The 288358-nt window shown below is 49.3% G+C and overlaps 4 protein-coding genes and 1 long non-coding RNA gene across 8 annotated transcripts; 3 read left to right on the top strand and 2 right to left on the bottom strand.

Moving 5' to 3' along the window:
* Positions 1-65618: 65618 nt before the first annotated feature.
* On the bottom strand, positions 65619-100692 carry LOC138746455 (uncharacterized). Its single transcript, XR_011346965.1, has 3 exons — positions 100610-100692; positions 90407-90487; positions 65619-65695 (listed from the first exon to the last, which is right to left on the bottom strand). It is a non-coding gene; the product is annotated as an uncharacterized lncRNA (long non-coding RNA).
* Positions 100693-129104: 28412 nt separating this feature from the next.
* Positions 129105-189147, bottom strand: LOC138746687 (soluble guanylate cyclase 88E-like). Its single transcript, XM_069904983.1, has 19 exons — positions 188419-189147; positions 186298-186438; positions 183008-183147; positions 182560-182694; positions 179696-179819; positions 179403-179537; positions 160178-160297; positions 159829-159913; positions 156495-156581; positions 153079-153196; positions 148363-148492; positions 148122-148268; positions 146883-147029; positions 145214-145370; positions 144109-144218; positions 143605-143694; positions 139842-139988; positions 138218-138349; positions 129105-129648 (listed from the first exon to the last, which is right to left on the bottom strand). The coding sequence occupies exons 1-19, from the start codon at positions 188539-188541 to the stop codon at positions 129508-129510; spliced, it is 2409 nt and encodes an 802-aa protein (XP_069761084.1). The 5' UTR covers positions 188542-189147; the 3' UTR covers positions 129105-129507.
* Positions 189148-193966: 4819 nt separating this feature from the next.
* Positions 193967-242894, top strand: LOC138746800 (1-phosphatidylinositol 4,5-bisphosphate phosphodiesterase delta-3-like). Of its 2 annotated transcripts, XM_069905258.1 has the most exons (15): positions 193967-194091; positions 207115-207270; positions 209883-210111; positions 213328-213457; positions 221805-222030; positions 223508-223709; positions 228092-228236; positions 229858-230010; positions 230993-231121; positions 233042-233198; positions 236835-236951; positions 238575-238753; positions 239544-239679; positions 241373-241522; positions 242355-242894. In XM_069905258.1, the coding sequence occupies exons 1-15, from the start codon at positions 194007-194009 to the stop codon at positions 242441-242443; spliced, it is 2283 nt and encodes a 760-aa protein (XP_069761359.1). In that variant the 5' UTR covers positions 193967-194006; the 3' UTR covers positions 242444-242894. The 2 variants fall into 2 exon arrangements, with proteins under 2 accessions (XP_069761359.1, XP_069761360.1); XM_069905259.1 differs by lacking the exon at positions 229858-230010.
* A 3171-nt stretch (positions 242895-246065) lies between these two features.
* On the top strand, positions 246066-278574 carry rnf113a (ring finger protein 113A). 3 transcript variants are annotated; one of them, XM_069905261.1, is made up of 11 exons: positions 246066-246202; positions 248134-248213; positions 254241-254336; positions 256271-256378; positions 259876-259985; positions 264195-264305; positions 268081-268166; positions 273817-273910; positions 275586-275692; positions 278114-278177; positions 278259-278574. In XM_069905261.1, the coding sequence occupies exons 1-11, from the start codon at positions 246106-246108 to the stop codon at positions 278377-278379; spliced, it is 1074 nt and encodes a 357-aa protein (XP_069761362.1). In that variant the 5' UTR covers positions 246066-246105; the 3' UTR covers positions 278380-278574. The 3 variants fall into 3 exon arrangements, with proteins under 3 accessions (XP_069761362.1, XP_069761361.1, XP_069761363.1); XM_069905260.1 differs by having other exon boundaries at positions 246067-246202; positions 264195-264301; positions 268077-268166; XM_069905262.1 differs by having other exon boundaries at positions 246067-246202; positions 264195-264301; positions 268077-268166; positions 278270-278291.
* A 3561-nt stretch (positions 278575-282135) lies between these two features.
* Positions 282136-287996, top strand: ndufa3 (NADH:ubiquinone oxidoreductase subunit A3). The gene is made up of 4 exons (XM_069905263.1): positions 282136-282233; positions 282432-282506; positions 284833-284910; positions 287830-287996. Exons 1-4 carry the CDS (start codon positions 282218-282220, stop codon positions 287919-287921), a joined length of 261 nt encoding a protein of 86 aa, XP_069761364.1. The 5' UTR covers positions 282136-282217; the 3' UTR covers positions 287922-287996.
* The last annotated feature ends 362 nt before the right edge of the window (positions 287997-288358 follow it).

Raw genomic sequence — 288358 nt, 5'->3', positions numbered from 1 at the left:
GTAATCAGATGCGGGGAATCTGAGGCAGGGAATCAGAGCCGGGGAATCTGAGGCGGGGAATCAGAGGCGGGGAATCAGAGGCGGGGAATCAGAGGCGGGGAATCAGAGGCGGGGAATCAGAGGCGGGGAATCAGATGACGGGAATCAGAGGCAGGGAATCTGAGGCAGCGAATCAGAGCCAGGGTCTTAGGCGGGGAATCAGAGGCGTGGAATCAGAGGAGGGGAATCAGAGGGGGGGAATCAGAGGGGGGGAATCAGAGGCGGGGAATCAGAGGCGGGGAATCAGAGGCGGGGAATCAGAGGCGGGGAATCAGAGGCGGGGAATCAGAGGCGGGGAATCAGAGGCGGGGAATCAGAGGCGGGGAATCAGAGGCGGGGAATCTGAGGCGGGGAATCTGAGGCGGGGAATCTGAGGCGGGGAATCTGAGGCGGGGAATCTGAGGCGGGGAATCTGAGGCGGGGAATCAGAGCCGGGGAATCTGAGGCGGGGAATCAGAGGCAGGGAATCAGAGGCGGGAAATCAGAGGCGGGGAATCAGAGGCGGGGAATCTGAGGCGGGGAATCTGAGGCAGGGAATCAGAGGCAGGGAATCAGAGGCAGGGAATCAGAGGTAGGGAATCAGATGAAGGGAATCAGATGAAGGGAATCAGATGAAGGGAATCTGAGGCAGGGAATCTGAGGCAGGGAATCTGAGGCAGGGAATCTGAGGCAGGGAATCTGAGGCAGGGAATCTGAGGCAGGGAATCTGAGGCAGGGAATCTGAGGCAGGGAATCTGAGGCAGGGAATCTGAGGTGGGGAATCTGAGGTGGGGAATCTGAGGTGGGGAATCTGAGGCGGGGAATCAGAGGCGGGGAATCAGAGGCGGGGAGTCAGAGGCAGGGAATCAGATGAAGGGAATCAGATGAAGGGAATCTGAGGCGGTGAATCTGAAGCGGGGAATCTGAGGAGGGGAATCTGAGGCGGGGAATCTGAGGTGGGGAATCTGAGGTGGGGAATCTGAGGCGTGGATGCAGTGGCCGGGAATCAGAGTGGGGAAAGAGATGTGTGGAAAGAGCGGCAGAGAAAGAGGCGCACAAATAAAGGCAGGGAAAGAGAGGAGGGGAATCTGAGGACGGGAATGTTGCACGGAAAGGTAGTGGAAGAATATTAGGCGGAGAATCAGCGGCGGGGAATCAGTGGCGGGGTATCAGAGGCGGGGAATCAGAGGCGGGGAATCAGAGGAGGGGTATCAGAGGCGGGGAATCAGAGGCGGGGAATCAGAGGCAGGGAATCAGATGAAGGGAATCAGATGAAGGGAATCTGAGGCAGGGAATCTGAGGCAGGGAATCTGAGGCAGGGAATCTGAGGCAGGGAATCTGAGGCAGGGAATCTGAGGCAGGGAATCAAAGCCGGGGAATCTGAGGCGGGGAATCAGAGGCGGGGAATCTGAGGTGGGGAATCAGAGGCGGGGAATCAGAGGCGGGGAGTCAGAGGCGGGGAGTCAGAGGCAGGGAATCAGATGAAGGGAATCAGATGAAGGGAATCTGAGGCGGGGAATCTGAAGCGGGGAATCTGAGGAGGGGAATCTGAGGTGGGGAATGAGGTGGGGAATCTGAGGTGGGGAATCTGAGGCGCGGATGCAGTAGCCGGGAATCAGAGGGGGGAAAGAGATGTGTGGAAAGAGCGGCAGAGAAAGATGCGCACAAATAAAGGCAGGGAAAGAGAGGAGGGGAATCTGAGGACGGGAATGTTGCACGGAAAGGTAGTCGAAGAATATTAGGCGGAGAATCAGCGGCGGGGAATCAGTGGCGGGGAATCAGTGGCGGGGAATCAGAGGCGGGGAATCAGAGGCGGGGAATCAGAGGCGGGGAATCAGTGGCGGGGAATCTGAGGTGGAAATCTGAGGCGGGGAATCTGAGGCAGGGAATCAGAGGCAGGGAAACAGAGGCAGGGAAACAGAGGCAGGGAATCAGAGGCAGGGAATCAGAGGTGGGGTATCAGAGGCAGGGAATCAGAGGCAGGGAATCAGAGGCAGGGAATCAGAGGCAGGGAATCAGAGGCAGGGAATCAGAGGCAGGGAATCAGAGGCAGGGAATCAGACGCAGGGAATCAGAGGCAGGGAATCTGAGGCGGGAATCTGAGGTGGGAATCTGAGGCGGGAATCTGAGGCGGGGAATAAGAGGTGGTGAATCAGAGGCGGGGAATCACAGGCAGGGAATCAGATGCAAGGAATCTGAGGCAGGGAATCTGAGGCAGGGAATCAGAGGCGGGGAATCGGAGGAGGCGAATCGGAGGCGGGGAATCAGAGGCGGTGAATCAGAGGCGGGGAATCAGAGGCGGGGAATCAGAGGCGGGGAATCAGAGGCGGGGAATCAGAGGCAGGGAATCAGAGGCAGGGAATCAGAGGCGTGGAATCAGAGGCGGAGAATCAGAGGCGGGGAATCAGAGGCGGGGAATCAGAGGCGGGGAATCAGAGGCGGGGAATCAGAGGCGGGGAATCAGAGGCGGGGAATCAGAGGCGGGGAATCAGAGGCGAGGAATCAGAGGCGGGGAATCAGAGGCAGGGAATCAGAGGCAGGGAATCAGAGGCGGGGAATTGGAGGCGGGGATTCAGAGGCGGGGATTCAGAGGCGGGGATTCAGAGGCGGGGAATCAGAGGCGGCGAATCAGAGGTGGGGAATCAGTGGCGGGGAATCAGAGGTGGGGAATTAGAGGCGGGGAATCAGAGGTGGGGAATCAGAGGCGGGGAATCAGAGGCGGGGAATCAGAGGTGGGGAATCAGAGGCGGGGATACAGGCGGGTAAACAGAGGCAGGTAAACATAGGCGGATAAACAGACGCGGGGAAAGCGATAGGCGAAACAGAGTGGTTGGAACTTATGTGTTGAAAATGAGGGACACAGAACAGATGAAACAGAGTTGTTGAAATTGAGGGAGGAAAAGAGAAGAACGGAAAGAGAGGAGGGGAAAGATAGGTGGGGACTCAGAGGCAGGGAATTGGAGGCGGGGATTCAGAGGCAGGGAATCTGAGGCGGGGAATCTGAGGCGGGGAATCTGAGGCGGGTAATCTGAGGCGGGGAATCTGAGGCGGGGAATCAGAGCCGGGGAATCTGAGGCGGGGAATCAGAGGCGGGGAATCAGAGGCGGGGAATCAGAGGCGGGAAATCAGAGGCGGGGAATCAGAGGCGGGGAATCTGAGGCGGGGAATCTGAGGCGGGGAATCTGAGGCAGGGAATCAGAGGCAGGGAATCAGAGGCAGGGAATCAGAGGTAGGGAATCAGATGAAGGGAATCAGATGAAGGGAATCAGATGAAGGGAATCTGAGGCAGGGAATCTGAGGCAGGGAATCTGAGGCAGGGAATCTGAGGTGGGGAATCTGAGGTGGGGAATCTGAGGTGGGGAATCTGAGGTGGGGAATCTGAGGTGGGGAATCAGAGGCGGGGAATCAGAGGCGGGGAATCAGAGGCGGGGAGTCAGAGGCAGGGAATCAGATGAAGGGAATCAGATGAAGGGAATCTGAGGCGGTGAATCTGAAGCGGGGAATCTGAGGAGGGGAATCTGAGGAGGGGAATCTGAGGTGGGGAATCTGAGGTGGGGAATCTGAGGTGGGGAATCTGAGGCGTGGATGCAGTGGCCGGGAATCAGAGGGGGGAAAGAGATGTGTGGAAAGAGCGGCAGAGAAAGAGGCGCACAAATAAAGGCAGGGAAAGAGAGGAGGGGAATCTGAGGACGGGAATGTTGCACGGAAAGGTAGTGGAAGAATATTAGGCGGAGAATCAGCGGCGGGGAATCAGTGGCGGGGAATCAGAGGCGGGGAATCAGAGGCGGGGAATCAGAGGCGGGGAATCAGAGGCGGGGATTCAGTGGCGGGGATTCTGAGGTGGGAATCTGAGGCGGGGAATCTGAGGCAGGGAATCAGAGGCAGGGAATCAGAGGCAGGGAATCAGAGGCAGGGAATCAGAGGCAGGGAATCAGAGGCAGGGAATCAGAGGCAGGGAATCAGAGGCAGGGAATCAGAGGCAGGGAATCAGAGGCAGGGAATCTGATGCAGGGAATCTGAGGCAGGGAATCAGAGGCAGGGAATCAGAGGCAGGGAATCAGAGGCAGGGAATCAGAGGCAGGGAATCAGAGGCAGGGAATCAGAGGCAGGGAATCAGAGGCAGGGAATCAGAGGCAGGGAATCAGAGGCAGGGAATCTGATGCAGGGAATCTGAGGCGGGGAATCTGAGGCAGGGAATCAGAGGCGGGGAATCGGAGGAGGGGAATCGGAGGCGGGGAATCAGAGGCGGGCAATCAGAGGCGGGGAATCAGAGGCAGGGAATTGGAGGCGGGGAATCAGAGGCAGGGAATCAGAGGCGGGGAATCGGAGGAGGGGAATCGGAGGCGGGGAATCAGAGGCGGGCAATCAGAGGCAGGGAATCAGAGGCGGGGAATCAGAGGCAGGGAATCAGAGGCAGGGAATCAGAGGCAGGGAATCAGAGGCAGGGAATCAGAGGCAGGGAATCAGAGGCAGGGAATCAGAGGCAAGGAATCAGAGGCAAGGAATCAGAGGCGGGAATCTGAGGCGGGAATCTGAGGCGGAGAATCTGAGGCGGGGAATCTGAGGCGGGGAATCTGAGGCGGGGAATCTGAGGCGGGGAATCTGAGGTGGGGAATCAGAGGCGCGGATTCAATGGCGAGGAATCATAGGGGGGAAAGTGTTGTTGGGAAAGAGAGGCAGAGAAAGAGGCACACAAATAAAGGCAGGGAAAGAGAGGCAGGGTATCAGAGGCAGGGAATCAGTGGCAGGGAGTCAGAGACATGGAAAGAGAGGCGTGGAATCAGAGGCGCGGAATCAGAGGCGGGGAAACAGGTGGGTAAACAGAGGCGGGTAAACAGAGGCGGATAAACAGAGGCGCGGAAAGAGATGGGCAAAACATAGTGGTTGGAACTTATGTGTTGAAAATGAGGGACACAGAACAGATGAAAAAGAGTTGTTGAAATAGAGGGAGGGAAAGAGAGGCACTGAAAGAGAGGAGGGTAAACAGAGGAGGGGAAAGAGAGGCTGGGAAACAGATGGGTCGAAGCATAGTGGTTTGTACTGAGGTGTTCAAAATGACTTGGGGACTAAAAACAGATTAAACAGAGTTGTTTGAATTGAGGGAGGGAACAAGAGGCACAGAAAGAGTGGAGGGGAAAGAGTGGAGGTGAAAGAGAGGAGGAGAGACAGAGGCAGCGAATCAGAGGCGGGGATTCAGAGGCGGGAAATCAGAGCTGGAGAATCAGAGCCGGCGAAACAGATGAGGGGAATGAGATGTGGGAAAAGACAGGGGGAAAGAGAGGCGAGGATCAGAGGTGGGGAATCTGAGGCGGTTAATCGGAGGCGGGGAATCAGAGGCGGGGAATCGGAGGAGGGGAATTGGAGGTGGGGAATCAGAGGCGGGGAAAGAGAGGCAGAGGAAGAGGCACGGAAATAGAGGCAGGGAAATAGAGGCGGGGTATCAAATGCTGGTAATCCGAGTCGGGGAATCAGAGGCGGGGAAAGAGATGTGGGGAAAGAGAGGCCGGGAATCAGAGGCCGGGAATCAGAGGCCGGGAATCAGAGGCCGGGAATCAGAGGCCGGGAATCAGAGGCCGGGAATCAGAGGCCGGGAATCAGAGGCCGGGAATCAGAGGCCGGGAATCAGAGGCCGGGAATCAGAGGCCGGGAATCAGAGGCCGGGAATCAGAGGCCGGGAATCAGAGGCCGGGAATCAGAGGCCGGGAATCAGAGGCCGGGAATCAGAGGCCGGGAATCAGAGGCCGGGAATCAGAGGCCGGGAATCAGAGGCCGGGAATCAGAGGCCGGGAATCAGAGGCCGGGAATCAGAGGCCGGGAATCAGAGGCCGGGAATCAGAGGCGGGGAATCAGAGGCGGGGTATCAGAGGCGGGGAATCAGAGGCGGGGAATCAGAGGCGGGTAATCTGATGCGGGGAATCAGAGGCGGGGAATCAGAGGCGGGGAATCAGAGGCGGGGAATCTGAGGCGGGGAATCTGAGGCGGGGAATCAGAGGCGGGGAATCAGAGGCGGGGAATCAGAGGCGGGGAATCAGAGGCGGGGAATCAGAGGCGGGGAATCAGAGGCGGGGAATCAGAGGCGGGGAATCAGAGGCGGGGTACCAGAGGCGGGGAACCAGAGGCGGGGAACCAGAGGCGGGGAACCAGAGGCGGGGAACCAGAGGCGGGGAATCAGAGGCGGGGAATCTGAGGCGGGGAATCAGAGGCGGGGAATCAGAGGCGGGGAATCAGAGGCGGGGAATCAGAGGCGGGGAATCAGAGGCGGGGAATCAGAGGCGGGGAATCTGAGGCGGGGAATCTGAGGTGGGGAATCTGAGGCGGGGAATCTGAGGCGGGGAATCTGAGGCGGGGAATCTGAGGCGGGGAATCTGAGGCGGGGAATCTGAGGCGGGGAATCTGAGGTGGTGAATCTGAGGCGGGGAATCTGGGGAGGGGAATCTGAGGTGGGGAATCTGAGGTGGGTAATCTGAGGCGCGGATGCATTGGGCGGGAATCAGAGGTGGGAAAGAGAGGTGTGGCAAGAGAGGCAGGGAAAGAGAGGAGGGGAATCAGAGCCAGGGAATCAGAGGCAGGGATTCAGAGGCAGGGAATCTGAGGCGGGGAATCTGAGGTGGGGAATCAGAGGCGGTGAAACAGGCGGGTAAACAGAGGCGGGTAAACATAGGTGGATAAATAGATGCAGGGAAAGAGATGGGTGAAACATAGTGGTTGGAACTTGTGTGTTGAAAATGAGATACACAGAACAGATCAAACAGAGTTGTTGAAATTGAGGGAGGGAAAGAGAGGCGTGGAAAGAGTCGAGGGGAAACAGCGGAGGCGAAAGAGAGGCGTAGAGTCAGAGGCGGGGAATCAGAGGCGTGGAATCAGAGGCGGGGAATCAGAGGCGTGGAATCAGAGGCGGGGAATCAGAGGCGGGGAATCTGAGGCGGGGAATCTGAGGCGGGGAATCAGAGGCGGGGAATCAGAGGCGTGGAATCAGAGGCGGGGAATCAGAGGCGTGGAATCAGAGCCGGGGAATCTGAGGCGGGGAATCTGAGGCGGGGAATCTGAGGCGGGGAATCTGAGGCGGGGAATCAGAGCCGGGGAATCTGAGGCGGGGAATCAGAGGCGGGGAATCAGAGGCGGGGAATCAGAGGCGGGGAATCAGAGGCGGGGAATCAGAGGCGGGGAATCAGATGAAGGGAATCAGATGAAGGGAATCTGAGGCAGGGAATCTGAGGCAGGGAATCTGAGGCAGGGAATCTGAGGCAGGGAATCTGAGGCAGGGAATCTGAGGCAGGGAATCTGAGGCAGGGAATCAAAGACGGGGAATCTGAGGCGCGGATGCAGTGGCCGGGAATCAGAGGGGGGAAAGAGATGTGTGGAAAGAGCGGCAGAGAAAGAGGCGCACAAATAAAGGCAGGGAAAGAGAGGAGGGGAATCTGAGGACGGGAATGTTGCACGGAAAGGTAGTCGAAGAATATTAGGCGGAGAATCAGCGGCGGGGAATCAGTGGCGGGGAATCAGAGGCGGGGAATCAGAGGCGGGGAATCAGAGGCAGGGAATCAGAGACGGGGAATCAGAGACGGGGAATCAGAGGCGGGGAATCAGAGGCGGGGAATCAGAGGCAGGGATTCAGAGGCAGGGAATCTGAGGCGGGGAAACTGAGGTGGGGAATCAGAGGCGGGGAATCATAGGCGGGGAATCAGAGGCGGGGAATCAGAGGCAGGGAACCAGAGGCGGGGAATCAGAGGCAGGGAATCAGAGGCGGGGAATCTGAGGAGGGGAATCAGAGGCGGGGAATCACAGGCGGGGAATCAGAGGCTGGGAATCAGAGGCGGGGAATCAGAGGCGGGGAATCAGAGACACGGAAAGAGAGGCGTGGAATCAGAGGCGGGGAATCAGAGGCGGGGAATCAGAGGCAGGGATTCAGAGGCAGGGAATCTGAGGCGGGGAAACTGAGGTGGGGAATCAGAGGCGGGGAATCATAGGCGGGGAATCAGAGGCGGGGAATCAGAGGCAGGGAACCAGAGGCGGGGAATCAGAGGCAGGGAATCAGAGCCGCGGAATCAGAGCCGGGGAATCAGAGGCAGGGAATCAGAGGCAGGGAATCAGAGGCAGGGAATCAGAGGCAGGGAATCAGAGGCAGGGAATCAGAGCCAGGGAATCAGAGGCAGGGAATCAGAGGCAGGGAATCAGAGGCAGGGAATCAGAGCCAGGGAATCAGAGCCAGGGAATCAGAGCCAGGGAATCAGAGGCAGGGAATCAGAAGCGGGGAATCAGAAGCGGGGAATCTGAGGCAGGGAATCAGAGGCAGGGAATCAGAAGCAGGGAATCAGAAGCGGGGAATCAGAAGCGGGGAATCTGAGGCAGGGAATCTGGGGCAGGGAATCTGGGGCAGGGAATCTGGGGCAGGGAATCTGGGGCGGGGAATCTGAGGCGGGGAATCTGAGGCGGGGAATCTGAGGCGGGGAATCTGAGGCGGGGAATCTGAGGCGGGGAATCTGAGGCGGGGAATCTGAGGCGGGGAATCTGAGGCGGGGAATCTGAGGCGGGGAATCAGAGGCATGGAATCAGAGGCATGGAATCAGAGGCGGGGAATCAGAGGCGGGGAATCAGAGGCGGGGAATCAGAGGCGGGGAATCAGAGGCGGGGAATCAGAGGCGGGGAATCAGAGGCGGGGAATCAGAGGCGGGGATTCAGAGGCGGGAAATCAGAGCTGGAGAATCAGAGCCGGCGAAACAGATGAGGGGAATGAGATGTGGGGAAAGACAGGGGGAAAGAGAGGCGAGGATCAGAGGTGGGGAATCTGAGGCGGTTAATCGGAGGCGGGGAATCAGAAGCGGGGAATCGGAGGAGGGGAATTGGAGGTGGGAATCTGAGGTGGGAATCTGAGGTGGGGAATCAGAGGCGGGGAATCACAGGCAGGGAATCAGAGGCAAGGAATCAGAGGCAAGGAATCAGAGGCAGGGAATCAGAGGCAGGGAATCAGAGGCAGGGAATCTGAGGCAGGGAATCTGAGGCAGGGAATCGGAGGCGGGGAATCGGAGGCGGGGAATCAGAGGCGGGGAATCAGAGGCGGGGAATCAGAGGCGGGGAATCAGAGGCGGGGAATCAGAGGCGGGGAATCAGAGGCGGGGAATCAGAGGCGGGGTATCAGAGGCGGGGAATCAGAGGCGGGGAATCAGAGGCGGGGAATCAGAGGCGGGGAATCAGAGGCGGTGAATCAGAGGCAGGGAATCTGAGGCGGGGAATCTGAGGCGGGGAATCAGAGGCGGGGAATCAGAGGCGGGGAATCAGAGGCGGGGAATCAGAGGCGGGGAGTCAGAGGCAGGGAATCAGAGGCGGGGAATCAGAGGCGGGGAATCAGAGGCGGGGAATCAGAGGCGGGGAATCAGAGGCGGGGAATCAGAGGCGGGGAATCTGAGGCGGGGAATCAGAGGCGGGGAATCAGAGGCGGGGAATCAGAGGCGGGGAATCAGAGGCGGGGAATCAGAGGCGGGGAATCATAGGCGGGGAATCAGAGGCGGGGAATCAGAGGCGGGGAACCAGAGGCGGGGAATCTGAGGAGGGGAATCTGAGGCGGGGAATCTGAGGCGGGGAATCTGAGGCGGGGAATCAGAGGCGGGGAATCTGAGGTGGGGAATCTGAGGCGGGGAATCTGAGGCGGGGAATCTGAGGCGGGGAATCTGAGGTGGTGAATCTGAGGCAGGGAATCTGAGGCGGGGAATCTGAGGCGGGGAATCAGAGGCGGGGAATCAGAGGCGGGGAATCAGAGGCGGGGAATCAGAGGCGGGGAATCAGAGGCGGGGAATCAGAGGCGGGGAATCAGAGGCGGGGAATCTGAGGCGGGGAATCTGAGGCGGGGAATCTGAGGTGGGGAATCTGAGGCGGGGAATCTGAGGCGGGGAATCTGAGGCGGGGAATCTGAGGTGGTGAATCTGAGGCGGGGAATCTGAGGCGGGGAATCTGAGGCGGGGAATCTGAGGCGGGGAATCTGAGGCGGGGAATCTGAGGCGGGGAATCTGAGGCGGGGAATCTGGGGAGGGGAATCTGAGGTGGGGAATCTGAGGTGGGTAATCTGAGGTGCGGATGCAGTGGCCGGGAATCAGAGGTGGGAAAGAGATGAAGGGAATCAGATGAAGGGAATCTGAGGCAGGGAATCTGAGGCAGGGAATCTGAGGCAGGGAATCTGAGGCAGGGAATCTGAGGCAGGGAATCTGAGGCAGGGAATCTGAGGCAGGGAATCTGAGGCAGGGAATCTGAGGCAGGGAACCTGAGGCAGGGAATCTGAGGCAGGGAATCTGAGGCAGGGAATCTGAGGCGGGGAATCAGAGGCGGGGAATCAGAGGCGGGGAATCTGAGATGGGGAATCAGAGGCGGGGAATCAGAGGCGGGGAGTCAGAGGCGGGGAGTCAGAGGCAGGGAATCAGATGAAGGGAATCAGATGAAGGGAATCTGAGGCGGGGAATCTGAAGCGGGGAATCTGAGGAGGGGAATCTGAGGAGGGGAATCTGAGGAGGGGAATCTGAGGAGGGGAATCTGAGGAGGGGAATCTGAGGAGGGGAATCTGAGGTGGGGAATCTGAGGCGCGGATGCAGTGGCCGGGAATCAGAGGGGGGAAAGAGATGTGTGGAAAGAGCGGCAGAGAAAGAGGCGCACAAATAAAGGCAGGGAAAGAGAGGAGGGGAATCTGAGGACGGGAATGTTGCACGGAAAGGTAGTCGAAGAATATTAGGCAGAGAATCAGCGGCGGGGAATCAGTGGCGGGGAATCAGAGGCGGGGAATCAGAGGCGGGGAATCAGAGGCGGGGAATCAGAGGCGGGGAATCAGAGGCGGGGAATCAGAGGCGGGGAATCAGAGACGGGGAATCAGAGGCGGGGAATCAGAGGCAGGGATTCAGAGGCGGGGAATCTGAGGCGGGGAAACTGAGGCGGGGAATCATAGGCGGGGAATCAGAGGCGGGGAACCAGAGGCGGGAATCAGAGGCGGGGAATCAGAGGCGGGGAATCATAGGCGGGGAATCAGAGGCTGGGAATCAGAGGCGGGGAATCAGAGGCGGGGAATCAGAGGCGGGGAATCAGAGACACGGAAAGAGAGGCGTGGAATCAGAGGCGGGGAATCAGAGGCGGGGAATCAGAGGCAGGGATTCAGAGGCAGGGAATCAGAGGCAGGGAACCAGAGGCGGGGAATCAGAGGCAGGGAATCAGAGCCGCGGAATCAGAGCCGGGGAATCAGAGGCAGGGAATCAGAGGCAGGGAATCAGAGGCAGGGAATCAGAGGCAGGGAATCAGAGCCAGGGAATCAGAGGCAGGGAATCAGAGGCAGGGAATCAGAGCCAGGGAATCAGAGGCAGGGAATCAGAAGCGGGGAATCAGAAGCGGGGAATCTGAGGCAGGGAATCAGAGGCAGGGAATCAGAAGCAGGGAATCAGAAGCGGGGAATCAGAAGCGGGGAATCTGAGGCAGGGAATCTGGGGCAGGGAATCTGGGGCAGGGAATCTGGGGCAGGGAATCTGGGGCGGGGAATCTGAGGCGGGGAATCTGAGGCGGGGAATCTGAGGCGGGGAATCTGAGGCGGGGAATCTGAGGCGGGGAATCTGAGGCGGGGAATCTGAGGCGGGGAATCTGAGGCGGGGAATCTGAGGCGGGGAATCTGAGGCGGGGAATCTGAGGCGGGGAATCTGAGGCGGGGAATCTGAGGCGGGGAATCTGAGGCGGGGAATCTGAGGCGGGGAATCTGAGGCGGGGAATCTGAGGCGGGGAATCTGAGGCGGGGAATCAGAGGCATGGAATCAGAGGCATGGAATCAGAGGCATGGAATCAGAGGCGGGGAATCAGAGGCGGGGAATCAGAGGCGGGGAATCAGAGGCGGGGAATCAGAGGCGGGGAATCAGAGGCGGGGAATCAGAGGCGGGGAATCAGAGGCGGGGATTCAGAGGCGGGAAATCAGAGCTGGAGAATCAGAGCCGGCGAAACAGATGAGGGGAATGAGATGTGGGGAAAGACAGGGGGAAAGAGAGGCGAGGATCAGAGGTGGGGAATCTGAGGCGGTTAATCGGAGGCGGGGAATCAGAAGCGGGGAATCGGAGGAGGGGAATTGGAGGTGGGAATCTGAGGTGGGAATCTGAGGTGGGGAATCAGAGGCGGGGAATCACAGGCAGGGAATCAGAGGCAAGGAATCAGAGGCAAGGAATCAGAGGCAGGGAATCAGAGGCAGGGAATCTGAGGCAGGGAATCTGAGGCAGGGAATCTGAGGCAGGGAATCGGAGGCGGGGAATCGGAGGCGGGGAATCAGAGGCGGGGAATCAGAGGCGGGGAATCAGAGGCGGGGAATCAGAGGCGGGGAATCAGAGGCGGGGAATCAGAGGCGGGGAATCAGAGGCGGGGAATCAGAGGCGGGGAATCAGAGGCGGGGAATCAGAGGCGGGGAATCAGAGGCGGGGAATCAGAGGCGGGGAATCAGAGGCGGGGAACCAGAGGCGGGGAATCTGAGGCGGGGAATCTGAGGCGGGGAATCTGAGGCGGGGAATCTGAGGCGGGGAATCTGAGGCGGGGAATCAGAGGCGGGGAATCAGAGGCGGGGAATCAGAGGCGGGGAATCAGAGGCGGGGAATCAGAGGCGGGGAATCAGAGGCGGGGAATCAGAGGCGGGGAATCAGAGGCGGGGAATCTGAGGCGGGGAATCTGAGGCGGGGAATCTGAGGTGGGGAATCTGAGGCGGGGAATCTGAGGCGGGGAATCTGAGGCGGGGAATCTGAGGTGGTGAATCTGAGGCGGGGAATCTGAGGCGGGGAATCTGAGGCGGGGAATCTGAGGCGGGGAATCTGAGGCGGGGAATCTGAGGCGGGGAATCAGAGGCGGGGAATCTGAGGCGGGGAATCTGAGGTGGTGAATCTGAGGCGGGGAATCTGGGGAGGGGAATCTGAGGTGGGGAATCTGAGGTGGGTAATCTGAGGTGCGGATGCAGTGGCCGGGAATCAGAGGTGGGAAAGAGATGAAGGGAATCAGATGAAGGGAATCTGAGGCAGGGAATCTGAGGCAGGGAATCTGAGGCAGGGAATCTGAGGCAGGGAATCTGAGGCAGGGAATCTGAGGCAGGGAATCTGAGGCAGGGAATCTGAGGCAGGGAATCTGAGGCAGGGAATCTGAGGCAGGGAATCTGAGGCAGGGAATCTGAGGCGGGGAATCAGAGGCGGGGAATCAGAGGCGGGGAATCTGAGATGGGGAATCAGAGGCGGGGAATCAGAGGCGGGGAGTCAGAGGCGGGGAGTCAGAGGCAGGGAATCAGATGAAGGGAATCAGATGAAGGGAATCTGAGGCGGGGAATCTGAAGCGGGGAATCTGAGGAGGGGAATCTGAGGAGGGGAATCTGAGGAGGGGAATCTGAGGAGGGGAATCTGAGGAGGGGAATCTGAGGTGGGGAATCTGAGGCGCGGATGCAGTGGCCGGGAATCAGAGGGGGGAAAGAGATGTGTGGAAAGAGCGGCAGAGAAAGAGGCGCACAAATAAAGGCAGGGAAAGAGAGGAGGGGAATCTGAGGACGGGAATGTTGCACGGAAAGGTAGTCGAAGAATATTAGGCAGAGAATCAGCGGCGGGGAATCAGTGGCGGGGAATCAGAGGCGGGGAATCAGAGGCGGGGAATCAGAGGCGGGGAATCAGAGGCGGGGAATCAGAGACGGGGAATCAGAGGCGGGGAATCAGAGGCAGGGATTCAGAGGCGGGGAATCTGAGGCGGGGAAACTGAGGCGGGGAAACTGAGGCGGGGAATCATAGGCGGGGCATCAGAGGCGGGGCATCAGAGGCGGGGAATCAGAGACGGGGAATCAGAGGCGGGGAACCAGAGGCGGGAATCAGAGGCGGGGAATCAGAGGCGGGGAATCATAGGCGGGGAATCAGAGGCTGGGAATCAGAGGCGGGGAATCAGAGGCGGGGCATCAGAGGCGGGGAATCAGAGGCGGGGAATCAGAGGCGGGGAACCAGAGGCGGGAATCAGAGGCAGGGAATCTGAGGAGGGGAATCAGAGGCGGGGAATCAGAGGCTGGGAATCAGAGGCGGGGAATCAGAGGCGGGGAATCAGACACACGGAAAGAGAGGCGTGGAATCAGAGGCGCGGAATCAGAGCCGGGGAATCAGAGGCAGGGAATCAGAGGCAGGGAATCAGAGGCAGGGAATCAGAGGCAGGGAATCAGAGGCAGGGAATCAGAGCCAGGGAATCAGAGCCAGGGAATCAGAGCCAGGGAATCAGAGGCGTGGAATCAGAGGCAGGGAATCAGAGGCAGGGAATCAGAGGCAGGGAATCAGAGGCAGGGAATCAGAGGCAGGGAGTCAGAGGCAGGGAATCAGAAGCGGGGAATCTGAGGCGGGGAATCTGAGGCAGGGAATCTGAGGCGGGGAATCTGAGGCGGGGAATCTGAGGCGGGGAATCTGAGGCGGGGAATCTGAGGCGGGGAATCTGAGGCGGGGAATCTGAGGCGGGGAATCTGAGGCGGGGAATCAGAGGCATGGAATCAGAGGCGGCGAATCAGGCCGGTAAACAGAGGCAGGTAAACATAGGCGGATAAATAGAGGCGGGGAAAGCGATAGGCGAAACAGAGTGGTTGGAACTTATGTGTTGAAAATGAGGGACACAGAACAGATGAAACAGAGTTGTTGAAATTGAGGGAGGAAAAGAGAAGAACGGAAAGAGAGGAGGGGAAAGAGAGGTGGGGACTCAGAGGCAGGGAATTGGAGGCGGGGATTCAGAGGCAGGGAATCTGAGGCGGGGAATCTGAGGCGGGGAATCTGAGGCGGGGAATCAGAGGCAGGGAATCAGATGAAGGGAATCAGATGAAGGGAATCTGAGGCGGTGAATCTGAAGCGGGGAATCTGAGGAGGGGAATCTGAGGCGGGGAATCTGAGGTGGGGAATCTGAGGTGGGGAATCTGAGGCGTGGATGCAGTGGCCGGGAATCAGAGTGGGGAAAGAGATGTGTGGAAAGAGCGGCAGAGAAAGAGGCGCACAAATAAAGGCAGGGAAAGAGAGGAGGGGAATCTGAGGACGGGAATGTTGCACGGAAAGGTAGTGGAAGAATATTAGGCGGAGAATCAGCGGCGGGGAATCAGTGGCGGGGTATCAGAGGCGGGGAATCAGAGGCGGGGAATCAGAGGAGGGGTATCAGAGGCGGGGAATCAGAGGCGGGGAATCAGAGGTAGGGAATCAGATGAAGGGAATCAGATGAAGGGAATCTGAGGCAGGGAATCTGAGGCAGGGAATCTGAGGCAGGGAATCTGAGGCAGGGAATCTGAGGCAGGGAATCTGAGGCAGGGAATCAAAGCCGGGGAATCTGAGGCGGGGAATCAGAGGCGGGGAATCTGAGGTGGGGAATCAGAGGCGGGGAATCAGAGGCGGGGAGTCAGAGGCGGGGAGTCAGAGGCAGGGAATCAGATGAAGGGAATCAGATGAAGGGAATCTGAGGCGGGGAATCTGAAGCGGGGAATCTGAGGAGGGGAATCTGAGGTGGGGAATCTGAGGTGGGGAATCTGAGGTGGGGAATCTGAGGCGCGGATGCAGTAGCCGGGAATCAGAGGGGGGAAAGAGATGTGTGGAAAGAGCGGCAGAGAAAGATGCGCACAAATAAAGGCAGGGAAAGAGAGGAGGGGAATCTGAGGACGGGAATGTTGCACGGAAAGGTAGTCGAAGAATATTAGGCGGAGAATCAGCGGCGGGGAATCAGTGGCGGGGAATCAGTGGCGGGGAATCAGAGGCGGGGAATCAGAGGCGGGGAATCAGAGGCGGGGAATCAGTGGCGGGGAATCTGAGGTGGAAATCTGAGGCGGGGAATCTGAGGCAGGGAATCAGAGGCAGGGAAACAGAGGCAGGGAATCAGAGGCAGGGAATCAGAAGTGGGGTATCAGAGGCAGGGAATCAGAGGCAGGGAATCAGAGGCAGGGAATCAGAGGCAGGGAATCAGAGGCAGGGAATCAGAGGCAGGGAATCAGAGGCAGGGAATCAGACGCAGGGAATCAGAGGCAGGGAATCTGAGGCGGGAATCTGAGGCGGGAATCTGAGGCGGGAATCTGAGGCGGGGAATAAGAGGTGGTGAATCAGAGGCGGGGAATCACAGGCAGGGAATCAGATGCAAGGAATCTGAGGCAGGGAATCTGAGGCAGGGAATCAGAGGCGGGGAATCGGAGGAGGCGAATCGGAGGCGGGGAATCAGAGGCGGTGAATCAGAGGCGGGGAATCAGAGGCGGGGAATCAGAGGCGGGGAATCAGAGGCGGGGAATCAGAGGCAGGGAATCAGAGGCAGGGAATCAGAGGCGTGGAATCAGAGGCGGAGAATCAGAGGCGGGGAATCAGAGGCGGGGAATCAGAGGCGGGGAATCAGAGGCGGGGAATCAGAGGCGGGGAATCAGAGGCGGGGAATCGGAGTCAGGGAATCAGAGTCAGGGAATCAGAGGCGGGGAATCAGAGGCAGGGAATCAGAGGCAGGGAATCAGAGGCGGGGAATTGGAGGCGGGGATTCAGAGGCGGGGATTCAGAGGCGGGGATTCAGAGGCGGGGAATCAGAGGCGGCGAATCAGAGGTGGGGAATCAGTGGCGGGGAATCAGAGGTGGGGAATTAGAGGCGGGGAATCAGAGGTGGGGAATCAGAGGCGGGGAATCAGAGGCGGGGAATCAGAGGTGGGGAATCAGAGGCGGGGAATCAGAGGCGGGGATTCAGTGGCGGGGAATCAGAGGTGGGGAATTAGAGGCGGGGAATCAGAGGTGGGGAATTAGAGGCGGGGAATCAGAGGTGGGGAATCAGAGGCGGGTAAACAGAGGCAGGTAAACATAGGCGGATAAACAGACGCGGGGAAAGCGATAGGCGAAACAGAGTGGTTGGAACTTATGTGTTGAAAATGAGGTACACAGAACAGATCAAACAGAGTTGTTGAAATTGAGGGAGGAAAAGAGAAGAACGGAAAGAGAGGAGGGGAAAGAGAGGTGGGGACTCAGAGGCAGGGAATTGGAGGCGGGGATTCAGAGGCAGGGAATCTGAGGCGGGGAATCTGAGGCGGGGAATCTGAGGCGGGGAATCTGAGGCGGGGAATCTGAGGCGGGGAATCAGAGCCGGGGAATCTGAGGCGGGGAATCAGAGGCGGGGAATCAGAGGCGGGGAATCAGAGGCGGGAAATCAGAGGCGGGGAATCAGAGGCGGGGAATCTGAGGCGGGGAATCTGAGGCGGGGAATCTGAGGCAGGGAATCAGAGGCAGGGAATCAGAGGCAGGGAATCAGAGGTAGGGAATCAGATGAAGGGAATCAGATGAAGGGAATCAGATGAAGGGAATCTGAGGCAGGGAATCTGAGGCAGGGAATCTGAGGCAGGGAATCTGAGGTGGGGAATCTGAGGTGGGGAATCTGAGGTGGGGAATCTGAGGTGGGGAATCTGAGGTGGGGAATCAGAGGCGGGGAATCAGAGGCGGGGAATCAGAGGCGGGGAGTCAGAGGCAGGGAATCAGATGAAGGGAATCAGATGAAGGGAATCTGAGGCGGTGAATCTGAAGCGGGGAATCTGAGGAGGGGAATCTGAGGAGGGGAATCTGAGGTGGGGAATCTGAGGTGGGGAATCTGAGGTGGGGAATCTGAGGCGTGGATGCAGTGGCCGGGAATCAGAGGGGGGAAAGAGATGTGTGGAAAGAGCGGCAGAGAAAGAGGCGCACAAATAAAGGCAGGGAAAGAGAGGAGGGGAATCTGAGGACGGGAATGTTGCACGGAAAGGTAGTGGAAGAATATTAGGCGGAGAATCAGCGGCGGGGAATCAGTGGCGGGGAATCAGAGGCGGGGAATCAGAGGCGGGGAATCAGAGGCGGGGAATCAGAGGCGGGGAATCAGAGGCGTGGAATCAGAGGTGGGGAATCAGAGGCTGGGAATCAGAGGCTGGGAATCAGAGGCTGGGAATCAGAGGTGGGGAATCAGAGGCTGGGAATCAGAGGCTGGGAATCAGAGGCGGGGAATCAGAGGCGGGGAATCAGAGGCGGGGAATCAGAGGCGGGGAATCAGAGGCGGGGAATCAGAGGCGGGGAATCAGAGGCGGGGAATCAGAGGCGGGGAATCAGAGGCGGGGAATCAGAGGCGGGGAATATGAGGCAGGGAATCTGAGGCGGGGAATCAGAGGCAGGGAATATGAGGCTGGGAATCAGAGGCTGGGAATCAGAGGCGGGGAATCTGAGGCGGGGAATCAGAGGCAGGGAATATGAGGCAGGGAATCTGAGGCAGGGAATCAGAGGCTGGGAATCAGAGGCTGGGAATCAGAGGCGGGGAATCAGAGGCGGGGAATCAGAGGCAGGGAATCAGAGACGGGGAATCAGAGGCGGGGAATCAGAGGCAGGGAATCTGAGGCGGGGAAACTGAGGCGGGGAATCATAGGCGGGGCATCACAGGCGGGGCATCAGAGGCGGGGAATCAGAGACGGGGAATCAGAGGCGGGGAATCAGAGGCAGGGAATATGAGGCTGGGAATCAGAGGCTGGGAATCAGAGGCGGGGAATCAGAGGCTGGGAATCAGAGGCGGGGAATCAGAGGCGGGGAATCAGAGGCGGGGAATCAGAGGCTGGGAATCAGAGGCGGGGAATCAGAGGCGGGGAATCAGAGGCTGGGAATCAGAGGCGGGGAATCAGAGGCGGGGAATCAGAGGCGGGGAATCAGAGGCGGGGAATCAGAGGCGGGGAATCAGAGGCGGGGAATCAGAGGCGGGGAATCAGAGGCAGGGAATATGAGGCTGGGAATCAGAGGCTGGGAATCAGAGGCGGGGAATCTGAGGCGGGGAATCAGAGGCAGGGAATATGAGGCAGGGAATCAGAGGCGGGGAATCAGAGGCAGGGAATCAGAGCCAGGGAATCAGAGCCAGGGAATCAGAGCCAGGGAATCAGAGCCAGGGAATCAGAGGCAGGGAATCAGAGGCAGGCAATCAGAAGCGGGGAATCAGAAGCTGGGAATCTGAGGCAGGGAATCTGGGGCAGGGAATCTGGGGCAGGGAATCTGGGGCGGGGAATCTGAGGCGGGGAATCTGAGGCGGGGAATCTGAGGCGGGGAATCTGAGGCGGGGAATCAGAGGCAGGGAATCAGAGGCAGGGAATCAGAGGCAGGGAATCTGAGGCAGGGAATCAGAGGCGGGGAATCAGAGGCAGGGAATCAGAGGCAGGGAATCTGAGGTGGGAATCTGAGGCGGGGAATCTGAGGCGGGGAATCAGAGGCAGGGAATCAGAGGTGGGAATCTGAGGCGGGGAATCAGAGGCGGGGAATCAGAGGCGGGGAATCAGAGGCAGGGAATCAGAGGCAGGGAATCAGAGGCAGGGAATCAGAGGCAGGGAATCAGAGGCAGGAAATCAGAGGCAGGGAATCTGAGGCAGGGAATCAGAGGCGGGGAATCAGAGGCAGGGAATCAGAGGCAGGGAATCTGAGGTGGGAATCTGAGGCGGGGAATCAGAGGCAGGGAATCAGAGGCAGGGAATCAGAGGCAGGGAATCAGAGGCGGGGAATCAGAGGCGGGGAATCAGAGGCAGGGAATCAGAGGCGGGTTATCAGACGCGGGGAATCAGAGGCGGGGAATCAGAGGCAGGGAATCAGAGGCAGGGAATCAGAGGCGGGTTATCAGAGGCGGGGAATCAGAGGCGGGGAATCAGAGGCGGGGAATCAGAGGCGGGGAATCAGAGGCGGGGAATCAGAGGCAGGGAATCAGAGGCAGGGAATCAGAGGCAGGGAATCTGAGGTGGGAATCTGAGGCGGGGAATCTGAGGCGGGGAATCAGAGGCAGGGAATCAGAGGCAGGGAATCTGAGGTGGGAATCTGAGGCGGGGAATCTGAGGCGGGGAATCAGAGGCAGGGAATCAGAGGCAGGGAATCTGAGGCGGGGAATCAGAGGCGGGGAATCAGAGGCGGGGAATCAGAGGCGGGGAATCAGAGGCGGGCAATCAGAGGCGGGGAATCAGAGGCAGGGAATCAGAGGCGGGGAATCAGAGGCGGGGAATCAGAGGCGGGGAATCAGAGGCGGGGAATCTGAGGCGGGGAATCAGAGGCAGGGAATCTGAGGCGGGGAATCAGAGGCGGGGAATCAGAGGCGGGGAATCAGAGGCGGGGAATCAGAGGCGGGGAATCAGAGGCAGGGAATCTGAGGTGGGAATCGGAGGCGGGGAATCAGAGGCGGGGAATCAGAGGCGGGGAATCAGAGGCGGGGAATCAGAGGCGGGGAATCAGAGGCAGGGAATCTGAGGCGGGGAATCAGAGGCAGGGAATCTGAGGTGGGAATCAGAGGCGGGGAATCAGAGGCAGGGAATCTGAGGTGGGGAATCAGAGGCGGGGAATCAGAGGCGGGGAATCAGAGGCAGGGAATCTGAGGCGGGGAATCAGAGGCGGGGAATCAGAGGCGGGGAATCTGAGGCGGGGAATCAGAGGCAGGGAATCTGAGGCGGGGAATCAGAGGCGGGGAATCAGAGGCGGGGAATCTGAGGCGGGGAATCTGAGGCGGGGAATCAGAGGCAGGGAATCAGAGGCAGGGAATCAGAGGCAGGGAATCTGAGGCGGGGAATCAGAGGCGGGGAATCAGAGGCGGGGAATCAGAGGCGGGGAATCTGAGGCGGGGAATCTGAGGCGGGGAATCTGAGGCGGGGAATCTGAGGCAGGGAATCAGAGGCAGGGAATCAGAGGCAGGGAATCAGAGGCAGGGAATCAGAGGCAGGGAATCAGAGGCGGGGAATCAGAGGCGGGGAATCAGACGCGGGGAATAAGAGGCGGGGAATCAGAGGCGGGGAATCAGAGGCGGGGAATCAGAGGCGGGGAATAAGAGGCGGGGAATCTGAGGCGGGGAATCTGAGGCGGGGAATCTGAGGCGGGGAATCTTATGCGGGGAATCTGAGGCAGGGAATCTGAGGCAGGGAATCTGAGGCAGGGAATCTGAGGCAGGGAATCTGAGGCAGGGAATCTGAGGCAGGGAATCTGAGGCAGGGAATCTGAGGCAGGGAATCTGAGGCAGGGAATCTGAGGCGGGGAATCTGAGGCGGGGAATCTGAGGCGGGGAATCTGAGGCGGGGAATCTTATGCGGGGAATCTGAGGCAGGGAATCTGAGGCAGGGAATCAGAGCCGGGGAATCAGAGGCGGGGAATCAGAGGCGGGGAATAAGAGGCGGGGAATCTGAGGCAGGGAATCTGAGGCAGGGAATCAGAGCCGGGGTATCGGAGGTGGGGATTCAGAGGCGTGGAATCAGAGGCGGGGAAAGAGATGTGGGGAAACGGAGGCCGGGAAAGTTGGGCTGAAAGGGAGGCGGGGAATCAGAGGCGGGGAATCAGAGGTGGGGAATCAGAGGCGGGGAATCAGAGGCAGGGAATCTGAGGTGAGGAATCAGAGGCGGGGAATCAGAGGTGAGGAATCAGATGCGGGGAATCAGAGGCAGGGAATCTGAGGCAGGGAATCTGAGGCAGGGAATCTGAGGCGGGGAATCAGAGGCGGGGAATCAGAGGTGGGGAATCTGAGGCAGGGAATCAGAGGCAGGGAATCATAGGCAGGGAATCTGAGGCAGGGAATCTGAGGCAGGGAATCTGGGGCAGGGAATCTGGGGCAGGGAATCTGAGGCAGGGAATCTGAGGCAGGGAATCTGAGGCAGGGAATCTGAGGCAGGGAATCTGAGGCAGGGAATCTGAGGCGGGGAATCTGAGGCGGGGAATCTGAGGCGGGGAATCTGAGGCGGGGAATCTGAGGCGGGGAATCAGAGGCGGGGAATCAGAGGCGGGGAATCAGAGGCGGGGAGTCAGAGGCGGGGAGTCAGAGGCGGGGAATCAGAGGCAGGGAATCAGAGGCGGGGAATCAGAGGCGGGGAATCAGATGCCGGGAATCAGAGGCAGGGAATCTGAGGCAGCGAATCAGAGCCAGGGTCTTAGGAGGGGAATCAGAGGAGGGGAATCAGAGGGGGGGAATCAGAGGGGGGGAATCAGAGGCGGGGAATCAGAGGCGGGGAATCAGAGGCGGGGAATCAGAGGCGGGGAATCAGAGGTGGGGAATCAGAGGCGGGGAATCAGAGGCGGGGAATCAGAGGCGGGGAATCAGAGGCGGGGAATCAGAGGCGGGGAATCAGAGGCGGGGAATCAGAGGCGGGGAATCAGAGGCGGGGAATCAGATGGGGGGAATCAGAGGCAGGGAACCTGAGGCAGGGAATCTGAGCCGGGGAATCAGAGGTGGGGAATCAGAGGCGGGGAGTCAGAGGCGGGGAGTCAGAGGCGGGGAATCAGAGGCAGGGAATCAGAGGCAGGGAATCTGAGGCAGGGAATCAGAGGCAGGGAATCAGAGGCAGGGAATCAGAGGCAGGGAATCAGAGGCAGGGAATCAAACGCAGGGAATCAGAGGCAGCGAATCTGAGGCGGGAATCTGAGGTGGGAATCTGAGGCGGGAATCTGAGGCGGGGAATAAGAGGTGGTGAATCAGAGGCGGGGAATCAGAGGCGGGGATTCAGAGGCGGGGAATCAGAGGTGGGGAATCAGAGGCGGGGATACAGGCAGGTAAACAGAGGCAGGTAAACATAGGCGGATAAACAGACGCGGGGAAAGCGATAGGCGAAACAGAGTGGTTGGAACTTATGTGTTGAAAATGAGGGACACAGAACAGATGAAACAGAGTTGTTGAAATTGAGGGAGGAAAAGAGAAGAACGGAAAGAGAGGAGGGGAAAGAGAGGTGGGGACTCAGAGGCAGGGAATTGGAGGCGGGGATTCAGAGGCAGGGAATCTGAGGCGGGGAATCTGAGGCGGGGAATCTGAGGCGGGGAATCAGAGGCAGGGAATCAGATGAAGGGAATCAGATGAAGGGAATCTGAGGCGGTGAATCTGAAGCGGGGAATCTGAGGAGGGGAATCTGAGGCGGGGAATCTGAGGTGGGGAATCTGAGGTGGGGAATCTGAGGCGTGGATGCAGTGGCCGGGAATCAGAGTGGGGAAAGAGATGTGTGGAAAGAGCGGCAGAGAAAGAGGCGCACAAATAAAGGCAGGGAAAGAGAGGAGGGGAATCTGAGGACGGGAATGTTGCACGGGAAGGTAGTGGAAGAATATTAGGCGGAGAATCAGCGGCGGGGAATCAGTGGCGGGGTATCAGAGGCGGGGAATCAGAGGCGGGGAATCAGAGGAGGGGTATCAGAGGCGGGGAATCAGAGGCGGGGAATCAGAGGTAGGGAATCAGATGAAGGGAATCAGATGAAGGGAATCTGAGGCAGAGAATCTGAGGCAGGGAATCTGAGGCAGGGAATCTGAGGCAGGGAATCTGAGGCAGGGAATCTGAGGCAGGGAATCAAAGCCGGGGAATCTGAGGCGGGGAATCAGAGGCGGGGAATCTGAGGTGGGGAATCAGAGGCGGGGAATCAGAGGCGGGGAGTCAGAGGCGGGGAGTCAGAGGCAGGGAATCAGATGAAGGGAATCAGATGAAGGGAATCTGAGGCGGGGAATCTGAAGCGGGGAATCTGAGGAGGGGAATCTGAGGTGGGGAATCTGAGGTGGGGAATCTGAGGTGGGGAATCTGAGGCGCGGATGCAGTAGCCGGGAATCAGAGGGGGGAAAGAGATGTGTGGAAAGAGCGGCAGAGAAAGATGCGCACAAATAAAGGCAGGGAAAGAGAGGAGGGGAATCTGAGGACGGGAATGTTGCACGGAAAGGTAGTCGAAGAATATTAGGCGGAGAATCAGCGGCGGGGAATCAGTGGCGGGGAATCAGTGGCGGGGAATCAGAGGCGGGGAATCAGAGGCGGGGAATCAGAGGCGGGGAATCAGTGGCGGGGAATCTGAGGTGGAAATCTGAGGCGGGGAATCTGAGGCAGGGAATCAGAGGCAGGGAAACAGAGGCAGGGAATCAGAGGCAGGGAATCAGAAGTGGGGTATCAGAGGCAGGGAATCAGAGGCAGGGAATCAGAGGCAGGGAATCAGAGGCAGGGAATCAGAGGCAGGGAATCAGAGGCAGGGAATCAGAGGCAGGGAATCAGACGCAGGGAATCAGAGGCAGGGAATCTGAGGCGGGAATCTGAGGCGGGAATCTGAGGCAGGGAATCAGAGGCGGGGAATCGGAGGAGGCGAATCGGAGGCGGGGAATCAGAGGCGGTGAATCAGAGGCGGGGAATCAGAGGCGGGGAATCAGAGGCGGGGAATCAGAGGCGGGGAATCAGAGGCAGGGAATCAGAGGCAGGGAATCAGAGGCGTGGAATCAGAGGCGGAGAATCAGAGGCGGGGAATCAGAGGCGGGGAATCAGAGGCGGGGAATCAGAGGCGGGGAATCAGAGGCGGGGAATCAGAGGCGGGGAATCGGAGTCAGGGAATCAGAGTCAGGGAATCAGAGGCGGGGAATCAGAGGCAGGGAATCAGAGGCAGGGAATCAGAGGCGGGGAATTGGAGGCGGGGATTCAGAGGCGGGGATTCAGAGGCGGGGATTCAGAGGCGGGGAATCAGAGGCGGCGAATCAGAGGTGGGGAATCAGTGGCGGGGAATCAGAGGTGGGGAATTAGAGGCGGGGAATCAGAGGTGGGGAATCAGAGGCGGGGAATCAGAGGCGGGGAATCAGAGGTGGGGAATCAGAGGCGGGGAATCAGAGGCGGGGATTCAGTGGCGGGGAATCAGAGGTGGGGAATTAGAGGCGGGGAATCAGAGGTGGGGAATTAGAGGCGGGGAATCAGAGGTGGGGAATCAGAGGCGGGTAAACAGAGGCAGGTAAACATAGGCGGATAAACAGACGCGGGGAAAGCGATAGGCGAAACAGAGTGGTTGGAACTTATGTGTTGAAAATGAGGTACACAGAACAGATCAAACAGAGTTGTTGAAATTGAGGGAGGAAAAGAGAAGAACGGAAAGAGAGGAGGGGAAAGAGAGGTGGGGACTCAGAGGCAGGGAATTGGAGGCGGGGATTCAGAGGCAGGGAATCTGAGGCGGGGAATCTGAGGCGGGGAATCTGAGGCGGGGAATCTGAGGCGGGGAATCTGAGGCGGGGAATCAGAGCCGGGGAATCAGAGCCGGGGAATCTGAGGCGGGGAATCAGAGGCGGGGAATCAGAGGCGGGGAATCAGAGGCGGGAAATCAGAGGCGGGGAATCAGAGGCGGGGAATCTGAGGCGGGGAATCTGAGGCGGGGAATCTGAGGCAGGGAATCAGAGGCAGGGAATCAGAGGCAGGGAATCAGAGGTAGGGAATCAGATGAAGGGAATCAGATGAAGGGAATCAGATGAAGGGAATCTGAGGCAGGGAATCTGAGGCAGGGAATCTGAGGTGGGGAATCTGAGGTGGGGAATCTGAGGTGGGGAATCTGAGGTGGGGAATCTGAGGTGGGGAATCAGAGGCGGGGAATCAGAGGCGGGGAATCAGAGGCGGGGAGTCAGAGGCAGGGAATCAGATGAAGGGAATCAGATGAAGGGAATCTGAGGCGGTGAATCTGAAGCGGGGAATCTGAGGAGGGGAATCTGAGGAGGGGAATCTGAGGTGGGGAATCTGAGGTGGGGAATCTGAGGCGTGGATGCAGTGGCCGGGAATCAGAGGGGGGAAAGAGATGTGTGGAAAGAGCGGCAGAGAAAGAGGCGCACAAATAAAGGCAGGGAAAGAGAGGAGGGGAATCTGAGGACGGGAATGTTGCACGGAAAGGTAGTGGAAGAATATTAGGCGGAGAATCAGCGGCGGGGAATCAGTGGCGGGGAATCAGAGGCGGGGAATCAGAGGCGGGGAATCAGAGGCGGGGAATCAGAGGCGGGGAATCAGAGGCGTGGAATCAGAGGTGGGGAATCAGAGGCTGGGAATCAGAGGCTGGGAATCAGAGGCTGGGAATCAGAGGTGGGGAATCAGAGGCTGGGAATCAGAGGCGTGGAATCAGAGGTGGGGAATCAGAGGCTGGGAATCAGAGGCTGGGAATCAGAGGCTGGGAATCAGAGGCGTGGAATCAGAGGTGGGGAATCAGAGGCTGGGAATCAGAGGCGGGGAATCAGAGGCGGGGAATCAGAGGCGGGGAATCAGAGGCGGGGAATCAGAGGCGGGGAATCAGAGGCGGGGAATCAGAGGCGGGGAATCAGAGGCGGGGAATCAGAGGCGGGGAATCAGAGGCGGGGAATATGAGGCAGGGAATCTGAGGCGGGGAATCAGAGGCAGGGAATATGAGGCTGGGAATCAGAGGCTGGGAATCAGAGGCGGGGAATCTGAGGCGGGGAATCAGAGGCAGGGAATATGAGGCAGGGAATCTGAGGCAGGGAATCAGAGGCTGGGAATCAGAGGCTGGGAATCAGAGGCGGGGAATCAGAGGCGGGGAATCAGAGGCAGGGAATCAGAGACGGGGAATCAGAGGCGGGGAATCAGAGGCAGGGAATCTGAGGCGGGGAAACTGAGGCGGGGAATCATAGGCGGGGCATCACAGGCGGGGCATCAGAGGCGGGGAATCAGAGACGGGGAATCAGAGGCGGGGAATCAGAGGCAGGGAATATGAGGCTGGGAATCAGAGGCTGGGAATCAGAGGCGGGGAATCAGAGGCGGGGAATCAGAGGCTGGGAATCAGAGGCGGGGAATCAGAGGCGGGGAATCAGAGGCGGGGAATCAGAGGCGGGGAATCAGAGGCGGGGAATCAGAGGCAGGGAATATGAGGCTGGGAATCAGAGGCTGGGAATCAGAGGCGGGGAATCTGAGGCGGGGAATCAGAGGCAGGGAATATGAGGCAGGGAATCAGAGGCGGGGAATCAGAGGCAGGGAATCAGAGCCAGGGAATCAGAGCCAGGGAATCAGAGCCAGGGAATCAGAGCCAGGGAATCAGAGGCAGGGAATCAGAGGCAGGGAATCTGGGGCAGGGAATCTGGGGCGGGGAATCTGGGGCGGGGAATCTGAGGCGGGGAATCTGAGGCGGGGAATCTGAGGCGGGGAATCTGAGGCGGGGAATCAGAGGCAGGGAATCAGAGGCAGGGAATCAGAGGCAGGGAATCTGAGGCAGGGAATCAGAGGCGGGGAATCAGAGGCAGGGAATCAGAGGCAGGGAATCTGAGGTGGGAATCTGAGGCGGGGAATCTGAGGCGGGGAATCAGAGGCAGGGAATCAGAGGTGGGAATCTGAGGCGGGGAATCAGAGGCGGGGAATCAGAGGCGGGGAATCAGAGGCAGGGAATCAGAAGCTGGGAATCTGAGGCAGGGAATCTGGGGCAGGGAATCTGGGGCAGGGAATCTGGGGCGGGGAATCTGAGGCGGGGAATCTGAGGCGGGGAATCTGAGGCGGGGAATCTGAGGCGGGGAATCAGAGGCAGGGAATCAGAGGCAGGGAATCAGAGGCAGGGAATCTGAGGCAGGGAATCAGAGGCGGGGAATCAGAGGCAGGGAATCAGAGGCAGGGAATCTGAGGTGGGAATCTGAGGCGGGGAATCTGAGGCGGGGAATCAGAGGCAGGGAATCAGAGGTGGGAATCTGAGGCGGGGAATCAGAGGCGGGGAATCAGAGGCGGGGAATCAGAGGCAGGGAATCAGAGGCAGGGAATCAGAGGCGGGGAATCAGAGGCGGGGAATCAGAGGCAGGGAATCAGAGGCGGGGAATCAGAGGCGGGGAATCAGAGGCGGGGAATCAGAGGCGGGGAATCTGAGGCGGGGAATCAGAGGCAGGGAATCTGAGGCGGGGAATCAGAGGCGGGGAATCAGAGGCGGGGAATCTGAGGCGGGGAATCAGAGGCGGGGAATCAGAGGCGGGGAATCAGAGGCGGGGAATCAGAGGCGGGGAATCAGAGGCAGGGAATCTGAGGTGGGAATCGGAGGCGGGGAATCAGAGGCGGGGAATCAGAGGCGGGGAATCAGAGGCGGGGAATCAGAGGCGGGGAATCAGAGGCGGGGAATCAGAGGCAGGGAATCTGAGGCGGGGAATCAGAGGCAGGGAATCTGAGGTGGGAATCAGAGGCGGGGAATCAGAGGCAGGGAATCTGAGGTGGGGAATCAGAGGCGGGGAATCAGAGGCGGGGAATCAGAGGCAGGGAATCTGAGGCGGGGAATCAGAGGCGGGGAATCAGAGGCGGGGAATCTGAGGCGGGGAATCAGAGGCAGGGAATCTGAGGCGGGGAATCAGAGGCGGGGAATCAGAGGCGGGGAATCAGAGGCGGGGAATCAGAGGCGGGGAATCTGAGGCGGGGAATCTGAGGCGGGGAATCAGAGGCGGGGAATCAGAGGCGGGGAATCAGAGGCGGGGAATCAGAGGCAGGGAATCTGAGGTGGGGAATCAGAGGCGGGGAATCAGAGGCGGGGAATCTGAGGCGGGGAATCAGAGGTGGGGAATCAGAGGCGGGGAATCAGAGGCGGGGAATCAGAGGCAGGGAATCTGAGGCGGGGAATCAGAGGCGGGGAATCAGAGGCGGGGAATCAGAGGCGGGGAATCAGAGGCGGGGAATCTGAGGCGGGGAATCTGAGGCGGGGAATCAGAGGCAGGGAATCAGAGGCAGGGAATCAGAGGCAGGGAATCTGAGGCGGGGAATCAGAGGCGGGGAATCAGAGGCGGGGAATCAGAGGCGGGGAATCTGAGGCGGGGAATCTGAGGCGGGGAATCTGAGGCGGGGAATCTGAGGCAGGGAATCAGAGGCAGGGAATCAGAGGCAGGGAATCAGAGGCAGGGAATCAGAGGCAGGGAATCAGAGGCGGGGAATCAGAGGCGGGGAATCAGACGCGGGAAATAAGAGGCGGGGAATCAGAGGCGGGGAATCAGAGGCGGGGAATCAGAGGCGGGGAATAAGAGGCGGGGAATCAGAGGGTGGAAATGAGATGTGGGAAACGAGATGCAGAGAAAGAGGCACGGAAATAGAGGCAGGGAAAGAGAGGCAGGGTATCAGAGGCGGAGAAACAGGTGGGTAAACAGAGGCGGGTAAACATATGCGGATAAACAGAGGCGCGGAAAGAGATGGGCAAAACATAGTGGTTGGAACTTATGTGTTGAAAATGAGGGACACAGAACAGATGAAAAAGAGTTGTTGAAATAGAGGGAGGGAAAGAGAGGCACTGAAAGAGAGGAGGGTAAACAGAGGAGGGGAAAGAGAGGCCGGGAATCAGAGGCCGGGAATCAGAGGCGGGGAATCAGAGGCGGAGAATCAGAGGCCGGGAATCAGAGGCCGGGAATCAGAGGCCGGGAATCAGAGGCCGGGAATCAGAGGCGGGGAATCAGAGGCCGGGAATCAGAGGCCGGGAATCAGAGGCCGGGAATCAGAGGCGGGGAATCAGAGGCGGAGAATCAGAGGCCGGGAATCAGAGGCCGGGAATCAGAGGCCGGGAATCAGAGGCCGGGAATCAGAGGCGGGGAATCAGAGGCGGGGAATCAGAGGCGGGGAATCAGAGGCGGGGAATCAGAGGCCGGGAATCAGAGGCCGGGAATCAGAGGCCGGGAATCAGAGGCCGGGAATCAGAGGCCGGGAATCAGAGGCCGGGAATCAGAGGCCGGGAATCAGAGGCCGGGAATCAGACGCCGGGAATCAGACGCCGGGAATCAGACGCCGGGAATCAGAGGCGGGGAATCAGAGGCGGGAAACAGGCGGGTAAACAGAGGCGGGTAAACATAGGCGGATAAACAGACGCGGGGAAAGCGATGGGCGAAACAGTGGTTGGAACTTATGTGTTGAAAATGAGGGACACAGAACAGATGAAACAGAGTTGTTGAAATTGAGGGAGGGAAAGAGAAGCACTGAAAGAGAGGAGGGGAAAGAGAGGTGGGGACTCAGAGGCAGGGAATTGGAGGCGGGGCTTCAGAGGCGGGGATTCAGAGGTGGGGAATCAGAGGTGGGGAATCAGAGGCGGGGATACAGGCGGGTAAACAGAGGCAGGTAAACATAGGCGGATAAACAGACGCGGGGAAAGCGATGGGCGAAACATAGTGGTTGGAACTTATGTGTTGAAAATGGGGGACACAGAACAGATGAAACAGAGTTGTTGAAATTGAGGGAGGGAAAGAGAAGCACGGAAAGAGAGGAGGGGAAAGAGAGGTGGGGACTCAGAGGCAGGGATTCAGAGGCGGGGAATCATAGGCGGCGAATCAGAGGCGGGGAATTAGAGGCGGGGAATCAGCGGCAGAGAAACAGAGGTGGTTACGTGGGGCGGGGACTCTGAGGCGGGGAAAGAGAGGCAGGGAATCAGAGTCAGGGAATCGGAGGAGGAGAATCAGAGGCGGGGAATCAGAGGCGGGGAAACAGAGGGGGGAAACAGAGGGGGGAAACGGAGGCAGATAAACAGAGGCGGGGAAACGGCAGCGGCGAAACAGGCAGGGAAACAGAGGCGTTGGAACAGATGGTTGGAAGAAGAAGGGACGAAAGAGAGGTGGAGAAATCAAGGTAGGGAAACAGAGGAGTAGGAGAGGTGGCGAAAAAGAGGTGGGGAAAGAGTGTGGTGGAAAAAGAGGAGTGATAAGAGATGGGTGGAATCTAAGGTAGAGAAACAGGGGTGTGGAATTAGACTGGTTGAAAATGAGAAGCAGAAAGAGGGGTAGAAACAGAGTTGGGGAAATGGAGGGGTGGAAACAGAGGTGTTAAAAATGAGGTAGGGAAAGAGAAGGCTGGTACAGGGTCAATAGTCAATTACTTGAAGGTGTGGATAAACAGAGGGACTTTGGGGTTCAAATCCAAACATCCCTCAATGTTGGTGCCGCACAGGTTAGTTATAGGATAGTCATGAAGGCCAATGGGATGCTGAGCTCATTAACTTTTCTATGTGGTCGTGCATCAAAACGATCCCATTTTGGTAAGAAAGCGCAGAAAATTACTACGATCACAGGAATAGCCTCCACGTGTATCCTCGAGCAATATCTACATGGTAATTTTATGGAAACAAGTGACAACGTGACCAAATATCCAATCATATTTATAAAAATAGCACTGGCCTTAGCGAAAGAATGGATCACGATGTCCGACTCCCCTCTACTTATAGCACGCTGGGCTGTGGAAATGAACAGCTGTTACCTACGGAAAAAAATCACATAAACATTACCCTTTGGTAAAGGTCTGTCAGCCATACCTGGACCACAAAAGGGGCCCAGACACAGTAATAAAAAGGAACAATAGAATTCTATAAAACATTTAAAGATTTATTAATTCCTCCCCTCCTGGAAGTAATCAACCAGATTGATAAAACACAAAGCTTACCAGATTCATGCAAAACAGCAATAATTACAGTAATACCAAAGACAGGGAAAGATCCACTCACACCAGCGTCATATAGACCAATATCTTTACTTCACACAGATTATAAGATAATAGCTAAACTATTAGCAAACAGATTAGCCGACTATGTACCAAAAATAGTAAATCTAGACCAAACTGGATTTATTAAAAAAAGATGAACAACAGACAATATTTGTAAATTTATTAACTTAATTCATGCAGAAGAAGGAAATAAAGCTCCATCAGTAGCGGTTGCTTTAGACGCAGAGAAGGCCTTTGACAGAGTAGAATGGAATTATTTATTCAAAGTACTACAAAAATTCAGTTTACCAGAGAAATATATTAATTGGATTAATATAAGGGGCCATTGGCAAAAGTGACAGTAAATGGATATATATCAAAGCAATTTAACTTAAGCAGATCAACAAGGCAGGGATGCCCACTATCACCCTTATTGTTCGCGTTAGCCATAGAACCACTAGCAGAATTGATAAGAACAGAAAATAAAATAAAAAGGATAAAAATAAAAGACAAGGAATATGAAATCAGTTTATTTGCAGATGACGTTATAGTATACTTAACAGAACCAGAAATATCAATAAAAGAATTACACAAGAAATTGAAGGAATATGGAGAAGTGTCGGGATACAACATTAACGCAAATAAAAGTGAAGCAATGCCAATGAATAATGCGGATTTCTCAAAATTTAAGAAAGAATCACCATTCAGATGGCAAATGCAAGCAATACGATACCTAGGTATACAAATAAAAAAAACCTCGGCCATCTATATAAACTCAATTATTATCCACTAATGAAAAAATTACAGGATGACTTAGAGCATTGGAAAGACTTACCACTAACACTGATAGGAAGGATAAACTGTATTAAAATGAACATTTTCCCAAGGATACAATACCTATTTCAGGCATTGCCAATACACTTGACGGAGAAATTCTTAAAGGAGTTAAAGAAAATAATAAGGAAATTTTTATGGAAAGGGGGGAAACCGAGGATAGCACTAGATAAATTAACAGAATGGTATAAACAAGGAGGCTTACAACTGCCAAACTTTAAAAATTATTATAGAGCCGCACAATTAAGATACCTATCAGATTTTTATCAAACAAGGGAAAAGCCAGATTGGACTAGATTAGAACTAGATAAAATATGGGAGAAGATACCCGAACATATATTATATAAATGGGATGAAAAATTGGTACAACGTAGAAATTCTCCAGTATTACATCATCTGCTCAATATTTGGAAGAAGATTCATGTAGAAAGGAATAAAACAAATTATCAACTACCAAAACTAATACTGATGCAAAATCAGCTAATCCCTTTTACAATAGATAACCTTTCCTTTAGAGAAAGGGAGAAAAAAGGGATCAAAAGAATACAAAATTCTTTGCAACTTGACAAGTATGACAAGTCTTACAAAATCTCTTTCCATCCTTTTCCAAATTAGGTCAGTAGAATTGTTTCATCATTTCCTTTACCCAAAGGTGCCCACCCAAATGTGTTTTATGAGCCACGTTCAAAATCTCATCTCTATAGGCTGTAGGATCTATAACCCAATGAACCTCTGCCCATTCTTCATTAGCCAATATCGCATTATATTTTCTCATCAATAAACCTCCTTTGAAATAATATCCAACGTGAGACCTGGAGCAATATCTTCATGGAAACAAGTGACAACTTAACCAAATATCTAATCTCATTTATAAAAATAGCACTGGCCTTCGCGAAATGATGTATCATGATCAACTGGATGTCTGATAGCACGCTGGGCTGTGGAAATGAACTGCTGTTACCTACGGAAAAAAAATTACATAAACGTGACCCTTTGGTAAAGGTCTGTCAGCTGTACCTGGACCACATAGGGGCCCAGACACTAATATAAATGAACAATAAAAGGGGATAAAAGTAACCATTATATAAACCAAAACCAAGTTTCCCCAACTGGACTCATCTACTTGTAATCTCTGAAAATGTGGATATGAAAACAAACTGCAATAGAGAGAGAAAAAATTCAAAGTGCAAAAGGAAGAGTCTTTAAATGAATCCCTGAATGTGTGTTGAGTCTCGTAGTGAAGGGGTAGCAGATGTTCCTGAACCTGGCTATACCTCTTTCTTGATGGGAGCAGTGAGACAGAGCGGGAGATGTGGATCCTTGATTGCTGCTGCTCTCTGACAGCAGCGTTCCCTGCAAATGTTCTCAATGGTGAAGGGTTTTTACCTGAGATGTCCTGGGCGGTGTCCATACTTTTGCAGAGCTTTTTGCTCAGGGGTATTGGTGTCACAAGACAACAGCTCAAACCTACTACAAACTGAACCTTTCACCCCTCACACCCGTAAACCCACTATTTTTCTTGCATCAATGTGCCTGTCTAAATGTTAACGGTCCCTATTATTCCAGACTCCACCATCCTGCCCGGCCATGCGCTCCAGGCACCCGCAGCCTTCTGCACATTCTCTTTCTACAAGTCCTTCAGCAGCCTTGTGTTTCCTCAGCACTGCCTGCTCCTCCACCAAGCTCTGCCACAAATCCATTCACTCTATGAGCTTCCTGCATCACTCCAGAGAAAAGCCCAAGGTTTCTCTGTCTGGATATTGCATTTACTTCATTCTGATGGGCTGAATTCCTGCAGCTTCCCAATCAAACATCTGCAATCGCCTTTAAATTGTGCCCCTCTGCACAGATTTGTGCCACCTGCTTTTAAACAGGTTAAATCCTATGGGCATTCTGACAGTATCCTTCCACTCTCTCTCTCTCTCTCTCTCTCTCTGTCTCTACCGGTGGAACTAAATCCTTCTGCTCAAATTGTTGCTTGGTCTGGGCTTCCGTCCTTTTGCCTGGATTCTCATCCTCTGCTATTTCAGTCTGAACTTTGCCGTCAGCCCGAGGAATAAAACCGTGGGGATATGGATCGGAATTCTTTCTGGCTGGAGCATCTCAATCACTGCTCTCATCCTCGTGTGTGCACAGCTAGAGACAAGAACAAATCTTGTCCTGAGTCACTGTGAAATCCATCTCCAGGATGGTGGCATTTTATTCCTGTGTGTTTTTTTTTTGAACCTTGCTTAGTGCTAGGTGTTTGAATTAAGATTTTTCCATTAGTTTTTCCTTTTGAATTGAACATTACAATATATGTTAATGCACTTTCCAATTGTTTTACAATGTCAACAATATTTTAAAGAAAAATCTGAAGACTTCACCATCTGAGATGCAGAAACTAATCTGTGGCTTCGGCGGGTCCGCGCCCAGGGGTATTTGGATTATTTTAAACAGGACCGTCTTCCAATGTCTGCAGTGAAACTGGGAGAGAGAGGGTTGGGCTGTCGGTGTCATAGTTAATGACGTCTCATTACAGAACTGAAAGCTTTCAGTCTGTGGCGAACTGATATTCCCCGTCCCCCCTCAGCATCTTGGGTATCCCTCCTCCTTCTGGGTGCTCATTTCCCTCCCCTCACCCCTCTGGGTCCTGATCCCCCTCACCCCTCTGGCGGGTCCCCCTCACCCCTCTGGCGGGTCCCCCTCACCCCTCTGGCGGGTCCCCCTCACCCCTCTGGCGGGTCCCCCTCACCCCTCTGGCGGGTCCCCCTCACCCCTCTGGCGGGTCCCCCTCACCCCTCTGGCGGGTCCCCCTCACCCCTCTGGCGGGTCCCCCTCACCCCTCTGGCGGGTCCCCCTCACCCCTCTGGCGGGTCCCCCTCACCCCTCTGGCGGGTCCCCCTCACCCCTCTGGCGGGTCCCCCTCACCCCTCTGGCGGGTCCCCCTCACCCCTCTGGCGGGTCCCCCTCACCCCTCTGGCGGGTCCCCCTCACCCCTCTGGGTCCTCGTCCCCTCCCCCAGCAGCCTCACCATTCCCCTCCCCCCTCACCCTTGCCGTTCCCCGACCCCCCCCTCAGCCTCGCGGGCCCCGACCCCCCCTCAGCCTCGCGGTCCCCGACCCCCCCCCCCCTCAGCCTCGCGGGCCCCGACACCCCCTCAGCCTCGCGGGCCCCGACCCCCAAAATGTCTCGCTCCCAAAATGCCCCGATTCCCGCCCGTGAAGCACCGACACGAACCTCTCCCGCTCGCGACCAACTGCTCCAAAGGCGGGAAAGATCAACAACATGGCGGCCCCCAGGGGTCGCTCTCACGAGAGCTTGGGCCACCCCTCCACGGGATCTCTTCGCCACCCCAGTCCCACTGGGGAAGGGTCCGAGAGCTGCCTCGGGCCTCCAGTCCATCTCCCCTTCAGGCTGCACATTTCCACACCAGGACCTGCCCCACATTCCCCCCCAAGAGTCCAGTCCATCCCACCTCCACCACCTTGGCCCAAAGCTCATTCCACGCTCCCACCCCCCTCTGAGGGAAAAAAATCCCCCTTCAATCTCAATCCATGTCCTCCTCTTTGAATCTCTCCCACTCTCCTTGGAAACAGCCTGTCCCCATGGACTCGATCCGTCCCCCCTCACAATTTTCAAATCTTCCTCAATCTTCTACGCTCCAGGGAATAAAGTCCCAGCCTGTCCAACCTTCCCCTGGAACTCAAACCCCGAAAGCCAGACCACCTTCTTGTCCCTCTCCTCGACACGCTGTCTCATTCCTATCCTTCCTCTCCTCCGGCCACCCAAACGGCACACAATGTTCCCAAGTTGGCCTCACCCATGCCTTGTCCAACTTCCTCGTGGCTTCCCACCTCCTGCACTCAATCCTCTCATTTCTGAAGGCCAAATACCAGAAGCTTTCTTCACCCCACCCCCCCATCTCTACATGCGACTCCACTTTCGGGCAGTTCTGTACCACAGTTCCTCAATCCCTTTGTTTGACAACACTCCTCAATGGTCTGCCATTTAACATTCAAACTCTTACGTTTTAAGAATCAATTACAGAGATGCATGGATGTGGGAAGTCAGGAGGGTTAGCGACTGGGTGCAGGTCGATGAGACTGGCAGAATGATATTTCACCATGGACAAGACGAGCCGAAGGGTCTCTTTTCTTTGCTGTGGGGTTTCTAGGGTAGAGTTCACACCATTCTCAGGAAGGAGGATGAGCAGACAGATATCATGGTCCACGGGTAGGAAAGGTGTTGAGACCCTGCCAGGAGAGATGAGGGAGTTAAGTGCGAAGGTGAAGGGCACAACCAAGGGGTCTCTCTCTGTCTGTCTGTGTGAGTGTGTCGCTACGTCTGTGTGTGTCTCTCTGTGTCTGTCTCTCTGTGTCTGTGTGTCTCTCTGTGTCTGTGTGTCTCTCTGTGTCTGTGTGTCTCTCTGTGTCTGTGTTTCTCTCTGTGTCTGTGTTTCTCTCTGTGTCTGTCTGTCTCTCTGCGTCTCTCTCTCTCTCTGTGTGTGTCTCTCTCTGTCTGTCTCTCGGTCTGTGTGTGTCTCTGTGACTGTCTCTCTGTTTGTGTGTCTCTCTGTCTGTGTCTCTCTCTGTCTGTGTCTCTCTCTGTCTGTGTCTCTCTCTGTCTGTGTCTCTCTCTGTCTGTGTCTCTCTCTGTCTGTGTCTCTCTCTGTCTGTGTCTCTCTCTGTCTGTGTCTCTCTCTGTCTGTGTCTCTCTCTGTCTGTGTCTCTCTCTCTGTCTGTGTCTCTCTCTCTGTCTGTGTCTCTCTCTCTGTCTGTGTCTCTCTCTCTGTCTGTGTCTCTCTCTCTGTCTGTGTCTCTCTCTCTGTCTGTGTCTCTCTCTCTGTCTGTGTCTCTCTCTCTGTCTGTGTCTCTCTCTGTCTGTGTCTCTCTCTGTCTGTGTCTCTCTCTGTCTGTGTCTCTGTGTGTGTGTGTCTCTCTGTGTGTATCTCCCTCTGTGTGTGTGTCTCTGTGTCTGTTTGTGTGTCTCTGTCTGTGTCTCATTGTGTGTCGCTGTCTATGGGTGTCTCTCTCCCTGTGTCACAATGTGTGTCTCTCTGTGTCTGTATGTGTGTGTCTCTCTCTCTGTGTGTGTCTCTGTGTGTGTCTGTGTGTGTCTCTCTCTCTGTGTCTCTCTCTGTGTCTCTCTCTCTGTGTCTCTCTCTCTGTGTCTCTCTCTCTGTGTCTCTCTCTCTGTGTCTCTCTCTCTGTGTCTCTCTCTCTGTGTCTCTCTCTCTGTGTCTCTCTCTCTGTGTCTCTCTCTCTGTGTCTCTCTCTCTGTGTCTCTCTCTCTGTGTCTCTCTCTGTGTCTCTCTCTCTGTGTCTCTCTCTCTCTGTGTCTCTCTCTCTCTGTGTCTCTCTCTCTCTCTGTCTCTCTCTTTCTGTTTGTGTGTCTCTCTCTCTGTGTCTGTGTGTGTCGCTGTCTGTGTGTCTCTCTGTCTGTGTCTCTGTGTGTGTCTCTATATCTGTGTGTCTCTGTGTGTCTGTGTCTCTCTCTGTCTATGTCTGTGTGTGTGTATCTGTCTCTGTGTTGTGTGCGTCTGTCTCTCAGTGTCGTGTGTTTGTCTGTCTCTGGCTGTGTGTGTGTCTGTCTCTTTGTGTCGTGTGTGTGTCTCTCTGTCTCAATGTGTCTCTGTCTCTTTCTGTGTGCGTGTCTCTCTCTCAGTCTGTGTGTGTCTTTCTCTATCTGTCTGTGTCTGTCTGTCTGTGTGTGTCTCTGTCTGTCTCTCTCGCTGTCAGTGTCTCTCTCTCTGTCTCTGTGTGTGTTTCTGTGTGTGTCTGTGTGTGTGTGTGTGTGTATCTGTCTCTGTGTGTGTGTGTGTGTGTCTGTCTGTCTGTCTGTCTGTCTGTCTGTCTGTCTGTCTGTCTGTCTGTCTGTCTGTCTGTCTGTCTGTCTGTCTGTCTGCCTGCCTGCCTGCCTGCCTGCCTGCCTGCCTGCCTGCCTGCCTGCCTGTCTGGGTATGTGTGTGTCGCTATCTCTCGGTGTCTCTAATATTTGCTTATTCATTACCCACCATTATCCATCCCTACTGGTGGTGCGGGCTTTGTTCCCAAAGGCATCCATATCTCTGCCCCAACGCATTCCTCGGTGTCACCTGCATTAAAATCAAGATGGCATCAGCACCTTTTTGGGCACTTTTACCCGTGTTTCCTCAGTTGTTCTGGCCAGTTTTGTGTTTCGTTCACACATTCCTGCTGCCTAGGGTTCACGGCACTCATGGAAGATCGCCAGTTCCTGAAACAATTCTTCATTTATCTTATTTTTAACATTTTTACATTTAATTTAACATATGCATTAAAAAACTTGAATTTCTTCTTTGAAAATAAGATAAAATTAATACATAGTGATTTAAAAAGTAACCCCTCCCACAGCTGCCCAATAGAAAACAAAAAAGAGAGAAAACATCTAGATAGTATTTATAAAAATTGACCAAAACTCTCAAATAAAATCTTGCTTTTCTTGGTTTTAGGAGTCAGAAAGTTCGTGTTGGGTGATTAAATCATTTCATTTCATTTAATTTTTGCTGATGTAAAGAAAAAAAGAAAAAACATCTGGATAGTATTTATAAAAATTTACCAAACTTTTCAAATAAAATCTAACATCTTAATTTTCTTGATTTTAGGAGTCGGAAGGTTCATGTTGGGTGATTACAACTTAATTCCTACAATTGGTAAATACACATCCCAAATCTTCAAAAGAGAAATTCAAATTTGTTCCGTGAATTCGATGTAATTATTTCAAGTGGGATACAACGGCCTATTTCAGTGTGGCCATCGACCCATTCCCAAATACGCATCGGACTTCCAAGTTACTGCCACACATTTTAACCCTATAACAATTACAGCAAAGAAACAGGTCATTTGGCCCTTCTTGTCTGCACTGAACTAAATACTCTCCTCTCGTACCACCTCTCTGCCTTCCCCTCCCCTCCCCTCCAATTTTCCCTGAAATGACAAAATGGACCCTGCCGCCACTATTTCTCCCGGAAGCTCACTCCACTCAGCCACCACTCTGAGTAAAGAAGTTCCCCCTCATGTTACTTCCAAACTTTTACCTCCTGTTTCAATCTCTGCTCCCGCAATGAAAAAAGTCTATCCACATCAACTCGTTCTATCCTCCTAGTAATTTTAAAGACCTCGATCAAATCCCCTCTCAACCATCTACAATCCAAAGAATAAAGACTTCATTTGCTCAATCTTTCTTTGTAATCTAGTTGCTGATATCCAGGTAACGTTGACGTAAATCTTCTCTGCACCCTCTCTACTTTGTTGATAGCTTTCCTCTCATTTGGTGACCAGAACTGCACACAGTACTCTCAACAGGGCCTCACCAATACCTTGTCTAGTCTCAACCTCACTGCCCGACTCCCGTATTCTATGCTATGGTTGATCAAGGCCAGCTATTTGAACAAATTCTTTTCGAGGTACTCTCTGATTACCCTCCAATAATTTACCTATTTTGTCAGGCTCACCTGGTTGGCTTTTGAAGCCGTTTTTAAACAAAGGAACATTAGATTACATCCATTCCTCTGGCACCTCACCCGTGGATAAACAGGTTTTAAATATTTCTGTCAGAGCCCTTGCAATGTCTACTCTTCTTTCCCTCAAGGCCAAGGGAATATCATGTCAGACCTCCATCCACCAACAGACAAAAATCAGCCATCACAAGGTGAAGGCAGGACAGTAGTCCCACCTCTCCAGCACGAGTCACCCCAGGATCAAGTCAGCACTGACTGCAAGAAGTTTCTACATCCTCTTGGTGTCTGTGTGGATTTCCTCCCACACTCCACAGCTCAAGGGGGCCATAAGTTCATTGGCGATTTGGGAAGCTCAAGACCATGGGGTTGAAGTGCACATTCTGGACCTGGGGGCATCAATTCAATTCAACTGCACGGATAAACCTTTGGGTACGACCTGATCTTTTTCTAGTTTCAAACTCATTATTTTTGAAAATTGTATGTGCACCTCTAATGCAACATTACTGCTGCAAAACAGGCTTCATGAGGCATATCCATGACAAGAACTCGGGAGAATCTGATTTGGTTACTAGACTTTTGAACAGAACAGTGTCTGGACATTTTATCCCTAAACTGAAACTTTATAGACATACAGAACAAAAAGAGGGCAAAACAAGCTTGTGTCTCACCAATACCACAATTCACGGACACTTTTTAAGTTCTCAAGGGTGGCAGAAAACACAAAGAACAGACAAACTCCTTCCACACTGTCACTTTGAGAGCTTTGGATTCACCATGCTATAAATATTGCCAAGCCATCACTCTCTTTCCAAATCAATGACCAAAAGTACTGGCTGAGCGATAGATTTGAGACATTTTACCCGCTATGTAGCAATCAGGCACAAGGAAAATTGCTGCTTCCATTGTAAAGTATTTAGGAATCTCAGACCACAAACAACCTTCACCCAGAAAAACAAGCAATTCTCCACAATAAAACTAGGTTTCCTTCCTGTCTGCAAGCATCTGCTCTCTTGAGTCTGAATGGCACAACTGGGGAAACTGTTTCAAACCCATGACCTGAAACAGCATATTCTCTTCCCCTAATTGGAGCTTTCTTTCAATTGGCCACCAATGTCCGAGCAAGAATGAACTGGGAGATCTCACACTTGCTCCTTCACAGGTGAGACCTCCCTGTTCATTGGAGCTCCATATTATCCATCTTGCTCTATTTTGTTAACCTTAATCAAGTCTCCTCTCATTCTCCAACACTCCCATGAAAAATAAAAATCATGCATCCTGTAGTTCACGAGTCCGGACACCAGGTGGTGGTATTATACCTGTCTCTCTCTCCCTTGCTTCATGCATGCAGTACTCGGTGTGAACAGGCGGTGGCAGCACTTTACAGCCCTTGCAATCTGCAGCTTGGACAGGAGATGGTTGGTTTGCACCTCGTGGGCTCTTGCACCAAGATTGAAGATTTGGAGATTTCCCATTGATTGGCAGAGAACATACACGACATCACATCCAACCCTGAGATTCCCTTTTTCCTGCGGACACGGCCGAATTACCACGAATGGGTCGTGCAAAAATAAACGGTTCAGTGGAAACCTGGAAAGATAAAGAATTGAAAACAAAGAAAATCAATAAAGGGCTGCAAGAGTCCTGAAATGAGTTCCTGATTGAGTTTGTTGTTGAGGAGTCTGAAGGTGGAGGGGGAGCAGCTGTTCCTGAACCTGGGGGTGTGAGTCTTGAGGCACCGAGACCTCTTTCCTGATGGCAGCAGTGAGAAGAGAAAGAGAGAGTGTGGATCCTTGATGATTGCTGATGTTTTCTGACAGCACCATTCCCTGTCGATAAACTCAATAGTGGGGAGAGTTTTGTCTGTGATGTCCTGGGCTGTGTCCATGACCTTTTGGAGGGCTTTATTCTCAGGGGTATTGGTGTCCCCATACCAGACCATGATGCAGCCAGTCAGCACACTTTCCACCACATCTCTGTCGAAATTTGCCTTTTCATGTCTTCAGGAGGAGGATATGCAAAATCTAAAACAAAAGCTGTAGCAATACCTTCCAAGAAATATTATCCAATTTGTTTGCAGGAAAAGGCCTTAAACGCTGTACCCTGTGACTGTGTTCTTTACCCGAGGTTCAAACAGAACAAGTGAGGTGAGTCTGTCCACCCACCACTGCTACCCCTCATTCCCGCTGCGTAACTCAATAAAGACTGTGTTTTGGACTTTGTGGTTCATTACTGAACCTTTTTTGTACCCTTAAAGAAGCTCAACTTTAACAAGGGTGGAAAAACAAACCCACACAAACTCCTTACACGGGGACAGATTTGAACCTGGGTCACTGTCACTGAGAACATTCTGCCAAACATGCCAAAATCAAAATTCAATTATCATGTTACAAAGTGCAATATTACACAAAATTCACTTCATTCAGGCATAAAACAGAGATACATGAGCAGAAAGTTAAATTAAGTGCTTCTTTCAGTCAGAAGAGAATTCCATGAGACCCTGAAGCCCCCAAACCCAGCCCTTGCCCACAAGCAGCCAGCCACTCCCCCCACGCCCCCCAATCCAGCCCAAACCATCAAATGCAGTCGCCTTGTTTAAAAAAGGTAATGGGGAGATTCTTGGGAATTATAGACCAGTATAGGATCTATGAGGATTTGGAGAGAAGTACAAACTACTCAAGGACAGTCAGCATGGCTTTGTGAAGGGAAGGTCATGCCTCATGAGTCTAAATGAGTTTTATTTGATGGGGGTATCAAAGGAAATCAATGAAGATAGGGTGGTAGATGTGGTCTACATAGATTTTAGCAAGAATTTGACGAGACTCATCCAGAACGTAATTTGGCAAAGGATCAGAGTCATTTTGGCTGTGGATAAAAAATTGTCTTGTAGGAAGAAAGCAGAGAGCAGTGGAGTGCCACAGGGATCTGTTCTGGGATGCCTGCTCTTGGTGATTTTTATAAATGATGACCCTGGATGACAAGGAGACAGGATGCAGCGTTGGGCAGAAAAGTAGCAGATGGGCTTCAACCTGGCGAAGTGTGAGGTGATGCAGTTTGCAAGGACAAACCGGAAAGCTGGGTACAGGGTTAATGGTCAGTTACTTAAGAGTGTGGATGAACAAAGGTGCCTTGGGGTTCAAATCCAAACACCCCTCACCGTTGCCACACAGGCTGATAGAATATTTCAGGCCAATGTGACGCTAGGCATCATTAATCTTTCAATGTACCGCGTGGTCGTGCGTGAAAGTGTGGCCATTTTGGCCAAAAAAGTGCAGTAAAACTAACCGCGATCACAGGAGTGGCCTCCACAGGCGACCCGCAGCAATATCTTTGAGGTAATTTCATGGAAACAAATGACAACTTAAGCAAATATCAAATCTAATTTATAAAAATGGCACTGGCCTTGTCCTTTGACTGTTGGTTCCGTGATTAGTCAGGGATGACTAAAAAGTGGGTGGGGGGGGAGAGAGTGTTTGAAAACAATGAAATAACAAATGAAGGGCAGGGGAGTGGATGTGGGGTGTGTGGATTTTAATGAGGCCTTTGACAGGGTTGCCCAGGGTAGATTCATTCTGATAGTCATGAGGCAAAGGATCTGTGGTACCTTGGTTGTGTGGATTCAGAATTAGTTTGCCTGCAGAAAGAGGTTCTCAACCATTATCTTCTCACTCACCTACCACCTTAAGTAATCTCTGAACATTAAGGGATTGCTTCATGTGGTAGGTGAGTGGGAAGGGAAGGTTGAGAATGACGGTTCTAGATTGTTCATATGATTATTTTAAAATAGGGTTTGAACTTTCTTTCCACCCACTTACCACTAAAAGTGGTATGTGAGTGGAAGGAAAAACGTTGAGAACCATTGGTTTAGTACGTTATATTTAAGGAATGAATATATGGGCTAGAACAACATCAAGGCCTGAAGGGCCTGTACTGTGCTGTGTTCTCTGGATCTGCTGATCAATGGCCAGGGTTACCCATCCAGTATGGACACTGCAACTGAGTAAGGCAAGAGGAAACTTCTTCAGTATTTCCAGCCCATCTGTAACCATGACCTAAACGTCAATATTGGTCTCATCTCAGAAAAGAACGGGGAGGCCACAACTACAATTCAGAGGTTCAGAGATTGTGGTGGATTGAGAGACAGGATCGCCCTCGCTGGACGGTAAGGCACCTGAATGATGATATTTGGTGTCCAAAATAGGAACTTCTCTTATTTTTGATCATTGAGCCCATGGTAAAACCTTCATTTCACTTCAAGTCACACTTTCCAAGAATGTGTCGACAACATTGAGGACCAGCTGTAGGCCCTGGTGGGTTCACCTTCAAGTCCCAGCAACATCCTAACCAATCTCTGCACTCCTTCAATCACATGGATTCTGCAATTTGGTGACTTGGTCCTCCAAATATGAAACAGCTAAAGCAACCTTTAAAAATCCCGTTTAATCCAAATATTTTTAGTCTCTTCCAGGAAAAATATTCTAGGATCCATTGGGAGTGTTCAAAATTTTAATTTTGGACCAAAATGTATATATTTTGGACAAACCCAAGTATAATATATAAACATAGAAAAATAGGTGCAGGATTCGGCCATTTAGCCCTTCAAACCTACCCTGCCATTCAATACAATCATGGCTGATCAGTACCCAGTTCCTGCCTTCTCTCCATACCTCCTGATCCCCTTAGCCACAAGGGCCAATTCTAACCTACTCTTGAACATTGACAAGGAACCAGCCTCAACTACTTTCTGTAGCAAAGAATTCCATAGATCCATCATCCTCCAAGAGAAGAAATCTTTCCTCATCTCGGTCCTAAAAACCTTCCCCCAATGCCTGAAGAGGGGGCATAAAATCAGTGAACTGGTGCGGACTCGAAAGGCCAACATGGCCTGTTTCCGCTCTGTAAATGGTTATATGCTTATAGTATGGTTATCCTTAAACTGTAACCCCTGGTTCTGTTTTTCCCAGCATTGCAAACAACCTACCCGCATCTAGTCTGTCTAAACCCTTTAGAATTTTGTTTCTATAAGATCCCCCTTCAATTTCCTAAATTCCAGAGAACACAAGCCTAGTCTATCCAACCCTTCTTCATCTACAAGTCCTTCCATCCCTGGTATCAGTCTAGTGAATCTTCTCTGCACCCACTCCATGGCGAGGATGTCCTTCCTTGGACTAAAGAGGCCAAAACGGCACGCAGTACTCCAGGTGTGGTCTCACCAAGGCCGTGTACGGCTGCAGCAGGATCTCTGTACTCAAATCCTCTTGCTATGAATGCCTTCCTCACCGCCTGTTGCACCTGCACGCCCACTTTCAACAACTGATACACAGCAACACCCAAGTCTCCCTGCATTTCCTAAACAGATACCATTGAGATAATAGTCCTCTTTCCTGTTCTTGCCTCCAAAGTGGATCACCTCACATTTATCCACATAAAAGAACCTACTTTCTTACATCCAAGACAAATCTGATAATGTCAAATTAAATTTATTTAAATTGGGTGTCAAGTATAATCGATGTAAAAAAGATTATATTGTACCAGTCGCGACCTGACATTAATAATTATAGTTGTACTTAATGATTTTCATATTTTAACTTTCAAATCAGATTCCCATTTTAATCTTGATTTATGAATTTCTAATTTAGGAGCTTTTTTTCTGTACATTTCTGAAATAACTCCATTAGTGATCACAAAGGAACAGAATCAGGCCACTAGGCCCATCGAGTCTGTTCCATAAATCTACACTAAGCTACTCTACACTAGTTCTCATTTTTGGCCTTTTCCCCATAATCCCTTGATGCCCTCACTAATGAGATATTTGTCATTCTTTATAAAATACTCCCAGCGATCTGGCTTCCACTGCCGTATGCCACAGTGAGTTCCACAGATCTCTTTTATATGGATAACATCTCATTTTCAGACTATGAATAGTATTCTGCCTGTTTAATATTTCCACTGGTAGACGAGGCTTGTATTATACGTTATCTTTTCTAATGGAATACAAGACCTCCTTTCTGAATGCCACCATTGAATACTCGTCATTTTCTAGCCACAGCTAAAGCCAATCTCAAAGAGCAATTTGTGACTCATCTAATTTTAATTCTAAACTCAATTTCTTCATATATCCCAATAAAAATACCTTAGGATCAAGTGAAAGTTTTAATTTTAATAAGTTCCTTGATTCTATCCCAGAAAGGTTTCACATAATCAAGTCGAGTGCAAGAAAGAGCCAACTTGCTCATGGCACCTAAAGCACCGATTTACGTGAAACTCCACGAGTTCCACCTACCTACTTCCCTTGCCCTTAACCCTCCCACCCCCTCGCATCCATGTACTCATATAACCTCATCTTAAATGACAGAATTGATCCTGGCACAACTTCTTCCAGTAGATCATTCCACTCAGCCACCACTCTGAGTGAAGAAGCATCCTCTTGTATTACTTCGCAAGTTTTGCCCCTTAACTTATGACCCCCTTGTTCCAATCTCTGCTCCCCTTAGGGGAAAGAGCCTATTCACAGCTACTCTATCTATTCCCTTGATAATTTTAAATACCTCTATCAAATCCCCGCTCAACCCTCTACGCTCCAATGAATGAAGTCCCAGTCTACTCAATCTTTCTACGTATTCAAAATACTGCAATCCAGGCAACATTTTCGTCAAACTTCTTTGCACTCTCTCTACCTTATTGATATCCTTCCTATAATTTGGAGACCAGAACGGCATACAATACTCCAAACTTGGCCTCACCAACACTCTGAACATCACCTCCCCAGATCCTATATTCCATGCTATGATTTATAAAGGCCACCCAAAGCCTTCTATCTCCATGGGAATCCACCTTCAAATTTAAAACTAATTTGGCAGGGAGAAGGGAACAGGACTGATAGGGAAGCAGATAGGAGAGTGAATATAGGGGTGGTTCTGTTAGACGGTGAAACAATAAGGAAAAAGGGAACTAAAAGTGATAGGAGAGTAGGGGCAAGTGCATCGAGAACAAAGGTGGAGGGAGAAAGGAGATATGGTATCAAGGTATTGTATATGAATGCACGGAGTGTAAGGAATAAAATGGATGAGCTTGAGGCGCAAATGGCAATGGGAGGTTATGACATTGTCGGAGTTACGGAGACATGGCTGCGGGAAGGGCAGGATTGGGAAATCAATGTTCCTGGGTACACGTCCTATAGAAAAGACAGAAAGTTAGGAAGAGGAGGTGGGGGAGCTCTGTTGGTAAGAAATGAAATTCAGGCGTTTGAAAGGAAAGACATTGAAACAGGTAGGTAGAGTCTGTTTGGATAGAATTAAGAAATTGTAAAGGCATGAGGACCATAATGGGGGTCATTTACAGGCCTCCAAAAAGTAGCTCAGATATCGGGAGAAGTATAAATCAGGAATTAAGAGTGGCATGTCAAAGTAGTAGCAATACGGTAGTTATGGGGGACTTCAACATGAAGGTGGACTGGGATAATCAGACGGGGGCAGGAACACAAGAGAGTGAGTTTATTGAATGTCTACGAGATACTTTCTTGGAGTAGCTAGTGGGGGAACCTACCAGGGGGAAATCGATTCTGGATTTGGTGCTGTGCAGCGACGCAGAGTTAATAAGTGATCTCGATGTAGGGGAGCCACTAGGGAATAGTGACCATGGTATGGTTACTTTTGAGCTGCAATTAGAAAGGGAAAAAGAAAGGAAGTCAGAAGCATCTGTACTGCAGTTAAATAAAGGGGATTATGCAGCTATGAGGGAGGAGCTAGCCAAAATAAAATGGAAAGATACACTAGCTGGGAGGACAACTGGGGAAAAATGGCAGGTATTGTTGGACATTTTTCACAGGATTCAGGACAAATTTATTCCAAAGTGGAGGAAAGGCTCTAGGAGATGCAAATGGCAGCCGTGGCTAACTAATGAAATCAAGTGCACTATCAAATCCAAAGGGAGTAAGTATAAGATAGCGAAGCGGAGTGGGAAGTTAGAGGATTGGGAAACCTTCAAAGAGCAGTCATAAGAGAGGGGAAAATGAAGTACGAGAGGAAATTAGCAAATAATATAATGGAGGATAGCAAAAGCTTTTTTAAATATGTGAAGAGGAAGAAATTGGTTCTGTCTACAATTGGTCCATTAAGAATGGAAAAGGGTGGAATTATTACCGGAAACAAGGAGATGGCTGAAGAATTTAACAAATACTTTGCATCTGTCTTCACCAAGGAGGATATAGGTTATGGTCAGTTAGGGGGTAGTGGTCATGCGGTATCAAGAGACTTGGGGAACTTTCCTGGGGAAGTAGGGGATCTAATGGATATCCGGATCTAGAAGCAGGAGGTTGTGAGTAAATTGTTGGGACTGAGGGCTGATAAATCCCCAGGGCCTGATGGGCTGCATCCCAGGGTGCTTAAAGGAGTTGCTATGAAAATTGTGGAGGCACTGGTCGACATTTTCCAAAGTTCCATAGATTCGGGGGAGGTCCCTGAGGATTGGAGAGTGGCTGATGTGGTGCCGATTTTTAAGAAGGGAGGGAGGAAGAAAACGGGAAATTATAGACCGGTCAGACTGACGTCAGTGGTGGGGAAGATATTGGAATCTATCATAAAAGGAGTCATAGCAGAACACTTAGGCAGAAATAATAGTATAAGGGCTAGTCAGCATGGATTCCTTACGGGTAAGTCATGCTTGACTAACCATCTGGAATTTTTCGAGGATGTGACAAAGAGGGTGGACTTGGGAGAGCCAGTGGATGTGGTGTATTTGGACTTCCAGAAGGCCTTTGATAAGGTACCGTACGGGAGACTAGTGGGCAAGATCAGGGAGCATGGTATTGGAGGTAAGGTGCTGACATGGATAGGAAATTGGTTAAGAAATAGGAAACAAAGGGTTGGAGTAAGCGGGTCATTTTCAGGATGGCAGGATGTGACGGGTGGAGTGCCGCAGGGATCGGTATTGGGATCTCAGTTGTTTGTAATTTATGTAAATGATTTGGATGAGGGGGTTATTAATAACATGAACAAATTTGCAGATGACACGAAACTGGTTGGCGGTGTGGGGTGTGAGGAGGATGTCAGGAAAATGCAGAGGGACTTGGACAGGTTGGGGGTGTGGGCTGCTGAATGGAAGATGACGTTCAATGTGAGCAAATGTGAGGTTATCCATTTTGGGGGCAATAATAGGAAAGCTGAGTATTATTTAAATGGAGACAAGCTAGGGAGTGGGGAGGTGCAAATGGATCTGGGTGTACTTGTTCACCGGTCACTGAAGGCTAACATGCAGGTTCAGAAAGCTGTGAAGAAGGCAAATGGCATGTTGGCTTTCATAAAGAGGGGATTGGAGTATAGGAACAGAGACGCCCTTCTGCAGTTGTACAGGGCCCTGGTGAGACCCCACCTGGAGTATTGCGTCCAGTTCTGGTCTCCAATTTTGAGGAAGGACATACTAGCTATAGAGGGTGTGCAGCGCAGATTTACAAGGTTAGTTCCAGGGATGGCGGGGTTGACATATGCTGAAAGGCTAGAAAAACTGGTATCCGATGGAGTTTAGAAGGATGAGGGGGGAGATGATTGAGGTATACAAAATCATCAGGGGGATAGACAGGGTGAAGTCGGATTACTTGTTCCCAATGATGGGGGAGACGAGGACTAGAGGGCATAGTTTAAGAATACAGGGTAGGCCCTTTAGGACGGAGATGAGAAAACATTGTTTTACCCAGAGAAGTGTGAATCTGTGGAATGCTCTGCCACAGAGGGTGGTCGAGGCAGATTCGCTGATTATGTTCAAAAGAGAGTTAGATAAGACTCTTGTGGGCAAAGGAGTTCAGGGTTATGGGGATAAGGCTGAAAAGGGGTACTGATAGTAGTGATCAGCCATGCTCTGTAAAATGGCGGTCACTGAAGGCTCGACAGGCCGAAGGGCCTACTCCAGCTCCTATTGTCTATTGAACCATTCCTCCAAGATCCCTCTGTTCCTCAATGCCCTCCCCTTCACTGCATACGTTTTGTTATTCTTCCCAAAATAAAGCACCTCACACTTACCTCCATTAAACTCCATCTGCCATCTTTCCAAACAGTCCAAATCCTTTTGTAGTCCATGAAAACCCTCCTCACTCTCCACAACTCTTGAAAATAAGCAAAATGTATTACGTTATGTTAAGCTTCTCTTTGAAAATTTTAATTTCACATGCATTAAATGCGTACATAAATTTCTCATTCAAAGATTATGAAAAATTAATACATAGTATTTTTTTAAAGTCCCCCTGCCCAACAACCCAATAGAAAAGAAAGATAACATCTGGAAAGTATTTATTAAAAAATTACTAAAAAACTATCAAATAAAATCTAACAAATTTTCTTGATTTTCGGAGTCAGAAGGTTCAGGTTGGGCGATTACAACTTAATTCCTACAGTTTATAAATAGGATTCCCAAATCTTTCCAAAAATTTCAAATTTGTTACAGAAATTACATGTAATTATTTCAAGTGTCAAGGGACTTGGGGGGTTCTCGTTCAGGAAAACATAGTGAGTGGGTAACCACCAGGTTGGATCGGCAGGAAAAGAAAGCAAATTCTATGTTGGCCTTTGTTTCAAGGGTAGGGAGGTGTTGATGGGGCATGGGAGAGACCTCATTTGGAGAACTGCGAAGTTTATCTTAAAAAGGATGTGCTGATGTTGGAGAGAGAGCAGAGATTTACCAGGATGATATATCTCCACTCTTCATTGGAGTATAGAAGAAGGAGAGGAGATCTTAGAAACCTTTCCAATGCTGAAAGGATTGGACAGTAGATGTGAATAATGTTTCCCTTGGATAAAAAGACATTGTCTTAGAATTAGAAGATACCTATTTAAAGCAGATGAGAAATTTATTTCACCAGAAGGTCATGGAATTTGTTGCTGGACTGTTGAGGGAGTTTAAGTGGGGGGGGAGGGGCGGAATTAATAGATGTTTAATGAGTCAGGGTATCAAGGGATCAGGGGAAAAAGCCAGAACTTGGAACGAGAGGCGAGAACTGTTTAGATCAGGGGATAGCAGACACAGTGGGCTGAATGGCCAACTTCTGTTCTTTGTGATTTGACACCATTTTAACTAATGTACCTTTGAGAATTTTAACATCCATCCATATGTCCTCTGTATTTTGGATGTGAAACAACGGCTGTGCAGGAGAAGCCAATGAGTGACTGTGGCCAATTGCTCCTCAGACTGGAGGCCTGTGACGAGAGATGTGCCTCAGGGATAGGTGCTGGAACAATAATGTGGTGAATTGGATTAGCAAGTTTGCAGGTGACCAAGAACGGTGGAGTTGTGGACAGCCAGGAAAGCTTGCAGAAGGATCTGGACCAGCTGGAGAAAGGGCAGATGGAATTTAATGCAGACAAGTGTGAGGTGTCACATTTTGAATGGCAAACCAAGAAAAGATAGACACGGTGAACGGTCGGGCACTGAGGAGTGAGGTTGAACAGAGGGACATGGTAAACGGGTGTCATTCCATGCAAGTGCTGTCACAGGTGGATTTGGGCGGGAATTGAAGATACCCAAGTTAACTAAAATTGAAAATTGTAAATGGGGCAAAAAAAGGGATCTATTTCAGAAATGTTTGTGACAACATTTTAGATTAAATGGGAGATTCTTCTTTAGAATTAACCCAAGAAGAACGGACTACTTACTATGTGTGAAGATGGTGGATTAAATTGATTAATGTGCGATATAATTGGGTGAATTATAATTTTTTTTTACATCAGTTGTATTTAACTCCAGGAAAAAAAGATAAGGATTTAGTCATTCAGATTTATGTTTTCATTGTGGGATTCAAATTAATACTTTTTTTTGTCTGTCTGGTTGTGTGATAAAGTTAAGCCTTTGAGGATTTATTTGAAACTACTTTAAAGAAACTCTTTTTATGTTCGATCCACTGCTTTTTCTAATGCGGTATATTACAACTTTAACAACGGGATTAAGAATGGATAAATCTCAAATTGAGTTTATTCAGTTAGTATTAGCAGTGGCCAGTAAATGCATTGCGATGACGTGGAAAATTAGGTTTGGTGTTTTCATTCTGCCGCAACAAATTGGTATGATTTTTCTCTCCCTCAGTCGAGGGAGTTTTGGGGGGGGGAATTATGGGGAGGGGGGATGGAATATAGTTTTTTTGGGAGGTTGGTTTCTTTTGTTTACTATGTATTTTATATATTCATAAATAAAGTTTAAAAAAAGATACACAACCAGTGTTTCAGGCTTGAGCCCTTTATCAGGGCTACGAGTATCTGTACTCTATAAAGGTTCACTGCTTGATCAGATGAGCTTCTCCAGCATTTGTGTCCTTACAGAATTTGGTTGAGTTACTATATGTGGACATCAGGTCATTTTTTCACCCTTAAACTGTCCATCCACACAGACAGAAACTTCTTTTTCACACAACTACCCCCATTTGGTGAAGTGTGTGGAATATTAGCTGTAGAATATCTTGTTCTGGGAATTATGATGAAGAAACCATCACAGAGACTTTGCCAGAAAGCTGGGAAAGAGAGTTAAAAAGCACATTCCAGACAGGCGGAGGTCCCGATAAGGGCAGAGAGTGGGAGGCGGCGGCCCCAGTCCGGGCACAGGGAGAGCAGCAGCGGCCCCGGCCCCGGTCCGGGCGAAGGGTAGACGGCGGCGGCCCCGATACGGGCAGGAGCAAGGGGGAGACGGCGGCCCCAGCCTCGGTCGAGAGAGGCAGGCGGAGGCCCCGGTCCGGACAGGGAGCGGGAGGCGGCAGCCCCAGTCCGGGCACAGGGAGAGCATCAGCGGCCCCGGCCCCGGTCCGGGCGAAGGGTAGACGGCGGCGGCCTCGATCCGGGCAGGAGCAAGGGGGAGGCGGCGGCCCCGGCCTCGGTCGAGTGGGGCAGGCGGAGGCCCCGATCCGGGCAGAGAGTGGGAGGCGGCGGACCCAGTCCAGGCACAGGGTGAGCTGCGGCGGCCTTGGCCCCGGTCCGGGCAGTATGGACCGACCTAGGAGGGGAGGCAGGCCCCTCCAGCCCGGGTAAGAAACCTGCATAGGAGAAGGCCACTCCGATATAAAACCTACGACCCAAGGACCTCGCTGCCACGTCCCAGCTTGCTTGGCCACGGCACACGAACCATGGGTGTAAAGGGTGGGGCCAGTACTGCGCGCACTGCACTCCACCTAAAAGCTCCTTTGCGCAGGCCCGAGGACAGGTCCACGTCCTCCCCCTCCACGTCCACCCCCTCCACGTCCTCCCCCTCCACGTCCTCCCCCTCAAAAGATGCTCACAAACTCAAGCTAGCATGCTGGAACATCAGAACCATGCTAGACAAGGCTGACAGCCACCGACCTGAACGTCGGTCTGCCCTTATTGCACATGAACTCCTCAGACTTGACATCGACATAGCCGCTCTCAGTGAAGTCCGCCTGGCAGATGTAGGCAGCCTCCAAGAACGCGGCGCGGGCTACACACTCTACTGGTCTGGCAAGCCTTCGGATGAACGACGCCTATCTGGTGTAGGCTTCATGGTCAAGAGCTTCATTGCCTCCAAACTTGAAAACCTTCCGACAGGCCTCTCGGACCGAATCATGTCCATGCGACTCCCCCTTCAAAACAAGCGTCACATCACCCTCATCAGTGTCTATGCTCCAACCCTCCAGGCGGAACCAGCAGAAAAGGACAAGTTCTACACCGACCTGCGCAACCTCATCCAACGCACCCCTACAGCCGACAAGGTTGTCATCCTGGGCGACTTCAACGCTCGTGTCGGCAAAGACTCAGAAACCTGGCCAGGAATCCTGGGCAAGCATGGCGTCGGCAAGTGCAACGACAATGGGCGCCTCCTGTTGGAGCTCTGCGCAGAACAGCGGCTTGTCATTACAAACACCCTTTTTCAGCAGAGGGACAGCCTGAAGACCACCTGGATGCATCCCCGATCCAAACACTGGCACCTCCTGGACTACATCCTGGTGCGAGAAAGTGACAAACGAGATGTGCTCCACACCAGGGTCATGCCTAGCGCGGAATGCCACACTGACCACCGGCTGGTTCGCTGCAAGCTCAACCTTCACTTCAAGCCAAAGCCCAGGAACAGTAAAGCCCCCAGAAAGAGGTTCAATGTTGGAAACTTGCAGCCAGACGAAGTGAGAGGAAACTTCCAGCAAACCTCAAAGCAAAGCTCGAGGATGCAATCCGCCTCATGGACTCGTCCCCTGAAACCCTCTGAGATCAGCTGAAGACTGCCATACTGCAATCCACTGAAGAGGTACTGGGCTTCTCCTCCAGGAAAAACAAGGACTGGTTTGACGAAAACAGCCAGGAAATCCAGGAGCTGCTGGCAAAGAAGCGAGCTGCCCACCAGGCTCACCTTACAAAGCCGTCCTGTCCTGAGAAGAAACAAGCCTTCCGTCGCGCATGCAGCCATCTTCAGCGCAAACTCCGGGAGATCCAAAATGAGTGGTGGACTAGCCTCGCCAAACGAACCCAGCTCAGCGCGGACATTGGCGACTTCAGGGGTTTCTACGAGGCTCTAAAGGCTGTGTACGGCCCCTCACCCCAAGTCCAAAGCCCGCTGCGCAGCTCAGACAGCAAAGTCCTCCTCAGCGACAAGATCTCCATCCTCAACCGATGGTCAGAACACTTCCAATCTCTTTTCAGTGCCAACCGCTCAGTCCAAGATTCCGCCCTGCTCCAGCTCCCTCAACAGCCCCTAAGGCTAGAGCTGGATGAGGTTCCCACCCTGGATGAGACATATAAGGCAATCGAACAACTTAAAAGTGGCAAAGCAGCAGGTATGGATGGAATCCCCCCAGAAGTCTGGAAGGCTGGCGGCAAAACTCTGCATGCCAAACTGCATGAGTTTTTCAAGCTTTGTTGGGACCAAGGTAAACTGCCTCAGGATCTTCGTGATGCCACCATCATCACCCTGTACAAAAACAAAGGCGAGAAATCAGACTGCTCAAACTACAGGGGAATCACATTGCTCTCCATTGCAGGCAAAATCTTCGCTAGGATTCTACTAAATAGAATAATACCTAGTGTCGCCAAGAATATTCTCCCAGAATCACAGTGCGGCTTTCGCGCAAACAGAGGAACTACTGACATGGTCTTTGCCCTCAGACAGCTCCAAGAAAAGTGCAGAGAACAAAACAAAGGACTCTACATCACCTTTGTTGACCTCACCAAAGCCTTCGACACCGTGAGCAGGAAAGGGCTTTGGCAAATACTAGAGCGCATCGGATGTCCCCCAAAGTTCCTCAACATGATTATCCAACTGCACGAAAACCAACAAGGTCGGGTCAGATACAGCAATGAGCTCTCTGAACCCTTCTCCATTAACAATGGCGTGAAGCAAGGCTGTGTTCTCGCACCAACCCTCTTTTCAATCTTCTTCAGCATGATGCTGAACCAAGCCATGAAAGACCCCAACAATGAAGACGCTGTTTACATCCGGTACCGCACGGATGGCAGTCTCTTCAATCTGAGGCGCCTGCAAGCTCACACCAAGACACAAGAGAAACTTGTCGGTGAACTACTCTTTGCAGACGATGCCGCTTTAGTTCCCCATTCAGAGCCAGCTCTTCAGCGCTTGACGTCCTGCTTTGCGGAAACTGCCAAAATGTTTGGCCTGGAAGTCAGCCTGAAGAAAACTGAGGTCCTCCATCAGCCAGCTCCCCACCATGATTACCAGCCCCCCCACATCTCCATCGGGCACACAAAACTCAAAACGGTCAACCAGTTTACCTATCTCGGCTGCACCATTTCATCAGATGCAAGGATCGACAATGAGATAGACAGACTCGCCAAGGCAAATAGCGCCTTTGGAAGACTACACAAAAGAGTCTGGAAAAACAACCAACTGAAAAACCTCACAAAGACAAGCGTATACAGAGCCGTTGTCATACCCACACTCCTGTTCGGCTCCGAATCATGGGTCCTCTACCGGCACCACCTACGGCTCCTAGAACGCTTCCACCAGCGTTGTCTCCGCTCCATCCTCAGCATCCATTGGAGCGCTTACATCCCTAACGTCGAAGTACTCGAGATGGCAGAGGTCGACAGCATCGAGTCCACGCTGCTGAAGATCCAGCTGCTCTGGATGGGTCACGTCTCCAGAATGGAGGACCATCGCCTTCCCAAGATCGTGTTATATGGCGAGCTCTCCACTGGCCACCGTGACAGAGGTGCACCAAAGAAAAGGTACAAGGACTGCCTAAAGAAATCTCTTGGTGCCTGCCACATTGACCACCGCCAGTGGGCTGATAACGCCTCAAACCGTGCATCTTGGCGCCTCACAGTTTGGCGGGCAGCAACCTCCTTTGAAGAAGACCGCAGAGCCCACCTCACTGACAAAAGGCAAAGGAGGAAAAACCCAACACCCAACCCCAACCAACCAATTTTCCCCTGCAACCGCTGCAATCGTGTCTGCCTGTCCCGCATCGGACTTGTCAGCCACAAACGAGCCTGCAGCTGACGTGGACTTTTTACCCCCTCCATAAATCTTCGTCCGCGAAGCCAAGCCAAAGAGACAGGAATCAATTCTCACCTCCTCTACTGAGCCATACATATCCAAATGCCTGCCTGATCTTCAAAACAATGGTGCAAATTGTTTGACCTGATCCAAAGGCTGCAATAAGCCCCCAGCACCACTCAGACCCTGAATGGCATTGTTTCTGCTTTAAAGTTTTGAGAAATCTCTGTCCCAATGCAGTCCTCAGTGTCACTTGCATTTAAATCAATGATGGCATCAGCACCTTTTGGCCAATTTTAGCTGTGTTTACTCAGTCAATATGGCCAGTTTAGTTTTTCATTCAGTACTGGTGTCTGGGGTTAATGGGAGTAGTGGATGATTGATAATTCCTGAAATAATTCTTCATTCATCTTATTTTTTTAAAAATTATTTAATTTCACATATGCATTAAAAACTAATTTTTTATTTGAAATAACATCAAATGAATGCATAGTGATTAAAAAAAATTAACCCCTTGTCTTGGGATGATGGTTTTGGGATGTTTGTGGCTGAGGTTTGTCTCTGAAGTGGACGCTGCTGATGGGTTCATCCCAGAATGGGGGGGGGGGGGGGTGTTTGTGGGCAAGGGCTGGTTTGGAGGCTGCGGGGAATTCTCTTGCTCTTGACTGCAAGAATCATTTCATTTAATTTTTGCTGATGTAAAGAAAAAAAGAAAAAACATCTGGATAGTATTTATAAAAATTTACCAAACTTTTCAAATAAAATCTAACATCTTAATTTTCTTGATTTTAGGAGTCGGAAGGTTCATGTTGGGTGATTACAACTTAATTCCTACAATTGGTAAATACACATCCCAAATCTTCAAAGAAATTCAAATTTGTTCCGTGAATTCGATGTAACTATTTCAAGGGGGATACAATGACCTATTTCAGTGTGGCCATCGACCCATTCCCAAATACGCATCGGACTTCCAAGTTACTGCCACACATTTTACCCCTATAACAATTACAGCACAGAAACAGGTCATTTGGCCCTTCTTGTCTGCACTGAACTAAATACTCTCCTCTCGTACCACCTCTCTGCATTCCCCTCCCCTCCAATTTTCCCTGAAATGACAAAATGGACCCTGCCGCCACTATTTCTCCCGGAAGCTCACTCCACTCAGCCACCATTGAGTCAAGAAGTTCCCCCTCACGTTACTTCAAAACTTTTGCCTCTTAACTCAAGACCTCTTGTTTCAATCTCTCCCACTTGCAATGGAATTGCCTATCCACATCAACTCTATCCATCCTTCTTGTAATTTTAAATACTCTACCAAATCCCCTCTCGGCTTTCGAGTTGACAGTAATGCAGTCATGGATGGTCGGATGAATTCTCTTGGGGAAGAGTTCATAGTGGCTCAAAAGTGCTTGATTAGATGCAAGGAGAGCTGCCACTGAATGTTGCATGTATTTGGTTCTGGGTTTCGAAGGTACCTCAGCTCTCTCTCTTTTGTACTCGGTCCAAAAGACATTGCTGATCTTATTTGGAATTAGACCAGTTTCAATGAAGCAATGCTGAAGATTTTTGCTGGGGGGGGGGGGGAATAAGCATTGCATTAAATGAAGCTGCGGCTGGTCATCCTTAAGTGTTGATCTGCAGTCCAAGTCTGGTGAGCTTTCTGGGATGGGCTAACATTCCAGGCAACTCCTTCTTCACGCAACAGGATTCAACATTTAATAGGACGGGGGTGGTGGGGGAATAATCTGGGGCTTAGTTCCGTATGTGTTTTGAGTTGATCTGATATAGTTCATAAAGCCCATTGGATTTTGACTTCTGTCGGGAGCACAGTGGGCTATGAACAACATTTCTTGTTGTTTTCAGAGTATATCTTTCCCCTGGTTTATAATTCTTTGTGTGAATCATTTTTTTACTCCTGTCCAAGTTAGTAACAGGAAACACTGTGAGGGTGGGACGCTGTTTCATCGCTGGTAAAGTCCAACAACTGGTGAAACATTCACATGATTGAAGCTCTCTTGAAGGCAGGTTTCCAATTACTGCAGGTAACTTTCAGTTCAAGATCTTTCAACCCCATCTTTCTCACTCGTGCACAGTGTCACGGCCGTCAATGACGGAGGGAGGAAAGTTGGTTTGAAAATGAGCAAATTGTTTACGTCAGAGCCAAGTCTGAAACCACCTTTTATTGAACCAAGCGAGATGCAGGACTGGTCACGGTGGCTGCTGGGGAGCACATGCAGATAGACTTGCCCACAAGAAATCTTTTGAGTCCTCATTCTCAACATAGGGAGGCAGTGTCCTAGGGTCTCCTTCTTTCACCTTGTCTTCCTTAATCATCTGGAGCCTGGTTTCTTTCCCCTCTCATTCAGCTTGCATTATTTTCTGCATCCTCTCCCTGTTACTCCCTTGCTTTCTGTTCCCTTCATTTTCTCCCTCATCATTAATTTTAGCAAAGATGACTGGCTTGGTTTAGTCTGTAACATGTTTGAGTTTCAAGTGGAACATTTAACATGGGCTCAGTGCTGTTTTGAAATATTAGCAGAACAGAGGATGACACCAGTCACTAATGGATAGAAGAGAAAAAGATCCCCCTCTCTCTGGTAAGGTCGTGGGCAAGAGACCTAAGAGAGGAACAAGTCTGAATAAACATCTTTCCTGATTAACTGTGTCCGGTGCATTGATTGAGTGGTGCTGTTGCAGCAGACCCCACTCTTATCCATAATTGATTGGAAACTAATCTATGGTCACTGGACCCAAAATGTTCACATACACGTTTTACCTCTCTAACCATTACAGCATCGAAATAGGCCAACTTGGCCCTTCGAGTCCACGCCGAACACTTTGTCCTACCTCATCCCATTGACCTACACTCGCCCCTTGACCCTCCATTCCTTTCCTGTCCAAATACATATCCCACTTCTCCTTAAGAGCTAATATTGAGCCTGCCTCCTCCACTTCATCTGCAAGTCCATTCCACACACCCACCACTCTGAGTGAAAGTCCCCCCTCACATTTCCTCTAAACTTCTGCCCCTTTCTCTCAACCCACCTCAAATCTATACCCCAATAATTTTAAATACCTCAACCCAATCCAACCTCAACCTTTTATGCTCCGCAGAATAAAAATCTTGCTTAACCTTTCCCTATAACTTAGACCTGTGGTTTTCAAAATGCTCTCAAACTCAAATTCCACTTGAAGCAATCCCTACACCAGAAGTGCTCTGTGATTAGTCAGGGATTGATTCAGGTGCTATGAAAGGAACCATCTACATCCTACAGGATGGAGCGCCAGAATAGCGTACATAGTTGAAGAAATTAAATTCCAAGACTTTGCTCTGCAAAGTGTTTCAACTTCAAAAGTACAGCCCCTCATGGCCAATCCTGGGAATTTACTGGGACAGGGTCCAGTGGAAAAGGGACACTGTCCAAATGCCAGTGTCAAATGATGTCATTTCACGCCACCTCTAACCCTACTCATATCCTCGGAGTTTGCCGATGTCGGCCTGATGGTAAAACCAGTGGAACAGAGACAGCAGAGAATCACCTGTTTCCAGTCGAAGGCAGAACACTCCGCTCCCCGGGGATGAGTTGTGTTCAGTGGAAAAGCAATCTTGTGTCCCAGTGGAAATGGCACCAAGGGCTTCCTAACCTGAGACACTGCATGGCCAATGAACAGGGATTCCCGTGGAAAAAGGGTTTCAGACTGCTTTGTAAAATCTGCATGCTGTGCTTCAACCGAAATGAAAGCCAATGGGACGATGAGCTTCATTAAACTTTTCTACGTGGTCGTGCGTGAAAGTGAGGCCATTTTGGCAAGAAAGCGCAGAAAAATTAACCACGATCACAGGAGTGGCCTCCACGTGAGACCTGGAGCAATATCTTCATGGAAACAAGCGACAACTTGACCAAATATCTAATCTCATTTATAAAAATAGCACTGGCCTTCGCGAAAAGATGTATCACGATCAACTGGATGTCCGATAGCACTCTGGGCTGTGGAAATGAACTGCTGTTACCTACGGGAAAAAAAAATCACATAAACGTGACCCTTTGGTAAAGGTCTGTCAGCTGTACCTGGACCACATAGGGGCCCAGACACTAATATAAATGAAAGGGGATGAAAGTAACCATTATATAGACCAAAACCAAGTTTCCCCAACTGGACTCATCTACTTGTAATCTCTGAAAATGTGGATATGAAAACAAACTGCAATAGAGAGAGAAAAAATTCAAAGTGCAAAAGGGAGAGTCTTTAAATGAGTCCCTGAATGTGTGTAGAGTGTCGTGGTGAAGGGGTAGCAGCTGTTCCTGAACCTGGCTATACCTCTTCCCTGATGGGAGCAGTGAGAACAGAGCGGGTGATGTGGATCCTTGATTGCTGCTGCTCTCTGACAGCAGCGTTCCCTGCAAATGTTCTCAATGGTGGAGGGTTTTTACCTGAGATGTCCTGGGAGGTGTCCATACTTTTGTAGAGATTTTTGCTCAGGGGTATTGGTGTCACAAGACAACTGATCAAACCTACTACAAACTGAACCTTTCACCCCTCACACCCGTAAACCCACTATTTTTCTTGCATCAATGTGCCTGTCTAAATGTTAAAGGTCCCTATTATTCCAGACTCCACCATCCTGCCCGGCGATGCGCTCCAGGCACCCGCAGCCTTCTGCACGTTCTCTTTCTACAAGTCCTTCAGCAGCCTTGTGTTTCCTCAGCACTGCCTGCTCCTCCACCAAGCTCTGCCTCAAATCCATTCACTCTATGAGCTTCCTGCATCACTCCAGAGAAAAGCCCAAGGTTTCTCTCTCTGGATATTGTATTTACTTCATTCTGATGGGCTGAATTCCTGCAGCTTCCCAATCAAACATCTGCAATCGCCTTTAAATTGTGCCCCTCTGCACAGATTTGTGCCACCTGCTTTTAAACAGGTTAAGTCCTATGGGCATTCTGACAGTGTCCTTCCACTCTCTCTCTCTCTCTCTCTCTCACTCTACCGGTGGAACTAAATCCTTCTGCTCAAATTGTTGCTTGGTCTGGGCTTCTGTCCTTTTGCCTGGATTCTCATCCTCTGCTATTTCAGTCTGAACCTTGCCGTCAGCACGAGGAATAAAACCGTGGGGATATGGATCGGAATTCTTTCTGGCTAGAGCATCTCAAACACTGCTCTCATCCTCGTGTGTGCACAGCTAGAGACAAGAACAAATCTTGTCCTTAGTCACTGTGAAATCCATCTCCAGGATGTTGGCACTTTATTCCTGTGTGTTTTTTTTTAACCTTGCTTCGTGCTAGGTGTTTGAATTAAGATTTTTCCATTAGTTTTTCCTTTTGAATTGAAAATTACAATTTATGTTAACGCACTTTCCAAATTGTTTTACAATGTAAACAATATTTTAAAGAAAAATCTGAAGACTTCACCATTTGAGATGCAGGAACTAATCTGTGGCTTCGGCGGGTCCGCGCCCAGGGGTATTTGGATGATTTTAAACAGGACCATCTTCCAATGTCTGCAGTGAAACTGGGAAAAGAGGGTTGGGCTGTCGGTGTCATAGTTAAGGACGTCTCATTACAGAACTGAAAGCTTTCAGTCTGTGGTGAACTGATATTCTCGTCCCATTGACCAGCACCCCTTCCTGCTCATTCCCATCCATGGGTCCGGGACTCCCTCACCCTCACGGGTCCCCCTCACACTCGCTGTTCCCCAATCCCCTCAACCACACGGATCCCCTCAGCCACGCGGGTTCCCACCCCCACCTTCAGCCTCGCGGGTGCCCTCAGCCTTCTGGGTCCACGTCCCCCCTCAGCCTTCTGGGTCCCAATCTCAAAGAGCAATTTGAGACTCATCTAATTTTAATTCTAAACTCAATTTCTTCATATAACCCAATAAAAATACCTTAGGATCAAGTGAAAGTTTAAATTTTAATAAGTTCCTTGATTCTATCCCAGAAAGTTTTCACATAATCAAGTCGAGTGCAAGAAAGAGCCAACTTGCTCATGGCACCTAAAGCACCGATTTACGTGAAACTCCACGAGTTCCACCTACCTACTTCCCTTGCCCATAACCCTCCCACCCCCTCGCATCCATGTACTCATATAACCTCATCTTAAATGACAGAATTGACCCTGGCGCAACTTCTTCCAGTCGATCATTCCACTCAGCCACCACTCTGAGTGAAGAAGCATCCTCTTGTATTACTTCTCAAGTTTTGCCCCTTAACTTATGACCCCTTGTTCCAATCTCTGCTCCCCTTAGGGGAAAGAGCCTATTCACAGCTACTCTATCTATTCCCTTGATAATTTTAAATACCTCTATCAAATCCCCGCTCAACCCTCCACGCTCCAATTAATGAAGTTCCAGTCTACTCAATCTTTCTATGTATTCATAATACTACAATCCAGGCAACATTTTCGTCAAACTTCTTTGCACTCTCTCTACCTTATTGATATTCTTCCTATAATTTGGAGACCAGAACGGCATACAATACTCCAAACTTGGCCTCACCAACACTCTGAACATCACCTCCCCAGATCCTATATTCCATGCTATGATTTATAAAGGCCAGCGTACCCAAAGCCTTCTATCTCCACGGGAATCCACCTTCAAATATAAAACTAATTTGGCAGGGGGAAGGGAACAGGACTGATAGGGAAGCAGATAGGAGAGTGAATATAGCGGTGGTTCTGTTAGACGGTGAAACAGTAAGGAAAAAGGGAACTAAAAGTGATAAGAGAGTAGGGGCAAGTGCATCGAGAACAAAGGTGGAGGGAGAAAGGAGATATGGTATCAAGGTATTGTGTATGAATGCACGGAGTGTAAGGAATAAAAGGGATGAGCTTGAGGCGCAAATGGCAATGGGAGGTTATGACATTTTCGGAGTTACGGAGACATGGCTGCGGGAAGGGCAGGATTGGGAAATCAATGTTCCCGGGTACACGTCCTATAGAAAAGACAGAAAGTTGGGAAGAGGGGGTGAGTTAGCTCTGTTGGTAAGTAATGAAATTCAGGCGTTTGAAAGGAAAGACATTGAAACAGGTGGGCAGAGTCTGTTTGGATAGAATTAAGAAATTGTAAAGGCATGAGGACCATAATGGGGGTCATTTACAGGCCTCCAAAAAGTAGCTCAGATATCGGTAGAAGTATAAATCAGGAATTAAGAGTGGCATGTCAAAGTAGTACACGGTAGTTATGGGGGGACTTCAACATGAAGGTGAACTGGGATAATCAGACGGGGGCAGGAACACAAGAGAGTGAGTTTATTGAATGTCTACGAGATACTTTCTTGGAGCAGCTAGTTGAGGAACCTTCCAGGGGGAAGTCGATTCTGGACTTGGTGCTGTGCAGCGACGCAGAGTTAATAAGTGACCTCGATGTAGGGGAGCCATTAGGGAATAGTGACCATGGTATGGTTACTTTTGAGCTGCAATTAGAAAGGGAGAAAGAAAGGAAGTCGGAAGCATCTGTACTGCAGTTAAATAAAGGGGATTATGCAGCTATGAGGGAGGAGCTAGCCAAAATAAAATGGAAAGATACACTAGCTGGGAGGACAACTGGAGAAAAATGGCAGGTATTTTTGGACATTTTTCACAGGATTCAAGACAAATTTATTCCAAAGTGGAGGAAAGGCTCTAGGAGATGCAAATGGCAGCCGTGGCTAACTAATGAAATCAAGTGCAATATCAAATCCAAAGGGTGTAAGTATAAGATAGCGAAGCGGACTGGGAAGTTAGAGGATTGGGAAACCTTCAAAGAGCATCAGAGGGTAACTAAGAAAGTCATAAGAGAGGGGAAAATGAAGTACGAGAGGAAATTAGCAAATAATATAATGGAGGATAGCAAAAGCTTTTTTAAATATGTGAAGAGGAAGAAATTGGTTCGGTCTAAAATTGGCCCATTAAGAATGGAAAAGGGTGGAATTATTACAGGAAACAAGGAGTTGGCTGAGGAATTTAACAAATACTTTGCATCTGTCTTCACCAAGGAGGATATAGGTTATGGTCAGTTAGGGGGTAGTGGTCATGCGGTATCAAGAGACTTGGGGAACTTTCCTGGGGAAGTAGGGGATCTAATGCATATCCAGATCTAGAAGGAGGAGGTTGTGAGTAAATTGTTGGGACTGAGGGCTGATAAATCCCCAGGGCTTGATGGGCTGCATCACAGGGTGCTTAAAGAAGTTGCTATGGAAATTGTGGAGGCACTGGTCGACATTTTCCAAAGTCCGTGAGCATTGGAGAGTGGCTGATGTGGTGCCGATTTTTAAGAAGGGAGGGAGGGAGAAAACGGGAAATTATAGACTGGTCAGCCTGACGTCAGTGGTGGGGAAGATATTGGAATCTATCATAAAAGGAGTAATAGCAGAACACTTAGGCAGAAATAATAGTATAAGGGCTAGTCAGCATGGATTCCTTACGGGTAAGTGATGCTTGACTAACCTTCTAGAATTTTTCGAGGATGTGACAAAGAGGGTGGACTTGGGAGAGCCAGTGGATGTGGTGTATTTGGACTTCCAGAAGGCCTTTGATAAGGTACCGCACGGGAGACTAGTGGGCAAGATCAGGGAGCATGGAATTGGAGGTAAGGTGCTGACATGGATAGGAAATTGGTAAAGAAATAGAAAACAAAGGGTTGGAGTAAGCGGGTGCTTTTCAGGATGGCAGGATGTGACGAGTGGGGTGCTGCAGGGATCGGTATTGGGTCCTCAGTTGTTTGTAATTTATGTAAATGATTTGGATGAGGGGATTATTAATAACATGAGCAGATTTGCAGATGACACTAAACTGGGTGGCAGTGTGGGGTGAGGAGGATGTCAGGAAAATGCAGAGGGACTTGGACAGGTTCGGGGAGTGGGCTGTTTAATGGAAGATGACGTTCAATGTGAGCAAATGTGAGGTTATCCATTTTGGGGGCAATAATAGGAAAGCTGAGTATTATTTAAATGGAGACAAGCTAGGGAGTGGGGAGGAGCAAATGGATCTGGGTGTACTTGTTCACCGGTCACTGAAGGCTAACATGCACGTTCAGAAAGCTGTGAAGAAGGCAAATGGCATGTTGGCTTTCATAAAGAGGGGATTAGAGTATAGGAACAGAGACGCCCTTCTGCAGTTGTGCAGGGCCCTGGTGAGACCCCACCTGGAGTATTGTGTCCAGTTCCGGTCTCCAATTTTGAGGAAGGACATACTAGCTCTAGAGGGTGTGCAGCGCAGATTTACAAGGTTAGTTCCAGCGATGGCGGGGTTGACATATGCTGAAAGGCTAGAAAAACTGGACTTGTATCCGATGGAGTTTAGAAGGATGAGGGGGGACATGATTGAGGTAAACAAAATCATCAGGGGGATGGACAGGGTGAAGTCGGATTACTTGTTCCCAATGATGGGGGAGACAAGGACCAGAGGGCATAGTTTAAGAATACAGGGTAGGCCCTTTAGTACAGAGATGAGAAAACATTTTTTTACTCAGAGAAGTGTGAATCTGTGGAATGCTCTGCCACAGAGGGTGGTAGAGGCAGATTCGCTGATTATGTTCAAAAGAGAGTTAGCTAAGACTCTAGTGGGCAAAGGAGTTAAGGGTTATGGGGATTAGGCTGGAAAGGGGTACTGATAGTAGTGATCAGCCATGATCTGTAAAATGGCGGTCACTGAAGGCTCGACAGGCCGAAAGGCCTACTCCTGCTCCTATTGTCTATTGTCTATTGAACCATTCCTCCAAGATCCCTTTGTTCCTCAATGCCCTCCCCTTCACTGCATACGTCTTGGTTATTCTTCCCAAAATAAAGAACCTCACACTTAACTACATTAAACTCCATCTGCCATCTTTCCAAACAGTCCAAATCCTTTTGTAGTCCATGAAAACCCTCCTCACTCTCCACAACTCTTGAAAATAAGCAAAATGAATTATGTTATGTTAAGCTTCTCTTTGAAAATTTTAATTTCACATGCATTAAATGCGTACGTAAATTTCTCATTCAAAGATAATGAAAAATTAATACATAGTATTTTTTTAATTCCCCTGCCCAACAACCCAATAGAAAAGAAAGATAACATCTGGAAAGTATTTATAAAAAAATTACTAAAAAACTATCAAATAAAATCTAACAAATTTTCTTGATTTTAGGAGTCAGAAGGTTCAGGTTGGGCGATTACAACTTAATTCCTACAGTTTATAAATAGGATTCCCAATCTTTCCAAAAATTTCAAATTTGTTACATAAATTACATGTAATTATTTCAGGTGTCAAGGGACTTGGGGGGGTTCTCGTTCAGGAAAACATAGTGAGTGGATAACCACCAGGTTGGATCGGCAGGAAAAGAAAGCAAATTCTATGTTGGCCTTTGTTTCAAGGGTAGGGAGGTGTTGGTGGGGCATGGGAGAGACCTCATTTGGAGAACTGCGAAGTTTATCTGATAAAGGATGTGCTGATGTTGGAGAGAGAGCAGAGATTTACCAGGATGATATATCTCCACTCTTCATTGGAGTATAGAAGAAGGAGAGGAGATCTCAGAAACCTTTCCAATGCTGAAAAGATTGGACAGTAGATGTGAATAATGTTTCCCTTGGATAAAAAGACATTGTCTTCGAATTAGAAGATACCTATTTAAATCAGATGAGAAATTTATTTCACCAGAAGTTCGTGGAATTTGTTGCTGGATTGTTGAGGGAGTTTAAGTGGGGGTGGGGGAGTGGCGGAATTAATAGATGTTTAATGAGTCAGGGTATCAAGGGATCAGGGGAAAAAGCCATAACTTGGAATGAGAGGCGAGAACTGTTTAGATCAGGGGATAGCAGACACAGTGGGCTGAATGGCCAACTTCTGTTCCTTGTGATTTGACACCATTTTAACTAATGTACCTTTGAGAATTTTAACATCCATCCATATGTCCTCTGTGGAGGCCTGTGACGAGAGCTGTGCCTCAGGGATAGGTGCTGGAACAATAATGTGGTGAATTGGATTAGCAAGTTTGCAGGTGACACCAAGAAAGGTGGAGTTGTGGACAGCCAGGAAAGCTTGCAGAAGGATCTGGACCAGCTGGAGAAAGGGCAGATGGAATTTAATGCAGACAAGTGTGAGGTGTCACATTTTGAAGGGCAAACCAAGAAAAGATAGACACGGTGAACGGTCGGGCACTGAGGAGTGAGGTTGAACAGAGGGACATGGTAAACGGGTGTCATTCCATGCAAGTGCTGTCACAGGTGGATTTGGGTGGGAATTGAAGATACCCAAGTTAACTAAAATTGAAAATTGTAAATGGGGCAAAAAAAGGGATCTATTTCAGAAATGTTTGTGACAACAGAAAATGGCTAAACCAACTTTAGATTAAATGGGAGATTCTTCTTTGGAATTAACCCAAGAAGAACGGACGACTTACTATGTGTGAAGATGGTGGATTAAATTGATGAATGTGCGATATAATTGGGTGAATTATAATTTTTTTTACATCATTTGTATTTAACTTTAGTCATTCAGATTTATGTTTTCATTGTGGGATTCAAATTAATACCTTTTTTTGTCTGTCTGGTGGTGTGATAAAGTTAAGCCTTTGAGGATTTATTTGAAAGGTTAACACAATTCCATTACACCTCCTTCCCATGGATACATTTTTAGACTTCTGAAAGGTCAAAATTTTAAACTGCAATCTCCGATTTGTTCTTAATAGATTTCACAGCCAAATAGAATAAAAACAAATATAGCAGAAACCTCTAAATCCAACATCTAAATAAGCAATCCTCAATGACACTGGCCCTTAATATCATTATAGTGTCTTATACTTCAGTCCTATTCTTGCAAAATTAAACTCCAGTTGAATCATCATCTATTCTTATTTTTAATCTTACTCAAAAATTATGATCAATACTTCATCCCATAGCAGCGCAAACACATTCTTCTACATGTTGCAGAGCTAATACAAGGGACAAAAATGATTTTCCAGCAGCAGAATAATTCTTTTGAGTGTTTATTCAATGTCTGAGAATCATAAGCCAGTGGATTTTTAACATCATCAGACATATTTATTTTTAATACAGCACCGGCTGCATCCATCAAATCCCGGGATGAAGCGGTTGTAAAAGTAGTCCATACCCGCAAACTCCTGCAGCCCCTTGAGGCTGTCCGGACATGGTAACTCCCTGAGAGCGGAGACCTTTGCAGCGGTGGGCGTGGCTCCTTCGGCCGTGATGGTATGGCCCAGGAACTGCATGGACTCTTTCCCAAACTAGCACTTGGCCAGGTTGATGGCAAGGTTGAAATCGGCCAGCCGGGAGAAAAGGGCACAAAGGTGGGCCTTGTGTTGCGCCTGGTCCTTGCTGGCGACGAGAATGTCGTCCTAATAAATAAAGCCAAAATCCAAGTCCCTGCCCACAGAGTCCATGAGGCGCTTGAAGGTCTGAGCGGGATTCTTGAGCCCGAATGGCATGCACAGGAATTCGAACAAGCCAAAGGGGGAGATGATTGCTGTCTTTGGTATGTCCTCAGGGTGCACCGGGATCTGGTGATATCCACGCACCAGGTCAACCACGGAGAAAACACTCGCACCATGCAGGTTGGCCGCAAAGTCTTGGATGTGAGGGATGGGATAACGGTCAGGAACTGTTACCTCATTGAGCAGTCGATCGTCTCCGCAGGGACGCCAGCCACCGGAGGCTTTCAAGACCAGGTGGAGCGGCGAGGCCCATGGGTTTTCAGACCGCCGAATGATCCCGAGTTCCAACAGGTGCCAAAATTCCTCCTTCGCCTCCTTGAGATTGTCAGGCAGGAGCCGGCGAGCCTTGGCGTGAACCAGTGGGCCCTGAGTGGGGATGTGGTGGAACAGCCCGTGGTGCGGTGAGGCAGCGGAGAACTATGGCTTGATGAGTGTCGTGAACTCTTCCGGCATTCACTGGAACGAGTCTCTGGGTGTGCTAATCGTGGCCATCTGTGGTTGCTCCGAGCGGGAGGCGTCGAGGCGAACGGCCTGGAAGGTACGGCATCCACCAGGCGCCTACCTCAAATGTCTACCAGAAGCCCATGTGCGAGGAGGAAGTCTGCACCCAGGATGGCAGTTGGAAAGGTCAAGACGGTGAACCTCCATGTGAAATTTCATTGGCTGATCTGGAAGTGGACTGTCTTGTCTCCATACATCTGGATTGCTGTTGCATTGGCTGCACGGAGGGGAGGACCACAAGGTCAGTTCCTGGACTCGACGGCCGTGGCCAGGATGACATTGATCTGGGCTCCAGATCAACGAGGAACTGCCAGCTGCAGACTGAGTCCCGCAGATAGAGGAGGCTGTGTTCTTGGCCAGCCCCCGCAGCCATTAACCCTGGCCGGCCTGGTCATTTCCCTGGAATGAGCCAGACTGATGACACTTCCGAGCCTTGGCTCCCCAGCGCTGGTGGTAGAAGCAGAGGCATGGAGTGGATGCTGTGGCCTTGGTTATGCTCTTGGGCACCCCTGCAGGAGCCAAATGCTCTACTGCAGCGCTCGGGGCAGGCTTGGCGTGGTCATGTCTGTGCCTCGAGACCTACTGGACCACTGAGCCCTCTGGGAATAGTGCGTGCCATAGCTCCTGGGCCTTCTTGGGGACCTTCCTCAGGTCAGTGAAGCTCTCCTGGACCAGCAGCAGCTGGACGTCCCCGGGCATATGGTCGAGGAAAATGCACTCGAAGAGTGGGGAGTTGGTGTGCTCACCCATGAGCGTGAGCATCTCGTCCATCAGCTCCATTGGGGACCTGTCCCTCATGGCGCCGAGGTGTAGCATCTGAGCGGCATGCTGGTGACTGGATAGTCCGAGGGATCCAGTAAGCACTTGCTTGACGGTCTCGTATTTGTCTTCGGCGGGTGGGTGCTGAGCAAGGTGCAGCACGTGTCTGCCGATGGCCAGGTCCAGGGCAGCGACCACATGATAGAATTTGGTTGTGTCGGACGAGGTCTGGCAGAGGTGAAACTGAGCCTCCGCGTGGCTGACGCAGGTCTCCAGCTCCTGAACCCAGAATTCATGGAGTTTCGCGGCTAAGGCGCTGATCACCCCAGGCTCACTCATGATGGGTTCAAAGACGTTTGATCCAATCAGGGTCACCAATTGTTGCATCAGCTACAGTGCTCCTGAAAGAACACACACAACCAGACAGTTTGAGCTCAGTGAGCAGACTAGTTTATTGCAGGCTGCTAAGCTGTACTTATACTCCCATCCAGGACCTGTCTGAAAACCATGCTGGAGGGCGCTGACGTCACCTGGGCATCACGTGGTCCCCCAGCTCGGGGCTTCTGAGCCCCGTGCTGGGAGGAAGGGAACACACCCAATGGCGCCATTTTGGCCGGCTGTCCCACCGCGTGGCTTACAAGCGGGGCTGGTTCGCCTGCCTGGTGGTGAGCCGCCACACACCACACATTCTGGGTGATTTGCAGACAATGCAATTTGTTTTTTTTAATACTTTATTTCTCAATTTTTCACCAAAATAATAATTGTATTACATTCAACTGTAAATTATTTTTAAAAATTAAACATGTGGTATTATCCTCCCATCCCCCTCAACCCACCCTCCCAACATCCCCCCCCACTCCTAAAAAAAGAAATAAACTGGAGAATGCCAAGAACATAAAGCATTCCTGGAGAAATATCTATTGGGATGTCTGGGAATGGACCAAGCGTTCGGCCTTCACGTCCAAAGGCAGGCTGTGTGCTCGTAGAAAGTCTGCGCCGAGAAGTGATGTCCCACAGTGGCTCGAATGAAATTCCACTAGAAATTTTCTCTGCCGAGTTGTTTTTGGACATTGTACGTGACAAAGGTCTTGATGGCAGTCTTTTTTGTCGCCCAGAGGGTGGGACCTTGTGGGTATGTTCGTCTCTTCAGGGCGATTGGTGGGATGACACTGAGTTCAGCACTCGTGCCGGCCACTAGCCTTGTCAGTAATGTTCAAGAGGCTATTGGTGAGGTCAGCCACCTTGTCCATGAGCGGCGGCTGGCCTGGGCATTTTCTGAAAATGAGCAGGGCTGGCTGTATCTTCACGCTCGAGCCCATCGGTGTTGTTGATAAAGACACCAGCTAACGTTCAGTGCCTCTGCTAATTTGGTGGGGGGCGGTTGTGCTCGGTTCGGGTGGGATCAGTTCTGCTGCCCCACATGAGGATGAGTCAATCGGTTCATGGCGGACTCATTTTCCTGTTTCATGTGCCACAGCGCATCAGCTCTGGCCGTGACCTTACGTGGGACTGAGAAATCTTCGTCCGTCAACGGCAGTTGTATGTCATCTGGCATCTGTTCCAAGAAAGCCTACTCAGACATGAGGCATGCCTTGTGGCCCTCTGCTCGTGCGACCATCTCATCCATCAGGGCACATGGTGTTCTGTCTCCTAAGCTGTGCAGGTGCATCAGCCTGGCAGCGCACTGTCGTCTGAACAGGCCGAAAGCCCTCAAGAGGAGTTTGTTGAGGGCTGGGTATTTCCTTCCTCCGGGGATCGTGTATCAGGTCGTCCACCCTGGCCGCGGTCTCTTGGTCCAGGGAACTGACGACATGGTAGAACGTTGTCGAGTCAGACGTGATCTGCCGGAGGTGAAATCGTGCTTCCGCTTGCCTGAACCAAGTGCGTGGGCGAAGCGTCCAGAGGTTGGCAATTTCATAGCCACTGTGTTGACTGCTGCAGCATCCATGGTGTGGAGTCCAGAATCGTCTGGACTCGTCGGGGTCACCAATTGTAGCGGTAGCTACAAGGAGAAATGAAATAAGGAGATGACTCTGTTAGTCGCTTGCACTTCCAACAGTTTATATTGGAAAATTCCCATGCTGCACCTTATCAGGTGGCCCGTAAGTGCCGCCCACACAGGGGCGGTGATGTAACGACGCAGCCAAGTGCATCTGCATGGCCCGTTTGAGCTGGGGAGAAGATGCGCCCAGCAGTACCATCTTGACACGGCTACACTGCTGCTGCGGCCGTAACAGTGCAGAGCCGATTCGACTGCGTCTCGATGTGTGCCGCTACAGCTATACATTTCCAAGCAACTGCTGAAGCAATTAACACAAATTCAATGTGATAAATATTTCAATTTAATTTTGGCCTCATAACCTTAATCTTTCTTTGGCTTGGCTTCGCGGATGAAGATTTATGGAGGGGTAATGTCCACGTCAGCTGCAGGCTCGTTTGTAGCTGACAAGTCCGATGCAGGACAGGCAGACACAGTTGTAGCGGTCGCAAGGGAAAATTGGTGGGTTGGGGTTGGGTGTTGGGTTTTTCCTCCTTTGTCTTTTATCAGTGAGGTGGGCTCTGCGGTCTTCTTCAAAGGAGGTTGCTGCCGGCCAAACTGAGAGGCGCCAAGATGCACGGTTTGAGGCGATATCGGCCCACTGGCGGTGGTCAATGTGGAAGGCACCAAGAGATTTCTTTAGGCAGTCCTTGTACCTCTTCTTTGGTGCACCTCTGTCTCGGTGGCCAGTGGAGAGCTCGCCATATAACACCATCTTGGGAAGGCGATGGTCCTCCATTCTGGAGACGTGACCTACTCAGCACAGTTGGATCTTCAGCAGCGTCGGCCTCTGCCATCTCGAGTACTTCGATGTTGGAGATGAAGTCGCTCCAATGAATGTTGAGGATGGAGCAGAGACAACGCTGGTGGAAGCATGATGCCGGTAGAGGACCCATGATTCGGAGCCAAACAGGAGTGTGGGTATGACAACGGCTCTGTATACGCTCATCTTTGTGAGGTTTTTCAGTTCGTTGATTTTCCAAACTCTTTTGTGTAGTCTTCCAAAGGCGCTATTTGCCTTGGCGAGTCTGTTGTCTATCTCGTTGTCGATCCTTGCATCCGATGAAATGGTGCAGCTGAGATAGGTAAACTGGTTGACCATTTTGAGTTTTGTGTGCCCGATGGAGATGTGGGGGGCTGGTAGTCATGGTGGGGAGCTGGCTGATGGAGGACCTCAGTTTTCTTCAGGCTGACTTCCAGGCCAAACATTTTGGCAGTTTCCGCAAAACAGGACGTCAAGCGCTGAAGAGCTGGCTCTGAATGGGCAACTAAAGCGGCATCATCTGCAAAGAGTAGTTCACGGACAAGTTGCTCTTGTGTCTTGGTGTGAGCTTAATATTACTCGGTAAAAATAACATGAAGGCCTGTGAAAATTACGTACCCCAATCCAAAATTGTCTAACTTTAGGACATTGCCAAGTTGAATGCAAAAATGTTCCAATCTCAGGTCCACATCGAAAACATTAATCCGATACGGCAGGATTTAATCTATTTGATTTTTGTGGAGTCAAATAGAACTGATGTAAAAAATTATATTGAACCAACCTATATCTTAGTTATATTATTTACACAAATCCATCCAATCCTTTTCGCTTATTTGAGAATTTAAATCTATTTCCCATCTTCATCTAGATTTATTCACTCCAGTTTTTGGGGCCTTAGATTGAAGCAAGTTATACATTACTGAAATAAATTTATTTCCAGTAGGATAACAAATCAGTAATTCTAATTCACTTTGATTAGGTAACATCAAAGTAAGACCTATTTTTAGAGATAAAAAAGCTTTAACTTGGTAATAACAAGATAATTCTTTCAAAGATTTCAATCTCACATCCTCAAAACTAATTTTCTTAATACCTTTCCATCTCCAAATCATCCAGAATTGGTTGTCTATTGAAAAAGGAAAATGCCTATTTCAATATTAAACCTTTCATGCCAATTTCATTATCAACTCAATCAAATGTTTCAAAATAAATGATTCCCCACTTCCAAATAAAGCTTAGGATTCCATTTGTAAATAAAATCTTGGGGATCCGTATTCCCTATTCCAAGCTGGAATATCATCTAAATTATACAATATATTTATAAATCTCAATTGAGCTGCTTTTCAAAATTCTTAAAATGAGGAAAACACAAACCACACCTCCCCCCCCCCCCCCACCAACTCATATTTCCAAGTCAATTTTTCCAAAGAAACCCTGGGCATTTTATCTTTACATAATTTCCGAACCGCCATATTTAAATCCTGACAATGCAATTTGTTGAGCTCCTTGTTTATAAACTAACGGTTGAAATACATCTGACATAAAATTCTTTCCCTGATCTGATTTCATTTCTTGAGGCAAACCAAACCAATTGAAAAAATTTTTCTCGAGCCCCAGACACAGTTTTTGCTTTAATGTTCCCAAGTGGTATGGCTTCTGTACACCTGGAAACATCCAAGCTAACTCATCAAGAATACAGGTACAATATTTTACCTCAGTAATTTAATTTACTAAGACATTTTTATATACGAGAAATATTAAATTAATATTAAAGGTTAACACAACTCCGTGACATATCTGAATAGACAAGGTATTAAAGGTGAGTGGGAGAATGGATCAGTTCATGATGGAATGGACACAATGGGCCAAATGGCCTACTTCTGCTCCTGTATCTTATTGTCTCATATTTTACAAAGCACAGATGTTTTTTTTTTTGGCTTTTGAAATGAAAATTGCACACATTTTTGCACAGCAAAGATGTCGGTTTTGACCCAAAAACAGGACATAGTTTGAAAAATACAACTTTTGTCCCTTTTTAGCAAAACACTCCATACTTTCCTTCAAAACACAACCTTCAGTTTTTGTTTATTAGAACCTCCACTTCTCCCAAAACAACCATTGTACACACATTCTCCAAAACACCACAACCATTCCTTAATTGGGCAACACTTCTCCTAAATATTGGCAACATTTATGCTGGCATTGCTCGGACGCCCTAATCAGAGTGACCCACAGTCGCCAGGAGTGGGTGCTGCCAGGCGAGCCATCATTCAAGTAAATGGCTCGTGAGACTATCTTGCGACTTGAAGTCAAGCTGGTGTAAATACGATCAATAACTCTCTCTCTGAATTGTGCAAAGAATCTTGCATATAAGAACGAAAGAGAGTTGGAGTGTGGTTTGGTGAAACTCTGTGTCCTTCATTAATTCTCTGAGTCAACTCAAAGTGGGAGTTCGATTCCTCATCTACGTGTGCAGCCCAGACAGTTTGGGCACAGTTACACCAGGTGTACACATTGCCCAAAGCCTTTGGGATCAGCATTGTGGTGCACACAATAATCACGTCAAATAGGATGGAGTGATTAAACACCTTCAATGACCAAAAATCTGAGCATTACTGATACACGACTGGGCCAGGTTCCATGAACAGAAACAAGAGGGGGCAAGTCTGGGAAATCCAGGGTGGAGCTAAGGGAGAGGTTGGAGAAGGTCAGGTAATGGACTGGCCAGTCCATACATTTATATCAAAGCCTTTCACCACTTCTTTGAGATAAAACCCAACGAGGTGATGTGGCGACACAGAGCACATACTGTACTTTATGACACACATAGTTCATAGTGTCCATCACAAGTTCAGCCTGTCGGGTGGTCTTGTGATCCTCTGTGGCTTCCGAGGCACTGGGCCCTCCCAATTTTGTGCCAGCGCCCCTTCTCGCTTCAGTCTGTGTACGGACCTGAATCATTAACTGACCATCTCTCTCCATGGACAATGCCTAACCTGCTGAGTTCCTCCAGCTTCATTCTTTATTCCTCATTCTGGTGGTCCTTCACCTAAAGGCAGAATGGGCTCACGGGGAGAAACAGCCTCCTGCTCCTACTTTATTCTGTGTTGGGGAAAACCTATTCTAAATCCTCGTTCACTCCTTGAGGTGATCGGTCCTTGGCATCTGTTGGCCCTTGTACAGAACAAAGGCCACTCTTCTGCCTCTCACCCTGAAAGAACTCAGTTCAACCTTGTGCCATTTGGGGGATTAGTATTGGGGGAGTGTCAGGTATTGAAGGTTGGGGGTAAGACGTGGGTTTGTTGGTGGATCAGTTAAAGGTTATCTGCCCTCTCATTTCAACTGAATCCACACAGACCTGCATCATTCTGTGTCATATTAAGCCCTGACCACACAAATCCCCCCATTCACTTTCCAATTTGATGAAGGGTGCAGAATATTAGCTGGATCTTGTTCTGATAATTCTGATGAAGACATTATCACACAGATTTTGCCAGGAAGCTAGGAGAGAGAGTGACCAAGGACATTTCAGACAGGAATCAATTCCCAACTCCTCGACTGAGTCTCATATCCTAATGCCTGCCTCATCTCTAAAACAATAGTGCGAATTGACTACAGCTGGAGCCAGTTTCAGCTGCATTCTACGTCAAGAATCAGTCTGCAGAAGCAGAAACAGCCCTATGGAATGTTCTTTCAGATGGCAGCCTGAAAGGGACAGCTGCAGGAGAGGCGCCTCAGAGCGCACTCCAGTTCCTGTCAGCGCAGGACATCAGGGCAGGTGCGGCTGGCACAGGATGTTGGGGCAGGGGAGGCTGTCAGGCAGCAGTGATGGGTGGTGTCGGGCGCGGTGATGGGGGCTCTCGGGTGAGGTGAATGGGGCTGTCGGATGCGGGAAGGGTGGGTTGTCGGGCATGAGGAGGGGGGCTGTCAGGCGCGGGGATTTGGGTCCCTGGCTGATTATCAACAGGCGGCTGCATTCAGGGTCCTCGGGGGAATTGCTCAGACACGGAGATCATACCTCCCGAAGGAAGATTGGTAAGTACTCCTCCGAGCCGCATCAGGCTCTTTCACATGGCCTCCTTACAGCCGCATTCGGGTAGAATATATGACTTTACATCGGGGGTATTCTGGCCACCTGAAGGAGGCTCATCAGGCCTGATCCAAAGGCTGCAAGAAGCCTTCAGCACCACTCAGTCCCAGAATGGCAGTTTCTGCTTTGAACTGTTAGCCACCATTGTCAACTTCAAGAATTAAAAATGACTGAAATTAGACATTTACATGTGTAAATTGGAAACCAGAAATCAGACAGGCAGAGAATGATTACCAATGTGTACTGTGAGCAACCCTTCCAGATTTATGTTGAAATTTTGTAGACCAGAAGGATGTTCTTAATTATAATGGGCACATGAGATTAAATTGCCAACAAAAAATCCTTTCTATGTCTTGAGGAAGAGGATGTGCAAAATATAAAGCAGAAGCTGTACTAATACCTTCCAAGAAATGTTATCCAATTTGTTGGCAGGAAAATGTCTTAAAAGCTCTACCATGTGACTGTGTTCTTTAACTGCCGTTCAAACATTGATAGTGAGGTGAGTCTGTTCACCCACCACTGGTACCCCTCATTCCTGCTGGCATGACTCAATAAAGACTGTGTTTTAGAGTTTGTGGTTTGTTACTGTACCTTTTTGTACCTTGACAGGAAATCGACTTCAACAAGGGTGAGAAAAAAAAACACTCAAACCCCTTACATGGTGACAGATTTGAACCTGGGTCACTGTCACTAAAAACATTCTTCCAAACATGCCAAGATCAAAATTCAATTGATTGTCATGGTATAAAGTGCAATATTACACAAAATTCACTTCATTCAGTCATAAAGCAGACAGAGTCACATCAGCAGGAAGTTAGACATAGTGTTCCTTGCAGTCAAGAGGAAAAGAGAATTCCCTGAGTCCCCTACAGCCCCCAAACCCAGCCCTTGCCCACAAACACCCAGCCCCCTGCCCCCAAAATCCAGCGCAAACCATCAAATGCAGTCGCCTTGTTTAGAAAAGGTAATGGGGAGAATCTTGGGAATTATAGACCAGTATAGGATCTATGAGCATTTGCAGAAGTACAGACTTCTCAAGGACAGTCAGCATGGCTTTGTGATGGGAAGGTCATGCCTCATGAGTCTAAATGAGTTTTATTTGAGTGGGGTAACAAAGGAAATGAATGAGGGTCGTGTGGTAGATGTGGTCTACATGGATTTTAGCAAGAATTTGACGAGACTCATCAGAAAGCAATTTGGCAAAGGATCAGGGTAACTTTGGTTGTGGATAAAAAATTGTCTTGTTGGAAGAAAGCAGAGAGGAGTGGAGTGCCACAAGGATCTGTTCTGGGACCCCTGCTCTTGATGATTTTTATAAATGACCTGGATGAAGAGGCAGAAGATGGGTCAGTAAGTCTGCAGATGATGTGAAGGTTGGAGGAGTTGTGGATGAAGCTGAAGGTTGTCGAAGGATAAGGATTTCAATCCAGGTAAGTGTGAGGTGATGCATTTTGGAAGGACAAACCAGAAGGCTGGGTACAAGGTTACCAGTCGGTTACATGAGTGAGGATAAACAGAGGGACTTTGGGGTTCAAATCCAAACATCCCTCAAGGTTGCCGCTCAGGTTGATAGGATAGTTATGAAGGCCAATGGGATGATGAGCTTCATTAAACTTTTCTACGTGGTCGTGCGTGAAAGTGAGGCCATTTTGGCAAGAAAGCGCAGAAAAATTAACCACGATCTGGAGCAATCTCTTCATTGAAACAAGCGACAACTTGACTAAATATCTAATCTCATTTATAAAAATAGCACTGGCCTTCGCGAAGAGATGTATCACGATCAACTGGATGTCCGATAGCACTCTGGGCTGTGGAAATGAACTGCTGTTACCTACGGAAAAAAAAAATCACATAAACGTGACCCTTTGGTAAAGGTCGTTCAGCTGTACCCGGACCACATAGGGGCCCAGACACTAATATAAATGAACAATAAAAGGAGTTAAAAGTAACCATTATATAGACCAAAACCAAGTTTCCCCAACTGGACTCATCTACTTGTAATCTCTGAAAATGTGGAAATGAAAACAAACTGCAATAGAGAGAGAAAAAATTCAAAGTGCAAAAGGGAGAGTCTTTAAATGAGTCCCTGAATGTGTGTTGAGTCTCGTGGTGATGGGGTGGCAGCTGTTCCTGAACCTGGCTATACCTCTTTCCTGATGGGAGCAGTGAGAACAGAGCGGGTGATGTGGATCCTTGATTGCTGCTGCTCTCTGACAGCAGCGTTCCCTGCAAATGTTCTCAATGGTGGAGGGTTTTAACTGAGATGTCCAGGGCGGTGTCCATACTTTTGCAGAGGTTTTTGCTCAGGGATATTGGTGTCACAAGACAATAGCTCAAACCTACTACAAACTGAACCTTTCCCCCCTCACACCCGTAACCCACTATTTTTCTTGCATCAATGTGCCTGTCTAAATGTTGAAGGTCCCTATTATTCCAGATGCCACTATCCTGCCCGGCCATGCGCTCCAGGCATCGCAGCCTTGTGGGTCCCTGTCCCCGTCCCCACTCAGCCTTCTGGGTCCCCGTCGCCCCACAGCATTCTGGGTCCCCGTCCCCGTCCCCCCTTAGCCTTCTGGGTCCCCATCCCCGTCCCCCCTCAGCCTTATGGGTCCCCGTCCCCATCCCCGTCCCCCCTCAGCCTTCTGGGACCCCGTCCCCCTCAGCCTTCTGGGTCCCCGCCCCCCTCAGCCTTCTGTGACACGCCCCCCTCAGCCTTCTGAGTCCCCGCCCCCCTCAGCCTTCTGAGTCCCCGTCCCCGTCCCCCCTCAGCCTTCTGAGTCCCAGTCCCCATCCCCCTCAGCCTTCAGGGTCCCGGTCCCCGTCCCCCCTCAGCCTTCTGGGTCCCGGTCCCCGTCACCCCTCAGCCTTCTGTGTCCCCGTCCATCCTCAGCCTTCTGGGTCCCCGTCCCCCCTCAGCCTTCTGGGTCCACGTCCCCCCTCAGCCTTCTGGGTCCCCGTCCCCACTCAGCATTCTGGGTCCCGGTCCCCCCTCAGCCTTCTGGGTCCCCGTCCCCCCTTACCCTTCTGGGTCCCCGTCCACCCTCAGCTTTCTGGGTCCGCGTCCCCCCTCCGCCGTCCGGGTCCCCGTCCCCCCTCAGCCTGCTGGGTCCCCGTCCCCCCTCAGCCTTCTGGATCCCCGTCCCCCCTCAGCCTTCTGGGTCCCGGTCCCCCCTCAGCCTTCTGGGTCCCCGTCCCCCCTCAGCCTTCTGGGTCCCCGTCCCCCCTCAGCCTTCCGGGTCCCCGTCCCCCCTAAGCCTTCTGGGTCCACGTCCCCCCTCAGCCTCGCGGGCCCCGACCCCCCTCAGCCTGGCGGCCCCCGACCCCCCGTCAGCCTCGAGGCCCCCGACCCCCCCCTCAGCCTCGCAGGCCCCGACCGCCCTCAGCCTCTCGGGCCCCGACCCCCCCCTCAGCCTCGCGGCTCCCGACCGCCCCTCAGCCTCGCGGGCCCCGACCCCCCTCAGCTTCTCGGATCCCGACCCCCCCCTCAGCCTCGCGGCCCCCGACCGCCCCTCAGCCTCGCGGCCCCCGAGCCCCCTCAAGCTCGCAGGCCCCGAACGCCCTCAGCCTCGCGGGTCCCCGACTACCACACACCCTAATGTCACCCCGACCCAAACTCCCTCACGGTTCCCCGGCCCCACCTCACAACCATCTCCCCGCCCGTTCCCCTCCGAGCTCCGGCCGCCCAGGACCCAAAGGGCGACCCGTGGAAACTCCCTCCTCCCTGGTCTCGCTCCCAAAATGCCCCAATTCCCGCCCGTGAAGCAACGACACGAACCTCTCCTGCTCGCGACCAACTGCTCCAAAGGCGGGAAAGATCAACAACATGGCGGCCCCCAGGGGTCGCTCTCGCGAGAGCTTGAGCCACCCCTCCACGGGATCTCTTCGCTACCCCAGTCCCACTGGGGAAGGGTCCGAGAGCTGCCTCGGGCCTCCAGTCCATCTCCCCTTCAGGCTGCACATTTCCACACCAGGACCTGCCCCACATTCCCCCCCAAGATTCCAGTCCATCCCACCTCCACCACCTTGGCCCAAAGCTCATTCCACGCTCCCGCCCCCCTCTTTTTTTTTTTTTTCACACCATAAATCACATTAGCCATGATATACACTATTTCTTTTTCACACATATACAGTGACTTTTTCTCCCCCCCCCCTTTCCTCCCAAACCACCCCCCCACCCCCCCCTCTCATCCATTTTAGGTATACAATCTAGGTTGCATTAAGCCAGTCAGACAATGTTGTCATTCAACAAAATTACTCCAGAAATTCTACTGAGTCCATTCTTTTCTTTCCTTCTCCTTCCATCAACTTAGGTAATGTTTGTCCCCGGTAGGTTTTCGCTATTGTATTTAATGTAAGGCTCCTATACTTGTTCGAATATTTCAATATTATTTCTTAACCAATATGTTATTTTTTCTAATGGAATACATTTATTCATTTAAATTTGGTAGTTTCTTCCTTTTAATTTGGTTATGTATTCCATTAATATTTAAAGACATATAGTTCAGCGTAGCCCTTTTATATTTTGTTTATCTTCTCTTTCCGTTTTTCCATCATTACCTTTCCTCCTTTTCCATTTCTGTTTTCTTATTTTCAACTCTTTATAAGACAACATTCCTACAACATCTAACATTTTCCTTATTCTCCTATTTCTATCTTATTTATCCCCAATCTCCCCTTCACCTCCTGAGTTGTCCTTTATCCCTTGTCGGACAACCACATCTCCCCTCTCCATTTGGATTTGCGAATCCACTCGCAAGCGTCAACTGATTTTGCAGTGACCGCTATTTCCCCCCACCCCGCCTCCCCCAGAAAAGATTTCACTTTTCATATGTCACAAAGGTCCCTCTTTTAATTCCCTCCTTATTCTCTCTATTCCATTACCTTCCCTTATTAATTCTTGTCTATACTATCTATATTTTCCTCTAAGTACAGATACATTCACGTATGCACATTGTCTCTATTCACTCTTATACCTCTTTACCTGCATACATATCAATCGTGATCATTTTAACTCTCATTACCCGTCTTCCTCCCTCAGTCTATTTTTGTAATTGTTCTGCAAATTTTCGTGCTTCTTCTGGATCCGAGAATAGTCTGTTTTGTTGTCCTGGAATAAATATTTTCAATACCGCTGAATGCTTTAGTATAAATTTATACCCTTTCTTCCATAAAATCGCCTTTGCTGTATTGAACTCTTTTCTCTTCTTTAGGAGTTCAAAACTTATATCTGGATAAATGAAGATTTTTTGCCCTTTATACTCCAGTGGTTTGTTGCCCTCTCTTACTTTTTCCATTGTCTTCTCCAGTACCTTTTCTCTTGTAGTATATCTTAGGAATTTTACTACAATAGATCTTGGTTTTTGTTGTGGTTGTGGTTTAGAGGCCAATACTCTATGTGCCCTTTCTATTTCCATTTCTTGCTGTAGTTCTGGACATCCTAGGGTCTTAGGGATCCACTCTTTTATAAACTCCCTCATATTCTTGCCTTCTTCATCTTCCTTAAGGCCCACTATCTTTATGTTATTTCTTCTGTTATGGTTTTCCATTGTATCTATTTTTTGAGCTAGTAGTTCTTGTGTCTCTTTAGTTTTTTTATTAGATTTCTCCAATTTCTTTTTTAAGTCTTCTACCTCCATTTCTGCTGCTACTGCCCGCTCTTCCATCTTGTCCATTTTCTTTCCCATTTCTGTTAAGGTCATCTCCATTTTATTTATTTTCTCTTCTGTGTTGTTTATTCTTTTTCTTAAATCCTTAAATTCCTGTGTTTGCCATTCTTTAAATGACTCCATGTATCCTTTAATAAGAGCAAGTATATCCTTTACCTTGCCTTTCTTTTCTTCTTCTATTTCCCTGAACTCTTCCTCTTCCTCTTCTTCTTCCTCTGGGTTGGCCATCTGTTGTTTCTTTGTTGCCCTTTCCTCCTCTTCTTTCTTGTTTCCATTGTCTTCTGTGGTCTCTTCTTGCTGCAGGTGTTCTGCAGCTGTCGTTGCCGGCTGTGGAGATCGACTCCCCAGCTGGTCCCCCCTCCCGTCGGTGTGTTTTTTTTCATGCGCAGTTGCGCACTTTTGCTCGGCTCTGCGAGCCATTTTTGTAGTCCATTATTTACCGACCTGAGGGAGCGGGTTTCTCTCTCCGCAGCGGGCCTCTTCGGACAGGTAAGGCCTTCACCTTTTTCCTCCTTTGTCTTCTCTTCCTCTCTTCTTACCGTTGCTTTCGACTTTTCTTTTTTTGTCGCCATCTTCTTTCCACCTTTATACTCACTTTTCTGTAACTTTTATTTCTGTGCCTTTGTGTTTTCTCTTGTTTTTCCCGACTTTTCTGGAGAGGGCTGGAGTTCACCGTCCGGCCACTACTCCATCACGTGACTCCTCCCGCTCCCACCCCCCTCTGAGGGAAGAAAATCCCCCTTCAATCTCAATCCATGTCCTCCTCTTTGAATCTCTCCCACTCTCCTTGGAAACAGCCTGTCCCCATGGACACGATCCGTCCCCCCTCACAATTTTCAAATCTTCCTCAATCTTCTACGCTCCAGGGAATAAAGTCCCAGCCTGTCCAACCTTCCCCTGGAACTCAAACCCCGAAAGCCAGACCACTTTCTTGTCCCTCTCCTCGACGCGCTGTCTCATTCCTATCCTTCCTCTCCTCCGGCCACCCAAACGGCACACAATGTTTCCAAGTTGGTCTCACCCAGGCCTCGTCCAACTTCCTCGTGGCCTCCCACCTCCTGCACTCAATCCTCTCATTTCTGAAGGCCAAAATACCAGAAGCTTTCTTCACTCCCCCCCACCCCCCCATCTCTACAAGGGACTCCACTTTCGGGCAGTTCTGTACCACAGTTCCTCAATCCCTTTGTTTGACAACACTCCTCAATGGTCTGCCATTTAACATTCAAACTCTTACGTTTTAAGAATCAATTGCAGAGATCCATGGATGTGAGAAGTCAGGAGGGTTAGGGACTGGGTGCAGGTCGATGAGACTGGCAGAATGATATTTCACCATGGACGAGAAGGGCCGAAGGGTCTCTTTTCTTTGCTGTGGTGTTTCTAGGGTAGAGTTCACACCATTCTCAGGAAGGAGGATGAGCAGACAGATGTCATGGTCCACGGGTAGGAAAGGTGATGAGATCCTACCAGGAGAGATGAGGGAGTTAAGTGCGAAGGTGAAGGGCACAACCAAGGGGTCTCTGTCTGTCTGTGTGCGTGTGTCACTACGTCTGTGTGTTTCTCTCTATGTCTGTGTGTGTCTCTCTGTGTCTGTGTGTGATTCTCTGTGTCTGTGTGTGATTCTCTGTGTCTGTGTGTGATTCTCTGTGTGTGAGTCTCTCTCTCTCTGTCTGTGTGTCTCTCTGTCTGTCTATCGGTCTGTGTGTGTATCTGTGACTGTGTGATTCTCTGTGTTTGTGTGTCTCTCTGTGTCTGTGTGTGTCTCTCTGTGTCTGTGTGTGTCTCTCTGTGTCTGTGTGTCTGTGTGTCTGTGTGTCTCTCTGTCTGTATGTCTCTCTGTGTCTGTGTCTCTCTCTGCGTCTCTCTCTGTGTGTATCTCCCTCTGTGTATGTGTCTCTGTGTATGTTTGTCTGTCTCTGTCTGTGTCTCTATGTGTGTCACTGTCTGTGTGTGTCTCTCTCTCCCTGTGTCACAATGTGTGTCTCTCTGTGTCTGTATGTGTGTGTCTCTCTCTCTCTCTGTCTGTGTCTCTATCTGTGTCTCTGTATCTGTGTTTGTCTGTGTGTGTGTCTCTCTGTCTGTGTCTCTCTGTCTGTGTCTCTCTGTCTGTGTCTCTCTGTCTGTGTCTCTCTGTCTGTGTCTCTCTGTCTGTGTCTCTCTGTCTGTCTGTGTGTGTGTCTCTCTCTCTTTGTCTGTTTGTGTGTGTCTCTCTCTCTCTGTGTTGCTGTCTGTGTGTCTCTCTATCTGTGTCTCTGTGTATGTCTCTATATCTGTGTGTCTCTGTGTGTCTATGTCTCTGTGTGTGTCTCTCTCTATCTTTGTCTGTGTGTATGTATCTGTGAGTGTGTGTCTGTCTCTCTGTGTCGTGTGTTTGTCTCTGTCTCTGGCTGTGTGTGTGTGTCTGTCTCTTTGTGTCGTGTGTGTGTCTCTCTCTGTCTCTATGTGTGTCTCTCTGTCTCTTTCTGTGTGCGTGTCTCTCTGTCTGTGTGTGTGTCTATCTGTCTGTCTGTCTCTGTCTGTGTGTGTCTCTGTGTGTGTCTGTGTGTGTGTATCTGTCTCTCTGTGTCTGTGTGTGTCGCTCTCTCTCGGTGTCTCTAATATATGCTTATTCATTACCCACCATTATCCATCCCGACTGGTGGTGCGGGCTTTGTTCCCCAAGGCGTCCGTATTGGCTGCCCATAGACCATTTCTGCCCCAACGCGTTCCTCGGTGTCACCTGCATTAAAATCAAGATGGCATCAGCACCTTTTTGGACACTTTTAGCTGTGTTTCCTCCGTTCTTCTGGCCAGTTTTGTGTTTCGTTCACACATTACTGCTTCCTGGGGTTCACGGCACTCGTGGAAGATCGCCAGTTCCTGAAACAATTCTTCATTTATCTTATTTGTAACATTTTTACATTTAATTTAACGTATGCATTAAAAAACTTAAATTTCTTATTTGAAAATAAGATAAAATTAATGCATAGTGATTTAAAAAGTAACCCCTCCCACAGCTGCCCAATAGAAAACAATAAAGAGAGAAAACATCTAGATAGTATTGATAAAAATTGACCAAAACTCTCAAATAAAATCTTGGTTTTCTTGGTTTTAGGAGTCAGAAAGTTCGTGTTGGGTGGTTAAAACTTAATTCCGACAATTGGTAAATACACATCCCAAATCTTCAAAAGAGAAATTCAAATTTGTTCCGTGAATTCGATGTAATTATTTCAAGTGGGAAGCAACGGCCTATTTCAGTGTGGCCATCGACCCATTCCCAAATACGCATCGGACTTCCAAGTTACTGCCACACATTTTAACCCTATAACAATTACAGCACAGAAATAGGTCACTTGGCCCTTCTTGTCTGCACTGAACTAAATACTCTCCTCTCGTACCACCTCTCTGCATTCCCCTCCCCTCCAATTTTCCCTGAAATGACAAAATGGACCCTGCCGCCACTATTTCTCCCGGAAGCTCACTCCACTTAGCCACCACTCTGAGTAAAGAAGTTCCCCCTCATGTTACTTCCAAACTTTTACCTCCTGTTTCAATCTCTGCTCCCGCAATGAAAAAAGTCTATCCACATCAACTCGTTCTATCCTCCTAGTAATTTTAAAGACCTCGATCAAATCCCCTCTCAACCATCTACAATCCAAAGAATAAAGACTTCATTTGCTCAATCTTTCTTTGTAATCTAGTTGCTGATATCCAGGTAACATTGACGTAAATCTCTGCACCCTCTCTACTTTGTTGACAGCTTTCCTCTCATTTGGGGACCAGAACTGCACACAGTACTCTCAACAGGGCCTCACCAATACCTTGTCTAGTCTCAACCTCACTGCCCGACTCCTGTATTCTATGCGATGGTTGATCAAGGCCAGCTATTCGAACAGATTCTTTTCGAGGTACTCTCTGATTACCCTCCAATAATTTACCTATTTTGTCAGGCTCACCTGGTTGGCTTTTGAAGCCGTTTTTAAACAAGGGAACATTAGATTACATCCATTTCTCTGGCACCTCACCCGTGGATAAACAGGTTTTAAATATTTCTGTCAGAGCCCTTGCAATTTCTACTCTTCTTTCCCTCAAGGCCAAGGGAATATCATGTCAGACCTCCATCCACCAACAGACAAAAATCAGCCATCACAAGGTGAAGGCAGGACAGTAGTCCCACGTCTCCAGCACGAGTCACCCCAGGATCAAGTCAGCACTGACTGCAAGAAGTTTCTACATCCTCTTGGTGTCTGTGTGGATTTCCTCCCACACTCCACAGCTCAAGGGGGCCGTAAGTTCATTGGCGATTTGGGAAGCTCAAGACCATGGGGTGGAAGTGCACATTCTGGACCTGGGGGCATCAATTCAATTCAACAGCACAGATGAACCTTTGGGCACGACCTGATCTTTTTCTGGTTTCAAACTCATTATTTTTGAAAATTGTATGTGCACCTCTAATGCAACACAACTGCTGCAAAACAGGCTTCTTGATGCATATCCATGACAAGAACTCAGGAGAATCTGATTTGGTGACTAGACTTTTGAACAGAACAGTGTCTGGACATTTTATCCCTAAACTGAAACTTTATAGACAAACAGAACAAAAAGAGGGCAAAACAAGCTTGTGTCTCACCAATACCACAATTCACGGACACTTTTTTGTTCTCAAGGGTGCCAGAAAACACAAAGAACAGACAAACTCCTTCCACACTGTCACTTTGAGAGCTTTGGACTCACCATGCTGTAAATATTGCCAAGCCATCACTCTCTCTCCAAATCAATGACCCAAAGTCCTGGCTGAGCGATAGATTTGAGACATTTTACCCGCTATGTAGCAATCAGGCACAAGGAAAAGTGCTGCTTCCATTGTAAAATATTTAGGAATCTCAGACAACAGACAACCTTCACCCCAAAAAACAAGCAATTCTCCACAATAAAACTAGGTTTCCTTCCTGTCTGCAAGCATCTGCTCTCTTGAGTCTGAATGGCACAACTGGGGAAACCGTTTCAAACCCATGACATGAAACAGCATATTCTCTTCCCCTAATTGGAGCTGTCTTGAATTGGCCACCACTGCCCGAGCAAGAATGAACTGGGAGATCTCACACTTGCTCCTTCACAGGTGAGACCTCCCTGTTCATTGGAGCTCCATATTATCCATCTTGCTCAATTTTGTTAACCTTAATCAAGTCTCCTCTCATTCTCCAACACTCCCATGAAAAATAAAAATCATGTATCCTGTAGTTCGCGAGTCCAGACACCAGGTGGTGGTATTATACCTAGATCTCTCTCACTCTCCCTCGCTTCATGCATGCAGTACTCGGTGTGAACAGGCGGTGGCAGCACTTTACAACCCTTGCAATCTGCAGCTTGGACAGGAGATGGTTGGTTTGTACCTCGTGGGCTCTTGCACCAAGATTGAAGATTTGGAAATTTCCCATTGATTGGCAGAGAACATACACGACATCACATCCAACCCTGAGATTCCCTTTTTCCTGTGGACACGGCCGAATTCCCACGAATGGATTGGGAAATCAACGTTCCCGGGTACACGTCCTATAGAAAAGACAGAATGTTAGGAAGAGGGGGTGGGATAGCTCAGTTGGTAAGAAATGAAATTCAGGCGTTTGAAAGGAAAGACATTGAAACAGGTGGGTAGAGTCTGTTTGGATAGAATTAAGAAATTGTAAAGGCATGAGACCATAATGGGGGTCATTTACAGGCCTCCGAAAAGTAGCTCAGATATCGGTGGCAGTATAAATCAGGAATTAAGAGTGGCATGTCAAAGTGGTAGCAATACGGTAGTTATGGGGGACTTCAACATGAAGGTAGATTGGGATAATCAGACGGCGGCAGGAACACAAGAGAGTGAGTTTATTGAATGTCTACGAGATACTTTCTTGGAGGAGCTAGTGGAGGAAGCTACCAGGGGGAAGTCGATTCTGGACTTGGTGCTGTGCAGCGACGCAGAGTTAATAAGTGACCTTGATGTAGGGGAGCCATTAGGGAATAGTGACCATGGTATGGTTACTTTTGAGCTGCAATTAGAAAGGGAAAAGGAAAGGAAGTCGGAAGCATCTGTACTGCAGTTAAATAAAGGGGATTATGCAGCTATGAGGGAGGAGCTAGCCAAAATAAAATGGACAGATACACTAGCTGGGAGGACAACTGGGGAAAATGGCAGGTATTTTTGGATATTTTTTACAGGATTCAAGACAAATTTATTCGAAAGTGGAGGAAAGGCTCTAGGAGATGCAAATGAGAGCCGTGGCTAACTAATGAAATCAAGTGCACTATCAAATCCAAAGGGAATAAGTATAAGATAGCGAAGCGGAGTGGGAAGTTAGAGGATTGGGAAACCTTCAAAGAGCACAGAGGGTAACTAAGAAAGTCATAAGAGAGGGGAAAATGAAGTACGAGAGGAAATTAGCAAATAATATAATGGAGGATAGCAAAAGCTTTTTTAAATATGTGAAGAGGAAGAAATTGGTTCTGTCTACAATTGGTCCATTAAGAATGGAAAAGGGTGGAATTATTACCGGAAACAAGGAGTTGGCTGAGGAATTTAACAAATACTTTGCATCTGTCTTCACCAAGGAGGATATAAGTCAAGAGACTTGGTGAACTTTCCTGGGGAAGTAGGGGATCTAATGGATATCCGGATCTAGAAGGAGGAGGTTGTGAGTAAATTGTTGGGACTGAGGGCTGATAAATCCCCAGGGCCTGATGGGCTGCATCCCAGAAGTTGCTATGGAAATTGTGGAGGCACTGGTCGACATTTTCCAAAGTTCCATAGATTCGGGGGAGGTCCCTGAGGATTGGAGAGTGGCTGATGTGGTGCCGATTTTTAAGAAGGGAGGGAGGGAGAAAACGGGAAATTATAGACCAGTCAGCCTGACGTCAGTGGTGGGGAAGATATTGGAATCTATCATAAAAGGAGTCATAGCAGAACACTTAGGCAGAAATAATAGTATAAGGGCTAGTCAGCATGGATTCCTTAAGGGTAAGTCATGCTTGACTAACCTTCTGGAATTTTTCGAGGATGTGACAAAGAGGGTGGACTTGGGAGAGCCAGTGGATGTGGTGTATTTGGACCTCCAGAAGGCCTTTGATAAGGTACCGCACGGGAGACTAGTGGGCAAGATCAGGGAGCATGTATTGGAGGTAAGGTGCTGACATGGATAGGAAATTGGTTAAGAAATAGGAAACAAAGGGTTGGAGTAAGCGGGTCTTTTTCAGGATGGCAGCAGGTGACGAGTGGAGTGCCGCAGGGATCGGTATTGGGTCCTCAGTTGTTTGTAATTTATGTAAATGATTTGGATGAGGGGATTATTAATAACATGAGCAAATTTGCAGATGACACTAAACTGGGTGGCGGTGTGGGGTGTGAGGAGGATGTCAAAAAAATGCAGAGGGACTTGGACAGGTTGGGGGTGTGGGCTGCTGAATGGAAGATGACGTTCAATGTGAGCAAATGTGAGGTTATCCATTTTGGGGGCAATAATAGGAAAGCTGAGTATTATTTAAATGGAGACAAGCTAGGGAGTGGGAAGGAGCAAATGGATCTGGGTGTACTTGTTCACCGGTCACTGAAGGCTAACATGCAGGTTCAGAAAGCTGTGAAGAAGGCAAATGGCATGTTGGCTTTCATAAAGAGGGGATTGGAGTATAGGAACAGAGACGCCCTTCTGCAGTTGTGCAGGGCCCTGGTGAGACCCCACCTGGAGTATTGCGTCCAGTTCTGGTCTCCAATTTTGAGGAAGGACATACTAGCTATAGAGGATGTGCAGCGCAGATTTACAAGGTTAGTTCCAGGGATGGCGGGGTTGACATATGCTGAAAGGGGCTAGAAAAACTGGACTTGTATCCGATGGAGTTTAGAAGGATGAGGGGGGACATGATTGAGGTATACAAAATTATTAGGGGGATGGACAGAGTGAAGTCGGATTACTTGTTCCCAGTGATGGAGGAGACGAGGACTAGAGGGCATAGTTTAAGAATACAGGGTAGGCCCTTTAGGACGGAGATGAGAAAACATTTTTTTACCCAGAGAAGTGTGAATCTGTGGAATGCTCTGCCTCAGAGGGTGGTAGAGGCAGATTCGCTGATTATGTTCAAAAGAGAGTTAGATAAGACTCTAGTGGGCAAAGGAGTTAAGGGTTATGGGGATAAGGCTGGAAAGGGGTACTGATAGTAGTGATCAGCCATGATCTGTAAAATGGCGGTGCTGGCTCGACAGGCCGAAGGGCCTACTCCAGCTCTTATTGTCTATTGTCTATTGAAGCATTCCTCCAAGATCCCTCTGTTCCTCAATGCCCTCCCCTTCACTGCATACGTCTTGGTTATTCTTCCCAACATAAAGCACCTCACACTTACCTACATTAAACTCCATCTGCCATCTTTCCAAACAGTCCAAATCCTTTTGTAGTCCATGAAAACCCTCCTCACTCTCCACAACTTGAAAATAAGCAAAATGTATTACGTGGTGTTAAGCTTCCCTTTGAAAATTTTAATAAAATTTAATAGAATATTTCAGGTCAATGGGACGCCAGGCATCATTAATCTTTCCATGTACGGCGTGGTCGTGCGTGAAAGTGTGGCCATTTTGGCCAAAAAAGCGCAGTAAAACGAACCGCGATCACAGGAGTGGCCTCCACAGTCGACCCGCAGCAATATCTTTGAGGTAATTTCATGGAAACAAACGACAACTTAAGCAAATATCAAATCTCATTTATAAAAATGGCACTGGCCTTGTCCTTTGACTGTTGGTTCCGTGATTAGACAGGGATGACTTAAAAGTGTGGTGGGGAAAGAAAGTGTTTGAAAACAATGAAATAACAAATGAAGGGCAGGGGAGTGGATGTGGGGTGTGTGGATTTTAGTGATGCCTTTGACAGGGTTGCCCAGGGTAGATTCATTTTGATAGTCATGAGCCAAAGGATCTGTGGAACCTTGGTTGTGTGGATTCAGAATTAGTTTGCCTGCAGAAAGAGGTTCTCAACCTTCATCTTCTCACTCACCTACCACCTTAAGTAATCTCTGAACATTAAGGGATTGCTTCATGTGGTAGGTGAGTGGGAAGGGAAGGTTGAGAATGACGATTCTAGATTGTTCATATGATTATTTTAAAATAGGGTTTGAACTTTCTTTCCACCCACTTACCACTAAAAGTGGTATGTGAGTGCAAGGAAAAAGGTTGAGAACCATTGGTTTAGTACGTTATATTTAAGGAGTGAATATATGGGCTAGAACAACATCAAGGCCTGAAGGGCCTGTACTGTGCTGTGTTCTCTGGATCTGCTGATCAATGGCCAGGGTTACCCATCCAGTATGGACACTGCAACTGAGTAAGGCAAGAGGAAACTTCTTCAGTATTTCCAGCCCATCTGTAACCATGACCTAAACGTCAATATTGGTCTCAGCTCAGAAAAGAACGGGGAGGCCACAACTACAATTCAGAGGTTCAGAGATTGTGGTGGATTGAGAGACAAGATCGCCCTCACTGGACGGTAAGGCACCTGAATGATGATATTTGGCGTCCAAAATAGGAACTTTTCTTATTTTTGATCATTGAGGCCATGGTAAAACCTTCTTTTCACTTCAAGTAACTCTTTCCAAGAATGTGTCGACAACATTGAGGACCAGCTGTAGGCCCTGGTGGGTTCACGTTCAAGTCCCAGCAACATCCTAACCAATCTCTGCACTCCTTCAATCACATGGATTCTGCAATTTGGTGACTTGGTCCTCCAAATATGAAACAGCTAAAGCAACCTGAAAAAATCCCGTTTAATCCAAATATTTTTAGTCTCTTCCAGGAAAAATATTCTAGGATCCATTGGGAGTGTTCAAAATTTTAATTTTGGACCAAAATGTATATATTTTGGACAAACCCAAGTAGAATATATAAACATAGAAAAATAGGTGCAGGATTCGGCCATTTGGCCCTTCAAACCTACCCTGCCATTCAATACGATCATGGCTGATCAGTACCCAGTTCCTGCCTTCTCTCCATACCTCCTGATCCCCTTAGCCACAAGGGCCAATTCTAACCTACTCTTGAACATTGACAAGGAACCAGCCTCAACTACTTTCTGTAGCAAAAAATTCCATAGATCCATCATCCTCCAGGAGAAGAAATCTTTCCTCATCTCGGTCCTGAAAACCTTCCCCCAATGCCTGAAGAGGGCGCATAAAATCAGTGCACTGGTGCGGACTCGAAAGGCCAACGTGGCCTGTATCCGCTCCGTAAATGGTTATTGAAACAAGACCTCTTGTTTCAATCTCTCCCACTTGCAATGGAATTGTCTATCCACATCAACTCTATCCATCCTTCTTGTAATTTTAAATACTCTACCAAATCCCCTCTCGGCTTTCGAGTTGACAGGAATGCACTCATGGATGGTTGGATGAATTCTCTTGGGGAAGAGTTCATAGTGGCTCAAAAGTGCTTGATTAGATGCAAGGAGAGCTGCCACTGAATGTTGCATGTATTTGGTTCTGGGTTTCGAAGGTACCTCAGCTCTCTCTCTTTTGTACTCGGTCCAAAAGACATTGCTGATCTTATTTGGAATTAGACCAGTTTCAATGAAGCAATGCTGAAGATTTTTGCTGGGGGGGGGGGGGGAATAAGCATTGCATTAAATTAAGCTGCGGCTGGTCATCCTTAAGTGTTGATCTGCAGTCCAAGTCTGGTGAGCTTTCTGGGATGGGCTAACGTTCCAGGCAACTCCTTCTTCACACAACAGGATTCAACATTTAATAGGACGGGGGGCGGGGGAATAATCTTGGGTTAAGTTCCATTTGTGTTTTAGTTCATAAAGCCCATTGGATTTTGACTTCTGTCGGGAGCACAGTGGGCTATGAACAATATTTCTTGTTGTTTTCAGAGTATATCTTTCCCCTGGTTTATAATTCTTTGCGTAAATCATTTTTTTACTCCTGTCCAAGTTAGTAACAGGAAACACTGTGAGGGTGGGACACTGTTTCATCGCTGGTAAAGTCCAACAACTGGTGAAACATTCACATGATTGAAGCTCTCTTGAAGGCAGGTTTCCAATTACTGCAGGTAACTTTCAGTTCAAGGTCTTTCACCCCATCTTCCTCACTCGTGCACAGTGTCACGGCCGTCAATGACGGAGGGAGGAAAGTTGGTTTGAAAATGAGCAAATTGTTTACGTCAGAGTTAAGTCTGAAATCACCTTTTATGGAACCAAGCGAGATGCAGGACTGGTTACGGTTGCTGCTGGGGAGCACGTGCAGATAGTCTTGCCCACAAGGAATCTTTTGAGTCCTCATTCTCAACATAGGGTGGCAGTGTCCTAGGGTCTCCATGTTTCGCCTTGACCTCCTTAATCATCTGGAGCCTGATTTCTTTCCCCTCTCATTCAGCCTGCATTATTTTTTGCATCCTCTCCCTGTTACTCCCTTGCTTTCTATTCCCTTCATTTTCTCCCTCATCATTAATTTTAGCCAAGATGACTGGCTTGGTTTAGTCTGTAACATGTTTGAGTTTCAAGTGGAACATTTAACGTGGGCTCAGTGCTGTTTTGAAATATTAGCAGAACAGAGGATGACACCAGTCACTAATGGATAGAAGAGAAAAAGATCCCCCTCTCTCTGGTAAGGTCGTGGGCAAGAGACCTAAGAGAGGAACAAGTCTGAATAAACATCTTTCCTGATTAACTGTGTCCGGTGCATTGATTGAGTGGTGCTGTTGCAGCAGACCCCACTCTTATCCATAATTGATTGGAAACTAATCTATGGTCACTGGACCCAAAATGTTCACATACACGTTTTACCTCTCTAACCATTACAGCATCGAAATAGGCCAACTTGGCCCTTCGAGTCCACGCCGAACACTTTGTCCTACTTAATCCCATTGACCTACACTCGCCCCTTGACCCTCCATTCCTTTTCTGTCCAAATACATATCCCACTTCTCCTTAAGAGCTAATATTGAGCCTGCCTCCTCCACTTCATCTGCAAGTCCATTCCACACACCCACCACTCTGAGTGAAAGTCCCCCCTCACATTTCCTCAAAACTTTTGCCCCTTTCTCTCAACCCACGTCAAATCTATACCCCAATAATTTTAAATACCTCAACCCAATCCAACCTCAACCTTTTATGCTCCGCAGAATAAAAATCTTGCTTAACCTTTCCCGATAACTTAGACCTGTGGTTTTCAAAATGCTCTCAAACTCAAATTCCACTTGAAGCAATCCCTACACCTGAAATGCTCTGTGATTAGTCAGGGATTGATTCAGGTGCTATGAAAGGAACCATCTACATCCTACAGGATGGAGCGCCAGAATAGCGTACATAGTTGAAGAAATTAAATTCCAAGACTTTGCTCTGCAAAGTGTTTCAACTTCAAAAGTACAGCCCCTCATGGCCAATCCCGGGAATTTCCTGGGACAGGGTCCAGTTGAAAAGGGACACTATCCAAATGCCAGTGTCAAATGATGTCATTTCACGCCACCTCCACCCCTACTCATATCCTCGGCGTTTGCCGACGTCGGCCTGATAGTAAAACCAGTGGAACAGAGACAGCAGAGAATCACCTGTTTCCAGTCGAAGGCAGAACACTCCGCTCCCCGGGGATGAGTTGTGTTCAGTGGAAAAGCAATCGTGTGTCCCAGTGGAAATGGCACCAAGGGCTTCCTAACCTGAGACACTGCATGGCCAATGAACTGGGATTCCCGTGGAAAAAGGGTTTCAGACTGCTTTGTAAAATCTGCATGCAGTGCTTCAACCGAAATGAAGGCCAATGGGATGATGAGCTTCATTAAACTTTTCTACGTGGTCGTGCGTGTAAGTGAGGCCATTTTGGCAAGAAAGCGCAGAAAAATTAACCACGATCACAGGAGTTGCCTCCGCATGAGACCTGGAGCAATATCTTCATGGAAACAAGCGACAACTTAACCAAATATCTAATCTCATTTATAAAAATAGCACTGGCCTTCGCGAAAAGATGTATCACGATCAACTGGATGTCCGACAGCAGGCTGGGCTGTGGAAATGAACTGCTGTTACCTACGGAAAAAAAAATCACATAAACGTGACCCTTTGGTAAAGGTCTGTCAGCTGTACCTGGACCACATAGGGGCCCAGACACTAATATAAATGAACAATAAAAGGGGATAAATGTAACCATTATATAGACCAAAACCAAGTTTCCCCAACTGGACTCATCAACTTGTAATCTCTGAAAATGTGGAAATGAAAACAAACTGCAATAGAGAGAGAAAAAATTCAAAGTGCAAAAGGAAGAATCTTTAAATGAGTCCCTGAATGTGTGTTGAGTCTTGTGGTGAAGGGGTTGCAGCTGTTCCTGAACCTGGCTATACCTCTTCCCTGATGGGAGCAGTGAGAACAGAGCGGGTGATGTGGATCCTTGATTGCTGCTGCTCTCTGACAGCAGCGTTCTCTGCAAATGTTCTCAATGGTGGAGGGTTTTTACATGAGATGTCCAGGGCGGTGTCCATACTTTTGCAGAGCTTTTTGCTCAGGGGTATTGGTGTCACAAGACAATAGCTCAAACCTACTACAAACTGAACTTTTCCCCCCTCACACCCGTAACCCACTATTTTTCTTGCATCAATGTGCCTGTCTAAATGTTAAAGGTCCCTATTATTCCAGACTCCACCATCCTGCCCGGCCATGCGCTCCAGGCACCCGCAGCCTTCTGCACGTTCTCTTTCTACAAGTCCTTCAGCAGCCTTGTGTTTCCTCAGCACTGCCTGCTCCTCCACCAAGCTCTGCCACAAATCCATTCACTCTATGAGCTTCCTGCATTACTCCAGAGAAAAGCCCAAGGTTTCTCTCTTTGGATATTGCATTTACTTCATTCTGATGGGCTGAATTCCTGCAGCTTCCCAATCAAACATCGGCAATCGCCTTTAAATTGTGCCCCTCTGCACAGATTTGTGCCACCTGCTTTTAAACAGGTTAAATCATAAGGGCATTCTGACAGTGTCCTTCCACTCTCTCTCTCTCTCTCTCTCTCTCTACCGGTGGAACTAAATCCTTCTGCTCAAATTGTTGCTTGGTCTGGGCTTCTGTCCTTTTGCCTGGATTCTCATCCTATGCTATTTCAGTCTGAACCTTGCCGTCAGCCCGAGGAATAAAAACGTGGGGATATGGATCAGAATTCTTTCTGGCTGGAGCATCTCAAACACTGTTCTCATCCTCGTGTGTGCACAGCTGGAGACAAGAACAAATCTTGTCCTTAGTCACTGTGAAATCCATCTCCAGGATGTTGGCACTTTATTCCTGTGTGTTTTTTTTGAACCTTGCTTAGTGCTAGGTGTTTGAATTATGAATTTTCCATTAGTTTTTCCTTATGAATTGAACATTACAATATATGTCAATGCACTTTCCAAATTGTTTTACAATGTAAACAATATTTTAAAGAAAAATCTGAAGACTTCACCATCTGAGATGCAGATTCTAATCTGTGGCTTCGGAGGGTCCGCGCCAAGGGGTATTTGGATTATTTTAAAGAGGACCGTCTTCCAATGTCTGCAGTGAAACTGGGAGAAAGAGGGTTCGGCTGTCGGTGTCATAGTTAATGACGTCTCATTACAGAACTGAAAGCTTTCAGTCTGTGGTGAACTGATATTCTCGTCCCACTGACCAGCACCCCTTCCTGCTCATTCCCATCCATGGGTCCGAGACTCCCTCACCCTCACAGGTCCCCCTCACACTCGCAGTTCCACGATCCCCTCAACCACACGGATCCCCTCAACCACTCGGGTTCCCACCCCCACCTACAGCCTCGCGGGTCCCCCCTCAGCCTTCTGGGTCCCCGACCACCTCAGCCTTCTGGGTCCCCGTCCCCCCCTCAGCCTTCTGGGTCCCCATCCCCATCCACCCTCAGCCTTCTGGGTCCCCGTCCCCCCTCAGCCTTCTGGGTCCCCGTCCCCGTCCCCCCTCAGCCTTCTGGGTCCCCGTCCTCGTCCCCCCTCAGCATTCTTGGTCCCCGTCCCCCCTCAGCCTTCTGGGTCCCCGTCCCCCCTCAGCCTTCTGGGTCCCCGTCCCCCCTCAGCCTTCTGGGTCCCCGTCCCCCCTCAGCCTTCTGGGTCCCCGTCCCCATTCCCCCTCAGCCTTCTGGGTCCCCATCCCCTCTCAGCCTTCTGGGTTCCCGTCCCCGTCCCCCCTCATCCTTCTGGGTCCCCATCCCCGTTCCCCCTCAGCTTCTGGATCCCCATCCCCGTCCCCCCTCAGCCTTCTGGGTCCCCGTCCCCATTCCCCCTCAGCCTTCTGGGTCCCCGTCCCCGTCCCCCCTCAGCTTTCTGGGTCCCCGTCCCCCCTCAGCCTTCTGGGTCCCCATCCCCGTTCCCCCTCAGCTTCTGGATCCCCGTCTCCATCCCCCCTCAGCCTTCTGGGTCCCAGTCCCCGTTCCCCCTCAGCCTTCTGGGTCCCCGTCCCCGTTCCCCCTCAGCCTTCTGGGTCCCCGTCCCCCTTCAGCCTTCTGGGTCCCCGTCCCCCCTCAGCATCTTGGGTACCCCTCCCTCTTCTGGGTCCTCGTCCGCTCCCCCTTCTGGGTGCTCATTCCCCTCCCCTCACCCTTTTGGGTCCTGATCACCCTCACCCTTCTGGGTCCTGATCACCCTCACCCTTCTGGGTCCTGATCATCCTCACCCTTCCGGGTTCTCATTCCCCTCACTCTTCTGGTTCCACGACTGCCTCAGCCTTGCGTGTCCCTCAACCTTCTGGATACCCATCCCCCTCAGCCTCGCAGGATCCCCGCCCCCCCACAGCCTTGCGTGTCCCTCACCCCTCCGGCAGATCCCCCTCACCCCTCTGGTGGGTCCCCTTCACCCCTCTGGTGGGACCCCCTCACCCTTCTGGGTCCTCGTCCCCCTCATCCTCACGGCCCCCCTGCCCCCCCCTCAGCCTCACGGGTCCCCCTCCCCGCCCTCAGCCTCGCGGGTCCGGCCACCCAAACGGCACACAATGTTTCCAAGTTGGCCTCACCCATGCCTTGTCCAACTTCCTCTTGGTCTCCCACCTCCTGCACTCAATCCTCTCATTTCTGAAGGCCAAAATACCAGAAGCTTTCTTCACCCCCTATCTCTACATGGGACTCCACTTTCAGTCAATTCTGTACCACAGTTCCTCAATCCCTTTCTTTGACAACACTCCTCAATGGTCTTCCATTTAACATTCAAACTCTTACGTTTTAAGAATCAATTGCAGAGATCCATGGATGTGGGAAGTCAGGAGGGTTAGGGACTGGGTGCAGGTCGATGAGACTGGCAGAATGATATTTCACCATGGACGAGAAGGGCCGAAGGGTCTCTTTTCTTTGCTGTGGTGTTTCTAGGGTAGAGTTCACACCATTCTCAGGAAGGAGGATGAGCAGACAGATGTCATGGTCCACGGGTAGAAAAGGTGATGAGATCCTGCCAGGAGAGATGAGGGAGTTAGGTGCGAAGGTGAAGGGCACAACCAAGTGGTCTGTGTGTGTGTGTGTGTGTGTGTGTGTGTGTGTGTGTGTGTGTGTGTGTGTGTGTGTGTGTGACTATGTCTGTGTGGTCTGTGTGTGTCTCTCTCTGTCTGTGTGTCTCTCTCTGTCTCTCTCTGTCTGTGTCTCTCTCTCTGTCTCTCTCTGTCTGTGTGTCTCTCTCTGTCTCTGTCTGTGTCTCTGTCTGTGTGTCTCTGTCTGTGTGTCTCTGTCTGTGTGTCTCTGTCTGTGTGTCTCTGTCTGTGTGTCTCTGTCTGTCTGTGTCTCTCTCTCTCTGTCTGTGTCTCTCTATCTGTGTCTCTCTGTGTGTCTCTCTCTTTGTGTGTCTCTGTGTCTGTGTGACTCTCTCTGTCTGTGTGTGTCTGTCTGTGTGTGTCTCTGTGTGTATATCTGTCTGTGTCTCTCTCGCTGACAGTGTCTCTCTGTCTCTGTCTGTGTGTTTCTGTATGTGTCTCTCTGTGTGTCTGTGTCTGTGTATCTGTCTCTCTGTGTCTGTGTTTGTGAGTGTGTCTGTCTGTCTGGGTATGTGTGTGTGTCTTTCTCTCTGTCTGTGTCTCTGTATCTGTGTGTGTCTCTGTGTGTGTCTCTGTGTCTGTCTCTGTGTCTGTCTCTGTGTCTGTCTCTGTGTCTGTCTCTGTGTCTGTCTCTGTGTCTGTCTCTGTGTGTGTGTCTCTCTCTCTGTCAGTGTCTCTCTATCTGTCTGTCTGTCTCTCTCTGTCTTTGTCTCTCTCTGTGTGGGTCTGTGTGTGTGTGTCACTCTCTGTGTGTGTCTCTCTCTCTATGTCTGTTTGTGTGTGTCACTCTCTGTGTGTGTCTCTCTCTCTATGTCTGTTTGTGTGAGTCTCTCTGTGTGTCTGTTTCTGTGTATCTGTCTCTCTGTGTCTGTGTGTGTGAGTGTGTCTGTCTGTCTGGGTATGTGTGTGTGTCTCTCTCTGTCTGTGTCTCTGTATCTGTGTGTGTCTCTGTGTCTGTCTCTGAGTGTGTGTGTGTCTCTGTCTGTGTCTCTCTGTCTGTGTCTCTCTGTCTGTGTCTCTCTGTCTGTGTCTCTCTGTCTGTGTCTCTCTCTCTGTCTGTCTGTCTCTCTCTGTCTGTGTCTCTCTCTCTGTGGGTCTGTGTGTGTGTGTCACTCTCTGTGTGTGTGTCTCTCTCTATGTCTGTTTGTGTGTGTCTCTCTGTGTCTCTCCCTCTGTGTCTCAATGTGTCTCTCTCTGTATCAGTATGTGTGTGTGTCTCTCTCTCTCTGTCTGTGTCTCTGTATCTGTGTCACTGTCTGTGTGTGTGTCTCTCTCTGTCTCTACCTCTGTGTCTCAATGTGTGTCTCTCTCTGTGTCAGTATGTGTGTGTCTCTCTCTCTCTCTGTGTGTGTCTCTCTGTCTCTGCGTGTGTGTGTCTCTCTCTGTCTGTGTCTCTCTGTCTGTGTCGCTGTCTGTGTGTGTGTCTCTCTCTGTCTCTACCTCTGTGTCTCAATGTGTGTTTCTCTCTGTGTCAGTATGTGTGTATCCCTCTCACTCTCTGTCTGTGTCTCTGTGTGTGTCTCTGTATCTGTGTCTCTGTGTCTGTGTGTGTGGCTCTGTGTGTCTGTATCTCTCTCTATGTCTGTGTATGTGTGTATCTGTCTCTGTGTGTGTGTGTCTGTCCCTCTGTGTCGTGTGTGTCTCTGTCTCTATGTGTGTCTCTCTGTGTGTGTGTCTCTGTGTGTGTGTGTCTCTCTCCGTCTGTGTGTGTGTCTCTCTATCTGTCTGTGTGTGTCTGTCTGTGTGTGTCTCTATGTGTGTCTCTGTCTGTGTCTCTCTGTCTCTCTCTCGCTGTCAGTGTCTCTCTCTGTCTCTGTCTGTGTGTGTTTCTGTGTGTGTCTCTGTGTGTGTGTGTGTGTGTATCTGTCTCTGTGACTGTGTGTGTGGGTGTGTGTGTCTGTCTGTCTATGTGGGTATGTGTGTGTCTCTCTCTCAGTGTCTCTAATATTTGCTTATTCATTACCCACCATTATCCATCCCTACTGGTGGTGCAGGCTTTGTTCCCCAAGGCGTCCGTATTGGCTGTCCATAGACCATCTCTGCCCCAACGCATTCCTCGGTGTCACCTACGTTAAAATCAAGATGGCATCAGCACCTTTTTGGACACTTTTAGCTGTGTTTCCTCAGTTCTTCTGGCCAGTTTTGTGTTTCGTTCACACATTCCTGCTGCCTGGGGTACACGGCACTCGTGGAAGATCGCCAGTTCCTGAAACAATTCTTCATTTATCTTATTTGTAACATTTTTACATTTAATTTAACATATGCATTAAAAAACTTAAATTTCTTCTTTGAAAATAAGATAAAATTAATGCATTGTGATTTAAAAAGTAACCCCTACCACAGCTGCCCAATAGAAAACAATAAAGAGAGAAAACATATAGATAGTATTTATAAAAATTGACCAAAACTATCAAATAAAATCTTGGTTTTCTTGGTTTTAGGAGTCAGAAAGTTCGTGTTGGGTGACTAAAACTTAATTCCAACAATTGGTAAATACACATCCCAAATCTTCAAAAGAGAAATTCAAATTTGTTCCGTGAATTCGATGTAATTATTTCAAGTGGGATACAACGGCCTATTTCAGTGTGGCCATCGACCCATTCCCAAATACGCATCGGACTTCCAAGTTACTGCCACACATTTTACCCCTATAACAATTACAGCACAGAAACAGGTCATTTGGCCCTTCTTGTCTGCACTGAACTAAATACTCTCCTCTCGTACCACCTCTCTGCATTCCCCTCCCCTCCAATTTTCCCTGAAATGACAAAATGGACCCTGCCGCCACTATTTCTCCCGGAAGCTCACTCCACTCAGCAAACACTCTGAGTAAAGAAGTTCCCCCTCATGTTATTTCCAAACTTTTACCTCCTGTTTCAATCCCTGCTCCCCGCAGTGAAAGAAGTCTATCCACATCAATTCGTTCTATCCTCATAGTAATTTTAAAGACCTCGATCAAATCCCCTCTCAACCATCTACAATCCAAAGAATAAAGACATCATTTGCTCAATCTTTCTTTGTAATCTAGTTGCTGATATCCATGTAACATTGACGTAAATCTTCTCTGCACCCTCTCGACTTTGTTGATAGCTTTCCTCTCATTTGGTGACCAGAAGTGCACACAGTATCACAACAGGGCCTCACCAATACCTTGTCTAGTCTCAACCTCACTGCCCGACTCCAGTATTCTATGCTATAGTTGATCAAGGCCAGCTATTTGAACAGATACTTTTCGAGGTACTCTCTGATTACCCTCCAATAATTAACCTATCACTGTCAGGCTCACCTGGTTGGCTTTTGAAGCCATTTTTAAACAAAGGAACATTAGATTACATCCATTCCTCTGGCACCTCACCCGTGGATAAACAGGTTTTAAATATTTCTGTCAGAGCCCTTGCAATTTCTACTCTTCTTTCCCTCAAGGCCAAGGGAATATCATGTCAGACCTCCATCCACCAACAGACAAAAATCAGCCATCACAAGGTGAAGGCAGGACAGTAGTCCCACCTCTCCAGCACGAGTCATGGATCAAGTCAGCACTGACTGCAAGAAGTTTCTACATCCTCTCGGTGTCCGTGTGGATTTCGTCCCACACTCCACAGCTCAAGGGGGCCGTAAGTTCATTGGCGATTTGGGAAGCTCAAGACCATGGGGTGGAAGTGCACATTGTGGACCTGGGGGCATCAATTCAATTCAACAGCACGGATGAACCTTTGGGCACGACCTGATCTTTTTCTGGTTTCAAACTCATTATTTTTGAAAATTGTATGTGCACCTCTAATGCAGCACGACTGCTGCTAAACAGGCTTCATGATACATATCCATGACAAGAACTCGGGAGAATCTGATTTGGTTGCTAGACTTTTGAACAGAACAGTGTCTGGACATTTTATCCCTAAACTGAAACTTTATAGACATACAGAACAAAAAGAGGGCAAAACAAGCTTGTGTCTCACCAATACCACAATTCACAGACACTTTTTAAGTTCTCAAGGGTGGCAGAAAACACAAAGAACAGACAAACTCCTTCCACACTGTCACTTTGAGAGCTTTGGACTCACCATGCTGTAAATATTGCCAAGCCATCACTCTCTCTCCAAATCAATGACCAAAAGTACTGGCTGAGCGATAGATTTGAGACATTTTACCCGCTATGTAGCAATCAGGCACAAGGAAAATTGCTGCTTCCATTGTAAAGTATTTAGGAATCTCAGACCACAAACAACCTTCACCCCAAAAAACAAGCAATTCTCCACAATAAAACTAGTTTTCCTACCTGTCTGCAAGTATCTGCTCTCTTGAGTCTGAATGGCACAACTGGGGAAACCATTTCAAACCCATGACCTGAAACAGCATATTCTCTTCCCCTAATTGGAGCTGTCTTGCAATTGGCCACCACTGCCCGAGCAAGTATGAACTGGGAGATCTCACACTTGCTCCTTCACAGGTGAGACCTCCCTGTTCATTGGAGCTCCATATTATCCATCTTGCTCTATTTTGTTAACCTTAATCAAGTCTCCTCTCATTCTCCAACACTCCCATGAAAAATAAAAATCATGTACCCTGTAGTTCGCGAGTCCGGACACCAGGTGGTGGTATTATACCTAGATTTCTCTCTCTCTCTCCCTCGCTTCATGCATGCAGTACTCGGTGTGAACAGGCGGTGGCAGCACTTTACAGCCCTTGCAATCTGCAGCTTGGACAGGAGATGGTTGCTTTGCACCTCGTGGGCTCTTGCACCAAGATTGAAGATTTGGAGATTTCCCATTGATTGGCAGAGAACATACACGACATCACATCCAACCCTGAGATTTCCCTTTTCCTGTGGACACGGCCGAATTCCCACGCATGGGTCGTGCAAAAATAAACGGTTCAGTGGAAACCTGGAAAGATAAAAGAATTGAAAACAAAGAAAATCAATAAAGTGCTGCAAGGGTCCTGAAATGAGTTCCTGATTGAGTTTGTTGTTGAGGAGTCTGAAGGTGGAGGGGGAGCAGCTGTTCCTGAACCTGGGGGTGTGAGTCTTGAGGCACCGAGACCTCGTTCCTGATCGCAGCAGTGAGAAGAGAAAGAGAGAGTGTGGATCCTTGATGATTGCTGATGTTTTCTGACAGCACCATTCCCTGTCGATAAACTCAATAGTGGGGAGAGTTTTGTCTGTGATGTCCTGGGCTGTGTCCACGACCTTTTGGAGGGCTTTATTCTCAGGGGTATTGGTGTCCCCATACCAAACCATGATGCAGCCAGTCAGCACACTTTCCACCACACCTCTGTCGAAATTTGCCAGGGTTTCTGGTGTCATCCCAAACCTCCACAAACCCCTGAGGAAGTAGAGGCGCTGACGTGCTTTCTTCACGAGGTCATTGGTGTTGGGTCCAGGAAGATTTTTTGAGATGGTGACTCCCAAGAACCTAAATTTGCTCACCCTCTGCACCCCTGATCCCCCAATCATCACTGGATTTTAAACCTCTGGCTTTCCTTTCCTGAAGTCAACAATCAACTCCTTGGTTTTGGTGACATTGAGTGTGAGGTTGTTGTTGATGCACCATTCAGCTCGGTTTTCAAACTCCCTCCTGCATGTGGACTCATCCCCTTCCTTTATACAACCCACGTCCATGGTATCGTCAGCAAATTTGTTGGGGATATTATTGATGTACCGAGCCACACAGTCGTGGGTGTAAAGTGAGTAGAGTGGGGGCTAAGAACACAGCCCTGTGGTGCTCTGGTACTGATGGAGATCGTGGAGGGGATATTCTTACCAACCTTCACTAATTGTAGTCTGGAGGTGTTAACTCCCAGGTCTTGGAGTTTGCTGGTCAGTTTGGAGGGGATGATGGTGTTAAACGCCGAACTGTAGTTGATAAAGAACATCTTTACTGTTCAGGTGCTCCAGGGCTTGGTGTAGGGCCAGTAAGACAACATCTGCTGTTATTATGAGAGGCGAACTGGAATGGATCCACATCACCACTCAGACAGGAGCCTTTCCAAACACTTCTTCACTGTTAATGCAAGTGCAACTGGTCGATAGTCATTCAGGCAGGTGATTACACTCTTCTTGGGCTCCGGTGTGATTGACACCTGTTGGAAACAGATGGGGACCAGTCAGGATGCTTTCCTTGGATACCAGATGGCAGTTTGGCAGGGGGACGGGAACCACAATATGAGAGCAGAAGTTCAAAAGCATGAGGGGACATTTTCTGCGTTTGTCAAAAAAAAAGACAGGCAGGGGAATAAAACAGATGGAGTCAGTCAGAGTGTTTGAAATGTCTATTTCAATGCAAGGAATAAAGGGGATGAACTTTGAGCATGGATCAGTATGTACCACTATGATGTTGTGACTGTTACAGAGTCTTGGTTGGAGGAAGGGCAGGATTTGCTGATGCAGGTCCTAGGGTTTGGGTTTAAAAGGAATAGAATGAGGGGTAGTGGGGTGGGGGGGGGGGAATAATGCTACTGGTCAGGGATAGTATCCCAGCTTTAGAAAGGGAGGAATTGCAGAGGGGGTGTCCACTGAGACAGTGGGGATATTTAAAAGACATGGATAGAAGAAGAGTAGTAGCCTGTATTGTCATTTAAAACCAGGACACAGTTTAAAAATGAAATGACAGCCTCCAGAAACTACAATGCTAACCAGCAAACCGTGATTCCACATCAGGCAACACAAGATGCCATTTCAACTCCAGACAAAAGATCAAAACTACACAAGACTAAAATGCACCTACATAATGAGAAGAAAAAAGTGCCAACAATGGCACAGACTCTGGAACCTCCAGGCCAGGTTCACTCCAGTCACCGGGACATCTCCTCTGCAGATGAGACAGCCAGGCATACACCATTCACTCCAGGCATCCAGATGCAGATCTGCCACAGCAGGTGGGGAAACAGAGGGATGGAAATATCGAAGTGGAAATGGAGGGGGTGAAATGGAGGCAGACAAACAGAGGCGGGGAAACGTAGGCGGCGAAAAAGGCAGGGAAACAGAGGCGTTGGAACAGATGGTTGGAATAAGAATAGAGGAAAGAGTGCTGGAGAAATCAAGGTAGGGAAAGAGAGACAGGGAATGAGAGACGGGGAATGAGAGGCGGGGAACAAGAGGCGGGGAACGAGAGGCGGGGAACGAGAGGCGGGCAAAGAGAGGCGGGGAAAGAGAGGCGGGGAAAGAGAGGTGGGGAAAGAGAGGTGGGGAAAGAGAGGCGGGGAATCAGAGGCGGGGAATCAGAGGCGGGGAATCAGAGGCGGAGAATCAAAGGCGGGGAATCAGATGCGGGGAAACAGAGGCAGGGAATCAGAGGATGGGAATAAGAGATGGGGAATCAGAGGCGGGGAATCAGTGGCGGGGAATCAGATGCGGGGAATCAGAGGCAGGGAATCAGAGGAGGGGAATTAGAGCCGGGTAATCAGAGTCGGGGATTCAGAGGGGGGAATAGAGATGTGGGAAAAGAGAGGCGGGGAAAGAGCCAGGGACTCTAAAGCAGGGAATCGGAGTCGGGGAATCAGAGTCGGGAAATCAGAGGTGGGGAATCAGAGGGCGGAAAAGAGATATGGGAAAAGAGAGGCAGAGAAAGAGGCGCGGAAATAAACGCAGGGAATCAGAGGCGGGGAATCAGAGGCGGGGAATCAGAGGCGGGGAATCAGAGGCGGGGAATCAGAGGCGGGGAAGCAGAGGCGGGGAAGCAGAGGCGGGGAATCAGAGGCGGGGAAACAGAGGCGGGGAATCAGAGGCGGGGAAACAGAGGCGGGGAATCAGAGGCGGGGAAGCAGAGGCGGGGAAGCAGAGGCGGGGAATCAGAGGCGGGGAAACAGAGGCGGGGAATCAGAGGCGGGGAATCAGAGGCGGGGATTCAGAGGGGGGAATCAAACACGGGGAATCATAGGACGGGAATCAGAGGCGGGGAATCAAAGGCTGAGATTCAATGGGGGTGAATCACAGGGTGGAAAAGAGATGTGGGGAAAGAGAGGCAGTGAAAGAGCCAGGGACTCTGAAGCAGGGAATTGGAGGCGGGTAAAAAGAGGGAGGGAATCAGAGTCGGAGAAACGGAGGCGGGGAATCAGTGGGCGGAAAAGAGATGTGGGGAAAGAGAGGCAGGGAAAGAGGCGCGGAAATAGACGCAGGGAAAGAGAGGCGGGGTATCAGATGTGGGGAATTCAAGGCGGGGAATCAGAGGCGGGGAAAGAGATGTGGGGAAAGAGAGCCAGGGAAAGAGGCAAGGAAATAGAGGCGGGGAATCAGAGGTGGGGAATCAGAGGCAGGGAACTGTTGAACTGTTAGCCACCATTGTCAACTTCAAGAATTTAAAATTCCTATGAAATTAGACATTTACATGTGTAAATTGGAAACCAGAAATCAGACAGGCAGAGAATGATTACCAATGTGTACTGTGAGCAACCCTTCCAGATTTCTGTTGAAATTTTGTAGACCAGAAGGATGTTCTTAATTATAACGGGCACATGAGATTAAATTGCCAACAACAAATCCTTTCTATGTCTTGAGGAAGAGGATGTGCAAAATGTAAAGCATAAGCTGTACCAATACCTTCCAAGAAATGTTATCCAATTTGTTGGCAGGAAAATGTCTTAAAAGCTCTACCATGTGACTGTGTTCTTTAACTCCCATTCAAACATTAATAGTGAGGTGAGTCTGTTCACCCACCACTGGTACCCCTCATTCCTGCTGGCATGACTCAATAAAGACTGTGTTTTAGAGTTTGTGGTTTGTAGCTGTACCTTTTTGTACCTTGACAGGAACTCGACTTCAACAAGGGTGAGAAAAAAAAAACACTCAAACCCCTGACATGGTGACAGATTTGAACCTGGGTCACTGTCACTAAGAACATTCTTCCAAACATGCCAAAATCAAAATTCAATTGATTGTCATGGTATAAAGTGCAATATTACACAAAATTTACTTCAGTCAGACATAAAGCAGACAGATCACATTAGCAGGAAGTTAGACATAGTGTTCCTTGCAGTCAAGAGGAAAAGAGAATTCCCTGAGTCCCCTACAGCCCCCAAACCCAGCCCTTGCCCACAAACACCCAGCCCCCTGCCCCCAAAATCCAGCGCAAACCATCAAATGCAGTCGCCTTGTTTAGAAAAGGTAATGGGGAGAATCTTGGGAATTATAGACCAGTATAGGATCTATGAGCATTTGCAGAAGTACAGACTTCTCAAGGACAGTCAGCATGGCTTTGTGATGGGAAGGTCATGCCTCATAAGTCTAAATGAGTTTTATTTGAGGGGGGGTAACAAAGGAAATGAATGAGGGTCGTGTGGTAGATGTGGTCTACATAGATTTCAGCAAGAATTTGACGAGACTCATCAGAAAGTAATTTGGCAAAGGATCAGGGTAACTTTGGCTGTGGATAAAAAATTGTCTTGTTGGAAGAAAGCAGAGAGCAGTGGAGTGCCACAAAGAACTGTTCTGGGACCCCTGCTCTTGGTGAATTTTATAAATGACCTGGATGGAGAGGCAGAAGATGGATCAGTAAGTCTGCAGATGATGTGAAAGTTGGAGGAGTTGTGGATGAAGCTGAAGGTTGTCGAAGGATACAAGAGGATACAGACAGGATGCAGATTGGGGAAGAAAAGTTGCAGATGGATTTCAATCCAGGTAAGTGTGAGGTGATGCATTTTGGAAGGACAAACCAGAAGGCTGGGTACAAGGTTAATAGTCGGTTACTTGAGTGTGGATAAACAGAGGGACTTTGGGGTTCAAATCCAAACATCCCTCAAGGTTTCCACTCAGGTTGATAGGATAGTTATGAAGGCCAATGGGATGATGAGCTTCATTAAACTTTTCTACGTGGTCTTGCGTGAAAGTGAGGCCATTTTGGCAAGAAAGCGCAGAAAAATTAACCACGATCACAGGAGTGGCCTCCACGTGAGACCTGGAGCAATATCTTCATGGAAACAAGCGACAACTTAACCAAATATCTAATATCATTTATAAAAATAGCACTGGCCTTCACGAAAAGATGTATCACGATCAACTGGATGTCTGATAGCACGCTGGGCTGTGGAAATGAACTGCTGTTACCTACGGAAAAAAAAAATCACATAAACGTGACCCTTTGGTAAAGGTCTGTCAGCTGTACCTGGACCACATAGGGGCCCAGACACTAATATAAATGAAAGGGGATGAAAGTAACCATTATATAGACCAAAACCAAGTTTCCCCAACTGGACTCATCTACTTGTAATCTCTGAAAATGTGGATATGAAAACAAACTGCAATAGAGAGAGAAAAAATTCAAAGTGCAAAAGGAAGAGTCTTTAAATGGGTCCCTGAATGTGTGTTGAGTCTCGTGGTGAAGGGGTAGCAGCTATTCCTGAACCTGGCTATACCTCTTTCCTGATGGGAGCAGTGAGAACAGAGCGGGTGATGTGGATCCTTGATTGCTGCTGCTCTCTGACAGCAGCGTTCCCTGCAAATGTTCTCAATGGTGGAGGGTTTTTACCTGAGATGTCCTGGGCGGTGTCCATACATTTGCAGAGCTTTTTGCTCAGGGGTATTGGTGTCACAAGACAACAGCTCAAACCTACTACAAACTGAACCTTTCACCCCTCACACCCGTAAACCCACTAATTTTCTTGCATCAATGTGCCTGTCTAAATGTCCCTATTATTCCAGACTCCACCATCCTGCCCGGCCATGCGCTCCAGGCATCCGCAGCCTTCTGCACGTTCTCTTTATACAAGTCCTTCAGCAGCCTTGTGTTTCCTCAGCACTGCCTGCTCCTCCACCAAGCTCTGCCACAAATCCATTCACTCTATGAGCTTCCTGCATCACTCCAGAGAAAAGCCCAAGGTTTTTCTCTCTGGATATTGCATTTACTTCATTCTGATGGGCTGAATTCCTGCAGCTTCCCAATCAAACATCTGCAATCGCCTTTAAATTGTGCCCCTCTGCACAGATTTGTGCCACCTGCTTTTAAACAGGTTAAATCCTATGGGCATTCTGACAGTGTCCTTCCACTCTCTCTCTCTCTCCCTCTCACTCTACCGGTGGAACTAAATCCTTCTGCTCAAATTGTTGCTTGGTCTGGGCTTCTGTCCTTTTGCCTGGATTCACATCCTCTGCTATTTCAGTCTGAACCTTGCCGTCAGCCCGAGGAATAAAAACGTGGGGATATGGATCGGAATTCTTTCTGGCGAGAGCATCTCAAACACTGCTCTCATCCTCGTGTGTGCACAGCTAGAGACAAGAACAAATCTTGTCCTTAGTCACTGTGAAATCCATCTCCAGGATGTTGGCACTTTATTCCTGTGTATTTTTTCTGAACCTCGCTTAGTGCTAGGTGTTTGAATTAAGATTTTTCCATTAGTTTTTCCTTTTAAATTGAACATTACGATATATGTTAATGAACTTTCCAAATTATTTTACAATGTAAACAATACTTTAAAGAAAAATCTGAAGACTTCACCATCTGAGATGCAGGAACTAATCTGTGGCTTCGGTGGGTCCGCGCCTAGGGGTATTTGGATTATTTTAAACAGGAACGTCTTCCAATGTCTGCAGTGAAACTGGGAGAAAGAGGGTTGGGCTGTCGGTGTCATAGTTAATGACATCTCATTACAGAACTGAAAGCTTTCAGTCTGTGGTGAACTGATATTCTCATCCCACTGACCAGCACCCCTTCCTGCTCATTCCCATCCATGGGGCCGGGACTCCCTCACCCTCACGGGTCCCCCTCACACTCGCAGTTCCCCAATCCCCTCAACCACACGGATCCCCTCAACCACGCGGGTTAACACCCCCACCTTCGGCCTCCCGGGTCCCCGTCCCCCCTCGGCCTCCCGGGTCCCCGACCCCCCCTCGGCCTCCCGGGTCCCCGACCCCCCCTCGGCCTCTCGGGTCCCCGACCCCCCCTCGGCCTCCCGGGTCCCCGACCCCCCCCTCGGCCTCCCGGGTCCCCGACCCCCCCTCCGCCTCCCGGGTCCCCGACCCCCCCTCCGCCTCCCGGGTCCCCGACCCCCCCTCCGCCTCCCGGGTCCCCGACCCCCCCTCCGCCTCCCGGGTCCCCGACCCCCCCTCCGCCTCCCGGGTCCCCGACCCCCCCTCCGCCTCCCGGGTCCCCGACCCCCCCTCCGCCTCCCGGGTCCCCGACCCCCCCCTCGGCCTCGCGGCCCCCGACCCCCCCTCGGCCCCGCGGGCCCCGACCCTGTCGGACTCTGGCTTTACCTTACTCTTAATTTAGTCTATGTGTAGTCTGAGTCCAGCGTGTTCTTTGAATGAAGTGATAGGAGAAGGTATTCGGTTCAACAGTCAATTTATTACACAGCACAAGAATAAAACTTAACAGAGCTCTGGGTCACTCATTAGTTCATAGGTCACCTGCACAGTGAGCTACTCCCCAAGACTGACCCCTATTGTCCAGTTGGTTCACTTTATATAGGTCAACCTTATCATACAGAACAAAAGTTGGCTTCCTTTACTAGATTTCATTATCATACAGAACAAAAGTTGTCTTCCTTTGCTAGATCTTTTTGCATAAGAATGGCCTGCAAGAAACAAAGGGAATGGAAAACCAGTCTAGGAGGAAGATTAAGGCAGGAGGAGGTGTTAAAGAGAACAGCAGAAATTGGCCGGACAGGAACAGAATGGTGATTAGAAATATCTGGTGATGAATTAATTTCTGATCAACACAACAGGATAGTCTGGCCTGGAGGATTAAGATGGGAGTGCTACACCCCAGATATCTGCAAAACAGGAGATGACTTGTGATAACCCTTATGCAAAAAGATCCAGCAAAGGAAGCCAACTTTTGTTCTGTATGATAAGGTTGATCTATATAAACTGAGCCAACTGGACAATAGGGGTCAGTCTTGGGGAATAGCTCACTGTGCAGGTGACCTATGAACTAATGAGTGACCCAGAGCTCTGTTAAGTTTTATTCTTGTGCTGTGTAATAAATTGACTGTTGAACCGAATACCTTCTCCTATCACTTCATTCAAAGAACACGCTGGACTCAGACTACACATAGACTAAATTAAGAGTAAGGTAAAGCCAGAGTCCGACACAGCTCCTCCCTCTGGAAGGGCTACCAGGGGTTTCTTTTACCTTGGGGTGATCTTGTGTTATCCCCTCTTTTTCAATCTTTCTGGTCCCTTCCTGGCCCCACTCTATATATGTTACCCCGCCCTGCATTGTCTCCTGGATGGGTTAGTTCCTATGCTACTCTATTCCCAGTTCCTATGCTGCTCAGTGCCCTACCTGGGCTAACCGGTTCCCGGGGTTTCGTATGCTAATGCACTTTACTTCCCTGCTGAATTCTCCTGATTGCTCCCTGCTGGTGGATGTTTCTTTCTTTGTCTCGGCTTCGCGGACGAAGATTTATGGAGGGGGTAAAAAGTCCACGTCAGCTGCAGGCTCGTTTGTGGCTGACAAGTCCGATGCGGGACAGGCAGACACGGTTGCAGCGGTTGCAGGGGAAAATTGGTGGGTTGGGGTTGGGTGTTGGGTTTTTCCTCCTTTGCCTTTTGTCAGTGAGGTAAGTGAATGTAAGTTCCTGACATCTACCGGGCTAACTGGCACTTAGTATGCTAATATGTTTAACTGCCTGCCTGTCAGTTAGTTGAATTCCCTTCCCTTGCCCTCTGCTCTTGGATGTTGGTGGGGTCTGTTATGGGACCCTCTTCTTGATCCTATCTGCAGTTCCCTATTGAGTTTGTGCTGTATTTGTTGATTGTTTTTGGTTGGTAGAATTTGGGTGGTTCTTCTGGTCTTGTTTTGGCTTTTTTCCTAAGAGGCTTAGGCACAGCGCAATGAAAAACATGTCACTGCATCAGTTAGGTTGTCAATATGCGGGGAGTGGGATAATCACCCCCCTTGTGTTCACATGTTTCCCCTCTCTAGGGTTCTGTGCCACTCTGCACTGCCACTTTGTGCTGCCCCATGTTTTTATTACACTGTGTCTGTTTCTAGCCTCTGCTGGCCGGTATCTTCCCTGCTGGGTTTCTGTAACATTCCTTAAAGGGTTTTACAACTTGCGTGGTGTTAGGGTTAGAGTTATTGGGAGTGTTTCTTGGTAAGCTTGGGTCTGTGTTAGGGTGTCCCTGTAATTTGTCATAAGGGTGCTTGCCCAGGGAGTCTATTGTGGGGATTGGCATTGTTGTGGGGCTTCTATTTGGGTTGTCTTTAAAAAGGGTTGAGTCTGGGTAAGGGTGTCTTTATTCTTTCTGGTTGTGTCCTAGCTTTGAGAGTCTACATCAGGCAGTGCCTGTTGGAGTTTGCTGTCATGCCTTTGTTAGGAATTAAAGTACCTTTAAAGAAATTGCTCGAGACAAAAATTGAGAACAAAGAACATTTATTACTACAACAATGCAAAGTTGGGTGCTTCCCCTTACCCTGGGAATACACACACATACTGGGGCTCACCCAACTTTTATACAGTCAATTTCAGTATCAGAATGCCCTCCCCCTTACATTCTTCTGCCCCCTGGATGGGTTTGGCATAGGTAATTCTTCCTGCCTACGTGCAGTTTCAGTACACTTGGAGGACCAGGGGGTATCCTGTGGGTGTCCCATCATGTCATTGTCCTTATTCACACCTTCCTGATTCTCTGGGCTACAGTCTCTTGATATGCAGAGTTGACTCATTCTATCTAGGGTTGGCTAATTTCATATGTATAAATCTGTGTATGGTTAGCTAATTAGAAATGTATGACTTGGTACTTCTGTCCAGGGCTAGGAGACCCTTATCTGATCCAGACTACCTCAACTTCCTACATTCTATTGTACCTTACCATTCCTTATCTTAGTCCTATGGTCTTGTCACAAAGACTAGAAGATTCTTATGTTAATCGTGCTGACTCTGCTTTCCTGCATCCTAAGCCCCAAACTTATCCTGTTTGAACTGGTTTCAGCCATTTTACTGATGAACTTTAGTTTCTTCCATGTTCATAATTTTAGGTCAATTTTCCCATCTCTCACAATCCTCACTTTTCTTTTAGATCAGTAATACTGATCTTTCACCATGATCAGTGTTACTGATCTTTGGTTACTAGTGTCAGTGTGACTGATCCCCCCCCCCCCTTTTCCTCACTTTTCTTTTAGATCAGTAACACTGATCTTTCAAGTGTAAGGTGTAGTTTTACCCAGCTGGTCAATAACCGAATTGTAATGTCTGTGTAAAGTCTTTAGGTAGGGGAGCACCATGAAGGTCAGGGGAGTGAGTCCAGCTGCTTATTAGGGTTTGGAGTATCAGGCTCCAGTTCTCAGTAAAGAGTCTAGTCCATCCCATACGTTGAAATATGGAAGCAGTGTCTTTGAAGCACACGACCTTTGTAAGTGTTGTCCCGACGAAGTCTGTGAGAGGCGCTGCGTTCAGCAGCGAACGAGTCGCAGTCTATGAGAAGCGCTGCCTTCAGCAGCGAACGAGTCGCAGTCTATGAGAAGCGCTGCCTTCAGCAGCGAACGAGTAGCAGTAGTCAGGCGGTTCCGTTTGATTGTGGCTAGTATCTGATGTCCCCTTCAGCCCCGAACCCTAGGGCCACCGATCTCCGAAGGCTGTTTGGAGCCTGATATTAAAGTGTCAAGCAGCTCACGTTGTTGGAAACTGGTGCTCCCTTTCATGGGGTGATGAAAAGAGACCAAGCTGGGGGGGGGATTGTTTCTTGTGATTTAACTGTGTGTTGCAGCTTGTCTGCTAACATTCATTGAACTTGTGAGTTGCAGCCTGTCTGTGTACATTAGCATATGTGTCAACTCTCTCTCTCTCTGCTACATGTACAATCCAATGTCCTTTGTGAGGATTTTGACACCCTGCACTCTACTTCGCTCCTTTCCACGTTATATAAGCACCAGATGAGCAGCAGCTCCCTGAAAACAGGTGTTCCCCTTCAGGGATGATCAGAGAGAGAGAGCCAGGTGGGGGATTATGTGTCTCGTGGTTGTGTGAAGTGTCTGTTTGTTTTGCGGTTAGCTTGTTAGTTTCCCCCTTTGTGTGAAATGTACATTGTTTGTTTTGCGGTTAGTCTGTGTACACAGGTGCCTCACTGTGTGACTGCCTATCCCCACTGTGTTTCCCTGATCCGTATTCTAAATACCTTGCCTCTATGCCCTCTCTAGCCTGTAAAACAGTACAATCTGTAACCTCTGCTACCCCTTCTCCAGAAGTACTTAAAACATCGAGAGTACTCCACTAAAGCTGTTTAATTCCCCTGGTCCGCATTGGGATCCCTTATATTCCATTATGACTATACATTAAATCTATGCCCTGTCTACATTCTAAAGGAGCTGAATTGTAACCTCTGCTGCCCCTATTCCAGGGGGGCTTAAAACATTAACGAACAATATTCCAAAGAAATTAGTAAACAACAATGAAGAATACATGTAAGCTCATTAAAATACAATAAGAACTTAATAAAACACAAAAAATGTAAAGCTCATTGAAAACTGCAATAAAATGCAAGAAGAACTGAATAAAACCACAATAAATGTAAAGCTCATTGAAAACAGCAATAAAATACACAAAACTGAATAAACCACGATAAATGTAAAGCTCATTGAAAACAGCAATAAAATACACAAAACTGAATAAACCACGATAAATGTAAAGCTCATTGAAAACAGCAATAAAATACACAAAACTGAATAAACCACGATAAATGTAAAGCTCATTGAAAACAGCAATAAAATACACAAAACTGAATAAACCATTAAAAAAACGAATAAAATTGTAACATTATGGCACTTTGTCATTAATTCTTTGAATGTGGGTCCAGCCTTTCTCTCTTGTTCTTACTGCGGTGTCTGTAATTAAAAGTACACAGAAGGGACCATCCCAGGCAGGTTTTAGTTGATCCTCTTGCCATGCTTTTACATATAACCAATCACTAGATTTTAATAAAATGAATAACAATCTGACTTTCCTTTGTGTTAGTGTAAAAATTGTAAAATGAAACACAAACCATATTTGCATGGGTTTTGAATATGTTAGACCTTATTAAAATGCAGTTGGAGCTGCTTGTCTGTATGGGGCACAACCCTCCAATTTGTTAGAGTGAGTACATAACAGACATTGCAGCACAAGAGCCCCTGCAAGAGAACTTGAAACATATTCAACCTTTAGTTCTGCCTTAAGTAAAATGCCTTGTGCCACAGCTCACAGGAGCTGGCCTTATTTAAAACAGTCTGTAAAACAGGCACCAAAAAAAAGTTAAAAGATGTTCTTATGAGGATTGCACACACAATAATTTAAGTACAGGCTAGTTTCTATTATATTCCACTTAAAAGTTCTGCTGCATGAATCCTGGAGCTTGTGGAGTCATTATTGAATCAAGAAATATTGGTACCATGCCAATCTCATTCTAACATGCCAATTTCTCCAGTCCTTAAGTCAAGATGTACTGAATAGCATCTGGTACAAGATCTGTGAGTTCTTAATGATATTCTTATTCCTATGCGCCCAATTGTTCTGAACGATGCCACCAATTTAAATCATATTCCACCTATTGCAATACTCACACAGCACCATAGACCAGTTCGCAGGTTTATTTCCCCATTAAGTTGAATCCAGTTGCGCAGGGTTTACCTCCGTGATTATTTACAATGTAACTTCTGCACTACCGGATTTAAATATAAACCTGATGAATGGGGGAAAGTTATCATGAATTAAATAACAGCGGCAATACAGAGAAATTGTGCTGAGGCATTAATTTCACTCCGGAGGAAAATGCACCAGAGAAATGAATGATTAAACTTATAGGAATCCCCATAGGAATCCCCAGAGGTATCTTTATTCTCCAGAGGTGGGTGATCTTTCAACTCACGGACCTTGACTGCTGAATGTGTAGAAGAAATGTATTAAATGTGTTGATAGGGCTCCATACCTCTAACTGCAAGACAAGAGCCTGAAGCCTCAATTTCAAGTGCCACAGTGCACTTAAAGGGACATGCACACTCCCCCTTCAACTGGCTGATCCAGCCACTTTACACATCAGATCCTTTCTTTATCTCACATACACTTAAAGTTAAGATGTATAGAACTCACCCTATTTGCGCAAACATTTCTCCCTGCAAATGTTATAACATCACTCAACTCTCAGGTACTCCCTGTGCAAAATCACATTTAAATACAATTTATTTCATAAATTGGAATTAACTGGTAGTTAAATTCGCTAATTCTACAGTATTGAAAAACGATCATTTATGACATTTAATTTTTAGCATGAATTTTAATCAATATTGGTCAGTGACTGAAGTGGGAAGTCGTGATTTATGAAATTATCTCTGGTCTCTACTCTCCCACTCCCTGCACTTCTCCCAACATTCAGGAGCTGGCACACAGTCCCTGCCTTTTTTCATGTTACTCATCTACTATTCCTTTAACTGCTTGCATCAAAATGTTAGCCTTTGCTTTCTGCTTATCCTCAGATGTCTGGACAAATGCTTTTTGTGTGATCTGTAGAAGCTGGGTTATTCCCTGCTCATGCCAATTTTCTGTCTTTTGTAATTTTCTCTTAATGTCTGGGGCTGAGTTGGTAACGAAACCCGTTAGAACCAATTGTTCCCCTGCTGGGGATTCTATGTCGAGACCCCCGTATTGTTGAATTGCCGTGCGCAGTCGATTGAGAAATGCAGAGGGGGTCTCCTCAGGACCTTGGGGAACCTCAAAGGCTTTTTTAAAGTTTTGTCCTTTGGGGACAGAATCCTTGATTCCTCTGATCAAATTTATCCTATACTCATCCATCAGTGTGCGGCCAGCACTGGTATTTTTGTCCCAATTAGGTTTTGTGAGAGGGAATTTGGCTTCTCCAGGGATCGCCTCGTGTCCCCCTTGGTGTTCCTTATCCCATGCTTTAATGCCTGCCTGTCGGATCATTCCCCGCTCATCTAAGGTAAACAAGGTTTTAAATATGGCTGTTAATTCCTCCCAAGTATACAAATTTGGTCCCAAAAATTGGTCTAACTGTTCAGCACATCCCTGGGGATCTTCTATCAGGGAGGTCAGTTCTTTCTTAAAGTTACACACTTCAGTACTGGTCAGGGGCACATTTACGAAACCGAGACCCTCTCTCATGGGAACTTCCCGCAGTGGTCTCATCCAATTGGTTTCTGGCTTATTAGGTCTGGGTTCCTGCTCCCTGGGAAATAAATCAAAGGGTTCTGCCCTTTCTTCCTGAAGAGTCTCACGCTGTTCTGAATTAAAGTTACCTCTCTCTCCTGCCAACAGAGGTGGTAATCGAGTGCTTTGTGAGCAAGTTATCATACCACTCCTGCTCTCTTCTCTCTTCTCTAGTGGTGGGGGAGGTGGGGAAGGTGCAGAAGGGTAGGCAATAGGAGGGGAAGGAAAGATAGGAGCCGGCATAGGAGGAACATAAGGTGGAGGGAGGGAATGTAACACATCCCAACCCTGTGGTTCAGGGACAAGAGGTTCCTCCTCTCTCTTATTCCTGAATTCTTTCTCATTCAAAACCAGCTGTTCAATGGATCCCTTGAGCCAGCAGGCTGCATATTCCCTGCTCTCAACATTGTCTGGCTGGTTTTGATAGAGCCATAAGTTCAAACTTCACACATCCATTCATCCTCGGATCCGAATTTTGGCCAGTACACGGAGCTCCCTTTAACCGGGTATCCCACCCATTCATTACAACAATACCTGACCGTCGTCAGTTTGTCTTTACCGCGGGTCTTTCCTGTGCCCCACTCAGATAACATCATCCCAAGCGGGCTGTACGTAGCTATCTGGTGGTCACGTCCTGTGTCAGGACTCTCATCTCTACTGCCCGCTAGTCTGTCTTTACCGCGGGTCTTTCCTGTGCCCCACTCAGATAACATCATCCCAAGCGGGCTGTACGTAGCTATCTGGTGGTCACGTCCTGTGTCAGGACTCTCATCTCTACTGCCCGCTATTCCCATACTTAGGAAAAAGTAAAATACTCTTACCGAGTTCTGGCAGTACTGCTCTAGCGCGCGTCCTTCCGCCGTTTGTTCTCAATGCCTCTTCTCGGATATCACTCGCTTCTTCCACTGACCAGCCACCCGTCGCCCGTGAGTCCAGCTGAATCAGCCGGGGTGCACCTACTCTCGTCGTCGGGGTACTCTGTCAGTGGAGGGAGTGTGATCCCGGACGAGCCCCCATTTGTTAGGAATTAAAGTACCTTTAAAGAAATTGCTCGAGACAAAAATTGAGAACAAAGAACATTTATTACTACAACAATGCAAAGTTGGGTGCTTCCCCTTACCCTGGGAATACACACACATACTGGGGCTCACCCAACTTTTATACAGTCAATTTCAGTATCAGAATGCCCTCCCCCTTACATTCTTCTGCCCCCTGGATGGGTTTGGCATAGGTAATTCTTCCTGCCTACGTGCAGTTTCAGTACACTTGGAGGACCAGGGGGTATCCTGTGGGTGTCCCATCATGTCATTGTCCTTATTCACACCTTCCTGATTCTCTGGGCTACAGTCTCTTGATATGCAGAGTTGACTCATTCTATCTAGGGTTGGCTAATTTCATATGTATAAATCTGTGTATGGTTAGCTAATTAGAAATGTATGACTTGGTACTTCTGTCCAGGGCTAGGAGACCCTTATCTGATCCAGACTACCTCAACTTCCTACATTCTATTGTACCTTACCATTCCTTATCTTAGTCCTATGGTCTTGTCACAAAGGATAGAAGATTCTTATGTTAATCGTGCTGACTCTGCTTTCCTGCATCCTAAGCCCCAAACTTATCCTGTTTGAACTGGTTTCAGCCATTTTACTGATGAACTTTAGTTTCTTCCATGTTCATAATTTTAGGTCAATTTTCCCATCTCTCACACCTTGAAGGCCCTTGTGGGATTGATTTTGGGTTGTTGGGTGTTTAGGATAAGTTGAAGTATGGGTAAGGTTGCCTCTGTGATTCCTGATTGTGTCCTGGCATGGGGGCAGGGTGGGGTGGGGGGGGGCAGTCTGTCCTTATCAGTGCCTGGCAGAGTTGGCTGAATGGTTTTGGGGCCCATGTGGGATTAATTTTGGGTTGTTTGGGGGTTAGGGTTAGGATTAAGTCTGGGTAAAGGTGCATTTATACTCTCTGGTTGTGTCCCAGCTTAGGGACCCTGCCTGGCAGGTTTAGCTGAATGGAATTAAGGCTCTTATGGAATTAATTTTTGGTTATTTGGCTGGTTAGCATTGGGTTTAATCTGGGTAAATTTGCCCTGTGGCCCATGTGAGATTATATTTGATTATTTGGGGGGTTTAGGATTAGGTTTAAGTCTGGGTAAGGGTGCCTTTATGCTCCTTGGTTGTGTCCTGGCCTAGAGTCAACATCAGACAGTGCCTGTTTGAGTTTGCTGTCAGGCTCTAAGGCTCTTGGGGGATTGATTTTGTGTTGTTGGGTATTTAGGATAAGGTGAGGTCTGGTTCAGATTGCCTCTGTGATTCCTGATTGTGTCCTAGCATGGGGGAGTCAGTCGTGATCAGTGCCTGCCAAAGTTAGCTGAATGGACTTCAGGCCCATGTGGGATATGGTAACGGGGGGGGGGGGGGGGGGGGGAGGGAAACCTAGAGGGGGAGGGAAACGGAAGGGGGGAGGGACACGGTGGGGGGGGGGTGGGGAGGGACCACACTTGTGGCATTGCATTCAGTTCTGGTTACCTCATTGCAGGAAGGATGTTGATGGTGTGGAGAGTGTGCAGAGGAGATTTACTAGGATATTGACTGGGTTTGAGAAGATGTCATTTGAAGCGAGCTTGGCAGAGTGAGGCTTTTCCTTTTACAGGGATGAAGGATGAGAGGTGACTGAATCGAGGTCTTTAAGATTATGAGGAACTTGGAAAGGGTGGCGAGCCAACATCTCTTCCCCAGAGCAACAATTGCAAATACTAGAGGACATTTGTTTGAGGTGAATGAAGAAAAGTTTTGGGGAAACTTTTTGGTAAGAGGCAAGGTTTTACACAGTCGTGGGTGCCTGGAATGTGTTGCTGGGGTGCTGGTGGAGGCAGGAACAATCGGGTCTTTTGAAAGGCTCTTCAATTTCTGTTCATTACACAGAGCAAGGGTTGCAGGATTGAACCTTGAGGCATTTCCCCATCCTCCAGTCTGAAACATGACCACCACTTTCTGATTCATCTGCTTAGAATGAGGTGCATCTGGCCAAGGATATCTGGCCTAATGTCTTCATCCACATCTCTATTCTTAGCCTTGCCCCTTCCCCCCCACCCCCTCAAGGATTCCCCTTGTCCTTACCTCCCACCCCCTATATTTTCTGCTACTCCTGCCACCTACAATGGGATCCAACCACCACACACATCCTCCACTTTCCTCTCCCTTTCTCTTGTGATTGCTTCATCGGTGACTCTCTCATCCTTTCCCATCAACTGTTTCCTTGGAACCTGACCCTGATGAACCTGCAGGGGCCTCCATTGGATCTGGTGTTCCTGACATAGCCTCCTCTAGGCTGGGGAGATCATTTTGGACATTCTTGGTCAGGATCTCATTCTAGGGAGAGGAGATGTTCTTGGACAGGATCTCATTCTATGGAGGGGAGATGTTCTTGGACAGGATCTCATTCTTTGGAGGGGAGACGTTCTTGGACAGGATCTCACTCTATGGAGGGGAGATGTTCTTGGACAGGATCTCATTCCATGGAGGGGAGACGCTCTTGGACAGGATCTCATTCCATGGAGGGGAGATGTTCTTGGACAGGATCTCATTCCATGGAGGGGAGATGCTCTTGGACAGGATCTCATTCCATGGAGGGCTGACGTTCTTGGACAGCCCTTCGTGACATCAAATGACATTTAACTATAACCTCCACCAGAAAAACAAGTCCCTGGCACTTATTTTGGGGCATAAAGACACCACCAAACTTCCAAATGACCCAAAACACTACTAAAATTGGAATAAATATTATTGTATTGGAATAAATTGTATTTTACAAATATTTAAGATTGAAAAAAATTATTGACTTAATTTCAATGAATCAGTTGGAATGAATCGGGAGGAGAGAAATTGGAACCATACCGCCATCTGGTGTCAGAATGAGCAAATTGCACTATTGAGCGCTTTACTGAGAGGTGCCGAATCAGAGGGGTAGAAACAGACGGGAAGAAAGGAAGGGGTCAAAAGAGAGAGGCATATACATAGCATGGAAGCAGGGCTGTGGAAACCAAATTGGAACCAGGGGCTGCACACAGAAGAGTTCAAACAGAGGTGAAAAAAAGAAGGGAGGGTATCATTTACATGAGTCACATGCAACTTGTGAACCAATCAGGTGGTGCATATCATTAACCAATTTCCCAGGCAATCTATGAACCAATAGAGTTGGGCAAATCATTAACCAACGTTCCAAACATCTCATGAACCAATGGCTTGACTTCGCAGACGAAGATTTATGGAGGGGTAAATGTCCACGTCAGCTGCAGGCTCGTTTGTGGCTGACAAGTCCAATGCGGGACAGGCAGACACGGTTGCAGCGGTTGCAGGGGAAAATTGGTGGGTTGGGGTTGGGTGTTGGGTTTTTCCTCCTTTGCCTTTTGTCAGTGAGGTGGGCTCTGCGGTCTTCTTCAAAGGAGGTTGCTGCCCGCAGAACTGTGAGGCGCCAAGATGCACGGTTTGAGGCGATATCAGCCCACTGGCGGTGGTCAATGTGACAGGCACCAAGAGATTTCTTTAGGCAGTCCTTGTACCTCTCTTTGGTGCACCTCTGTCATGGTGGCCAGTGGAGAGCTCGCCATATAACATGATCTTGGGAAGGTGATGGTCCTCCATTCTGGAGACGTGACCTACCCAGCGCAGTTGGATCTTCAGCAGCGTGGATTCGATGCTGTCGGCCTCTGCCATCTCGAGTACTGCGATGTTAGGGATGAAGTCATTCCAATGAATGTTGAGAATGGAGCAGAGACAACGCTGGTGGAAGTGTTCTAGGAGCCAGAGGTGATGCCAGTAGAGGACCCATGATTCGGAGCCGAACAGGAGTGTGGATATGACAACGGCTCTGTATACGCTAATCTTTGTGAGGTTTTTCAGTTGGTTGTTTTTCCAAACTCTTTCGTGTAGTCTTCCAAAGGCGGTATTTGCCTTGTGGAGTCTGTTGTCTATCTCGTTGTCGATCCTTGCATCCGATGAAATGGTGCAGCCGAGATAGGTAAACTGGTTGACCGTTTTGAGTTTTGTGTGCCCGATGGAGATGTGGGGGGGATGGTAGTCATGGTGGGGAGCTGGCTGATGGAGGACCTCAGTTTTCTTCAGGCTGACTTCCAGGCCAAACATTTTGGCAGTTTCTGCAAAACAGGACGTCAAGCGCTGAAGAGCTGGCTCTGAATGGGCAACTAAAGCGGCATCGTCTGCAAAGAGTAGTTCACGGACAAGTTGCTCTTGTGTCTTGGTGTGAGCTTGCAGGCGCCTCAGATTGAAGAGACTGCCATCCGTGTGGTACCAGATGTAAACAGCGTCTTCATTGTTGAGGTCTTTCATGGCTTGGTTCAGCATCATGCTGAAGAAGATTGAAAAGAGGGTTGGTGCGAGAACGCAGCCTTGCTTCACGCCATTGTTAATGGAGAAGGGTTCAGAGAGCTTATTGCTGTATCTGACCCGAACTTGTTGGTTTTCATGCAGTTGGATAACCATGTTGAGGAACTTTGGGGGGCATCCGAGGCACTCTAGTATTTGCCAAAGCCCTTTCCTGCTCACGGTGTCGAAGGCTTTGGTGAGATCAACAAAGGTGATGTAGAGTCCTTTGTTTTGTTCTCTGCACTTTTCTTGGAGCTGTCTGAGGGCAAAGACCATGTCAGTAGTTCCTCTGTTTGCGCGAAAGCCGCACTGTGATTCTGGGAGAACATTCTCGGCGACACTAGGTATTATTCTATTTAGGAGAATCCTAGCGAAGATTTTGCCTGCAATGGAGAGCAGCGTGATTCCCCTGTAGTTTGAGCAGTCTGATTTCTCGCCTTTGTTTTTGTACAGGGTGATGATGATGGCATCACGAAGGTCCTGAGGCAGCTTTCCTTGGTCCCATCAGAGCTTGAAAAACTCATGCAGTTTGGCATGCAGAGTTTTGCCGGCAGCCTTCCAGACCTCTGGGGGGGGGGATTCCATCCATACCTGCTGCTTTGCCACTTTTCAGTTTTACTAAGCAACCCATGAACCAATCGGGTGGGGCATATCATTAATCAGTGTCACATGCTACTCACAAACCAATCGGGTGGCTCATATCATTAACCTGCGTTACATGCAACTTATGCACCAATCGGGTGGGGAATATCATTAACCAGCGCCCCAGGCAGCGCATTAAACCAATCGGGTGGGGCAATACATTAAACAGACTCCCAGGCAACTCACCAACCAATCGAGTGCGGCATATCATAAACTATCGTCTCGGGCAACTCATGGACCAATCGGATGGGGGATATCATAAACCAGATTACCTGGCAACGCCGCCACCTGTTGTCGGACTGATCCATCGGCAAGAGCCCATGTGTTTGGTGCAACACCTGAGGGGGACGTGCTGGAGGACTCAGCCAGTGTCGCAGCCTCCACAGGAGGTCCATGTCCAACCCGAGGGAATTGCGACTGTCTGGAGCACCGTGCACCCACAGTCCACCTGACACACAAATACCACCTGCATTGGCAGGGACCGTGGGAAGGAGACTCTTCGTTGTGAATGATTAAATCCCAGGTGTGTCATGAGATTTGGAAGGAACCACTGGAAATCAGCATCCTCCGTCGGGCGCCACCTCGCACCGGACATGAATTCATTCTCTATTTTGAGGGTGTGGTCCCTGCCCCGTCCAATGGAGGACAACGTAAAGGGCAGGATCGGCCAACAGGGAAGGAACAGAGTGTTTGTGAGTCCATTGACTGGAAGCTGTGCGCGGCCATCATTCTTGCGCACATGCGCCCTCTTGCATTCGGGTATGCGCATTGGAGGCGAGAACCAGGCCCGGCGCGCATGTGCGGGGTGGGGGCGTTTAGCGCAGGCACGGGCTTGTGGCGCCAATGACGACGTCGTGGAGTGGAGTGTGGCGGCTGGTGAAGGAGGGTGAGTTGCTGGGTCTGTCAGGGGTTTAAATTAGTTAATTATCCTTTCTCCTTCAGCATCTCCAAACTTTACCAAACACTTCAGCGAAGGAAGAGCCTTTTCTCGGATTTATAGGAGAATTAAACTGTACCTGGGGGGTAACCTGCTGGAGAAGGGTCAGGAAATGGGCCCAAATCATCTCCAGTGTTGGAGGCGGGTCAGGGAATGGGAATGGGCCCAAATCATCTCCAGTGTTGAAGAAGGGGCAGGGTCTGGGCCACAATCATCCTGAGTGGAGAAGGACCAAGGTCAAGGAATGGGCCCAACTCATCTCCAGTGCTGGAGAAGGGTCAGGGGTCAGGGGAGGAAACAGAAGGGTGGAAATAAAGGGTAGAAGCAGAGGGGTGCAAAACAGAGAATAGAGAACAGAAGGGTGAAACGGGGGTGTAAAGAGATTTGAGGAAATGGAGGGGTGGAATTCTCATGCACCAGTCAGCCCCAGTGGCACTGTTACTCCAACCCACTGTACATACACCAACCGGCCCTAGTGATGCTGGGCTCCCTGATTCCAACCCATTTTACATACAGCAGCCAGTCCTAGTGACACTGGGCTCCCTTACTCCATCCCATTGTACATACATCAGCCGGCCCTAGTGACGCTGGGCCCCGTTACTCCGAGCCCCGTTACTCCAACCCATTATACATACCACAGCTGGCCCTAGTGATGCTGGGCTCCCTTACTCCAAACCATTGTACATACATCAGCTGGCCCTAGTGATGCTGGGCTCCCTGACTCCAACCCATTTTACATACAGCAGCCAGTCCTAGTGACACCGGGCTCCCTTACTCCATCCCATTGTACATACATCAGCCGGCCCTAGTGACAATGAGCCCCGTTACTCCAACCCATTATACATACCACAGTTGGCCCTAGTGATGCTGGGACCCGTTACTCCAACCCATTGTACATATATCAGCCGGCCCTAGTGACGCTGAGCCCCGTTACTCCGGGCCCTTTTACTCCAACCCATTATACATACCACAGCTGGCCCTAGCATGTGCACACAATAAGAAACATGGCTGCACCTGGCCTAAGGAACCCAGATTTAACAGGGTATGTAGTTTTCAAGCACCAAATTGTGCTACCTGGATTCCCTAATGCCCTCCACTAAGACACTCTGGTGCCAATGCTGCTTTCATCTCAGCCAGGGCCAACCTCAGGAAGGGAATCTCTCAGGCTAATCAAACGAACAAACAATGGGTCAAGGACCTTTTCAACTCCTTGGACCCCTGTCACATGGGACATGGCATACAGATCATTACAAACTATAAACCACCTAGTACTGCTTCCCCTTCCAGCTGTGCCTCCCTCTCTGAGGAGCTTAATTATTTCTACACTCATTTAAGTGGGGGAACATGGAGGTGACCATCAAAGTGGATCTTCCACCTGGTAAACGGCTTCTCTCACTTTCCACCTCTAATGTTTGCACCATCCTGTTACGGGTGAATGTTCGAAGGCAGCTGGTCCAGATGGTATACATGGCCATGTACTTAGAGTACATGCAGGTCAGTTGGCCGGAGTTTTCCCAGATATTTTCAATCGATCCTTGGCCCAGGCAGTTGCCACCATCGTGCCAGTGCTGAAGTGTCTCACTGCTGTGAGTCTTAATGATCTCTATCCAATTTGAAAGCCACTGTTTTAATTGTCCCTCATTGACTCATTATGTGCAGGGTTTCAGAACTCGAAAGGAAATGGGCCAATGACCATTTTTCTCAAGCAAAATGTTTCAATAACAATTGGGTCTTGATCGTGATTCTCAACCTTCCCTTCCCACCTTAAACAATCCCAGACTAATCACAATGCACCAATGACCTAGGGATTACTTAACGTGGGATGTGATTTTACGGGATCACTGATTTAAACAGATATGGGGCTAGTGTGGGGGGTACATTTTTGGTTGGCATGGGCAGGTTGGGCCTGTCTTCACCCTGTGTTACTCTGTGACTCTATGACCCTCATTCCCTGTCACCCTGCTCCATATCCTCACACTCCCAGCCATTGTTCCCCACCCCTGTGCCCCGACCCCTTCATACTCAATACCCAGCCCAATGTGGCTAAGCACCTCAACACCCTGTTTACCACCCGTTCCACTTGTGTGGCCACATTCACTGAGCTATAACTCGGATGCCCAGATCCTTCCGCACATCACTGCAGCCAGTTACATAATGGAGTCTGGCTGTAGTGATGAGGATTCTTGGAACAAAGGACCTGGGTGTATCTGACCTAAACCTTTACTGGGCCTTGTATGAGGTGTTCAATCGATTTTGGGATGAAGCTGACCATGAAATTGTTGATGAAGGTCAATCAGCTCTGCCTCAACCACTTCTTCCCAGCAGTGAAGCCTACAGTGAACAGCTGATGGGATGAGGGTGGGCCTGATGTGAACTACTGATGATGGGTCCTCCTTTTTGTTGCGTTCAGTGGCCTTGCAGATGCTTGCTATGACCATCACTGCTGGACATCGCTTCTTGCCAGGGTGATGTGCTATCAATAACTCAATACTTGGGCATCAGACTTGATGTTTACAATAAACTTGAAGATCATCCTGTGCCGTGACCTAGGCTTTCTGGGGAGGGGTTATGGTGTTGGAACCTTTATACAGGGTCAAGAGGGAGGAGCCACAGGTCCAGTCACAGGACAGGGCAGAGCCAGATTAATGAACAGTAGTTCACCACACAGGGGTCAGGTGAGTTATAGGTCCTCAGGTGAACCGGTCCTAGGTATGGTGCCAAAAGTGATGGGGAAGATCTTGGAGATAGGGCGAGGAATTTTTGCTTCTGTACTTACTCAGGAGATAAACGTCGTCTATGTAAGTGAGGCAAAAATGCAGTGAAGTCAGATTAAAGAGGAGGCAGTGATTGTTGTCCTGAGGGAAATAAGGTGGATAAATCCCCAGGACCTAACAAGATATTCCCTCAGTCCTTGAGGGAGGCCAATATAGAAATTGCAAAGTCCCTGGCAGAAATATTTAAAATGTTCTTAGCCACAGGTGAGATTGGAGGATCACTAATGTTATTCTGTTGTTTAAAAAGCTTCTATAATTAATGATTAATTCAGGAAATCAAAGGCCAATGAGCCTGACATCAGTAGTGAATAAGTTATTTGGAGGTGTTCTAAAAAATTGGATATTAAAGTAGACAAGGACTGATTGGAGACAGTCAACATGGATTTGTGTGTGGTAGGTTGTGTTTAACCAATCTTATGGAGATTTTCGAGGAGGTTACCAGGAATGTTGATGAAGTAAAGGCTGTGAATTATCTACATGGACTTTAGTAAGGCCTTTGACAAGGTCCCACATGGGAGGCAGTCAGGAAGGTTCAATATGCTCAGTATTCATGGTGAAGTAGTGAACTAGATTTGACATTGGCTGTTGTTTTCCATCTATATCAATGATCTGGATCATAATGTGATAAATTGGATCAGCAAGTTTGCAGATGACACTAAGATTGAGGGTGTTGTGGACAGTGAATAAGATTTTCAAAGCTTGCAGAGGGATCTGAACCAGCTAGCAAAATGGCAGATGGAATTTAATGCAGACAAGTGTGAGGTAGGACATACCCAATAAATGGTAGGGCACTGATGAGTGCGGTAGAGCAGAAGGATCAGGGAATACAGACACATTGTTCCCTGAAAGTGGACAGGATCATAAAGAGAACTTTTGGCATATCAGCTTTCATAAATCAAAACATTGAGAATAGGATTTGGAATGTTATGTTAAAGTTGTACATAACATTGATGAGGCCAGATTTGGAGTGTTATGTACAGGTTTGGTCTCCTAACTACAGAAAAGATATCAATAAGATAGAAAGAGTGCAGAAAAGATTTACTAGGATGTTGCTTGGACTTCAGGAACTGAGTTACAGGGAAACGTTAAACTGGTTAAGACTTTATTCACTGGAGCGCAGAAGAATGAGGGGAGAATTGATCGAGGTATTTACAATTACGAGGGGGATAGACAGAGTAAATGAAGGTCAGTTTTTTCCACTGAGGGTGGGTGAGATACAAATCAGAGTTCATGGGTTAAGGGTGAAATGTGAGATGTTGAAGGGGAGGATTTGGGACAACTTTTTCCACACAGAATGGTGAGGATGTGGAACAAGATGACAGCTGAAGTGATGAATGTGGGCACAATTTTGGAAGGGTATGGTTAGGGTGCAAGTCATAGGGAAGAGGCAGAATAAGAGTTTAGCACCAACTGGAAGGGCTGAAGATGCTTAGAATAAATGATGGGTGTGGTGACTGGGTGTTGCCAACCCTTTGATGAAGAGCTATACAGATAGAGCTGTGGGGTGGTGAAGACAGTGAAGAAATACCCTCTCAAATCCATTGTTTTTGCACATTTCCCTGGTGAGAACTTAGGCTTGTGGAAATTTGCTCTCTTAGATGTTCTGTCTGATTTGTGATTCCAGACAGACCATGTCCTTGAGCCTGATCAAATCTAAATCCTGGCCCTCTGCCAATGCACAGATCCCAGAAAAGGGAATCAGTGATGTCTGTGGTTATCTTCATCACCAAGAACCCAAACACTCCAGAACCCATGCTCGATGATGGTAAGGAGGCACATGGGGTCTCATGGAGAACAAAATGGTCTGTGCATCTTCGAACGATCAACAAATGATGGAAGTTGCAACTTTGCTTCAAACACTTTATTATGCAAGCAAAGCACTGCCAGGCCAGAGGGGCTCTCGTGCACGAGGGACAGGCCCTTGCTCAAAGCTCATCTCCACAGGTGTCTGTCGAGCTTCAATCGCACAGGACAAGGTGCTCATGATGACAGGCATATGGAGTAATGCAACACTCGAAACGAGCAGCAGCAAGTCATTGAGTGGCCACAGGGAACATAAAGGCAAATCTCTGGTGTTTGTCAGACTGGTTTATAATGATAGACCACAAAGGAAGGAAAAAATGCCAGGCTAGAATGAGGGAAATGAACCACATCAATGACACAGGAAGCATGTTGCCTGCTGCACTGTGAAGGGTCAAACAAGGCAGCAGAATTGTGTACTGGTGAAGGCAGTACCTTTCTGAGCAGGCGGATCAGGGCTCATTGGACGAGCAAGCTGAAGCTGACCATGCACTGCAGTTGCATCCTCTGGCACTTGCTCCTCCTTGTAATCCACCTGAAGAGCAGAGAAAGATCACATCATCAGTCCCCCCATCACAACCTTCACATCATCTGTTCCCCCTGTTACAACCTTCACAGCATCAGTTCCCCAGTTACAACCTTCACAACATCAGTTCCCCATTTACAACCTTCACAGCACCAGTTCCCCAGTTACAACCTTCACAGCACCAGTTCCCCAGTTACAACCTTCACAGCACCAGTTCCACAGTTACAACCTTCACAGCACCAGTTCCCCAGTTACAACCTTCACAGCACCAGTTCCCCAGTTACAACCTTCACAGCATCAGTTCCCCCAGTTACAACCTTCACAACATCAGTTCCCTAGTTACAACCTTCACAACATCAGTTCCCCAGTTACAACCTTCAGATCATTACCTAAGGATCTGAACACTTTTTATTGCCCTCTTTGAGAAGAACCAAACAGTGCCTACTAGAATCCCTGGAAGGGTTGAGGACCCTGTGATATCTGTCTCTTAGGGCGATGTTAGAACATCAATCAAGCAGGTGAACCCTTGGAAGACGTCAGGTCCTGATGGCATACCTGACAGGTACTGAAAGTCTGTGCCAACCAACAAGCCATAGTATTTACAGAGATTTTCAACCTCTTACTGCTGCAGTCAGAGGTTCCCACCTTCAAAAGGGCATCAATCATCCCAGTGCCCAAGAATAGTGTGAGCTGCATCAATGACTATCGCCCAGTAGCACTAACTTCTACTATGATGAAATGTTTTGAGAGGCTGGTCATGGCCAGAATTAGCACGTACCTAAGCAAAGATCTGAACCCATTGCTATTTTCCTGTCATCATAATCGCTCCACAGCAGATGCAATATCACTGGCTCTCCACTCGGCTCTGATTCACCTCGAAAACAGCAACTCATACACAAGGCTGCTCTTCATTGACTACAGCTTGGCCTTCAACACCATAGTTCCCTCAGTGCTGGTCAAGAAGCTACAAACTCTGGGTCTCTGCACCCCTCTCGGTAACCGGACTCTTGACTTTCTCATCGGAGACCACAGTCAGTACAAATTGAAAACAATGTCCCTTCCTCACTGATCATCAACACAGATGCATCCCAAGGGTACATGCTTAGCCCACTACTCTACCCATTATATACCCACGACTGTGGCCAGGCCCAATTCCAAGGCCATCTACAAGTTTGCTGATGACACCATAGTTGTCGGAAGAATCACAACCAGCAAGGAGGAAGCGTCCAGGAGGGAGACGGATCAGCTCATTGAATGACAACACCTTGTGCTCAGCATCAGCAAAACCAAGGAGGAAGTCAGGGGCTCATCGAGGGCTCAGTCATGGAGAGGGTCAAGAACTTCAAATTCTTGGATGTCAACATCTCAGAGGATCTGTCCTGGAGCCTCCATGTTTTTTTTAAAAATTTTTTTATTTTTCACACCATAAATCACATTAACCATGGTACACACTTTTTCCTTTTCACACATATACAGTGCCATTTTCTCCCCCCCCCTCCTCCCATCCCACCCTCCCTACCTCCCCCCTCCCGTCCATTTAAGGTATAAAATCTAGGATACATTAAACCAGTCAGACAATGTTGTCATTCAATAAAAATACACCAGAAATTCTACTGAGTCCATTCTTTTCATTTCCTTTTCCTTCCGTTAACTTAGGTAATGATTGTCCCCGGTAGGTTTTCGCTATTGTATTTAATGTAAGGCTCCCATATTTGTTCGAATATTTCAATATTATTTCTTAAACTATATGTTATTTTTTCTAATGGAATACATTTATTCATTTCTATATACCATTGTTGTATTTTCAAATTATCTTCCAATTTCCAGGTTGACATAATACATTTTTTTGCTACGGCTAGAGCTATCTTAACAAATCTTTTTTGTGCATCCTCCAAATCAATTCCAAATTCTTTGTTTTTTATGTTACTTAGGAGGAAGATCTCTGGATTCTTTGGTATATTGTTTTCTGTTATTTTATTTAATATCTGATTTAGATCTTCCCAAAATTTTTCTACTTTCTCACATGTCCAGATTGCATGAATTGTTGTTCCCATTTCTTTTTTTACATCGAAAACATCTATCAAATACTGTTGGGTCCCATTTATTTAACTTTTGAGGTGTAATGTATAGCCTGTGTATCCAGTTATATTGTATCATACGTAACCTCGTATTTATTGTATTTCTCATCGTTCCGGAGCATAACTTCTCCCATGTTTCCTTTTTTATCTTTATATTTAAATCTTGTTCCCATTTTTGTTTAGTTTTACCATTTGTTTCCTCATTCTCCTTTTCTTGCAGTTTAATATACATATTTGTTATAAATCTTTTGATTATCATTGTGTTTGTAATCACATATTCAAGGCTCAAACTGCTTCCTTCAAGTAGGATCTCAATTGGTAATATGCCAGCGCTGTATCTTGAGTTATCATGGTGGGGAGCTGGCTGATGGAGGACCTCAGTTTTCTTCAGGCTGACTTCCAGGCCAAACATTTTGGCAGTTTCCGCAAAGCAGGACGTCAAGCGCTGAAGAGCTGGCTCTGAATGGGCAAATAAAGCGGCATCGTCTGCAAAGAGTAGTTCACGGACAAGTTTCTCTTGTGTCTTGGTGTGAGCTTGCAAGCGCCTCAGATTGAAGAGACTGCCATCCGTGCGGTACCGGATGTAAACAGCGTCTTCATTGTTGGGGTCTTTCATGGCTTGGTTCAGCATCATGCTGAAGAAGATTGAAAAGAGGGTTGGTGCAAGAACACAGCCTTGCTTCACGCCATTGTTAATGGAGAAGGGTTCAGAGGGCTGGAAGTCAGCCTGAAGAAAACTGAGGTCCTCCATCATCCAGCTCCCCACCATGACTACCAGCCCCCCCACATCTCCATCGGGCACACAAAACTCAAAACGGTCAACCAGTTTACCTATCTCGGCTGCACCATTTCATCAGATGCAAGGATCGACAATGAGATAGACAACAGACTCGCCAAGGCAAATAGCGCCTTTGGAAGACTACACAAAAGAGTCTGGAAAAACAACCAACTGAAAAACCTCACAAAGATAAGCGTATACAGAGCCGTTGTCATACCCACACTCCTGTTCGGCTCCGAATCATGGGTCCTCTACCGGCACAACCTACGGCTCCTAGAACGCTTCCACCAGCGTTGTCTCCGCTCCATCCTCAACATCCATTGGAGCGCTTACATCCCTAACGTCGAAGTACTCGAGATGGCAGAGGTCGACAGCATCGAGTCCTCGCTGCTGAAGATCCAGCTGCGCTGGATGGGTCACGTCTCCAGAATGGAGGACCATCGCCTTCCCAAGATCGTGTTATATGGCGAGCTCTCCACTGGCCACCGTGACAGAGGTGCACCAAAGAAAAGGTACAAGGACTGCCTAAAGAAATCTCTTGGTGCCTGCCACATTGACCACCGCCAGTGGGCTGATAACGCCTCAAACCGTGCATCTTGGTGCCTCACAGTTTGGCGGGCAGCAACCTCCTTTGAAGAAGACCGCAGAGCCCACCTCACTGACAAAAGGCAAAGGAGGAAAAACCCAACACCCAACCCCAACCAACCAATTTTCCCCTGCAACCGCTGCAATCGTGTCTGCCTGTCCCGCATCGGACTTGTCAGCCACAAACGAGCCTACAGCTGACGTGGACTTTTTACCCCCTCCATAAATCTTCGTCCGCGAAGCCAAGCCAAAGAAAAAATCTTGAGTTATGTTGTACTTATCTTTCATTTGTTCAAAGGATAAGAATCTATTTCCTGAAAAACAATTTTCTATTCTCTTAATCCCTTTTTTTCCCCATTCTCTAAAGGAAAGGTTATCTATTGTAAAAGGGAGTAACTTGTTTTGCGTCAATATTAGTTTTGGTAATTGATAATTTGTTTTATTTCTTTCTACATGAACCTTCTTCCAAATATTGAGGAGATGATCTAATACTGGAGAACTTCTATGTTGTACCAATTTTTCATCCCATTTATATAATATGTGTTCAGGTATCTTTTCCCCTATTTTATCTAATTCTAATCTCGTCCAATCTGGCTTTTCCCTTGTTTGATAAAAATCTGATAGGTATCTTAATTGTGCGGCTCTATAATAATTTTTAAAGTTCGGCAGTTGTAAGCCTCCTTGTTTATACCATTCTGTTAATTTATCTATTGCTATCCTCGGTTCTCCCCCTCTCCATAAAAATTTCCTTATTATTTTCTTTAACTCCTTGAAGAATTTCTCTGTCAGTTGTATTGGCAATGCCTGAAATAAGTATAATATCCTTGGAAAAATGTTCATTTTAATACAGTTTATCCTTCCTATTAGTGTTAGTGGTAAATCTTTCCAATGCTCTAAATCGTCCTGTAATTTTTTTCATTAGTGGATAATAATTGAGTTTATATAGTTGGCCGACATTTTTGTTTATTTGTACACCTAGGTATCTTATTGCTTGCATTTGCCATCTAAATGGTGATTCCTTCTTAAATTTTGAGAAATCTGCATTATTCATAGGCATTGCTTCACTTTTATTTACATTTATCTTGCAAACCGACACTTCTCCATATTCCTTCAATTTCTTATATAATTCTTTTATTGATAGTTCTGGTTCTGTTAAGTACACTATAACATAATCCGCAAATAAACTGATTTTATATTCCTTGTCTTTTATTTTTATTTCTTTTATATTATTTTCTGTTCTTATCAATTCTGCTAGTGGTTCTATAGCTAACGCAAACAATAAAGGTGATAGTGGGCATCCCTGCCACGTTGACCTGCTTAAGTTAAATTGTTTTGATACATGTCCATTTACTGTCACTTTCGCTAACGGTCCCTTATATAATGCTTTAATCCAATTAATATACTTCTCCGGTAAACTGAATTTTTGCAATACTTTGAACAAATAATTCCATTCTACTCTGTCAAAGGCCTTCTCTGCGTCTAAAGCAACTGCTACTGTAGGTGCTTTATTCCCTTCTACTGCATGAATTAAGTTAATAAATTTACAAATATTGTCTGTTGTGCGTCTTTTTTTGATAAATCCAGTTTGGTCTAAATTTACCATTTTCGGTACATACTCTGCTAATCTGTTTGCTAATAGTTTAGCTATTATCTTATAATCTGTGTTAAGTAAAGATATTGGTCTATATGACGCTGGTTTGAGTGGATCTTTCCCTTGCTGGAGCCTCCATGTTGATGCAATCACTAAGAAGGCGCCAGTGGCTATACTTTGTGAGGTGTCTAAGGAGATTTGGTATGTCACTGAAGACTCTTGTAAACAGTTACAGGTGGATCATGGAGAGCATTCTGGCCAGTTGCATCACTGCCTGGTATGGAGGTCCCAATTCTCAGGACAAGAAGAAACTCCAGACGGTTGTTAACTTGGTCTGGGACATCACAGGCACCAGACCTCACTCCATCAAGGACATCTATATGAGGTATCTTAAAAAAAGCAGCCCCTCTGCTCAAACACCCCCATCACCCAGGCCATGCCCTCTTCACTCTGCTACTATCAGGGTAAAGGTACAGGAGCCTGAAGACAAGTACTCAGCAACACAAGGACGGCTTCTCCCCTACTTCCATCAGATTCCTGAATAATCAATGAACCAAAGATACTGCTCTATAAGGAGTTCTCTCGTGTCTGTGCTCTGGTTTCTCTACCATCCAAAATCGTTCAGAATTTGCAGGTTAATTGGGGATACATTGTAAAACAGTAATGAGGAGGGGGTGCCCGAGCAGCTTGGGTCCCATGACCACCCTTCTCCCTATGCGCCAAAACCCTTTGACCCATCACCACCCTGTACCAGGTCCACCAGACAGGAGGAGGATGTGGATGACCAACTTGCAAGGGAGGCATGCCCATGGTCAATCCCGAGACCACAGGGACATGGGATTTCTCCCCAAGGGAGCTGACTCAGCTGGCGGCCCGCTACCACCAATGGCCAGGCGAGCACCTGACCACGTGGCTGCTCCGGCTTTGGGCCTCCAATTTGAGCCTCTCTGACCAACAAAGAATTACCAATGCCCTTCAGACACCACAGCCAGAGGTCTGGGAAGGCCCTACCCTGTGGAATCAGGTAGTGACTGCAGTGAGGGTCCAGTACCCCAACCTCCTGGAGTGAGTCTACTTGGGTGCCCACAGTGGGGTATGGTTGGTGAGAACACCCAGGTTATTAGAGAGTAGGCGCTGGTCAACGGCATCTACCAAGGAGCCTGTGACTAACTTTTTAGAAAATACCCTGGTGACCGGTGCCCTAGCAGGATACCTGGTCACCACCAAGCGCCCCAAATTTAAATCAGTGGCCCTGCCCCTCATGGCACTGGCTAATGGGAAGACTGTGTGGGATGCCATCATCCTCCTGGAAGGGCTAGAATACATGCAGTGGGGGGATCCACGCAGATCCACAGGGCAGCAGTGAGGACTGGAAACACATTCCTTCCCTGCTTTACAAGCAGGCAGCTGTTTGTGGATCTACTGAACACGGGTTGACCCTGCCAGCATAGACGGGATCCCGACCTCTGGCATTAACACCCTGTGGAAAGAGCTTTGTGGGGGAGAGAACCTACAACCACCCTTGGATAAAGCCTAGGGCTGCCCCTGCTGACACTGACACCATTTCTGCTCCTCCCCCACGAAGGTTTCTCCTGCCCTCAAGGCTGAGCTCAGAGACCTACTGAGACAGGAACTGTTCTATCTATGCCAGCAGGAACCCGCACCCATGCGATGGCAGACCCTAACCCCCTTTCTATAGGATAAAGGCCAGGGCCCCGTCACATTTGCTCCATTGTCCACACCTGCCCGAGAACCTGAGGCCACATATTCCTGTAACAGTGTTAATAGGGCCTTCCCCAGAATGCATTCTTGGGACCAAAGTTTTAAAGGAACAGTCCCTTTATAAAAACAGGGGCAAGTTTACATTTGGGGTTGCATAGATTGCAAATTGTAGCTGGGACAGGCAAAGGAAATCATTTGTTGTCGTCCCTTCCTCCAAGATTGTCTCCCACAGTTCAGGCCCTGCAACAAGAATGCTGTATTTTCCATTCCATCCTTCCAGTTCAACTCGCAAGAGCAATTTGCAGTTACTTGGGATGCAAGACAAGACCAGTTCCACATTCACACTATTTGCCACAGTTTAACAAGCCCTTGCAGCCCACGAGCCCAAATATGCCCACATAACCAGTTTACCTACCAACCTGAGGGAAATCCATGTAGACACAGGAAGAACTTACAACTCCTTAAAGACAGTGCTAGATTCGAACCCCGGTGCTAATTGCGATGTCCTTTTGGGAAGTTAAGCCAGGTAGGACTTACACTATAAGTCCAGAGAAGGGTTGAGGAACAGAGAGAGCTGGGGGTAACGGGTATAAAGTTCCCTGAACGTGGAGACACATATAGATTTAAAAGAATTCATGCACTGCCAGGCAATTAGAGCAACAATACCTCATCTTTCATCTGGGCACCCTCCAACTGAATGGCATTAACATCGACTTCTCCAGTTTCTATTTAACTCCCCCCTTCTTTCTTCCCCATCTCCTTCCATCTAGTTCTCTCTCTGTGCCTCCTTTCAAAGCCAAAATCAATTCTCACCTTTCCTCTTATCATATCCAATTAACACCTTTTCTCTTTTGGTCTGGTCCCCTCCCTCCCCCTCCCATTCTCCCCCTTTCTCTCTAGTCTTTCATTAAGATGCCTGCCTGCTCTTTACTTATATCTCAAAAGGGCTCAGGCCAAAAACGTTAGTAATATATCTTGTCTTCCTATGGATGCTTCAACCGGCTGTGTTCCTCCAGCATTTCTGATGTTTTTACCACAATCTGTAGACTTTTGTGTTTCACTAGATTTAAAAGGAATCTGAGGGAGAACTTTTTCACACAGAGGGTGGTGGGTCAATGGATCGAGCTGCCAGAGGAAGCAGTGGAGGCGGGGACAATTAGATGTTTAAAATACATTCAGAAGAGTACTTGGATAAGAAAGGTTCAGAGGGATATGGGCCAAAAGCAGGTTTATGTGGCCAGAATGGACATTGGGCTGAATGACCTATTTCCATGCTGCAAGGTGCATTAGTGAGGTGCTGGGACATGGAATCCTGGTGGTAGTCAGGATGGAAGAGAAACTGCCCATTCCCGGTGAAGATGCTTCTCCTGAAGAGACCACAGTTCTAAGAGAGAGTGTGGTGAGATGGAAGATTCCAGAAACAGAAATAGTGCTTGGACAGAATGTGACAGGTGGAGAAAGGAAAGGATTGTTGGAATTGCCTTGGATGGACTGGACATCATCAGAACATTGGAGCAAGTGATGTCCGCCTTGCCTGGTTGTTCACAGGTGAATGCTTTATGGAACGAGCTTGGAAGTTTGAGACAACCCAGAACATTCTGGCAATCCCATTGCCCCACAATGTTCTATAACTTATTGTCTTTTTACACCTACCAACACGAGGAGTGATTTATATCAACCTCCTGAGCACCTTGGGGATGTGAGAAGGTGCCATCAGTGAAGGCCCTGTGGACAGTGTGTGCAGGTCACTGGCCCTGAGTGGGGAATGGATCACCTGCTGCTTTGTACATGCTCCTCAAACTTTCCCACTGTGCCCATTTTCACCTCAGTGTTAGAGTTTTTATCACTGCTGAATTCTTCAACTGTCTTCTCCAGCGATGCCGTTGACAACCCCATTTTCAGTTGGGGACTGAGGGGTTTCAGAGTTTCGTCATCTTCCCCTGTGCTTAGATTGATCTAAAAGGTGAGGATAATGATGTTGAAGCAGCTTACCCAATCTGTGAACAACCTGAAATTCAAGGGGTCTGGAACCATCGTGAACTGCACCCAGTTCATTCACTGTTTGGGAAAAGTAGGGAATTCAGTGGATCACCTTGTTGCAGTTGTGAACATCTATCGATTCGTGCCCAGAGTTTACACGGAGTCATCACGGGCACCCAGTGGGCTCTTGGCCCCACCCAGTCTGAACACACACATGTATGGACCCCAGAATCTTGTGCTGGGGACCTGCCTCCCACACTAATGAACAGCTCCAGGTGAGCCCCTGGACGGGGCAAGTATGTGAGCGACTGGTGTTCAGTGGTCATTCAGCCTAGTGAGATGAAGTAATTAGAGCAGAAGAGACCAGGCCAACTCTGGGGTAGTGAGGATGTAGGACAGTATTTGCTGGGTGCTGCTGGACAGGGTCAGATGTCAGCAGAATGTGCTGGGTGCTGCTGGACAGGGTCAGATGTCAGCAGAATGTGCTGGGTGCTGCTGGACAGGGTCAGATGTCAGCAGAATGTGCTGGGTGCTGCTGGACAGGGTCAGATGTCAGCAGTATGTGCTGGGTGCTGCTGGACAGGGTCAGATGTCAGCAGAATGTGCTGGGTGCTGCTGGACAGGGTCAGATGTCAGCAGTATGTGCTGGGTGCTGCTGGACAGGGTCAGATGTCAGCAGTATGTGCTGGGTGCTGCTGGACAGGGTCAGATGTCAGCAGAATGTGCTGGGTGCTGCTGGACAGGGTCAGATGTCAGCAGTATGTGCTGGGTGCTGCTGGACAGGGTCAGATGTCAGCAGTATGTGCTGGGTGCTGCTGGACAGGGTCAGATGTCAGCAGTATGTGCTGGGTGCTGCTGGACAGGGTCAGATGTCAGCAGTATGTGCTGGGTGCTGATGAACAGGTTCAGAAGTAGGTGCTGGGTGCTGCTGGTTGGGGTGAGCAGTAAATTCTGGGTGCTGTTGAACAGGTGTGGACGTTGGGAATAACATTACTGCTGTCGCTACTTCAATCTGGGTTACATAATGGAAGAGAGTGGTCAGCAACATTTCCCCGGGGCTCTCAGTGGTGGACCAGATCCCAACCTCAATCTCACCAAAAAACAGTATTCCTGCGTTTCTAATGCTGTGCAGACCCAGCACATACCCCTGACCCCGTGTTTGCGTGTAATTCACGGTGTCATCATTAAGCCCTTCCATCAGTCTCTGTGATTCACTGTGTCACTGTTAACCCCTTCCATCAGTCACTGTGGTTCACTGTGACACTGTTAACCCCTCTGTCAGTCACTGTGGTTCACTGTGTCACTGTTAACCCCTTTCGTCAGTCACTGTGGTTCACTGTGTCACTGTTAACCCCTTTCGTCAGTCACTGTGGTTCACTGTGTCACTGTTAACCCCTCCTTCATTCACTGAGGGTTCCTGTTGATGTTAACCCCTTCCTTCCATCACTAGAGCATTGGAAGCACTCACCAACTTCCTGTTGCTGCATGCTGAGGAGTGCTGTGAGACAGTTGTTGTGTGAACCGTCTGATGATCAAACTGGGGGCATGCAGCCTGTGTATTGCCATCCTTATCTCGTTTTCCCTTCAGCCAGTACGTTTCGATTTCCACATTCCCCTGCCAGAATAATCAAACACGTTACAGTGTCACAGAGACTCACTGCAATTGCAGGCACTCAAAGGGAGATTGAGCAAAGGAAGTCTAAGGAACTTGACAGATCGAGCAATATTCCTGGAGAGAAATGGTCAGGCAACATGAGAAAGGTGGTTTCAGACCTATCAGTAGAGAAAACGTGAGGGGGTGAGAGAGTGCCGCAGAAAGAGGCAGGGAGACAGGTAGAGTGACACACCTATGGGTGTGAGGTGGGGAGGTAGAACAAAAAGTTAGAATGGTTAGTTTAGAACATAGAACATTCCAGCACAGTCCAGGCCCTTCGGCCAACAATGTTGTGCCAACCTACACTACAACAATCCTTCACACCCAAAACCCTCTAATTTTCTTCCATCCATGTGTCTGTCCAAGAGTCTCTGAAATGCCCCTAATGTTCCACCCTCCAACACCATCCCTGGAAAAGAATTCCAGGCCCTCACAACTCTCTGTGTAAAACACTTACCCCGACATCTCCCCTAAACTTCCCTCCCTTCGCTTTGTACAGGTGTCCTCTGCTGTTTGCTGATCTTGCCCTGGGAAACAGGCACTGGCCGTCCACCCTGTCTCTGCCTCAGAATCTTACATTCCTCCATCCTTCTCATCCTTCGCCATTCCGAAGGGAAAAGCCATAGCTGTCAACCTTGCTTCAGTTCTCCAATCCAGGCAACATTCTGGTGAAACTCCTCTGCACCCTCTCCAGAGCTTCCACATCCTTCCTGTAGTGAGACAACCAGAATTAAACCAGAGTTTATAGAACTGCAACATCACCTTATGGTACTTGAACAGACCCCCCTGATTAATGTGCCAGCCCCTTCTTAACTACTCTCTCCAGGTGGGCAGAGCTCACCAAAAATGGTGACAAGGAGGTGCTTGGATCAGCCCCCACTGAGGTGCTTGGATCAGCCCCCACTGAGGTGCCTGGATTGGCCCCCTGTGGTGCTGGATTAGCCCCCTGAGGTGCCTGGATCGGCTCAATACCCCCCCCCCCCCACCCACCAAGGTGCTGGAATAAATGTTCTCACTTTTTTTGTATGTAAGGAATCTAGATTGGTTTTTAATTTCCATCAACTTAATTTTTGTGGAATGAGTACCTCGCCAAGATGTTTGAAGTTTGTGAAGCAAGATATTCTACTAACCGCTAAATTAGAGAAGGTTGCCTCATTACTTTAATTTGAAAGCAGTTGGTACTAGTTTAATTAAAACATTAGCATCGCAGAAGCTAACAATTGTCCCTGAGATGTGATTGATAATGATACATATTACTTTGAGAATAAAAAGCAAGTATATTTGACATATCTAATGGGGAACATTAATTGTGAACCACAGCAGGGACTTAATCATTCTTGAGGCTCCCTGAGCTGCTTGGATCAACACCCCCTGATTACTGCTCTTGTGAGCTCCAGCCACACTGCACCCCTGACCATGGACCTTCCAAATTGCAACAGTTCACACTCTATCCAGATTTAACTCCATCGGTCCCCTGAGGTGCCTGGATCACTCCCCCCACTGAGGTGCCTGGATCAGCCCCCCCTACTCCAAGGTGCCTGGATCAGTCCCCCTGAGGAGCCCGGATCATCCCCTGAGGTGCCTGGATCAGCCCTTGAGGTGTTGGATTGGCCCCTTCCTGAGGTGCCCGAATCAGTCCCCTGAGGTGCCTGGATCAGCCCCAAGGTGCTGGATTGTCGTTCCCCCCCCCCCACCGAAATGCCTGGATCAGCCCCCTGAGGAGCTGTATTGGCCCCCTGAGGTGCCTCCTGTTGTAACCCCTTCTACACTATCCACACAGCTCCAGCCTTGCTGACCCACCACTCCACTTCCTCATCCAGGTCATTTATAGGGGTCCCAGAGCAGACCCCTGCAGAACACCATGAGTCACCAGCCTCCAGACAGAATTCTTTCCATCTACAATTACCCTCTGCCTTCTGCGGGGGAGCCATTCCAAAGCCATGCAGCCTTGTTTCCCAGGACTCCATGCCTCAGCAAGATGGGCTCATTAGGGCAAATAGTCATGGTCCTTTTCCCGTGATGGGGGATCTAAAACTTGAAACCAGAAGTTTAAGGAGAAAGATTTAACAGGGCCCTGAGGGGAACCTTTTCCACACAGGGTGATGAATGGGTTTGTTGGAGTGGCAGAGGTGGGGTTAGGAAGAAATGGATCAAATTCAGGCAAATGGGGCAAGTTTGGTTGGCATTGGCCAGCTGGGCTGAAGGGCCTGTTTGTGTACTGTCGCACATCTTGACTCTGCTAGCTGAGATGTTTAAATCTTTGTGGAACACGAGGGTTTGGAGGTGACTCTGATCCTCCTCCTTCTAAAGGCAGCAGATGACATGAGATCAGGAGCAGGGACCCGGTTAGAAAAAGTGCTGGAGAGGATGACAGCCCACGGGGAATGCAGGGTGTAGTTGGAGCACTGGTATCACTAGGGGGTGGGGGTGGGGGGTGCAGACCATAAGACATCAAAATGACTGTCTATAACGTTTTTGAGCAATATTTCAGCAGAAATGTATTATTTTTATAAAACTCTCCTTGCCGTCGGCCCAGCTACATGTGTCAATGCTCATTTACTCTTTGAGCCTTCTATGTGCTCCAGTCAGAGCTGCCGTTATTCCCCAATAACAACGACATTTCAAATCACATGGTTCCGTTTGCACGTCCACCAGCAAGCGCTGTTGTTTTTTTATAGTCACTGCTTTTGTCAGCCCTGGTGATGCCACTGAGTTACAAAAAGACACCATGACTGACAAGGGCAGAACTTATCAGGCCAGCCTGACTGAACCATTCCAGGAGGTATCGAAGTTCGTTGATGTGTTTTACATGGAGGACAGAGAGATCTTGGACAAGGTCCCACATGGGCGACTGGGTCAAGGTGGCAAATGGGTTCAAGACTGACTCAGCATAAGGAGCTGGAGGGTAATGGTGGAGAGTGGGTAATCTGACCACTGGTGTCCACGGGGCAATGCTGGGACCCTCACGGTGGGCCATGCACATCAGTGACTTGGGTGCAGTACAGGAGGCTCACAAATGAGGGGAGCTGGTAGTGTCTCAGGCTACAGAGACAGAGCGTCGTAAAGTGGATGAATAATTTCACATTGATCAACGTGGGGCAGCATGTGAGACTGGGAAAGATCATGAAGGGTGTCCCCCACGAAATATCGAGGAATGGATCTTGGTGTGTGAGTGAAGAAGGCAACAGGGGGAAGTAAATGGTCAACGCACAGGGGGAGCGGGAGGTGGGGAGAATCACTGAAAGTTCGGGAACTCGCTGTGGGGGGGAGATGGGGAGGAGATGGGGAGAGACACTGAAAGTTCGGGAACTCACTTGGGGGGAGATGGGGAGAGACACAAAACAGACTGGGGGAAGGAGGTGACAGAATCTATGGGAGACAGGAATACATACAGCCTACTCACATACATGCGCGCGCGCACACACACACACACACACACACACACACACACACACACACACAAACACACACAGCTACAGATAAACACACACACACACACAAACACACAGACAGACACAGCTACAGATAAACACACACACATACACGGTAATGGTCCTGCAGGCATCATGAGCACTACCTTAATTGTGATCGTCCCGCGTCTCTCAAAGATGAAAGGGCTATCGATGAGGTGCTGGTAGGTTGCGCCACTCAGCTGGATGTGCATTTCCTGGAGGGAGGAGGTGAGTGCAGGTATTACTGGAAACTCTAGCAAAGACGAGTACCAACTGGATTGGGGCTGCAGAATGACAGCAGTGGCCAGTAGTTTCATGGCGTACAGGTTGCAGATCATGCATATTTCAGAAAGACGTTGACAAGGTCCTACGTGGGAGAATCGCAGCGAATTGAAAGGGGTCAGGAGTGAGGACCTGATGGAGTGGGGAGTGGGGTGTGGGGTGGACAACAGCAAAGAGAGGATCAGTTAATGCACCTTTCCTCCCCCCGACTCGTCCCACACAGATATCGGAGCACGATTCCTTCGAATGACATTGGGACTGAGAGGGTTATCGTGGGAGAAATGCGGGAGGCCAGGATGGTGCAGAGGAGGTGGAATGAGTGCCCCCAAGTCTCGCCAATTCCCTACCTTGCCATTGCTCTCCATGGCGGATGCCGAGTGCACGGTATCTCCATAGAGCCCGAAACGAGGCATCTTGTGTCCCACCACTCCAGCCACCACCATCCCTGAATGGACACCTGGTCACAGGAGAGGCATGAAGGGATGGATACCCATATTAGAGTGGCCACTGGAAACATCGCGGGCCCTGGCAGCCACGAGTGTGTGGATGTGCCCGGCCACTGGGAAAGGCAGTGATCACCTCAACCTCATCAGTTCCTCCCCAACCTGTGTGTCCGCAGACTGCCGTTTGCCTTTGGCCTGCTGGAACAGGCAGAGAGATGGCTATTTAAAGAGGGGCTTGCCGGAAAATGGATGGCCAGAGTGCGACACTGGGCAGCAGGGGCTTGTGGGCTGAGGCTGCATAACTCTTGGACATTCAAGCTTCACAATGATGGTGAAGATTGATGTTTTGATATAAATTCCTTATGAGTTAAATGTTCAGCAGAGAAACGTCACGGAAGAGACCACCCAGACACATACTGGCTGTGGCCATGTTAGGAGCTGCTGCTGGGGGCCAGGGCCAGAGGAGGTCTCTGTAGACCACATTGAAATGGGGGCCAGGGCCAGAGGAGGTCTCTGCAGACCACATTGAAATGGGGGCCAGGGCCAGAGGAGGTCTCTGCAGACCACTTTGGAACCATTGGAATTGGTGCAGAGAGACTGGACTGGGGTTATCACAGGAACAAGTTGGACAGGAGCTCTGGAGTGTGTAAGGGTGAGGGGGGGAAATCTTGTAGAAGGGTTGTGGAGAAAGGAGATGGTCGCAGACTCTTCCCCTGAGGGATGATTCTGGAGTGAGATGACAGAGGCTTAGAGTTGGGGGGGGGTGGTTTAAAAGGGAACTGTGGTCAACTTTCTCATTCAGAGGGTGTTCAGTACCCCCAACCCCACCCCCCACCACTGCTGAATAGGATAGGTGCCACTGCTGGACAGGATGGGTGTTACCGTGAGTGCCTGATCACATCATTGCCACGGTGATGCTCCTGTGAACACACTTTGCTCCTTCTCCCCACCATTACCTCTCTCCCTTGCTCAGTCTCCCACCCAGCTCAGCCACTGAGGTATTACTCACCCACACGGATCTGAATGTTGTTCCCTGTCGATGGGTCCTTCAGGTGGTCAATGGACCTTACCATGTCCAGTGCCATGTCGCAGATGTTATGGGCGTGGAACATGGTTTTCTCTGGGACTCCTGCCACCACCATGTAGGCATCTCCGATTGTCTCCACCTGCAGGTACCAGCTGATCAGAGAGGCATAACCATTTGCTCCCTCATCCACAGGTTCTGCTCGTGTCTGGCTGACGAGGACAACCTCCCTCCCCCAGGGATACAAACACGAGACTTCCAGTGTGCCCACACACTCCGTGCCTCCATCTGGAGGCCTGCACAAAGGCAGAGGCAATTCTCGTGGGCAGCAGGCGAGCATCAGGGAAAGGACTCAACATAGATCCAGGGTCACGGGTCAAGGTGAGTCAGGAAACATGGTCAGTCACCAGGAGTCACTCAGGAACCCTCATACACAACCGTCAGGTTAAACACAACATTGACTGCAATCAGACCAGTCCCAGCAGCTTCAATCTGACACCAGCCATGTTGCTGAGTCACCCCCAGACACACAGGCCCATTCCAACTTATCGGATGGGATTAAGACCAATCCGTGGGTCAATGAGTCAGATCTTATCATCCCTCCCTATCAGATGGTATGTCGGGCACGACCTCCACTTGCATCCAAGTGTAGATGGGGGTCCACAGCTGGGAGACCTTCTCTGTTCCGTGCTCACCAGCCTTGGATCCCCAGGGAACTACACTCCTCTGTCCGACCCATCCTGCTCCTTCCTCCCTAATCCTGCCCTTCCCCCAGCCCATCACCCATCCCCCTCCCAAATGGCTCGATCTGTTCATCCCCCACGTTCACCATCCCCCTCCCCACTGGCTCCATCTGTTCACCACCCCCCCCCCCCCAGTTCTCCCCTCCATCCCACAGCCCATTTCTCCACCCTACCTCAATTCATCTACTCACCCCCTCCCCGGGTTCCCTCCCCTCCCAGCAGATCCCACCACCCCCCACCCCTCTCATCTGCCTCCACACCACCTTCCTTTATCAGCTTTGTTGTCACCTCCAGGCCGTTTTGGGAAGACAACTGAGTTATGTCAGCCTCAATGAATGGTGGGGCCTTGGGCCACACAGAGGGACAGACAGATCCCTGTGTACATGTTGGAGAATCCAGATGTGGTTGGATAAAGTGGTGGAGAAAGGGCACAGAACAGGCAGGAGTGATACCATGTAGGGCCACAGGTGGAATATTATCTGCAGAAAATGACAGGGTTGCACTGGAGAGGGGACAGAAGAGATGCACTGAAGCATTGCTGGATCGAGTGTTCCAGTTGTGAAGGAGCAGGAATTGGCCATGGGGCTCTGTCATTCGGCCAAATCAGTGGGAATGGTGGGGAAGATGAGGAGAGGTGGGTAGGGGTATTAGGGGAGGGGGTACAGGAGGAGGAAGGGAAGGGGGATGAGGGGAGGAGTCTCAGCCAACAGGTCAGAGATGATAGGTGAAGGGTTTTGACTCAGGTGTGGGCTGTTCTTTGTCTCCTGCGGATGGTGCTCAGACAGCTGAGACTAGCAGCAGAGTGAGCTTGGGTTTGGATTCCTGGCATGTGTCCGGGAGATTTGCACCGGAGTTCTCCCGGTCACCATAACACCGTCACCACACTGCCTGCTCCTTCCTCTCACACTGACCTTGAACACTCGGTGCTTCTCACTCAGGGTGTCAAAGAGCGTGTACATCGTGTTCAACATCGACACAACCTGCATCGGGGTGATGTGGCTGCAGATCCGAGTGAAACCCACCACGTCACTGAAGAGAATGGTCACGTCAGGGAATACCTGTAGTGGAATGGAGGAGCACATCACACTGCGTGTCCACCCACACATCGCCCTCTGCACCCTCCTTGGGAGCGTCTGAGGGACACCCCCTCCCCTGATGTTCTCCTACTCTGGAGAAACTGACAGCAGGCTGGTGACTCCTCAGAACCTGCCTCCGTCCATTGGGTGACACGGCCTCCTGCCTCTGCTCTACTCAGCATGCTCCCATCTCTCTGCCCGCTGTTCATTCCACTCCCAAGGCCCAGCATCGGCTTCAAGGATGAAGCAGAGTGAAATGCTCGAATTGTGTCACATAGACCAAGGGCCTTCACCCACTTTCTGAGTCTGTTGTCAAATCCTGATCCCATTTACCAGCTCTCATCCTTTACAGGTTGGGGAGTGTCTCCCTCCATCACTGCCTCAGGATGCCTGCCCTGCCAAGCACCTCTGACATCTTCCTCCTCCTCCCACTCAACTCCCACCTCCTCATCTTCAGCAGGTGCCCTGTGAGGAACACACTGTATTACAGGCATTGTACTGGTTGACCTGGCCCTGATACTGTAACCCCCTTCCCCTCCAGGATCCCTAATGAAGGTGGTGTCACCCAATCCCTTCCCTCAGTACTGCCTTAGAATTGGACCAACAGCATGTAAGAGATGCCTGTAAGTTTATAGAAATTAAAGCCTATTAATCACAACTTCTAGTCTGTCGGGTCTAATTGTAGCGCTACACACATATCCTCTTGGCAGAGGAAACAGGCTTAATGTGGGGACTACGGTTTCAAGAGGATCTGAATAACATATTTTTCCCCAGAGAGTGGCTGGAATTTGGAATGTATGCCTGGTGGTGAAGAATAACGTGCTGCCTGGGCCTTCAGGCAATGGTCCAAGTCACTGACCGTGTGGGACATGAGGAGGTGTGGGTTATAGAGACGGGGGCTACACTCAGCGCAGTAGAGTACAGGGACAGGGCCCTCAGAACAAGGGAAGGGGTTGAGATGGAGGGAGGAATGAGGAGGAGGGAGAGGTATGGGAGAGAGGATGGGTAGGGAGGGAGGGGTATGAGGATAGAGGGGATGGGTAGCGAGGAGGTGGAGGGGAGAGGGAGACCTACTTCACATGTGTTGACTGAAGGCACTCCTTTGCGCAGACTCTTGGCCACGGGTTTGGGGATCATCCTATAGAGGAGGTCGTCGGTCTTCTTCATCTCGTAATCCAACATCTTCATGCTCTCCTCCAGTTTGCTCGACTTCTTCTGTTCCTAAAAGGGAACAGCATCTCACACAGGTAGAAGCAAGTGTTCACTCACACACCCATACACACACCAACACACCCCTACACCCACATCCACTTGCCTGTATCAGAGCACGTTTCAGCTCTTCAGATTGCTGTGTTCCTGCAAGAACCAGATCGCGACTGGAATCGTGCATGCTGAGGTCATTGATGTATAATCCTGTCTTAAACATGGCCCCCAGATTCTCCATTCTGCAACACAAGAGCCCAAATAATCACCAACCACCTGTCACACATAGAGGCCATTCCACCCATTAAGTTTGTGCCTGCTCAGCCCCATCCCATTTCCCCGTCAGAAGGACAGAGTCACGAAAGTAATGAAAGTAGATTGGGGAAGTCGGGTTGGTGCAGGATCCCAGGAGGAGGAGTTTGTGTTGAAAGCTGATGGGATGGTTTTTGGAGCAGCTTGTAGATGAGCCCTCCAGGGAACCAGCTATTCTGAGCTGGGTGCTGTAGAATCAACCAGAAGGGATTAGAGAGCTTAAAGCAAAGGGCAATGATCACAATTTGATTGAATTTGCTGTGAAATTTCAAAAGGAGAGGCTAAAGTTTGTTGTGTGGGTATTTCAGTAGAGTAAAGGAAGTTACAGTGAGAGAGGATCTGGCCAAAACACATTAACGAAGAAGGCAGCGGATCAGTCACGAGTTGAATTTCAGCGAGAAATGAGGGACGTGCAGAACAGGTGCAGACCAACAAGAAAGAAAACAATGAATGGGAACATGAGGCAATTGTGGCCGACCAGGAAAGTTAATACCAAAGGAAAAGCAACAAAGCCAGAGAAGAGAGCAAGAACTAGTAGGAAGGTCGAGGACGAGAACGTTTCAACACGTGAAGAAGGTGAAGACTAGGGAATGTTTCAACACGTGGAGACAGCGAGGACTGGGGAATGTTTCAACACGTGGAGACAGCAAGGATTGGGGAACATTTCAACATGTGGGAAAGGTAGAGGATGAGAGTATTTCAACATGTGAGGAAGGTCAAGGACTGGGGAACTTTTCAACACATGGGGAAGGTAGAGGACGGTAACTTTTCAACACGTGGGGAAGGCGAGGACTGGGTAACATTTCAACACGTGGGGAAGGTAGAGGACTGGAACTTTTCAACACATGGGGAAGGTGAGGACTGGGGAATGTTTCAACACGTGATGACGGCGAGGACTGGGGAATGTTTCAAAACGTGGGATAGGCGAGGACTGGGGAATGTTTCAACACGTGGGGAAGGAGAATAGAAAGGGAATGAGAAATTATGAAAGGAGGTCAGCAGGTAAAATCTAAAAGCTTCAGTAAATATATAAAGAGTGGCTAAAGTGAACCTGGGACTGAGCTGGAGAGATTGTAATGTGAGGCAGGGAGATGGCAGAGGAACTGAATGAATATTTTGGATCAGTCTTCATGGTAAAAGTCATTAGTGTCATCCCGGGCTCGCAGGGATCTCCGGAGAGTGAAGTGAGTGCAGCCAAGATCATGAGAGAGAAGGTACTTGGGAAGTTAAATGGTCCAAGGGTAGATGAGTTTCCCGGTCCGGATGGAACCACCCTCAGGTTCCAAAGGAGGAATGCTGCAGAAATTGTGGAATCATTGGTAATGATCTTGCAGGAATCAATGGATTCTGGTGAGGTTCTGGTGGACTGGAGGATCGCGATCGTCTCTCGCTGATTAATAGGGAGGGAGGCAGCAGAAAGGAAACTGAACCCATCAGTCTGACGTCAGCAGTTGAGAAGATGTTGAAATCAATGATCAAAGGTGAGGTTAGAGAGTACCTGGAGGAGCATCACACGATGCTGAAAGGTTTCCTGAAAGGAAAATCATGCCTGACAAACCTACTGCAATTCTTTGAGGAGATCAGACAGGATGGACGGGGAAGAAGCAATGGACGTCGTGTAGCTGGGCTGTCAAAAGGCCTTTGTCAAGGTGCCACACATGAGGCTACAGAACGAGATGAAGCTCATGGAATAACAGGAAAGATGCTCTCACATGGGTGGAGTGTTGGCTGATAGGCAGGAAACAGTGGGAATAAATGGATCATATTCTGGTTGGCTACCTGTTACTAGTTGTGTTCTGCAGTGTTTTAACCTTGTATATAAGTGATTTGGATCATGTAATAAATGGATTTGTGGCTAAATGTGTGGATGGCACCCAAATAGGTGGTAGGGGAGGTGGGGCTGAGGATACAAAAAGGCTGTAGGGGGACTTGGATAGATTAATTAGAATGGGCAAAGAAGTGGCAGATCTAATATAGTGTTGGGAGGGGTACGGTCAAGCACTTTGGTAGAAGAAATAAATGTGCAGACTATTTAGATGGGGAGAAAATTCAAAATTCCAAGTAGCAAAGGGACCTGTGGCTCTCGTGCAGGGCACCCTAAAGATTAACTCCTAGTTGAGTCGAAGGTGAAGAAGCCAAATGCAGTGTTGGTGTTTGTTTCGAGAGGGGTAGGGAACAAGAGCAACGATGCATCTCCAGAGGGTAGTTAACTTGGCCTGATGGTAATTGGGGACTCGTTGGTTAGGAGAGCAGATAGGAGGTTTGGTGAATGGGATGGTATGTTTCCTCCCAGGCACCAGAGTCAGGGATGTTTCTAATCAAGTACACAGCATTCTGGAGGGGAAGGCAAGCAGGTGGATGTCATGATCCACATGGGGACCAATGACATCGATAGGAGTCGTGATCAGGCCCTGAAGAGGGAATATAGGGAGTTAGATAAGAAGTTAAAAAGCAGAACCTCAAGGGTGGTAATCTCAGGACTGGTGCCTGTGCCACATGCCTGAGAGGATAGAAACAGGAGGTTGTAGGCTGAAGTATGGCTGAAGAGTTGGTGCAGGGAGCCGGGGTTCAAGTTTATGAATCATTGGGATCACTTCTGGGGAATGTCTGACCTGTACAAAAAAGGTGCATCTGAATTGGAAAGGGACCAATGTTGCTAGAGCTGTTGGGAGGGGTTAAACTAGTTTGGCGGGGGGCTGGGAACCAAAATGTGAGTGCAGAGAATAGGGCAGAAGGTCAAAAGCATGATGGTCTGTGTTCTGAGTGGAAGGAATAAAGGGGATGAACTTAGAGCATAGATCAGTACATGGAACTACGATATTATGGCTACTACTGAGACTTGGCTGGAGGAAGGGCAGAACTGGCTGATGCAGGTACTGGGGTTAAGGTGTTTTAAAAATTGGGGAAGGGATGAGGCAGGAATTAGCGAGAATAAATTAGAAACAGATGTTCAAAGGTGAAAGCACAGAACTAATGTGGAGGAAGTTTAGGAACCTCCTGTGCTGGGTTCCGGATAGGTTTGTCCCATTGGGACAAGGAAAAGATGATGGGAAATGACAAAACAGGTGAGGAAACTGGTCAAGAGGAAGATGGAAGCCTACATTAGATACAGGAAGCAGGAAGGGCTCATGAGAAGTATATGGTAGCCAGGAAGGAGCTCAAGAAAGGATTTAGGAGAGCTCAGGGGCATGAGAAGGCCTTGGTATGTGGGATTAAGAATCCCAAGGTGCTTTATGTGTATGTGAAGAACAGAAGGATGACAAGAATGAAGGTGGGGCCACTAAAGGATAAAAGAGGCAAAGTGCCTGGAGGTGGAGGAGGTTGGAGAGGTCCTGAATGAATATTTTGCGTTAGTATTCACAAGAGAAAAGGATTTTGATCAGGGTGAGGTCAGAATAGAACAGGTTTGTGTGCTGGACAATGTGGAGGTTAAAAACATCGATATACCTTTGGTTGCTGTGGGGAGTGAGAGAAGAGGTAGCTGGAGCAGTAGCTATGATCTTTGAGTCCTCTTTGGTCACAGCCGAGGTGCCGGAGGATTGGAGAATGGCAAATGTTGTCCCCTTGTTTAAAAAAGGTAATAGGGAGAATCCTTGGAATTATAGACCAGTGAGTCTTAACGTTAATGGTATGTAAACTATTGGAGAGGATTCTTAAGGACAGGATCTGAGAGCATTTGGAGAAGTCCAGTCTACCCAAGGATAGCATGGGTTTGTGAAGAGAAGGTCATGCCTCGCGAGTCTAATTGAGATTTTTGGGGAGGTAACAAAATAAATTGATGAGGGTCAGGTGGTAGATATGATCGACATGGATATTAGCAAAGCATTTGACAAGGTCCCCATGAGAGACTCAAATGACAGAAGGAGAAGAGAATGAAAAGAACTGACTCAGTGGAATTTCTTGTTTATTTTTATTGAGTGACAACATTGTTTGACAGGTTTAATGTATCTTATTTTCTGAACTTTAAATAAATGGGAGGGGAGGTAGGGAGGGAGGGAGGGGAGGGGGGGGGGAGAAAACGACACTGTATATATTCAAGAAGGAAAATGTATGTATCTTGATCAATATGGTTTATAGTGTGAAAAATTTTTAAAAATTTTTTTAAAAATTCAGAAAGACAGGAGTCAAGGGATCAGTGGAACCTTGGATGTGTAGTTAAAAAATTGTATTGTAAGAGTGTAGTAGTGGAAGGAAGGTATTCTCCCTGGAGTCAGTGACTAGTAGAGTGTCACATGGATCAGTTCTAGGACCTCTGCTCTTTGTGATTTTTATAATTGACCCTGATGAAGTTGTGGAAAGATGGTTTAGTAAGTCTGCAGATGATACGAAGGTTGGAGGAGTTGTGGATGAAGGTGAAGATGCCAAGAGGATATAGACAGGATGCAGAATTGATGGTGAAGATAGGCTAACTCCATGCAGGGGATTGACCATGGTGTCCATCACAACCAGATAATGGCTCTACCCAGTGCACAACCATTGCCCTGTGCCCCTGCCTGCTAAGCACAACACCTCGTACACTGGCGTTCCCAGGAAGATGATGGATTCCCACTCAGGCATGTATCTCATCTGGCCCTTTAGTCTGAGGCAGCGGCTACCATCTCCCCCGGTATCCACCCGACTCGAGCTGTGTCCATCTGTAATGGGTGAAACTGTCAGCAGTCACGTGGAAACCGTCAGCGTTAACGGGGTGAAACTGTCAGCGATAACGGAGTGAAACTGTCAGCGATAACGGGGTGAAACTGTCAGCGATAACGGGGTGAAACTGTCAGCGATAACGGGGTGAAACTGTCAGCGATAACGGGGTGAAACTGTCAGCGATAACGGGGTGAAACTGTCAGCGATAACGGGGTGAAACTGTCAGCGATAACGGGGTGAAACTGTCAGCGATAACGGGGTGAAACTGTCAGCGATAACGGAGTGAAACTGTCAGCGATAACGGAGTAAAACTGTCAGCGATAACGGAGTGAAACTGTCAGCGATAACGGGGTGAAACTGTCAGTGATAACGGAGAAACTGTCAGTGATAACGGGGTGAAACTGTCAGCGATAACGGAGTGAAACTGTCAGTGATAACGGGGTGAAACTGTCAGCGATAACGGAGTGAAACTGTCAGCGATAACGGAGTGAAATTGTCAGTGATAACGGGGTGAAACTGTCAGTGATAACGGAGTGAAACTGTCAGCGATAACGGAGAAACTGTCAGCGATAACGGGGTGAAACTGTCAGTGATAACGGGGTGAAACTGTCAGCGATAACGGGGTGAAACTGTCAGCGATAACGGGGTGAAACTGTCAGTGATAACGGAGAAACTGTCAGCGATAACGGGGTGAAACTGTCAGCGATAACGGGGTGAAACTGTCAGTGATAACGGGGTGAAACTGTCAGCGATAACGGGGTGAAACTGTCAGCGATAACGGGGTGAAACTGTCAGTGATAACGGGGTGAAACTGTCAGTGATAACGGGGTGAAACTGTCAGCGATAACGGGGTGAAACTGTCAGCGATAACGGGGTGAAACTGTCAGTGATAACGGGGTGAAACTGTCAGTGATAACGGAGAAACTGTCAGCGATAACGGGGTGAAACTGTCAGCGATAACGGGGTGAAACTGTCAGCGATAACGGGGTGAAACTGTCAGCGATAACGGGGTGAAACTGTCAGCGATAACGGGGTGAAACTGTCAGCGATAACGGGGTGAAACTGTCAGTGATAACGGGGTGAAACTGTCAGCGATAACGGAGTGAAACTGTCAGCGATAACGGGGTGAAACTGTCAGTGATAACGGGGTGAAACTGTCAGTGATAACGGAGAAACTGTCAGTGATAACGGGGTGAAACTGTCAGTGATAACGGGGTGAAACTGTCAGCGATAACGGGGTGAAACTGTCAGCGATAACGGGGTGAAACTGTCAGTGATAACGGGGTGAAACTGTCAGCGATAACGGGGTGAAACTGTCAGCGATAACGGGGTGAAACTGTCAGCGATAACGGGGTGAAACTGTCAGCGATAACGGGGTGAAACTGTCAGTGATAACGGGGTGAAACTGTCAGCGATAACGGAGTGAAACTGTCAGCGATAACGGGGTGAAACTGTCAGTGATAACGGGGTGAAACTGTCAGTGATAACGGAGAAACTGTCAGTGATAACGGGGTGAAACTGTCAGTGATAACGGGGTGAAACTGTCAGCGATAACGGGGTGAAACTGTCAGCGATAACGGGGTGAAACTGTCAGCGATAACGGGGTGAAACTGTCAGCGATAACGGGGTGAAACTGTCAGTGATAACGGGGTGAAACTGTCAGCGATAACGGAGTGAAACTGTCAGCGATAACGGGGTGAAACTGTCAGCGATAACGGGGTGAAACTGTCAGTGATAACGGGGTGAAACTGTCAGCGATAACGGGGTGAAACTGTCAGTGATAACGGAGAAACTGTCAGTGATAACGGGGTGAAACTGTCAGCGATAACGGAGTGAAACTGTCAGCGATAACGGAGTGAAACTGTCAGTGATAACGGAGTGAAACTGTCAGCGATAACGGAGTGAAACTGTCAGCGATAACGGAGTGAAATTGTCAGTGATAACGGGGTGAAACTGTCAGTGATAACGGGGTGAAACTGTCAGTGATAACGGGGTGAAACTGTCAGCGATAACGGAGTGAAACTGTCAGCGATAACGGGGTGAAACTGTCAGTGATAACGGAGTGAAACTCAGCGATAACGGAGTGAAACTGTCAGTGATAACGGAGTGAAACTGTCAGCGATAACGGAGTGAAACTGTCAGCGATAACGGGGTGAAACTGTCAGTGATAACGGGGTGAAACTGTCAGCGATAACGGAGTGAAATTGTCAGTGATAACGGGGTGAAACTGTCAGTGATAACGGGGTGAAACCGTCAGTGATAATGTAGAAACCGTCTGCGTTAACGGGGTGAAACCATCAGCGGTAATGTAGAAACCATTAGCGACAACAGGGTGAAACTGTCAACGGTAAAGGGGTGAAACTGCCAGCGATAATGTGGAAAAGGTCAGCAATAACAGGGTGAAACTGTCAGTGATAACGGGGTGAAACTGTCAGTGGTAACGTGGAAACCGTCAGCAATAACAGGGTGAAACCGTCAGCGATAATGGGGTGAACCTGCCAGCAGTAATAGCAGAAACTGTAAGAGGTAAGGGGTGAAACTGTTAGGGATAACGAGCAGATACCATCATCAGGAGTATGTTATGGGACTGTGCGGAGGAAGCCTCACTCTGTGTCTGACCCCAGAAGAGTGTGATGGGACGGTGCAGAAGGAGCTTCACTCTGTATCTGAACCCGGAAGAATGTGATGGGACGGTGCGGAAGGAGCTTCACTCTGTATCTGAACCCGGAAGAGTGTGATGGGACGTGTGGAGGAAGCTTCTCTCTGTGTCTGACCCTGGGAGTGTGTGATGGGACGATGTGGAGGGAGGTTCTCTCTGTGTCTGACCCCAGGAGAGTGTGATGGGAAGATGTGGAGGGAGCTTCACTCTGTGTCTGACCCCAGGAGTGTGTGATTGGGTGGTGTGGAAGGAGCTTCACTCTGTGTCTGACCCCAGGAGTGTGTGATTGGATGATATGGAGGGAGCTTCACTCTGTGTCTGACCCTGGGAGTGTGTGATGGGACGGTGTGGAGGGAGCTTCTCTCTGTGTCTGACCCTGGGAGTGTGTGATGGGATGGTGTGGAGGGAGCTTCTCTCTGTGTCTGACCCCAGGAGAGTGTGATGGGAACTTCACTCTGTGTCTGACCCCAGGAGTGTGTGATGGGACGGTGTGGAGAGAGCTTCACCCTGTGTCTGACCCCGGCCATGTGTGATGGGATGGTGCGGAGGGAGCTTCACTCTGTGTTCAATCTGTCTTTTTTACGACATAGACCTGAAATTAGCCGAGAACAGCGAAAAAGGTATGCAAGACATGTCACCTTTATAATCTTCACTGACAATAGACTGAAAAGCCAAGAGGAGGACACTGACATCCCCAGCACGGTTCGCACTCTCATAGTCAGCATCTGCAGCAAGAAGGAAAGAAAGTGATCCTGAGAACGAGGGACAGGACAGAGAGTGGGAGGATGAGGCCATCGTGGAGGTCCATGAGACCAAGACAGAGAATGAGATACAATGTGTGTTGTGGTCATTCCAGAGACTTGGCTGTCCCAAGGACAGGATGGGCTGATTGGGGGGATGGGGTGGCCTTGCTAATTAAGCATACTGTCGCAGCTGGGAGGACATGGTGGAGTCGTTGTCCAGTGGAGTCCACTGAGTCGGTGTCAGTGCAAGTTAGAAGCTGGAAGGGAGCCACACTCTATCGGGAGAATACCCTCAGATAGACCCTCAGGACAGCGAGTAGCAGAAAAGCAGAAAGATTTTGGAAAGATGCAAAAATAACAGGGCTGTAGTCGTGGGAGACTTCAACATCCCTAATATTGACTGGCACCTCCAGAATGCAAGAGGGATAGATGGGGCAGAATTTGTCAGGTGTGTCCAAGAGAGATCCCTGACGTAGTGTGTGGACTGGCCAATGAGAGGGGAGGGCAGACTGGATCTAATTCTGGGTAATGAACCTGGTCAGGTGGTGCAGATCTCGGTGGGGGAGCACCTCAGTGACCATGTCTTTTAGCTATGGGCAAGGATAGGAATGGGGAGGAGGGCTAATTATGATGGGATGGGGCATGAACTATGGAGAATAAATTGTAAACAGATGTTCTCAGGGAAAGGCACATGTGGAGGATGTTTAGGGACCACTTATGCAGGGTTCTGGATGGGTTTGTTTCACTGAGACAGGGAAAAAAAGATAGAGTTAAGGATCTGTGATTGACCAATAGGTGGGACAGCTTGTCAAAAGGAAAAAGGAAGCAGGCATTCGTGCAGACGCACGCACGCGCACACACATTCATATACATACACACACACACACATAGACACTCAATAGGTTGAGGAAGTAGAAGTCAAAAAGGGCTCATGAGAATTATATGGTAGCCAGGAAGAAGCTTAATAAAGGACTTAGGAGAGCGAGAAAGGTCAAGGAAATCCCAAAGTCGTTCTTCACATACGAATGGTGATGTTAGTGAGGGTGGACCCAATTAGGGATAAAGGGAGAAATGTACCTGGAGGGAGAGGAGTTCAGGGAGCTCTGAAATGAATACTTTGCCTCAGTGTTCTCCAGGGAGAGGGACATCAGTGAACGTGGATCATTACAGCATAGCATAGGCCCACAATGTTGTGCCTTCCTATGTCAATCTAAATCTTCCCTCCTCTCACCCATAACCTACTTTTCCTGAATCCATGTGCCTGTCCAAGAGTCTATTAAATGTCCCTATTGTATCACCCTCCACCCCCACCCCTGGCAACACATTCCAGGAATCCACCACATCTCTGTGTAAAAAAACTTAGTCCTAATGTCTCCCTTCTCCCCTCAACTTTCCTCCCCTCATCTTAAAATGATGTCTTCTGATATTTGCTACTGTCCTCCCAGAGAATGGGTGCTGGCTGTCTGCCCACCCTATCAATGCCTCTCGTAATTTTGCGGACCTCTATTAAGTCACGTCTAATCCTTCATCGCTCCAAAGAGAAAGCCCCAGCTCTGTCTTCCTTGTTTCATTAGGCATATTCTCCAATCCAGGAAACATCCTGGTAAATATCCCTTTCACATCCTTCCTATAATGAGGCGACCAGAATTGAACACAATTCTCCAAGTATGATCTATAGACCTGCAACATAACCTTTCTGCCCTTCAACTTAATCCCCTGATGAATGAAAGCCAGCATCCCAGAACTGTGGCAGCACTACAGACCCGGGAGCATGGGGAGTGGAGACACAGTGCTGCTCTGCAGAGTCCTACTGCCCAGTCCTGACACCTGACTCCAACTAGGCTTCAAACAGCCTGTTAAAGGAGCTGACTTTTTTTTAATCTATGACCATGGAGATCTGTGTCCAAGATGGCAGCGCCTGTGCTGGGCAGCATACCACAAGGGGAAGCAAACCGGCACAAGGATCAGAAACGGGGAGAACACCCTCCCACCCCCATAGTGTGGGTGATGACCCTACAAGGAAGATGGCCATGGCAGCTGACCAGTGAGGGGCTCAGTGGCTGAAGGATAAACACAGACTGCAACCTCCTGGGGACTTGTCAAGGCCTCTTTGCACATTATTTGTTATTCAATATTTTTTTTCTGTATTGAACAGTTTGTTTACATTTCTCTCTTTAGTATAGGTATCCGTTCTTGAGTATAGTTATCGATAAATTCTGTATTGCATGCAACAAAAAGAATCTCAGGGTAGTATGGGATGTCATGTGTGTACTTTGACAATAAATTTGAACTTTGAAGGACTCACACAGGCTACTGGAGATGGGAACAAGGTATTAGTATTCGAGGGTGCTGAAGCCAATAAGGGATTGCAAGGGACCTCGGGCACTGGTCTTGTTGATGGTGTTGGAGGTCTGGATCAGGAGCTTGGCTGCCGAAGGTTTGAACCGGAGTCTGTGTGGCTGCAGAGGCTGTGGGGTGGCTGGAGGCAAATCCACAGACCCTCTTGTGCTTCTCCTCTTATTGTTAGGGACATGCAAAAGTTGAAGTATATCATGTATATTACTTGGCAATAAATGGAACCTTGACCTGGGATGTCCTTGTGCAGCAACCTCAAGCATCCACACTGTTCCTGCCATTAACCCTTCTGGGTTCTGGTTTTCCTTCCAAATTGCATCAATTCACACTTACCCAGATTGAATTCCATCTGTCACTTTTCCTCCCAACTCTACATTCGGTTTGTATCCTGTTGTAACCTACAACAACCTTCTACACCATCCACATCTCCTCCATCCTTCGTGTCATCTGCAAACTTACTGACCCATCCTTCCGCATCTTCATCCAGATCATTTATAAAAATCATCAAGAGCAGGGGTCCCAGAGCGGGCAAGCCAATTCTGAATCCACACAGCCAAGGTTCATGGATCTCATGACTTTCTGAATGAGTCTACCATTGTCAAATGTCTTGCTAAAATCCATGTGGACCACATCTACTGCTCTACCCTCATCAATTCCATTTCTCACTCCTTCAAAAACTCTTGAATAATGACTGCCCCTCACACAGCAACACTGACTCTCCCTGAGTAGACAGTCCATCGCTAAATGCTCACAAATCCTGTCCATAAGAATCCTCTCTAATAGGATCCCCTACCTCATTGCTCCCATCCACCACCTCCCAAGCTCCCTCTCCCCCCCTCCTCCAATCCCTCTTCCCCTCCCCTCCCTCACTCACTCTGTACTCGGTTGTGGAGGTTTCTCTCCCGTTTCACTGGTTCCTTGGAGATGATCTCAAAGAGGTTGTTGGGGTGAGAAATGATCTGCAACAGGAAGTGGGAGATTCGCTGATCAACCTCTCTCTATATGGGTCACTGTTCAGCCCTGCACAGCAGCCGGTCCCTGGAGGGCAGTGGGCGGAGAGGGATGGGGAGGGGTTGGTGGGGAGGGGTCAGTGGAGAGGGGTCGGAGGGACTGGTGTTAGACATCTGGAGAGAGACAGTGAGAGGCTCTCCAAGCATCACCCCCATTCAGCAGCACCCAAACCCCCACCCACCCCCGCCCCCCCCCCCCCGGTACGGCCTCACCATGCTCCAGGTGAACTCCACCAGGGGACGGGCCAGCAGGAATGTATCAGTGATCAGTTTTCCGTCCAGGTCAGGGAAAACCGTGGCCAGACCAGAGCCCACGTTGTGAACCACCATGTCCTGGGGAAGGCAAAGTGGCATCAATATCCATCACAATGACAAAACGTCAACCCACCCTGACACCGTGACACACGTCAACCAGCTTGACACCATGACACACATCAACCCATCCTGACATCATGACACACGTTAACCCACCCTGACATCGTGACACACGTCAACCAGCTTGACATCGTGACACACATCAACCCACCCTGACTTCGTGACACACGTCAACCCACCCTGACATCGTGACACACGTCAACCCATCCTGACATCGTGACACACGTCAACCCATCCTGACATCGTGACACACGTTAACCCACCCTGACTTCGTGACACACGTCAACCCATCCTGACATCGTGACACACGTTAACCCACCCTGACTTCGTGACACACGTCAACCCACCCTGACATTGTGACACACATCAACCCACCCTGACATCGTGACACACGTCAACCCACCCTGACATCGTGACACATGTCAACCAGCTTGACACCGTGACACACGTCAACCCACCCTGACATCGTGACACACGTCAACCAGCTTGACACCGTGACACACATCAACCCATCCTGACATCGTGACACACGTTAACCCACCCTGACATCGTGACACACGTCAACCAGCTTGACATCGTAACACACATCAACCCACCCTGACTTCGTGACACACGTCAACCCACCCTGACATCGTGACACACGTCAACCCATCCTGACATCGTGAAACACGTCAACCCATCCTGACATCGTGACACACGTTAACCCACCCTGACTTCGTGACACACGTCAACCCATCCTGACATCGTGACACACGTTAACCCACCCTGACTTCGTGACACACGTCAACCAGCTTGACACCGTGACACACGTCAACCCACCCTGACACCGTGACACATGTCAACTCATCCTGACATCGTGACACACGTTAACCTATCCTGACATCGTGACACACGTTAACCCACCCTGACTTCGTGACACACGTCAACCCACCCTGACATCGTGACACACGTCAACCCATCCTGACATCGTGACACACGTCAACCCACCCTGACTTCGTGACACACGTCAACCCACCCTGACATCGTGACACACGTCAACCCACCCTGACATCGTGACACACGTCAACCAGCTTGACACCGTGACACACATCAACCCATCCTGACGTCGTGACACACGTTAACCCACCCTGACATCGTGACACACGTCAACCAGCTTGACATCGTGACACATGTCAACCCACCCTGACTTTGTGACACACGTCAACCCATCCTGACGTCGTGACACACGTCAACCCATCCTGACATCGTGACACACGTTAACCCACCCTGACTTCGTGACACACGTCAACCAGCTTGACACCGTGACACACGTCAACCCACCCTGACACCGTGACACACGTCAACTCATCCTGACATCGTGACACACGTTAACCTATCCTGACATCGTGACACACGTTAACCCACCCTGACTTCGTGACACACGTCAACCCACCCTGACATCGTGACACACGTCAACCCATCCTGACATCGTGACACACGTCAACCCACCCTGACATCGTGACACACGTCAACCCACCCTGACATCGTGACACACGTCAACCCACCCTGACTTCGTGACACACGTCAACCCATCCTGACATCGTGACACACGTTAACCTACCCTGACTTCGTGACACACGTCAACCAGCTTGACACCGTGACACACGTCAACCCACCCTGACACCGTGACACACGTCAACTCATCCTGACATTGTGACACACGTTAACCTATCCTGACATCGTGACACACGTTAACCCACCCTGACTTCGTGACACACGTCAACCCACCCTGACATCGTGAAACACGTCAACCCATCCTGACATCGTTACACATGTCAACCCACACTGACTTCGTGACACACGTCAACCCATCCTGACATCGTGACACACGTTAACCCACCCTGACTTCGTGACACACGTCAACCAGCTTGACACCGTGACACACGTCAACCCACCCTGACACCGTGACACACGTCAACTCATCCTGACATCGTGACACACGTTAACCTATCCTGACATCGTGACACACGTTAACCCACCCTGACATCGTGACACACGTTAACCCACCCTGACTTCGTGACACACGTCAACCAGCTTGACACCGTGACACACGTCAACCCACCCTGACACCGTGACACACGTCAACTCATCCTGACAACGTGACACACGTTAACCTATCCTGACATCGTGACACACGTTAACCCACCCTGACTTCGTGACACACGTCAACCCACCCTGACATCGTGACACACGTTAACCCATCCTGACATCGTGACACACGTCAACCCACCCTGACTTCGTGACACACGTCAATCCACCCTGACATCGTGACACACGTTAACCCACCCTGACTTCGTGACACACGTCAACCAGCTTGACACCGTGACACACGTCAACCCACCCTGACACCGTGACACACGTCAACTCATCCTGACATCGTGACACACGTTAACCCACCCTGACACCGTGACACACGTTAACCTATCCTGACATCGTGACACACGTTAACTCACCCTGACACCGTGACACACGTCAACCCACCCTGACACCGTGACACACGTCAACCAGCTTAACACCGTGACACACGTCAACCCACCCTGACACCGTGACACACGTCAACCCACCCTGACACCGTGACACACGTCAACCCACCCTGACTTCGTGACACACGTCAACCCACCCTGACACCGTGACACACGTCAACCAGCTTGACACCGTGACACACGTTAACCCACCCTGACTTCGTGACACACGTCAACCCACCCTGACACCGTGACACACGTCAACCCATCCTGACACCGTGACACACGTTAACCCACCCTGACTTCGTGACACACGTCAACCCACCCTGACACCGTGACACACGTCAACCCATCCTGACATCGTGACACACGTCAACCCACCCTGACACCGTGACACACGTCAACCCACCCTGACTTCGTGACACACGTCAACCCACCCTGACACCGTGACACACGTCAACCAGCTTGACACCGTGACACACGTTAACCCACCCTGACTTCATGACACACGTCAACCCACCCTGACACCGTGACACACGTCAACCCATCCTGACACCGTGACACACGTTAACCCACCTTGACTTCGTGACACACGTCAACCCACCCTGACACCGTGACACACGTCAACCCATCCTGACATCGTGACACACGTCAACCCACCCTGACACCGTGACACACGTCAACCAGCTTGACACCGTGACACACGTCAACCAGCTTGACACCGTGACACACGTTAACCCACCCTGACTTCGTGACACACGTCAACCCACCCTGACACCGTGACACACGTCAACCCACCCTGACATCGTGACACACGTCAACCCACCCTGACACCGTGACACACGTCAACCCACCCTGACACCGTGACACACGTCAACCCATCCTGACACCGTGACACACGTTAACCCACCCTGACTTCATGACACACGTCAACCAGCTTGACACCGTGACACACGTCAACCCACCCTGACATCGTGACACACGTCAACCTGCTTGACACCGTGACACACGTTAACCCACCCTGACTTCGTGACACACGTCAACCCACCCCGACACCGTGACACACGTCAACCCACCCTGACATCGTGACACACGTTAACCCACCCTGACTTCATGACACACGTCAACCAGCTTGACACCGTGACACACGTCAACCCACCCTGACATCGTGACACACGTCAACCTGCTTGACACCGTGACACACGTTAACCCACCCTGACTTCGTGACACACGTCAACCCACCCTGACACCGTGACACACGTCAACCCATCCTGACACCGTGACACACGTTAACCCACCCTGACTTTGTGACACACGTCAACCCACCCTGACACCGTGACACACGTCAACCCATCCTGACATCGTGACACACGTCAACCCACCCTGACATCGTGACACACGTCAACCAGCTTGACACCGTGACACACGTCAACCAGCTTGACACCGTGACACACGTTAACCCACCCTGACTTCGTGACACACGTCAACCCACCCTGACACCGTGACACACGTCAACCCATCCTGACATCGTGACACACGTCAACCCACCCTGACACCGTGACACACGTCAACCAGCTTGATACCGTGACACACGTCAACCAGCTTGACACCGTGACACACGTTAACCCACCCTGACTTCGTGACACACGTCAACCCACCCTGACACCGTGACACACGTCAACCCATCCTGACATCGTGACACACGTCAACCCACCCTGACATCGTGACACACGTCAACCCACCCTGACACCGTGACACACGTCAACCCACCCTGACATCGTGACACACGTCAACCCACCCTGACACCGTGACACACGTCAACCCACCCTGACATCGTGACACACGTAACCCACCCTGACTTCATGACACACGTCAACCAGCTTGACACCGTGACACACGTCAACCCACCCTGACATCGTGACACACGTCAACCTGCTTGACACCGTGACACACGTTAACCCACCCTGACTTCGTGACACACGTCAACCCACCCTGACACCGTGACACACGTCAACGCATCCTGACACCGTGACACACGTTAACCCACCCTGACTTCGTGACACACGTCAACCCAGTCTGACACCGTGACACACGTCAACCCATCCTGACATCGTGACACACGTCAACCCACCCTGACATCGTGACACACATCAACCAGCTTGACACCGTGACACACGTCAACCAGCTTGACACCGTGACACACGTTAACCCACCCTGACTTCGTGACACACGTCAACCCACCCTGACACCGTGACACACGTCAACCCACCCTGACATCGTGACACACGTTAACCCACCCTGACTTCGTGACACACGTTAACCCACCCTGACTTCGTGACACACGTCAACCAGCTTGACACCGTGACACACGTCAACCCACCCTGACACCGTGACACACGTTAACCCACCCTGACATCGTGACACACGTCAACCAGCTTGACACCGTGACACACGTCAACCCACCCTGACACCGTGACACACGTCAACCCACCCTGACATCGTGACACACGTCAACCAGCTTGACACCGTGACACACGTCAACCAGCTTGACACCGTGACACACGTTAACCCACCCTGACTTCGTGACACACGTCAACCCACCCTGACACCGTGACACACGTCAACCCACCCTGACATCGTGACACACGTTAACCCACCCTGACTTCGTGACACACGTTAACCCACCCTGACTTCGTGACACACGTCAACCAGCTTGACACCGTGACACACGTCAACCCACCCTGACACCGTGACACACGTTAACCCACCCTGACATCGTGACACACGTAACCCACCCTGACTTCATGACACACGTCAACCAGCTTGACACCGTGACACACGTCAACCCACCCTGACATCGTGACACACGTCAACCTGCTTGACACCGTGACACACGTTAACCCACCCTGACTTCGTGACACACGTCAACCCACCCTGACACCGTGACACACGTCAACGCATCCTGACACCGTGACACACGTTAACCCACCCTGACTTCGTGACACACGTCAACCCAGTCTGACACCGTGACACACGTCAACCCATCCTGACATCGTGACACACGTCAACCCACCCTGACATCGTGACACACATCAACCAGCTTGACACCGTGACACACGTCAACCAGCTTGACACCGTGACACACGTTAACCCACCCTGACTTCGTGACACACGTCAACCCACCCTGACACCGTGACACACGTCAACCCACCCTGACACCGTGACACACGTCAACCAGCTTGATACCGTGACACACGTCAACCAGCTTGACACCGTAACACACGTTAACCCACCCTGACTTCGTGACACACGTCAACCCACCCTGACACCGTGACACACGTCAACCCATCCTGACATCGTGACACACGTCAACCCACCCTGACATCGTGACACACGTCAACCCACCCTGACATCGTGACACACGTCAACCCACCCTGACACCGTGACACACGTCAACCCACCCTGACATCGTGACACACGTTAACCCACCCTGACTTCATGACACACGTCAACCAGCTTGACACCGTGACACACGTCAACCCTCCCTGACATCGTGACACACGTCAACCTGCTTGACACCGTGACACACGTTAACCCACCCTGACTTCGTGACACACGTCAACCCACCCTGACACCGTGACACACGTCAACCCATCCTGACACCGTGACACACGTCAACCCATCCTGACACCGTGACACACGTTAACCCACCCTGACTTCGTGACACACGTCAACCCACCCTGACACCGTGACACACGTCAACCCACCCTGACTTCGTGACACACGTCAACCCACCCTGACATCGTGACACACGTCAACCAGCTTGACACCGTGACACACGTCAACCCATCCTGACACCGTGACACACGTTAACCCACCCTGACTTCTTGGCACACGTCAACCCACCCTGACAGCGTGACACACGTCAACCCACCCTGACTTCGTGACACACGTCAACCCACCCTGACATCGTGACACACGTCAACCAGCTTGACACCGTGACACACGTCAACCAGCTTGACACCGTGACACACGTCAACCAGCTTGACACCGTGACACACGTTAACCCACCCTGACTTCGTGACACACGTCAACCCACCCTGACACCGTGACACACTTCAACCCACCCTGACATCGTGACACACGTTAACCCACCCTGACTTCGTGACACACGTCAACCCACCCTGACACCGTGACACACGTCAACCCACCCTGACTTCGTGACACACGTCAACCCACCCTGACACCGTGACACACGTTAACCCACCCTGACTTCGTGACACACGTCAACCCACCCTGACACCGTGACACACGTCAACCCACCCTGACACCGTGACACACGTCAACCCACCCTGACTTCGTGACACACGTCAACCCACCCTGACACCGTGACACACGTTAACCCACCCTGACTTCGTGACACACGTCAACCCACCCTGACACCGTGACACACGTTAACCCACCCTGACTTCGTGACACACGTCAACCCACCCTGACACCGTGACACACGTCAACCCACCCTGACATCGTGACACACGTCAACCAGCTTGACACCGTGACACACGTCAACCAGCTTGACACCGTGACACACGTTAACCCACCCTGACTTCGTGACACACGTCAACCCACCCTGACACCGTGACACACGTCAACCCACCCTGACATCGTGACACACGTTAACCCACCCTGACTTCGTGACACACGTTAACCCACCCTGACTTCGTGACACACGTCAACCAGCTTGACACCGTGACACACGTCAACCCACCCTGACACCGTGACACACGTTAACCCACCCTGACATCGTGACACACGTCAACCAGCTTGACACCGTGACACACGTCAACCCACCCTGACACCGTGACACACGTCAACCCACCCTGACATCGTGACACACGTCAACCAGCTTGACACCGTGACACACGTCAACCAGCTTGACACCGTGACACACGTTAACCCACCCTGACTTCGTGACACACGTCAACCCACCCTGACACCGTGACACACGTCAACCCACCCTGACATCGTGACACACGTTAACCCACCCTGACTTCGTGACACACGTTAACCCACCCTGACTTCGTGACACACGTCAACCAGCTTGACACCGTGACACACGTCAACCCACCCTGACACCGTGACACACGTTAACCCACCCTGACACCGTGACACACGTTAACCCACCCTGACACCGTGACACACGTCAACCCACCCTGACACCGTGACACACGTCAACCCATCCTGACACCGTGACACACGTCAACCCATCCTGACACCGTGACACACGTTAACCCACCCTGACTTCGTGACACACGTCAACCCACCCTGACACCGTGACACACGTCAACCCACCCTGACTTCGTGACACACGTCAACCCACCCTGACATCGTGACACACGTCAACCAGCTTGACACCGTGACACACGTCAACCCATCCTGACACCGTGACACACGTTAACCCACCCTGACTTCTTGGCACACGTCAACCCACCCTGACACCGTGACACACGTCAACCCACCCTGACTTCGTGACACACGTCAACCCACCCTGACATCGTGACACACGTCAACCAGCTTGACACCGTGACACACGTCAACCAGCTTGACACCGTGACACACGTCAACCAGCTTGACACCGTGACACACGTTAACCCACCCTGACTTCGTGACACACGTCAACCCACCCTGACACCGTGACACACTTCAACCCACCCTGACATCGTGACACACGTTAACCCACCCTGACTTCGTGACACACGTCAACCCACCCTGACACCGTGACACACGTCAACCCACCCTGACTTCGTGACACACGTCAACCCACCCTGACACCGTGACACACGTTAACCCACCCTGACTTCGTGACACACGTCAACCCACCCTGACACCGTGACACACGTCAACCCACCCTGACACCGTGACACACGTCAACCCACCCTGACTTCGTGACACACGTCAACCCACCCTGACACCGTGACACACGTTAACCCACCCTGACTTCGTGACACACGTCAACCCACCCTGACACCGTGACACACGTTAACCCACCCTGACTTCGTGACACACGTCAACCCACCCTGACACCGTGACACACGTCAACCCACCCTGACATCGTGACACACGTCAACCAGCTTGACACCGTGACACACGTCAACCAGCTTGACACCGTGACACACGTTAACCCACCCTGACTTCGTGACACACGTCAACCCACCCTGACACCGTGACACACGTCAACCCACCCTGACATCGTGACACACGTTAACCCACCCTGACTTCGTGACACACGTTAACCCACCCTGACTTCGTGACACACGTCAACCAGCTTGACACCGTGACACACGTCAACCCACCCTGACACCGTGACACACGTTAACCCACCCTGACATCGTGACACACGTCAACCAGCTTGACACCGTGACACACGTCAACCCACCCTGACACCGTGACACACGTCAACCCACCCTGACATCGTGACACACGTCAACCAGCTTGACACCGTGACACACGTCAACCAGCTTGACACCGTGACACACGTTAACCCACCCTGACTTCGTGACACACGTCAACCCACCCTGACACCGTGACACACGTCAACCCACCCTGACATCGTGACACACGTTAACCCACCCTGACTTCGTGACACACGTTAACCCACCCTGACTTCGTGACACACGTCAACCAGCTTGACACCGTGACACACGTCAACCCACCCTGACACCGTGACACACGTTAACCCACCCTGACATCGTGACACACGTAACCCACCCTGACTTCATGACACACGTCAACCAGCTTGACACCGTGACACACGTCAACCCACCCTGACATCGTGACACACGTCAACCTGCTTGACACCGTGACACACGTTAACCCACCCTGACTTCGTGACACACGTCAACCCACCCTGACACCGTGACACACGTCAACGCATCCTGACACCGTGACACACGTTAACCCACCCTGACTTCGTGACACACGTCAACCCAGTCTGACACCGTGACACACGTCAACCCATCCTGACATCGTGACACACGTCAACCCACCCTGACATCGTGACACACATCAACCAGCTTGACACCGTGACACACGTCAACCAGCTTGACACCGTGACACACGTTAACCCACCCTGACTTCGTGACACACGTCAACCCACCCTGACACCGTGACACACGTCAACCCACCCTGACACCGTGACACACGTCAACCAGCTTGATACCGTGACACACGTCAACCAGCTTGACACCGTAACACACGTTAACCCACCCTGACTTCGTGACACACGTCAACCCACCCTGACACCGTGACACACGTCAACCCATCCTGACATCGTGACACACGTCAACCCACCCTGACATCGTGACACACGTCAACCCACCCTGACATCGTGACACACGTCAACCCACCCTGACACCGTGACACACGTCAACCCACCCTGACATCGTGACACACGTTAACCCACCCTGACTTCATGACACACGTCAACCAGCTTGACACCGTGACACACGTCAACCCACCCTGACATCGTGACACACGTCAACCTGCTTGACACCGTGACACACGTTAACCCACCCTGACTTCGTGACACACGTCAACCCACCCTGACACCGTGACACACGTCAACCCATCCTGACACCGTGACACACGTCAACCCATCCTGACACCGTGACACACGTTAACCCACCCTGACTTCGTGACACACGTCAACCCACCCTGACACCGTGACACACGTCAACCCACCCTGACTTCGTGACACACGTCAACCCACCCTGACATCGTGACACACGTCAACCAGCTTGACACCGTGACACACGTCAACCCATCCTGACACCGTGACACACGTTAACCCACCCTGACTTCTTGGCACACGTCAACCCACCCTGACACCGTGACACACGTCAACCCACCCTGACTTCGTGACACACGTCAACCCACCCTGACATCGTGACACACGTCAACCAGCTTGACACCGTGACACACGTCAACCAGCTTGACACCGTGACACACGTCAACCAGCTTGACACCGTGACACACGTTAACCCACCCTGACTTTGTGACACACGTCAACCCACCCTGACACCGTGACACACTTCAACCCACCCTGACATCGTGACACACGTTAACCCACCCTGACTTCGTGACACACGTCAACCCACCCTGACACCGTGACACACGTCAACCCACCCTGACTTCGTGACACACGTCAACCCACCCTGACACCGTGACACACGTTAACCCACCCTGACTTCGTGACACACGTCAACCCACCCTGACACCGTGACACACGTCAACCCACCCTGACACCGTGACACACGTCAACCCACCCTGACTTCGTGACACACGTCAACCCACCCTGACACCGTGACACACGTTAACCCACCCTGACTTCGTGACACACGTCAACCCACCCTGACACCGTGACACACGTTAACCCACCCTGACTTTGTGACACACGTCAACCCACCCTGACACCGTGACACACGTCAACCCACCCTGACATCGTGACACACGTCAACCAGCTTGACACCGTGACACACGTCAACCAGCTTGACACCGTGACACACGTTAACCCACCCTGACTTCGTGACACACGTCAACCCACCCTGACACCGTGACACACGTCAACCCACCCTGACATCGTGACACACGTTAACCCACCCTGACTTCGTGACACACGTTAACCCACCCTGACTTCGTGACACACGTCAACCAGCTTGACACCGTGACACACGTCAACCCACCCTGACACCGTGACACACGTTAACCCACCCTGACATCGTGACACACGTCAACCAGCTTGACACCGTGACACACGTCAACCCACCCTGACACCGTGACACACGTCAACCCACCCTGACATCGTGACACACGTCAACCAGCTTGACACCGTGACACACGTCAACCAGCTTGACACCGTGACACACGTTAACCCACCCTGACTTCGTGACACACGTCAACCCACCCTGACACCGTGACACACGTCAACCCACCCTGACATCGTGACACACGTTAACCCACCCTGACTTCGTGACACACGTTAACCCACCCTGACTTCGTGACACACGTCAACCAGCTTGACACCGTGACACACGTCAACCCACCCTGACACCGTGACACACGTTAACCCACCCTGACACCGTGACACACGTTAACCCACCCTGACACCGTGACACACGTCAACCCACCCTGACACCGTGACACACGTCAACCCATCCTGACACCGTGACACACGTCAACCCATCCTGACACCGTGACACACGTTAACCCACCCTGACTTCGTGACACACGTCAACCCACCCTGACACCGTGACACACGTCAACCCACCCTGACTTCGTGACACACGTCAACCCACCCTGACATCGTGACACACGTCAACCAGCTTGACACCGTGACACACGTCAACCCATCCTGACACCGTGACACACGTTAACCCACCCTGACTTCTTGGCACACGTCAACCCACCCTGACACCGTGACACACGTCAACCCACCCTGACTTCGTGACACACGTCAACCCACCCTGACATCGTGACACACGTCAACCAGCTTGACACCGTGACACACGTCAACCAGCTTGACACCGTGACACACGTCAACCAGCTTGACACCGTGACACACGTTAACCCACCCTGACTTCGTGACACACGTCAACCCACCCTGACACCGTGACACACTTCAACCCACCCTGACATCGTGACACACGTTAACCCACCCTGACTTCGTGACACACGTCAACCCACCCTGACACCGTGACACACGTCAACCCACCCTGACTTCGTGACACACGTCAACCCACCCTGACACCGTGACACACGTTAACCCACCCTGACTTCGTGACACACGTCAACCCACCCTGACACCGTGACACACGTCAACCCACCCTGACACCGTGACACACGTCAACCCACCCTGACTTCGTGACACACGTCAACCCACCCTGACACCGTGACACACGTTAACCCACCCTGACTTCGTGACACACGTCAACCCACCCTGACACCGTGACACACGTTAACCCACCCTGACTTCGTGACACACGTCAACCCACCCTGACACCGTGACACACGTCAACCCACCCTGACATCGTGACACACGTCAACCAGCTTGACACCGTGACACACGTCAACCAGCTTGACACCGTGACACACGTTAACCCACCCTGACTTCGTGACACACGTCAACCCACCCTGACACCGTGACACACGTCAACCCACCCTGACATCGTGACACACGTTAACCCACCCTGACTTCGTGACACACGTTAACCCACCCTGACTTCGTGACACACGTCAACCAGCTTGACACCGTGACACACGTCAACCCACCCTGACACCGTGACACACGTTAACCCACCCTGACATCGTGACACACGTCAACCAGCTTGACACCGTGACACACGTCAACCCACCCTGACACCGTGACACACGTCAACCCACCCTGACATCGTGACACACGTCAACCAGCTTGACACCGTGACACACGTCAACCAGCTTGACACCGTGACACACGTTAACCCACCCTGACTTCGTGACACACGTCAACCCACCCTGACACCGTGACACACGTCAACCCACCCTGACATCGTGACACACGTTAACCCACCCTGACTTCGTGACACACGTTAACCCACCCTGACTTCGTGACACACGTCAACCAGCTTGACACCGTGACACACGTCAACCCACCCTGACACCGTGACACACGTTAACCCACCCTGACATCGTGACACACGTAACCCACCCTGACTTCATGACACACGTCAACCAGCTTGACACCGTGACACACGTCAACCCACCCTGACATCGTGACACACGTCAACCTGCTTGACACCGTGACACACGTTAACCCACCCTGACTTCGTGACACACGTCAACCCACCCTGACACCGTGACACACGTCAACGCATCCTGACACCGTGACACACGTTAACCCACCCTGACTTCGTGACACACGTCAACCCAGTCTGACACCGTGACACACGTCAACCCATCCTGACATCGTGACACACGTCAACCCACCCTGACATCGTGACACACATCAACCAGCTTGACACCGTGACACACGTCAACCAGCTTGACACCGTGACACACGTTAACCCACCCTGACTTCGTGACACACGTCAACCCACCCTGACACCGTGACACACGTCAACCCACCCTGACACCGTGACACACGTCAACCAGCTTGATACCGTGACACACGTCAACCAGCTTGACACCGTAACACACGTTAACCCACCCTGACTTCGTGACACACGTCAACCCACCCTGACACCGTGACACACGTCAACCCATCCTGACATCGTGACACACGTCAACCCACCCTGACATCGTGACACACGTCAACCCACCCTGACATCGTGACACACGTCAACCCACCCTGACACCGTGACACACGTCAACCCACCCTGACATCGTGACACACGTTAACCCACCCTGACTTCATGACACACGTCAACCAGCTTGACACCGTGACACACGTCAACCCACCCTGACATCGTGACACACGTCAACCTGCTTGACACCGTGACACACGTTAACCCACCCTGACTTCGTGACACACGTCAACCCACCCTGACACCGTGACACACGTCAACCCATCCTGACACCGTGACACACGTCAACCCATCCTGACACCGTGACACACGTTAACCCACCCTGACTTCGTGACACACGTCAACCCACCCTGACACCGTGACACACGTCAACCCACCCTGACTTCGTGACACACGTCAACCCACCCTGACATCGTGACACACGTCAACCAGCTTGACACCGTGACACACGTCAACCCATCCTGACACCGTGACACACGTTAACCCACCCTGACTTCTTGGCACACGTCAACCCACCCTGACACCGTGACACACGTCAACCCACCCTGACTTCGTGACACACGTCAACCCACCCTGACATCGTGACACACGTCAACCAGCTTGACACCGTGACACACGTCAACCAGCTTGACACCGTGACACACGTCAACCAGCTTGACACCGTGACACACGTTAACCCACCCTGACTTTGTGACACACGTCAACCCACCCTGACACCGTGACACACTTCAACCCACCCTGACATCGTGACACACGTTAACCCACCCTGACTTCGTGACACACGTCAACCCACCCTGACACCGTGACACACGTCAACCCACCCTGACTTCGTGACACACGTCAACCCACCCTGACACCGTGACACACGTTAACCCACCCTGACTTCGTGACACACGTCAACCCACCCTGACACCGTGACACACGTCAACCCACCCTGACACCGTGACACACGTCAACCCACCCTGACTTCGTGACACACGTCAACCCACCCTGACACCGTGACACACGTTAACCCACCCTGACTTCGTGACACACGTCAACCCACCCTGACACCGTGACACACGTTAACCCACCCTGACTTTGTGACACACGTCAACCCACCCTGACACCGTGACACACGTCAACCCACCCTGACATCGTGACACACGTCAACCAGCTTGACACCGTGACACACGTCAACCAGCTTGACACCGTGACACACGTTAACCCACCCTGACTTCGTGACACACGTCAACCCACCCTGACACCGTGACACACGTCAACCCACCCTGACATCGTGACACACGTTAACCCACCCTGACTTCGTGACACACGTTAACCCACCCTGACTTCGTGACACACGTCAACCAGCTTGACACCGTGACACACGTCAACCCACCCTGACACCGTGACACACGTTAACCCACCCTGACATCGTGACACACGTCAACCAGCTTGACACCGTGACACACGTCAACCCACCCTGACACCGTGACACACGTCAACCCACCCTGACATCGTGACACACGTCAACCAGCTTGACACCGTGACACACGTCAACCAGCTTGACACCGTGACACACGTTAACCCACCCTGACTTCGTGACACACGTCAACCCACCCTGACACCGTGACACACGTCAACCCACCCTGACATCGTGACACACGTTAACCCACCCTGACTTCGTGACACACGTTAACCCACCCTGACTTCGTGACACACGTCAACCAGCTTGACACCGTGACACACGTCAACCCACCCTGACACCGTGACACACGTTAACCCACCCTGACACCGTGACACACGTTAACCCACCCTGACTTCGTGACACACGTTAACCCACCCTGACTTCGTGACACACGTCAACCAGCTTGACACCGTGACACACGTCAACCCACCCTGACATCGTGACACACGTTAACCCACCCTGACTTCGTGACACACGTTAACCCACCCTGACTTCGTGACACACGTCAACCAGCTTGACACTGTGACACACGTCAACCCACCCTGACACCGTGACACACGTTAACCCACCCTGACATCGTGACACACGTCAACCAGCTTGACACCGTGACACACGTCAACCCACCCTGACACCGTGACACACGTCAACCCACCCTGACATCGTGACACACGTCAACCAGCTTGACACCGTGACACACGTCAACCAGCTTGACACCGTGACACACGTTAACCCACCCTGACTTCGTGACACACGTCAACCCACCCTGACACCGTGACACACGTCAACCCACCCTGACACCGTGACACACGTTAACCCACCCTGACTTCGTGACACACGTTAACCCACCCTGACTTCGTGACACACGTCAACCAGCTTGACACCGTGACACACGTCAACCCACCCTGACACCGTGACACACGTTAACCCACCCTGACACCGTGACACACGTTAACCCACCCTGACTTCGTGACACACGTTAACCCACCCTGACTTCGTGACACACGTCAACCCACCCTGACACCGTGACACACGTTAACCCACCCTGACTTCGTGACACACGTCAACCCACCCTGACTTCGTGACACACGTCAACCCACCCTGACACCGTGACACACGTTAACCCACCCTGACACCGTGACACACGTCAACCCACCCTGACACCGTGACACACGTTAACCCACCCTGACTTCGTGACACACGTCAACCCACCCTGACACCGTGACACACGTTAACCCACCCTGACACCGTGACACACGTTAACCCACCCTGACTTCGTGACACACGTTAACCCACCCTGACTTCGTGACACACGTCAACCCACCCTGACATCGTGACACACGTCAACCAGCTTGACACCGTGACACACGTCAACCCATCCTGACACCGTGACACACGTTAACCCACCCTGACTTCTTGGCACACGTCAACCCACCCTGACACCGTGACACACGTCAACCCACCCTGACTTCGTGACACACGTCAACCCACCCTGACATCGTGACACACGTCAACCAGCTTGACACCGTGACACACGTCAACCAGCTTGACACCGTGACACACGTTAACCCACCCTGACTTCGTGACACACGTCAACCCACCCTGACACCGTGACACACTTCAACCCACCCTGACATCGTGACACACGTTAACCCACCCTGACTTCGTGACACACGTCAACCCACCCTGACACCGTGACACACGTCAACCCACCCTGACTTCGTGACACACGTCAACCCACCCTGACACCGTGACACACGTTAACCCACCCTGACTTCGTGACACACGTCAACCCACCCTGACATCGTGACACACGTTAACCCACCCTGACTTCGTGACACACGTCAACCCACCCTGACACCGTGACACACGTCAACCCACCCTGACTTCGTGACACACGTCAACCCACCCTGACACCGTGACACACGTTAACCCACCCTGACTTCGTGACACACGTCAACCCACCCTGACACCGTGACACACGTTAACCCACCCTGACTTCGTGACACACGTCAACCCACCCTGACATCGTGACACACGTTAACCCACCCTGACTTCGTGACACACGTCAACCCACCCTGACACCGTGACACACGTCAACCCACCCTGACTTCGTGACACACGTCAACCCACCCTGACACCGTGACACACGTTAACCCACCCTGACTTCGTGACACACGTCAACCCACCCTGACACCGTGACACACGTTAACCCACCCTGACTTCGTGACACACGTCAACCCACCCTGACATCGTGACACACGTTAACCCACCCTGACTTCGTGACACACGTCAACCCACCCTGACACCGTGACACACGTCAACCCACCCTGACTTCGTGACACACGTCAACCCACCCTGACACCGTGACACACGTTAACCCACCCTGACTTCGTGACACACGTCAACCCACCCTGACACCGTGACACACGTTAACCCACCCTGACTTCGTGACACACGTCAACCCACCCTGACTTCGTGACACACGTCAACCCACCCTGACACCGTGACACACGTTAACCCACCCTGACACCGTGACACACGTCAACCCACCCTGACACCGTGACACACGTTAACCCACCCTGACTTCGTGACACACGTCAACCCACCCTGACACCGTGACACACGTTAACCCACCCTGACACCGTGACACACGTTAACCCACCCTGACTTCGTGACACACGTTAACCCACCCTGACTTCGTGACACACGTCAACCCACCCTGACATCGTGACACACGTCAACCAGCTTGACACCGTGACACACGTCAACCCATCCTGACACCGTGACACACGTTAACCCACCCTGACTTCTTGGCACACGTCAACCCACCCTGACACCGTGACACACGTCAACCCACCCTGACTTCGTGACACACGTCAACCCACCCTGACATCGTGACACACGTCAACCAGCTTGACACCGTGACACACGTCAACCAGCTTGACACCGTGACACACGTTAACCCACCCTGACTTCGTGACACACGTCAACCCACCCTGACACCGTGACACACTTCAACCCACCCTGACATCGTGACACACGTTAACCCACCCTGACTTCGTGACACACGTCAACCCACCCTGACACCGTGACACACGTCAACCCACCCTGACTTCGTGACACACGTCAACCCACCCTGACACCGTGACACACGTTAACCCACCCTGACTTCGTGACACACGTCAACCCACCCTGACATCGTGACACACGTTAACCCACCCTGACTTCGTGACACACGTCAACCCACCCTGACACCGTGACACACGTCAACCCACCCTGACTTCGTGACACACGTCAACCCACCCTGACACCGTGACACACGTTAACCCACCCTGACTTCGTGACACACGTCAACCCACCCTGACACCGTGACACACGTTAACCCACCCTGACTTCGTGACACACGTCAACCCACCCTGACATCGTGACACACGTTAACCCACCCTGACTTCGTGACACACGTCAACCCACCCTGACACCGTGACACACGTCAACCCACCCTGACTTCGTGACACACGTCAACCCACCCTGACACCGTGACACACGTTAACCCACCCTGACTTCGTGACACACGTCAACCCACCCTGACACCGTGACACACGTTAACCCACCCTGACTTCGTGACACACGTCAACCCACCCTGACATCGTGACACACGTTAACCCACCCTGACTTCGTGACACACGTCAACCCACCCTGACACCGTGACACACGTCAACCCACCCTGACTTCGTGACACACGTCAACCCACCCTGACACCGTGACACACGTTAACCCACCCTGACTTCGTGACACACGTCAACCCACCCTGACACCGTGACACACGTTAACCCACCCTGACACCGTGATGCCATGACATCCTGACACCAGAAAGTGAGCAAGCTGCTAAGTTGCTGATCGTTTTCATGGTTTTGCTGGTTCAATGATCAGGACAAGAGGGGCTAGACTTCCTCCCTTCGGTCTCACTCTGGCATAGTGGGAGGGAGAGGGGGAATGGAGAGGGAGGAGAGGGGAGAGCAGGAATCAGAGGGATGTCGACTGGCTAAGCCACAGCAGGGAGAGAGGAAGGTACCTGTCTGAAGACAATGTTGAATGGGAAAACTTCAAAGAAGAAGTCGCTGGTGAATGGCAACATTTCCTGCTCATCTGTGTCCTCCTTCTGAATGTAGCGGTAGGCAGAATTATCAAAGTTCAACCTGGCTCAAGGAACAGACAACGTTAGTGAGGGGAAAGGGTGTGAGAAAGGGTGGGAAGGAGGGGGATGGGTGGGAGAGGTCGAGGGTGGGAAGGAGGGGGAGGGGTGGGAGAGGTCGAGGGTGGGAAGGAGGGGGAGGGAATGAGAGGAAGGGGAAGGGTGAGAGAGGGTGGGGGAAGGGGTGAGGAGGAAGGGGTGGTAGGGGATAGAAGGGGTTGTGTGGGAGCCAATAGGAACATAGGACGTAGGAACAGGAGTTGGCCAAAAATGGCCCATCAAGCCTGCTCCGCCATTCAATACGATCATGGCTGATCTAACTTATGACCTAACTCCACCTACCTGCCTTCTCCCCATATCCCCTAATTCCTCTATCATGTAAAAATTTTTCTAACCGAATTTTAAATATGTTTCATGAAGCAGCCTCAACCACTTCCCTGGTTAGAGAATTCCAAACATTCACTACTCTCTGGGAAAAACTATTTTTCCTCATCTCTGTCCTAAATCTACTCCCCCGAATCTTGAGACTGTGTCCTCTGGTTTGAGTTTCCCTGAACAGCTCAAAAAAACTTCCTACATCTATCCTATCCATATCCTTCATAGTCCTATATGTTTCTATAAGATCTCCTCTCATTCTTCTGAACTCGAGCAAATACAATTCTAGACGATTTAATCTTTCATCGTAAGTCAACCCCTTCATCCCAGGGATCAACCTAGTAAACCTCCTCTGGACCGTCTCCAAAGCCAATATATCCTTCCTCAAATATGGAGACCAGAACTGGACACAGTACTCCAGGTGCGGTCTCACCTTGTACAGTTGCAACATGACCTCCCTACTCCTGAATTCAATTCCTCTGGCGATGAAGGCCAACATTCCATTTGCCTTCTTAATAACCTGCTGAACCTGCAACCTAACTTTTTGCGATTCATGCACAAGCCCTCCCAAGTCCCTCTGCACAACAGCATGCTGTAGTTTTTCACCCTTTAAATAATATTCAGCTCTTTTATTTTTCTTGCCAAAGTGGATAACCTCACACTTACTAACATTGTACTCCATCTGCCAGACCTTTGCCCGCTCATCCAGCTTAACTCTATCCCTCTGCAGACTCTCCACATCCTCATTACAATTTGCTCTTCCACTCAATTTGGTGTCATCTGCAAACTTGGCTACACCACATTTTGTCCCCTCCTCCAAGTCATCAATGTAAATGATGAACAGTTGTGGGCCTAACACCGACCCCTGCGGCACCCCACTTACCACTCTCTGCCAACCTGAAAAACTCCCATTTATCCCGACTCTCTGCCTCCTGTCAGACAACCAATTTTCAATCCAGGCCAATAGACTTCCCCGAACTCCACTTTGCTGTAACTTTCTGATTGTGCAGCACCTTATCAAATGCTTTCTGGAAATCCAAATATACAACATCAACCTGTTCCTCTCTATCCAACGCACCCATTATATCCTCAAAGAATCCTAACAAATTTGTCAAACAAGATCTTCCCTTTCTAAAACCATGCTGCGTCTGCCTGATTGAACCCTTACATTCCAAAAGTTTCACTATTTCATCTTTAATGACAGCTTCAAGCATTTTTCCAACTACAGACGTCAAGCATATTGGCCGATAATTTCCAGTCTTCTGCCTACATCCCTTCTTAAAAAGTGGCGTGACATTTGCTGTCTTCCAGTCTGCCGGGATCTGCCCAGAATCCAAGGAATTTTGGTCTATGACCACCAATGCATCAACTATAACTTCTGCCATTTCCTTCAGAACCCTTGGATACATATCATCAGGACCAGGTGATTTGTCTGACTTTAGTCCAATGAGTTTCTCCATCTCTACTTCCTTTGTAACAATTATTTTATCAAGGCCCTCCCCAACATTTGCATCCTTAACTCCGCACTTGGGCATGCTGGACGTGTCTTCCACCATGAAGACTGACACAAAATATTTGTTCAATGCCTCGGCCATTTCCTCATTTTTTGCTACCAGTTTTCCTTTCTCATCCTCCAAGGGTCCTATGTTAACTCTGGCCACCCTCTTCCGTTTTATATATTTATAAAATTTTTTGCTTTCTGTTTTTATATTTTGTGCCAATTTACTTTCATAATCCTTTTTCCCATTTCTAATGAGGGGGAGGGAGTGAGGGGAAGGGGCAGGATGGGGTGAGGGTAGTGGGACAGCATGTGAGCAGGCAGGAGAGGGGTTGCAAGGAACCAGGGTGCACAATGGTAGCTGAGGGCAGTGGATGAGCATGAACAGGCTGGGGTGGGAGGTGCAGGAGAGAGTGGGGAAGAGGATGATGGGACCGAGGGGAGTTCTCATCAGGAGGAGCACAGGGGTCATCTGCTGAGCAAAGAGGGGAGGGAGCACCTTGACCACCTTTCACCTGTGGACTTGTGGGCTGTGACCAAGGCAGGGCACCTCTGTCTCTCCTGCATCCTGGCATGTACAAGAATGTCAGGTATAGGAGTAGAAATAGGCCATTCAGCCCATTGAGTCTGCCCCACCACTTAATCATGAGCTGATCCATATCCCCACTCAGCTCCACTGCCCTGCCTTCTCCCCATAACCTTTGATGCCTTAGCTAATCAAGAATCTGTCAATCTCTGTCTTAAACAGACCCAATGACCTGGCCTCCACAAATGTCTTCGGCAACAAAGTCCACAGATTCACCGCGAGAAAGGTCGGAGTCACCACAGGAAAGGTCGGGGTCGGGGTCGCTGCAGGAACTGCTGCTCGTACCTCATGGTCACGTGTGAGTAATCTCCCACTGACTGCTCTGACAACACTTCGACGTGGATGTCTGTATCATAGAACTGCTTGCCCATCTGCCGCAGCTGGCCCATGGCGTAATGAAGGTATCCCCTCCGTTTACTCCTGTTCACAACCATCAGAACCAGGGTTAATGGTTCAATCTTAAATTTACACACAGCACAGTTACAGCCATTTCAGTCCATGAGCCTGTGCCACCCCAGGACCCTCCTCCTGACCCCGGGACCCTCCTCCTGACCCCAGGACCTTCTCCCTGACCACAGCACCCTCTCCCTGACTCCAGGACGCTCCCCTGACCCCAGGGCCCTCCACCTGACCCCAGGACCTGCATCCTGATCCCAGGTCCTGCCCCCTGACCCTGGGATCCTCCCCATAACCCCAGGACACACCCCTGACCGCAGGACCCTCCCTGCTATACCTGTAGTGAAGGGTAACTCCCGTAGCCGACTCCTCCTGGCAGAAGAAGGTGGGAGGCTGTACCTTGGGGTAACTGAAACGCAGATACTCATGCAGATTATCCAGTCCATTCACAAAGTCACGCACATGCCTGCCCAGGACCTGTTGGGGACAAGAAGCAGTGTGAGGGGTAGCCACTCACACACAGACAACATAATAGTCATGGTTTCCCTCAGACTCCTTCCTCGTCCCCCTCGGCAGCCAGTCCTACAGGGAGCCTGGCTCTGGGGCCTGACGACTGGCCCAGGACCAAGCCCCTTGGCCTGCTGAGAGAGTCCAGCGCTGCTGTGCCCTGCGTGTCCTGGCCTCATGGTCAGTGGTCTATGCTTCACTTTCCACCTCTCGTTTTTCCAACATCTCCATCTGGGCCATCTGCAACCAGGGAGAGTTTCCCTGTGCACCCAGGGAGTACAGAGTCCACACAGGGATGGGGTGTGCCAGAATCGCAGGAGTGGCGGAGGGAGAGACAACTGTGGCGGGCAAGAGGTTTCTCGACACACTTGGACAGGAAGGGGATAGAGGGATGTCTCGGGTCAGGACGTGGTTTCATTTGAACCACGTTCAGCACAGACACTTGGGGCCGAAGGGCCTCCTCCTGTGTTCTGTTCTGTGTTCACTCATCTTCTCATGACTACATATTTAAAAGCAGTCCTCAGCATTGCCGTCTATCCCTATTCCCAGAGCCATCCTTCCTCCCGCAGTTTGCTGTGCCCTCTCTCCCTTCTCCACCCATTACTTCCTGCCTTTGGGACCATGCACCCCCACACCCCATCCCTGCCCTCTTACCTTTTAGTTTAGACACCTGTCTACATTTTACTCACACCTTAAAGGGCTGAGGCTCGACACATTGGTTATGTATAAAAAGAACACAGAACACTACAGCGCAGTTCAGGCCCTTCAGCCCTCAATGTTGTGCTGATCCATATATTCCTTAAAAAAAACCCTCCCTACCCCATAACCCTCTATCTTTCTTCCATCCATGAATCTATCTAAGAATCTCTAAAATGCCTGTAATGTTCCAGCCTCGACCACCATTCCAGGGCCCCACAACTCTGTGTAAAAATAAACTTACCCCTGACATCTCCCCTAAACTTCCCTCCCTTCACTTTGTACAGGTGTCCTCTGGTGTTTGCTGATCCTGCCCTGGGAAACAGGTACTGGCTGTTCACCCTGTCTATGCCTCTCATAATCTTGTAGACCTCTACCAAGTCTCCTCTCATCCTTCTAGACTCCAAAGAGCAAAGTCCCAGCTCTGCTAACCTCACTTTATGAGACTTGTTTCCCAATCCAGGCAACATCCTGGTCAATCTCCTCTGCCCCCTCTCCATTGCTGCCACATCCTTGCTGGAATGAGGTGACCAGAACTGAACACAATACTCTTTTAAGTGTGGTCTCAGCAGAGATTTGTAACATGACCTCTCTACTCCTGAATTCAATCCCCTATTAATGAATCCCAGCATCCCATGGGTCTTCTTAACTATCCAATCAACCTGTGTGGCAACCTTGAGGGATGTGTGGATTTGAACCCCAAGGTCAATGATCTATGTTCTTGAGGGAGACGAGTGTGAAAATTGCAGGGCCCTGATGGATATATTCAAAATGTCCTTAGCCACAGGTGAGGTGCCAGAGGATTGGAGGGTAGCTCATGTGGTCCTGTTGTTTAAAGGGGCTCTAAAAGTAAACCAGGTAACTATAGACCAGTGAGCTTGATGTCAGTAGTGGGTAAATTATTGGAAGGTGTTCTGAGGGATAGGATATATAGGTATTTGGACAGCCATGGGCTGATTAAGGACAGTCAGCGTGGCTTTGTGCGTAGGTCGTATTTAATTAATCTTGTAGACTTTTTTGAGGAAGTTACCAAGAAGGTAGATGAAGGAAAAGCTGTGGATGTTGTCTACATGGACTTTAGTAAGGCCTTCAACAAGGTCCCACATGGGAGTTGGTTCACTTAAGTATCCATGGAGAGGTTGTAAACTGGATTTGAAATTGGCTGTGTGGGAGAAAACAGAGTGGTAGTGGATGCTTGCTTCTAAGACTGAAGGCCTGTGACAAGTGATGTGCCTCAGGGATCTGTGTTGGGACCAATGTTGTTTGTCGTCTATATCAGTGATCTGGATGATAATGTGGTAAATTGGATCAGCAAGTTTGCTGATGACATAAAGATAGGAGGCGCTGTGGACAGTGAAGAAGATTTTCAAAGCTTGCAGAGGGATCTGGACCAACTGGGAGAATAGGCTAGTAAATGGATGATGGAGTTTAATGCAGACAAGTGTGAGGTGATGCATTTTGGAAGGACAAACCATGGAAGAATGTACAGTAAATGATCGGGCACTGAGAAGTGCGGAGGAGCAAGGAGACTTGGGGATACAGGTACATTGTTCTATGAAAGTGGCATCGCAGGTGGACAGGGTTGTAAAGAAAGCTTTTGGCATCTTGGCCTTTGTAAATCAAAGTACTGTGTATCGGGGTTAGGATGTTACATTGACGTTGTATAAGACATTGGTGAGGCCAAATTTGGAGTATTGTGTGCAATTCTGGTTGCCTAACTACAGGAAGGATGTCAGTAAGATTGAAAGAGTTAAGAGAAGATTTACTAGGATGTTTCTGGGTCTTCAGGAATTGAATTACAGGGAAAGATTAAACAGGTTAAGACTTTATTCCTTGGAACGTAGAAGAATGCGGGGATATTTGATAGAGGTTTACAAAATTATGAGAGGTATAGACAGAGAAAATGCAAGTAGGCTCTTTCCACTGAGATTGGGGGAGAAAAATACAAGAGGTGATAGTTTTAAACTGAAGGCGAAAGGTTTAGGGGGAACATGAGGGGGAACTTTTTCACTCAGAAAGTGATAGGAGTGTGAAATGAGCTGCCATCTGACTTGGTGAATATAGGTTTGTTTTAAAAGTAAATTGGATGGATACATGGATGGGAGAGTTCTGCAGGGTTATGGAATGGAAGCAGGTTATTGGGACTAGTGGAATAGTGGTGAGCACAGACTAGAGGGGCCAAAAGGCCTGTTTTCTGTGCTGTAGCATTGGTTCTTCCTCCCTAACACAGGAATGTGCTTCACCCATACCCACCTCCCTCCCTGTCCACAGGAATGTCCCTCTCCTACACCCCTCTCCCTTCCTCCTTGCCCACAGGAACGACCGTCTCCCTCACCAACCTCCCTCTCTCCTTGTCCCAAAATATGGGCCGGTCCCCATCATATGCAGCCCTTCCCCCTCAGCTCCTGTCCAATCAGCACTGACCTTGAGGATCCTATCGTATCCGTATTTCCCCACGAATCCCAGGAAATAGATGCCCCAGGAGTTCATCAGCTCGCTGTAGGGAGTGCCGGTGACCCCACTGGCTGCCATGGCAATGCGGGGGATGACGCTCTCACTGTAGACCTGAGGCAGGGCAACCATAATGAGGTTAGAGTAGGGGTAAGACACCGCTGTCTGGGACCTCCTCTGGGTCCCTACCATATGGGGCCAGACCATCTGGGTCCCCACCATCAGGGACTTCACCATCTGGCAGTCCTCCATCTGGGAATCCACCATCTGGATCCCCACAACCTAGGTCCCCACCAACTTCATCTCTCTGTCTGGGTCCACACCGGTTGACAGTCCTCTGTCTGGGGTTCCACCAGGTACCACATACCACAGTGACTGACCCGTCCCCACCAGTACTGTACCCTGGTGTTACACAGGGACAGACCCGTCCCCACCAGTACAGTACCCCAGAGTTACACAGGGTCAGAACCATTCCCACCAGCACTGTACCCTGGTGTTACACAGTGGCAGACCTGTCCCCACCAGCATTGTACCCTGGTGTTACACAGGGACAGATCCATTCTCACCAATACTGTACCCCGGTATTACACAGAGACTAGCATTGTACTCCCGTGTTATAATGTGTCTGATAGACACACATGAGATCAATTTTCAAGAACTTCTCTCCTACCAACTTGCTGCACACTTCTGTTGGAGTGGGAATCAGGTACCGATCACAATGAATGTTCTTGTTTTTTTTTAAATTTTTTATTTTTCACACCATAAATCACATTAACCATGGTACACACTTTTTCCTTTTCACACATATACAGTGCCATTTTCTCCCCCCCCCTCCTCCCATCCCACCCTCCCTACCTCCCCCCTCCCGTCCATTTAAGGTATACAATCTAGGATACATTAAACCAGTCAGACAATGTTGTCATTCAATAAAAATACACCAGAAATTCTACTGAGTCCATTCTTTTCATTTCCTTTTCCTTCCGTTAACTTAGGTAATGATTGTCCCCGGTAGGTTTTCGCTGTTGTATTTAATGTAAGGCTCCCATATTTGTTCGAATATTTCAATATTATTTCTTAAACTATATGTTATTTTTTCTAATGGAATACATTTATTCATTTCTATATACCACAATGAATGTTCTTGTTGATGGTTACCTTGTAATCACCATACGATCTAACTTGTCCATCCACTTTAGGAATGCATGCTAGTAGGGTTGCCCATTCACTGAATTCAACCAGAACAATCACCCCTTCATGTTGCATGCAGTCCAATTCCTTTCAACAGTGGTTCGTAGATCATTTGGTACATTACGGGCTTTATGGAAAACAGGAACCACGTTCACCTCAACAAGGAAAGTTGCCTTGAATTCCTTCATTTTACCCAACTCTTGCCTGAATATGTCCGTATACTTCTCTTGTAACACTGATCCAGCATCTATGCTGATAGCCTACTGTCCTCGTGAAAAGATCTTTGACTAATCTAACTGGAGCTCAGCTAACCACGAGCGTCCAAACAAAGGAGGTGCATTTGAATCAGCCACCAGAGGAATTACCTTCTCTGTTCCTGGAAGCAAACATTGGCTGAAATTTCTCCTGCTATTCCCAACTGATTTTATACAGTTTTCCTTTTCTGTTAGCACATGGTGTTAATTTATTATCTCCAATCATAGTCAATGTGGAATCTCAGGGCATATGTCCTTGTGGCTGGAACAATTATGGTTCCTATTCTGCAGCTATTAAGGGCACAATCATGGAATTTTACCGCTACGCGCACAGCCGAGAAAGGGAAGTGCAGGAATTCCTGCTGCGCGATTGATCCTGCAGGATCCCTACAAATTATTGGAGAAAGCCTGCAGTGTAAATCGTACCAGATACATTAATTGTCAGTCATCCACTCGACTTCCTGTCCAACCCCCAGGACTGTCACACTCAGGGACTTGCAGTCCACAAAGGGGTCCAGTGTGAACAACCACACGGGCAGTAATTATGTTAATTTTTCTGTGATTTTCCCACATTGCAGTCTAAAAGCGGTAAACTTTCTCCCACCTCAGATGACTAGATCAAACATAAAAGGTGTGAATTGGTGCTGTTTACCTCATGAGTAACAAAGGAGTGAAGTCTGACGTCAGCTCGCTCCCGTACCAGCTTCCACACATCGTCCCCATAGGATTCCTTGATGAAGTCATGCAGACTCTCACACAGCAACCCATACATCATGAGTGAGGGGTGACAGTACACAGAGCTGCAGTGTTCCTGCGTCTGGCCGGTGTGTTCACCAACTTATTAATGTGAGGCTCTTCTGCTGGCAGCTGGCACAGACAACCTGGGCATGGAGAGGTGGCCTTCAACAGCACATGCTCACCTCATTGTCAACAATGTCAGAAACACCTTCCCTGCACCCTTGACCTCATTCACTTGCCCCATCTTGGGTATACATATCCAGCAGTGAAGTCAGGGCCCAAGTCTCTGCTCACTGCACTCACTGCCTGGGGTCTCTCAGCCTCTGCTTGGGACATGTGGCATCCCTCTGCAGTCCCTGGAGGTTCTGACATAACTGTGTACACCAGCCCTTCCCAATGGGGGTCATTACTGGTGGGGACAGGTCTGTCACTGTGTAACACCGGGGTACAGTACTGGTGGGGACGAGTCTGTCCCTGTGTATCACCAGGGGTACCCGGGTACAGTACTGGTGGGGACGAGTCTGTCCCTGTGTATCACCAGGGTACCAGGGTACAGTACTGGTGGGGACGAGTCTGTCCCTGTGTATCACAGGGGTACCCAGGTACAGTACTGGTGGAGACAGGTCTGTGTATCACCGGGTTACAGTAGTGGTGGAGACAGGTTTATCACTGTGTAACACTGGGGTAAAGTGGTGGAGACAGGTTTATCACTGTGTAACACTGGGGTACAGCAATGGTGGGGTCTCACTCCCTCCCACCTCCCTCCCTCTCTCCCTCCCTCTTCTCCACACTCCCTCCCTCCTCCTCCCCCTCTCCCTCCCTCCCTCCACCCCCTCTCCCTCCCTCCCTCCACCCCCTCTCCCTCCCAACCTCCTCCCCTCTCACTCCCTCCCTCCCTCCCTCTCTCTCCCTCCTCACACTCCCTCCCTCCCTCACTCTCCCTCCTCACACTCCCTCCTCCCACCTCACTCTCTCCTCCCCCTCTCACTCCCTCTCTCCCTCCCTCTCTCTCCCTCCTCACACTCCCTCCCTCCCACCACCTCACTCCCTCTCCCCCTCCCTCTCTCCCTCCCTCCCTCTCTCCTCCCTCTCTCCCTCCTCACACTCCCTCCCTCCCTCCTCACACTCCTCCCTCCCTCCTCACACTCCCTCCCTCGCTCCTCACACTCCCTCCCTCCCTCCTCACACTCCCTCCCTCCCTCTCTCTCCCTCCTCACACTCCCTCCCTCCCACCTCACTCCCTCCTCCCCCTCTCACTCCCTCTCTCACTCCCTCCCTCCCTCCCACCTCACTCCTCCCTCCCCCTCTCACTCCCTCTCTCCCTCCCTCCCTCTCACCTCCCACTCTTCTCCACACTCCCTCCCTCCTCCACCCCCTCTCCCTCCCAACCTCCTCCCCCTCTCACTCCTCCCTCCCTTCCTCTCTCTCCCTCCTCACACTCCCTCCCTCCCTCTCTCCCTCCTCACACTCCCCCCTCCCACCTCACTCTCTCCTCCCCCTCTCACTCCCTCTCTCCCTCCCTCCCTCCCTCTCTCTCCCTCCTCACACTCCCTCCCTCCCACCTCACTCCCTCCTCCCCTCTCACTCCCTCTCTCCCTCCCTCCCTCTCTCTCTCCCTCCTCACACTCCCTCCCTCCCTCCTCACACTCCCTCCCTCCCTCCTCACACTCCCTCCCTCGCTCCTCACACTCCCTCCCTCCCTCTCTCTCCCTCCTCACACATCCCTCCCTCCAACCTCACTCCCTCCTCCCCCTCTCACTCCCTCTCTCCCTCCCCTCCCTCCCTCCCACATCACTCCTCCTCCCCCTCTCACTCCCTCTCTCCCTCCCACCCTCTCTCCCTCCTCACACTCCCTCCCTCCCTCCTCACACTCCCTCCCTCGCTCCTCACACTCCCTCCCTCCCTCCTCACACTCCCTCCCTCCCTCCTCACACTCCCTCTCAGTCTCTCCATCCTCTCACTCCCTCCCCTCATCCCCTCCCTCCTCACATTCTTTCCTCCCTCCCTCCTCACACTCCCTCCCTCCCTCCTCACACTCCCTCCCTCCTCACACACTCCCTCCTCCTCACACTCCCACACTCCCTCCCTCCCTCCTCACACTCCCTCTCAGTCTCTCCCTCCTCTCACTCCCTCCCCTCATCCCCTCCCTCCTCAAATTCTTTCCTCCCTCCCTCCCTCCTCACACTCCCTCCCTCACCTCCACACACCCTCCCTCCCTCCTCACACTCCCTCCCTCCCTCCTCACACTCCCTCCCTCCTCACACTCCCACACTCCCTCCCTCCCTCCTCACACTCCCTCTCAGTCTCTCCCTCCTCACACTCCCTCTCAGTCTCTCCCTCCTCTCACTCCCTCCCCTCATCCCCTCCCTCCTCACATACTTTCCTCCCTCCCTCCTCACACTCCCTCCCTCCCTCCTCACACTCCCTCCCTCCTCCTCATACTCCCTCCCTCCTCCTCACACTCCCTCCCTCCCTCCTCACACACTCCCTCCTTCCCTCCTCACACTCCCTCTATCCCTCCTCACACTCCCTCCCTCCTCAAACTCCCACACTCCCTCCCTCCCTCCTCACAATCCCTCTCAGTCTCTCCCTCCTCACACTCCCTCTCAGTCTCTCCCTCCTCTCACTCCCTCCCCTCATCCCCTCCCTCCACACATTCTTTCCCTCCCTCCTCACCCTCCCTCCCTCCTCACACTACCTCCCTCCCTCCTCACACTCCCTCCCTCCCTCCTCACACTCCCTCCCTCCCTCCTCACACTCCCTCCCTCCCTCCTCACACTCCCTCCCTCCTCACAGACCCTCCCTCCTCCCACACTCCCTCCCTCCCTCCTCACACTCCCTCTCAGTCTCTCCCTCCTCACACTCCCTCTCAGTCTCTCCCTCCTCTCACTCCCTCCCCTCATCCCCTCCCTCCTCACATACTTTCCCTCCCTCCCTCCTCACACTCCCTCCCTCCTCCTCTCACACTCCCTCCCTCCCTTCTCACACTCCTCCCTCCCTCTCTCCTCCCTCACACTCCCTTCCTCCCTCCTCACAACTACTCCCTCCTCCTCACACTCCCTCCTCCTCCTCACACTCCCTCCCTCTCACACTCCCACACTCCTCCCTCCCTCCTCACACTCCCTCTCAGTCTCTCCTCCTCACACTCCCTCTCAGTCTCTCCCTCCTCTCACTCCTCCCCTCATCCCCTCCCTCCTCACACTCCCTCCCTCCCTCCTCTCACTCCCTCCCCTCATCCCTCCCTCCTCACATTCTTTCCCTCCTCCCTCCTCACATTCTTTCCCTCCCTCCCTCCTCACATTCTTTCCCTCCCTCCCTCCTCACACTCCCTTCCTCCCTCCTCACACTCCTCCCTCCCTCCTCACACTCCCTCCCTCCTCCTCACACTCCCTCCCTCCCTCCTCACACTCCCTCCCTCCTCACACTCCCACACTCCCTCCCTCCCTCCTCACACTCCCTCTCAGTCTCTCCCTCCTCACACTCCCTTTCAGTCTCTCCCTCCTCTCACTCCCTCGCCTCATCCCCTCCCTCCTCACATTCTTTCCCTCCCTCCCTCCTCACATTCTTTCCCTCCCTCACCTCCTCACATTCTTTCCTCCCTCCCTCCTCACACTCCCTTCCTCCCTCCTCACACTCCCTCCCTCCCTCCTCACACTCCTCCCTCCCTCCTCACACTCCCTCCCTCCTCACACTCCCTCCCTCCTCACACTCCCACACTCCCTCCCTCCCTCCTCACACTCCCTCTCAGTCTCTCCCTCCTCACACTCCCTCTCAGTCTCTCCCTCCTCTCACTCCCTCCCCTCATCCCCTCCCTCCTCACACTCCCTCCCTCCCTCCTCTCACTCCCTCGCCTCATCCCCTCCCTCCTCACATTCTTTCCCTCCCTCCCTCCTCACATTCTTTCCCTCCCTCCCTCCTCACATTCTTTCCCTCCCTCCCTCCTCACACTCCCTTCCTCCCTCCTCACACTCCTCCCTCCCTCCTCACACTCCCCTCCCTCCCTCCTCACACTCCCTCCCTCCTCACACTCCCACACTCCCTCCCTCCCTCCTCACACTCCCTCTCAGTCTCTCCCTCCTCACACTCCCTCTCAGTCTCTCCTCCTCTCACTCCCTCCCCTCATCCCCTCCCTCCTCACACTCCTCCCTCCCTCCTCTCACTCCCTCGCCTCATCCCCTCCCTCCTCACATTCTTTCCCTCCCTCCCTCCTCACATTCTTTCCTCCCTCCCTCCTCACATTCTTTCCTCCCCTCCCTCCTCACACTCCCTTCCTCCCTCCTCACACTCCCTCCCTCCCTCCTCACACTCCCTCCCTCCCTCCTCACACTCCCTCCCTCCTCACACTCCCTCCCTCCTCACACTCCCACACTCCCTCCCTCCCTCCTCACACTCCTCTCAGTCTCTCCCTCCTCACACTCCCTCTCAGTCTCTCCCTCCTCTCACTCCCTCCCCTCATCCCCTCCCTCCTCACACTCCCTCCCTCCTCCTCTCACTCCCTCGCCTCATCCCCTCCCTCCTCACATTCTTCCCTCCCTCCCTCCTCACATTCTTTCCTCCCTCCCTCCTCACATTCTTTCCCTCCCTCCCTCCTCACACTCCCTTCCTCCCTCCTCACACTCCCTCCCTCCCTCCTCACACTCCCTCCCTCCCTCCTCACACTCCCTCCCTCCTCACACTCCCACACTCCCTCCCTCCCTCCTCACACTCCCTCTCAGTCTCTCCCTCTCACACTCCCTCTCAGTCTCTCCCTCCTCTCACTCCCTCCCCTCATCCCCTCCCTCCTCACACTCCCTCCCTCCCTCCTCTCACTCCCTCGCCTCATCCCCTCCCTCCTCACATTCTTTCCCTCCTCCCTCCTCACATTCTTTCCCTCCCTCCCTCCTCACATTCTTTCCCTCCCTCCCTCCTCACACATCCCTTCTCCCTCCTCACACTCCCTCCTCACACTCCCTCCCTCCCTCCTCAGCACTCCCTCCCTCCTCACACTCCCTCCCTCCTCACACTCCCACACTCCCTCCCTCCCTCCTCACACTCCCTCTCAGTCTCTCCCTCCTCACACTCCCTCTCAGTCTCTCCCTCCTCTCACTCCCTCGCCTCATCCCCTCCCTCCTCACATTCTTTCCCTCCTCCCTCCTCACATTCTTTCCCTCCCTCCCTCCTCACATTCTTTCCCTCCCTCCCTCCTCACACTCCCTTCCTCCCTCCACACTCCCTCCCTCCCTCCTCACACTCCCTCCCTCCCTCCTCACAACTCCCTCCCTCCTCACACTCCCACACTCCCTCCCTCCCTCCTCACACTCCCTCTCAGTCTCTCCCTCCTCTCACTCCCTCCCCTCATCCCCTCCCTCCTCACACTCCTCCCTCCCTCCTCTCACTCCCTCGCCTCATCCCCTCCCTCCTCACATTCTTTCCCTCCCTCCCTCCTTCCCTCCTCACACTCCCCCGCCCCCCCCCCCCCCCACTTGAACGACCGGGAGGGGCCGCCTCGGCCCCGGCGCCGCGATGGGAACCGCAGTGAAAGCCGCTGATCTCCGGCACCGCGTTGCCGAGCGCAGATCGGGGGCTCCGACCGTCTGTTGGGGACTCGGTGAGGGTCGGATGGGGGGCAGGGGGAGGAGAGGGGGGACGGGGTGCGGGGGGGGACGGGGTGCGGGGGGGACGGGGGGGACGGGGAGGGGGGTGAAACGGCGCCTGGGCCCGACCCCCGTCCCCCGTCCCATTCGAGCCGTACGGCGTTGCCGCCAAAATCCCGATCTGGTCTCAACGAAGGAGACGGCGTGTGGCCCCGCGGCCCGTGAACCCACGCGTGTGGCCCCGCGGCCCGTGAACCCACGCGTGTGGCCCCGCGGCCCGTGAACCCACGCGTGTGGCCCCGCGGCCCGTGAACCCACGCGTGTGGCCCCGCGGCCCGTGAACCCACGCGTGTGGCCCCGCGGCCCGTGAACCCACGCGTGTGGCCCCGCGGCCCGTGAACCCACGCGTGTGGCCCCGCGGCCGTGAACCCACGCGTGTGGCCCCGCGGCCCGTGAACCCACGCGTGTGGCCCCGCGGCCCGTGAACCCACGCGTGTGGCCCGCGGCCCGTGAACCCACGCGTGTGGCCCCGCGGCCCGTGAAACCCACGCGTGTGGGCTGGCAGTCTGTGTCAGTGACCCACGTATGTGGCTGGCGGTCCATGACCCACAGGTGTTGCTGGTGGTCCCGTGACCATGACCATGCGTGTTGCTGGCGGTCCGTGACTCACACCTGTTGCTAGTGGTCAATGACCGTGACCCACGTGTATTGCTGGTGGTTTGTCACCTACGTGCGTTGCTGGCAGTTCATGACCGTGACCTACGTGCGTTGCTGGCAGACCATGACCGTGACCTACATACATTGCTAGCGGTCTGTGACTGTGACCACACATGTTGCTGGCTATCCGTGACTGTGACCCACATGTGTTGCTGGCAGTCTGTGACTGAATACATGTTGATGGCAGTCTGTGATCGTGACCCACGTGTGTTGCTGGAGGTCCATGACCATGACCACGCATGTTGCTGGCATTTTGGTCACGATCAAAGCCTCTCTGATGACTGGGCTTCATGGATGAAACACGAGAACAGGGAGGAGGTGCAAGTTTGAACCAGAAGCTCAGATGGGACAGGGAGAACCTGCTGACCGTTCATAAGGGAACACCGCATGTTCTGGAAGGAGGTGTGAGGGAGGTGAGAATTCGCTCCTTTGTTTGATCAATGTGACCAAGTGGTCCAAATGGCACAGCCATCGGGGGGGGGGGCAGGGGGGGGGTGAACAAGGCAGGGGTCAGAATGGTGCTGTGAGATGCAGAGAGATGAGGAAGAGAATATAAATGAGCACAGATTGATGGGCCAAATGGCCTGTAACACTGCACATTCTGGCAGAGACTGGAATTTTCCATGGAGCGAGGCTGCAGGGAGGGTTGGCATTGATCAGGACTCCCCTTTGTCCTGTTGGAGTCCCCTCCACTCCTGAAGGGAAGTCTGCAGACCCTAGGGTCGAGTGCAACACGCTGAGGTGCTGGAGAAACCCAGCACGACATACAGCATTGTTCGTGGGAAGTGAAGGGAAGCAGCCTGGGACGTCGTCTGGAATCTGTCCCCAGTTTGCGGTGGACTGTGAGAAGAGTGTTCCTGGAGCAGACATTGATGCTGCTCGTCAAAGTGTCAGGGCAGTCTGTCTCCTCACTCCAATAGAGGAGGAGAGGTCGGCACAGGTCTTGTAGGTCGGCACAGGTCTTGTATGTCAGCACAGCATTGTGGGCTGAAGGGCCTGTTCCGTGTCCCAGAATAATTTACAACCATTGAAGCTGTCATCGAGCAGAAGTGGGGGGGATGCATGACAGCCTGGGCAAGAAATCACAAGCAACTCTCCTGCTCTTCCAAAGACTGCCATGGATACAGAGGAGATGTGTTGGGGGAGGTCATGGGGGAGGAGGGGATGCGGCTCATGAAACAATGATCACATTTTGATGGTGGTTTGCTCTGTTTTGTTGTAATTCCCAGCCAACATAGTGCAGGTGGAGCCTAGTTCAGGGAGGAGGGATGATTGAGACTTAGCTGGTTCTTTCCTGATGTGCATTGGGTAGCTGTTATGCTTGAGTTGGGAAGAACTGACTCCTAAAATTAATGTCTTTAAAATTCAATTAACTGAGTAAAAAGCAAAAGAAAATGCGGATTGTTTACTTTGTTAAATCCTGTTAGAATTTTTTATTCGAGAACTAGAGGGGAGAGGTTTAGGTAAAAACACAGATGCTGGGGGTACTGGTCACGCAGAGTCCATAGGAGGTAAAGATGGATCACCATCGTTTCAGGCCTGAGCCCTTGGTTATGGTACGAGCAAGGCCCCTCAATTAAAAGGCTGAGGGACGGCGAAGAAAGGAGAGGGGAGGAGCACTGAGCTATAGGGTGGATAAGAGGGCAGGAGAGGGAGGTGGCTCTGGGAATGCAGAGCTGGGGGGGAAGGGGCAGAGCAGAGATGGGGGCAAGAGCTTTTGGAAATGGAGGACAACGTTAATGCCATTGGTTGGAGGGGGCCCAGACAGAACATGAGGCATTGTTCATGCCCATTTCTGGATCCAGTCTATATTCTCTTGAAACCTTCAACAACCTCAGCTCCAACCTTCGTATCATCTGCAGACTTACTGGCCCATCCTTCCGCCACTTCATCAGGTCAATTATAAAAATCACAAAGAGCAGGGGTCCCAGAACAGATCCCTGTGACGCTGTGATACTTTCCTTCCACTACTAATTTCTGCTTTCTTACCTCAAGCCAATTTTTTAGCCACACACCCAAAGTTCCACTGATCCTGACATTCTTAATGTGTCTCTCATGGGACCTTGTCAAATGCTTTGCTAAAATCCACGTCAACCATATCTACCACCTGACCCTCATCAATTTCTTTCATTACTTGCTCAAAAACTCAATTAGAATCGTGAGGCACGACCTTCCCTTCATAAAGCCATGCTGACTATGCTTGGGTAGACTGGACTTCTCCAAATGCTCACAGATCCTGTCCTTGAGAATCCTCTCCATTAGTTTACACAGCACTGACGTAAGACTCACTGATCTAGAATTCCCAGGATTCTCCCCATTACCTTTTTTAAACAAGGGGACTACATTTACCATTCTCCAATCTCCAGCAACTCGTCTGTGACCAAAGAGGACTCAAATATCATAGCCACTGCCCCAGCTACCTCTTCTCTCACTTCCCACAGCAGCTGAGGGTATATTGCGTCTGGCCCTGGGAACTCATCAATCTCGATGTTTTTAAGAGGATCCAACACTTCCTCTTCCTTAACCTCCACATTGACCAGCACACAATCCTGTTCTATTCCGACCTCACCCTGATCAAGATCCTTTTGTGAATACTGAACCAAAGTATTCATTCAGAACCTCCAGGCACGTTGCCTGTTTTATCCTTTAGCAGCCCCACCTTCATTCTCCATCCTTCTGTTCTTCACATACGCATAAAGTGCCTTGGGGTTCTTAATCCACATGCCAAGGCCTTCTCGCCCCTGAGCTCTCCTAAATCCTTTCTTGAGCTCTTTCCTGGCTACCATATACTTCTCATGAGCCCTTCCTGCTTACTATATCTAATGTAGGCTTCCATCTTCCTCTTGACCAGTTTCCTCACCTGTTTTGTCAGCCACAGTTCCCTTTTCCCACCATCTTTTCCTTGTCGCAGTAGGACAAACCTATCTGAGGAAGGAGCTTTGTGGCCATAGTGTGGGGGGGGGGGGGGATATGCTTGGGGAAGCCGACAGACATTGCGGTATGAACACCATCCGCTGATGTACGTTGGGGTATGAACACTGTCCCTGATGTACATAGGGGTATGAACACTGTCCCCTGATGTATGTCGGGGTATGGACGCCTTCCCCTGATGTACGTCGGGGTATGGACACTGTCCCTGATGTACGTAGGTGTATGAGTATTGTCCCCTGATTTACGTTGTGGTATGAACACTGTCCCTGAAGTATGTCGGGGTATGAACACTGTCCCTGATGTATGTAGGTGTATGAACATTGTCCCCTGATGTACGTTGGGGTATGAACACCATCCCTGATGGATGTCAGAGTATGAGGGGGATGGAGGGAAGGGGATGAGGGGGACGGAGGGGAAGGGAGATGAGGGGAATGGAGGGAGGGGGGATGAGGGGGGAGGGAAGGGGGATGAGAGGGACGGAGGAGAGGGAGGTGAGGGGGACGGAGGGGGAAGGGAGATGAGGGGAATGGAGGGAGGGGGGATGAGGGGGAGGGAAGGGGGATGAGAGGGACGGAGGAGAGGGAGGTGAGTTGGACGGGGGGGATAAGGGGGATGGAGGGGGGGGATAAGGGGGATGGAGGGAAGGGGGATAAGGGGGATGGAGGGAAGGGGGATGAGAGGGACGGAGGGAGAGGGGAGGTGAGTGGGACGGGGGGGATAAGGGGGATGGAGGGGGGGGATAAGGGGGATGGAGGGAAGGGGATGAGAGGGACGGAGGAGAGGGAGGTGAGTGGGACGGAGGGGGGATAAGGGGGATGGAGGGGAGGGGGAATGAGGGGGATGAAGGGGAGGGGATGAGAGGGGACGGAGGAGAGGGAGGTGAGTGGGATGGGGGGGATAAGGGGGATGGAGGGGGAGGGGGAATGGGGGATGGAGGGGAGGGGGATAAGGGGGATAGAGGGGAGGGGGATAAGGGAGACAGAGGGGAGGGGGAATGAGGGGGATGGAGGGGAGGGGGATAAGGGGGACGGAGGGGAGGGGATAAGGGGGGACGGAGGGGAGGGGGAATGAGGGGAACGGAGTGGAGGGGGATAAGGGGGACGGAGGGGAGGGGGAATGAGGGGGATGGAGGGAAGGGGGATGGAGGGGAGGGGAATGAGAGGGATGGAGGAGAGGGAGGTGAGTGGATGGGGGGGATAAGGGGGATGGAGGGGGGGAATGAGGGAGATGGAGGGAGGGGGGAATGAGGGGAGATGGAGGGAGGGGGGATGAGGGGATGGAGGGAGGGAGGGGGATGGGCTGCCACTGGACTTTGACAGTGTATGTCTGTGCAGGGAGGTTGGCTTGTGCTGTTGGGGTGGGCTGAGAGAAGTTGGGCAGGGAATGAAAGCGGTGTTGGATGTCCAGTTGTGGGGGAGGTGCAGACAGATAGAGTAGGAAATCCACGTCAGCCCATGCGGGAGAGCAGGTGCGGACAGGACAAGGCACACGAGGGAGCACAGGACTGAACAGCATCTATTTTAGTGCCAGTTGCCTGGCAGATGGGAGTGGATCATGTTCTCCTACTGAACCTCCGTCCTGTAGCTGGGACCATTCTTCATGACGAAGTCCAGTGTGGCCCCTTCCTCCATGGACTATCCCACCACAAATTCCACCCCATTGAAGCCTGTGGCACTGAGGATGTCCTGGTTAATATTGGGGAAATAATGGGCAACAGCCTTGTTCCTTTTGTATCTTTTCATGCACTCTGTACCTGATTCTCTCTCTCCCACTGGCTAGAGTGGTCCGTAGACTTGCTCCATCAGTGTGATGACCCCGTTCTCATCCCTGAGGTCTCCCCACACTTCTCAGTGAACAAGCCCCCATGATGTCCTCACAAGGTGCTGCCCCAACTCAGTCACATCACTCTCCATCTCATGTGGAACATCGTAACCCTGGAATACAGAGCTGTCAGTTCTGCCCTTCTGTAAACAAAGTCTCTGTAATGGCCTCAACATTGGAGTTCCAAGAACTAAACCAGGCTCTAACGTCTTCTGCTTCACCCATCAGATTGAAATCCCACTCACGAACCTGGCCCTGCCTGTCACACTCCCTTGACCTAAGTCTGACCTCTCCATTTGCTGCTGTGGTTCCCACCTCCTGACACTCTGCTTTAAACCCTCTTGAGTAGCATTCGCAAACTTCACCAAGAGGATATTTGTGCCTCTCCAGTGAGGTGGAACCTCCTTGTTCAGGCCTTCCTGCCCTAGAGGAGACCCCAACCATCCACATATCTGAAGCCCTCCCTCCTGTTCAGCTCCTTACCCGTGCATTTAACTGAGTGATTTTCACATTCCTTTCCTCACTAGCATGACCCAACACACTGAGTCATCCCGAGAGATCCTAACCTGTAATTTGTCTCCCCAGATTCTCCCATTGAAGAGGAACACGGTTGTCCTAAACTTACTAACTCTCACTTAGAAGATTCCCATGCCAGAAGTTGTTTCTGCAGAAAAGCATTTGCTTTCCCAGGAATTTAGGTTCCGTCCTTTGTCCAATTTAAAACCTGAATTGCATTTCCTTCCGTTCGCAGCCTGCAGCACTGATTTCCTGTCGAACAACCTGGTCACCAGCCTCCAGTCAGAGAAACTTCCCTCCACTCCGACCCTCCACTCCGACCCTCCACTCCGACCCTCCACTCCGACCCTCCACTCCGACCCTCCACTCCGACCCTCCACTCCGACCCTCCACTCCGACCCTCCACTCCGACCCTCCACTCCGACCCTCCACTCCGACCCTCCACTCCGACCCTCCACTCCGACCCTCCACTCCGACCCTCCACTCCGACCCTCCACTCCGACCCTCCACTCCGACCCTCCACTCCGACCCTCCACTCCGACCCTCCACTCCGACCCTCCACTCCGACCCTCCACTCCGACCTCCACTCCGACCCTCCACTCCGACCCTCCACTCCGACCCTCCACTCCGACCCTCCACTCCGACCCTCCACTCCGACCCTCCACTCCGACCCTCCACTCCGACCCTCCACTCCGACCCTCCACTCCGACCCTCCACTCCGACCCTCCACTCCGACCCTCCACTCCGACCCTCCACTCCGACCCTCCACTCCGACCCTCCACTCCGACCCTCCACTCCGACCCTCCACTCCGACCCTCCACTCCGACCTCCCACTCCGACCCTCCACTCCGACCCTCCACTCCGACCCTCCACTCCGACCCTCCACTCCGACCCTCCACTCCGACCCTCCACTCCGACCCTCCACTCCGACCCTCCACTCCGACCCTCCACTCCGACCCTCCACTCCGACCCTCCACTCCGACCCTCTGTTGCCAATCTACTGTCTCCATGGATCCCATGGGATTTACTCTTCCTGAGTCAGCCTATCATTGGGGGGGAAGTGCCTTCAGACACTTGTCAATCACCTCCATCACCTCAAAATCACCAGCGTCAGACACGTCCTCCCCTTGCACCCACATGGTGCACATGCGTGTAAATACACACGCACACACACACAGACACACGCCCCACCCTGTGCTGACTGGCCCTCCTACAGTCAAGTGTGACAGATGTGGCCTTCCCCGCGCACATGTGTGTGACGTATACACACACACACACGCCCTACCCTGTGCTGACTGGCCCTCATACAGTCAAGTGTGACAGATGTGGCCTTCCCCGTGCAAATGCGTGTACGTACACACACACACACACACACACACACACACACACACACACACACACGCCCCACCCTGTGCTGACTGGCCCTCCTATGCCCATGGCTTTTCATGTACAACTGAATCGTTTCCAGCTTCTCCCTTTTGTCCCTCTGAAGTAAAGCAAAAGTGATGACTATTCTCCCATCTCCTGTGATTTTGCCTGTCTGAAGAGGATACAATGATCTCTGCCAAGACCCTTGCAGACCCCTGCCTTGTCTCTCTCGTTATCCTTGGGACTGATCCCATTTGGCACTGGGGGCCATCCCCTCCTCTGTGTTCTCAAGAGACCCAGCACCAGCTCCTTAATAAGGCCCTTTTCTCATGGCCACCCATGCCTTTAGTGCCTTGCCCTCTTCCTCTGGCTGCAGGCAATAGACTCTGGTTTACCCTTGTGTTTACACTGGAGGGGGGAGGTGAAGAAAGAGTTCACCAGGACATTGCCAGAACTGGAGGGCATGAGTTTTCCATTGAGCCACAGAAGTTGAGCTGTGATCTTGGAAGGTTTATTAGGTGATGAGGGACGTGGATAAATGATGTTTCTACCAGGGTGGGGGAATCAAAACTAGAGCGTGTAGATTTAAAGGGAACTTAAGGGTCAGGTTTTCCACACAGAGGAGTGGGTATTTGGAACGTGATGCCAGAAGAAGTGGCCAGATCCCACACAGAGGGCAGGTTGGTGGATGGAAAGGGTTAAACAGGGGTGTTCAAACTGCCCCTAAACCCACATCCCACTTTAAGCAATCTCTCACTAATCACGGAGCACCAGTGGCACATGGATTACTCAAAGTGGGATGTGAGTGGAAAGAAAAAGGTTGAAATGATTGCCTCTCTGGAGGCCTGGGATCAGTGAACTCAAGGATCGGTGCTGGGACCATTGTCGTTTGCCAACTATATCAGTGATTTGTATGAGAATGTGGTCAATTGGATCAGCAAGTTTGCAGATGACACTAAGAATGGAGGTGTTGTGGACAGCAGGGACGGTTTTCAAAGCTTGCAGAGGGATCTGACCAGCTGGAAAAATGGGCTGCAAAATGGGAGATGGAGTTTAATGCAGATAAGTGCAAGGTGCTGCATTTTGGAAGGACAAACCAAGGTAGGACGTAGACGGTGAGCGGTCGGGCAATGGGGCGTGCGGTAGAACAGAGGGATCAGGAAATACAGATACATAATTCCCTGAAAGTGGTGTCACAGGTGGACAGGCACCTTGGCTTTCATAAATCAAAGTATTGAGTACAATAGTTGGGATGTTCTAGTGAAGTTGTGCAAGACTTTAGTGAGGCCAAATGTGGAGTATTGTGGGCAGTTTTGGTCACTTGACTCGAGTTAAGATATCATCAAGATAGAAAGAGTGCAGAAGAGTAAATACAAGCAGACTTTCTCCGCTGAGGGTGGGTGAGATACAAACCAGAGGGCATGGGTTAAGGGTGAAAAAGGCAGGGTTTAGGGGAACTTATTCACACAGAGAGTGGTGGGGGTGTGGAACAAGCTGCCAGCTGAATTAGTAAATGTGGGCGACATTTGAACTAGTCCATGGATGGGAGGGGTTTGACTGCAGCCCAGTGGGATGAGGTAGAATAATAATTGAGCCTCGATTGGAAGCGCTTCTTTCTATTCTGTAGAATTCTATGAATTTCAATGTTCCGAGCCCGGAGGACCCCCAAAACCCAGCAGCAATCGATATTCACCAAGACAACTGGGTTTTTAAACAAAAGTTGCTTTTCATTATCTTGAAACATGAAAACAGAATCAGACTTTAACTTATTACTATTAACTTACTTAACCTAACTTAACCCCCTTCTAATTCTAAACGCATGTGTGTGTAAGTTCAGAAAAGTTCTTCACAGTCCAATCTCACTTCTCATTCCTCCAGGTTCACTGGTTTCAGGCAATTCTTAGACTGTGCACAGAATTTAACATTGATGAATTTCACCAGGCTTTGGTGCTTGAAAGGTAAATGATTACTGTTCAGGAAGGTTCTTGTCCATTTCCAGAGAGAGACGTGTTGTTCCTGGACACAAACTGATTCCTTTTAATCAGCCACTTCAGTGTCTTGCTGACGAAACTTGCCCCATCAGGGTTCTCCAGATGATAACCTCTTTCTTTCAAGTGAAGCATTATGCAGCCAGTCCTCTCCTCTTGTATGGACCACTAAGGGCTCTGACCAGGCTCAACTAAGCAATCACAACCCAGTTTTCAAAATGGAAATGTTCTGGGCCCAGCTGCTGCTGAACTGTCTCTCTCTCTCCTCTCTCTCTCTCTTCTCTCTCTCCTCTCTCTCTCTCTCTCTCCTCTCTCCTCTCTCTCTCTCTCTCTTCTCTCTTCTCTCTCTCTCTCCCTCTCTCTCTCTCCTCTCTCTCTCTCCTCTCTCTCTCTCCTCTCTCTCTCTCTCTCTCTCTCTCTCTCTCTTCTCTCTCTCTCCTCTCTCTCTCTCCTCTCTCTCTCTCCTCTCTCTCTCCCTCTCTCTCTCTCTCCTCTCTCTCTCTCCTCTCTCTCTCTCTCTCTCCTCTCTCTCCTCTCTCTCTCCCTCTTTCTCTCTCTCCTCTCTCTCTCCTCTCTCTCTCTCTCTCTCTCTCTCTCTCTCTCTCTCTTTCTCTCTCTCTCTCTCTCTCTAAAAGCCTGTTTGACTCCTGCTTGCAAAAATCATATGACCTGTCTGAGAACAGCAAACTGTACTCAGACAGACTGCGGCTCCAAACCTAATTCTTCAAGTTCTTTCATCTGTTGCTTACCGAGACAACAATCTATGACACTCCCCAAAGCTTTTGCAAAGGCCCCCAGGAGCTGCCCTTTCTGGCTTGAGCAGAGCTCCAATATTTTAAATGAGATCTGTTTTGAAGTGTTGGTATGTGACCTACACTATAAAACCTGCCACACTTTCTCTCCCAAAAACTTATCTCTATACAAGATAAAACACAACATAATCAGCATTTATTTTTTTATTTTAATTTTAGATGTACAGTAACAGGTCATTCTGGTCCACAAGCCCATGCCGCCCAATTTACACCTCATTAACCTACAACCCCTGGTACATTTTGAAGGGTGTGAGGAAACTGGGAGCCCCCAGGGAAAACCCACGCAGACACGGGAGAGAACATACAAACTCTTAACAGACAGCGTGGGATTCAAATCCCGATCTGGTCCCAAACGCTGGAAAGGCATTGTGCTGACAGGTGGCTGGTCTGATCAATGAGGTTATTAAAAAGTCATTTACTTTCTGAATGTGGGATAAGAGAGAAGTGCAGAAAGGAAACATGAGAATGGGGTGACAAATTAATAAATTCATGGGATGAAAATTGCACTCCGTGGAGGTTGAGGTTTCCTTTAGAAGTGGGGAGGATGAAGAGCCGACATGGGATATTTAATGAGGCCCAAATTCCTTCCACATAGAAACTAGAAACTAATTAAAAAGAGTAGAGGGATGAGAGGGAAACAAATGCCCATGGAGTGGAACAGTGCTGGCCTGTTGCAACGTGGAGACCGCAGAGGGCAGGGTCAAGGACAGTGCTGGCAGTGGAATGTCTTCTTCAACCAGCAGGGCTCAGCTGGGCTGAGTCACCTCCTGAAGCCTTTGAAAAGCTGTGGGTCCTTCAGTCCGTGAGCGTGAGAAGCAGGTGGAGAATCGTGGCCAACACTGATCGGGCACGTGGTTCTCACCAGATGAAAACCTTGGGAGTTGGAGATGCAACCTGGTGTTCCAGTCCGATGGATGTAGGTTCACATGACAGCACCCGAGGCCCTGAGTCTTGTCTCCCCACCACCCAAAGGCCCTGTCCCATCCTTTCCCTCACTTGGGAGGCCCTCTCCAACTCCTCAACCCAGGGCCCTGAGTCCTTCCCCCACCCCTGGGCCCTCTCACAGTCCCCAGATCCATTTTTATGTTGACAGAGATGAGCATTCATTTCAAATTGAAATGTTCCCTCTTGGTGTGGCAGTGAGAGTGAGAGGAAACATCAGCCACATTCCTTTGTCAAGAAGTGGCTCCATTTGAAAGCTCTGCAGGTTTGATTTGTTGCTAGAGGACATTCTTGACTCCACACCAGTAACTGCAGAAACAATATCCCCATCCACAAGCCTGTGTCTATGTTGGTGACAGGAGTATCGATGGAGGAGGAAGCCCTCGAGTTTGGGCTTCACTTGGCTAAGATGACAGGACCTCCTTCTGTTTGGCATGTCGTTAGACTGTGCCAGTAAATACAGCTAGCATGGATCAGTGAGGGTCGCAGATGGAGACAGTCGATGACCATCGCTGTTTGTCAGCCCGAAACCCAGGATCTGTGGCCACGCCAACGTGACAAGACAGTGAGTCCTGGGATTTGTCTGAACCATTCTCCTGCGGGTTTGTGCTCTCAGTTCCATTGGTTGAAAGAGGCTATAAGATGGGCCCATAGGTGGGGAGAGGGACAGGCAAAGTGGGGATGGGGAGCAGTGGTGGGGACAGGGAGTAGTGGTAAAGGGTGGGGGCAGGAGGTGAGTTCGGGCCACGCTGATTGAATGAGCAGGATGGCCAGTTTCATGAGGATGACAGGCTCTCCTTCTGTTTGCCATTTCCAACTTGATGTGATAGCTGTAAGTTTGAGGACAGCATGGGAATGAGTGGTCAGTGAAGAGGTAAGTATGAGATTCTGGATGAATATTATCAGTGACAAAGGGAAGGACAGTGCTCGTATTTTCTGCAATGCTTCAATCGAATGCCTTCTGGAAATCCAAGTACCCAACACCCAGCTGTTCATCTCAGTCCTCTGCACCCGTTCTGTCCTCAGACAGCTGCAGTGTTGAGTGTACTTGGTGAATCTCCTCTGCACCCTCTCCTTGCAATGTTTCCACTGATGTGGCAACTCCCTTTCCAATAATCTAGCTGTGGCCGAACTAATGTTTTACAAAGTTACACATCCACGACGTCCATTCCTCCCTTCTACAGTGGTGATACTATCTCTGATGGCAACACCACCCCCTTTTACCACTTTCACTCTCACTTTTGGAACATCTAAACCCTGGCACCTCTAACATCACCTGCCAGGAATTGCTTAAGAGGCTGTTCATGGCCCATGACATCTCCAGCCTCCCAACGAGCCTCGTCTCTCTGTCTCCATCTTGGGAGACAGGCATCTTCTACAAACCCACCAACTCCCACAGCTACCTCGATTACACCAGAGCCAGAACCACCTCTTGTCAACAGTGATTAACAATTTATTTCTCTTCCTTTTTCTCTTTATACCATTTTATTTGTTGTTAGTGTGTTTGGTGTAAATGAGAGGCTGCAGCAAGGAAAGTTGTTGACTGCATCTATCTGTTGTACTTGTGTATATGACAGTGAACTCATTCCATCTGTGAAACACAGTTGTATTTTCAAGCATATTGACTCTACTTAAGTTTCGAAAAATTTTCTGAATAATCTCAGAATGTTTCGAATGACAGATTTAGGCAGACAGGTCCACACAGCCCTGATATCTGTCCCCCATTGCCCACTGGTAGTTTTCAGATGCTCTTGGACCTCTACAGAATCAAGGTTACAGTCACTACATCCACTATCTGGGTCCAGGACTTGGGGGCCCATCACGGGAGAGGGGAGCCCATCACATGGGAGGTGAGGTCCAGTCATGGGGGGGGACCATCATGGGATTCAAGCTAGGTCACGTGAAGGTTACATCATTGACCTTTGCCCTCCTTTTCTGACAGGGGTCCTTGAGGATGAAGATGTGAAGTTCATGCTGAAAGGCAGCAAGTTGAAAAAGATAAAGTCCAGCCGCTGGAAGAAAGACCGACGGATGAAACTGCAAGATGATTGTCTTTCCATATGGTTCGAATCAAAATCCAGGAGCAAGCCACCAACGTGTGAGTTCCTGTATGCACTTGGGAGGGTGAACTCGTGCCCGTGACCATCTCAGCTGGCAAGTGGCATATGTTGTAGACGTGAGGGACGCCCTTTCCTCTCGTCGTGCTGCTGAGCTCTTCAGCAAGTGGCACGTTGCCTGAGCAGGAACATAGAGCCAAACACAGTCCACAACTGCGCTGGAGAAACTCATCAGGTCACACAGTGTCCACGGGAAGCAAAAGGTCATCGATGTTTTGGGCCTGAACCTTTCCTCGAGCCCAACGCTATCCTTGGGTTTGAACCCAATATTACCCTTGGGCCTGAACCCTTCCTCAACCCCAACGTTACCGTTAACTCCTGATGAATGCTGTGCAACCTGCCGAGTTTCTCCAGAATGTTTGTGTTGAGTTCACCCTCAGCATCTGCAGACTTTCTTGTTTGACGACATTAATTCCTGTCGCAATACACAGATCTCAGACATTATTAAATATAGCTTGTAAATAGTCAGCAATGATAATTACGTCATTTAAAAAGGCATCTTTAACAAAGCAAAAGCATCCCCGCTTTTTATCCGGAGCAGGTGAAATATTAACACAGACTCACGAGGGGACATGAGAGGAAGTGACCAGGAGTTCAGCCAAAACATTTCAGATTCTGTGTTAAAGATAAAAAGAGATGGAGAGATTTACAGTGAGTTCCAGAGCCTTGGATCGGGGCAGTGGATAGTGGTAGAAAACTGAATTGGGCCACAGTGTTTTACAGCATGGAAACAGGCCCATCAGCCCATCTCATCCATGCTGATCAAGGTGTCTACCTAGGCTTTTCCCAGTTGCCTACATTCAACCCACATCTCGCTAAACCTTTCCTGACAATGTACCTGTCCGAGTGTCCGTGACATGTTACCGTTCTACTGCCTAGCACTTCCTCAAGCAACTGGTCCCTGTCCCCTCTACACTGTGTGTGGACAGACTATGGTCCTTTTAAAATCTCTCCCTTCACCGGACCCACCTAAAAACCATGCCTTCTAGTTTTAGATCCTGTCCCCTGCGAACCATCTTATTCACCTTATTTATGCACTCCTGATCTTACAAACCTCCCTCAGGTCCTCCTTGGTCCTCTACACACAGCCTGTCCAGCAACTCCATACAAGTCAGGCTCTGCAGTCCTGGTAACATCCTGGTGAAACTTTTCCAACTTATTTCTACCTCTCCAGTGGCCTCGTGACCAGAACTGCACACAATATCTCGGGAACAGTTGTCACGTGATGTCCCTGCTCCGTGCCCTGACCAATGAAGGCAGGTGTGCCAAACACCACCTGTCTACGTGTGTCACCACTTCCATGGAACCATGTACCTGCACTCCTAGGTCTCTCTGCTCCACAACACTCCCCAGTGCCCCACGATTCACTGTGGAAGTCCTGCCCTGGTGTAACACCTTGCATCTCCTCACTTTCCTGGTTCATCTGGATCCCGCTGGAATCTCAGATATACTCTTCTTCACTAAGTACATTGTCATGCAAGCTGTGAATGCACTGACCCCTGCCGCACAGCCCTCCCACCCCGTCTCCTATCGGCCAGCCAATTCAGTATCACGTTGGCCGGGTTACCCTGATCCCAGATGACATGGCCTTCTGCACCAGCCTACCTACCACTATCTCCGAAATTCTCACCCACCGAAACATCTACCACCTGATCAGGTTCATTACCCAGTACTAGATCCAGTTTGATCAGTCCACACGCTATGTCAGGAACCTTTCCTGCACACACCTGACAAATTCTGCCCCATCCATCCCTCTTGCAGTGAGGAGGTCTCAGTTGAAGTGTCCCATGACAACCACCTGTACGCGCCTTTCTAAAATGTGCCTACTTATAAGTTCCTTAGTGTCCAGGGGGCTCTTTGGGGGCCTATAAATGATTCCCAATAGAGGGATAGCTCCCTTCCTTTTTCGGACTTTGACCACGTATTCATCAGCCACATCTGACTGTCACTGCATCCCTGATGGGATGTGTGTGTGTCCACCACACCTCCTGACGCACGATCAGAGAATTGGAGCAGGTGTTGGATGAACTCTGGCCCACGTGAGAGGCTGAGCGGATCACAGTTAACATAGTGAAGTTGTCACACAGGTGACTACAGGGAAATGTGCAGGGCCACCCCTTTCAGTTACAAGTTACCACTTTGGAGACCATTGGGGGGTTGGGGGGGGGGGTGGGTGACCCCCATTGGAGACAGCAGTAGCAGCAGCTGGCCTGTCCGTGTAGAGTACACCCCCCTCCCCATCACAGAGACACGGGCTGGCCTGTCCGTGTAGAGTTCACCCCCCTTCCCCATCACAGAGACACGGGCTGGCCTGTCCATGTAGAGTTCACCCCCTTCCCCATCACAGACACGGGCTGGCCTGTCCGTGTAGAGTTCACCCCCCCTCCCCATCACAGAGACACGGGCTGGCCTGTCCATGTAGAGTTCACCCCTTTCCCCATCACAGAGTCACAGGCTGGCCTGGATGTCCGTGCGTGCAAGTTTATGCATGTGTGTTTATGCGCCTGTGAGTTTACATGTGTGTTCTGGTGTGCGGAGCTCCCACCTCCTCTTCGCAGTGTGCCACGTTCATGGCCATCCCTCTGCTCTGCAGTCTCGGTGATGGACATCAGGGAGGTCCAGGAGGGGCACCAGTCGGAGATGATGAAGAAACACGGCAGCAGCTTCTCAGAGAGTCGATGTTTCACCATCGTGTTCGCGGGCAGCCGTAGCAGCTTGGAGCTGGTGGCAGCCACCGAGGAGGAAGGGAGGCGCTGGGTCCGGGGGCTGAAGAAACTGCGAAAGAAAGTGGAAGGCATGAGCCAGCATGAAATCATTCACCAATATCCTTTGGCATTTCCTGCGACTGTACATCAGAAATGGGAGCAAGAGTAGACCCCGGCCTTTCCCACCACAGAGGCATCACTGGACCCCCCCCAGCCTGTCCTGCCCCAGGGGCATCCCTGGACCCCCTGGCCTATCCCGCCTGTCCCACCACAGGGGCAGCTCTGGACCCCAGGCCTGACCTGCCTGTTCAACACAGAGGCAGCCCTGGACCACCCCCTGGCCTGTCCCGCCACAGGGGAATCCCTAGACCCCCCCCCAGCCTGTCCTGCCACAGGGGGATCCCTGGACTCCCGGCCTGCCCGCCACAGGAGCATCCCTGGACCCAGCCTGCCTGCCACAGGGGCATCCCTGGACTCCCGGCCTGTCCCACCACAGAGGCAGCTCTGGACCCCCAGCCTATCCCGCCTGTTCCACACAGGCGCCCTGGACCCCCGGCATGTCCCGCCTGTTCCACACAGAGGCAGCCCTGACCGCTTCCTTGGGCAGGTAATTCCACGGATTCACTGCTCTTTAATCGATGCATTTCCTCCTCATCTCCATCCAAAACCGTCTCCCTGAATCTTGACCTATGTCATCTAGTTTAAGTCTCACCTGCCACCTCCCTTCTGTCTTATCTCTTCACTTCATTATTTTAAATATTTCTATTTGTCCACTCTCATCCTTCAAAATACCATTATTACAGTCCCAGACAACTCGATCTCTCTTCATCGACCAACCTCCTCATCCCTGGAACAAACCCAATGAACCTCCTCTGCATCACCTCCAAAACCAGAATGTCCTTCCTCCACCCAAGAGACTAGAACTGCCCATTCGCAGTTCTCCAGGTGCGGCCTCACCAGTGCCCTGTACTGTTGGAGCAGAACCTCCCTGCTCCAGAATTCTGTTCCTTCCAGCAATGAAGGACAACCTTCCACTTGCCTTCTTATCACCTGTTGCACCTGCAAGTCACAGCTGTTTGGGATTCATGCACAAGCTCTCCCAAATCTCTCAGCATCAGCATCTGGTGAAAACTTACACCGTGTAAATAATAACTTTTTCTTTTCAATCGTTTTATTATTAAGTTTCAGGTTAATAAACATGACAGTAATACAGAGAGATCAGGGTTGCATTAATAACTGTTAACGAACGCAAACACAGTCACTGAGTGACATGGAAACAGCCTCCCAACCTCTTCAGGGCCAAACAGGAAAAGTTATTTTGTTGTAACTCTGCTCCTCTACACACAAGTGAAGGGGATTTGGAAACAATCGACGTACATTTTCATATGAAAATGTTGAATAAAGGGTCTCCTTCAAATTTAACTGAAAAGTCCACAGTACCACTTTGGATTAGTTCCAAGTTTAAAAATGCTGTTGTTTAGGGTCTAGGATGGATCTCCTGGCTCAAAAGGCAACAAGTGCAATCACGTGACAAGCAGATCAGCGGCCAGAGACCAAACTGGTCACTGAAAAAGTGCAGTCATAAGACGAAGTTGTCGATCAATGAGCAAAACTGTTGAAAAAATAGCAATGATATATTTCCAAAGTTTTTTAGGGATAGCTTTTTCTGCCCAGGACCAGAATATTGTGTGTCAGGGAAGCCACCTCGGAATGACATCTGTCATAGATATAGGGTGCATATGGGAGCGAAAACCAGCTCGATTGTCCTTAGACAAATGGAGCCAATGAGAACCACCCTTGTTTAAATAATCATCTGATTGACTCTTTTTCCCACCAAAGGGGATTACCTCACATTGACCAACATTGACTCCATCTGCCAGACCCTTGGCCACTCTTCGACTCCCTGCAGACTCTCCACATCCTCTGCCCAACTTGCTTTTCCACTTACTGTCTTCAGCAAACATAGATACACTTCCCTCTGCCCCTCTTCCAGATCAATAACGTACATTGTGAACAGTTGGGGGATCAGCACTGACCCCTGCTCACCACCGATTACCAACCAGAGAAACACCCATTTATCCCAACTCTGCTTCTGCCAGAGAACCATCCATCGTCCATGCTGACACATTGCCCCTAACTCAATGCATCCTTATCAGATGCAGGTCTGTTGTGTGGCACCACATACAATACCTTCTGGAAATGCAAGTAAACACCATCCGCCTGTTCCCCTCTGTCCACTGTTATATCCTCAAACAGCTCCAGTAAATTTATCAAACATGACCTGCCCTTCCTGAATCCATGCGGAGTCTGCCTGTTTGAACAATTATAATTCAGATGATTGCTATTTCTCCATTAATGAGGCTGACCTGTACTTACCTGATAAATTAATTTTTTGAGCATTAATTACAGACTTAACCTCACTGGCCTGTACTTACCTGCCTTTTAACATCCTTTATTGAACAATGGCATTCAATTTGCTGTCTTCCAATCCGTTGGGACCTGCCCAGAGCCCTGACAATGTTAGTAAATTACCACAAATAAATCTGCTATAATTTCTTCCACTTCTTTCAGTCCCCTGGCCTGTGTTCCACCAGATCTAGGAGACGTGTAGATCCACTGGTTTACTCTTTACTCATAGTGATTGAATCAAGGTCTTCACCTCCTTAACATCACTCTCTGGCCTGCTACCTCTGTCCACTGTTCCCTCTACGCTGTGTGTACAGTTTTCAATCAGCGCACAAAGGAAATTAATGTTTGCACAAAAGGTTAGTTCAAAGTGTAGAATAAAATCTTAACTAATTCTGTTGCTTCGTAGAACGCAGTCTTCCTTGTGTTAAATTCAAACAGGCCAATACAGTTTTATCGGCCATGAGAGATGGGCTAGGGCAAAATGATCTTGAGCCAATTTCAAGTTTACATTTGCGCATTCAGCGCCCACATACTTTGGTCACGTTAACAAAATTTGCACACACTGACGACTGAAAATTAGAGGGAACATTGCCTGTGTCTCCGTCATTTCCATGTGACTCAATATTAATTCCCCCTTGCCTTCCAAGGGACCTACGTCATTTTGTGGTGAAGGTACTTTAACAATTGTCCAAATGCCTTGGTGAATGTCAGGGGTAGTGAACATGCCCAGGAAGCACAGGCCCATGTATCCATGGTAGCATTTGGTTGTGTCCACATGTAAGTGGGAAGGAGACATGTGAGAAAGGGATGAGGAGTCCACTGTCCATCTTCCCTTGGGCCCAGAACATGCTCACCACCCCAATCTCCCAGACCATTCTCACCATTCCAATTTATCAGACCATGTATTGCCTTACATCTATTCACTTGGATCCATGAACATCTCCGGAAAGCTGACGAAAATAAGGACAACAAAATGAGCTTTGAGGAGGTTAAAAGCCTGCTGAAGATGATCAACATTGAAACAGATGATGAATATGCGTACCAGGTCTTCAAGGTAAGAATCTGAGTGCAGAGAGAAAGTGCAACATTAAGTTCTGTTGTAGATGCAGTCGGTCACGGGTCGGTGCATTGTGGGACATGGGTCGGTGCGTTGTAGGTCACGAGTCGGTGCGTTGTGGGTCACGAGTCAGTGCGTTGTGGGTCACGAGTCGGTGCGTTGTGGGTCACGAGTCGGTGCGTTGTGGGTCACGAGTCGGTGCGTTGTGGGACACGAGTCGGTGCGTTGTGGATCACAAGTCAGTGCATTGTGGGACACGAGTCGGTGTGTTGTTAGTCACAGGTCGGTGCGTTGTGGGTCACGAGTCTGTGCGTTGTGGGTCACGAGTCGGTGCGTTGTGGGTCACGAGTCGGTGCGTTGTGGGTCACGAGTCGGTGCGTTGTGGGTCACGAGTCGGTGCGTTGTGGGTCACGAGTCGGTGCGTTGTGGGTCACGAGTCGGTGCGTTGTGGGACACGAGTCGGTGCGTTGTGGGACACGAGTCGGTGCGTTGTGGGACACGAGTCGGTGCGTTGTGGGACACGAGTCGGTGCGTTGTGGGACACGAGTCGGTGCGTTGTGGGACATGAGTCTGAGGTGTGACAGTCATTGCTTGTTCTGCAAGGCAGGATGTTTTGGTGAATCAGCAGCGTTTAAATTTTATAGAGTTCTAACTCTGTCCCTGACCCTCCAACGATTCTGCATGAACACAAACGTCGATAATATTATCGTTCGTTTTCACCCTAACCACCAAGGAGGTGAAATTAAAGAAGCAGATGTTGGAAATGTAAAACGAAAATAGCAAATGCTGAAACTACTGAACGGGTCGGGGAGTGTCCATGGAAGGAACATCAGAGGAGTTAACCGTTCATGTCCAAGGTCCTTCCCAAGGACTGGGGAATGACATGTTACGTTGCAGGGAATGTGTGGGAAGGAAGAAGCAAAGGGAATATCTGTGTGGGTGTGTAGAAGGAGTTCACAGGGGTTCAGAGTATGAGAGATGTGGGATGTTTTACTTTGGTAGGAATATATGGGTCAGCACAACATTGAGGGCTGAAGGGCCTGTACTGTGTTGTAGTGTTCAATGTTTTATCCAGTGTGGATGCTTTCCTTGGCTGGGGTATTGAGCTGTGGGTTACAGCCACAACATGATGTGTCAGCTGATTAGTACAGAGGTGATGAGTCCCTTGACTGAGAGGTGGTGAATGTTTGGAATGCCATGAGGACCATGGCTTCTCACTGACAATATTCACACCAAGTTCAAAATATTTTGATATTCAGGATATAGTGGGATAAGGGCTAAAGGCTGGAATGCAAGAATCAGAAGAATAAGTTGACCGAGATTGGCACCATGTGCACAGGCCCCTTGCCCTAGCCCTTCTCGAGCTGACTTTCTTGTCTGCCCCGTCTGCCTGTGTTCGGCCCAAATTTCTTCTCCGAACAATGTACCTGTCCTGGCAACTCTGTTACAAAGGATCCCTTCCCCCTTCAACTTGATTTTAGATTCCCCCACTTTGTGAAAATATCCTCAACGATTCACCTTACGTCTGCCCTCATGTTTTATTAACATTTATAAGGTCTCCACCCAACGTCCTACATTCCGGGAGAAAGGTCCCAGCCTGGCCAGACATTCCTTATGATTCAGTGAGGCTGAGTGAGGTGTAGAGGGTGGCTTTACAGACCAGGGGAGTGCCTCAGGGATCAGTCCTGAGACCCTTGCTCTTCGTTATATACTGCACGTAAATGATAGGGAAAGGGATGGTTGTGGCAAGATGAACATTTGCTGATGACATGAGAGTATGTGCTACTGTGGATGGTGAAGAAGGTTGCCTGCGTACAAGACCAGATGGGGAACTGGGGTACGGATGTGCGGGGGCTGCATTTTGGGAAATTGAACCAGGGCAGAACCTGCCCTGTTAATGGCAGGGTTTAAAGTCTGTTGTGCTGGGGATGCAAGTGCAGAACCCTTTAATGATGACAGCACAGGTGGAGAGAGCAGTGAAGAGAATGTTTGGCCTTGACATTGAATACCCGTGGTGGGGTGACATGTTGAACTGATACAAGCCGTGGTTTGGATGAAGGTGTTGGCAGGATGAGGGAAGTGGAGTTGTGAGAGTCTAGAAAATCTTGGCCTGTTTTCTTCAGAGCACAGGAGGCTGAGAGGGGTCGATAAGATCCTGACGGCCATTGAAAGGGGAATTAGTGACAGTCTGTTTGCTGGAATGGGATGTAACTGTAAGGTGAGGATGGCGGGCCCACAAAACGAGCTGCCAGACATAGTGGAGGAGGCTGGGACAAGAGGCTTCCAACAATGTCAAAAGTAATAAATACGAGGCCTAGATAATTACACCCCTGAAAATGTGTAAGGGCCCGATCCTACTACCTACATCGTGCCTTCATGAATGGTCCCCGTGAAACGATCAGGCAACAGAAGGAGGTGGGGAGAGTGTATCAGCAATTGAATACAACACGTCAGTGCCATTGCAGGAGTTCAGCTTACTCCGCCCCATTGTCACTTATCTACCACCCGTGAGAACACTGTTCCTGATTCTGGGTCCACTGCCCTACCCCCTGCAGGTGAAACCACACGTTGCCATACGTGGATAGGAGAGGTCTCCAGGGTCACGGAATGAGAGCAGGTCAGTGGGACTAGCACAGACCAGAAGGGTTGAATGGCCTGTTTTCTCTACTGTACCATTCTATGGTTTTGCCACAGGGAGCATCTCCATCTGCCATAAATGGTTTTAAACACTGACATCGAGCCATCTGTTCCAAGAGAAAACCTCAGCTCCTGAAGAACAGGGCGTGGGAATGGGGATCAGGGATCTACACCACCCAGCACACGCTCTGTTCTCGCTGCTGCCATTGGGAAGGAGGTCTAGGGGCTGTGGGACTCATTCAACCAGGTTCTGAGATAGTTGCTACCCCTCTACCATTAGACTCCTGAACAACAGACTAATTCAAAGACTCTAAGGACACATAGTTTGCTCATTATTTATTAGTGACTATTTATTTTCTATATTTGCAGTCAGTTTGTTTACATTTCTTTCTCCGAGTACAGTTTGCTGTTACCAGTAATTGTAAATTCTGCCTGGCCTGCAGTGAAAGAATTGTTTTGTTTTTTTTTTTTTTTTTTTTTTTTTTTTTTTTTTTTTTTTTTTTTTTAAATTTTTTTATTTTTCACACCATAAATCACATTAGCCATGATATACACTATTTCTTTTCACACATATACAGTGACTTTTTCTCCCCCCCCCCCCCCTTTCCTCCCAAACCACCCCCCCACCCCCCCCTCTCATCCATTTTAGGTATACAATCTAGGTTGCATTAAGCCAGTCAGACAATGTTGTCATTCAACCAAATTACACCAGAAATTCTACTGAGTCCATTCTTTTCTTTCCTTCTCCTTCCATCAACTTAGGTAATGTTTGTCCCCGGTAGGTTTTCGCTATTGTATTTAATGTAAGGCTCCTATACTTGTTCGAATATTTCAATGTTATTTCTTAACCAATATGTTATTTTTTCTAATGGAATACATTTATTCATTTAAATTTGGTAGTTTCTTCCTTTTAATTTGGTTATGTATTCCATTAATATTTAAAGACATATAGTTCAGCGTAGCCCTTTTATATTTTGTTTATCTTCTCTTTCCGTTTTTCCATCATTACCTTTCCTCCTTTTCCATTTCTGTTTTCTTATTTTCAACTCTTTATAAGACAACATTCCTACAACATCTAACATTTTCCTTATTCTCCTATTTCTATCTTATTTATCCCCAATCTCCCCTTCACCTCCTGAGTTGTCCTTTATCCCTTGTCGGACAACCACATCTCCCCTCTCCATTTGGATTTGCGAATCCACTCGCAAGCGTCAACTGATTTTGCAGTGACCGCTATTTCCCCCCACCCCGCCTCCCCCAGAAAAGATTTCACTTTTCATATGTCACAAAGGTCCCTCTTTTAATTCCCTCCTTATTCTCTCTATTCCATTACCTTCCCTTATTAATTCTTGTCTATACTATCCATATTTTCCTCTAAGTACAGATACATTCATGTATGCTCATTGTCTCTATTCACTCTTATACCTCTTTACCTGCATACATATCAATCGTGATCATTTTTACTCTCATTACCCGTCTTCATCCCTCAGTCTATTTTTGTCTTTACCCACATACATATCAGTCGTGATCATTTTAACTCTCATTACCCGTCTTCCTCCCTCAGTCTATTTTTGTAATTGTTCTGCAAATTTTCGTGCTTCTTCTGGATCCGCGAATAGTCTGTTTTGTTGTCCTGGAATAAATATTTTCAATACCGCTGGATGCTTTAGTATAAATTTATACCCTTTCTTCCATAAAATCGCCTTTGCTGTATTGAACTCTTTTCTCTTCTTTAGGAGTTCAAAACTTATATCTGGATAAATGAAGATTTTTTGTCCTTTATACTCCAGTGGTTTGTTGCCCTCTCTTACTTTTTCCATTGTCTTCTCCAGTACCTTTTCTCTTGTAGTATATCTTAGGAATTTTACTACAATAGATCTTGGTTTTTGTTGTGGTTGTGGTTTAGAGGCCAATACTCTATGTGCCCTTTCTATTTCCATTTCATGCTGTAGTTCTGGACATCCTAGGGTCTTAGGTATCCACTCTTTTATAAACTCCCTCATATTCTTGCCTTCTTCATCTTCCTTAAGGCCCACTATCTTTATGTTATTTCTTCTGTTATGGTTTTCCATTGTATCTATTTTTTGAGCTAGTAGTTCTTGTGTCTCTTTAGTTTTTTTATTAGATTCCTCCAATTTCTTTTTTAAGTCTTCTACCTCCATTTCTGCTGCTACTGCCCGCTCTTCCATCTTGTCCATTTTCTTTCCCATTTCTGTTAAGGTCATCTCCATTTTATTTATTTTCTCTTCTGTGTTGTTTATTCTTTTTCTTAAATCCTTAAATTCCTGTGTTTGCCATTCTCTAAATGATTCCATGTATCCTCTAATAAGAGCAAGTATATCCTTTACCTTGCCTCTCTTTTCTTCTTCTATTTCACCATATTCTTCCTCTTCTTCTTCCTCTGGGTTGGCCATCTGTTGTTTCTTTGCTGCCCTTTCCTCCTCTTCTATCTTGTTTCTATTGTCTTCTGTGGTCTCTTCTTGCTGCAGGTGTTCTGCAGCTGTCGTTGCCGGCTGTGGAGATCGACTCCCCAGCTGGTCCCCCCTCCCGTCGGTGTGTTTTTTTTCATTCGCATCGCGCATGCGCGAAACTTCGCGCATGCGCGGTTGCGCACTTTTGTTCGGCTCTGCGAGCCATTTTTGTAGTCCATTATTTACCGACCTGAGGGAGCGGGTTTCTCTCTCCGCAGCGGGCCTCTTCGGACAGGTAAGGCCTTCACCTTTTTCCTCCTTTGTCTTCTCTTCCTCTCTTCTTACCGTTGCTTTCGACTTTTCTTTTTTTGTCGCCATCTTCTTTCCACCTTTATACTCACTTTTCTGTAACTTTTATTTCTGTGCCTTTGTGTTTTCTCTTGTTTTTCCCGACTTTTCTGGAGAGGGCTGGAGTTCACCGTCCGGCCACTACTCCATCACGTGACTCCTCTCCCAGTGAAAGAATTGTTGATGTGTGTACTCTGTCAGTGTGGAGTTGAAGGATTGAAAGGTGAAACCAGTGAACTTGGCTCCATTATCTCCCCTCTCCACGTTCTGGTCCTCAATATTTATGTGTCCCCCTGGGCTTGAGTCAGACTTCCCTCCTTGTTTTTGGAAGATGGACTTGGCCAAGTGTAAACACTGCTGCCTTCGAACTGTCGCTGTGTTTCACATCCACAAAGATATGGGAGAGGGGGCTGACTTCACACTTCTTTTACTTGCTGCCCACTGTACAAACCTTCCCCAGGCCTCCAGGAATATAAAACACAGTACACTTGCCCAATTTAAATTCCATCTGCCAATCCTTGGCCAGTTTCCCAGGTCATCTTGATCTTGTGCCAACACATAACATTTTTCACTGGCCAGAAGCTTTCTAACCACGCTAACTACATTCTCAACCAAGTCATCTGGGGGTGGCAGCTTAGTGTAGCAGTTACTGCAACTCTGTTACAGCACCAGTGACCCAAGTTTGAATCCAGCGCTGTCAGCAAGGAGTTTGTACGTTCTCCCCATGTCTGCGTGGGTTTCCTCCAGGTGATACAGTTTCCTTCCACCCTTCAAGGCGTTCTGGAGTTACCAAATCCAGTGTGTGAAGTTGGCCTGTCAGTCGTGGAAGTCTGACTCCCAACTAAACATGACAGGATGTAATACGGAGAGGCAGAGTTGTATTCCCCAGAGAGAATCACATAATATTCAAGGAGGAAATGACACATTCGTTAGAGTGAAGAAACCATGTCTGCAGCACATTGGAACGCAAGTATAATTCTACCCCTTCTGAAGGAAGGAAGTGAAACAACCTGCGCCAGTCATGGACTGATCAGGATCAGTGAAGTGGCTCCGGGACCAGATGGCGGGCTCCGGAACCAGATGGCGGGCTCCGGGAGCAGATGGCGGGCTCCGGGAGCAGATGGCGGGCTCCGGGAGCAGATGGCGGGCTCCGGGAGCAGATGGCGGGCTCCGGGACAAGATGACGGGCTCTGGGATCAGATGGCAGGCTCCGGGATTCGATGGCGGGCTCCGGGATCAGATGGCGGGCTCCGGGATCAGATGGCGGGCTCCGGGATCAGATGGCGGGCTCCGGGATCAGATGGCAGGCTCCGGGACAAAATGGTGAGCTCTGGGACCAGATGGCAGGCTCCGGGACAAAATGGTGAGCTCTGGGAAAGACCCAAGGATGAGGAACAACCCCACCCACCCTGAGCACTTGATCAATGGGCTTCTCTCCAGAGAGAAGACAGGAGAAGCAGGTTCTCAGAGCTAATGCAGCAAAGAGGGGACAACATGTAGAATTCTTCACAGGTGATGATACCAGAGAGTTACTCCAAGGATCTGCCCTGGAGCCTCCATGTCGCTGCAATCATGAAGAAGGTGGCAGCAGATATACTTTGTGAGCTGTCTGAAGAGGATCGGTCCAACACCGAAGACTCTTGTAATCGTCTACAGGTGTACTGTGGAGAGCATTCTCCTCACTGGTATGGAGGCACCAACTCTCGGGACAAGAATAAACTCCAGAGAGTTGTTAACTCGGCCTCAACGATACAGGCACCAGACTTCACTCCATCGAGGACATCTACATGAGGTGGTGTCTTAAAAAAGCAGCCTCAACAGTCCTCAAAGACCCCCCCCCACCACCCAGGCCACACCCTCTTCACTTTGCTACCATCAGGGAAAAGGAACAGGAGCCTGAAGACGAACAATCAATGGCACAAGTACAGCTTTCCTCCCCTCCCCCCCCCCCCCTTACCATCAGATTTGGACAATGACCCCCAGACATAGCCTCACTTTGACTTTTTGTGCACCATTTTTATTTATTGTTGTAAGCTGGTAATAATATGAATGTTTGCCCTGTGATGCTACCTCAAACACTGAATTTATTGTTCATGACAATAAATCCGGATTCTGATCTAACAACGGGAATTCTCTGTAGTTGGAGGAAGCAACAGTTTTCTGTGACAGGCTGATGGTTGGAAACCTACTCCTTCGATAGGTCTCAGGGAGGGAAGGGCTGTCTTTAGATTCTCTCCTAACACCATTGAGACGAAGGTAGGAAGAAGTGATGCCAAGAAATTCGTTAGGGGTTGGGGGAGGGACCACGAGGTGAGAGAGCATTGGATGGGGGGGTGCTGGTGGGGAGAAAGGTCGAGGAAGGGTTTGAGAGGTAGGATCAGGAGTTGGGGCAGAAGATGGAGACTGAAAGCAGCGAAAGGAGTAGGTGGAGAAGGTGACTACTTCACCGAGGTCCTACATTCTGTGGGTTTGAGCTTGAACTCCCAGTATCCAACCATTTCAATCACTCTAACCTTTCCCGTGCAGACGTGTCTCTCCACTGTCAGGACGAGGTTGAGGGGATGCTGAACAATGCATCACGTCCCTCCTGGAAAACTTTAAAGTCAATAGCATGAACATTGAGTTTCCTTGTTCTTGGGAAACCCTCCCCTTCTGGTTCCACTGTTTCCATCTCAGCTGTTTTTCTCCAACCTCCCCACCCCAGCGGACCTGGCCCTCTCCCTGTCTCTACACTGCTTGCACCTTCTCTCCAATACCCCTGGCCAGCTCCTACCCCCGTAACACCACCTCCCATAAACACCACTTCTGTCCTAGTCAAGGGTCCTGACCCGAGATGTTGTCTGACCATTTCTCCCTACGGATGCTGCCCGACCTTGTGAACTCACTGTGTGTCCATGGGTCATTGAGTTGGAGATGGGTGAGACTGATCTTCCTTTCACCTTCTTCAGCAATGCGACAGGTCTAAAACAAACAAACTGGAGGAGAGTGAGATCGAGGAGTTCTGCAGATTCCTAATGCAGCGGCCAGAACTGGAGCAGATCTTCAATTACTATTCCGGAGAAGAGCAGATCCTCACGGTCAGGAAGCTGAGGAGATTCCTAAACTCGCAAAAGGAAACCAGCACTGATGAAAATGCAATGAGAATCATCCAGAAATTTGAGCTGAATGAGACAGGTATGTGAAATGTTCACATTCTCTTAACCACTCTGGGTCAAACCGCTTGGACCTGCCCACAGTAACACATAGTATTTGCCTCACGCAGATGAGGAAAAGGCCCCAACAGGTAGGAAAATCATCTCAAAGTTACCCAAGAGAAGCAAGACTTATGTGGCCAGGAGTGCTTTAAAAATACTTCTGTTCATCAGAAGGGACAGAATCACATTTCTGTCCGCAGGGTCTCCTCCTCTCTCTCAGCTGGAAGCCCCCTTGCCTCTTCCTCACCACTAACCCCTCCCCCTCTCCTCAATTAGATTTAGGCGTCAGGATCACTCAGTGCTCATCTCCCCACCCCCGAACCGATTAGTCTCTGCCTTTCCAACTGGCTGGAAACGTGATCCCATGGATGGGAGGGGGTGGTGTGAGAGTGGGTGGGGTTGGGGTGAGGGAGGCTTGTAGAACATTGGTGATGTGCACGGAGACCTGCTGAAGGGCCAGGTTGCGAATCCAACCTCGATGTTTGGCCATTATTCCATGGAAACAGTGTGTGTGTTTCTGAGTGTTCTGGAAGCCAGGACAGTGTGTGTCTGCAATGAATGTCCAAATCAGGCTATTTTTCTGCTGCTTGAACCTGACACCTCTCCCTCCATTCCTCGCATTCCCACAGGAAGCCTCCTACTCCCCACAGTTTTAACTGCTTCCACACCTGGCAGCCCATCCTGGCAGGGTCTCGATGGTCAGATGAGAAAATGTGTTTATTTAATGCAAGAAACCTGGTGGGGAAAGCTGTAAAAATAGAAATGCTGGTAATTGTTGGTGATTTCACCTTCCCCAACATTGACAGGAAATGCCATCATGTTGGGGGACGGGATAGGGTGAATTTTATTCAGTGTGTCCACGAGAAGTTTCTCCAGTAACATGTGGACAAGCTGACTGGGAAGGGGCAATATTGGACCCAATACTGGAGAATGAACAGGCCGGGTAACTGAGGGATGGACAGGGCAACACCAGTAACCCTCTATTAGCTGTATTATAGTCATAGAAAAGGATAAAACTGGTCTCCACGTTAGAATCCAAAATTGGGGCAAGGCTTGTCTTGTGATTGATTGGGCAGGAGTTAGCAATAGTTGACTGGATGCAAATGTTAGAAAGTAAAAGCATGACTGTCCAAGGTGAGGGGTTCAAGGTGTGATGAGGAAGGTCCAGGTTGGTCCTGAGTGTGTGTGTGTGCACATGCGCCCGCGCAGGGTGGGCTTGTCCACTATTGCACTGTCCCTTGATGAAGAACTCACTCTCCGCGCAGACTCATCTGGCATTCTGCTCGACACTGCCAAGGACTATTAACAAGACATGTGTTGTCCATTGTTAAGGACTTGGTTCTCTGTTGCCAAGGAAGGTAGCAGTGGAATCGTGTTTAGATTTGGAAAATATGACTCAGAAGAAAATACGTCCGTCCTTGAGTGATAATAACCTTGAAACTGTTCCTGGTTTTCAGCCAAGAAGAACCAGCTGTTCACCCAAGATGGATTCATGATGTACTTGTTGTCTGCAGAAGGGGATATATTTAACCATGACCACGACCAGGTCTACCAAGACATGATGCAGCCCCTGAGCCACTACTTCATTTCCTCCTCACACAACACCTACCTGATGGAGGATCAACTGGGAGGTGCAAGCAGTACTGAGGCGTACATCAGGTGAGCATTGTTTCCCACATAAGTGAACGGCTCCGAGTTCTCATTAACTCATGTAGACATGGGCACAAAGCAAAACTCCCCGAACAGCAGGGAAGGAAATAACAGATTCAACCATCCCTGAAACACCGTTACTCCCTGAAACACCATTACTGCCCGGAACACCGTTACTCCCCGCAACACCATTACTGCCTCTGTAACACCATCACTCCTCCCCTTAACACCGTCCCTCCTCCCCATAACACCGTCACTACTCCCCGTAACACCGTTACTGCCCCTATTACACTGTTACTCCCCCTGTAATACCGTTACTCCCTGTAACACGATTACTCTCTGTAACAGCGTTACTCCTCCCCGTAACACCGTTACCCCACCTGTAACACCGTTACACCCCATAACACCATTACTTTCCCTGTTGCACCTTTACTCCCTGTAACACGATTACTTCCCATAACACGATTACTCCCTATAACACGATTACTCTCTGTAACACCATTACTCTCTGTAACACCATTACTCCCCCCAGTTACACCTTTACCCCACCAGTAACATCATTTCTCCCCATGCTGGAGGAACTCAACAGGTCACGCAGCGACCATGGGAAGTAAAGATATAGAACCGACATTTCAGGCCTGAAATGGATGAATCCAGAGTGAAGCAACCCTGGTTAACGTGAGACATAGAGGCAGATATCAGAGAGAAATAGGAGGCCCCTATCAGACACAGGCAGACGAGCTCAAGGGAAAGGAATGTTGGAGAGTAGTGAAGAGGGAAATAAGGAGGATTAAATGTGGTTTTGGGATGGATTTGGAAGACAGGGCAAGGGAGAATCCAAAAAGACTTTATAAAAATGTTAAGAACATGGAAATAATCCTCCTTAAGGATCAGATCTTTATGATGAGCCTGAGGAAATGGGGAAGATTTTCAATGAATATTTTGTGAATGTGTTCACTGCTGAGCAGGTTAAACAGGAGTGGGGGGTAAGGGGATAACTAAACAATCTCTTGGCTATGTTTGCATCTGTGTGGAGGTGTCACCTGTCTTAGATCGTTACAGGGGGGATGAATCTCCAGGCATCCCAGAACTTTATGGGAAGGCAGGAAGGAAATTGTTGGGGCCTTGGAAACATCTCTAACTCCTCGAGGAGGACAGGAGATGTTCTGGAGGATGACACATGTGGAGCTGTTGGTTAAAAAGGGCTACATGGATAATCCGGGGAACTACAGACCTGTCAGTCTCTTGTCCGTGGTAGGGAAACTCCTGAAGAGGATTCTGAGGGACAGAATCTATCAACATTAGGATGAGCCAGAATGGATTTGTGTGTGGGAAATCGTGTCTCAGGAACATGATGGAATTTATTGAAGAGATACCACAGGAGGAAGACCAGGGCAGGGCGCTGGATGCAAGTTAGGGATTTATACACATCGGGACCCACATGGTAGGTTGGTGCAGAAGGTTTGGGAAAGGCGACCAATTGGATAAAGAATTGGGTCAGTGGTAGGAGTCGGAGAGTGGGTGGGGGGCAGTTTTCAGGCTGGAGGATGGTGACCAGGGGAGAGCCTCACAGTTCCGCACTGCGACCCTTGTTTGTGGCAAGGTGAGTTTGCTGGTGACACAAAAAGATGTGGTATAGTGGACAGTGAAGAAGGTTACCGGGCTTTACACCAGGGCCTTAGTCAGATGGGGATCTGAGTTGAGGAACAACAGAAGCAGTTCAATTTGGAGAAGTGTGAGGGGAATCAAACCAGGGCAGGACTTACTCTGTTAACGCAGGGTGCTCAAGTGTGTTGTGAAGCAGAGGGCCTTGGGCTGCATTAAACATGGCAGCACAGGTAGAAGGAGCAGTGGATGGAGTGTTTGGGTCGCTGGCCTTCATTGGTCGGGGTGTTGAATACGAGTGTGGGGGGCATTATGGTTGTTGTACAAGATATTGAAGAGGCCACGCCCAGAATATTGCGAGCAGATTTGGTCGCCTGGCTGTAGGAAGGATGTGGTAATGTCTGAAAGGGTACAGAAGAGGATTAGAAAGTTGTTGCCAGGATTTGGGAAGTTGAGTTATCAAAAGAAGCTAGAAAACTAGAACAGTTTTCCCTAAAACATCTATAAAATCACGACGGGTGTGGATAAGGTAAATTTTGACAGTCTGGATGCCTTAAGATGAGCGGGTTTAGAATGACGTGCGGGCCCAGTTCTTCACCCAGTGGGTGGTGGACACATGGAACGAGCTGCCAGACACAGTGGTGGAGCCAGGGACTCGGCTTCCAATGTGAAACATTGGATAACAACGGAGAGGAGGGGGTGGGCCTAAAGTGGGTAAGTGGAATTAATGCAGGGGGCCACATTGTCCAGCACGGACAACCTGGGCTTGTCACTGTGCTGGGGGACTCGATGACACTGATTGACACATCAAGAGAGAAAAATCACAGCCGATCACTGAGCACCAGCCAGTGAGATGACAGGGAATGTGTGCGGAAACTTAATGTCAAAGGAAGCACATAGTGCATTAACCTTATTAGCAGCAGAGGCTCCCCTCTGAACTGTGGCCGGTTGGACTGCAGATGGCGCTCACTCAATAACTGGGCAGGAAGGGGAGCAAACCTCCGCTGTTCCCTCTCTGACCCGTGTTCAGACTGCCCGCCTTGACACTGACCTCCGCTGTTCCCTCTCTGACCCGTGTTCAGACTGCCCACCTTGACACTGACCTCCGCTGTTCCCTCTCTGACCCATGTTCAGACTCCCTGCCTTGACACTGACCTCCGCTGTTCCCTCTCTGACCCGTGTTCAGACTTCCCGCCTTGACACTGACCTCCGCTGTTCCCTCTCTGACCCGTGTTCAGACTGCCCACCTTGACACTGACCTCCTCTGTTCACACTGAGACCATGTTCAGACTGCCCACCTTGACACTGACCTCCTATGTTCCCACTCTGACCTGTGTTCAGACTGTCCACCTTGACACTGACCTCCTCTGTTCCCACTGAGACCGTGTTCAGACTGCCCACCTTGACACTGACCTCCACTGTTCCCACTGAGACTGTGTTCAGACTGTCCGCCTTGATGCTAACTTCCACTGTTCCCACTGAAACTCTGTTCAGACTGCCCACCTTGACACTGACCTCATCCTTCCCACTTAGACCTGTGTTCAGACTGCCCACCTTGACACTGACCTCCTCTGTTCCCACTTTGACCCTGTGTTCAGACTGCCCATCTTGACAGACCTCTACTGTTACCACTGAGACTGTGTTCAGACTGTCCACCTTGACACTGACCTCCTCTGTTCCCACTGAGACCGTGTTCAGACTGCCCACCTTGACACTGACCTCCTCTTCCCACTCATCCGTGTTCAGACTGCCCACCTTGACACTGACCTCCTCTGTTCACACTGAGACCATATTCAGACTGCCCACCTTGACACTGACCTCCTCTGTTCCCACTGAGACCGTGTTCAGACTGCCCACCTTGACACTGACCTCCTCTGTTCACACTGAGACCATGTTCAGACTGTCCACCTTGACACTGACCTCCTCTGTTCCCACTGAGACCGTGTTCAGACTGCCCACCTTGACACTGACCTCCACTGTTCCCACTGAGACTGTGTTCAGACTGCCCGCCTTGATGCTAACTTCCACTGTTCCCACTGAAACTCTGTTCAGACTGCCCACCTTGACACTGACCTTCTCTGTTCCCACTGAGACTGTGTTCAGACTGCCCACCTTGACACTGACCTCCTCTGTTCCCACTTTGACCCTTTCAGACTGCCCATCTTGACAGACCTCTACTGTTACCACTGAGACTGTGTTCAGACTGTCCACCTTGACACTGACCTCCTCTGTTCCCACTGAGACCGTTCAGACTGCCCACCTTGACACTGACCTCCTCTTCCCACTCATCCGTGTTCAGACTGCCCACCTTGACACTGACCTCCTCTGTTCACACTGAGACCATGTTCAGACTGCCCACCTTGACACTGACCTCCTATGTTCCCACTCTGACCTGTGTTCAGACTGCCCACCTTGACACTGACCTCCACTGTTCCCACTGAGATTGTGTTCAGACTACCCGCCTTGATGCTAACTTCCACTGTTCCCACTGAAACTCTGTTCAGACTGCCCACCTTGACACTGACCTTCTCTGTTCCCACTGAGACTGTGTTCAGACTGCTCACCTTGACAATGACCTCTTCTGTTCCCACTCTGACCCATTTTCAGACTGCCTCCCTTGACAATGCATAACTGTGCCTTTGTTATTGCCTCCAAGGGAGGTAGTCGTTCAGACATCCCGCCTTGACAACGCATAACCGTGCCTTTGTCATTGCCTCCGAGGGAGGGAGTTGTTCAGACAAGTGCAGCTTTTCTGACTGAACTCGATGTGGGTCTTTGCTTTCCAGAGCTCTCCTGAGGGGATGCCGCTGTGTGGAGCTGGACTGCTGGGAGGGGCCAAACGAAGAGCCGATCATCTACCACGGATACACCCTCACCTCCAAAATCCTCTTCAAGGACGTCATCACCACCATCCGGGATTACGCCTTCACGGTCAGCCAACGTCGAAAGTTACTGCTCAACATGTTGTACAAACCTACTCAACAATGTAACCTTCCCCCACCCTACGCACCCTCCCTACCCCCATCCACCATCCCCCACCCATAACCCCACTCACCCTTCCCCCATAACACCACCCATACCCCCACCCATAACCCTACCTTACCCCCACCCATAACCCTACCTTACCCCCACCTATACCCCTACCCTCCCTCCACCGTACCCCCACCTATACCCCCACCCACCCATATTCCCACCTACTCCCAACCACCCATAGCCCCACCCTTCCCTCTATTTTACTTGTATCAATATGCCTGTCTCTTAAATGCCCCCAATGTTCCAGCCTTCACCCCACCCCCGGCCCCACTCTCTGTGTAAACAAGTCCCTCTGATGTCTCCCCTAAACTCGCCTCCCTTCACTTTGGACACATCCTCTGGGGTTTGCTGAGCCTCCCCTGGGAAACAGGCACTGCTCGTCCACCCTGTCTCTGCCCTCGACCAAGTCTCCTCTCATCCTTCCTCACTCCAAAGAAGAATGTCCCAGCTCTGCAAACCTTTGCCCCATGAGACTTTTCCCAATCCAGGCAACATCCCAGTCGGTGGGAGGTTTAGTGGGAATTTTTGGAATAATTGTTTACCCAGGGACTGCCTGGGGGGGAGTGGTGGAAAGATGTCCACTCCCAACATGTGAGCTAAATGGGAGAGGACCTTCAAACCCCTGGCATACAAGGTCACATAGGGTCAGTATAGATGAGCAGCACAGATCCAATGGGCTTAATGGCCTACTTCATGCTGAATGGGTCTCTGATCATTACCAGCAGTGAGTTGAGCAAACTGCTTCTTCTCTTCCCTTCATGTTGAGACCACGATCACCACAAACTCCATTTCGACTGGGCAGCATTTTTCACATCCTTGCAGAACAATGAGTGAACACCCTGAACAGTAGGAACCCTTTCGTGTTCCACCATTCGCTAATCAATGAATTCTCCAATGCCCGAGAAACTCTGCAGGTCAGACAGTGGACTTAATGTAGAAAGATAAAGATGCAGAACAAGCATTTCAGGCCTGAGCCCTTCCTCAGGGCAGGCGCCCAATTCACGTGGCTACAGAGACGGTGGGGGGTGGGGGGGGCAGATCCACAGGCCCTATATCAGCTCAGTGGGGACAATGGACCCTGGTTCCTCTAGGTGTCCCCTGAGGGTGTGTATGGAGGCCACAATGAGAAATGGAATCTTGTCTGAACATAGACGTGGGCAGTTACATGGGATGTGTCTGACTTGGTGTAACTGAGTACTGAATGGTAGATCACTGCACCTGAGCTGGGTCCTGATTGGGCAATCGTTATATCTGAGCTGGGTACCGATTGGACAATCGCCGTGACTGAGTTGAGTGCTGATTTGTGGATTGCCATGCCTGAGCTGGGTACTGATTGGATGATCGCTGTGCCTGAGCTGGGTACGATTGGACAATCGCCATGACTGAGTTGGGTGCTGATTGGATAATCGCCATGCTTGAGCTGGGTGCTGATTGGATGATCACTGTGCCTGAGTTGCTGCCTCTGCACTGAGTTTCCAGACCTTCTCTGATGCCAGGTGTCTGTGTAACCTCCCTGCAGGTCTCTCCATACCCAGTCATCCTGTCCCTGGAGAATCACTGCGGCAAGGAGCAGCAGGCGGTCATGGCCCGGCATCTGAAGGGAATCCTTGGCAACATGCTGGTCACGGCTCCCCTCGATGGCAATGTCCCAAAGGAGCTCCCCTCCCCTGAGGTAAACATGAGGTCCGAGTTCTCCCTCAGTCAGACAACTGGAGCCAGTGGCAGGTATTGAGGAAGGGAGGTAGTTCAGGGTGGTGGTGTGCAGAGGGGGAGGCCGTAAATGTTTGGGACTGACTGAGCGCTCTGTGGCACTTAATCGGTGCCAACCGGTCTCTCCCTAGAACTGTGCTTTGTGTATAGGCTGTTTCGCTGGGACTGCTCGTTAAACCATGAGATAGGGGAGCAGAATTAGGCCATTCAGCCCATTGAGTCTGCTCTGCCATTTGGAACTCGGCCAATGTATATTTCCTCTCAATCTCATTCTCCCACCTTCTCCCCATAACCTTTCACCCCACCTTACTAATCCAGGACAAATCAACCTCCACTTTAAATCTACACGTACTCCAGGGCCATCCTGCCTACATCGAGACCTGGCAACAGATATCCATGGTCCCCATCCCCTCCTCACTGGCCCACACATCCCCTCCCCTCCTCACTGTCCCACACATCCCCTCTTCACTGGCCCAAACATCCCCTCCTCTCCTCATGCCCCACACGTCCCCTCCTCACTGACCCACTCAACCCCTTCCTTCCTCACTACCCCACACATTCCCTCCTCATTGACCCATGTCCCCTCTCTGCCCCACATGTCCTCTCCTCAGTGATCCACTTGTCCCCATTGCACCCCTCACTGTGCCAATCCCCACAGTTCCTTCCCTTTCCAGCATATCTGAGGATGCACATGCCCTGTCACAAGGGGCCAAACCTCTTGGTGCTTCTCAATACCTTCTCGTTCATAATGTTACTGGTTTAAAGACATCATAGTTCCACCCCAAATTTCCACAACATTCACCATGAACACAACTGAGAGGGATCAACTCAGGAGCTCACCACTCCTCTGGTTCCACACACAGACAGACAGAGCACCCCGTTGACAGTGTACCGCAGTGGCAGTGTGCCCTAGTGCCCAATCTGATCTAACTGTGCCTTTTCAGGCTCTCAGGCATAAGATCCTGATCAAAGGGAAGAAGTTTGATGCCTCTGAGACTACGACTGAACATGAGGAGGAAGAAGCAGAGAATGGTGAATGTGAGAACGTAAAAGCTGATGAGAAGAATCAAAAGGTAAGGACTTTGAGCCAGGACGCACCTGTCTGGGAAGCACAGTTTTTCTCAAACCATCCAAAGGAATCTCTCCTGCCTCCTGCAGACATTTTCCTCTCACTTTCTGGCATGGTTGCCAGCTAATGTCCAGCAACTCCCCAGGAGTGGGTCACAAACAGGCCATAACTCCATCACCACTGGTTTATTGGTTCACGTTCAGGGATCTGGGCTGTGCCAACACTCATCCAACATGGATCACCACTGGGAAGGTGGCATGAACCACTGCAATCCTGCTGAAGGTTCACCTAAGCCATCAGGCAGGGACATCCAGGACTAGACCAGTGTCGAGAAAGGGCCTGGTGCACAGAAGGAAAGCTGCAGGTGGTGGTGCTCTATCCCCCAGCATCATTCGTGTCCGTGATAGAGGCTGCTGCAAGGTTCCTTCCATTCTCTGATGGACCAACATCACACCCAGGACTTGAAGGGGCTGAGTCCACGATGCTTCAAGCCTGGAGCTCCCCTGACCACTGGAGGAAGGACTCACCTTGTAAACACATGCAGATGGAGACAGGCAATGGAGCAGCCCCCCCAGTCCAACCGAGGCTGCAGCTGGAGGTAGGAAGGTAGGAAATAAGTAAAATGTTAAGCCCCAAGGAACCTTCATACTGCAAGTACAGGTAAGTCCTTGAATGACCTCGTTTCCTTATGAAGTTGATGGCAATAAAATCATGTCAGCCCTTGTAGTTTATGTGTTACGGCACCAGATGTGGACACTTGCAGTTTATGAACCCAGACAGCAGATGGCGATATTGTCCACACTTCTCGCTTCATGCAGAACAGAAAATTCTCTCCAGGCCGGTCACCACATCCTCCCAAGACTGAGGGGTACGGGGACCAACACGGAATGGAGAGACCATGGGGTACGGGGACTGACACGGAACGGAGAGACCGAGGGGTACGGGGACAGACACAGGGAACGGAGGGACCGAGGGGTACGGGGACCGACACGGAACGGAGAGACCGAGGGGTACGGGGACCAACACGGAATGGAGAGACCGAGGGGTATGGGGACAGACACAGGGAACGGAGGGACCGAGGGGTACGGGGACTGACACGGAACGGAGAGACCGAGGGGTACGGGGACAGACACAGGGAACGGAGGGACCGAGGGGTACGGGGACCGACACGGAACGGAGAGACCGAGGGGTATGGGGACTGACACAGGGAACGGAGAGACCGAGGGGTACGGGGACCGACACAGGGAACAGAGAGACCGAGGGGTACGGGGACCGACACAGGGAACGGAGAGACCGAGGGGTACGGGGACCGACACAGGGAACAGAGAGACCGAGGGGTACGGGGACTGACAAGGTGAATGGTGAAGAGTGGGGAGTCTAGGAATGGTGGAGAGTCTGTGAACGGCGGGGACTTTTGGATCTACTTGAGTCGGGGAACCATGGGGAATCTGGGATCTGTGTAGTCTGGGATCCGCCAGAATCTGGGATCTGCCAGAGTCTTGGAGGATCTGCGGGGTCTGGATCCTTGTGGAGTCGAGGATCCACGGGGAATCTCAGATCCGCGAGGAGTCCGGGATCCACGAGTCTGGGATCTGCGGGGAGTCTGGGATCTGCTGGAGTCTGGGATCTGCAGGGAGTCTGGGATCCACGTGGAATCAGGGATCTGTGGGAAGTCTGAGATCTTCCAGAGTGAAGGATATGCTGGAGTCAGGGATCCACATGGAGTCTGGGATCTGCCGGAGTCTTGGATCTGTCGGAATCAGGGATCCGTATGGAGTCTGGGATCTGCGGGGAGCTAGGGATCTGGGATCTGCGGGGAGGCTAGGATCTGCCAGAGTCTGGGATCTCCATCCTGTGGGAGCCCCGTCCAGTTTGGGAGCTGAGGGTGGCTGGCCTTGATCTGATGTGGTCCTGTCCTTTGCAGGTGTCCGTGGCAGACGTGTCGGAGGAGTTCTCGGACCTGGTGGTTTATTGTAAGGCCGTCCATTTTCACGGCTTCCAGCATGCCTGGAGTAAGGCGTGTGCCTGCGAGCTGTCATCCTTCTCCGAGAACAGAGTAAGGAAGCTCATCAGTGAGGCAGGTAAAGGCCAGCACTTTATGCAGAAAGTGAAATACACAAAGATACTGGAGGATCTCAGCAGGAGATGAAAATTTATCACCGACGGTTCAGGCCTCAGCCCTTCCTTAAGGTAGAAGCAAAGAGCAGACAGGCGTCTGAATAAAGACAGAGAGAGAAAGGGGGAAGAACAGGTGGGGGGGGGGTTCAGACCAACAAAAGGTGCTAATTGGATATGATAAGAGGAGGTGATTTTGGCTCTGTGAAAAGAAACAGGGAAAAGGGAAGAGAGGGGACAAAGATTGTGGGGGGTGGGGGTTAAACAGAAACCAAAGTCTATTTATTCCACCCTGTTGGAGGATCCCAGATCAATGACGAGGTGTTGTTCCTCCAATTTGTGGGTGGTCTCAGTCTGACAGTGGATGAGGCCGTGGACAGACATGTCAGTGGGGGAATGGGATGGGAAATTGAAATGGGTGGACCCTGGGAGATCCTTGCCATTGCAGCAGACAGAGCCAAGGTGCTACACGAAATGATCTCCCGGTCTTTGGGACTCCCTCGTCCACTCCTTTGTTCCCACCAATCGCCCCCTTGCCACTTACCCCTGTGATTACAGGAGATGTGCCCACACCTCTTCCCTCACTGCCATAAGATGCTGCTTAAAAGACTTATCCATCTGACAAAGATGCACGGAGTTAGGGGCAATATGTCAGCTTGGATGATGGATGGTTCTCTGGCAGAAGCAGAGTTGGGATAAATGGGTGTTTCTCTGGTTGGTAATCGGTGGTGAGCAGAGTGCTGCAGGGTCAATGCTAGACCCTCAACTGTTCATGACACATGTTATCGATCTGGAAGGGGGCAGAGGGAAGTGTATCTACATTTGCTGAAGACAGTGAGTGGAAAAGCAAGTTAGGCAGAGGATGTGGAGAGTTTGCAGAGAGACGTAGAAAGTGGCCAAGGGTCTGGGAGATGGAGTCAATGTTGGTCAATGTGAGGTCATCCCCTTTGGAAGGAATTTTATTTAAGGTTGCAGCATTCTGCTGTGCAGAGAGACATGGAAATACTTGTGCATGAATCACAAAAAGTTGATTTGCAGGTTCAATGGGCTGTCAAAAAGCCAAATGGAATGTTGGCCATTGTTTAGGAGCTGGGAGATTCTGCTGCAACTGAGACCACGTCTGGAGATTTGCGGGTGTTTCTGGTCTCTTGGCTGGAGGAAGGATGTACTGGCTTTGGCGGTGATGCAGGGGAGGTTCACGGGGTTTGTTCCAGGGATGAGGGGGTTGGCCAGTTAGATGTGTCTATTTCAACACTCAGAGTGGAAGGAATAAAGGGGATGAAAAAAGCATGGATCAGTACATGGAACTACGATATTATGGCTACTACAGAGACTTGGCTGGAGGAAGGGCAGGACTGGCTGATGCAGGTACTGGGATTAAGGTATTTTAAAAAGAATAGGGTGGGAGATCAGAGGGGGGAGTGGCATTACTGGTCAAGGATAGTATCATGGCTATAGAAAGGGAGGACGTTGCAGAGGGTGGGTCCAGTGAGTTGGTCAGAAATAGGAAGGAAGCAATCACTGTGCTGGGAGTAGTCTATAGTACCCCAAATGGCCTTCAGGACCCTGAGGAGCAGATGAACAGGCAGATTTTGGAACGGTGCAGGAAATACAGGGTTGTAGTTATGGGTGATTTCAACTTCCCTAATAATTACCTTTACCTCCTGACTGCAAAGGATAGATGGGGCTGAATTTGTCAGGTGTGTCCAAGAAGGATTCCAGACACAGTGTGTGGACAGACCGATGAGAAGGGAGGGCATAGTGGATCTAATTCTGGGTAATGAACCTGGTCAGGTGGCTGACGTCTCGGTGGGGGGCATTTTGGTGAAAGTGACCACAACTCCCTGAGCTTTAGCATAGCTCTGAAAAAAGATGAAAGCAGACAACATGGGAAAGTATTTAATTGGGGAAGGGATGAGGCAGGAACTAGCGAGAGTAAATTAGAAACAGATGATCAAAGGTGAAAGCACAGAACTAATGTGGAGGAAGTTGAGGAACCTCCTGAGCTGGGTTCAGGATAGGTTTGTCCCACTGGGACAAGGAAAAGATGGTGGGAAATGAAAAAAAACAGGTGAGGAAACTGGTCAAGAGGAAGATGGAAGCCTACATTAGATATAGGAAGCAGGAAGGGCTCATGAGAAGTATATGGTAGCCAGGAAGGAGCTCAAGAAAGGATTTAGGAGAGCTCAGGGGCGAGAAGGCCTTGGCATGTGGGATTAAGAACCCCAAGGTGCTTTATGTGTATGTGAAGAACAGGATGACGAGAATGAAGGTGGGGCCACTAAAGGATAAAAGAGGCAACATGCCTGGAGGCGGAGGAGGTTGGGGAGGACCTGTATGAATATTTTGCATCAGTATTCACAAGAGAAAAGGATTTTGATCAGGGTGAGGTCGGAATAGAACAGGTTTGTGTGCTGGACAATGTGGCGGTTAAGGAAGAGGAAGTGTTGGATCCTCTTTAAAAACATCGATATATCCTCGGTTGCTGTGGGAAGTGAGAGAAGAGGTAGTTGGAACAGTAGCTATAATCTTTGAGTCCTCTTTGACTGAGTGGAGGTGCCGGAGGATTGGAGAATGGCAAATGTCATCCCCTTGTTTAAAAAAGGTAATAGGGAGAATTCTGGAAATTATAAACCAGTGAGTCTTACGTCAGTGGGGTGTAAACTGTTGGAGAGGATTCTTAAGGACAGGATCTGTGAGCATTTGGAGAAGTCCAGTCTACCCAAGCATAGTCAGCATGGTTTTGTGAAGGGAAGTTTGTTCCTCACTGGAATTCAGAAGAATGAAATATAGAAACATTTAAAATTATGAAGGGGATCGATAAGATGGAGAAAGGAAAGTGTTTCACTGAAGGTTCAAGATTCAGGGAGATAGATTTAGGTCAGAGATGAAGAGGAACTGCTTCTCCTAGAGCGTGGTGAATCTTTGGAATTCTCTGCGATGGAGGCTGCCTCATTAAATGTGTTTAAGACAGATAGAGTTATGTGATCGGGGAATGAAGGCTCACACAGGTGTTGCTGAGTCCACAACCAAATCAGCCATGATCTTATTGAATGGCAGAGCAGGCTTGACGGGCTGAATGGCTGGCTCCTACTCCAAGATGTGATGTCATTCAGCCAACACGAATGGTGTCATCAACAAATTTAAAGATAATGTTGGAGCTGAACCTGACTACATTTGTGGGTGGAGTGAGAACAGAGCAGGGGTGGAGGTGCCCGTGTTGATGGTCAGTGAAGACCTCATGTTGCTGATCTGCTCTGTTCAACGCAAGTCAGGGATCCCAGATCCCTGAATTTGGTTATTCGTTTTGCTGGTGTATCAGTGTGATCAATGATCAGCCCAATGAGGGTGTTTCTGTAATTCAGAAAAGGTCTGTGTTTCCCTGTTGTGATGAAGGGTGAACTGATGGCACTCAGCCATCATCAGGGACATCCTCTGTCAGGAAATAACCACCTGAAGTCTCAGCCACCACTGAGCTCCCCCCATCGGTATCAGCCAGAAACTAAAAGCCATGCCCGTCTCCACCGCCTGTGGCTCAGGAGCAGAACTTTGTCACGACGGACTGTTCCCCTGTGTCATAATGAATGACCTGTTTTTTTCAGGGAGCCTCTTTGTGCGTTACAACACAATGCAGCTGTCCAGGATTTATCCAACGGGCTCCCGAGTGGATTCCTCCAACTACAACCCTCAGGAGATGTGGAACGCTGGATGCCAGCTAGGTCAGAGGCTCATCCATCTGCTTGTTGCTCACTCCCCAACAGTCCTCATTCAAATTAAAAGGAAAAGTCTGAATGTTTATTTCTGAAAAGTGAGCAATCTTGAGAAGAACTGATGTTTATTAAATGAAAAAAAAAGATCTTTGTACTGTAAAACCCCTGGTATCCGGCACCTATGTGGATTGGTAGATGTCGTCTAAAGGAATTTCACACAGTTGCTTGGGGTTGCATGTTGTGTGAATGGTGAACTAACAGTGAGGCACAAATTTTAAACTTCTGTACTTTTTACCTGTTTATTTTCCGTGACTTTTTTGCCAGTTGCTTGAAATCCAGATAACAGGTTTTACTGTATTTGTAAACTAAGTGAGATCAGTGGATTCTATAACCACACAAAGGTGCTCTGTAAAGTCTACAAACTGATACTTGTTTGAAGAGATGTTTAAACTTCCTTAGAATCCCATATCCCTTTAAAATATTCCTGTTCATGTACCTGTCTAAATGTCATTTGAATGTTCCCGCCTCTGCCAGCTTGTCCAAAAATCCACCGAATCTTAGTTCTCGAATACTCTGCAGGGCCTGACCACTGTGCCCTGGTTTAAAATCCCACTTGACTGAGTTAAACTCCATCTGCCATTCCTTGACCCACTTTCCCTGTTCGTCTTGATCCTATTGTAATCTCAATTAACCTTCTTCACTGAACTGAACATATTGTCATCAATTTTAGTGTCCCCCACAAATTTAAGATTCAATTTATTGTAATAAAGACTTCAATATTACATGGAATTTGTTTTGTCTGCTGTGAGGTTGACCATTGGCAGAAATTGCCTGAAGCACCTCTTATGGTCAGAAAGAGAGAGAGAGAAGCAAAATAGAATGTCTCCCCCACCCGCCGAGAGTCAACGAGTGTTCATGGATTAACCTCCAGTGCTCCCACAGCCTCACTAAACGTGCTCACGGCTTTGGAGACACACAGGAGAGGGCATACATGGAATCTGCTGGAGAACTCAGCGGGACAGTGGGATGTGGTTGGAACGCTTCATCAAGGACGTAACACCATCCTCCAGTCGTCCAGCATCTCTCCCCTGCTCACCAATGGTACAAATCTCTGCCATTTCTTCCCTGATTCCTGCCCTGACCCAGGACCCAGTTGGTCAGGTCCCAGAGATATATTGACCATTGTGGTGAAAGGCAGGACTGGCTCAAGTTAAAGTTGGCCCAAGGCCATTTTGGAGCAATTCAATAGGAACTTGGTGGTTCCCTCCCCTCCACACAGTCATGATGGAGAGGTCGACCATTTCTCTCCTCTGGCAGGTTGTGCAGGTACTGTGGTAGCTGGTGTTCCTTGGTGGTCTGATCTCAGAAGCGGAGCAGGCTCAGGACTGGTCAGTACTTGAAGGGGAGACGCTAGAAACACCAGGTGCTGTAGGTTTCTGTAAGGGGCGCAGGACGAGGTGACAAATCTCTGTCTGCCTTGGAGAAGATAAAAGTTAAGAGAATTTCATGTATGTTACATTCTAAATGAACTATTATGTGACAATAATGTTCGTTGTTTCAGGACTGGTTAATTTTATCTTGAGACCTTCATTTGTCCAATTAGTAAATGGATTGAATTTTATTTTCCTGTAGTGGCCCTGAATTTTCAGAAGCCAGGAACAGAGATGGACCTGAACAAAGGGAAGTTCCGACAGAACGGTCGATGTGGTTACATCCTGAAGCCAAGCTTCATGAGAAACAGATCGAATCTAATTAACCCATTGCGCCCACGAGCAGGAGCAGGCCTCTCTAAGACCCAGCTGATTATTGATGTAAACTTAATTGCATTTTGGTTTCCTCAAAGCTACCGTTGACCCAAATTAAAATCTTGGAGAAGTCCAACTGGCAAACATGAGCAAGAGGAGACTTTGGTGCCCCAACGCCGAAATGCCTCCTTACCTCAGGACCAATCTGTTGTGGGAAATCATGTGACAGTCACTTTCCCCACTGTCATCATGCGGTGTTGGCTGATGAATCCATCCCTGCCCTAATCTTTGTGCCCAAGTTGTGTTCACATACGGTGGACTGTGTATGATTGGCAGTGAAGCGATTTCAGGATCTGAGGAGGAAAATGAAAAGGATTCTGTTCCCACAGGGATGCAGGAGTGGGGGACCTATACAGGTGTGGAAGGGTAGGTCAAGAAAGCAAACACAATGCTGGACAGAGAGCAGAACACCAAGGACATCATTGAACTTTTCTAAAACATAGTTGTGCCTCATCACTGAGCAAAGTGAAGCCTTTGAGGGGTCCAGGAAAGAATTTCCAGAGCGGTTCCTGGGACCACTGTTCCAAGGACAGGCTGCATGACCTGGACAAGGCTGAGCAGAGATTTGATATAGATTTATACCAAATTATGGGGTGTGGATAGAGGAGAAGAGTGGGAGGTTGTTCAAGGATTAGAGGTCACAAGTGCTGAGCTCCCCACTGGCAATGATGAGACCAGGTGGCGTAGTGGATAAATGGAGGAAGGGTCAATGGGCTGCTGTGGTAGAGGGCTAGCATGGGCATGATAGGATGACTGGCTGTCATCTGCATTGAGACCATTCTCTGATCCCTTTCAGGTTATCACAGCTCAGCAGCTCCCAAAAGTGAACAAAGACAAAAAGAATTCCATCGTGGATCCCCTGGTGCGTGTAGAAGTGCATGGGGTTCCTGATGATAACGCCACAAGAAGGACAAGGCACGTTGCCAACAACGGTAGGACGATGTGTACTACACTGCTCCGGTGGGGGGTGGGGGAACCTGTCACAGGTGCACCTGTGGGCCCATAGTGAATTCTGCAGACGGAACGGGAGTCCTGGGATGTCTGCATATCCAGAGGATCAGCGCATCACAAAATAGAACCCGAATAATCCCCGGAATCCCATCTCCAGGAGGAGACATTCAGAAAATACAGTGGGCATCCGACAGAACTGGGCTGGTAGTTGAGCGGGTAGTTTGGCTGGTAGTCTAGTCGGTAGTTCAGCTGGCAGTTTAGCTGGTAGTCTGGCTGGTAGTCATTTAGCTGGTAGTTCGGCTGGTAGTCTAGTTGGTAGTTTAGCTGGTAGTTGTTTGGCTGGTAGTCTAGTTAGTAGTTTAGCTGGTATTCTAGTTAGTAGTTGGGCTGGTAGTTTAGTTGGTAGTTCAGCTGGTAGTTGTTTACCTGGTAGTTCGGCAGGTAGTTCAACTGGTAGTCTGGCTGGTAGTTCAGCTGGTAGTTTAGTTGGTAATTTAGCTGGTAGTTCAGCTGGTAGTTTAGCTGGTAGTCTAGTTGGTAGTTTAGTTGATAGTTCGGTTGGTAGTTTAGTTGGTAGTCTAGCTGTTAGTTTAGCTGGTTGTCTAGGTGGTAGTCTAGTTGGTAGTTTAGCTTGTGGTTCGATTGGTAGTTTAGTTGGTAGTTCGGTTGGTAGTTTAGATGGTAGTCTAGCTGAGAGTTTAGCTGGTAGTTTAGTTGGTAGTCTCCCCACCATATTCGTATATCTAGAGGCTTCAAACACTACAGTTGTTTTCATCATTATACCTAACAGCCCGTTCCAGGCACCCACCACTCTTTGTGTGAAATATTTGCCCCCCATTTCTTCTATAAACTTTCTCCCCCACATTAAACTCGCTTGTTCTCGAGAAGCTGGCATTTTACCCTGTGAAAAAGACCCTATCAGTGGCCTTTGAAGAAGAGCATTGTGGAGACCCCAGTTGTCTGAGTCAGGGAGATTTGCGGTTAGGCCCTTTCGGTGAACTTGTCCATGACTACCATGTTGTCCATCTAAGCGAATCTCTCAAAATCTTTCCTCTCCATGTACCTCTCCACATACCTTTTAAATGTTGCACAGTTGCTGGGATGTTTAGCTGAAGTTGTATAAGATATTGGTGAGACCAACTTTGGAGTATATGTAGTCCATGTCTAGATCTGGGCCTTCGGTAGCCACTGAGGGAGTCACCAACCTGAACCAGTCCTTGCCTCTCAGATCATTGAACACCAATGATGTGATGTGCTCGCCTCACCCAACGCTGCAGACTCCGTGCTCCTGGAGTCCCGGATCCCAGTGTCTCGGCTCCCAGTGTCCTCGCTCCTGAAGTCCATGCTCCCAGAGTTCGTGCTCCCAGTGTCCTGGCTCCCAGAGTCCATGCTCCCATGGTCCCGGCTCCCACAGTCCCTGCTCCCATGGTCCCAGCTCCCGCAGTCCATGCTCCTGGAATCCCAGCTCCTGCAGTCCGTGCTCCTGGAGTCCCGGCTCCTGGTATCTCAGCTCCTGGAGTCCTGGCTCCCGCAGTTTGTGCTCCCAGAGTGGACCTTGTTCCCCTGGCTGTGGGTGAGACCTCAGGCACTGAGAGAGAGTGGTTGGTCATGTAAACTGGTGATGTTTTAGAGTTCAGCCGTTCTTGGTGACCATGTTCTTTGTGGGAGTTGCAGGCTTTAACCCAGTGTGGAACGAGTCACTGCGGTTCACTGTCACCGTTCCTGAGCTGGCTCTCATCCGCTTCGTGGTTGAGGATTACGACTCATCTTCCAGCAATGATTTCATCGGGCAGTTCACGCTCCCCTTCTCCAGCATGAAGGAAGGTGAGTAACACAGACCCATACACCTGACCCCACCCCCTCTCACCCCCACCCTCAATGCTGGGTCTGTGTTTACTGGGCCTCATCTGGGGGCGGGTTTGCTCTCAGTGCCCTGGTAAGAACATTGTGTGGGCCTGTCAGGAGGTGGTGTTTAGGCCTTAGCTGCCCCAGGCATGGCACTCCTCTACACAAAGTTTGTGTTCATCTCACTCTACGTGTACAATCAGGCAGTGTCCTCAGGAGTAAAACACGACTGCCTGCAGACCCTGTGGTTGAAGTAGACATGATGCTGGAGAAACCCAGCAGGTCAAACAGTGTCCTTTATAGAGCAAAAGTAAAGGTACAGAACCAGCGTTTCAGGGTTGAGCCCTGCATCAGGGTTTGGGAAAGTGACGGCAGGTGCCCGACATGGCTGAGTTTCTCCAACTTTGTGTTTTTACAGTGTTTCTAGAGACTTCATTTCCATGCCCAGGGTTCACTGCACACAGAGCCCTTGGGGATGCCTCTGTTAGCCTGTGTAGTGGAGCACCCGACGTTAGATGATAAACCGCAAGGTTAGGCCAACGAGCTCCCTATAAAGAGAGCCAGTGTGAGATAAGCTTCAACCCCACAGGCATCACCGATACCCGTCCCCTCCCTGCTACTTCCCTCACATCAACCTTGCCTCGCACTGCCCTTCTCCTTAGCCAGACCCTCTGCTGTTTGGTTTCTGCCCCCTTCTCTCTGTCCCATGCCAGGCCCTTTGCCCCTGACCTAGTCTCCCATCACCCAAGGCATTGCACCTAGCCCACAGCCCGTCTCCCCTGCTGATGGTGCTTCTGTTTTGTGTTTGTAGGTTACCGGCACGTCCACCTGCTGAGCAGAGATGCAGCCCCCCTCTCACCCGCCACCCTCTTCATTCGGGTCAGGATGAAGCGTGTGTAGTGTGGATCATGGAGAAGATACAGAGACACATACATACTGCTGGGGGCATGACGTTGTGTAACCTACATCTTTAGCCATGACCCCCCTCCCCCCCAACGTGGATAACACTGCTGCTCCACAGCCACTGCAGCCCACCCACCCCCCTCAGCACCAAGCCCACACTGACTGCAGGCCGCCGGGAGAGGCAGACAAGTTTCACCTTCAATGAGGCCTCACCCAAACGTGACTTGCATCTGAAACCTGCAGAGACCTGCTCCTTAATCCTGGAACATCCGGCAGGGATATGGTCATCTCCGAGCTGGGATTGTGGCCACGTCTCGCAATGTGTTCTGGATTCACGCAGAGACCCCAGGTTCAGTCACATCTGAAGCACCGCACACTACATTGGTGGCTGGAACACAGGCCAAGTGACCACAGGATGTTGTACATAAAGCAAGCTGGATGTTCACAATGCCTTGTGATGTGTCTGTCACCTCTCATCCTTCACCACCGGGCAATCAATGTCCAGCAGCCCCCTCCCCACCGTCAGCCACCTCCCCCTGTCAGCCAACTCCCCCATCACCCACCTCCCCCTTCACCCATCTCCCCGTCACTTACCCCCCCCCTGTCAACATCCTCCCACATTACCCACCTCCCCGTCATCCATCTCCCCGTCACCTACCCCCCTGTAAACACCCTCCCATCACACCCTCCCCATCACCCACCTTCCTCTGTCACCCACCTCCCCGTCACCCACCTCCCCGTCACCCACCCATCTGTCACCGTCATCCCTCCCCCGTCATCCCTCCCCCGTCAACACCTCCCCATCACCCACCTCCCCGTCATCCCATGTCACCCTCCTCCCCGTCAACAGCCTCATCCCATCATCCCCCTCACTGTCACCCGTCCCTCTTCCCATCACCTGCCCCCGTGCCCCCCCCTTATGCCCTATCACGCCACTCCCCTCTCTCATTATCTCCTCTCCCGTCACCCCCCTCTTGCCCCATCACCTCCCCCCTGCTCCGTCACCCGCCCGTCCTAGATAGTGGTGTAAGGATAGCCTGACTCACCCAGGCCCCGGGCACTGCCTGTGGGTCTGCCTTGTTTTTATGGATTTCTGGCATTGCATCTGCGCCCTGAGTTTCAGTGGACAAGGAGATCTCTCTGTCCCCACGTTGTCTCGATCTGGAACTCTGGGCATTCGCTTGTGAACTCAAAGTTTAATTTGTACCCCAACACCACTCAGCATCCCACCCATGATCAACCTCTGGTCGATGATTCTCCCTGTTCCCACTGACCTGCATGCAGACCATACCCCTCTCATCCATGGACCTGTCCAAAGGTTAAAATTGAGCCCACATTCACTACTTCAGCTGGCAGCTTGTTCCACACTCCCAAACTCTGTGAAGAAGTTCGCCCTAGATTTTTACCCTTTCACCCTTAACCCATGCCCTCTGGTTTGTATCTCACCTACCCTCAGTGGAAATGGCCTATCTACATTTACTCTATCTATCCCCCTCATAATTTTAAATACCTCAATCAAATCTCCCCTCATTATTCTATACTTCAGGTAATAAAGTCCTAATCTGGTTAACTTTTCCCTGAAACCCAATTCCTGAAGGCTGGGCAACATCTTCTCTGCACTTTTTCTATCTTATTGATATCTTTCTTGTAGTTCGGTGACCAAAACTGCACACAATTCCCCAAAATTGGCCTCACCAATGTCTTAAACAATTTTATCATAACATCCCAAGTCATGTACTCCACTCTTTGATTTATGAAGGCCAATATGCCAAAAGCTCTTTAGAACCCCCATCCGCCACTTAAGGAAATTATCTATCTCTATTCCCAGATCCCTGTTCCCCTTCAGAACTGCCTCAGTGTCTGACCATTTACCGTTTACGTCCTTTCTTGGCTTTTCCTTCCAAAGTGCAATACCTCACACTCGTCTGCATTAAATTCCATCTGCCATTTTCAGCTTATTTTTTCAGCTGGTCTAGATCCCTCAACAAGCTTTCAAAACCTTCCTTGCTGTTCATACCACCTCCAAGGTTAGTGTCATCTGTAAACTTGCTGATCCAATTTACCACATTATCATCCACATCATTGATGTAGATTCAAACAACAATGGTCCCAGTTAATTCCAAGTAAACAATTCAGGCCAAAATCCTGTCCCATAATTAAACCAGCAAATCGCAGAAAAAAATATTGAGGGTGGAAATTTATAAAGTTGGAATCATGAACTTTCTTACCATGAGGTTCTTGGTCACTCGTGACCCAGCAAGAACTTATGAGATCTGTTGCAATGATCAGGATCAGATAAGACCACAGCCTCCCAAAATGAAAATCCCTCAGCACTGCCCCTGACACAAAAATCCCTCAGCACCGACCCCAACACACAAATCCCTCAGCACTGCTCTTCCGACAGTGTTGGGAGCTGAGTTGGTGTGAACTTTGTACAGTGTGTCCAAAAAAGCCTTCTCCAGTCACGTGGACAGGCCAACTGGGGAACAGGCAATATTGGACCCTGTGCTGGAGAATGAAGCTGGTTGGGTAACTGAGGGATGGACAGGGTACCTTGGCACAAGTAACCACAATTCCATCAACTTTAACATGATCATGGAAAATGATGACACTGCCTTCAACTTAAAATCCTCAATTAGATTTTAGAGGGCAGTTTCTCAGTGGAGAAACATGACCAGGGGAATGTCTCAGAGTTCAGATCTGGGACTCTTGCTTTTTGTAATACATCAACGAGTTGGACAAGGATGTTTGTGGCAACGTAAATTTGCTGATGACGCAAACATTAGTGCCAGGGTGGACAGTGAAGTAAATTTACATGGGGATCTAGGTTGGGAGGGGAACCGTCTGGGGATCTAGGTTGAGTGGGGAACTGGCTGGGGATCTCAGTCGGGTGGGGAACTGTCCAGGTGTCTAGATCAGGTGGGGAACTGGCTGGGATCTAGGTCGGGTGGGGAACTGGCTGGGGATCTAGGTCGGGTGAGGAACTGGCTAGGGTCTAGGTCAGGTGGGAAACTGGCTGTGGCCGGATATCAAATAACATTGAGACAAAACACAGAAAGGAAACTGGGAATCCATTGGTGTGGTGCCAAAGGAGCAGATCTTGGAGGAAGGGGTGGGGGCAGAGCCTACACCAATGGACTTGGAGACAGCTTCAGGATCTCAGGAATAAATATTTCCTGTGATTTAACCGAGACCAACCATGTCAACGTGTCTGTCAAGTCAGCACCTCCACACCTCCACACTCTTGGATGTCCGTAGACATTTGAAATGGCCATCAACAACTTCTCCAGGTGCCCCATCAAGATCTGACTTACTGGATGCATCAAGTCAAGGGGCTGCTCAGGATAGGAAGCTCTCCTCTCCATGGGTCCATCCACATCTCTGATGCCTCAGAACCTACTGCAGGACCCATCAAACCCCTGACTCCCTCATCCTCCATCCCCTCCCCCTCTACCTCAACTCCCTCCTCCTCATTCTCCCCTCACCCCTCCACCTCGTGTCCGATCACCTCCCTCCCTTGTCACCCCTCCGAACGCACCCACCCACAAATGCCGGGCGACTCCATCTTCCACCACCAGGGGTCGCTGTGCCGAGAGGAGCCGTTGCACTGAGAGGCTTGGCCGCTTGGGGTCGCTGCGCCGGGAGGGTCGGCGGGCGCGATGGCGGAGGCCGGGGAGGCCCCTGTTTGCAGCTTCGTGTTTAAAAAATCCAGGAAAAAACTCACAGGAAGGAAACGGAGGGAGATCGGGGGGACAGGTAATGGGGGCAGGGCGGAGGGAGCGGTCCCAGTGGAGGGAGGGAGGGAGGGAGCGGCCCCGGTGGAGGGAGGGAGCGGCCCCGGTGGAGGGAGGGAGCGGCCCCGGTGGAGGGAGGGAGGGAGGGAGCGGCCCCAGTGGAGGGAGGGAGGGAGCGGCCCCAGTGGAGGGAGGGAGGGAGGGAGGGAGCGAGCGGCCCCAGTGGAGGGAGGGAGGGAGGGAGGGAGGGAGGGAGCGAGCGGCCCCAGTGGAGGGAGGGAGGGAGGGAGGGAGGGAGGGAGGGAGCGGCCCCAGTGGAGGGAGGGAGGGAGCGGCCCCAGTGGAGGGAGGGAGGGAGGGAGCGGCCCCAGTGGAGGGAGGGAGCGGCCCCAGTGGAGGGAGGGAGCGGCCCCAGTGGAGGGAGGGAGCGGCCCCAGTGGAGGGAGGGAGGGAAGGGGGCCCCAGTGGAGGGAGGGAGGGAAGGGGGCCCCAGTGGAGGGAGGGAGGGAAGGGGGCCCCAGTGGAGGGAGGGAGGGAAGGGGGCCCCAGTGGAGGGAGGGAAGGGGGGCCCGGCAGAGGGTAGGAGGACCACAGTGTTCCTAACCCTAACCCTAATGTTTGCCATCACATCGACTCATGTCTGGTATTGTCGAGAGTGAAGTCGGTCGCCACAGATGGCAGCAGGATCTGGATTAGTTGGGCAGAGGGATGGGTTTGAGGTTTAACATGGATTGGACCAAGATAGGGGGGAGTTTTGTAAAACAAAGAGATCTATGAGCTCAAGTTCATAGTAGCTTGAAAGTGGTGTCACAAATAGATCAGACGATCAAGGCTTCGGCACAATGGCCTTCATTAGTCAGGGCATTGAGTACAGAAATGGGAGGTCATGCTGCAGTAGTATAAGACCTTGGTGAGGCCCCATTTGGAGTACTGCATTCAGTTCTGGTCACCATGCTGCAGGAATAGATCGGGTGAATGCAGAGAGTCCTTTCCCAGAGTAGGGGAGTCAGTAACCAGAGGACTTGGGTTTCAGTGAGGGGGAGGGAAGGAGAAGAGAGATTTAATTGGAACCCAAGGGGGTAACTGTTTTATTGTGGTTGATGTAAGGACTGGGGTGCCGGAGGAGGTGCTTGCACCAGGTGTGATTATGAAAATTTAAAACAATTTGGACACCTGGTTTAGAGGTGAAACAGGCAGGTGGGATGAATGTGGATGGGACACTTTGGTCATTGTGGGCAAGAAGGGCAAGTTTCTCGCCGAATGACATTAAAAAGGGGGACTTCAGTGTTCAAGGCCAGCAGTACAAGCAGAGAAGATGACGTGTGGGATGCTTGGCCTCGTGAACCGGGCTATAGAATGTCAGAGCAGAGAGTGTTGAACCATTCATAGGCCATGGCCAGTGATCACATAGTAAATAGTAAGACATGATTATTCCAGATAGAGTGCAGTGGAGATTCCCCAGGACATTGCCTGGAGTGAGCTGTTTTAGAACTGGACTAGGCTGGGTTTGTTTAAGAGCAGAGAAACCAAGAGGAGACCTGATGGAAAATATCTCTCCGTCGAGACCTCTGCTTTATCGTCAAAGAGCATTTAGAGAGAAATTAAAGAGATTATTTTTTCAATGGAATCTAAAGATGCCTCCCAAATCTGGGCAAGCCTTTGAATTGCTAAGACAGAAGGACATGGAGCAAATGGGACAGGGTTTGGCAAAGTGGCCAGAGGCTCCAGTGAGTACTTGGAATTGGTGGGAAGATCAGAAGGTGGAAGCTAATGGCAGCAGAATGTTCTGGATCGTTGGCCTCTGTCAGACCTAATGATCCTGAAATTTCTTTGTGACTATTGTCCTTCAGAGTTGTTCTCATACTGACATCCCTCGTCATTTTGAGTCAAAGCTGGGTTCACTTTCCGCTGTGGGTATTGCGGTACTGAGTGGGTTCCCGTTCTGTTTCACAGAGAGCAGTGGCGATGATGATGGCAACACTGTGGTGCGGAGAGAAAAAAGAAAGGCTGTGCCAAACCCCATGATTCAGAAGGTTGGTGAGAGTGCGGAGTCAGATGGTGGAAAGGTGCAGGTGACAAGGAAAGTAATTTGTTGTGGGGACAAATTGGCCATTTGGTCAGGAAGAAGAAAGAAGCACATTTTCTCAACGGTGGGGGAATTGCTGAGCTGTGAGTTATAGACGGATCTGCACACCTTGGGGCCAGGTTCACCAAAGACCACCGTGCAGATACAGCAGGAGGTCAGGGAAGGCTCAAGCAAATCTAGTGTCTGCTCAAGGGGAAGTGAACTAGGAGTAGTGAGATCAGGGGATTGGTGAGACCATATCTGGAGTGGAAGGGTATATTGGAAACTGCTCAGTGAAAGTTTGCTGGGCCTATGCTGACTGGGCTTTGGGTCACAAGTGAACAAAGCAGGAGTTGGTCACCCAGCCTCCATTCTGATTGCGGCTGCAAAGCCCCAGGCCTCAACTCCTCTGTGTGAGACCTTAGAGCCCCAGGCCTCAACTCTGTGTGAGACCTTCAGAGCCTCAGGTCTCAACTCTGTGTGAGACCCTCAGAGCCCCAGGTCTCAACTCTGTGTGAGACCCTCATAACCTTCAATTGCCTAATCTTTAAAAAAATACATCTCTGAAAATTTGTGTGCAATTCTGGTCACCCCCATTGCAAGAAAAGATGTGGGGGTTTTGAAAGAGATTTATCAGGATGTGTCCTGGTTTAGAGGGTATGAGCTATGGGAAGAAGCTGTTATCTTGGGTTCCATTGTTTTCTCTGAAGTGTCAGAGATTGAGGGGAGACCTGATAAAAGATTATAAAATTATGAGAGGCATCGAAAGGGTGAATAGTCTGAATCTTTTCCCCAGGGTATAAATGCAGCACATCAGAGAACATGCATTTGAGGTGAGAGAGGAAAAGTTATTTTCTATACAGAGAAGGGTGAGTGCTGGAGTCTGCTGGGAGGAGTAGTGGAAGGAGACACATGCAGGTATTTAAGAGGCTTCCAAATAGACACATGAATATGAAGGAATTTGGATTACATGCAAGAAAAAGGATGGCATGGTTGGCACAACGCTGTTAAAGTAACCGGGACTGCAGTTTGAATCCCGCCCTGTCTGTAAGGAGTTTGCACGTTCTCCTCGTGTCTGTGTGGGTTTCCTCTGGGTGCTCCAGTTCCTCCCACTCTTCAAAACGTACCATAGGTTGTAGGTCAATCAGGTGGAGTTGGGTGGTACGGGCTTGTGGCCTGGAAGGGCCTGTTACCATGTTGTACGTCTAAAATTTAAAAAGAGAGAGGTCGTTTAATCTGGCACTATGTTCACTGCAGATGTGGACTGAGGGCCTGTTTTTGTGCTTTGCTGTTGTGTGTTCTATGTAGAGTACCAACACCAGATGTTTTTTAATGAGCTCTTCCCACAACTCTCTGCTGTACAGATTTCGAGTTCATCCCTGCCCTTCGTGAGAAGTAATTTGTAGATAAATTGGATAGTTATATGGATGAGAGAGGACTGGAGGGTTATGGATTGGGTGCAGGTCAATGGGACTAGCGGAAAAGTATTTCAGCACAGATAAAAGGGCCAAATGGCTTGATTTCTGTGCTGTAGTGTTCTATATGAGTTTAAAATGTTCCTTACCTTGAATCCATATCCTGTTATTCAAGACTCCCCTCTTGAGAAAACATCTCGATATCTACCCTACCTTAGGATCTTAAATGCTTCAATAGATTATCCCTCATTCTTCTAAGTTGCAAAGAATACAATCCCAAACTTTTTTGAGAGGACAAAAGTCTCTTCCGAGGAATCAGCCTGGTGAATCTCCTTTTGGCTGCCTCCTAAGCTGCTTTCATGGTTAAGAGGGACTGAACTGTGCAGAAGAAAAGGAAGGAAGGTTGATTCTCAAGAAGTTTGGTCAGACTAGGCTTGAATCAGAGAAATTCCTGTGAGCTCTTGGGAGAATCTCAAACTCACAATCACTATAAAAATAAGGGTCATGCATTCAACGAGAGAAGAGGTGAACTTTATTTTCTCAGTGAGTCGTTTATGTCCCTCAAAATGTGGTGGAGGCAGAGGCTTTAAATATTTTTAAGAAAGAGACGGATCATTTGTGGTCATGTTAAACATTGATCAGAGCAGATTGCCTCCTGAATGGAATATTTGTGGGACGATTTTTGGAGGATGAGGAGAGAATCTTGCGGAGACTTAGAAAATTATGGAAGGAATAAATGAGATAGAAACCCAGGAGGTTGTTTCCAGAGGCAGGTACGACAAGAACTAGGAGACATAGCCTCAAGATTAATGGAAATCTATTTAGGACAAATAAGGAAGAACTTCCTCTTCCAGATATTAGAAATTCTCTGTTCAATGAAGCAGCCGAGGCAGTCTTCATAAATATATCTCTAGTTCACGTTTATTATCATGTATAACCAGAGTTTCTCCAGACCACAGTTTACACACACAATACATTTCTTACACTACACATAATAATTGCATATATAAATAAATCAAAACATAATATAAAACAAATAGGAATAAATATCCTTTTTGAATATTTTATTTAAAATTCCATGCATGCACTAACAGTAATTATAATACTACAGTCATAAAACAAATTGATTTCATACATGATGGTTTTCACCCCAACCCAAAAGCCCCTCCCTCCCACCCAACCACCCCCTCTCAAAGAAACAATGTACAAAATTTAAAAATATATTGGTTTAAAAAAAAAGGAAGAGAAAGAAAATAAATCTTTGGATTGCAGAGAGAGATGTCACATCACCAGATCTAACATAAACGTACAGAGGGGAATCCCGCAGGTCTAGAGGATAACAAATTTAATCCCATTATTTGTGTGTACAGGTGCCAAATTTGTAAAAACAAGGTATTTATTTCTTAAATATGAGTGATTTTTTTTCTAACTCAAAGATGTATCCGACTTCCAAGTAAATTGCAATTCATTTCCTTGCTACTGCTAATCATAATTTAACAGATTCTAATTGATAAATGGATAGTTTCCATTTAGGTCTTAAACCTTCAATATTTCCCAATAAAAATAAGTCAGGGCTTTGTGGGAAAGCAATTCCTGTAACTTGTTCTAAAAAGTTATGTAAAGCTGCCCAAAAGGGTCTCACATTGGGACAAGACCACGTTGAATGTCTAAAAGATCCTACATCTTCACCACACCTAAAACATTGATCTGATAAATCTAATTTCAATCTGTTCAACATCTCTGGTGTAAGATATAATTGATGTAACAAATTATATTGAACTAAATCTATATCTAACATTAATAATTTGAGTCATACACAATTTCTCCCGTGCTCGTTCATTATAATATTTAAATCTGATTTCCCACCTTTGTCTACTAAAAAGTCCTGATTTGAAAGTTCCTGCTTGTAATAATGAATATATCAAAGAAGTGAATTTTGTAACAATCCCACTCCTAATAAGAAGTTCTTGTTCAGTACAAGTAGACAGAAACATAGTTGGTCCAAGCTTATCCCTCAAATATGCTCTTAACTGAAAATAGTAAAAAAGGGTATTACAAGGTCTCGCAGATTTGTTTCTCACATGACATTAATTGTCCTCTTTCATAACAATCTTCAAATTAACGATCTCTTTATGAAACCACATAGTCAAGAATTGATTATCTCTTGAAAAAGCCAAAAGAGGGTTAATCAATGGCATTTTAGGTGATAAAGATCCTCCACCAATATCCTGATTTATTTTATTCCAGACCTGAAATTCTTCTGCTTCCTTCTCTCCTATTTTGTTCAGTTTCTATATTAATCCATCCTGATTCTTTTTATTTTCAAAAAAAGAAGCAAAAAGTATCTTCTGTGCCGCTCGATTAAAAATTTCCGAAATTAGGAAGCTGTAAACCGCCCAGTTCATACCTCCATGTTAATCTTTCTATAGAAACTCTTGACATTTTACATTTCCAAAGAAATTTCCTTGCATGTTTATTTAATTCTTGAAAAAATGTCTGGAAAAGATATTGTATCCTTGGAAATATGTTCATCTTTATACAACTAGAACTATATATAAATTTATCCACTTTTTTTCAAATCTTCCTCAATCTTTTCAAGTAAAAATAAATAATTCAATTTATATAAATTCTTTAGATTACTATCTATGCGTACTCCTAAATATTTGACCATTTAAACTGCAGATCCCTTTAACATTGAGTATAATTACTGTCAATGTCATAATTTCACTTCCATCCCAATTTATTTTATAACCCGAAACTTTTCCATATTTTTTCCTTATTCTTCCAAATGAACATATAATCTTTGTAAAGATGACTCAGGGATAGTCAAATATATTAAAACATCATCCGCAAATAAACAATTTTTATGTTCCTCTTGACCCATGTATTAATATTCTCAAATAACTTCTGCAATTTCATTAATAGGGGACCCTTAGATACAGGAAACTGTTTGTCAATCTCACAGCCTGCAGGGAGAAGCTATTTCCCAACCTGACAGACCTGATTCTGATGCTCCTGTACCTCCTTCCTGATAGTAGTGGATCAAAGACTGGGTGCTGGATGGTAGGGGCCTCAATAATTATTTGAGCCCTATTTAAACAACATCCAGGTGAATGTCATCCAGGGAAAGCCCACTCAGATATGCTGGATTCGAACCCGGGTCGCTGGCGCTGTAACAGCGTTGCACTAGCCACTACGTTAACCATGCTGCCAAGGATCAAGTTTGGATTAGGTATCACTTAAGGTACAGATTTTAGAATAGGGGAATTGAAGGTCTCTGGGAAAAGGCTGGTAGATGGAGCTGTCCATGGATGGCAAAGCAGGCTCGATGGGTCAGATGGCGAACTCCTGCTTCTGTTTATTGTGAGTAGGACATCCTGGGCACAGAAACAGGCCCTTCGGCCCATCAACCTCCCAACATGTACCAGCATTTAATCTGTAGGGTTCAAATTCTTGGTGCGCTTCACCCCCTGAATAAAAGGAGCCACATTTGTTGTCCGACATTGTACACTCAATATTTAGAAGATGTAATTGAAGCAGACAAACTTTTCACAGGACATGACTGGGTGGATGCAGGGTGACAAGGTTCCTGTACAGGAAGACTGGAACTAGGCGTTGCAGTCATTTGGTTCACCCATTTGTAACAGAGATGTGGAAAAGTGTCTTTGACCAGAGAGCAGTGAATCTTTGGATTTCTCTACCCAGGAAGGCTGTGGAGACACGCGTGATGAGAATGTTCACTGTTCTACACCATCGTCCGGAGAACACTGTTTCGTTGGGTTGTACTGGTACAAACGGATGATAAATAAACTTGAACTCAAGACAGATTAATGGATTTGAGAACAGTGAGGGAATCCAGGGAAATAAGTCAAGCCCAGAAAGGCAATGAGGCGAAAGGTCAGCTACAATCTCATTGAATGGCAGAGTAGGTGCAAGGGCTAAATGGCTGACTCCTGTTTTGAGCTGCATAGTTCTCATGCTCTACCTATTGTACCACCATTTCTCTCAATTGTTGACGCCGTAAGGGAATAACTGCGCCCCATGTTCTCAGAGCGATTTTGTCTTTTGTAGTCCTTGTTTGAAGTTCCACGTGATTAATTTTTACCCCCTTCAAGGCTTAATGTTCTTTCTTGAACTGTGATAACCAAGCTGATACTTAATTTCACATAGTTTTCTTATTTTGTCCAAAAACATAGGCAGTTCCTTTCATTGTGTTGATGTAATTACAAGCTCTCCGAAGAGCCACACTCACATGCATGTCTCCATTAGTGCGAGAACCTCTTGTTTAATGAATCGATTCGAGGTCAATGCTGTCAGGGAAACTGAGGGTGTGTGTGGGTGGGGAAGGGTGTGCATGTGTGCACGTGCTTGCGGATGTGTGGGGACGGATGAGGTTAGGAGTGCGCGTGTGTGTCGGGAGGTCTGGGGATGGGTGGGAGTGTGTGTTTGGATAGATCACGTGCAGGTATGGTTCTGAGCTTATCATTGAACTGTTGACTGGGGAATTGCTGAACATTATGCTCCCTTTATGGTTCTTGGCTGCAAGTTCTTTTTAATTCCATTTGTGTGATCATTCCCAGACTGCAAAGACAACAGGACCAAAAGAACATCACAGTGACACTGACGGCGAAGGACCCGAGCAGATCACCATATCCTACAAATCCACGCGATCGGCGGTGAGGCTCATCATTGGGTCTGGATGACGAGCGTTAGTCATGTGATGTCTGGATGGACACGTAGATTACTCAGATCTCTAACATATCTTCAGAATGTCAGCTCAGTGCTACAGACTAATCAGCGCACGTAACCAGGAGGTTTCCAACTTGCATTGAGTTTTGAGCTGGGAGATGTAAATTTTAATTTAATTTTTAACATTTTAATGATGCAACAGGTTCTTCCAGCCCATGAAACCCATGCTGCCCAAGTAACCTACCAATCCCATCTGTTCCTGCCCAATAGAGAGAATTGGAGGAGCAAATCTGTAGAGAGATGGCAGACTGATGAAGGAAGCAGAACTTCCCAAATATTGACTGGGACTCCCGTACTCGGCTGGATGGCTTGGAGTTTGTGAAATGTGTTCAGGAAAGTTTTCTGAATCAATATGTAGAGGTACAACGAGAGAGGATACAGAACTTGATCTCCTGTTGGGGAACAAGACAGGTCAGGAGATCGAGAAACATGCGGGTGAGCACTTTGGGTCCAAGCTAATTATGGAAAAGGATAAGTCTGGTCCTCCTGTTGGGATTCTAAATTAGAGGAAGGCAAATTTTGTGGAAATGAGAAAGGATCTAGGAAGAGTGGGCTGGGATATATTGGTTTCCAGCTAGGGTGTGTTAAATAAGTGGCTGGCCTTTTAAGTCGAAATCTTGAGAGTGCACAGTTTGCATGTTCCAGTTAGGATTAATGTTAACAGGCAGAGGGATCCCCGGCTTTGAAGGGATATTGGTGATCTAGTTAAGAAGGTATATACCAGGCATAGGCAACAAGGAGCTAGTGAGGTGCTTGAAGAGTTCAGAAAATGCAAGAAAATACTCAAGAAGGAAATCAGGAGGCCAAAAGAAGACAAGAGGTTGCTCTGGCAGATAATGTGAAGGTAAACCCGAAGGGTTTCTGTCAGTATGTTAAAAGGATAGTCAGGGACAAAATTGGTCCCCCAGAGGAGGATCAGAGTAGTCAACTATGTGTAGAACCTCACATATGGGGGGACGTCTTAGACAGTTATTTTTGTAACAATATTTACTTAAGAAACTGGCGAAGTGTATAAGGAAGGAGGGGAAAAATTAGAAGGGTCATAAAACAGATGGAGATTAATGACGAAGAGGTTCTTGCTGCCTTACAGTGAATAAAGGTAGATAAGTCACCCCTCGGACCTTGAGGGAGACTCGTGTAGAAATTTCAGAGGCCCTGGCAGAAGTTTTCAAGATTTAATTTATTGTTGTAATAAAACAGTGTCTTATTTACATGGTCAGGGAGCCTCCAGCACCTCCTCACATCCTGGTTCCCCTAGATACCTGGTACCCCTCCAGCCAATTCGAGCCAGTCTCCAGCAGCCCACAGCTTCCGCAGGTTCCTTGCCTCGAGTTGCCAGCAGCCCACCACATGCACTGGTCCCTCAGCCACAGAGTGTCCTCACTGATCTGCCACCATGGTCACCGTCCCATGGATCGTCTTCTCCGCTTCTACTTCTCAGACGGGGCATGACCTTCCAGTCCCTCCACTTCCCCGGAGTCAGGATCCCCTCATTGTTGCTGTCAATTAATAGGCGTCTCCAGGCCATATTCAAAATGTCCTTGGCCACGGAGGTGCCAGAGGATTGCAGAGTAGCTCAAGTTGTCCTGTTGTTTAAAAAAGGCTCCAAAAATAAACCAGGTAATTACAGGCCAGAGAGCCTGACATCAGTAGTGGGTAAATTATTGGAAGGAGTTCTGAGGGATAGGGATATGGCCAGTTAACCTCCCAACCAGCACATCCCTGGGATGAGGGAGGAAACAGAGAACATGAAAGCTCCAGGCAGCCCCTGGGGCCGGGGCAGAATGTAGCCACACTGCCCTGTTGTGGCTTAGATATGATGTGACCTTCTGGCAGTAAGTGTACTACCTCTGTTTCCTAGAAACCAGTGGGGCCAGAAGACATGGGAGCAACCGCTGTCTACCAGTTAGACACGGAGAAAGACAAAGACATGCAAGCTATCTTCGAACGAAGCCAGAAGATCCAAGAGGTGAGTACCAGGGATAGAAGAGATTCTCACGATTGGATTAAATCCAGTCCAACTTCATTCGATCTTCTTGGCTGCACATCCTTCAGCATCTGGTGAATGTTGCTGATTTTCGTATTTATTCATATTGAAAGTTCGTCACTCGCCATTTTCACGCTGCAGGCGAGCGGTGACCCTATTTTGTCCTGGTGAATTTCCCGGGAATTCAGAACCTAATGGGCCTTCACACCCGGGAATTTGTCCTCCTTGGCAATTTAGGGGGTCCCGCCCCCAACTGATGATGTGTTACGCTCTCAGAGAAGTGAGAGTAAGTTTACCTCCCCTCCCCACCACCTGTCCGTCGGTTGCTTGCCTGCCTATTTGCTCGCTAGCTCCCTCCCCTCCTCCCCAAACTGGCTGCTGGCCTGCAGCCCGACCATCTCCCCCAACGCTTCAGCACATCGCAACGACAACGCGACGTGGGATGAATGGCTGACTTCATTTCCCATAATCCCTCCCCCAGCTGGACCCGCTCTGGGATATCCAGGTGGGGGAGGGATTATGGTTAGCAAGATCAACCATTCATCCCGCATAGTGCTGCCGCTGTGACGGGCCAAGGCGGTCCGCTGTTTCAGGAGGTAGGTATCTTAATTTTAATTACCTACGTGACACAGCACACAAGCGCTGACCACGAGGCTTCCCCAGCTCGGCCATTTGCTTTTTCACACCACAGAGAGAGGGTGGTCAGGGAACATTTCCCAGGGCTGCGGACCCATTTAAAATTCCCAGGCCGACCTTTTCACACCATAAGTTCGCGGGAAAATTTCCCGAGTATCTTCATTTTATACCACAGTGTGAAATACTGTCTATTGTCCTTTACAGCTTCCTGGTCCACTAATCCCCGTCTGGCCCCTCTCCATCCCTTACTGCCGTGTCCTCGTTCTACTCACTATCTCCCCTCTCCATTCTCAACCCTGATGACGGGTCCGGCTCAAAACGTCGACCATGCTGCTCAACTTGGTGTGGTCTTCCAGCAGATTGAGTTTCACTTCGAAAGTAAATCCTTCTCTTGGTCACAGTTCAGATTCATTGTCAGTTCATGACATCACATACAATCCTGGGATTCCTTTCTCCTGCGCACAGAAAATAAAAGAATGGAAACAGATAACCAATGTAAACTGTGCAATACAGAGAGAATAAAAGAACATCAATAAAGTGTACATCAGAATCCTTAAATGAGTCCCTGATTGAGTTTGTCGTTGAGGTGTCTGATAGTGGAAGGGTAGCATCTGTTCCTGAATCTGGTGGTGAGAGTCTTGTGGCCCCAATACCTCTTTCCTGATGGCAGCAGCGAGAACGGAGCGTGTGCTGGATGATGTGGGTCTTTGCCGATTGCTGCTCTTCTCTGACAGCAGCGTTCCCTGTAGATGTTCTCGATGGTAGGGAGGGTTTTGCCTGTGATGTCCTGCGCCGTGTCCACTACCTTTTGGAGGGCTTTCTACTCAGGTATTGGTGTTCCCATTCCAGATTGTGATGCAGCAGGTCACCACACTTCCCACCACATGCCTGTAGGAATGTGCTAGGGTTACTGATGTCACACCAAATCTCTACAAACTCACGAGGAAGCCAAGATACTGGCGGGCTTTCTGCATGATGCCATTGGTGTGTTGGGTCCAAGAAAGCTAGTGATGCCTAAGAACCTGAATTTGCTCACCCTCTCCACCTCTGATTCTCCCAATGTCACTCCTGCAGTCACTGAAACTAGCCATGAGAAGATTAAAGGCTGATCTCATTGTGGTATTTATGAGGGTTGAAACCAAGAAGAGATTAACGCAAAGCATGGCGGAGAAGGGAAAACTTTCTGTCCAAATGGTTCAACAGCCATTATCGTGAGGACAGATTCCTATTTCTTATTGTGGAAGTAGGGAGGGTCTGTCTCATGGTGAAACTTGATAGTATGTTGTACAGTGTACACGTTCACTGGAATTCTGACTTGCAGCTGAATAGGTATTTAGTGAAAAAAATTACACCTATAAACAATAGATTAAAAAGAGATGACAATAAAAAAATCCACGTTTATCCCAGCGCAAAAAGGTGACTTAGCAGATAGTTCGGCCCTTTGTGTTGTCGGAGGGGTCCCTGATTAGTGTAACCAGCTGTTGGAAAGAAACTGTTCTTGCACCCAGAGCTGTTGGTTTTCAGAATTAAAGATTCCTTTATTGTTGTGTATAATAGCATTTGATTATAAAGCCGTTAATTTTTTTTGCCTGCCACGAAGCCACACAAAACAATGTCACTAGCCCGGTGTCCCCACCAATGAGGGAAAGAGAGTGCCTGATTGTCCATAGATTTGCCTCCACCACTCCTGCTGCAGTGCACAGCCTCCTGTTTGGTCAGGGTGTCCAGGACGCTGCCTGGTGCTATTCTCTTTGAAGGAACAGAGGATGAGAGGAGGCTTACTAGAGGTGCATTATGAGGGGATTGGAGGGTTATGGACAGGGAGTGGGTAGGTGGGACTATAGGAGTTCTCTTAAATTGGTGTGGATTAGAGGAGCCGAGATAGCCTGTTTCTGTACTGTATTGTTATATGGTTATTAGGGGATGAACAGCCAGGACAGGAATGGCCAATACCACCATTTAAGGTGAAGGTTTAGGGGAGATGTCAGAAGTAGTTTTTTTTCACACAGAGAGTGGTGGGTGTCTGGAATGCATTGTCAAGGGTGGTGGTGGGGGAGGCTGGTATATCAGGGGCAATTAAAAGACTCAGACAGGTGCATGGATGGAAGAATATCGGAGGGCTATGGGCTATGAGGGATGGGTTAGATTGATGTGGAGAAGGATTTTTTGGTCAGTACAGTGATGTGGGCCGAAGGGCCTGTACCAGATTATGCTATTCCTAAGTGAAGGCCAACGTTGGATTGACATTTTGATGACCCCTTGCACCTTTTGTGGTTAACGTGCAATATCCTGCATTTTAGCCTGTTGCATTGCTTCCGGAACTTATTGCAGGACCTTGTCCCTCGTTCTCCATATGTGATGAGTACAACATAACTGGATCCTTTGTTTTCCTCCCCTTTCCCTCTGTGCCAGCTCACAACCACACCAAGCACCTCCTGCTCATCTTTACATTTCAAATTTAAATGTTAAGAAATACAGACATTTAGCATAGTAACAGGCCCTTCTGCCCACGAGCTCAATTACATCCAATTAATCTACCACCCCAATACGTTTTGGAGGGTGGGGGAAAACCAGTGCAAACCCATGCAGATATGGGGAGAATATGGAAACTCCTTACAGACAGTGTGGGATTTAAACGCGGGTCACTGGCGCTGTAATAATGTTCACAACCTGTACTCTTTCCCTCTAACTGGACTTGATGTAGCTCTGAATTGTGTTACGTCCATTGACGTCACCTGTCTGATTCCCTTTCCAATCTCAGGTGGTGTCGTAAAGTCGAAGCAGAGTTTGCCTTCATTGCCACCTGCTTTATGTGAAGATTGAGGATTCGTTTGTATTTGCAGGAACTAAAAGGAAAAGATGATGAGAAAATCTATCGCGGTATAAACAACTACATCAAGTACATCAAACCCAAGGACACATCCATGGCAAATGCTGCTTCAGGGATGGTGAGGTGAGAAAACTGTTAGGAGCCCAAAGGACACAAAAACCAGTAGCAACAGAAATTCACCAAGACATTTGGCTACTTAAACAAAACTGGTTTTATTTTCTTAATACAGAATAATCAGATCAATACTTAGCTTATTACTATTAACAACCTGACTTAACCCCCCTTCTAATTCTAAGCGCACATGTATGTAATCTGCATGTGTTCAGGAAAGTTCTTTTATGCTGTCCAATCATTCACTTTTCACTTCTCCACAGAATTTAACAGTTATATGCACAGGGCTCTGGTATTTTAAATTAAGTTGTTGGTTTCAGAAAGAGATATTAATTGTTCGTTGGACACACACAGAGTGATCTCCTTCTATCAGTCACTTACCGAAGAAACTTGCCCCCTCGTGGGTTTTTCCAGAAGGTAACCTCTTCTTCCAGGTTACCACATGGAGTTCTTTTTCCCCTATTTCAGGAGATAACACAACCCTCTTCAATTGACCACGGAGAAGTAGATTAGGATGAACTCAGAACCTGTCTTGAAATGGGGTTGTACAGCAGATCTGCCAACTTGCAGCCTTCATCACAAACTGCTGCAGACCAAACAAAGGGCGTTCTCTCTGTTTGCAGAACTACGTAGCCCCTCTTAGGACAACAAACTTCAACCAGAATAGATTTCTCAGTTCTTGAGCCTGGACACTGTTCAAACATGCTGGTCCATTAACACTGATGTGAAGCTCTCGAAAGCACTTCCCATTGTCTCTACAAAGCCAACTGTAGTCAAAAAGTCTACCCTTGTATAGGTCTTGCATGGCAAATGAGATGTTTGTGAAATGTGACCTTTCAACTAAACCTCACAATCTTACCCTTTTTAAGATATATTTTATCATAATTTTATTAATTTATTCCATAACAGAATCCATCGTTCCTCTCCCTCCAATTCTTGAAGAGCCAAGAACCATACCGCAGGTTTTTTGGCCCATTTCGTCTGTGCACACACTGTACACCATGGCCCCCCCCACCTGTTCTCCAGTTTGCCTGCATTGTATGCCCCCACATTGTAGTTATATCTGCCTCTATGTTCTCTGGCAGCTTGGTCCAGATATTCAGACCCTCAGATCTTATCTGATTGTCTCCCCTCTCACTTAAATCCATGTTTTCTCATTTAAGTTTTACTGCCCTGGGAGGAAGGTTCTATTTATCCAATCCATGCCCCTCATAACCTCCATAAGGTTATTCCTCAGCCTCCTATGTTCCAGTAAGAATGTGTAGCATTTTGGCCTCTTTAATGACCACACCTCTCCATTCCCATTAACTTCCTGGTGAATGTCGACTGCACTCCATCACCACCACCTCCTTCCTGTGGGGTGATGACCAGAAATGCACATACAACTCTCTGAATGCACCTAATTAATGGTTCTGTACAAATGCTAGACAATATCCCAACTCTCGTAATCTATGTCCCACCCAATGAAGGCAAGCAGACCAGATGCTTTCTTCACTGCCTCGTGTTGTCATCTTCTACCCAGACGTAAGTTTTGAGCTCTTGAAGAAGAGAAAGGAGTTCCTATGGAAGAAAGGCTATAAATTTATGTTAAGATATCCAGCGGTGCTTAAAATAGTTATCCCGGGGCAGCAAAACAGACTGTTCTCGGAGAACACAAGAATTTGCAGAACGCCTGCAAGACAGAAAGAGAGATGAAGAGATGTAACAAGAATAAAGAATGACGACAAACTACATATAAAGAAATAAAAATAATGTATAAGTAAGAACTAAAGGAGAAAAGAAAAGGGAAGTAAGGGAGAAGGGGGGGGGATAAATAAATAAATGATAAGAAAAGAGAGGGACCTTGTTGTAATGTGAAGATAAAAGTCATTTCTGGAGGGGGTTGGGTGGGAGAGAATAACAGTCACTGCGAAATCAGTTGACACTTGCGAACGGGTTCGCAGTCCAAATGGAGAGGGGAGTTGTGGTTGCCCAGCAAGGGACAAGGGGCAACTCAGAGAAGGGGGGGACACTTGGGGTTAAGGGAATTTTAGAAGTGGGAATGGTTGAAATATTTTATGTTTTAGAAGTGTTGTCATACAGTGCGTTCAAAAAAAAGAAAACTGAGAAATAGAAATGGGGAAAAGGGTAAAGGTGGTGGTGAGAAAGCGGAAATGAGATATAAACAAAGTATGGAATGGCCATGTTGAACTATATGACTATAAATATTAATGGCATACATAACCTAATCAAAAGGAAGAAGCTATTAAATTTACTGAAAAAAGAAAAAATTGATATAGCATTCGTGCTATAAATAGAACACAAGAAATTAAAGAGAGACTGGGTAGGACACGTAACGCCAGCATCATATAACTCAAAAGCTAGAGGAGTAGCTATATTAATCAATAAAAATGTACCAATCAAAATAGAGGAGGAAATAATAGATCCAGCAGGGAGGTATGTAATGATAAAGTGTCAGATATATTCAGAATTTTAGAATTTGCTCAATGTATATGCACCTAATGAAGAGGATCAAAAGTTTATGCAAGGTATCTTTTTGAAGAATGTAGATACGCAGGGGAATATATTGATAGGAGAGGACTTTAACCTTAAACAATGATGACATTGTTTAATGGGTTTATTGTATTGTATATGTTGAACATTTAGTGGGTAGGAAGGAGGGAGGGAAGGGAGGGGGGGAAAGGGGAGAAAATGACACTGTGTATAATCAAGAGGGAAATGTTTGTGTGTATTTTGGTTAGTAGGGTTCATAGTGTGAAAAATAAAAAAAAATTTTTAAAAAAGTAACCCGTTCTCCAATCCAGGCCATATCCTGGTAAATCTCCTCTGCAGCCTCTCCATCCTTCCTATAATGAGGCAACCAGAACGGAACCTTCCCTTCACACTCACAGATTACCTTAAGCAATCACAGCACCTTTGGCCTAAGGATTGGGGGGCAGTTTGTGGCGTATAAAGTTCCCCAATCAAATCTGATTCATTGTCCAAACCCAGAATTGTCGTTTCTCATCCAGGCTGACCACGAGCTGCCCTAAACATCCATCTCATTGTGGCATTCCACAAGTTCCTTCTGTTGGGACCCATTACCTCCTGATTTTCCCAGTCTGCCTGCATGTTGAAGTCCCCAAGACCACTATAACATTGCCTTTCTGATGTGCTTCCTCTAACTCCTGCTGTAAGTTGTACCCCACCTTCTGGCTGCTATTTGGAGGCCTGTATGTAACACCCATCAGGGTCCTTTACCATGCAGTTTCTCAACTCTCTCCACAAGGATTCTACCTCCTCTGATCCAAAGTCCCTTCTCTCTAAGAATTTTTTTTACCAACTGAGTCCCCTCTGCCCACCTGGCTGTCCTCCTGAGAGGATGTATCCTTGGATGTTCACTCCCATCCATGACCCTCCTTCCCAGTGTGGTTCAGATAGAACCGGAGCAGGCAGAACAGCTCCCTCCTTCCCAACGCTGTTCAGGTAGAACAGCTCTCTCCTTCCCAGCGTGGTTCAGGTAGAACATCTCCCTCCTTCCCCAAAGCTGGGGCTGAGACCCCACTTCTCCCACACCTGTCCCACATATAACTGCCTGATCTTATTGACCCTGTGCCAATTTGCACATGGCTCAGGGAGCAATCCAGAGGTAATTCCCGATTTGGTTCTGCTTTATAATTTAATTTAATCCCCAGCTGCTCAAATTCACTAAGAACTCCTTCCTCGTTCTCACTCTGTCGCTGGTACCCTCATAGACTGACAACTGGATCTTTTCCCACATTCCTCTGCAGATCAGATGAGTCGTCCCAAACCCAGACACCAGGCTGGTTAACACAATCTTGGGGACTTTCTGTCCTCGCCACAGAGATTCGCCTGACTACACCATCCCCAATTCCCACTACATTTCTCTCCTCTCCTTCTCCTTGAATGGCTCCTCCCTCCTACTGCCCTCACTCTCATACAGGAAGCGAGAATCTCCGACCTATGGGATAAGATCAAGGGCTGAGACACCCGGCCTGCCTCACCAGCACTCACACCCTCTTGACCCAGATCACCGATCAGATTTGAAGCAATTAATCTGATGGGTGTGACTCCCTCCTGAAACACAGTCTCCAGGTAACTCTTCCAATCGCTGATGTGACCCTGATTCAGCTGTACCTGAACCTACTTGGATTTGCCACAAATCCAGGTTGCAAAGGGGCTGTCATCATTGCAGTCAACAGTGTGTTTATTGTGTGTCAGGAAAGGACCCATCCGTGCACCTGAACACCTCCGAGCAACAGTACGGTGGGATTACCAGCCTGACATCTGTAAGGATTACAAGGAGACAGGCTTCTGTGGCTTTGGAGGCAAGTTTATCCTTTCTTATCTTCCGTTTGGTCAGAGAGATGGATGCATGGAAAAGTCAACTTTTCAAATGTGTTTATAGTTCTCTGAGCTTATCCAGTCCTTTGCCCCTAACCCTGGACAAAGGTCTCGAATCTCTCATCTGATCCTGGGCAAGGCAGAATGGTCAGGTTAAGTTCTCCACAATACTGGAAAGTTGAATGAGGTTTAGTCTCAGTTTTGATGGACTCAGAGTCAAGTCTGGCATCTTGCTCAGACTGGTCAGGAAATGGGAGAGTAAGTGATGCCCCAGACATCTTCACTCAGCATCAGGGAGAGCAGGGCAAAAACTGGAGAAGATAGAGATCAAAGTCCTCAGAGCATGAAATCAGAACAGGGCAGATCATTGGAAAGGGTGTAAAAAAGATTCACAAGAATACTGTGGGACCAGGGTGGTGGGGGGGGGGTGGGGTTTGAATGATCATATTTGTGCAAGAGTTGATGAAAGCCAAGGCCATGGATTTTTAGTAAGGCCTTTGACAAGGTCCCACATGGGAGCTTAGTCAGGAAGGTTCAATTGCTTGGTGTTCATGGTGAGGTAGTGAACTAGAATAAACATTGGTTGAACGGGAGAAGTCAGAGAGTGGTAGTGGGTGAAACAGAGGCCTAGCAGTGTGCCTCAGGGATCGGTGTTGGGTCGACTATTGTCTTCGATATCAATGATCTGGGTGATCATGTGGTAAATTGGATCAGCAAGTTTGGAGATGAGTTGGAATAAGTTGTTTTGTGGCGAAGGTGTGTTCAGTAAGTGGAAGGCCTTCTAAGGCAAAATTTTGAGAGTGCAGAATTTACATGTTCCTGTCAGGATCAAAGGCTCAGGGAGCCTTTAACTTTAACAGGCAGAGGGAACCTTGGTTTTCAAGGAATATTTTCAAGGAGCAAATGAGGTATTAAAAGAGTAAAGAAAATGTAAGAAAATATTTAAGAAGGAAATCTGGAGGCGAAAAGGAGACATGAGGTTGCTATGGTGGATAATGTGAAGGTAAACACAAAGGGTTTCTACAAGTCCGTTAAGAGTAAAAGGATAGTCAGGGACAAAATTGGTCCCTGAGAAGATCAGAGTGGTCGTCATGTGTGGAGCCTCATGAGATGAGAGAGATCTCAAACAGTGTTTTAGCATCAGTATTTATTCAGGAAACTGGCATTGTGTACGAGGAAGGGAGAAAAACAAGCAGTAGTGGCAGGGAACATATAGAGATTAAAGAGGAGGAGGTGTTTGCTGCTTTACAGCTATTAAAGGGAGATAAATTCCCTAGGCCTGACATGATATATCTTCGGACCCTGAGGGAGGCTGGTCTAGAAATTGCAAAAATGTCTTTAGCCACGGGAGAGATGCTGGAGGATTGGAGGGGAGCTCATGTTGTTTGTTGTTTAAAAAAGACTCCAAAGGTAAACCAGGAAATCATAGGCCAGTGAGTCTGACATCAGTCGTAGGTTAATTATTGGAGGATGTTCTGAGAGATTAGACAGCCAAGGGTTGATTAAGGACAGTCATCAGTGCTTTGTGTGTGGTAGGTCGTCTTTAATGAATCCTGTAGTTTTTCGAGGAGGTTACCAAGAAAGTAGATGAAGGAAAGGCTGTGGATGTTGTCTACATGGACTTTAGAAAGGGCTTTGATAAGGTCCCACATGGGAGGTTAGTTCAGAAGGTTACGGCACTAGGTATCCATGGAGAGGTTGTAAACTGGATATGAAATTGGCTGTGTGGGAGAAAACAGAATGGCGGTGGATGCTTGCTTCTCAGACTGGAGACCTGTGTCGAGTGGTGTGCTCAGGGCTCGGTATTGGGACCATTGTCATTTGTTGTCTATATCAACGATCTGGATGAGAATATGGTAAATTGAATCAGCAAGTCTGCAGATGACACTAAGATTGGAGGCGTTGTGAAGAGTTAGGAAGTTTATCAAAGCTTGCAGAGGAATCTGGACCAGCTGGAAAAATGGGCCAGAAAATGGCAGATGGAATTTAATGCAGACATTTGTGAGGTGTTGCAGTTTGGAAGGAAAAACCAAGGTAGGACATCCACAGGAAATAGTCGGGCATTGAGGAGTGCGGAGGAACAAAGGGATCTGGGAATAGATACATAATTCATTGAAAGTGGTGTCAGAGGGAGACAAATTGTGAAGAGAACTTTTGGCATCTTGGCTTCGTGAATCAAAGTATTGAGTGCAGGAGTTGGGATGTTATGGTGAAGTTGTGTAAGACATCGATGAGACCAAATTTGGAGTGTTGTGTACAGTTCTAGTCACCTAACTACAGGAAGGATATCAGTAAGATTGAAAGAGTGCAGAGAAGGTTTACTGGGATGTTGCCCAGACTTCAGGAACTGAGTTACAGGGAAATGTTCCACAGGTTAGGACTTTATTCCCCGGCCCATTGAAGAATGAGGGGAGATTTGATGAGGGGATATAAAATTATGAGGTGGATCGACAGAGTAAATGCAAACAGGCATTTTCTGATGAGGTTGGGAGACAAGAACAGGAGGACATGGATTAAGGGTTAAAGGTAAAATGTTTAAAGGGAATATGAGGGGGAACTTGTTCACACAGAGAGTGGTGGGGGTGTGGATCGAGCTGCCAGCTGAGGTGGTGAATGTGGGCTCAATTTTAACAGTTCAGAAAAATCTGAATTGCTATATAGATAGGAGAGGTGTGGTGGGATCTGATCTGGGTGCAGGTCAGTGGGACGAGACAGAATAATGGATCAGTACAGAGTGGATGGGCCGAAGGGCCTGTTTCTCTACCTTCTATGGTTCCATAAAGAGAGCCGAGGACTTTTCTCCATGGAGTGTCAGAGGTGACGGAAGGTAAATAGTTGTGGCTCTTTCCCTGGGGTAGGGAATTGAATGGAAAGGGCATAGAGGTAAGGTGGGAGGAGAAGTATTCTTAAGGCAACTGAGCGTCACCTCACCTTCTTCCCACAAGGGGTGATGGGTATATGGAATGAGCTGCCAGAGGAGGTGGTAGAGACAGGAACCATCATAATGTTCAGAAGACATTTGGATGGGAATATGGATAAGAAATGTTTTGAGGGGGTATAGGCAAATGGACGAGCTTTTTTTTGGGTCAGCATGAAGAAGTTGGGCCAAAGGTCTAAGAACTTGATTTGGTGACTGATGCTGGAAATCAGAGGAAAGAGTAAAACACTGGAAATATTCAGCAGAGCAGGTAATGTCTTTGGAAGGAGGAATAGAATGAAAGTTTCAGGCCAGAGAGCATTGGTCAAAGCCACAGAGATTGAGGAAGGGGCTGATAGAAATGTCTCTGGTTGTTAGATGAGGAATGAAGCGATTATGGCTGATAGATCAATGAAAAGGAGATGGCCGGCAGGGCTACAGGAGGGGGTCAGCAGGGCTGCAGGAGGGGGTCAGCAGGACTGCAGGAGGGGGTCAGCAGGGCTGCAGGAGGGGGTCAGCAGGGCTGCAGGAGGGGGTCAGCAGGGCTGCAGGAAGGGGTCAGCAGGGCTGCAGGAGGGGGTCAGCAGGGCTGCAGGAGGGGGTCAGCAGGGCTGCAGGAGGAGGCCAACAGGGCTGCAGGAGGGGCCAGCAGGGCTGCAGGAGGGGCCAGCAGGGCTGCAGGAGGGGCCAGCAGGGCTGCAGGAGGGGGTCAGCAGGGCTGCAGGAGGGGGTCAGCAGGGCTGCAGGGGGCTAGCAGGGCTGGTGCTGTCAGTGGAACGAGAAAAGCTGTGTAATATTGAAGGTGCTTGTGTCCTCACACTTGGATTTTCTTCTCCTTGCAGACAGCTGTAAGTTCCTACATGACCGGTCAGACTACAAGCATGGCTGGCAGATAGAGCGAGAGCTGGATGAAGGCCGTTACAATCTAAATGGTAAGTGAGGTAACCCCCAATCTCCTGTTTGCAGTGAGCAACAATATTCCCCAAGAGTTGAATGACTGAATCAGTCACCTTGTTAAAGGACAAAATCATATGAGGATTGCAAATTGTTCCATCACTACATTTTAGCTCAAACACAGATCTGTAATTAACTGTCAATAAACCTGTAAATATAACACAGAAACAGCCCTTCAGGCCATCGAGTCTGTCCCAACCATTATCCACCCATTTACCCTCATCTTACAATACCCCTTTCCCCTTCCTCAGCTCCATCTGTAGCTCCTGCACCTTGGAAAAGCATCCATTGTTTTAAAAGAGAGTCCCACCCCGGCCACACACTCTTCAGCTGCTTTCCGTCAGGAAGATTCACACACCATCTGATTCTTTTTTTTATTTTTCACACTATGAACCATATTAACCAAAATACACACAAACATTTCCCTCTTGAATATACATAGTGTCATTTTCTCCCCTTTTCCCCTTCCCTCCCTCCTTCCTACCCCCCTCCCTACCCACTAAATGTTCAACACATACAATACAATAAACCCATTAAACAATGTCATCACACAATGAAAATAAACAAGAAAATTGAGTCATCTACTTTTACACACTGGGTCAGGTCATTTCGTCTTCTCCTTCTGTCATTTTAGGCGGTGGAGGTCCGCGGTAGGACTTCTCTGTTGTGTTCCATGTACGGTTCCCAAATTTGTTTGAATACTGTGATGTTATTTCTTAAATTATATGTTATTTTTTCCAGTGGAATACATTTATCCATTTCTATGTACCATTGCTGTATTCTCAGGCTCTCTTCTGATTTCCAGGTTAACATTATACATTTTTTTCCTACAGCTAAGGCTATCATAATAAATCTTTTTTGTGCTCCATCCAAATCGAGTCCAAGTTCTTTACTTCTTATATTACTTAGAAGAAAGATCTCTTGATTTTTTGGGATGTTGCTTTTTGTGATTTTATTTAATACCTGGTTTAGATCTTCCCAAAATTTTTCCACTTTCTCACATGCCCAAATTGCGTGTACTGTTGTTCCCGTTTCCTTCTTACAGCGAAAACATCTGTCTGATACTGTTGGGTCCCATTTATTTAACTTTTGGGGCGTGGTGTATAGCTTGTGTAACCAATTATATTGTATCATGCGTAACCTCGTGTTTATTATATTTCTCATAGTTCTGGAGCATAGCTTTTCCCATGTTTCATTCTTTATGTTTAGATCTTGTTCCCACTTTTGTTTGGGTTTACAGCTTATTTCATCGTTTCACTTTCTCTTGCAGCTTGATGTACATGCTTGTTATAAATCTTTGAATATGTGTCCGTAATCACATATTCAAAGCTGCTTCCTTCTGGTAACCTCAGCCTGCTTCCTAATTTGTTCTTTAAGTAGGTTTCCAGCTGGTGGGATGCAACGTTGTACCGTGAGTTATACCATATTTGTACTTCATTTGTTCAAAAGATAATAAATTATTTCCCAAAAAACAATTTTCTATTCTTTTGATCCCTTTTCTCTCCCATTCTCTAAAGGAAAGGTTATCTTTTGTGAAAGGGATTAGTTGATTTTGCGTCAATAATAATTTTGGTAGTTGGTAATTTGTTTTTTTCCTTTTTACGTGAATCTTCTTCCAAATGTTGAGCAGATGGTGCAGTACTGGTGAACGCCCATGTTGCACCAGCTTTTCATCCCACTTATATAGTATATGTTCTGGTACCTTCTCCCCTATTTTATCTAGCTCTAATCTGGTCCAATCTGGATTTTCCCTTGTTTGATAAAAATCTGATAGATATCTTAATTGTGCTGCTCTATAATAATTCTTAAAGTTTGGTAGCTGTAAGCCCCCTTGTTTGTACCATTCTGTTAATTTATCTAGTGCTATCCTCGGTTTCCCCCACCCCCCCCCCTTTCCATAAGAATTTCCTTATTATTTTCTTTAGCTCATTGAAGAATTTCTCTGTTAAGGGAATTGGTAACGATTGAAATAGGTATTGTACCCTTGGGAAGATATTCATTTTAATGCAATTTACCCTTCCTATCAGTGTTAGTGGTAAATCTTTCCAATGTTCTAAGTCATCTTATAATTTCTTCATTAATGGCTGATAATTTAATTTGTACAAATGGCCTAGATTATTATCTAGTCGAATACCTATGTATCGCATTGCTTGTGTTTGCCATTTAAATGGTGATTCTTTCTTAAACTTTGTGAAATCCGCATTATTCATTGGCATTGCTTCACTTTTATTTGCGTTGATCTTGTATCCCGATATTTCTCCATATTACTTCAATTTCTTATGTAATTCTTTTATTGATAATTCTGGTTCTGTTAAGAATACTATGACGTCATCTGCAAATAGAGTGATTTTATATTCCTTCTCTTTTATTTTTATCCCTTTTATTTTATTTTCTGTTCTTATCAGTTCTGCCAAGGCTTCTTTTGCTAATGCAAACAGGGAGGGAGAGAGTGGACATCCCTGCCTAGTTGACCTGCTTAATTTAAATTGGTTCGATATATATCCATTTACTGTCACCTTCGCCAATGGTCCCTTATATAATTCTTTAATCCAATTAATATATTTCTCTGGGAGGTTGAACCTCTGCACTACTTTGAATAAATAATTCCATTCTACCCTGTCAAAGGTTTTCTCTGCTTCTTAAGCAACCGCCACTGTTGGCGTCTTATTTCCTTGTACTGCATGGATTAAGTTAATGAACTTACAGATATTGTCCGTTGTTCGTCTTTTCTTAATAAATCCAGTTTGATCTAGTTTTACTATTTTTGGTACACAGTCGGCCAATCTGTTTGCTAATAGTTTTTCTATTATAATCTGGTCTATACGATGCTGATGTTAGTGGATCTTTCCCTGTCTTTGGTATTACTGTAATTATTGCTGTTTTACATGAATCTGGCATATTTTGTGTTTCTTCAGTCTGGTTCATTACTTCCAGGAGAGGAGGAATTAATAAGTCTTTAAATGTTTTATAGAATTCTATTGGGAGTCCGTCCTCTCCCGGTGTTTTATTGTTCGGTAGCTTTTTTAATATATCCTGTATTTCCTCTATTTCAAATGGTTTTATCAATTTGTTTTGCTCCTCTTCTTGTAATTTCAGTAGTTCAATTTTAGGTAGAAACTCATTTATTTTGTCTTCTTTCCCTTCATTCTCAGTTTGGTATAATTGAAGTTTTCATTGATCTCTGTTGGGTTATATGTAATTTGTTTGTCCATTTTCCTTGATGCCAATACCGTTCTTTTAGTTTGTTCTGTTTTTAAGCTGCCACGCTAGAATTTTGTGCATTTTTTCTCCTAGCTCATAATACTTCTGCTTTGTCTTCATTATGTTCTTCTCCACCTTGTACGTTTGTAGTGTTTCGTTTTTTTTTGTCCGCCAATTCTCTTCTTTTTGTTGTATCTTCCCTTGTTGCTCGTTCTTTTTCTGTACTTGTTATTTCCCTTTTCCAGCTGTTCTATTTCCCGATTGTAGTCCTTCTTCATCTTAGTTACATAACTTATTATTTGCCCTCTGATGAACGCTTTCATTGCATCCCATAATATAAATTTATCTTTCACTGATTCCATATTTATTTCAAAGTACATTTTAATTTGGCGCTCAATTAATTCTCTAAAATCCTGTCTTTAAAGTAGCATGGAGTTTAATCTCCATCTATACGTTCTTGGTGGGATGTCCTCCAGCTCTATTGCTAATAACAGGGGTGAGTCATCCGATAACAATCTAGCTTTATATTCCGTTTTCCTAACTCTCCCTTGGATGTGGGCTGACAACAGGTACAGGTCAATCCTTGAGTATGTTTTATGTCGACTCGAATAATATGAGTATTCCTTCTCCTTTCGGTGTTGTCTCCTCCATATATCCAAAAGTTTCCTGCATCGATTTAACTGTAAATTTGGCTACTTTGTTCTTTCTGCTAGTCTTTTGTCCAGTTTTATCCATTTTTGGATCCAAATTAAGGTTAAACTCCCCTCCTATCAATATATTCCCCTGCGTATCTACAATCTTCAAAAAGATACTTTGCATAAACTTTTGATCCTCTTCATTAGGTGAGTATACATTGAGCAAATTCCAAAATTCTGAATATATCTGACACTTTATCATTACATATCTCCCTGCTGGATCTATTATTTTCTCCTCTATTTTGATTGGTACATTTTTATTGATTAATATAGCTACCCCTCCAGTTTTTGAATATATATGATGCTGCCGTTACGTGTCCTACCCAGTCTCTCTTTAATTTCTTGTGTTCCACTTCAGTCAGATGCGTTTCCTGCATGAATGCTATATCAATTTTTTATTTTTTAAGTAAATTTAATAGCCTCTTCCTTTTGATTTCACACCATCTGATTCAAGGACAGTTTTGTTCCTGCTGTTACCAGACTCTATAATGGTGAAATTAGTTGATTTGTCACAAAATACCTTGAACGGTGAAAAGGTTCTGTGAACAGAACAATGTCACCACAAACAGCCATGAGAAGAACCTCCTCCCTTAGCACCAGTTGGAGCCCCAAACAGCCCTTCCAGGTGAAGCAACACTTGCCTTGTGAATCTCCGGAGGTCGTCTACTGTATCTGGTTCTCCCGCTGTGGTCTCCTCCACATCGGAGTGACTGGACACAGACTGGGAGATCCCTTTGTTGAGCACCTCGGCTTTGTCACCGGAGTTGGTTTCATCATACTAATTCCCCCTTTTTACTGAGAAGATTATTCCTCCTCTCCTTCTGAAGTAGTGAGTATCCCTGCAAATTCAGTCCCCATCCCACCCACCTGCCTTTTCTCCATATCCCTTCATTCCTCTACTTTGTAGAAATCTACCCAACCTTGTCTTAAATATATTCGCTGAGGTCGTCTTCACTGCTTCAATGGGCAGCGAATTCCACAGATTCACCATCCTCTGGGAAAAGCAGTTCCTCCTCATCTCCATCCTAATCTACTCCCCTGTATCTTGAGGCCATGTCGCCTAGTTCTGATCTCCCCCACCGATGGAGACAACTTACTGACCTCTACCTTATCTATGCCTTTCATAATTTTATATGTTTCTATAAGATTCCCTCTAATTCTTCTAAATTCCAGTGAGTCCAGTCCCAGACAACTCGATCTGTCCTCATAGGCCAAACCCCTCATCTCTGGAATCAACCTGGTGAACCTCCTCTGCACCGTCTCCAAAACAACCAGTCCATCCTTCCTCCAGTAAGGAGTCCAACTGCATGCAGTTCTCCAGATGCAGCCTCACCAGGACCCTGATTGGTTGCAGGAGAACCTCACTTCTCCTAAAATCAGTCCTTCTAACAATGAAGGCTATGTGGCTGGTGCTGTCATAGTGTGCTAACCGTGCTGCCCGTGATATCAGGATGGCATTGAGGTGGCAGATCATCCATGGTCTTGCTGTCTGGTGGAGCAGGATCGTATGTGTGGAAATTCACTGACAAAGGTAGCTGTGATAGGAAAGGGGGCAGAAGTCCAACTGGGAAATGGAGGGTTGGCTCTTAGTCAATGTGACGTGGTCAGCCTGCTTTGACAAACTGGGTTTGTGCGATGTTCCACTCTCCGTTAACCAGAGCAACTTTGAGCATTTCCAGAGGAGGTCCAGCACAGTGGGGTCGTTCTGACAAGGGTGTGCTTTCATTTCCAGATGACGAGAACTATGAAGTGAGCAGCGACGAGGACAACTTGCCCTTTAAATGTTTCATCTGCAGAGCCTCCTTCACCACCCCAGTGATGACAAAGTGAGTAGGTTTGAAAAGGCAACCATACCCTCCATTTCACTGTCATCTTATGCTGGTACGTGGAGAAGGGGTCTTCTTCGAGAAGTCCAGCATTCATTCACCCCTGGCGTGTTGCTCAAATAAGGTTCAAAGAATTATCGAGGACCTTTTCCACCCAGCACTCAGTATCTGAGTCCCTGTCATCAGGAAGGAGGTACAAGGCTGGGAAACAGCTTCTTCCCGCAGGCTGTGAGATTGATGAACGGTGTCCTGTAACCGAGTAAATCACCCCAGAATATTTGAATATATTTATTTTAAATTATATTCGTTTATGTCTACGTGTGTGTGTGTGTGTGTGTGTGTGTGTGTGCACGCGCATGTAGGTATGTGGGTCTGTGTGTCTGGGTATGTGTGCGCATATGTCTGTGTGAGTCTCTGTGTGTGTGGGTCTAGGGAAACACTGTTTAGCCCGGTTGTATATTACAGTCAGATGATAATAAACTTTAAGTAGAAGAACTCCATCCTCACGTTCACCAGTGAACCTTCATGGGCTGGGCATCAGGAAGTCTCGTGGTGCAGTTCAACGTAGCAACCCCTCTCCCAATGTCAGTAAAGGAGATGATCGCAGACTTCTGGAGAGGGGGAAGAGCCCACACTCATGGATACATCAATGGGCTGAAATCTTAAGAGTAGAGATCTTCAAGTTCTTTGGAATAAACTTCTCCAGTGACCTGACCTGGGACAAGCATGTTGATCAGGAAACCACCAGTTTCTCTACTTGGAAGACCAAGAAAGTTTGGCAAATCCCCCCTCCCTCAACAACTTCTACAGGTTGCTGTCTGCAGCAGAGCGCAGGGCAGGAACTGCCTATTCAAGATGGGAAAAAGCTGCAGACGGTGGTGAGTGCAGCTCAGAACATCAGGCAAATTCCCTTCCCTCCACGGGCTTCATCTACATCTCTCTCTGCCCAGGAAAGACAGCCGACTTGCTGAAGGACCCATCACACCCCCGACCAACTCTCGAATCTCTCCTCACGTCAAGAAGCCTCAAGTGCGTGGAAACACACACCAACAGGCTGAGAAACAGTTTCCTTCCTGCAGCAACAAGGCTCCTGAATGAACCGTGTCTCACTGCCCCCCTTCTGTCCTTGATTAGTGTGAAGTACCCTTCCCTTTCCTGGTAATGTTACCCGCTGAATGAATGTTAGAGAGAGCCAGAGAGTCTGTTGTGGAAGAACTCACTGTATTACGTTTTAACTCCATGCTGGACAAACTCAGCAGGTCAAACTGTCCTTTATGCCGCAAAGATAAAGACATACACCAATGTTTCGGGCTTGAGCCCTTCATCAGGGTATGAGCAAAATGTAGGCAGGTGGGCGATTCAGATGCATGCCTACATTTTGCTTGTACCTTGATCAAGCCCGAGACCTTGGTTACATAAAGGATGCTGTCTGACCCACTGAGTTTTTGTCACGTCATCATGGTTGGTCCCAGTCCAGTCATTGAAGGTGTTTCCGTACATGGACTGGAAGTTGCTTCTCTCTCCACTCCCAGTGCCGTTGATGTGGACAGAGTGTTATCTCTCATTGCTTCTTATTTGCTTGCATTATTTATCCAGAAACAATTGGTGTCATGTTAAAAAAAAGCCTATTTTGCAGGAGCTGTGCTTGATGTAACCATTGCATGGTCTTCCACAGGTGCAAGCACTATTTCTGTGAAAGTTGTGCCTTGCAGCATTACCGCAAGTCCAAACGCTGTTATGTGTGTAACGAGCAGACCAACGGGGTCTTCAATCCGGCCAAAGGTACGTGCCTGTCCCAGCAGCAGCTTGCATGCATCCTGAAACCCCACATTCTTACTTTGGGGGAAATTCTCTTCATTTCCTGAATTTCAGCATCATTTTCCATCCTTGGACACTTCAGAGCATTCACTGAGATGGTGGGCTGAGCAAAGACCTTGCTGGCTCTCAAGAGAGATGAGTTAATTCTCCTGTGCCGAGGTGAGACTCGAGTTTCGTATCGATGTAACGGGTAAGGTGGGCAGCCGTCTTTCCAGAGGACAGGAAGTGAACCAGTTGTGTACAGCTTTTGGTCACTGATGTGAGCTTTTTACTCCCAGAAATTCAGAAGTTGAGTTTGAATTTTCAATTTGCTGTCGAGTATTTAAATGCGAGTTCTTGGCAGCATATTTATATTTGCCTCAGGTGCAGAGCCAGTTAGCAAGTCCACATGTACAGAGTTAGAGAGAGTCGGTGAGTAGTTTGAACGAAGTAAGGACATTAGTGTGAGACCCCATCAGGTTTGGCAGCATTGTGAAAGGAACTGTCCTTGAATCTGGAGACGACGAGGCTGGGCTGAAATGAAGGTTTGTACAACGAGCTGCATTCACATTACCTGGGTCTCTGAGTTTCCTCAATGGTGTTGTTGGTTATCCAATCATTACTTTGTGTGGTTCTGCAGTCCATGGTGTAGATTGTTGAGTCCCAGGTTTGGTGAGACCAGAATTCACCAGAGCCCAGGATCCCCACCATTGGCTGAAAGTTTCCTAACCCCTCTGAGACACCTGCTAGTGTCCAGCTCCTCTAATACCTCTTTATTCCACTGCTACACCGAGGCTTCTGATTTGAGCTTCTCCCTCTCCAACTTCAGGGTGAATTCCATCATCTCACGATCGCTGCCTCCCAGGGGTTCCCTTACCTTCTGCTCCCTGAACTCTCAACACCCAATCCAGAACTGCCTTTTCTGTGTCACATTGCTCTCATAAATTCCATAAATTCCTTTCCTTGGGATCTAGCACCAAGCAGTGTGACTATCCTATGATTGTCATAACATTGCCCTTTTCTCCTCCCTCTGTAATGGGCACGCTACCTCCTGGGTATGTAAATAACCCCTATCAGGGTCTTTTCACCCTTGCATGTTCTTAACTCTACCCACCGGGATTTTCTGTCTCCTCTCTCCAAGGCTTTGATTCCATCTTTTACCATCGGAGTGTGAGGGAGGAACCCACTGCAGCCCCACTCCTCATTAACCAGTAGATTGTCCTGGAATACCATGGGGCGACCCACCGGGTGGGTGACTACAGCCATGTCTCTGGCATCGTCTGGCTCAGAAGGGAAAGGAGGAAGATGAGGAGCGTGATGGTGAGAGGGGAATTGATAGTCAGAGGTCCTAGCAGGAGTCTGACCAAGAACAAGGCTCCGCTCCCAGATGGTGTGTGGCTTCCTGGGTCAGGGATGTACACGGTGCTATTCAGGTGAGAGTGTGAGCAGACAGAAGTCCACTTGACCTCGCAAAGAGCAACCAACGCCTCTGGTCTGGATTCAACTCCACCTGCTATTTCTCACCCACATTTGGATGTGGGATGGGTGAGGTCAATGGCAGGAAGAGAAAAGATGGGATGTGTCAAGGAAAGTGTGCTGACCGGTTGCCTCACAGCCTGGTATGGGGGAACTAATAACAGCAGACTCTGCAAAAGGCCAGGACATGACAGGCAAAACCAGCTGGTCACCAGCTCCTCCTCGTCCCCACCATCAAGAATATCTACAATCAGTGGTTATGCTTTTTTGTTTCATTCACACACCACCTAAGTAACCCCTTATGCACATATGGCATAGATGCTGCGTGGTGAGTAAAGGATTACTTAAGGTGGGAAATGAGTGGGGAAAAAGGTTGCAAACTTTTGATCTACAGGGAACGCTGCCATTGGAGAGCAGCAGCGATCATCAAGGACCCACATCACTCAGCACACGCTCTATTCTCACTGCTGCCATTAAGAAAGAGGTTCAGGTGCCACAAGACTCGCAACAGCAGGTTCAGGAACAGCTGAACCCCATCAGACTCCTCAGTGACCAACTCAATCAGGGACTTTGCTCATTATTTATTGCTGAATATTTATTTTTCTGTATTTGCAGTCAGTTTGTTTACATTTCTTTCCTCTTGTGTCCAGTAATTAGAAATTCTGCCTAGCTCACAGGAAAAAGACTCTCAGGGTTGTTTGTGATGTCATGTATGAAGTCTGAGAATAATTTTGAATTGAGGAGGAACAGACTAGAAGGGCTAAATGGTCGACTGCTGCAGTTATTTCTCATGTTAATGATGAGTTTGATGTCAGAGACATTTCACAACGTACACATGCACTGAGTCCTTCCTTGCCTCAGTTCCCTGGGCACCAGGGAACTGTAATGATTTATTTGGAGAGGTTTAATGCCAATTTCTATTGGTTTCAGAACTCATGGCAAAAATGAAGAAGCAGAAAGTAGAGAATCCATCAGAGCATGCTGATCCTGCCAGGTGAGGTGGACCTGGGCACTGGAAACCTGGCTTCAGTTTTGTTTCACAAAATAAACTTGTTTTTGGAAATAATTTGGTAAGCTTTCTTCCAGACGGTGATCCTTTGGTTTCTGCAATTACACCTCACCAAGCCCAAGTCGATTATAGACCAGAGCCTGGGACTGTCAGAGGGTTGGCAGCATCCTTCCCTGTCGCTTGGTGAGATGCTGTTGAGCTCAGCCTCCAGCTCCCCTGATGATCTAAAAGGCACCTCCAAGATCTTTGTTATTGTAAAGAGTGTGTAAATCTACCTTGTGTGTGGAGCTTTAAATGCATTGGGTAATAAATAGGTGTATCTTCAGGAATGGCAGGATTTCTCCAGCTTCCTCTGCCTTTCCATTGAGAGATTTAGGAATGACCAGAAGGGTGTTTTTATTTTAGTAACTATTGTACCACTGACATCAGATTCACTAACATTTAATTAGCTGCCTTATTTGTGCTGCCTTTTTGAATATTTGTGGTCTTCCTGTTAGTTGACAGCAAAGCTGGACAGATCTATAAGAGCCCCACTGTCGTGAATGAACAGTACAGCACAGGCTCTTTGGCCCACAATGTAGTGGTGACCTACTTGCCAGCAATCCAACCCTTCCCTCCCTCAGAGCCCACAACCCTCCTTCCTGCGCCCGTCCAAGAGACTTCTGAATGTCCCTGTTGTACCAGCCTTCACCATCACCCCTGTCGATGCATTCCAGACCCCTACCACACTCGGTATAAAAAAGCTACTTCTGGCATCTCACCTTGAATAGATGTCCTGTTCACTCTCAGGCTCATAATCTTGTACACCTCTGTTCAGTAATCTCTCATCTTCTGTTGCTCTAAATAGAAAAGCCCTAGCTCACTCAACTTTTCTTTATGCATCCTGGTCACTCTCTGCTCCCTCTCCAAAGCTTCCACATCCTTCTGAAAATGAGGCAACCAGAATTGACCACATATCCAAAAGCATTACTTCACAGGTTTCCAGATTGAACTCCGTTTGCCACTTCTCGACCCAATTCTGCATCCTGTCCAGATCCAGTTGGAACTGACGACAACTTTCTACATTATCCACAACTCGTATCTGTCCTCAGACTGACTTGGCCTTCCACTTCTTCATCTGTCCTGATAAAACTCAGAAAGATCCCTGTGGAACACCACTTGCACCAACCTCCATAGACAACGTTCTGTGGGCAAGCCAATTCCAAATCCAAACATCACTGACCTGGCTAAGACCTCATTCTGTTCTAACTCCCCCACTAGGGAAATGTCTTCCTGAATCTAACCTCCCATAAGAAATAGGAGCAGGAGTCGGCCATTCAGCCCGTCGAGCTGCTCTGCCATTCAATGAGATCATGGCTGATCTGATGACGGGCTCATCTCCACCCACCTCCCTTTCCTCCATATCCCTTAATTCATCTACTTAGTAAAAATCTACATAAGAAATTACAAATTTCACACAATTAAGGTATTGATCAGATTTTTACCAGACAAGGGAAAAACCAGACTGGACTAAGATAGAACTAGATAAAATAGGGGAGAAGGTACTGGAACATATACTTTATAAGTGGGATGTAAAGCTGGTGCAATATAAAAGCTCACCAGTATTGCATCATTTACTTAATATATGGAAGAAGATCCACTTAGAAAGGTAAAAAACAAATTACCAAATACCAAAATTATCATTGACGCAAAATCCACTAATCCCTTTTACAATAGATAACCTTTCCTTTAGAGAATGGGAGAGAGAAGGAATCACAAGAATAGAAAATTGTTTTTTGGGAAATAATTTATTAACATTTGAACAGTTGAAGTACAAATATGGATTAACTCATGGTACAATGTTTGCATATCATCAACTGAAAGCTTATTTAAAGGATAAATTGGGAAGCAGACTGAGATTACCAGAAGGAAGCAGCTTTGAATACGTGATTACAGAGACAATGATAATTAAAAGATTTATAATGAATATGTACATTAAGCTGCAAGAAAAGGAAAATGATGAAATAAACTATAAATCTAAACAGAAGTGGGAAAAGGATTTAAACATAAAGATAAAAAATGAAGTATGGGAAAAGTTATGTTCTGGAACTATGAAGAATACAATAAACACAAGGTTTTGCATGATTCAGTATAAACTGGTTACACAGGGTATATATCACTCCTTAAAAGTTAAAAGAATGGGATTCAACGGTATCAGATAGATGTTTTCGCTGTAAGAAGGAAACGGGAACAACAGTACATGCAATTTGGGCACGTACGAAAGTGAATACTTTTTGGGAAGAACTGAATCAGATATTAAATAAAATTACAAAAAACAACATACCAAAAAATCCAGAGATCTTTCTTTTAAGTAACATAAGTAAAGAATTAGGCCTCAAACTGGATGAAGCACAAAAAAGATTTATTTTGATAGCCTTAGCTGTAGCAAAAAAATGTATAATGTCAACTTGGAAATCAGAAGAGAGCCTGAGAATACAGCAATGGTACATGGAAATTAATAAGTGTATTCCATTGGAAAAAATAACAATTTAAAAAATAAAGTCACATTGTTTGAACAAATTTGGGAACTGTACATGGAACACAACGGAGAGGACTCGCCTCGGACCTCCACCCCCTAAAATGAAAATGATAAGAAGACAAAACTACTAGATTCAGTGTGTAATAAAGAGATGACACATTTTTCTGGTTTATTTTCCTTTGTGTGAAGATATTGTTTTATGGTTTGATTGTATAGGTTGAATATTTATGGGTTTTGGAGGGGGTGGGAAGAGGGGAGGAAGGGAAAGGAGGAAAAGGAGAAAATGCCACTGTGCAAATTTAATGAGAAAAGTTTGTACATATTTTGGTTGATTTGGTTCACAGTGTGAAAATTAAAAAAAAAATTAAATTACAAATTTCAATGAGATCTCTACCAATTCTTATGAACTCCAGAGAATACAGACCCAGTCACTTGACCTCTCCCCTTTCAGCAAACCTGCCAAGGGCTTGTAGAATGGGATGGTGATGTAGGGGCCCAGTATGAGGCGTGAATCACGTTGAAATGTCTCCCTACTGGACTGGGTGATGAATGAACAAAGGACGAACGACCAGACCTCGTCCTCCCAGCACCACAGGTCGAACTGGCCACTGCACAGTCCTTGCACAAACAAGATGTGGACTTCACCCCAAAGGTGATCTGGCACAGACCGTGCAAAGGAATGAAAGCTGGTCACGTCGAGGCACTGTGGACCTCCATGGTCTGCTCTGTCCATCACTCGACCAGCTCAGAAATGCTCAGATGGCAGCGACAGGACAAGCAAAAATAGCCAAGACAGAACCTCAACGCTCCGAGCTGCTCCAAAGGATTCGTGACGGACAGTTAAAAAGGTAATGAAGGCAGGACTTAAACATCTCCATGGTGGAGCCCAGAACAAGCCTTAGAACAGTTACCAGATGAGTGATCCAACCCCCCCCCCCCGCCCGGGCCCCCCCCCCCCCCGCCCGGGCCCCCCCCCCTCCGCCCGGGCCCCCCCCCCCCCCGCCCGGGCCCCCCCGCCCGGGCCCCCCCCGCCCGGGCCCCCCCCCTCCGCCCGGGCCCCCCCCCCCCCGCCCGTGCCCCCCCCCCTCCGCCCGGGCCCCCCCCCCTCCGCCCGGGCCCCCCCTCTCCGCCCGGGCCCCCCCCCCCCCCCGCCCGGGCCCCCCCTCCCCCGCCCAGTGGCCCCCGTCCAGGGCCCCCTGACCATCCCTCCACATCCCCACCAACCTGTGTCTCGTCCGAGTTCACATCCAATGAACAACAGAGTGACCGCGACCACCAGCCAGTTTTGGCTCCATTTGTTTTTCTTCGTCTGGACCGGCCAGGGAGTGGGTGGGGATAATGGGTCGGTGAGTGAGAGGAGGAGTGGGTGGACTGTGAGGGCAATTTGTTCCCCACCGACGAGGACGCCGCTGATCGGTACCAGGGCTAGCACCGACATGGTGGGCCGAAGGGTCAGCGCAGCGTCGACCGGAACAAGTGGTGTCGTCAGTGCGGCGACGTAGCCAAGATGGCGGCGATACGGAGTGAGTGACGGTGCGGCTGAAGGAACCGGTCACCCTGAGGCGGCCGCGGGAGTGGGGAGTGGGGAGTGGGGGGTGGGGAGTGGGGGGGGGGGGAGGTGGGGGGTAGGAGGGAGGGGGGCCCCACGGGGGAGGGGGGTGGTCAAGAGCCCCTTGGGAGAGTGCCCCTTCACCAATGTCTGCCTTCACCCCAACACCCAGACATTGCAGCTTCTCTGAAGAACGCGTGGGCGAAGGAGCCAGTGATCGTGACATCGTTTGCCATTGGCATCGTAGGTGAGTGGGGAGACCCCGGGGAATGGGGGAGGGAAGCTGAGGGAGAGGCTGGTCGGATGCATAAGATCGAGGAGCAGAAACCATCCATGATCGGGCACTGAGGATCAAAGGGATTGGGGATACAGGTACGTAGACCTGAAAGTGGCATTGAAGGTGGACAGGGTTGTGAACAGAGCTTTTGGCAACTTGGCCTTTTTAAATCAAAGTATTGACTGCAAGAGTTGGAATGTTATAGTGAGGCTGCTTAAGACATTGGTGAGGCCAAATTGGAAGTATTATGTGCTGTTCTGGTTGCCAAACTACAGGAAGGATATCAATAAGGTTGAAAGAGTGAAGAGAAGATTTACCAGGATGTTGCCCGGTCTTCAGGAGTTGAGGTCAGAAGAATGAGGGAGATTTGATAGAGGTTTACAAAATGATGAGGGGTATAGACAGAGATAAATATAAGGGGACATGGCTATAGAGTCAAAAGGGAAAAGTTTTGGGGAACATTAGAGGAAAGGTCTTCACTCAGAATGGTGAGAGTGTGGAGTGAGCTACCATCCGATAGTAAATGCATGCTCACTCTTAAGTTGTAAGAATAAATTGGATAGATACATGGATGGGAGAGGTCTCGAGTGTTATGGAATGGGTGCAGGTCAGTAGGACTAGAGGAATGATGTGAAGGGCCAAATGGTCTGTTTTCTATGCTGTTATGGTTTTTAAGTCAGCCCATTGATTCAAGCCTGCTCCTCCATTCTAATCATAAGCTGATCCATCCTCCCACTCAGCCCCACTCCCTGGCTTTCTCCCCGTAACTCTTGATGCACTGACTAATGAAATACCTGTTAATCTCTGCCTCCAAATTATAGGAAGGATATAAATAAGGTTGAGAGGGTGCAAAGAAGGTTGACAAAAACGTTGCCTGGATTGCAGTCTCTTGAATACCGAGAAAGATTGAGTAGACTGGATCTTTCTTTATTCATTGGAGCGTAGAAGGTCGAGAGGGGATTTGATAGAGGTATTTAAAATTCTGAAGGGAATAGATAGAGTAGATGTGAATAGGCTCTTTCCCCTGAGGGGTGGGGAGATTTGAACAAGGGGTCATAAGTTAAGGGTTAGAGGGCAAAAATTTAGGAGTAATATGAGAGGATGATCTTCCGGAAGAGGTAGATGCGGCAGGGTCAATTCTGTCATTTAAGAGGAGTTTGAAAGGTTATGGGCAAGGGAGTGGGTAGGTGGAGCTAGTGGAGTTTCACGTAAATCGGTGTGGACTAGAAGGGCTGATATGGCCTGTTTCCGGACTGTAAGTTGTTATGTGGTTATATATAGTTAAATACACCCAATGAGTGCAACAAGTTCCACAGACTCACGACCCTCTGGCTAAAGAATTTTATCCACATCTGTTTTAAATGGATGCCCTTTTATCCTGAAGTTGTGGCCTCTTGTCTGAGATTCCCTGACCATGGGAGACAACTTTACAACATCTACACTGCCCAGGCCCCCTTCAACCTTCTGCACTCCAACGACTACAGTCCAAGGGCTGATAATCACTCCTCACATACTAACCCTTTTCATCCTGGGATCATTCTAGTGAATCTTCTCTGAATCCTCTCCAACGTCAGCACATCTTTTCTCAAATTAGGAGCCCAAAACTGTGCATAGTCTCCCACGTGAGGTCTCACCAGCCCCCAACAGAGTCTCAACATCACATCCCTGCTCTACCAAAGTGCTTGACCATATATTTGATCTGCCACCTCTTTGCCTGTTCTAATCTATCCAAGACCCCCTTCAGCCTTTCCGTATCCTCAGCCCCACCTCCCCACCACCTATTTGGGTGCCACCCACTCATTTAGCCACAAAACCATATATTACATGATCCAAATCACTTACATACAAGGTAAAAACACTGCAGAACACAACTAGTATCAGGTAGCCATTTGATCCATTTATTCCCACAGTTTCCTGCCCATCAGCCAACACTCCACCCATGCAAGAGCATCTTTCCTGTAATTCCATGAACTTCATCTCGTTCTGCAGTCTCATGTGTGGCACCTTGTCAAAGGCCTTTTAAAAGTCCAGACACATGACGTTCACTGCATCTCCTATCCATTCTACCTGTGATCTCTTCAAAACAATTGCAGTTGGTTTGTCAGGTGTGATTTTCCATTCAGGTAACTGTGCTGACTTGGACCTATCTTGACGTGAGTGAGATGCTGCCGTGCGAGCCCGGGGGCAATGAAGGGAAGGGGGTGGGAGTTGTGGGAATGAATAAGCAAAGGTGGGAGGACAGGCTGGTGGAGGGAGGATGGAGGAGGGGTGTTGACCTCAATGTCTCTGGTTTCAGCTCTCCTGACTCCACTGCTGAGCCCCTTCACCCACTACCAGACACGGCTGAATTGTGCAGTGCCCTACCAGTACCCAGGTTTGTTTATCTCAATCAGTGGCTCCATCCGTGTAATCATCACACACCACGTACGACACGTAAACTAGACACGGTACTCCTCAAACCTGCTGCCCCATTTCATGCCATGGTAGCTCTTAACTGCAACCTCACTCCCTTTTTCTTCTGGAATCTATTCACCTCTGCCTCATGATCTTGTGTTTCAGTCTCCCTCTCCAAACTGCCCCACATCAGCTCAGGCCACTTACCCATTCCTGATTTCAATAGACAATAGACAATAGGAGCTGGAGTAGGCCCTTTGGCCCGTCGAGCCAGCACCGCCATTTTACAGATCATGGCTGATCACTACCATCAATACCCCTTTCCAGCCTTATCCCCATAACTCTCTTTTGAACATAATCAGCGAATCTGCCTCTACCACCCTCTGTGGCAGAGCATTCCACAGATTCACACTTCTCTGGGTAAAAAAATGTTTTCTCATCTCCGTCCTAAAGGGCCTACCCTGTATTCTTAAACTATGCCCTCTGGTCCTCGTCTCCTCCATCACTGGGAACAAGTAATCCGACTTCACCCTGTCTATCCCCCTGATCATTTTGTATACCTCAATCATGTCCCCCCTCATCCTTCTAAACTCCATCGGAAACAAGTCCAGTTTTTCTAGCCTTTCAGCATATGTCAACCCCGCCATCCCTGGAACTAACCTTGTAAATCTGCGCTGCACACCCTCTAGAGCTAGTATGTCCTTCCTCAAAATTGGAGACCGGAACTGGACATAATACTCCAGGTGGGGTCTCACCAGGGCCCTGTACAACTGCAGAAGGGCGTCTCTGTTCCTATACTCCAATCCCTTCTATATGAAAGCCAACATGCTATTAGCCTTCTTGACAGGTTTCTGAACCTGCATGCTAGTCTTCAGTGACCGGTGAACAAGTACACCCAGATCCATTTGCTCCTCCCCACTCCCTAGCTTGTCTCCATTTAAATAATACTCAGCTTTCCTATTATTGCCCCCAAAATGGATAACCTCACATTTGCTCACATTGAATGTCATCTTCCATTCAACAGCCCACACCCCCAACCTGTCCAAGTCCCTCTGCATTTTCCTGACATCCTCCTCACACCCCACACCGCCACCCAGTTTCGTGTCATCTGCAAATTTGCTCAAGTTATTAATAATCCCCTCATCCAAATCATTTACATAAATTACAAACAACTGAGGACCCGATACCCTGCGGCACTCCACTCGTCACATCCTGCCATCTTGAAAAAGACCCGCTTACCCCAACCCTTTGTTTCCTATTTCTTAACCAATTTCCTATCCATGTCAGCACCTTACCTCCAATACATGCTCCCTGATCTTGCCCACTAGTCTCCCGTGCGGTACCTTATCAAAGGCCTTCTGGAAGTTCAAATACACCACATCCAAGTCCACCCACTTTGTCACATCCTCGAAAAATTCCAGAAGGTTAGTCAAGCATGACTTACCCTTAAGGAATCCATGCTGACTAGCCCTTATACTATTATTTCTGCCTAAGTGTTCTGCTATTACTCCTTTTATGATAGACTCCAATATCTTCCCCACCACCGACGTCAGGCTGACCGGTCTATAATTTCCCGTTTTCTCCCTCCCTCCCTTCTTAAAAATCGGCACCACATCAGCCACTCTCCAATCCTCAGGGACCTCCCCCGAATCTATGGAACTTTGGAAAATGTCGACCAGTGCATCCACAATTTCCATAGCAACTTCTTCAAGCACCCTGGGATGCAGCCCATCAGGCCCTGGGGATTTATCAGCCCTCAGTCCCAACAATTTGACTCACCCTTCCCTAAACTCCCATAGACCTATTTGTGTCCTTCCGTTAATAGAACTGCACCATGTTTACCACCAGCAATATTGCCATCTGTAAGCTTGTCATTCCACATTGCACCTCCTTACCAGTCTTTTGTCAGTCGTCATTTAGATCCCAGACCACTCAGCATTGCAACTTCGGGCTATTCACATTTTATACTCTTCACTCATTCACCTCTAAGCCTTTGTCAGCTTCTTATGCTCTGTCAGCTCAGATTGAGCCACTCCACCTTTCAAGTTGTTGATGTGAATGGAGAGAGGTCGAGGCCGCAGCAAAAACCCCTGTGGCACACCATTCATTAAACCGTGCTGAGTACGATAGAGTCCATTCTGCTCGCCACCTACTCCCGATCACTTCTACAGTAAGCTTTTCTGCAGTAAACTTTTAAGTCACCTCCCCCTTTCATAAATACCTCTGAAAATCCAAGTTCCAGTTCAGAGACAGGCCCTTCAGCCTATCTTGTCTATTCCAACCAAGATGCTGACCTAAATTAGTCCCAGTTGCTCATCTCCCTCCAAACCATTCCTATCCACAGACCTCTCTAAATGTATTTAACTGTTATAATTGTCTTGCTTCCAGCCCTTTCTTTGGGAGCTCCTTCCATAAACCCAGCACCCTCAAAAATTATGTCCAATCCTCTCATATTAAATTAATGCCCTCTAGTTTTAGTCTCCCTATCCTGTAAAAGACTGACTGTCCACCCTGATGGTCTGATACAACTCCAGAGAGTCCCAACCTATCCAATCTCTCCTTATAACTCAAACAACAGCTTTGTGAACCTCTTAACCACAATCATATCCTTCCCACCAGCTGGTGACCAGAACTGCACACATTCCTCCCAAGTGTGCTCTTACGCTGTTGGAACCTCTACGGGTTGGTTCTTCTTTGACCACAGCACATAACTGCTTCAAGGCAATAAATTGGACAAAACTTCACTCAGCTCTGATTATTTTGAATGTTTCTCTGTGCATTGCAACACAATGCCTTTCAAATTGAACATGGCTATATCAGATGGTGTTCACTGTGACCCCACTCCAGTCGGTTGTGCACGGTTTATTTCCTCCTCAGTTATTGCTTTGTTTCCCACCAGTTCCTGTGCGGGATGATGGGAACTTGCCGGATATTCCATCTCACCCCTGTGAAAAGATCGGGCCCTCCCTCGAGTGGATGAAGCAGCTTTGAGATGCTCGTGGAGTTAGTTTGTACTGGGCCTCAGACAGAGAAACAAAGCATAAAAATAAAATGTGTTTCTACCAATCCTTTCGGAAAGCACTGTTATTTGTAACAAGAAATTGGCAGAAATCAGAGGTAGGAATGTATAATTTTGTTCAGCATTGCAAGGACACACCAGGAAACCAAATGGTGGTGATCCAAAAACATAGAACAGTACAGGCCTTTCAACCCATCATCTTGTGCCAACCTACTCCACAACACACTAACCCATCCCTACCTCACACATACAAACCCTTTTTTTTAAATATAAAAGAAACATCCATGTGCCTGTCAAAGAGTATTATGAATGTTCCTATTGCACCAGCCTCCATTCTCAGAAGTTCACTCCAGTCAGCCATCCCTCGCTGTGTAAAAAAAAATTGTCTCTGATATCTTCCCTAAACACA

This window comes from Narcine bancroftii, chromosome 12 (assembly GCF_036971445.1).
Source record: "Narcine bancroftii isolate sNarBan1 chromosome 12, sNarBan1.hap1, whole genome shotgun sequence".
NCBI lineage: Eukaryota > Metazoa > Chordata > Chondrichthyes > Torpediniformes > Narcinidae > Narcine > Narcine bancroftii.
This window is presented reverse-complemented; position numbering and strand designations above follow the sequence as displayed.

Bases quoted from the DNA above. Each gene is read 5' to 3' on its own strand.
- LOC138746800 (XM_069905258.1), top strand. From the start codon at position 194,007: ATGGGAACCGCAGTGAAAGCCGCTGATCTCCGGCACCGCGTTGCCGAG. The intron at 223,710-228,091 runs GTGAGCATTGTT...TTTGCTTTCCAG, and splicing joins AGTACTGAGGCGTACATCAG to AGCTCTCCTGAGGGGATGCC. The intron at 238,754-239,543 runs GTAAACTTAATT...GATCCCTTTCAG, and splicing joins AGACCCAGCTGATTATTGAT to GTTATCACAGCTCAGCAGCT.
- ndufa3 (XM_069905263.1), top strand. The intron at 282,507-284,832 runs GTGAGTGGGGAG...CTCTGGTTTCAG, and splicing joins GTTTGCCATTGGCATCGTAG to CTCTCCTGACTCCACTGCTG. The intron at 284,911-287,829 runs GTTTGTTTATCT...GTTTCCCACCAG, and splicing joins AGTGCCCTACCAGTACCCAG to TTCCTGTGCGGGATGATGGG.
- LOC138746687 (XM_069904983.1), bottom strand. From the start codon at position 188,541: ATGATGTATGGGTTGCTGTGTGAGAGTCTGCATGACTTCATCAAGGAA. The intron at 179,538-179,695 runs GTACCTTCCTCT...TCATTGAACCAG, and splicing joins TCAACATTGTCTTCAGACAG to CAAAACCATGAAAACGATCA. The intron at 139,989-143,604 runs GTAGTGCTCATG...TTATTCTGGCAG, and splicing joins GCGGGACGATCACAATTAAG to GGGAATGTGGAAATCGAAAC.
- rnf113a (XM_069905261.1), top strand. From the start codon at position 246,106: ATGGCGGAGGCCGGGGAGGCCCCTGTTTGCAGCTTCGTGTTTAAAAAA. The intron at 275,693-278,113 runs GTACGTGCCTGT...TATTGGTTTCAG, and splicing joins GGTCTTCAATCCGGCCAAAG to AACTCATGGCAAAAATGAAG. The intron at 278,178-278,258 runs GTGAGGTGGACC...TAATTTGGTAAG, and splicing joins GAGCATGCTGATCCTGCCAG to CTTTCTTCCAGACGGTGATC.